At 41.1% G+C, this 288358-nt stretch overlaps 3 protein-coding genes across 3 annotated transcripts; 2 read left to right on the forward strand and 1 right to left on the reverse strand.

The window, feature by feature from the left end:
* Window positions 1–67179: 67179 nt before the first annotated feature.
* On the forward strand, window positions 67180–88251 carry RAD21 (RAD21 cohesin complex component). The gene is made up of 14 exons (XM_084201827.1): window positions 67180–67399; window positions 73274–73447; window positions 74823–74952; window positions 77085–77184; window positions 78200–78306; window positions 79198–79401; window positions 79951–80076; window positions 80270–80392; window positions 82012–82235; window positions 82553–82712; window positions 83032–83183; window positions 83879–84028; window positions 84475–84558; window positions 86469–88251. The coding sequence occupies exons 2-14, from the start codon at window positions 73304–73306 to the stop codon at window positions 86658–86660; spliced, it is 1896 nt and encodes a 631-aa protein (XP_084057953.1). The 5' UTR covers window positions 67180–67399; window positions 73274–73303; the 3' UTR covers window positions 86661–88251.
* Window positions 88252–113778: 25527 nt separating this feature from the next.
* Window positions 113779–118064, reverse strand: UTP23 (UTP23 small subunit processome component). Its single transcript, XM_084206946.1, has 3 exons — window positions 117852–118064; window positions 115656–115830; window positions 113779–114746 (listed from the first exon to the last, which is right to left on the reverse strand). Exons 1-3 carry the CDS (start codon window positions 118037–118039, stop codon window positions 114360–114362), a joined length of 750 nt encoding a protein of 249 aa, XP_084063072.1. The 5' UTR covers window positions 118040–118064; the 3' UTR covers window positions 113779–114359.
* Window positions 118065–131569: 13505 nt separating this feature from the next.
* EIF3H (eukaryotic translation initiation factor 3 subunit H) lies at window positions 131570–219690 on the forward strand. Its single transcript, XM_084213571.1, has 8 exons — window positions 131570–131701; window positions 150560–150716; window positions 202109–202276; window positions 203764–203863; window positions 205255–205404; window positions 213885–214005; window positions 217257–217389; window positions 219426–219690. Exons 1-8 carry the CDS (start codon window positions 131582–131584, stop codon window positions 219521–219523), a joined length of 1047 nt encoding a protein of 348 aa, XP_084069697.1. The 5' UTR covers window positions 131570–131581; the 3' UTR covers window positions 219524–219690.
* The last annotated feature ends 68668 nt before the right edge of the window (window positions 219691–288358 follow it).

The following is a 288358-nucleotide window of genomic DNA, read 5'->3' on the forward strand; positions in this document are numbered from 1 at the left end:
TCAAACTCCACTTTCATATTGTACTTTTCTTATTTTCCATATTAAGTCTCTTTCAAAGCACCTTAAGGAGAGAAGTAAGGTCCAACTCTGGATGCCAAAAGTCCCTGTGGCACAGGGAGAGGTGACATCAGGTGCCTCAGCAAGACACACATAGCCTGGAGCACCTGAAAAACAGACTTGGAAGCTGGAAGAAAAGGCATAAAAGCTGTAACTGGCTGGTTTCTTTGGAGTGCCACAGAGTCACCTGTGGTTACCTGTGTGACTCTCTTCATCACAGACAGCAAAAGGCACAGCTGAATGCAGCTGGATGGCTTGGGGCTGGAATTGAACACAGGGAAGAAGATTATCACAGAATCACAGATTCATCTAGGTTAGAAAATACCTTTAAGATCACCAACTCCAACTTCACCACCTTGTCAACTGGACCATGGCACTAAGTGCCACATCCAGTCTCTCCTTACACAGCTCCAGAGACAGTGCCTCTACCAGCTTCTGGGCAGCCCATTCTGATGCCAAATCACCTTGTCTGTGAAGAAACTCCTTCTAATGTCCAATGCAAACCTTTCCTGGCACAGCTTTAGACTGTGTCCTCCAGTTCCTATTGCTGGTTTTCTGGGAGAAGGGACTGACCCTCAGCTGCCTACACCCTCCTTTCAGTAGAGAACAGTAAGGTCTCCCCTGAGCCTTCTCCAGCTGAGCAACCCCAGCTCCCTCAGCCATTCTTCACAGGATTTGTACTCCTGACCCTTCACCAGCCTCGTTGCCCTTCTCTGGATACTCTCCAGCCCCTCAACATCCCTCCTAAATTAAGGGGCCCAGAAATGAATGAATGCAGTCCTCAGGGTGTAGCCACACCAGTGCTAAGGGGAAGAATCACTTCCCTACTCCTGCTGGCCAAACCATTCCTGATACAGGCCAGGAAAATGTGGAGGCAGAAATGTCTGAGTAGGGATGAGAAGGGACAAGACAATCTCTTTTAGCAGCTCTGCTGGCTTTCAGTGCTTGTTGAACTATAGCCTGATTTTAACACAGAGAGATACACCAGAGATCAGCTGCCCTTCAGGAATGAATAGCCCAAGAGTGTGCACAGGCCAGTGTCAGGTGTACACAGAGTCATGTAATGAGCAGCAGAAAAGTGCTGTCAGGTCCTGTGCAATATTGTGAAATCCCAGCTCGACAAATATCACTTCTGGCAAGGGTCCACTCACTTTTCCAGTCAAGGGCTGCTGCAATGTTTGCAAAAGGAACCAACTGGAGAATACTACAGGAAAAACAAGAGTCGGGAAACAGAAATTATTGGATCTGATATGCACAGCCAGTTCAGTCTTCGATGATGCAGATGCATCATCCCATGGATGTTCACTGAGAATCAAAAGGCTTGGCTATAACAGGCATAACACTCTGTGCTGATGTGGATGAGCTGGAAAGATGAGAAACTGGTGGGAATAGTGCACTAAGACCCCTCAGAGGAACACAAGTAGGACTCCAAAGCAGCCAAGAGGCTGGGAAGGGGGGAGGCAGCCTTTTCCATCACATTTCCATTCACTGAGGGGGAGAGCCAGAGGTTTCTGGATAGAAGTCAAAGTCCAGCCCATTAGAGACCCACCAAGGAGACCAGAGGAACCACCACAGGAGGTAGACTAAGCTGCATTATAATATGGACCATGATATTAACTTCATACTCTAAAAGTCAGGGGAAAGGAAACAGAGGAAACTCAGCTCTGGAGAGCTCACAGACAGACAGCAGATTGACATTAATGAGCACAGAGAGTATCCAATCAATCCTAATGGGCCCCAGCCAGTACTTTGACAGGTTAGCCTTTTTTAGTGGATTTCATGGACCAGTCCTTTGAAGCAAGCACACAAATTCCTCATCACCCATGGGGGAAGGAGTTCCACAGGTTTCCAAAGAGGCATCCAATCCTAATATATGTACCTGAAATCATAACCCCTTTGACTAATTGCTCATAACTGACACAAAAACTCACAGATACCATGGCTGTTGGCAGCAGAAGTAAGGCTTGTACCAAGTCTGGCAGTCATCGGGGGATGGAAACCAGCAATGCCACATAATGCCACAAAGGTGATGTCTGATGGCCAAGGCAAGCCCCGTCAGTGGCCAGCTCTGCTTTCTCACATGTTCTTGTATTAGCAGAGTGCAGGGAGGATACCCACACAGAGTTAATTCACCTCTATACTTCGACTGCAAAAAACTCTCTGTGCTGCAGGTGAATAATTTTTATATTCTCTGTGCTTTATATTACAGCACTAAGTGTGAGTCGAGAGCCAGGCTTACCTCCCACACACATACCTTGTAATATCAATATGTGTGACTCACCCTTCAGCTGCTCCTATAAGAAACCAAGAAATACTTCATAAAAACCTATCCAGAGATTTATTAGTCTTCAGAAAAAAAATTGTAAGCCATGTGTCCTTCCTTTTTTATTTTTTTAATTCAAGCTTTATCTCAGAGTAATGCATTTTGCCCAAAGCTTTCTGCACACTCCTAAATACCATAGGTATGGGAATTCATTTAACAATTATTCTTTGTGCTGCCCTATCCAATTCCTTGTTTTTTTTATTTGCAGAAGCAGTTTTCTTTTAGGAAATACACATATAGTTAAGCATAACCATAACCCTTCTTCTCTGATTTCCAAGACTTTCCATCTCTATTCTTGCCTCTTTTCAACTTATTTCCCTGCACCAAGAAGCACAGAACATTGTGTACCCTGTTTGTAGCTCTTACTGATGTGCTGTTTTCCAAGTTTTTTTTTTTTTTTACTTTATCACCATTATTGTAAAAATTGACAGAAACTCCTTTACAGACTGTAAAATCAACATGCCTGTAGATGTGCAGTCAGAACTTGCAATGGTTAGTTATAAGGTGATTATCCATAGCAACTGTGAGCTTGTTTCAGAGCCCAGTTATTAGGCAAGCAGACCATTTATTCTGTGCATATTTGCAGCATTTTGTTAGGTTTTACCAGTAGATAATTACTGCTTCTTATCTTCTCTAAGGAAAGATCATGTATGGGCCACTTGCCACAGATACATTGATTGCCATAAAAAAAATCTCAGTATGGGTTTCAGTTACTTAGCACTGTTTGCCCATATTTAGAGGATAGGATATAGCTTTTGACAAATGAGGGCTCTCTTGCAGCTAAGAGATAAGGCGATATTTCTCCAGTTCTATTTAAATTATTAGTCCTATTACGTATGTCAATTATGCTTTCAAAATTTAGACTGTCATCACAATTAGCATTGTGCCTAGCACTTTGCAGAACTGCAGAGGAATAAGGTTCCTGCTCTAAAGAAGCTTACAGACCAAGGGCTACAATGGGAGCAACCAAATGGTGTGACTGGTAAGCAGAGCAGAAAGGCTCTGAATGGAGAGAGAGCAGGGTGAGTGTTTCCAGTGCCAGCCCCAGTTTGCCTGTCTGACTGGGCTGTGCACCTGTACTGGTGCTGATAGCCTGGTGAGGAGATGTCCTGCCTGGCTGAGTCAGTGTGCTGGCTGAGGTGAGCCCTGGGACTGGGCTGAGCCAGCTGCTGCTGGAGCAGCACACGTGTCACACAAACACGAGCCAGCTGGCCTGCTTGGTGGCTGTGTAAAGTGCACAGCCTCCCTCCTTCAGCCAAAAGAATGGCATAAACCACTGGTGAAGAGTTTCAAGTCAATCCCAAGCACAAATACAGGCTGGGCAGAGAACAGACTGAGAGCAGCCCTGAGGAGAAAGGCTGGGGGTGTTGGCTGATGAGAAGCTTGACATGACATAGCAATGTGTGCAAGCCAGAGAGTCAAATGCGTCCTGGGCTGCATCAAAAGCAGCGTGGTCAGAAGGTCAATGATGGAGATTCTCTGCTCTCCTCTGCTCTGCTCTCCTGAGACCCCACCTGGAGCGCTGAATCCAGTTCTGGGGTCCTAAAGGACAGGAACCTGTTGGAGTGAGTACAGATGAGGGCCATGAGGGTGATCAGAGGGATGGAGCACCTCTCTTGTGAAGACAGCTTGGGAGAACTGGGGTTGTTCAGCCTGGAGAAGAGAAGGCTCTAGGCTGAGCTTATAGAAGCCCTCTAGTGCCTAAAGTGGCCTACAAAAAAGCCAGAAAGGAACTTTTGACAAGTGTATGCTGTGAAAGGACAAGGAGTGACAGCTTCAAACTGATAGAGAGTAGGCGTAGATTAGATATAAGGAAGAAATTCTTTCCTACAGGAGTGGTAAGGTAGTTGGACAGGTTGTCCAGAGACGTTGTTGATGTGACATCCCTGGAAGTGTTCAAGGCCAGCTGGGATGGGGCTTTGAGCAACTGGTGTAAGACATTCTTGCCCATGTCAGGGAGCTGGAACAAGGTGATCCTTAAGGTCCCTTCTCACCAAACCGTTCTGTGACTCTATGAAGTCAGGTCGTTTTGGCACCTGGGGCCTTGCTCGGGTTACTGAAAATGCTCAGAGAAGCAAAGCACCCCCTCACGAGACTGCCAGTGCCCTCCCTGCACGGCTCACCTTTGGCTAAGACCCTTTTCCCTTCCATCACCCCTTCGCTCCTCTCCACCGTGCCCTCGCTCTCTGAGCAGCTGCCCCGTGACGGGCACAGAGCCCGTCTGTGCCCAGCCAGCCCTGGGGAAGGGGCCGAGGCGGGGCGCCGCTCCCGCCCGCCGACACCACCAGGGGGCAGCAGCCGCCCGCGTTCGGCGGCGCCGCTTCCCTGCCGCGGGCCCGCCGCCGGCATTTGTTTCGTAAAGGTGCTCTCCACTTCATTTTCCAGCCATTTTGTGAAAACCGGTGTTCCGATAAAGAGGGGACAAACAGGTCTTTTTCACTCGGTCTGCGCTTAACTTGTCCGTGCGCTGGGAACAGAACCGGGCCATGTTCCGCGCTCGCTTCGCGCTCTGCTCGAGCCAGACGTGTCATTTCAATGTGACGCGGTGAGAGAGAAAATGAAAATCCCACTCGGGAAAGCCGCCCAGCTTCAAGGCGAAGCTCTCAGGAGCTTGCTGCCACGTGCAGGATAAATGCGAGTGGAAGCCAGGGACGCGTTCCTGCTGCGAGCGCCCACCGGCGCTGCCGGGCAGGGAGCGAGGGAGCGGCTGCAGAGCCGACCGCGCCCGCTGCGCCTGCGGGGGACCCGCGGCTGCCTCAATCTTCGGGTTTAAACCCTGCTCCTCAGTTAATTGCTCTGCCAGAGAACACCCACATCCACTGACTGCAGTGGAATTCAGCCCGTGTTTTTATACCACTGTTTAATTGCAATGTTGCATTTCATTGAGGAGCTCTTCTGTAATTAGAAGGGCATGTAAAAATACATTGTATTATACAGCCACTTCCACCGCAAACCGCTCAACTTGTAGAGTTTGAATGAATCTTTAGATCAAGTTCACCTCCTGAATGACCCATAGATCAGTGCTGAGCTCTGCTGTGGTATTCAATTATTTATTCATTATGTTTTCCTCATTCTCATGACAAAAAGAAAGATTTAAAGAGTCATTATGGTGTTTATGGAAGTGTTAACCAATTAAAAGCTCAAGGTTGCATGCTATTTCTTCTGAACAATGAAGAAAAAAAAATCAGGAGAATGATTGATACAGTTAATATATTTATTGGCATTAGTACATTCTCTTTTATTGCTGGGATCAGAGTGACATCATTCATCATAAAGACAGCATAATTGTCTCTGAATGTTATAAAAGGTGAAATTCATTCTCCTGGAAATTAAAGAGAACACTGCAAAGCTTCAGTTAAAAAAAAAGAAAAAAGGACTGAATGATACAGATGACAAAATGTACTGTCTTTAAATTTCTGTCCATAAACCTGGAATAAAGCTACTGAGAATTAGTCCGAAATGAAGATTGTAATGCAATAACTTTAAATTAGTTTAGGCATTCCTCTAATCTCATTTTTCATGGGATAGGACTATTCATCATAAAATCTGTTTTCTTTCATTGGCAGTATTTCAGCTGTCTACTCACTGAATGAAAACAGTAAAGGAGTGAAGACACCAAATGAAATATATGTTATTTGTTCTGGCAGAATTATCTCGCTCTCAGCAAAGCAAAGCAGACACAGCAGCATCTTCTACCTGGTTTTTGCTCCCCACACTCAGAACTACTCTGATCCCTTCCTCTCCTTTTTCATACTCAGGTTTGGCTTTAGGAGCAGCCTTGACCTGATCAAGTGCCTCTCATAGGATTTTAACTTTGCTTAGATTTTGCTTTTATCTCCCTCTGTAATTTCTTATCTACAAAGAGACTCTGAAGACCTCTGTGCTACTCCTTTGAAGATCAACTCTGCCACTCTTTCCTGTATCAAATGATTCTCATCCTGTGAGTCTGGATTGGGTTCTCTTGCAGTTTGATGCTGCCTAAGAGATGAGATGGAAAGAGAGAGAGGATGGGGGAAAAAAGGCTGAAGGTTCTTTCTCAGGACTCCACAGGCTGCACTAAAGCTACGTGCTCCTCCTCTCCTGAGCAAACCTTTCCAGACCTCATCTTTGCTGTGGGACTGTGATTCATACAAGTTACCCAGGGGAAGGGAAGCTCCCATTGCAAGATGGCCAGCATAGCTTTTCATGCTGTAAATCAAGGGGGATATCCCTAGTGACTTAGAACTAGCCTTCTGCATTATGCAATAACTGTACATGCCTGGTTTAATCCAAGTATGTTTAAAATTAGCCTTTAATCTTTTGCAAGCCCCAATGTTCCAAAAAATGAAATTGTCAGTGCAAACCAGACCAACTAAGCAGTATTAATTAACACCAGGAGAAAATCACAAAGGATTCTCTTTGATCATTACTTGAAGACATTTTGTACTTACCTTTAATTTCCTCTCCTGATTTGAAATAGCAAGTTCATGTTATAGCTCTTTGTTAGAATAATAATTAAAACAATCTTGTCTCTGCATATACATTGTTTAGCCAAAGGACACTAATTATGTGCATAGGTTAAAAGACTAATTGAGGTTAAACCTGCAAGGGAGCAGCCCTTAAATTCTTCAGGATGCAAAAATTTCTATTAAACATGGCAGTGTCAACCCAAATCTGGACTCTTAATTGCTTTCTCTTTCTTCTATAGAATCCTCAAGTTCCCTTCTGAGTTCTCCTCCCAAAAGGTACAGCTTTTTAAACACTTCTGGAAGGGTTTCTCTGCCCTGCAGATATTCAAGAAGTCACCAAAAGAGTTCAGACTAAAGGGGCTTTCAGCTGATGCTCACTGCAGGGTGCCCTGATGGAACCAACCAAACAGAGGAGACAGGGACATGGCCCCATGATGTGTCCAGCCCCTGAACTAGGAATGGCAATCAGGAATGGGATGCCACTGGCATTCCCCTCAGGAAATTCCCTTCACTGAGAGTTGTACCTCCACTCTTGGGACTGAAGTGGGGCCACACAGGCCAGCTGTGTTGCACAGTCCCCCAACACTGAGCAGATTGGGTGTCTCAGCTGACCTCTGAGCCTCCTCCTGGGTTTATCTTCACATGAAAGTGAGAAGTGTAAGAGGAGTATCGCCATGGATGCATGGAGAAAGCCACAACATTTTACCCTTTTATGTCAAAAGTAAACAAAGTATACAGCCTGCAAAGAAAGCCAGAGGCAACTAATCTGGAGTGAGCAAAAGGGAATTCTCACTGTGTCTACCCTATACTATGGCCAAAATGTTGAGACACAGAGAAAAAGCACAGTGCAGTCTCAAAAAAATTAGCTAATCTGGGGTCAAGGCTTTCCCCTTCTGAGAAATCTAGAGTAGTTCCATTACCCCGTGCAGCTATTCCAGGTTTTAGCACATACAGTCCCTGACTGAACATGGACTCTGCAGCTGTCCTTGGCAGGATAATGATTACAAGAGATAATCTTCATGTTTCAAGAAGCATTGCTGACAGAACTCAGAAAGAAATGCCTTCTTTCTCTCTCGGTAGCAAGAGTATTTCATAGCTATCCAGATGCATTATGAGAACTTTATGTCTTTCTCTAAAACAAATGGTGGAAAGCATTGTCAGAGAAAGCACAGATGGATTGTGTTTCTCCCTGCTATGCATCACTAAGGTTAGACGAAGATTAAATTTCTCTTTTGTATTTAGGCAATCTTGCTTTTATTTTCTTACTAATAACAGCTGGAGGAAAAACGCTATAAATCTGTTTAGTATGCATTCACCACATGACTACTCAGTTCTTCTTATATGCAGTTCTAGTTCTGCTGTTGTTCAAATCAAAAATTGAGCTCGGTGTTAGTTAACAGTGTCAGGATCTGTTTGATGGTCCTTGCCCTGCTCCATTGGTGATCACATCACAGGAGCACAGGGCGGGAGGAGACAAGGTTACAAATACTGGCACTGGTTCATATTGACTATTTTACTGCCTCTGTGTCTGTGCTCAGATCTTTGCTAACTCCTAAAGATTTACATCCCAATCCATCCAAATCACTGTGCAGGGCTAGGTTAACCTTGACAAAACTGTATCCTTCATTGCTGAATTTAAAGCTAGAAAAATTGAGTTTCATCTTAGAGAGCTTAGCAATTTCTTTTCCAAATCTGCCACATTCAAAAGCAACATGCAGCAAAGTTTCTTCCTCTAGACATTACCAAAAGGAATATGGACAAATAAAGTGAACTCAGCCATTAAAAATGCTATGGCTTCTCTCAGAGAAGAAGGATGTTTAAGTCATATAGAACAGAGGAACTCAGGTGCACTGCATCTGACACCAAAATGATCATATTGTTTCTGTTTTAAGACAAAAACAATGTGGTTGGTAAGCTCTCTGTGTTTGCTGCCAGGCAGAAAATATATACCCTTACTTGTTTTCATTATAAATAATTTATTATCCACCATTTCAAGCCACATACCAGCTGCTGTTTATTCTAATTCTGTAATTGTTTCAGTTCCTTGATACAAAGGAATCAGCCATTAATATCAAATAACAATAAGCACTTAATAACCATTTATTACCAAAGAGATAGATTAATGACAATTTCAGGCAACTTTCCCTTCAGGGAAGTCCTAAGAAGTGCCACGCCATCAGATGCAAGTGTTTAAAAATTTAGGTGCTTGTGACAATGGCTATTAAGTTCTATTTGTGTGTCTGCAGTGCTCAGCAGCGAAATGAGGTGACATTTCTGTCAAGAGCCTCTAGGTGTTCCCACAGTACCAAAAAAAGGACAGAGTGCTGCATTTGTTTCATTGTTGGACAGAGACAGTAATCAAGAAAACTGCTATTCTAGCAGGCTTTTAAATAAATACTGAGAAGTAGTATTTCCTTTGCAGTTCTTTGGTCAGCAGTTTAATTGCAATAATCCCTCAAAAATAAAATCCATGCATCAACATCCCTTGTTAAAGGAGAAACCTGTTAACTACATGGTTAGTAGAAATGTCAGTGTATTTTTTTTTAAATGAAAATATTAAAAAATAAGGTTAACATTCAACTTTGATTTGAAGCTATTCTGCTTTATTTCCTCACCTAGCAAATCTCACTGGCACACAGAGACATGGTCTTCTTTAATGCCTGCAGAGAAGTCTCCCTCTCTCCCCCACATTTTCAAACAAGGATCAGCTACAAGGACTAAGAGCTAATGGAAATCATTTCAGTCTAGAAATGTAGGCAAATTTAAGGCAGCTGTTTGTTTAAAAACATTTTCCAGTGTCGTTTTTTATTTGCAGACCAAAGACTAAAAAAATCTTGCCCACCAGCAGCTCCCAAGGATTTTACTTCAGTGCCCCATCTGTCAGATGGGATAAAGCAGGACAACTTCAAAGGAATCCTGATTTACACTGAGGCCTGGGTCTGAAAGCACTGCTCTGGGGACATGGTGCCACTCAGCATTTGGATGCAGCTGTCCTCCAGACCCAGGGGCTCAGTGCCCATCTCTGTGATCTATGGTAAGACTTTTGTCCCCATTATCTCAGAGATTAACACACAGAAAATCTGTAGAAATAGGTTTTGTATTAAAAAACTCAGCCTCATTTACATACACATCAGTCACAACTATAACTGCAGCACCAAATCTCAGAGAGGATGAGTCTGGGTGACTTACATCATGCCAGCATCAGTTTCCAGCCTGAACACAGTGTGCTCTGAATACACCTGTGCTCTGGGCCAGCACTGTCACTTCCAGAGAGATGCCCCAGAAGGAGACAGGTTTCATGTGGGAAAGGGCAGTTGCCACAATGGCTCCTAACCAGTGCTGTTATTATTTATGGTCTGGCAAGGGGTAGAGGGGCACCTTGTTTTTAATTTGAACTAGCCTATTTCCTGGTAAAGGCCCTCTCTGTGGGATCTAAGAGTCTTTTGGAGCCTGCTGAGAGGATGGGTGTAAATTTGGCTTTAAACAGGAATAAACTTCCCTAGGTACTGGTGTGCTTGCCTGGATGGCAACCTAAATTCTTGCTCTCTGCACCAGAGTGCCTGTGTCTAAAGAGATGAGGAGTTTGGTCAGCAGCGAAGGCCAGGATTCATCAAAGAAAAGCTTGGATGGACAGAAAATTTATTTCATAATATTTACTTATGAGAAAGATACTAGGTTCTGTTATGTCTACTAATGCAAGGAATATAGTTGTAAATTGAAATTATATTTATAAAAATTCCCCAAACTTCTTCCACCTTTCACTTCTGGACTAAAAAACTCATTGTAACTCCTCACCTATTTTAATCAGCTGAACCACGATGTGTCCATGCAGAAGATAAATGCTGTTATTATTTAAAATTCCTAGCACCAGCTTCCAAAAATGCTGACAAGTCACTAATCCCAAGAAAATGTATGGTAGTTAATTAAAAGTAAAATGTGCAGAAGTTATCCAGTAGATTGCAATCAACAAGATTCATTGAATGAACATTTTGTTCCTCACCACTGAGACAGGTTGTTTCCAACCCTTCCTCCTCCTCTCAGAGGAACATTGGGATAACGATGAGCACAAAATGAAACAAATGAACAAATGTGGCCTCAGCCCCAGAAGCAAACAAATCATCTTTCAGAGCCAAGCACTTGGAGATACATATTTCCACCTTTTTCAGGGCTGTCCTGCTGGCCAGGGAGGGGGTTTGTTCATTTTGCTTACCCTTGGGTTAAAAACCTGACAAACTGAAAAGACTCCCAACAAGCAAAGGGAAGTGCTGATGCCCCCCGAGGGAGGATGGGGTGCCCCACACCATGCAGGATGGAGCTGGGAACACCCCACTCAGCAGCTGCCTGCCAGAGACCCTCTGAGAGCCATGGAGAAAGGGAAGCCTCTCAAAGGCATCTGTTTTCCCAGCAGTGGCAGGAATGCCTGGGTGTAATAAGACATTTCTGTAGATCAGAGATGGTGTGGAAATGGTCTCTGTATGGTTGCTGAGGTGATGCCAGGGCAGCTCTGCTGCTGGTGCAAGTGGTAAGCAGCTCTTGCAGACACAGGGAAACATTCCCTCCACCTTACTAGCACTGTCTGGTGCCACAGGGAGCAGCTCACACAGAGGGACTGGGGGAAGCAGGAAATGGTCAGAAATTGAGCTACCATCTTGGCTTCATATCCCCAGAAATGCTTCTAGAAAAGTGAAAAGCTTTAGTGGCTAAAGTCAGCCTAGAGGACAGTCAAAGTTCTCACCAAGAAGTAAGACTTTCATGGACTTTGGTAAAACCCCCCTTTCTTAAAAGTGATGTCTGGAGTCAGCAGGTGGATGTCTCCATGTGTCTGTGTACAGGGTTAGTCGCACACAGGGGCTGCCCATGGTGAGAGAGGACATCACCAGTGTGACTGCAGAGATGCAAGATGCAGCAAAGTCAACAGCTCAAATATGGAACCTTGTGAATGAAACAAATGGACCAAGGTTTTTTTGTCATGACAACAGAGTGACTTTTACCGTTTTGAGCTACCTGCTGCCTCAAAAGCAAAGCTTAGTGGGAACACACAGCCACTGTTAGAATCATAAATTCATAAAATCCCAGGATGGTGTGAGTTGAAGGGACCACAGAGACTGGCTAGTGCCAGCCCCCTGCCACTCCTGCCACAAGCAGGCACACTGTCCACTAGACCAAGTGGCCTGGTCTTGAAGACTTCCAGGGATGAGGCATCCACAATTTCTCCAGGCACCCTGTTACAGTGCCTCACTACCTTCACAGTAAAGAATTCCTTCATTATACCTAATCTAAACTGACTCTTTCAGTTTAAAGCCATTGCCCCTTGTTTTATCACTGCATGCCCATCTTAAAAGTCAGAAGTTCTTCTCCAGCTTTTTTGCTGGCACCTCTAGGCACTGCAAGGCTGCTATAAAGTCAGATAAGAGCCTTCTCCTCTCCAGACTGAACAACCCCAACTCTCAGACTGTGCTCACAGGAGAGATGCCCCAGCCCTCTGATCATCTTCATGACCCTCCTCTGGACTTGCTCCAACAGATCCATTTCCTTATTGCTTTAAGGTCCAGAGAGCTGGATGCACCATTCCAGGTGGGGTCTCATGAGAGCAAAGTTGCAGAGAATCACCTTCCTTGGCCTGCTGGTCATGTTCCTTTTGATGCAGCCCAGGACACATTTGCCTTTCTGGGCCACAAGCACACATTGCCAGTTCATGTTGAGCTTCTTGTCAATGAACAACTTTCCCAAGTCTTTCTCCCCAGGGCTGCTTTCAATCCATTCTCTGCCCAGCCTGTATTTGTGCTTGGGATTGTTCTGACCCAGCTGCAGGACCTTGCACTTGGCCTCACTGAACATCATGAGGATTGCATGGGGTCACCTTTCCACCCTGATCAGGCCTCTCTAGATGGCATCCCTTCCCTCCAGAGTGTCAACAGCACCACCCAGCTCGGTGTCTATGGCAAACTTGCTGAGGGTGCACTGGATCCCATTGTCAATGCCACTGACAAAGATGTCAAACAGCTGCCAACACCAGCCCCTCAGGAACGACATTTGCCTCTGGTCTCCAGTTAGGACACCTTCTAGATGTAGCAAAGAAAAAAAATGAGCACTGGATGGGCAAACAGTGTACCCAAAACATCTTCATTCTTGAATATCCCTTACAGGAGTCCTATCTCCTCTGACAGCTTTAGCTAGACATGTTGTTTGATCTGGGGTTTTGAAATGGAGGGAGGTTTTAAGACCCATTAACCAGGACCATAAGGGTGTGTCTCATCAAAGTGACAGCTTGTCAAGGTTTTATGTCAGTTCCAACCAATGGAGACAAGAGCACTACTGAATTGTGCAGACTAGCCCTGCACCTTGTCTGCCTCCTGTTAGCACTGAGATCTTTTTCATGCATCAACAGCCCTAGCATGGAAAATGTAAGTTTTCTGAGACCCATTTTATTCCTTTAAACAAGGTCATTAGAAACAGCAGATGCTGTTCATCACACCTGATGTGCTTTGGGGAAGTAAATTTCAATGCACTGTTTGAAGAAAGAGAGGGTAGCATTTATTAACTCAGCTGAACCTCTTCACCCAGTACAAGCTGAATTTCCCAAGATGCCATAAATTTCAGGGAATGGGGAGATAAAGCACTGAAGTTATTGTGTTCCCATTGGGTACTGCAATTGAAACTGTGCTTCATTATCCTCTCAGCCATACTCAACCTTCTTCCCCAGCAAACAGAATCACAGAATATCCTGAGTTGGAAGGGACCCACAAAGACTCCCACCAGGAGTCCAGCTCCTGGCCCTGCACAGCACCATCCCCAAGAGTCACACCATGCACCTGAGAGCATTGTCCAAACCCTTTTCGAGCTCTGTCATGTTTGATGCTGTAACCACTGCCCTGGGGAGCCTGCTCCAGTGCCCAGCCACCCTCTGGGTGAAGAACCTTTCTCCAATGTCCAACCTAAACCTCCCCTGTCACAGCTTCAGCCGTGCCGTCGGGTGCTGTCACTGCTGACCACAGAGATCAGTGCCTGCCCCTCCTCTTCCCCTCACAAGGAGCTCTCTCCTCAGCCTCCACTTTTCCAGACTGAACAGACCAAGGGACCTCAGCCTCCTCATATGGCTTCCTCTCAAGGCCCGTCACCATTCTTGTTAGTCTCCTTTGAATGTTCTCTAATAGCTTAATATCTTTAATTGTGGCACCCAGAACTGCACACAATATTTAGTGAGGCCACCCCAGTGCAGAGCAGAGCAGACCAGGACAATCCCCTTCCTTGTCCAGCTGCTGATGCTGCCCTTGATGCCCCCAGGACAGGGTTGGCCCTCCTGGCTGCCAGGGCACTGCTGGCTCATGTTCAACTTGCCATTGACCAGGATGCCCAGGTGCCTTTCCACAGTGCAGCTTTCCAGCAACTCACTTCCAGTCTGTGCACACAGCCAGGGCTGCCCCATCCCAGGTGCAGAATCCAGCACTTGCCCTTGTTAAGCTCTACACTGTTGGAGACTGCCAAGCTCTCTAGTTTGTCATGGTCTCTCTGCAGGACCTCCCTGCCTCTGAGGGAGTCAACAGCTCCTCCCAATTTTGTATCATCTGGGAACTTGCCCAGTGTCCCTTGCAGTCCCACGTCCAAGTCATTCATGAAGATGCTGAAGAGCACAGAGCCCGAGATGAAGCCCTGCAGAACCCCAGGAGTGACAGGTTGCCAGTCTGATGTCACCTCATTCACTAGAACCTTTTGTGCCTGACCCATCAGCCAGTTGCTCACCCACCCCATGATGTCCTTTATCCAGATGTGGGCTGGACATTTTGTCCAGAAGGATCCTGTGAGAGACAGGAATGCTGAAGCTTTATTGGAATCCAAAAAGATTACAACAATTGGCTTCCCTTAATCAACTAGGTGAGTTGCTTGACATGAAAGGAAATCAGGTTTGATATCAGGACTTTCCTCCCATGAAGCCATGCTGGATGTGACCTACAAGTGCATTGTCTTTCTGGTGTTTTCAATATCTTTCAGAATAGTATTTTCCTTAATTTTGCCAGGCACTGAAGCAATACTGACAGTTCTGGAGTTTCTGGGCTCCTCCTTCTTGCCCTCCTTGAAATCTGGACAGTGTTTGCCATCTTCCAGTTGGCTGGGACCTCTCTGGATTCCAAAGACTGCTCAAAAATCATCAAGAGATATTCATCAAGAGTGATGTATTGTATTTCTAATTATAAGGGGAAGAAGGCAGAGTTTCCATCATATTTATGCTTAGCACCTTTTCTTGTAGGAAAAAAAATATTTCCAGGTACATTCACAATTTAGATTTAAACAATTTTCATTAGAAAATTTAACATAAATTGCTATAGAACTATATAATTGTAAAATTATACATTCCAAATTAGTTTATGGGTACTCTGTAAGGAAAAATATTCTGGTTTAACTATTTAACTTCAAATCCATTTTCCTGGTTTTATCTGAAAGAAATAACTAGTGTGTATTGAAGGAAAAGCATTCATTGGGTGGAGAAAAGGCTTTTTCAGGTACCACAATTTCATATCCCTATTTTTCTATTATTAATTTATTATTTAGGATTTATCTTGCATTAGTTACATTCCCTGGTCTGTGTCACAATAGCACTTTCTTCCCTAAGTGTCTTATGTCCAAAAGAAGATAAAATGCAAATGTTTTGGGAGAGAAAGATTTGTTCTATTTAGATACAGACATATATCTGAGCATAGACATAAAAACATCTCCTCTGACATTTAAAATGTGTTTTTCTTTGGTGTTATGGAAGACTAACTGAGGCACAAACAACTTTGTGACCTGGAGTTCTAAGGTATTTCTCCATCAAAATGGACAAAAAGGAGTTATGGCAGCTAGGGAATTGAAGAGCAAGACCAGCATATCTTTACGTACAAAGAATATCTGTAGAAGAGGAGGCATCCACAGAGAAGAACTGTGCTGCACTGGTGAAAGGGAAATAAAAAGCTGAATATAACAGAGGGTTGAGAGGAAACTAATATTCATGGAGATGAGTTTAGACTGACAGCTGAGAAAGACAGGTTGGCAGACACAGATAAATTAGAGTAGGATGATGCAAGTGTATATGGGATTTTTTTAACTTTCACTCTTCACTTCCACTCTTTTTCAGTTAAGCATAATTTTCCCTTACACAATATTTACAATCTCTAGCTGAACAAGGCTTCCACCAGGCTTACACAAATAGTTTTTGGAAGGCTGAAGGATGTAACCTCATATATGGAAATGTCAGAAATCCTGTCCTTCCTACTGGGCTGAGTGCTGGACTTTCATTTTACACAGCTAATACATAATTATCATGGCAAAATGACAGAATTTGCCTGGTCTCAGTGAGGAGGCAAGATCTTGCTCTTACCCTGTGGTCATATCTATAATAAACTCCTAAAAATGTCTTTATTTCTAAGTAGGAGTTCTGAAATACAGGAAGCGGAGATGTGTTCACCACGATGGGTGTTCCCTGCACTTGTCACCTTCCCCATGGCCCTGTTCCCTGCACTTGTCACCTTCCCATGGCCCCAGACATCCACAGGTCTCCTGTGCAAACACTGCTGCTCAGTTCCTGCATGTTCATTTTCTTAAACCTGATGGCACAGAAAACCTTCCTGTACAGCTCTTGAGAAAGACAAGGCTACAATAGCTGGAAATCCTTACAATTCTGATTTCTAGAGGTTAAAGTCAAAATCTTCCCTGAAATGTAATAAGATGTTTTACTTGGACTGAGAACAGAAACAGAAATAGAGCCATATGCCAATTTGTGGATCATTAGGCCCATTTAACTGAGTTAATTTAGAGATAGATGTATGACAGGATGCTGCACATCCAGCTCTTGAGGACAGAGCTCCTGGGAGCTGAGCTGCAGCAGCACAGCTCTCCTCCTGCCCACCTGACACTGCCCAGCTCTGCTGGCAGCTCCACACTTGCTGGACTCGCCATCCTTGTTCCTTGCCTGGGCTGAAATTGTCTCCCACTGAATTTACTGACGTGCCCTGCTGTCCACACCAACCTCACCCAGATTTCAGCCTCCAGCTATCCTGCACTGCCTCCTGCCTCTCAGGTGGGTTCTTGCCCCTCTTCTTGAGCCCTGGTTCCCAATGCTTACTTTTGAGATCACTGAAATTAAAGTTCTGACTTTGTGTTTTCCTGAAGTCAGTCATGTCAGTTGCTGCATGTTCTTACAGCGCAGCAAGGTGGGGAAGGTGGCTGTATGTTCTGTGAGACTGCTGGCTGCTCAGCGCTGGGAGGGACACACCAGGTCCTGTCCAGCTCCTTCCCAGGTACAGGCTATTCCAGCCTCCCCTGCCGAGCTCTTCCAACTCCACTCACAATTTCTTTCACGTCCCTGGGCACAGCCAGCTCACAAATATGGAGTGCTATGAAAATTAAATTGAGTTTAATAGATAACTAAATATCACCATGGGCATTTTCTGATTGCATTGCACTGGGAGGGGGACAGCTGCTGCCATGTGTCATTCCTGTGCTGGAATGCAGCAACAAATCTTCAAATAGACATCGATGACGGATCTAAAACTTGTCTTTACACAGCCTAGATGTCATAAACTTCTCTTTTTAGATTAATTTCAGAGTGGATAAAGTCCTCTATCTTCATCCTGCTGATCCTCTCTTTGGATGTGGCAAAGGAGTGGGTAGATATTTTTTATAAGTACTACAAGCTTTTAGAAGTATTGAATGCCTAGGTGATTTCTGCTTTTAGATATCTGCAATATCTTCAGCTATGCAGAATTTTGGGGCTTTTTTTTTACATATGAATTATCCCTTTTGCTGTTATAATGTCTATACAGTCTCTTGGTTTTTCACTGTCTCTAATGAACATAGATACAGCTTGCAAATAAACCAATAGCTGCAAGATATTGGCACAGGAGCCCTAGGAGGAAACAAAGAAAGTACTTTAAATAATGAGCAAGTTGTAAAAATTAATGCTTTTCATTTGATCATTTGAGCAGATTATCTGCAAAATTCCATTCTGCATCAGTAATGAGATGAGATGTGAAGAACTGTCTTGTGTTAACAAATGGACTTGATGATCTGAAAGGTTTTTTTGACCTAAATTATTCTTTGACTCTATGTAAACTCTCACACCTAATAGAGGATCATAGAACGAAAGAGCAGCTGACCTGTTACAGATTGGTTGCACAGGATGATAAAGTTTTGAATGTTCAAAAACAAAGATCCCAGTCCAATACATTTCCTACAATGCTGCACAGCAGAAATAAAAACTGAAGATGATTAAGAGCCTCTGACCTCATATATTACAGTGCTGGTTGAACTCTTATTTGTGAACACAGAGCACACAGGAATTTCAATGTTCTCCTAAGACTAAAACACCAGCTGCAAATGTGGACCCTTCCCAAGGAGAGCCTGACTGTTGCCTTATGCAGGAGGTAGGAAAGTTCGGGCATCTGTCTCTTGGTCTCATCCCTGCTCTCAAAATAACCCATTGCTTCAACTCCATTACTCAAAGCTCTCCTTCCTGCACTTCTTCATGTTTAATCTCACTCTTCAGCAAAAGGCATTAAGTGAAGAATGTAAGCCACAAAGATCAGAGTTTGTCTGAACCTCTGCAAAAATAAAAATTGGTGAGGTTAGAAGAAGAATCATAGAATCTTTAAGGCTGGAAAAGACCTCCAGGATCAAGTCCAACCTTTGATGTAACACCACAATGTCAGTTAAACCATAGCACTGAATTGTTGTTTCTTGAACATTTTTTCTTGAACACTTCCAGTGATGCTGACTCCACCACCTCCTGGAGCTCGTTCCAATGCCTGACAGCTTTTTCAGTGAAGAAATTCTTCCTGATATAGAGGAAAACAGCAAAAAGGATGGCATTGGGTTATGTGAGGAGCTACCAGGATGATCTTTGACTAGAAAATCTAAACAATTCCAAACTGGTTTTGCCAGTAAATAAGATATAAGATCAGCCTGAAAAATCCTCATGTACATCCTTACCAGTGCATCCTCACCTGTCTTGAGCATTCCTGAGAATTTTCCCCTGGAAGTCCCCTTTCATGGTATCTCTAGTTCAGGCTTCTCTCTCAGCTCTTCTCAGACCCTGCCCAACTTCCCTTTAATTTTCTCAGATTAAACTGTATATGTTCTGTCATTTTTCCAGATTCATGGCCTTTAAGAGAAAGGCTTAGCACATTGCTTCTTCCTTCCTTCTTTTCTGCTAGGATTTTTCCATGGCCTTAATATTAACTCACACAAGCAATCTTAGAAGCCCTGCTGTTTTCCTGTATTCCATCCTGCCAACTGTTCTATAGTGCTTGCACTTGAAATATAGATTATCCAGGTTAATACTCTCCATTTTTTGTGTCAATCTTTCCACCCTAAATCAGGAGAGAATGACCAGTTAGGAAACTGATTCCATGTTCTTGAGCCCGCACATTTTATCTCACTGGATTATTTCAGTCAAGGGCATTGAGAGGTTCCCAGCTAATGCTGGTGCACAAAAAAAAAAAAATCTGTCTGTAGACCAGATGTCATAGAAAAACTCTACTCAGGTTTTTATTCCAGTTTTGGGGGCAACTCTACTAGTGGTCATGTTATATTAATAGTGTAATACAGATAATGTACTCTTGAGTATAAATCTGGCTTATAGATACAAAATCTGTTTTTATAGATACAAAACCTTCATAAACTCACCAGAACTCAATTTTAATAGACACAGATTTTCCAAAGTGTCACACTGGACATTCAGGACCTGTGTATGGTCTTGTGGTGTCTTTTTGCAGAACCAGCTCAAATATTCTTTTTGCCAAATAATACCCTAATGTGCAAAGAGAAGCTTAATGGCCACACTGCAGTGAAACAGCACAAGTTCATGCATTTTAACTGCCTTTTATTTCAAAAATGGCACAACATAATGAAGTGTTTGGATTCTGGCCATGACTCCAGTCTCCTGCGTGGTTCTGTCCTCAAAACTCTGCATCGGACCTCAGAAACCCATTTTTGTTTTCTGTCTTTTACAAAGACTGTTTTAGGACAGCAGTGCTTTCAGGAGGAAATTTTCTGATGTTTGTGGGTGCACAGGGCACAGATAATAGCATAAGCACCACCTACACATTTCATAAAATTGCTGATTTTTTACCCATAATTGAAAAGATACACTGTACCTTTCTCCCTTTCTCTTTTCACTTTCATACTTCTCACTCTGTGATACATTTTGCATATATATGTCCTTTTAGTGTGGATATTTTGCATTATGCCTTGCTGAAGTTTCACAAAATGCAAAAGGATCTGTCCCCACATGGCAGACAGGTTCCTGCTCTTACAGGGTGCTCAGCTACAGGGACAGCTGTCAGGCAGTGCTCATCACTTTTCTGGCTTTCTGTATAGGAGACCTCTTCTCTGAAAGTCAGTCTCTCTCTTTCCCTCTCCAAGCCTGCAGGGACTGGGGAGATTTCCTTTCTGATGCTGAAACCTCCCTTCCCAGACATTGTATGATGAGAGTTGTGCACTTCAGTCTGCAGCACAAAAAACCACATGCAGACCTGAGATAAATCTGGGTTATTAATTGAAGCTCATGGCAGCCATGGGAAGCAAGAGGTTCTTAGCCTAACTGAGGGACAGGGAAATTGAGGCAGCCTCCCAAGGTCACTCTGAGGAAGAGATTGATAAATAGCCTAGTAGCCCAGACCTGAACTCTCATTTCCAGACCACTTCTGCCTCTTAAGATATGTAATAGAGCAGCATTGGAATTTAGGTGTAGAATTCTATTAATAATCAGCAGTCAAAAATATGGCACATCTAGCAATAACAGCTGGAGGAAAATTAAAAATTTCATTTTTAATGTATTTCCTTCTGTTCCACAGTGTTTGATATTAATTAAAAGAGAGCCCTGAGCAGTACAGAACAGCAAAAACCTCAATCAGCCGTCGCTGAGAATATGCTAAAACTTGGTGAGCTAAACTTTAAGTCATGGCTTTTGGTTTAGGTTGAGAGTGTATTCTGCTTTTTTGTTGACCTGGTTTTAAAATTCACACTTTCTGGCAAATCAACTGAGTCACTGGAGGGCTCTCAAATCCAGTCAAAGAGTGAGTGATTTCTTCCAGGTTCGCTGTCTTGTTATTTTTAACTCTGTATCAAATAATTTATATGGAGCTTTACCTATGTTATAGTTCCCTGATGCAATGAATTTCAAAGGTTTTTGGCAAAATAAACCTCCAGTGAAAAATATTCTTATTTAATACCTAACATAAGAAAGACAATAGTATTGTTATGAATTGTGAGTTAATTTTAGAGCTCTGCTGAAGTGAAAATAATGTTATTTCATGTTGTGGGCCCACAGGCCAGGTTGTCTGCTGTGGGACTATACAAGGACTATATAAAGACAGGAAAATGCAGCATCTCCTTTATCATGGTCAACTTTGGACTTGCAACTGATTCAGAGCTATATCCTACCCTGAGGACCTCTCAAAGAGCAAACTTCCAGGTGGATCATCAGCTTGTAGGCAGGCTGACCTTCTTCTTGTAATTTGTGAACCAAGCTGAGCAAGCGTCTGTAAACCAAACTTGCCCTTCTCTCCATCCCACCCTTCTCACTGCTCAGCCATCAGGGCCATCCCTGTTTCCCATATTGATCCCTGTTTCCCATGTTTCTTCTGTCCAGGAAAGTCTGCAGGTGTGTGGTGCTTGAGAGTGCATTTGTTTTGTGAGATCTGTGACCAGACCTGGCCTGTGCCTCAGAAGGCAGCACCAACACAGCCTCTCCTAGAGCTCTTGGAGATGAACATGTGCCCCCTCTTCCCCACTGGCTCCTGATAACCTTTAGCTTCCAGGCAATGTTCCCACAGTTACGATGCTGTGGTTCACAGAGATGTTGACTAAGGGCCTTCTGCATCAGAGGGCTGTACATGCAGATCACACCAGCAGCTCATACCTGCTCCTCCATGCTGATCCTTCACAACTGGGGAAGATATGGCAGCTTTCTTGGAGTGGTAATTTTCAGAGACAGGAATGTAGGAGGAGAGTTTGCAACCTGTATCACTATGCCAAACATACGGAGATGCGGAAAAAATAGCTGAAGTGATGACTGGATTTCAAATTCCTCCTGATTTCAAGTGAGATCCAGGCATACATTTCACACAAATGTGGATCTGTGACAGAATGAAGCAGCACTTCCAAAGCTTATGAGATTTATCTGTTCTGAATGCTAACACTACACAAAGTTATTCTTTGTACTCATTAATTCATCTGTGCTCGTTACTCTCAGAGACTTGAAGGAAGTATATCACACTGATCCAACAAATAAATGTCTGTGCTGAAATGATACCTCTACAGGTGAAAATGCCTTATTTGGACAAGTGTTGGTGAGACACCTAAGGGAGCTTTCTGCCAGCATCCAAGAGCCCCAAGAGGAACACAGAGACAGGATGGCAGCAAGCTCACAGGGTACCAGGTCAGTCCCCCTTCCAGCCCTGTTTGTACCTGCCCTAATCACATCTTATCAGGAACAATCTGTCACAAATTGCCCCTTTGGAAGTCTGCCTACAGAAGCAGTTCAGTGTTCTGACACATATATTTATCCTCTCTATATACACCTACCTACATAACCAATTGCACATCAGTTATAGTTTTGTACATCTCAGATCAGTAATCTCATTCCATTGCATTATGTTCTCACTCCAAGCCAGAACTCTGCCAGAAGTCTAAAAATCACAGGGTTTCGTTTTCTTATATTTTTAGCCATATAATGCCAGACATATACTTCACACAGACACGCCTAAAAGAAGAAATAAAAGACCACAAATATTTTAAATAGGCAACTAACACAGCAGAGCATTTATTCTGGAGATCAGCATAGATTTTGATAGGAAAATGATGTCCACCCCCAAAGAGACACAACAGAAGCTGAAAATCTGAAGTACCACAACATGCACGAGAAGTATTCAGAATTAATGGTATTTGTATTTTTTTCTGGGTGATACTTGGTGTTCTTGGGAAAAGGCACTTCACTGTGGATTGAACTCAATTTACAATTTCAGAATGCTTTCCTTACATTAAAAATTCTAGGTTAATTGAAGAAGATTGGGATGACATATGATTCTATTATGAATTACACTCACATCAGCAGAAGTGAGCAACTCTGCATTCCACAGATCAAAGAGGAAGATGGTGACCTACATTTTCTTCTTCCTGGCAGCAGGAACTGGTGGAGCAATTTTTGGTAACAGACTCCAGCAGGGTGGAAGGATGCTGAGCTGCATTTGGGGGAGACTCCAGACCAGCAAAACCAAGCTCTGCTGGTCTCTAACACAGTGTAGGGCAAGGCTATCCTCTGACAGAGACATGTGCTGTGGCTCTTGAAGTGCAGAAATTACATTTTTAATAGCATAATCTCAACACAGTAAGATCTTGATCCAAATTCAGATGAAATGACACATTGCCACTATTTCTGAAGATTCTGAAGTTTTTAAAATCTTGCCATAGTCTCCAAAATTAATTTTTTAAAATGTGATTTATTTAATAACAGTATCTCCAGCCTGTCAGAGGATTCAAAAATGTCTATCCACAGTTTTGGTGACAGTTTGCTCTTAAATTATAAGGCAAAAATCACTTCTCTGTGGGTTAGGTGTTCTCCTAGCAATGAGACTGAGAAGCCCTTCTCAGCTGTCAGGCTCCCAACAGTCCCATTGACACTCTAGTGAGGATTTTGACCTCTGGAGGGTCAGAAGAATAGTTCTCATTATGAGCTATGAGTCACTCAATTACTGAAATTGAACTGTTTCCCATTTATGCATAATTCTCTAGGCATAATTTAAATTTGATAGAAAAGGAAAAGATGTCCCATTTCTATCTCAGTTCCTCTAGTTGTACAGTTCCCCAAACATATTAGGCCTCTTAGAAAGAGATTAGCTTAAAACAGAGATTAATAGTTTCTGGAGAAAGAAAGCCTCTTTCCTCCAGATGATATCATCAGTAACTCTAGTAGTTAAATCTTTCCTTCTTTCCCAATCAGACCAGCTGCACCAATCCATTTCCAAGATCAGCCTGACCCACAGCCATGACAGATGAACTAGAAGAAAGGAAGTGTTTTTCTAGCCATCTGAATTTTGCAGATGCTATTGTTCATGAAAGTTCCAGCGAACTCAAGTGATCACTTAAATCCCAAAGCACAGAAGGTGCAGACATAACTAATAATGAGAACTAACTGCATTGCCATACCAAACCCAACTGGTTTATAGATCTGAAACAGCCTGCACTGTAACAGAGCACCATTTCTTGAATGCAGCTTTATTTTCATTTACACACATTTCTGAGATGATAAACAAGTCCAGAAGAGAAGACAGGGGACCCATGGGAGTTGTGCTTCACCCCGGAGTGGCAGCTGAAAACTGGGTGACACCCGAGTAAGTCAAGATGTCTGTGTTTGGCCAACACATTGACATCCTTCTTGTTTCAGTGAATGATCAGGAGTTATTTTTCTGCACTCCTTCACAATCCATGTCCCACTGCTGAAGAAAAAATCCCATTTCTTATTCTCTACATTAATTCTCACCATCTTCCATTAAAATAATTGAGAAAAGAAATCATTAGGGCGGTAAGATGCATAGCCAAAATTACTCATCTTTGAAGTGTGCTGTGAATTATTTTTTCTTGTAGCTCATTTGAGCCCCATGACTCTTTCAGCAGCCAAATGTGCCCAGCAGTTAAAAAATCAATAGACTCCTATTGAGGAATATGTGTCTTCCCATCTCCTGTGTTGATTTGTTCTGTAACCTCTGACAGGACCAGGGTTCCTCTTTGGCTCCCACTCTGATTGTCAAACTGTATGCAATAACAGCCAAAGAGTGCACTGGCAATTCTTGGTGCCAGGGAGTGGAGTCTCCTCTCCCCTGAGCAGCAGCAGCAGCAGCTTAGAGACATTTGCCTCCTTTGGCCACCCTGCCCTTGCCCACCTTGGCCAGTGCTTCTTCTGGAGAGCCTGTGAGACCCTCAGGTCAGCATCATGCAGCAGGGGAGAGAGCTCTGGTGCATGCCTTGCAGTGACAGCCCTGTCCCCTGCCAAGCCCTGGTGAGACTGAGCTGAACAGGCATTTCCCAGCACAAAACTTGCTACAGAGCTAACCAGGACCTGCACTTATATTATCACTGCAAGTTAGAGCCAAATCTGGAAGTACATGGGTAACTGCAAGCCTTGCTGGCTTTATCATCTCAGTATTTCTGAGAACTGTGACAGCTGTGTTAAAAAACAGGATCATTTACATGGATCCCTGTGCAGGATCATAAACCAGATTTCTTCCAGACTTAATGCTGCTTCATAATCTCTAGCAGTTAGCACCCATACTGCTTGGGTTGCAAGTGAGCTCATTTGTCACCCTTATGGCTTCCACCAGCAGTAGGGTAAGAGCAGCAGTTTTAATTAAAAGTTTATATGCAAACATACCTCACAATTTCTGTGTCACAAATGGTTCTCCTCACCCTGTGGTTTCCCTGCTGCTGGTCAGGACAAAATCCTTGCCTTTGCAAAACTGCACATTTTTGTCAAAACACCAGAAGACTGCAGTGATTCTCACACATTTATCTTGGACTTCTGTATGAGAGGTAAATTTCTTTCTGTCCTTCCTGCTATTTTATTTGTTAAGGGCTTCATTCCACAGATTATACTGTCTGGAATTAAGGCATCTGTATCTTCACATCACCTGTCTGTCATTGCTTTAAAATAAAGACTATTATCTCCTGCATCAATACCTAGTACAACAGATATCCCAACATTAATATACTGGGAAAATAATAATAAATATTTTAAGTACTTTAAGCAATTTTACAGTGTTACCACATATAGGGAAATAAAATGCCCAAAACTATATTTGTACAAGCTATCTTAACTGCAAAAAAAAGTGAGAAATTATACAAATAAATACATATCTAATTTAAATGGTCTGGGTGTGTTGTCTTAGTTGCTATTTATTTCTTTTTTTTTCCTCATATTAGCTTCCATTTCTGATTCTTCCCTTTCCATGAAGCCCATTAAGATGGACTATTCTCTTTTCATACTTTGTGGTTACCTAAACCAGGCAATTAATATGATTACTGATGTCAATCCTTTTCATGAACTGAAAGAAAGGTTTGGAGTGATTTTTTTACAAAATCATCATATGGCAGTAGATCAGCCCAATACCATCTATGCTTTGTGCCATTCTGTTCAGTGCAAATTCATTAGCAGACAGTCTTGGATCAGTTCAGATGAAGTAGTACTGTCTTCTGCATTCAGGAGCAGTGCTTCACATCCATGCAGACACCAGTGCAGTCATTTCAATGCACAGTTATTTAACTGCAGACAGCTGTGACATCCAAAACCTGCATGCACAACCCTCTGCAATGCTGCATTTGCATTGATTAAAAGATCCCACATCACCACACATAAGCTAATGTTTGCATAGTGTTTGCATTTTTGATCTTTGCATCTGCACCTGTATGTATACCGAGATATCCCAAAAACAGAGTTATAGATTTGTTGCATTTCTCACTGCAGTAATTGAAAGTTAAGCCCATATGGGCAGTCCTTTTCTGCTCCTCTTAGAAAGAGAAAGAAATATCATATTTACCTTTCTTGGCACATCATATCAGCAAAAAGGAACAAGATATGTTTTCAAGAAAATGTTTGCCTACTCTCAACTTTCAGCACACATTCAAAGTTCAGAATTTCTTGGTATGGCAAAGAACTCCCAATGTGAATCTCTTCTGACAGTTGTTAAGCCCCCCTCCCTTGACTCTTCTAAACTATATAAAATTTTCTATTTTTTTATTTTCCAATTTGCCTGTTGTTCACCTCTAACAGTCTTGTTGCATAAGTTGTTTTTGCCTGAGTAACAATGATGAATGAGATTATAATTGTTAGGAGATGTTTCCTAAATGGTTTCTTTTATCATCTCTCCCAGTATTTTTTTCTAAGTTTTTCCATTGCTTTTGACTTAATTTGTACATGTGATCAAATGACTTCAGTATTTAGCAAGCTCTTCACCCTCTTAATTGCTGTATGCTATGTTTGAAAATACAAACATTCTGAACAACCTTCTTGTCTTCCACAAGTGTTATTCCATTTGCAGCCTCTAAACAAACACATGCACTGAATGAGTAGAAGTTACATTAATCCTGGCAATGAAGCTTTTTCCCTCTGCACCCACATCCTTCTTCTCAAAAGTCTGTTAAACAATTATGTTGGCCCGATTGTCAGTGGTGACCTTAAAATTTGCTTAGACTGAAGAAAATAATAATTTTCCTGATCTGTTCACTGCTCATTTATCACCAAGGTTTAAACCAAAAATCTTTTAAAAAAAGAAAAAAAAGTACATTATATTAGTGGCTTAAATACACATTTAGAGTTCATGAAACATGCAGAATGCACTAATCACCTTAGGTAGCTGGATGGACCTGGGAAAACAGCAATAACAGATGAACCAGTTATCAGATTAACAACATTCCTCTGTATATAAGGACTGTTGACACCATTTAACACAGAAGCAAAAGTGAAAAGACAGAGAATTAGACAATGCCCCTGACTGTCAAATGCACACAGGTCATTAATCCTAAAATACTCATGTGGTATTTACAAAATATTTAGCCAGAAGTCCAGCTATTGTGTTCCCTGCCTGCTTTTATTATTCTTGGAAGGATGCACCATTATGTCAGCAATAAGGAAAAAGACACATAGTTTTGGGATTTGTCCATGGAAAGAGAGGAAAGCAAAAAGATGTTACAAAAGGGCCACCACAGGCTGCAGCTGTTTGCACTGCCAGATTTAAAGAGCCAGCTCCAAAAGCACCTGCCAGGAATAAAAGCTACGAACAAGTGTGGTTTTGCCAGCAAGAAAGTCAACAGGCTTCGAGTTACACTCACAGAATGCTCCCAAAAGGTTCTTTCCCCTGTGGTTTGATGCAACCCTGGTGCTTTATGCAATGATATAATGCAATAATGCTACAGTTGTCTCCTGTTTTAATGCAAGTGCTTTGTTTAGGAGTGGAACACGAGCAGAGGTTGACATACAGAGAAGGAAGAGGCAAATGTACTGTGTGAGGTGACCAAGGACCTCAGCCAGGAAGAGAACAGAGCCCTCCAGCTCCGCAGCTGGTTGAGAGCCACCAGTGCAGAGCTTAGTCCTGGCAAAGGCTGCATGTGCCCTTAAATAACCTGTCTTAGAAAGTCCAGGCAAACAGCTAGACCATGCCTGGACACTTGCTGAAATCTGTTCTAATAACTGAGAGCCTCAAGGTGTCATTGTCCCCTGTTTCTTATTTATTCTTGTTTGCAACTTCACTTTTGTTTTACTTTCACAGCAATTTTTTGCTGAAATGTATGGATGGGCAGAATGCTGCAAAACAGATAAATGTGAGATGAGAAGTAGCAAACACTTCCTGCTGATCTTGGTGTCATAATATAGTTGGGTGCTTAGCTTCAAAATTGTGGCTGAATTCTTAGTATTTCCTTTTTGCTGTGCCAAACTGTCCTTTATACAAACTAGCTGATAAAGAGATGCTCTCCTAACTAACAGAAGACAGTACATTTGCAGCATTTTAGAGTTGCCATGTCTCAGGATGCTGTCATCCTTCCTTCTAGAAACAGATACACTATTATACCAAAATCAGTCAGTTTTTCCATTTTAAAGAGGAATAGTACAAAACTGGTAGGGCTGAATGATGGCATCACATAAATGTGGGTTTGTGTCAAGAATTGCTTTTTCTCAAGTAAAAAGGACAGAGGGCAAAAAGCCATTATTCACTCTAAGTATCAAATAGTAAGAAATCATCTGTGGCAGACTGAGCTGGAATTCAATTCAGTGTGTGCATATATTAGTAGTTGATGAAAGAAGTGCAGAGGTCCAGTCCTGCAGGACCAAATCATGTGAATAAATCCTGCCAGAGGCAGCTTTGGGGCTGGTGGGATCTATCTTCCCCTAGGGAGTGGCAGAGCTCCATTGTGGAGTCCTTACCCCACAGGAGCTGTTATGCTTTGATTGCAGGTAGCTCCACCCAGTCACAGACACTCAGCCTGAAAGAGATCAGTGCTATATAAGCATCAAGGACAACAGCTATCTGCTATACAATGTATATTTAATAAATTATTTTTATATTAAAATTTGACATATGTCCACTCTAATGGGGGAAATTTAGATTTGCATGTCATTTGAAACTCTGTCATAACATATTTACTTCTGGCAGATGATTAGCACATCTTGGAAGTGTTTTTCTAAAGCTGCTTCTCGCACATGCCTCTAAGCCTAATAAAGTTCTGTGGTGTTGTTAAGTGTGCATTGCTGTCTGCTTAACTGTGAAAAACAGAAATAAAAAGCAGAGAAGATGCTGTGTCTTTGCCAAAATGTTTCACTCAAGTGTTAAAAAATCAGCAAGCAATCAACACAGGTCCTCATGTTCCCAGTCAGAAAACAGAGAGTTTTGCATACAAGTGGTTATTTAACATGATGAATAAATCAATCCTCTCAATATATTTAATCTAATTAACAAGGTTCAATATACCTTATGTGAATACCTGTTTCCTCACCTCAAGTGTTTATAAAACTGAACAAAACTAGCAGTGAAAACACTGTAAAATATCAGTGGGGAAAAGCCCATCTTCACTGTCCATGAACAACATGTTTTAGCATCTGTTTCTTAGAGCTGAGATAATGTGAGCCCCACTTCTGCCTTCCTTCACCCTGGGCCTGGCTTGCTGTCACAGATATCTTCCACCCATGTAAGTCAGTTTGAACTGTTTGGTGCTTACTTCATGTTTAAGTGAAGCTGTGCACTGTCAGGGAATTCCAGCAAACTGCATCATCTATACACCTTCAAAATCTGCACTCAAACAAATTTGAGAAGGGGATCACCTTGTTTCTTAGATGGCTCCAAAATCTGCAAGTGCTGAAAGTGGCAGAGAATTTCTAAAGGGCAAGATTGACATCCTGATCTGTGGAAAGTTGTCCTGTCCCAACAAATGAGGGACTGTGAAGAGCAGTACCACTGGGAGGAGGCCCTGTGGTACTAGGGGTGCTTGGGGCAAGCTGTCTTCAGTCATTTCTAACTAATTTCTTTATGGAGGAGTTCTGGAGCTATTGCTGTACATCTCCTCTCCACAGAGGTACAGGATCTCAGCTGTATCACACCAGTACTGTTCCAGAGATGCTAACAGGAAGCATGAAAATAGGGTATCAACCACAATATCCATTGTCTTTCATAACTCTCTCTGCTTTTTCTCTGCCACCAACCCAACATCCCTGCATATCTCTGCAATGTTCTGATGATCTTTCAGCCACTCTGTCTCTCTAAAAAACATCAACACATCATAAACACATCAAGTGGTGTTAGGAAAATGTCCTCTAGTGCATTCAAGTATTTTATCATCTTTATACATGGACATAATTAAGCATCATCCTGTGCAAATAAACGTTTTATAGTAACATAACATCAGCTGAGTGTGGGAATCCTTAAAATCAGAAGGTTTTGGGAAAGCTGCAAAAGGCAGGCGGCAGAGACAGCAGAACTGTGATTGGAGCTAAGCAGTAGCCGTAAGATTTGTCAGCAGAAAAGTTCTGTAAGCCAGTAGAAAGTAAGGACAAAGAGAACAGTGGTCTGTGTATTAACACTTGGCTAGAGTAACTCCCTAAGCTACAGAAAAGTTTATCTAGCAGGATATTAGGCAGTTCTAAGCTCAATAATGGAGCTCTGTGCATTGTGTTTTAAGGCTTACAAGCAGGTATTGTATTCAAACTCAGCAAGCATTGTTTTAACCAAAGGCACGTGTGCTTGTAGCGGTTGGATAAATCTACTGTCAATGTGCTTTTGCTTTGTGTGATTGTTCAAAAAACTTAAAGTAAGTTGTAACTTTGAGTTCTTTGGCTGCTGCCTGGGATGTGAGCTGCTGTCATCTTCCCATTGTCCTAACCACGGAATGAGACTGATGCTGGCAATAAACAGCCCGAGAGACGTTCCCCACAGTCCCGTCCCATTTGGGATGTCGTACACAGAACCCCGGGCTGGCAATACTGAGGGAATGTCAGGGCAGGACTGTGGCACTGCTTCTGTGCAGAGGGCTCAGAGCTGTGGGGTGCAGGGCCAGCAGGCCCAGTCCTACACACACACGCAGAGGCAAGCCCTGGGGACACAGGCAACCAACGTTTTTAACATTCTGGGAGAGGTCTGTGCACAGAATTTTATTTGCCTTTTATAAAGCAGAGGATGGATGCTGGTAGCCAGTAGCACAGATAGGATGGTGACCGGGTGCACGTGGCAGTCATATCAGTCAAAGGCAGAGCTTTCAGGACTGAACAAAGCCCAGGTGGGCTGAGGGACCCTCTAAGGAGAGAGAGAGAGGAAGAGGAGATACTTTCACTGGGACAGCTATTGAATGTGGTATTGATGATGTAGGAGTATTAAATGCATTTAAAGATTACAGCATTTGGCAAAAGACACACAGAGAAGTTCTAAGAATGTATGATCAAAGTAGTAGGGTTTTTTTCCTATAGATAAAGTGGAAAACACTTTCCAGTTTATTTTCAGGTGAAATCTTCTGCAAAGACAAAAGCAGCATTACACTGTTAAGCATTTACAGAGATACTTCTAGGACTTAATTGCAGCATACAGAAGGAGATGCAATATTACTGTCACTGAGCAATACTCATCTAGTTTTCTTTGAAGCCAGTGGTAGACTACTACTGCCATCAGTCAGAAACAAACTGGGCCTTGAATATGTACCCATTTAAGTAAATTGCTTGTTAGCTTCTCCCATCAAATCTGCAGTTGAGCCAGGCGGAGATAAAACCCACATTCATTTAGACAGACAACAGTTGCAGAATATGAATTTCTTTGTCTTTTCTGCTTCCTTAGGGAAAGAGAGGGAAAGGCAGGCAAGGCAAGGCAAAACCAGCCAGCACACAGCTCTGGCTGACATGAAGTCATGGTCTCTGGCAGCCCAGTGTTGCCATTGCTGGACATGAACCAAGATTACAGTGTCTCAGAGCAGAGGCTTGCAAGACTTACTCTGCCTAAATTTGTCTTGCCCTGCCTGGAGCTTTGTTTTTACTTGTTTTCATGTTTTCACTTATTTAGAGTTTTTTTCTGACACACAATCCAATTACTGGATCACAAGGTACAGCTTTTTTGGACTACTACAAAAGTCAGAGAACCTCTGAATTGTGGGATGAGTTATGAATTCCAAGTGCCAGACTGCCTTGTTCTTGTTGTCCTCTCTGACAAATAACTGGGAAGACAATAAACAGTTTCTAATAGATATTGTTGCTGTAGAATACAATATGATATTGTATTTCCTCAACATGTTTACCAAAATGAATATAAAATTTGTCCATTCCACAAACCTCTTAAAAAGCCCTGCATGCAGTAAAAGGGTTAATAAGTCATCTTCTCCTGTGCCTAGACATTAATTTTTATGACTAAATGTTAAATTTTACAGTTACATATATTTTATATGCACTGATTTTTATTGCTTAGCCAGTTCTGCATTTATGAATCATCTTCAGATCCTTTAGCTACTTGAATCTAGGAATGAAAGCTAAAATGCTGCTTGGTATTACCCTTGTTGGTTTGGGGTTTTTTAATCAATTTATGAGGCACAGTTAAAATATTTCTTCTTCAGGAAAGAAAGTTCAAACTAATCAACGCCTGAAGTTACATGTATCTTGAAGGAATCAGCATAGACATTTAAAGAACTAAAAACTGTACAAAACTAAATATATGAAGAATAACTTAAGAATGAAACAAAGGCCTTTTCCTATACATGCATACTTCTTACATACTTTTTTAAAAAAAGCAAACTCTTCTCCACAAAAGAAAAGCAAACCTGCAAACTCTAATGCTCACTCTCCCCTGCACCCTCACTGAAACAGTTCTGTAATTTCCAAACAATGCCATGGGTTCTGCTACTAAACTGGATCAAGAAGCCTGTGGAGCTTATCCATAATATTGTTCTCAGAACCATTTATGGAACATATATTTCATCCACAGGGTCTACATCTTGAAACACAGTTTATTATTCTGGGCTCACAGCAGCATTCAGCACTTTGGATTCAAAAGCTGCTGACAGTTCATTTCCATTGCTCACTCTTTTTGCATTTCTGGGTTCAAATCCAGCCGAGTCCTGGCAAGCTGACGACTCAGCAAGTGCACCTTCAGCTGAAGACACCAGGAAAAGATTTTTATTAGCAGAAGATAACCATCAAACTAAATTACACCATGACTCTTAGGACAGACAGATACATTTGGGTGGAAACATAAAAGTAATTGCTATAAAACTCATTAGAAAAATAGACACTTCTCGTACCATTTTCAAGTGATATAGCATTCCTGATAGCTGCAGGGCAGCCAAAATAATTCCTCACTGGAGAACCAACCACTGGATGTATATTTATCAGATACCTAAATAATCAGAAAAGGAAGCAAAATTAAGTAGAATCAAAAAGTTAACAATCTGAAAGCAGAAATATTGAATTAAATGCAAGTGTGTGAATTAATACAGACTTAATGCTGTAAAGTGTTGGTCCCTGAAGCAAGCCCAGCCAATCCCTTCAGGGCATTTCCTAACTGAACACATCACACGAGACCCATTGGGGTGGGACTGGAGAGCCATTTTAGTGGCAAGGAAGAGAGACACAGCACCAGCATCTTGCAGGACTGTTCTCTTCATGCCCATTTTCTATGTCCTGGAGTGTAAGCTCTAACTGCACATACTTGCCAAATACACAATAACTGCAGGAAGAGAGATGCAAGCTTGCAGACCCAGAAGTCTGCTCCTCTACTTATATAATGGCTATTGTAATTGCAATGTTTGTATAGCACCAACTACAGAGTTTAAGTTTAAATTTAATGCTTTTCATTAAAAGCACCTCCAGCTGCCACATCAAGTCACAAATCCTTTGAAAATTAATTCTTCAGCTTCTATGTAAGCTTTTTTTTTCCCTAAAGAGGTACTTTTCCCATAATTCTCTATTTTCTTTAATTTTTTTTCTAGCAATAACTACCATACATTGCTTATCATGAAAAGTCTTTAAAGTAAAATTAAATGCCACAGAAAATGCTGCACATTTTCTAATGCTTATTGCATGCCTTTAATTTCTTAGTAAATTTATGTTGACTTAGGTGTGGGCAAGAGTTCTGTTGCAAGGATGAACGTTGCCAACTAGTATGAGTGTCTCAGAAATTTCAGGGATGAGGTATGAGATTTAGGAGACCTAAAGTAGGAATAAGTTCCAGCATTACCAGATGTTTCCTATAAATGCAAAATGAAACGCTGATGTGACTTCTATATAGTCAACACCAATTTCCACTTTAACTCTGCTAAATCATCAGTGGATGATGATAGGCGATCCTGATATTCCAGCTGTCTGATGTTTTGCCATGAAGTTCTTGCTTTCAGTGGCTTATATTTTGCCAAACACAACCAATTGGAGTACATTTTCTTTCTTTGCTCTAGGTGGTTATGTTTTTGTTTTGGTTCTTAGATTTTGAACAGCCAGTTCAGCTGTTTCTGAGAAGAACTGGGGAAAAGAGTCAATAACCCTGCAAGAGCTTGAACTGACATTTTACATGCTCTTTATGTTTACACATAGCAATAGGGAAATACAACTTAGCAAAATGTGTGCTGTTTCCATGAAAAACCTCTGCTTTGGACAAATGACAAGTTTCTAAAATATATATATATTTTTAAATCTATATACTGTATATTTTCTATTCGCATTTTCTATATATTCAATATATATAAAAATACAATCTGTGTGTGTATATATATATCTATATATCTGTATATCTCAGAATTAAAAGATGTTTGCTGAAAATATCACTGGGGGCCCATCTGCACTGAGCATGCTTCATCTCCTCTGGAAAGGCATATAAATACTAGTTATAGCAAGCATACCATTGGGAAAAAACTCATAACTCTGGGTGAGTTTTCACTTCAAAAATCACTCTTGATCAAGAAAAACAAACAATTATACTGGGGTAAGAAGGAAAACCTTCTTAGCTTTGAGGACTCTCCTTCCCTGAGTCTGTGCTGCTCCTGTGCACAGTGCACATCCTTGAGCATTCTCACCTGGGTCCCACTCCTGCTGTCCTGACCTGCTGGATTTTGCCAGCCCACAGCACAGAGGGCCACTGCACAACTGCAGGAGCTGATTTCATTGTTCCTCTCTTGGAAAGAGGGGACTCAGCACCAAATGATTCCAACAGAAATCAGTCCACATTGCTTAACTAACTTAACACCACAAGTACACTACCTGCTTCTCTGAAAAAATCAGAGTAAGAGTCACCTCAAGAACCACGGAATGAACCCACAGTGGATGTTATATATGTTCTTGCCTGTGACTGACACAGCAATCTCAGCAATCAAACCTTCACAGGGTAGCTGGTTTGTGTGTGTGCTACCAGCTGCTTCTTGAACTCCTCTGGTGGAAGCCTGGGCTGTGTAACTAAATGTCTGCTGACTGTCCTTTGTGGATCTACTAAATGGAAATTGATGTGGTAAAATGATTACCTTTTTCTAAGAAATTTTGAAAATGTTAGAAGACTGTATTGTCTGTAAGACTGAGTATTCCAAGATAGGAAATATTAAAATTAGGGGGTTCCTTATAAACTGTCATTTGGGAAAAGATGTGCTGGACTGTGTTATCCCTGTTATTTTGAAGAATCTCCCTGCAAATAGGTTTGATGTGGAGGACAGTAACAATAACCACCTGAAAGCCTGCATGAACACATGATAGCTGTCTGAAGCAATCACCACTTATGGAGAAAAATCACTGGAGATTAGCACATGGCTGCAAGAGAACAGAAGAAACCCATTTAATTTAGGTCTCTGGGAAGACAGGAGTGAGTGATTAGCTCACATCCCTTTCAAGGAGTCATAGGTGAGGTTGGAAGCTCCAGGTCAGAAGGAGGTCATCTGGCCCAAGCTCTCTACCCAAGCAAGGCCATCCAGAGACAGCTGCCTGCAACTACGTCCAGGTGTTTTTTTAATGTCTCCAAGTTAGAGACTCTACCCTCCCTAACAAACTGTGTCCGTGCTTGGCCACCCTCGCAGTGAAGAAATGTTTCTCTTTGTTCAGAGGGAACTTCTCACCTCTGGGTTTGTGCCCCTCGCCTCCAGTCCTGTCACTGGGCACCACTGGGATGAACCTGGCTCTGTTCCATGCCCTCTTTGGACACATTCATAGGAGCCCCTGATCTCTTCTCCAGGCCTGCCATTCTCCAAGCTAAACAGTCCCAGCTCTCTCAAGCTTTCCCCACAGGAAAAATGCTGCAGACCATTCACCATCTCCACGGCCATTCACTGGACTCCTCCAGGATGTCTGTGCTTGTTCTGGGGACTCCAGGACATTCCTTGTCAGGCCTCACCAGGGTGGACCACACCCTCAACCCTCTGGCAACACTAAGAAGATTAATTTTGAGATTGTATCCCGTGTTATAATCAGGGTGTGCCAATGACATCTCTAACTTCCAGGCTACAGTCCCAATTTTGCTTTTTCCTATAATCCCTATTCTTCCTTTTCCCAGCAAAACTTTGAAAGTATCTTTCTGAAAGTACATCGTATTTGTAGGCACAATTAATAAAATATATGTACTGGAAATACAATCGCAGTTTTGGATTTAACTCTTAAAAATTCAATAACCCAAAGTCATAAAGTACACGTAAATATTTCATTACACATATTTAATTGGACTAGGAATGTGCTTTTCTTTGATGTAGATTTATGAAATTGGCTGCAAAAAGGGATAGGGATGCTACTTTACTCTTCTTTCTATTTTATGGTGAAGTATAAATCATTGTCAGTATTTTAATATATTGAATATTATTAATGTTTAACTAGTGTCTATAAATTTTTTATTAGAACTTTTCTTTGAATAATTGCTTCAAATTAAATTGAAATTCTTTTTTTTTTTTTAATATGACAATACTACCGACATTTACATTTCTCAGAATGTTCTTGAAAGAAAAATTAGGAGCAGAGAGATATACTGGAGATTTAGTATTCGCTGACATAGTGGAAGCATTACCAAAGAAACTTGGGTTTCAAAGAGTCAGTGTTAGTACCTTTCTATATTTTATATGGAACAGATTCCTAAACAGAAAAGAAAATAAAGAAAAAGAAAACAAAGCAAACTACCCAGCAAATACAGAATAAATTTCTTCAGCACACACCTGAAGTACACACACCATATTTAGCATATTCCCTGGTGGAGAATTCCAGTTCTGAACATCATCAGAGTAGAGGCAACCTTCTCAGACCACAAGTCTCCAAAGGCAGGCTGCCCCGGGCAGATGGAAAGGAAACAGCACTGCAAGAGGAGCACTCAGAGCTGCTCACAGGGCCCTTTCTCCCCAAACACTGATCCGAGGTGTGTGCCCTGTGCCGAGCTCTGGCATTTCATCTCGAGATGTCTGTGCTGGGGAAAGCTGGGATTCTTGCTCCCTCTGACGGGCTGAAGCCTGGGGAGCAGGGCTAGCACAGGAGCTCCTTCATCAGCTGCTTCCACTTTAATCAAACCTTTCTTATCACCTGGACAGCAGCTTCTTACCCTAGCTGGCCTCTGGCAAGCTCACAAGTACCAAGATAAACTCATCAGTTAGCTTAAATGGGTGAAGTGATAAACAGAGCTCTTGGATTGAGCATTAGTAACTTCTTGTAATCCCAACATTTTCTCACTGCAGCTGCTGGCTAGGATTGAGCTTTTCTTCACAGCTCAGCTTCCTTGAAGTCAAAACATCAGCTGATAATGATTTTTGCTAGGAGGAGATGGACAAAATTAAAGTTACAGGTAATGAACAACACAGCAGGATCTGTGTGACAGTTCAAGTCACACTTCACCTGATGCTGAGTCCAGCCCCTTCCCTGCATTAACTGAGGCAGCTGCACGGACCTTGAGTGGTTTCACAGCACATGTCAGCACTGCCCACGGTAGGGACACACCGGTACCTGAACTACTTTTAAATAAAAATATAGGTTGGACAAACCACACTACTGCCTTATAAAAGTGTTCCACATGAATTTTACTCAAGACTGCTGATGTAACACAGCGCTACTGCAACCAGTTTGCTTCCAGGACTCAGCCCCTCTCATTTACAGCTCATCTTTGATGCCTTTTTTGCCACACAAGAACACGGCCCTGGGGACCCACATTGACAGAGCACCATCTCTTGCTCTCTATCCTAGGTGTGAAGGATGTATTCATGGGTGTCTATGGCTCTAGGGACAGAGGTGGGGACTTGCTGCTGAGTGACTGAGGAGGGGCCCTACCCTGAAACCAGCTCCAGGGCAGCCCAGGCCATCATGGGGATGAAACTTCTGAAATGTTGTGTGCTTGTTGGATTTTTTGTGGTTTTTTATGCTTTAAGTCCCAGAAAGCTGTCGGGGTTGCAGTGTGTCCCATCAATCAGCGTACCACGCAGTGTCTATATTAAACATCCCACCGAGTTTCACAGCGAGCGAGAGATTTCCAGTGACACAAGATAAGAAAATATTCAGCAGGCTTTCTTAAACAATTTATATGTTACAGGACTGAAAGGTCAGTGAGCAAAAAATGTATTTTATCTTCCCTGCATATATATTGCTTGATGATTAGGTGAAAAATGTTACAAATACAGTTGCAAGTGAAAAATATGACTATGCATAGTCAGAGATAGGAAAACAAGAGGCTTATACTGCTCATTTCAGTCCCTGAACAACAGATGCAGAGAATGCTTGTGCTTTGCTAGGGAGAGCAGCTTTCTGTCTCTTACAGGTGTTTTCACTCTTTTGCCTTCACATACCTGCAAGCCTTATGTAAAATTACTAGCAAAATACATATTTTATCAACTCATGGCCACCTCCAGTGCAAAAATGCATGAACAGCTAGCTCATACTTCAACTGGCAGTATTAGACAATTGCAAATGAGTCATATTTCCATCCTATTGACTGCTAAGGGGTTTGATCTTGTTTTCGAATACTTGCAGGGATGGGAGGGCCTCAGTAGACCTGATAAGTCTGGTTGGGTAATTAGTGCTGAAAAATCTGAAGATCATGTTTCCTCTTTAATGGGGTAGATGTATGTTGGATTTTCCGGAAAAAGAATTCATCAAAGCAAAGGGGAAAGACCAAATTCAGACCTTCTGTGTAGGGACTGTGCCTTGTTTCAGGTGAATCAAGGCAGAAGTTTTTAGCAGTGAAGTTTCTTTTATGTTGAATGTAAGAGTAGTTTTTATTTCAGTAAAAAGAAATGAAAAACAAGAACCAATTTTTAATGTACAGGGCAGGCAATAGGGCACGAGGCATTTCTGGGCTTTTTGCCCAGATCTGTCATTGACTTCTTGATTATATCTTGTGGGTCTTTTTTATGTTTTGAAGGTAAAAAAAAAAAAAAATCAGAAACGCAAATATTAAGAAAAAGGAGAGGTTTGATTCACTGCAGTGTGATCTGCAGGGTCATGTTGCAGGCTGGGTTAAGAGACCTTCAGTATATTTCAGTCCTTATCTGTATCTATTTTGCCTTTTTTCTTTATTATGTACTGGCCCCAAATCTGTTTTCTTCAGGCCAAATGCTCTATCTGGCTGAATGGGTACAGCAAAGTAGCCATGCAGGACAGAGACATCTGTGCTAGCTTTAGAGTGCCTGTCTCATTACAGGGGACACTCCTACAGGCTGAGACACCAGGCTTCTCTGAGATGCTGAAGGGCCATGCTGAACTGGTGGAGACACTTTTAATGCTTGAGTTAGCTCAGAGCCATGATGCAATATTCAGCATAGATGTGGGAATTTTCTACAGGATGGTGTAAACAGAGCACTCCTGTGTCTCCAGGGGGACACGGGAAGGGCTGTGTACACTTTACTGATCCTTGTCACAACCTGCTGCTCTTGGTGAATTTGGGGAATGGGCTCTGTAGATGCACACGTGTGCTCACAGGCAATGTCACCAGAAAACAGCAAGAGGAAGGGTTTGGAGAGAGAGTGCATGTGGAAGTCTCACAAAAGGTGATGAGCTCTGGAGACTTGTGTTCCTCTTCAATCTGAAGTAGCTGATAAACTCAGAGCAGCAGAGCCTTGCAGATTGTCCAAGGCCATCACCTTGGCATGGCAAAAAGCATCAGCACGGTGCTTTGTAACTCACACCATAGTCAAGGAGGTGGTGGCTGCCATATGTAGACAGAGCACAGTCTACAGGGTTGATACAAGAGAGGGAGGGACTTCTGAACACCTTCCTAAAAGCTAATGGTGCTGTGAACCGCTATGAACCTCTGTTTCTCAGTAATATCCAGAGCTGGCTCCCCTGCTGCTCTAGCTGGGTAGAATGAATGACTGAGAGGGGTAACTGAGTGGACTGTACCAACAATTACCTGCTGTTAACAGTGACTGCTTTATTCTCTTACTAATAATTGCATAACTCATGAAATGTGTTCCAATAAATGTTGGTGTAATCTGTATTTCCTCCTGACTGGTTCCCTTGTCTGGAAAATTTACCTCTTTCTCCCCCATAGTTGGAGACGAGCAGACAGTGAAAAGAAGATTTCATTTTGTCCTTGTAGGGAATTGGGAAGGCAGGGATGACACTCTGGAGCAGGAGGCAGGAGAGAGGGGCAGAGAAGGAGAGGCCAGAAACATACCCCGGGTATGAGCCCACTGACTTGACCTAGAGGTGACTCACTACATCTAGGTATTGATAGAAATATAATACATACATTAACAATAATGGTGGCATTAAAGTACCAAACTCCTTAGACAGATGGTACTACAGGCTGTTCTGCCTCTTTCATTTGGTGCTTTAAGCACACATAAGTAGATAGTCATGTAAAGATTGCTAAGAATTCCTGTTCACAGCTGACTTTTTGCAGAGACTGATTTTTAGATGGTGTTTAATTTTTGGAAACAGAACACTTCAGTCCACAGAATTTTTATCTCACTTAATAGATCTAAAAGACTCCTGAATGGACAGTAAAATCTTTGCCTTTATATTCTGCAGCCCCATTGCTAAGAGCTATATGAGTTACAAACTGTTCATATAAAATTTCACATTTTTCTTCACTAAAATCCCAACAGGAAGAAAAAAAATCTGCTGACATTGATTAAGATTTTGAAAAAGTTGCTATGGTTTTGGCCACACCAGGCCAAACTATAAACAGTTCTCAGTTTATATTCTGGGAACATTATCACAGTTTCATTTCCACAACAAAAAGGCTCCATTCTCTTCTTCAAGGTTTGGCCTTTAATCCTGTCCTTGGTGTTCTGCATCAGAAATGCACTTGTGTTGTCAGCCCCTCTATTAGCACTCACTTATCGAGGGTGCCAAGGAAAAGTAAAAGAAAAGGACAAGTGTCTAACAGGTTACTATAGTTTCTTTTGTGCTTTCAAAATTTGCAGGCTTCAGGCATTTAAAAATGTAATTAACATTTGTGCATATGATAAATTTTAAAAATGGATGAAGTTTTCACACTTGAATGTTAACAATTTCCACTGTCTGTTACCGGTAAATTTCAATGGCTGCTAATTTTTTCTCTACAGATTTTTATCAGGCTGCAATGCTGATAGGTTGTACTAAGCAGACTATGCCAAGTTGGGTGGGAGTGTTGATCTGCTGAAGGTAGGAAGGCATTGCAGAGGAATCCAAACAGACTGGATTCATGGGCCAAGACCAACTGCATGAGGTTCAACAAGGGCTGGGTCCTGCACTTGGGTCACAACAACCCCCTGCAGTCCCACAGGCTGGGGAAGAGTGGCTGGAAAGCTGCCCTTGGGAAAGGACCTGGGGGTGCTGGTCAACAGTGACTGAACATGAGCCAGTGTGTGCCCATGGCCAAGAAGGTCAATGGCATCCTGGCCTGGATAGAAACAGTGTGGCCAGCAGGACCAGGACAGGGATTGTCCCCTGTACTCAGCACTGGTGAGGCCACATCTCAAGTGCTGTGTCCAGACCCCTCACTACAAGAAGGACATTGAGGGGCTGGAGTGTGTCCAGAGAAGGGCAACAGAGCTGGGGAAGGGTCTGGAGCACAAGTCTGGTGAGGAGCAGCTGAGAGAGCTGGGGGTGTTTAGCCTGGAGAAAAGGAGGCTCAGGGGAGACCTTGTCACTCTCTCCAACTCCCTGAAAGGAGACGGTAGCCAGGTGGGGTTGGTCTCTTCTCCCAGGCAGCAAGTGACAGGTTGAGAGGATACAGTCTCAAACTGTGCCAGGGGAGATACAGGTTGGATATCTGGGTGAGTTTCTCCATGAAACAGGTTTTTAAACATTGGAATGGGATGCCCTGGGAGGTGGTGGACTCACCATCCTTAGAGGTGTTCAAGAAATAAATGGATGTGACATTTAGTGCCATGGTGTAGTTGACAAGGTGGCGATTGTTCAAAGTTTGGATTCCATAATCTCAGAGGTCTTTTCCAACCTAAATAATTCTGTGATTTTACAGACACAGAACAGGAAGCAACCATTTAAATGTTCAGTGTAAAATAAAAGGTATTTTCCCTCCAAAAGTGAAAGAAAATAATTTAAATTATTGCAGGCTGGTAGGTGGGAGGCATCTTGGTAATATTACATATTGCTAATTCTTTTTTCTTTCACTGCCATTTTATACAGTCATTTAGTCACAAGCTATGAAAATGTGTGAATAATCCACTTCTGCTATGCCAACTTAACACCACTCCATAAGCAAATCAGATATGATCTTGGCAACATCTGAAAGTACAACAAAATTAATGCAGGGGAGAATGGAGAGGTCATGCAGCCAGAGATCTCAAATGACAATGTTCTTCCTCTGAAGTACCCTAGTTAAATTCCAGAACAGTCTAATTGTTAATGGAAAATATCATTTTACAGTTGTCCTACAAGGAGTCCAGAGGTTTTGGCATTGTCTAGTTTAAAGCATTGTGGTATCTGCAGCACAAAGCCGTGTATCGCAGGTGACAGCCTGGCTGGCAAACTCACCAGCAAATCCAATAACTATTGCATTCAAATCCAATAACTATTGCATTCAAATCCAATAACTATTGCATTAGCCCCTGGTGCCAGCATTTGCAGGTCAGAGTAAGGTAACACAGCACCAGGAAACCTGCACTCTGTGTGTTCTGTGGTAGTAACCTGAACTTCTCTCTCTGAGGCTGGCAGGGCAATGCCTAAGAAAGGTGCTAAAATGCAGCTGAGGCTTAGTCTCCAGGAGGACATTGTACCAATCTGAGCAATGAGGTTTGGAAAGAGACACAAGTCAGCAATACTGAATTTTGTTGATGCATCTCTTTAAAGATTGGTGCCCAATAGAAAGAAAAAATGCTGTAACAGAGAATTTGAAAAAAACCACCTCAGCATTTTAATAACTGCAAAAGCCATTTTTGCTGGAATGCCATGAACATTATTGCTGTAAAATGAAGTGAAGGACAGTCCTATAAACAATACAGAAAAAGACAAAGACACTACTTGTAAACACTGCTTATTTCAGGGCTAAAATGCTGCCTACAAGTTACTATTGCCCTATTTTAATGTTCCCAGCTGGCTTCTGCAGGGAAATGCTTACTTTTTCTCATGAAGGAATGAGACTATACCTTCATCTAATACAATTCATAGTTACCTTTTTGCTCCCCATCTCCCTTTGGTGAGACAAAGGTATACTAATTGCAGATCACTAGCAGTGATATGAGAGTTTCTGGAAAACACTGTAAATAAATCATTGTTTAATCAAACGGATGTAATAAATTCAGTTGAGAAGCCTCACTCCATTGCATCTCTCCATGGTCTCTCTAGTCTATAGGATGTCTGGTATATCTGCTGGTGGCAGGTATGACCATCACAACAGCATTAAAGGCATTCATCTGCCTGCTTATGTCAGAGACAGAATGAAGAAACAGAACCCAGAATATTTATTCCTCCCTAAATGAGACCTAAAGACAATGAAATAAAGAGCTTGGGAGTCAAAAAAAAAAAAAAAAAGGGGGGTGGGGGGAGGAGAGGGATGAAGAAGGGGCTGCGGCTTAAGGTAAATTCTGAGAGGTTCTTGGAGGGGCAGATTATCCAAGGCATTCAAAAGGGATACAGATTTGGACTCATGAAGAAGGTGAAATGATTCAGATTGGATAAAGACATGGTTAGAAGAGAAGGTGAAGATGAGTTTAGCAAATTTGTTTCAGAATCAGCAAAAGGATGATTAGAAATGAGGGCAGAAAAAGATAGGTATTTTGGCAACAAAGAGAAATTGTCATGAATAGGCTTGATAATGCTACATAGAATAAAATAATTATATTTAATAAGTTAGTGGATGGAGAGACAGAGAGAATGAGAAATCAAACGTAACAGTAAGGCTACAAGAAAAGGAGGACAGTAAAATTCTGAACAAACAGAAAAGGGACAAAAGAACATCCTGGGCACAGCTAAAAAAGTCTCATGTGGAGAGAGTTTGAAATGGCAAGGTAACACCAAAGAAGCTATGTCAGAGACAAAAATTCACAACAGGAAGAAAAAAAAAGTTGTAAGCAACAGAAATGGTTGGGGAGGATGAGGTAGTCAAAATAGAAACTATAAAGATAAAAGGAGGAGGGCTGAGGGTGAAAACTTGGACAGATAGTGGATAGGGATCTACCAGAGGAGATGCTGAGGAGAACAGTGTTTGATATTAATGTAGAAAGCAGAGAGCAGAGGCTCACCAAGAGATAAGATGGAAAGGAAGAAGATGTGGGGAAATGCCCGTGGTGCTGGAGACTGCATTAAGGGCACCCGAACTGAAAGAAGCCCTCCAGCTTGGCTAGGAAAGAACAGAGGCCAAGGGGGTCTCCACAGACACTGGAACTAGATAAAGCAGAAAGTCTGACAAATACAAGACAGGAATGAATATTTGGAAGTCTAATTGGGGCTGAGAAAAGCTCAGTGGGGAAGTGCAACCACGGCTCCTGAAAAAAGCTGGAGAAGGGAGGCAGGGCAGCAGAGGAACTGCTGAGGAATAAAAGAACAAAGGGCACTGGACTGTGTCAAACAAGAAGTAGAGAGGAAACACCAAAGAAATCTTACCCTCCAAGGCAGAAAAAGCAAGACGAGTGGGATTTAATTGAGAGTAAACAGAGGAGGGAGGAAAATCAAAGTAGTTTTAATTGCCTAAAAGCAGATTTTGCTTTTTAATACCTGCAAAGAATTGCACACTTTGAAATTATCACTTACAATTGCAAGATCCAGAAGTCTTGATAGATGTAGACCTATAGACCCATGTATTAAACTGATGCTATAGTTGACCTTGCTTTCTGAAGGAGAGACAAGAGATTAATTTATATGGAAGCCTTCCAGCCACTAAAAGCACAATTGAACTAGACAAAATATCATAAAATCTGCCTCAGTTATGGGGCAATCTAGCCATTAGTGCTGGGGTGAAAACATTTTGGAGAATTATTAGGGTTGAATAGATTTATAGCCCCAGGAATTGCAAAATAAAACTCTATAGGAGCCCCCATTTTCAGGCTTTCTTTTTCTGAGGAGAGTACAGAACTACTGGGAGCATGGCAGCCAAGTATCAACACAGGCTGGTTTTGCTCAGTAACTAGATTGACTTACCTGGCATGGGTTGGATGGAGAACCTGTGCCTAGATTATTAGTTTAGGAAGTTAGCACAGATCTTTCATGGTTTTTCAGTTATTAAATGATCATGACAAAGGGGCCTAACTCATCATTTCCAAGCTACTTGTGGCTTACCAAACAGCTGATGTTGCTCAGAAGGGCTGATGAGACCAGCTCTGCTTGCACATTGGCACCAAGGATTTTAAGCCCTGGTTCCACGGCAAGGGGATGATGATGTAAAGTGCTGTGCTTGTACTTGAGTGCTCTGCCTGTACTGCCATGGAGGCTACAGGCCTCTGACAGAGGCAGCTGGTGCCTTGGAGAGGGTACCTGGAACAGAGGCTAGACAAAGTTAAAAGAATAAAGTAGGTATTTATGAAAAGGCCTTCAAAGGAACACCTCGGGCAGTGCAAAGTCTTGCAGAGGCTATACCCAAGATGGACAATAGTCACAAGTTTCTCAGACAGATGTAAGTTTGGTCTATTTGCATATCAGAGGTTAATTGTACAATTATAGCTTCAGGTAATGAAGTCATATTTCCCTGGTTTGCTTCCCCCCCAATTTACTTCTGTTTAAACTTCTTGGGGCCTGAGGCCGATGGTGTGACCTTGGTTCCCAGGCCCAGAAGGATTGTTTAGTCTGACCAAAATGTGAAGAAAGCTAACTAGCATTCTATCTAGAGTTCAGAGTTATACATTAATGCAGTGCAAAATCTGAAAAATGTAAAAGCTAAAAACTTGAGGCATCACAGTGAGTTTGCCTCAAACACCCACCACTGCAGTGCCAGCAGCTGCTGTTGGCCACAGCTCACAGGGCGTGCAGGGGAGCGTCAGCAGGGCTAACAGCATTGCTGCAGATGAGCACAGAAACTGACCCACAGTAAGCCACTAGCTCAGGCTGTTACGTCTTTATCTGAAATAGAAAAGTGAATTTATGTATTCAGCATAGAAAATATGAGAGCACTCTCCCCATAACCAACTAGAAAATATCCTTGCGAATTACACCTAACTCCCCTGCCACAGGATGAGAAAAGAAATTGTAAAATGAGCTTTCTAAATATATTGTTCTCTTTTGTTTGGGTTGAAGAGTACTAAATAATAAATCACATGAAAATAAAAGATGCTTTTTAAAAAATTCCATCTGCTTGAATATGCTACAGCATAATTAAGTTCATTTAACAGTGGGCAGTGACTTGCCTCTTCTACCTAGCCTCTTGCAGGCTGATCTTGTTAAAGATGTTAAACAATACTTTTTTAAGAAGGAGTCACTCTTCAAATCACTCAAACAAAAAGACTGAATGTTATCTGCTCTGAAAATTAATATTTTTTAGAAATACAAAATCAGCAACACAGTAGTCAGCTTTCTATTTTGAAACAGCATGATAGGAGGAGGCTTTCAGGTTGTTGGGTTTTTGGGGTTTTTTTGGTGGGTTTTTTTTGGGTTTTGGGTTTGTTTGTTTGTTTGTTTGTTTTGCAAAAATTAAATATTTGTTATGGTTTAAGTAGAGAAACAGCCTAGCCTTGTTAAGAAGTTGGGTTGACAAAAACTTCAGAGACTCTACACAAATCTATACATTAATACATCTGATGATTAATAGTGTGTGAATTTCTCACAACTCAGATCAACTTATATCTATTATGAGGCAAGAACTTTTGCAAAACTTCTAGTCAGAAGAAGACCCAGAATCTCTTTCCAGAAAAAGTGCAGTTTCTCTCAATTGCACCAATCTGTCCTAGAGGGAAATACAGAAAGATATAATTTCCCTACTCTTGCATCTCATATAGATGTTGGTAGAACTTCTACTTTGCTTTTGAAATCATCACTCTGAGAAGTGTAAAGGAAATATAAGAAGATGACAAAATCTGTTAGATGAGATTTGCCACAAAATGCTTGAAAGTCAAAAGCATGCATGATTGATGAAAAGGCACGGCATCCTGAGATCCATCAGAAATTCAGAGAGGATGCACTGCATACTACTCACAAAACTGCAGTTTTCCCCATGACTCTAAAACCAGTCATCTCCACTGAAAAATATCCTGGGCACCACAAAAAAATATCCTGGGCACCTGGATTTGTCCCAACTGGGACAAATCCAGGTTGGATTTTAATGACTGAAATTCATTAATAATGGCTGGCTGGTAAAAAAAAACAGCTGTGGTCCAATTGCAAGTCCCTGTGAGTTCATTCCTGCATGGAAAAGCCGACACAGCATTTGAGCAATGGTGACTGATGATGGATCTCCAGGAGCTAAGATCTACACAGGTACAAAGCTGCAAGGCTTTCTCACACATTATGTTACTAGGGCACCTGTGCTGATGGCACATGGTAACTTACAGTTTTAAATTTTTCATTGTATTTGCTCTACGAATCTTCATAGGATTTTGCTCAACTTCCTTATGATGGCACCTTTAGGTACCAGCTAAGTGACAAAACTCTGTACATGATCATGCAAATGAGGAGAATTAAACCTAGGGAGAACAAATGGAACTCAGGATTCTGAGATTTACATTTCATTTACTTTAAAACTGCTAAAACTCTACTTATACAGTCTAATTATACACCTTAAAAAATTAGGATATACCTATTTTTAACATAATCTTTGTGGAACCTACAAATTTTTACTTTGTGCATTTAATTTCTTTCCTATTACCAACCCTTTCTTCAGCCTGACCTGACCTGGCTGGGTTTAAGAGCTTTCCCAGGGAGGTTTCAGTCTGTAAGGTGGCATTGGAGGTCCCCTCCACACCCCCACCTGAGGACTGGAGATGAGGCCCCAGTGCAATCCTCCCCAGAGCCTCTCTGAGGAGAGAGGAGAAAGAGAGCATAGCTCGAGTGCCACAGACAGAGAGGAACTGCAATACTCCTCACATGCCTCAAGGACCCTGCAGAGATGGGCAAAGGACCAGGAGCGTGGGTATCACATGGGTACTGCCACCTAAGGATCCTGATGCTGTTGCTTAGTGGATAAACTCAGTATCACTTGTCCCTCTGTATTTGGTTTTGCTGCCCAGCACAACCAGACCACTTGTTCTGTTATGCTGCCAGAGCCCTCCAGTGGGAGGACAGCAAACACCTGACAAACATTTTCTGCAAGGCCAGTTCAGGTGACTTTCCACAGAGCTCACCTCAGGGTTGTACAGCTGACCCTGCTGACCAGGGGTGTGGGCTTTCCCCTCCACCCCTGGCTGGGCACAGACACCAGACAGAAACACTCTGTCCTCGCCAAGCTTGGTATCCAGGGGTTCAGGGAGCTGAGGTTCATTACAGAGAATGGCTGCACTGGGTTATTGGAATGGCACGGCTGGGAGCAAGGTGATTTATTCCCAAGAAAGGACAGGGCAAAACTGGAAGAGTGCAATGGGCAAGGCATGGGTGTGTGCACAGAACGGTATGGTGGGAGATGGGTGAAGTTTGCCAAGCTGTCAGCAGCAGGGGGAGTTGGCATGCAAGGACACCGTGAGCTGAAGATCTGTCGTGCTGTACAGCCCCTCCTCACTGACCAAAGAAGTTTTAACACCAACTTTGTCCTACTCTGCAAGGATTTAAAGCATAAGCTCTGACATTAATCCCAAACATTACCCTAATCTTCAATTAAATAGCTGCCATTTTATTTCAACTCTACATGGATTCTCTGAATTTCTTTCATCAGGAATGGCTACAACAGTTCAGACACCCCTGGCATCAGTCTGGAATATGTAGTGTATACTGGGACTTCTTCTTTACTCAGTCAGATTCATTTTGGTATAAAACTGACATAATAGAATCATAAGTCTCCAGCCTCTGTGTTTGAGTCACCAGACCTTAGCTTGAGTATAGAAAAAAAAAAATCAGTGTATCTGTTACATATTTCTTGTCTTTCTTATCTCCAGAGGCAAAATAATTTTGGATAGTTGCCCTAGGGAGCAGAAAGACCATGTGTTTTCAGCTTTTGTGATATTTGTTGCTTATTGGATCAGAAGATTACACAGTAATCAATGCCCTCTTCCCCCAAAAAACCCACAAAAAACCCAAACAATAATAATATCCAAATGTTATAGCTGTCTGAAGAAAAAACATCTTCCCAAGAAGATGTTCTCCCAAAAAGAGAAGACTTTGCAATGAATTAGGAGGTGATAGAGAGGTTAATTTGGATGTGATTCTTAAGGTTATTTGACTTGTGACTGGGAGCAGCGCTACTGAAGAAAGCATGTTAAACCTCTCTGATAGGACTTTATCTCAATCACTAGCAAAGGTCCTGTCAAAAAAGCTATAGCAGTGGTCCACAGTTCCCAGGGAGCAGGGCCAGTGAGAGCTGATGCAGGCACTGCACACATGCAGCCTTCAGCAGCACAGCCCAGAAGGGTGCTGAGCTGCTGCTCTGCCTTCTGCTGTCCCATCATCACTTCCCTTTGCCCAAATCAAAGCTCATGAAGCTGACTTCGTGCCTCTCTCCAGCCCCAAACTTCACAGTTTTTTTCTGGTTTTAAAAGGATATGCAAGTATAATCTTGGATGAGAACTTGTTTCCCAAGTCTAAGCTCTATGAAAAAGTTAGATGCTTAGTGAAAACATTATTTCTCTGCATTCCTATTCGTGTTGCAAAATAACAGCACACACAACGACAAGGGCTGCCCTCCTTCCCTCTGAACAAACATTCGCTGACACTCGAGTGGCTGTGGTTAAACTGATGAGTGAGCTGCAAGTACAAACTGCTGGCACAAAGGGGTTCAGGGCCAGGCATGTGTTCCTCACAGCTGTTACCTAGCAAACATGAAATTTACTGTTTGAAAAGACACTTCCTTTTTTGAAATTGTTGTTAGCTTTGAGAAAAAAATAACACATTTCAAGCTTTCTTTGCACATTGTAAGGGAGCACAAACAACAATGGTAAGATTGCAAACAACATTTAAAAGATTCTTTGCCAGTCACCTTTAAAAACCTGCTATTTTCTGTAAAAGGATTCTGCTGCATATTTTTTACCATTAAATCTGTTATATCTTAAGCCTTGTCAGTTCTCTGTTTCTGCTGGGTGGGGAAAGGTGTGTTAGCAATGTAATATGTCAGGGATGTGATGTGGCATACTACTTCAGCACAGTTTTAGGAATCAGCTGGGCTGAAGTCAGATATTAGTTTATATTCAATTACCATCTTAAAAGATGTATTACACTCTTTTGGGAAAATGAGGGGGGAAAAAAGTTACAAAAAATGCCATGGGAAGTAAACTGTAGAGACATATACTTTTTCATAAAGATACACTAAAAAACATGCTAAAGGGCCCAAAAATATGGAAGTTCTCTCCTGTACTCATATGTCTTTTCTGATAGATGTTCAAATCAAGATCTACTTGAAGAAAATACAGCTGCTATGGTAACAGTCCTTTTCTAGATTGAACTATCATGCTCACCTACATTTTCCTTGCTGTCACACAGATCTCCTCCTAAGATGTACATCTGCACCCAGCACTATCAGTGGTAATGTCTCTCTAAACTTCCTAAATGGACCTTTATGTGGTCATTCTGGTGCATTTATCTTCACATTTTTTAATCTAAAAGTTGGCCATCTAGTCCAAACCAGCTGTCCAGAGAACTTCTCTAGTCAGTGGAAGGAGACAAGTGTCCTCACAAGGCAGAGATACACACCTCAAGAAGTGTGTTTGGCACCAATAAGAGGAACTGCCTTTTGGATGAACCTGTGTCAGCTCACCAAATGTGGGGACAGCTAGGTGAGACAAGCTCAGCCTCTACAAGCCAGAACATGGGTGAAATAAAGGTCACCACAAATGTAATATTGCACTGGGGCAGCTGTAAGGCTCAGATTCCCTCCGTCTTTATTTAGGTAAACGTCCAGGGTACCTATGGGAGAAGTAATTTCCCAGAGGGACTTTCTATAAAGACTGGAGAATGACAGGCACATCCTGAGAGTGAGCCATATCAAAGCACTGCACAAAAGAATGTGAGAAAAACACTCAAATTCTATCCAGGCCACCAAACACCTGCTGGGAAACCACAGCCAAACCAAGTGTGACCCTGTTCCATTTCAGGCAACCTGGACAAAGGGTTAGCATGTGTGATAAATCCCAGCCTAAACTCCACTAAACTGGATTTTCACATGTAATGTACAGCACCAAATATATTGTTATAGCTTGACATAAGATAAACAATACCTAACTAAGTATAGGGCAAGTTCATAATTGCCTGAAATGGTACCTCTTAGAGACTTTTTTTATAGCAGAGGAACCAGATGTTGATTTTATGGAAGCAATAAACTGTTTAAAAAACCATAGGATAATAGGATTTCAGCTGTTCAAACAGATTCTGCTAAGTCATCTGTCTATGTCCAAGGAGAAAATCTGCCCTTAATGACCGTGTTTCTGCTTGTTCTTAACTGGCAACTTAAAAACATCAGTCAGCATGAAGTATTGGATCCAAGTGGTCACCTGCCATGTTTATTAATTAATTTCAGTACAAAGCCATTTAGCTTTGGTTTTTGACATTCACCATATTCCCTGATAGTTCTGCTCACACTAATGTGGTGCATGAAGATATGCACAGAACTGTGTGTCAGGCCAAAGTTACTGAAGTGCTTCTGTTCCAAAGCATCAAAGTCAAGAGTCCAAATGAGTATCCAAACTAGCCCAGCAGGAGTCTGGCTAACCCATGAAGTCAAGTTGCTGTGGTTTAGCATTCTTGTCCACCCCACACACTCTGCTCAGCTGTACTACCACTCTCAGCTGAATGCAAAAAATACCTTTTTTTTCTCCAGTCTTCCCAGGTCCAAGCCCTACTCTGAAATGCAGCTTCTTGGTTATTTCTGCGTTTACTGGTTTAGCTGCTGTTACCTCAGTCCTGTTGGATCATAAAAGTAAAGTCAATTCTGCTGCTAACCAAGGCTGGACTCCAGTGTGCAAAAACCCAAGGCCAGTTTAGTCCACTCCTTTAGCTTAACTCTGCAAACCTCATTATTTAAAACCAGATATCCACCTCCTCCTTCTCCTTACCAAACTGTCCATACAGTCATGCAAGAGATGCTTAATGCCATGTACCTGTTCATTCATTTTCATTCATTACTAAGAAGACAACAGCATCCCACTGATATTTGAGGAAAACATAAACAAATAATACATAAGGATAAATTATGAATATGAAGTAGTGCCATTCATGCAAGTGAATGGGACTAATAGCTACTTTTCTCCCTCCCCACACATGGTGGAGATTTCTCTGCTTCTCAATAGTGTTACTATAATTACTCTATAATTAGGTCTCGTAGAAATTGACTTCAGGACTTTATCTGGGTCATTTTGGACATTTTCCCATCACCACTGATTTGCAAGTGCTTTCCCACAGTCTGATTTTTTTTTCTGTGCTAAGCTAAACTTACCTTACTTAGAAAGAACATTAAAACCAAATCTATAACAGCATGTGGTGTTTAACTGCTGGAAACTGAGGATATTATATACAGAAAAGTTACTGGAAAGCTCAGAGCTCTGGGATTTCTACATATTAGTTATGACATCTCTAGGAATATTCAGATTTTGAATCAGAACTCCGTTGGGTTTTTGTGACAACAGTTTTATCTCCAAAGGAATATTATCATAATAAAGGCAAATGATACTGGTTTGTTCCTATATAAGAAAGACTTAATTTTTATCAAAGATAATGTGCTGACTTGATGAACTTCTGTGCTGTGCTGGAAGATAGTACGAGGTTTATGCAAAACCTTATTCTGGTTATACGTAGCGACCTCAGAATAGGATGTGAGGGGGTGTGTATACATGTATGGCTTTCATTCTCAAAACATTACAGTGATAATGGAAAGAAAAAAAGAGGGATTGCTGTGCTCCAGTTAGCTTGTTAAATGTTCACACTAATAGATATAGTTACTAACTGGAAAAATAGCTCTTGATGTTGAGACTGTTATATACTGGTTGGAGATAAGCAGGAGTTTCTAGACTGAAACTAGAACATGCATAGGTACGTAGGCAGGTGATTTCAAGCAAAGTCAATTTATCTCTTTCTTGCAATAGAGGGAGTCACAAGATAGGAAAAATACTGATTTATCACATGTTAAGCAATTTGGATGTTTTTAGCAGCTTTAGTTTTCCAATGACTTGAGGAGGAATTTGGAGTCTGGCATAATATAAGCATGATCCTACTGATCTGTGTTTGGCTTTCTCTGTGAAATGCTGCCTACAGCAGAGCAAGCTGATAGCCTGAATTTGAAAGGAAATGAGGATTATTTAATTAAGTTCTCTGTCAATCCTTCCCTAATAAGTTTTGAAGCAGATGGCCAGTTGAAAAAAAAAGAAAGGTACATGGGATTGAAGTCTCTGCAGTTGGAAGTTCCTGGAAGATTTTGGAAAAGCCGTAAATGCAAAAGGAAGGAAGAATTAAATATGGCATGGCCAGTGGAGAAGACAAGTGAGCTCAAGGTACCTGTTGTGTTTGGCAGCCCCTCAGCTGCAATATTTAGATTTGAAATTACTGCATGCAGCTTTTTTTTATATAACTATTATGGGGAGCATGAAAACTCTTCCAGCAAATGAAAACTGATTCTAAAATACCTACACTATGATCCATGGAATAGTATCCCAGTACATCCAAGGAACCAGCATCCTGGCAGCACAGAACCAGCCACAGTACATGTTTCCTCTTGCCCTGCCCAAGGGAGAACACTGAGGACAAACTGGGTCCAAAAAAAAGGCATTTAGGAAATGAGGGAGAAACATTTTGAGAAAAGGGGAAGTGCTAGGGGCTGTGAGGGAGGCTAGTGCTCTCCCAGGTGAGGGTAGAGGGAATGTGTAGTAACAGACACTAATTGATAGGAAATGAGATTTAAGTATTTCTGCATGTGCATTTTTAATGTGGCTTCCTGCTCATTAAACATAATCATCATAGTACCATATGTAAGCATTTTCACTGACCTGAGCTTTTGCAACTATACATATACATCTATATTTAAATCATCTATACATGTACATACTTAGATCTGATTAGCCCCACTTTATCTCAACATCAGGCACATAACATTATTCCTAGTAGCAACAGGAAGGGCACTTTAGGGAAAGGAAGAACAAGAGGCAGAAATTAAAGTTCTCTTTTTCTCTCCTAACTGTAAGATGAAATTTGGAGTTGCAGTATTTGAATTTGAAACTACTGCTTGTAGTTTTTTTCATATAACTATTACAGGGAGCATGAAAGTTCCTCCTTTAAATTACAGCTGATTCTAAAATACCTTCAGCATCACCAGAGTCAGGAACTCCTTTATGTTTTGCTACACCTCAAAAAGAAAGCAAGCTTGAAAAATATTTTGCAATGTAACAGATGAGTTTGCAGACCTACAAGGAAGGCAGACCAGTATGGCAGGGCTAATTTATTTTACTGCATTTTTTATTGCTGTGCATCATATTTTATCTTCTCCTATTGCTTTCATGTTGCTGATATTTGTACTAGACCATGTATATTCTATATCAAAATTTGTTTTCTATATTAAAATTTGCTATCATAGTATCACAGAATAAAACTCTGACTAGTAATAGTTGTTCACAGAAGATGCTGGAAGCTCTGAAGTAAAGAATTGTGGGGCAGACAGTTTGGAGAGGAACCTGCACATAGGAGAAAATGTTCCCTTGTTTTCATAACAGAGGAGTAGTGGTTTTATGTAATGTTATACAGGGTTTATAATACTGCAGAAAAATCTGTCTAAATGTGTGGATACTATATACATAAAACCCATATTTTTACATACCTTACTCAGCCCTTGATCTAAGTCTGATAATGAATTCCCTGGGTCAGCCCTTGCATTCTATAGATGCTTCATGTTTTCTTTAATTAATTTTATAAATATTGCCTTCTAATTGTATGGAAGGTTCCATTGCAAGCTTTTGCTAGTGGCTAAATTTGGCAGCCTATTACAGACTAGAGGCAGGCTGCATTCTCATCTCCTTCTCAATCTTGTCCCTTTATTGAGCTTATTCAAGGCTAGAAGGCCAAGTTTACAAACTTAGTCTAGGACAACTTAGGGTAGATAAATTCTGCCAGACACTTGAAATCCCAAAGATATAAATAAGACTTTTTCCATTGATTTTTTGGGATAGTAGCTGGAGACATAAAAAACCTTTGTTTCCTGGCACCCTGGGTCTCCACTTGGCTAATGCTGTATATTTTCCTTTTGTATCACTTGTCTTACAGTCCTCCTTTCTTAAACACCACTCAAGCCCAACCTCTAAGTTTTTGATCACAGTTTGATTGCCTTGTTCCTTTGCTGACTAGGAGCAGCTTACAGGGAGCTGTGATTGAGAAAGCAGTTCAGAACTAGGCCTATCAGAGTATAATTTAGGAACAAATATAATAATCTCCATCACAGTATGAGTATAGAAAAAATTACAATACAGAAAAATTACCATACTGAAAAATTACTAATGGTTTTTTGATACTGAAATGATACCAAAACAGTTTATGCACTTTTCAGATATCTGTATTTGAAATTTGAATGCTCTTCCTGAATTACCTGTAAAGATTTAGGAAATAAAATTACAGGTTTTAGGATTTTCAAAAAGGAAACAATCTGCCAATCATGTTATATTACCTTCTTTACAAAATAACCAATATGTGTATGAAAAACAGTTCCAGAGTTCTTTTGACTCTTAAATTTCCTATCCTAGAATCACAGTTTTCTCACCTTTGGAAATTTTAATTTCTCGCCTCAGTTTTCTTATAAAAAGTTATCCATGTTTGTCCTTGAGGCTGAAGTGAATTTTCACCTTCACTGGCCTGTACCTCTCTTGCAAAAACCAAGCTGCTTTGTATACCTCTCTGCTTTCGTTTCATGAACTTAAATACAACAATCCTTTTTACTCTCGACATGAACAGGTGCCCTGTTCTCCTGACCCTCTCAGTACTCCCAGCTCCCAGGCTGAACTGCTAACTGTTCCTGGCACAACTTCAGCCCATGCCATCCAGCTTTCCTCCAGACAATGCATGGTTCAAGGGACAGAGCAGGTCATGGGCACTTCAGGAGATGCTTTGGGATGGATCCTGGACTTTTCTTTTAGGTGTGGCACTTGGGAAGAGGCAATGCATTTTAGCCTTATAAGACATTTACTTTCATATGAAGGCATAGCCACGACATTTCAGACATTATTGACACTTCATTTAGATGCTGGAGATACTCTGATTCAGTTGATGATTGCATTTTCTGTTTTCATTAACATACCACATGTATAATACCACATCAACTGACTTTTTGCAGTTGTGGCCCTTAGAAGCTGCTTTGGCTTACACTTCAACTTAACTATAGCTGAACTAATTTCTGATCACTCATTTCAAAGTATTTTTCAATCACCCACCTTTTCAGTAACATCACAACACAAAGTTGGTCTTATACCATTTCTGATGGGTTCTCTAAATGTTTGATGCATGTTCTTTATAATACCAGGCTAAGAAACATCTAGATTTTAACATTTGTTCTCCAGTCTAAACCAGAATGACAGACACTATAGTGAATAGCATCTATGTCTAAATTGAAATTTGAGGGGAAATCTCTGGCAAATTTCACCCTCTCCCTTCAGGAAACTTTCTTGCTCTTTTTTAGGAATCAGTCATCAAAAGGGACAGTATATTAGTAAATTAGCAAAACTAATTTCTTCTTTTTAAAGTCCCTCTTACAGGGAATACCCACTTATGGACTTAAGCATTTAGCTATCTGTTCCACTCCAAACTGCCTTTAACATTTCTTCTGAAAATGTGATTTAAAATTATTTATTTCTGAACATTTTATGCTTTACAAAGATGATTGCTATTCACTATGTTCCTGTTGTTCCTATAACATCTCTTTTCATATTCTGCATTGATTGTTTTTCTTGCTTTTCTTCTTGCTTTAGTGCAAACCTCTTATAATTACTATATAGATACTTCAGTTGCTTTTTACTTTTTATAGAAAAATTCTCAGACAGACAAGACACTGTCCTTATTATATCTTCTTTTAATTAATATAAATACATCCTTCTAGCTATGAATGTTTTCCTACTCTTTAACCTATTCTTTTTTTTGTCTGTGTACTTTCCAATCAAATATTTTTTTCTTCCTGGTAAACCCAGATGTCTTTTCCACTCCTTGCAATTTGTCTCACTTTGTCACTCACATAACAGACTCCCAAGAGGCCACAAGAGGCCAGCATCCCTGTGCTCAGTACTGAGCATAAATGTTTTCTAGGAGACAGATATCCCAAAGCCTTCTTTTTTCCACAAAGACAATTCCTGTGTCTGTCATACAATTACAGGAAAAGTGAGCTGCAGAAATTACCACAGATCATCAGATCCAACCAGATCACCAAATCTAATCTAATATAATCTGTCCTTGCCTTGCTGTTCAAGGTAAGGACAGATCTCAGGCTGTGGAAGCAGCAGCAGGAAGTATCAAAGGCGGGAGAAGAGCAATAGGAATGACCTAGGAACAGAAATGTAGCACCTGATTCTGGAGACAATCTCTATCCACATGGATGACAAGAAGGTGCTCAGGTTGCTCAAACATGATTTACCTTCAGTGAAACAACTGAAATTATTTACTTTCTACAATGAAACAGCTACCTGGATAGATGAGGGGATAGCAGTGGATACTGTCTTCCTTGACTTCAGCAAGGCTTTCTTCACTGTCACTAACAATGTCCTAACAGGCAAACTCAGGAAGCGTGGACATACACTCATCCATGATTGGAATATAACAAGCATTGTTATATTCCAATCTCTTCCCTCCAATATCTGACAGTGTAAAACTCCCCCAAGGGAGGTATTGGATCATTACCACATATATAGGGAATATATATACGGGAATTATATATATATGAACATAGGTCACCCATTGAACTCTTTGTTGCATGGTCCCTCACTCCCAACAGATCAAGACTGCAAGTCTCACTCTGACCATGGACACTGAAATTGCAACTGCTGAGTCTTGTCACTGGATCCGCAGCTGGTGATATCTTCCCTCTCCACTATCTGCTCTTGTCCCTTCCTTCTTTTTTTCTTCTTTTCCTTATATGTTTCCTCATGGTATTTTTATTTTTATATAATTATAGGAAACCAAAATGACTACATATCTCCTTTCTCTTACAACCAAACTGTTTTAAAATAAACCTGCTTTACATAGGCACTGGTGATCCAGTGTCATTTCACTCTAATTCACCCCAAAGAATCTATTAACAAGAACCCCAGTTACCCTGCTTCAGAGGTGGGACATAACAGCCTCCTCAGTAAGTTTGCTGAGCTGGCAGGAGTGGCCCATTCCCCAAAGAGTATGAATGTATTGAATATGCTGACTGCATTGAAGGCATCTAGAGATTAGCAGTTCATTATTATAACACACAGATAGCAGATTCTTAGGACACTCACATTGGAGTCAAAAAAGAGTGAGTTAATGCTGACAGCTAATAGATATGAGATGTGGGATAAGATTGAAAAACTCATTGCTTAGATGCTCTTAAGGATAGAGAAAGGCATGTGTAAAAATCAACTTTAGCTCTTAACCTAAGAAAAGACCAGGAGAGAAGATGAGGCCTGTCATTGTCCTTCAACACCTGTATTCAAGCATCCTGATGCTTGCATGCTGGACAGACTACCTGGGCATAAATACCCTGGTCCTTGTCTGTGGAAGTCTGAGAGTCCATGTGTGAAATCAGCAATTAAAGTAAATCACCTTCCAAACCTGTTTTTCTGTAACTGCTTCTTGTTCTTTTACTACCCTGTCTCTTCCAAAGCCCCTTTCAGCAGTGTAGGACTGCTCTTGGAGCCGACTGGAACCTGCTATTCCCTTGGCTGAAGGCTACTTTGCTCTACCTGTCCTCATATGCCACATCCTCCAGCTCCCTCACCAAAGGGGTTAGAAGTCCTCTGCAGTCTTCTGACAGCTCCCTGCTACAGGCCCGGGCCCAGACTTTAGAAGTGCTTGGGATGTGACCTCACCAGTGTTAAGCAGAGGACAAATGACAAGAGATTCCCCATTTTCTGAGCATCTCTGCCTTGACTGCCGTTATCATCGCTGATGTGTTCCAGGTCACATCATTTCTATGCAGAAGTGTGACAACCAGAGGAGACTGCTCTGGTTCATCAGTCTACAAATGTAAATAAACTGTATCTTGGTCACCCTTCAAGACTGCCATAACAGCCAGTATGTCTGTGGCTTCCTTATGACCTTGGTATATGAAAATGTCTAACATCTTCCACTTACATGCTTCCAGGCCCCTTCAGCTTATTCTACATGTAATTCACTTATAACATTTATTGATCATCTATTAATTTTACATTAGGTATTTATAAATGTACCCTTCATGTAAAGTATGATTCATTCGTCCACAAAAATTTATTGTTTGTGGGGTTATCTTATATAAAACAGATCTTTATTATTAACAGAATAAAATTACAACATCCTGTAAAAATAATTCATGATTATGAAGATAGAGAAGCTGACATGTTTAATAGTACTAGAAATTAAGCAGTATGGCTATTATAATGTATATATAATATATAGGTTTTTATGGCTGAACAGCTTTTGGCTTCATTCTTTATTTAATAGCTATTTTCATCCACTATATCGCACTAACTTCCATCATAATTGTCTATAAATCACGTCACCCACTTAAATTATGTAATTAATTGTCCTACTTGATCAAAGAAACAAATAGAGCCATACCTACATATAACACTAAAATATCCAGGAGAAAATTTCAACAGATAGTCCCAGACAATTTGTACTGAAAAATATTTAAATTACAACTTTGAAGCGTAAAGCAACTGCAAATAGGAATTGTGAAATGTAAGAACACACAAAGAAAAAGTGCATAGGTAAAAAAAAGGATAATTTTAGTCAGGAAACGGCTTTTTTGCTCTCTAAAGATTTTAAGACCTGATACTCATTTGATATGAAATACTGTATTTCTACTAACTTCCAGTACTTGATTTAATGGCAGGCTGATTTATGCCACTGGACAACCTTGTTCAACATCCACTAATGTTACATAGTTTGACTCAGAATCTCTATTCCACAATTCTTCTCAAGACCTCAGCCTTGCCTACAAGGTTACCTTTGCAGTAGGAAAATTCACTTTATTCATGTCACACTAATGGAGATGTTTCATCCATGTTCAATGTGATGATTTTTATTTCACCATGATGCCCCTGCATACAGAGAATGGAATTTATTTTGAATTAAATGATCAGCTTGGGGAAGGATTGCTTGTCTCTTCACTCCCCTTTCAAACACCACTTTTTGCGGGACAGCTTCTGTGAAGACTCAGAGGACACTTAACAAGCTAAGCTGGAAGTTAATGTAATTCTGAGTATGAAATCAGGATTTGTTACCAGACATCACTTACAATTGTATCCAAGTATAATCCTGATATAATTTTTCATACTCTTTTAAGAGTACTTTGTGCTGCAAGAACAGTGTCTGAGAGCAGGATACAACCTGCACCTTCTGTCTTTGATCTGTCACCGGGGCATGACTGCTCCTCTGGGGGCCAGACACAGCTGGCAATGGTGGCTTCAAAACAGCACCTGCGTGTTAACCTTGGGATTAACAGCTAGAGAAGGATGGTGCTAATAATGCCAAGGTTGTGGATTTAATCCCTGCATAGGCCTGACTTACAAGTTGGACTTGATGATCCCTGGGGGTCCTTCCCAGCTCAGAATATCCCGCAACACCTGTATCGCCCCTGTAGTGTCAGAGATGGACCACAGTGGGAGCTGCTGTCAGAGAAGATTTATTCTGTGCAAAGCTGCTTCCAGACTTGTGAAGCATTGACAGGTACATTCAGTACAGGAGCTGCAATGTGACCAGAAGGGAGATCACTCCATGGTTATTGCTTGCACTGTGGTTATCACTTTGAGCAAATGCTGGAATGCAGAAAAGTATAATTTGGAAAGCTGACAAGTGTAACTTGCCAAAGAAGCAGATTTGTCTTTGACAAATTTAACTGAAAAGACATGCCTACCAACAGAGCACAAGTACTATAAGTACTACAAGTACAGTAGATTAGTAAAACAATAGTTTCAATCCAAATACAGCTTTCATGTCAACGCACCAAAAAAAAATTATATTAATTGGCATCACAGGAGCCTGAGAAGTCAGATGAAAGGGAGGTCAAATCGAATTGCCTGACAACAACTGGACCAACAATATACATTTTAGTCTCTCATGAATTCTAAAATTTTCTGATCCATCTAATTGCTAGTGTGCCAAAATCTAGTTAGTTTGTATTTTATCTTCCAGAAATGTACTAGCCTCAGAGCCACAGTTAAAGAAGCTTTGATGACTACTTAAGCAATTTAATTATGTACTCTTTTTTGAAAAAAGTTCTCTATTTAGTGATATATATGGTGGATTACAATTGTTAGGAAATTATGAAACTCCCTGTGCAGTGTATTTTAGGAATGTTTTCAGACATTATCAATAACAGATAATTTTCATATACATCAGCAATATATGCCTTTCTGGTTCTATGGATCAGGTAAAACTATCCTAACTGCATTTCAGTATCAAACTGCTCCCAGGGCAAGTACTGCATGAATACCACTGCACTGATGGAGATCTAAGGTATACTTTCATTTCTGCAAAATTTACATTACTGTAAGACTGCTCTCAATTAAACTGCTGTAGAGCATCAGCACTCAAAGTATTTAAAAAGTTGGCATATTTGACTGAAAATACATTTAAAAATCAAGGTGTCTTCTGTATTTCTGATGCTTGCCTTCAGTCTCTCCCTGCAGAACTGTCCTTGTGCTCTTTTCCCTGGACCATTTACTACCTGCCAGTTTCCTCATTTGTTCCACCATTTGATCAGCTCTAGAAGTTAAAAATGACCACAAACTGTGGCTAGCAGGTTGGGAGGAGAAAGCTAAGAATGCATGGGGAGTGTGTAACAGAAGACAGGAAAGAAGAAAGACTGCAATTAAGCAGCAAGTAGAAACCTTTAGGCCCACGGAAGGATTACAGGTGTTTATAGGTGTTAAATCTGAAACCTACTAAGCTCCACTATGAAAAAAAACCTGCCACCTGGTCAGCTGCAATTATTAAAAAAAAAAAAAAGCCTTTCCAGATAATTAATATTACAAATGGTTAAACACATATTTTATTATTTTGTTTCAGTTTACTGGAAACAAAATGTGCTAGGAAGAAAAAGAAAGAATGTTTTCAGTTTTCTTCTTGAATAGCCATAAACTTAAATATTTTTTAAATTATTAAGCAGAAGGGGGCTGATACATAATGGAACCAAAAAGGCCAGTACAAGAATGCTGAGTCTGTAGATAGCTTTAAATTCTTATACTATTTCTCCTCAGCTGGGAAAAAATATTCCTCATTTTAAGAAACAAAAATCACAGAAACCTTGAAAACCCCAATACAAACAAGTTAACTGGTACTGGTTATGTGATGCATGATTTACTGTGTCAGATCCTAACAACATTCCATCTATCCAGGATCAGCAAATACTGAGAGCCGAATTTCCAGCGCAATTTCAGAAATCCAAACTTTCCTTGCCTCATTCGTAACTCTTGGTGTTCTTCTGTCATGGTTTTATCAGAGCTGGCAACAAAGTACCACACAGTCATTCATTCCCCATCCCAGTGGGAAGAAAAACTGTAAAAAGTAAAAGTTATGATTTGAGATAAGAACAATGTAATAATGGAAACAAAAGAAAATAATAACTATTTTAATAGTAATAATAGTAATAATAATAAATAATGTAATGAAAAGGAGAGAGAGAAGAATAAAACCCATGAAATACAAGTGATGCATGGCACAGTTGCTCACCACACTGACTGATGCCCAGCCCGTCCCTGTGACGATTGGTTCTTGGGCAATTCACTGGGCTTATATACTGGGCATGATGTTCTATGGTATAGAATATGCCAGTCAGCCATCCTGCTCATGCTTCCTCCAAGCTTTTAGTGCAACTGCTCACTGGCAGAGCTTGGAAAACTGAAAATCCTTGATTTAAAGTAAGCACTACTTAGCAACAACCAAACATCAGTGTGTTATCAACATTATTCTCATAATGAATTCGAAACACCACACTGTACCAGCTACAGGAAAAAAATTAACTCTGTGCCAGCCAAAACCAGGACATCCTCAAATTAAATACACTTCTAGGAAACATCTCTGACTTGCCATCTAAAGAATTTCCAGCAAGCATAAACCCTTTTTGCTTGTAGCTTTTGGTAAAAGGCTGTCTTGTGAACTAAAGGCCAAGTGGTAAGAAATTAGTGTTTTCAGTTATTCTCAATTTTCACACACTTCACATGGGATCTGTGGCAGGTGGCCCACACTGAAATCAAGAGTTTAAACTACTAGCCAGAGTGCAAATATTTGTATTCAAATGTCTATCTAATGCTCAGAACAGAGTACCATGGTGATTTTGTGGTATATTTGAATGCCACTTTTAGAAACCATTTCACCTACGGATGACCTAAGGGCAGTCATGGCTTACAGTTGAAAACTTCTGTCTGTATGCACTTGCATAGCAGATCCCTTTCCAGGACCTCTGGCTCTTCTGTACGCCTACAGCAAAGCTGACTTGCTGTAAACAGAGGCTGAAATTGTTCCTCAGACAAGGTCCCAACATACTGGACAAACATTGGATCATCTGCCTGCAATGCTGAAGTTTTTAGAGTACACAGGATATAATCAAAGCACAAGTTATGCTATTTTTCCTTCTACTTCACATGGTAGAAGTGTGACTGTGACTATCCTGAATTTCTTGTTTGACAGCTCAAAAAAGCAATTTATTGTTGCCAATACTTGGAAGTGATTGGGCAAAGCAGCTTAGATTGGAAGGAACTGGCGGATGGGTGTGTGACTCAAGAGCGGATTTGGATCTCAAATTTCAAGGGAGAATGTTTGTCAGGGAAAAATGATTACTTCAGTTAATCCTAAGTAATGAAAACATGTCTTTTCTCCTAAGAGAAAATTATTTATATATGAACAAAGTTGTTCTGCACTTGCAAATTTATGATTGCCTGACAGAAACACTTGACCAAAGCTGAAAACAAAAATAGGCTTCTTGCCTCAGTTTCTTCCTAAATGTCACTGCATAATGTGATCTGCTATATGCTAGCAAGAGTGTACATCCTAGTCACAAACTTGCTTTTTTAAGTACCATCTGGAATGCATGTGTCTGAGCAGAGCCCGAGGAGAAATTCAGCGAAGTACAGAGTGCCACATACAAATCAGTGCTTGTGGCAGCTCTTGAGAAAAAAAAACGGGGACAGAAAGATCAGTTACATTGTCTGTCTCAGGCCAGGGCATTCAGAGCACTTTCCAAGCTGAGTTAAAAAAAAAAAAACCAAAACTGTAAACAAAGTTAGTAATGGAGAATTTTACTTTTTTTTTTAAGAATTGACCTTCATGAGAACCTAAGTGCAAAAGGTTGAAAAATATTTGACTTAATCCCAAACATTTGAAAGAGCCATGTGGTAATTTAATGTATTACTAATAATGAAGAAAACTTATTTATGGAGTTTTAAAATTGATAGGTCAGTGGATGGAACTCAATGGACAGGAGTTCTAACACACACTGTATTTTGATTTTCCTTATTTACTGTACTGTAGTTGCTTTAATTCTTAGCAGAATATCTGAAAATTATCCTGAAGTTTAAATACCAATTTGTTCATGAAGTGCATTTATGTCTAGAATACAAATGAAATATTTTAATATCAGGCAATTAACCTTAATGTTAAACCATGCAAAGGAATTGTCCTGATTTTTAATTTTGATGGAGGGAAGCATTCCTTTTAGATGAAACATAAATATATCAAACTGAATAGACTTTGGGAAAAAATAAATAATATTAAATTAGATTGGCATTATTTTAAAATACATTCAAGAATAAATTATAGGACAAGATGACTGGCTGATCTTCGCAGTAGTCACATATTGCCATGAGAAACAGATGTGATAACAATTCAAATCCTTTAGATTTAAACTGAGCCAAATTTAGAATATAAACTCTCTGGGATTTGCATATATTTGCTTCTTTGAAGTATGTACATTTAAAACCCTATAATAACAAAGAATGGAAAAACTGGAAACTAAACTTTGGAAAAATTGAAAACCAACTACAGAGAGTAATCTGGAAAAGATTGGACCTTTATATAAGCTTAGTGCTTTTAACTACATGGTAAGTATTACCAAAAATTTAACTAGAACTTCCTAGTTTTGCTCTCAAAAAGGATGTCCTTTATAGAAAGAATTGCTTGCTCAAACAGTAGAGAGCATGAGAAAAACAACAGACACTTTTTTTTAATGGGCAACTATTAAGGAATTGGTAGTGACAACTAAGGAAAAAATAATAATTTCTATCCATCGTTAATTTCTGCTCAGTCAATGGCAATATGATGTAGGGCTTCTAAACAGACAAACTGGCCCATAGTAGCTAGAAAGGCAATTTTGACCACTCCTTAGCGTCTGCTGAGCCAGAGAAAGGAGGATTTCATACTAAAACAGACGCAAGTGAGGTAAGCAGAGAGCAGGGCACAAGGCAGAGCCCAGCTGTGCTGTGGACATTTCAGCGCTGAGGTTTGTGGCTCACACCTCTGTGCTGCAGTGCGCTCTGCTGGGAGTGGCTATTTCCCACAGCAGCAAACGAGGCAGCTGGGCTGGTCCACACTTTGGTGGACTTTGATGCAATCCAGTGTATCAGCACTGATAAAATTAATGAGAGTGCCTTATTAGCAGGCCAATGGTCGATGGCCGGGACACTCCCTGGGTCAATGCCCAGACCTCTAACTCCATATGGAGATACAGGAGAGTAGTGACACAGCAAATGTTTTCTTGCAGAAGAAAAACCTTGACATATTACTACACCTGGCAGAAATCCATGCGGGACATACAGAGAATCAATGTTTATTCTGAATAAAGGTTCTAGTGAGACATTATGAACGTAAATGAATGCTGAAATCTTCAAAATTGAATCTAAGGAAAGAGAACCAGGAGACTGAACTTGCATGTTTTTACATATTATTTGCAGATGTTATCATCCCTTAAGATATTTTAACTGAATGTCACAAATAGCAGTAATACTCCTTAAACCCTCAGTAGGCAGATTTTCTTGGTATTCTGACATTATCTTTGTAAACTGATGATCCATTGTGCTAGAAGTATAGTTTCAGAGGTTATTTTAAAGGTTATTTTGAGGTTTTTGAATTTTGTGTCTGTTTGGGCCAAAGGCTGTTTGGCGTTCATCCAGAATGGTACGTACTCATAGCATTAGACTTCCTAATGCCTGGGAGAGACCGGAAAAATCCCTGTTTCCCAAAGCAGTCCTTGTTTTCCCTTTCCATTGTTTTTAAATAGTGATTGACTCCTTCTGTTTAGAGTCCTGTCGTAGCCATACTTCCCCCTCCATTACATTATACGTGGTCATCATACATCAGTAAATTAGGACCAAGAAAACCTTTCTATATACAGTCGAAATCAAATTGGTCTAAACAAAGAAAGTGAGCGGCGCCCGCTGTTGTTCCCCTTGACAACAAACTACCCCACGGCACAAACACCTGCAGCTCCGCGGCAGCAGAGGGGAGCCGTAGGGGTCAGGAAGAGCCCCCGGGGGCCGGGCTGTGAAAGAAGAGAGCGATTCTTCCTCACGTTTTAAACCCAAGATCGCAGAGCCCGCGTCGGCCCGAACGAGGGCGGGGCGCCCTCACAGCCCGGCCGCGCCCCCGCCGAGGCCCCGCCCCCGCGGAGCCCGCGCGCCGCTGTCACTCAGCGGCCGTTCGTCACTCCTGCGGCTCTGCCCCGCCTCCTGGGGCCGAGCGCACGCGCAGTGGCGCGGCCGGGGCCGGTTGTGGGGGGGGAATTTGTCCGTAAACATCCTGCGGTTTGAACGGCGCGTTCGCGCGCAGGAAGGACCGCGCCGCCATCTTGTTTGCTTGAGCGAGCGGCTCGGCTCCGCTCGACTCCACTTCGGCTTCACTCGGCTCGGCCCGGCTCGGCTTCGGCTCAGCTTCGGTTCGGTTCGGCGCCGCTCGACTCGGCTCGGGCTCGGCCCGGACCGGCTCGGCTCGGCTCGGCTCGGCAGGAGCAGCGAGCGGTCCCGGGCCCGGAGCAGGGTAAGGAGTGGCTCCGGCCGCCGCGGTCGCTGCCGGCGCCCGAAGGGGCCCGGCGGGGCCCAGCTGCAGCCCCGCTCTCGGGGTGCTGCCGTCATGCTCGGGCTCGGAGCCGTCTTTCGGCTGATCCGTCCTGGCGGGGAGGGCCCGCCTGGTGCTCCGCGACACCTGGGGCTCCCCGGGAAGGGCAGGGCCGCCCCGGGACCCTGCGCGGGGCCCGGTGTCCGGGGCGGTCTGAGGCGAGGCCGGCGCAGCGGGGCCCTGAGCGCGGCCTGGCGGCGGCACGGACAGAGCCCGTGGGGAGCGGGGTCTTCCCCGGGGAGAGCCGGGTCCCGGGGCAGCCGAGGAGCCGCGGGAGGCCCGGGGGCCGCCGCGCTGTAACAGAGCCCTGGCTGTGGCTCGCTAAACGGACAGCGAGGCTGCTGCGGTCTGGGGAGAGGAACAGGAGCAAAGTTCCATTTGCCAGTCTTCTGGTTTTGAGTGCAGTTTTCCTTCTGCCATGGATGGGGCAGGGTACTGTACTTCACAGCCGCTCTAGTGGCAATGAACTGTCTTCTGGACACTGGCTGTTTAGCTGCAAATAAACGGGTCCTTTAAAAATGCCGGCCTTTTGAAGAACCAAGATCTTGCTCGTATGGACACTGTTAGGAATCTTGCTCTCGTTTTTAAGATTTCTCTGATCCTGATTAGAAACGCTTCTTTCAAATATAAAAGAGGGCGTTGTTTTTATCAATAACAAAGGAAACTTCGGGTCACTGTGACTTAATGGCATCTTTCATTGAAAATAGCTTTTCTTTAAATTCTAACATATAAAGAAACGACTGTAAATTTGGAGAAGTTACCGTTTAGGCCCACGTTGTGCAAATGTGGGTGATAAGCATGCTTTCCTTAATCTCCTGCTCAGTAAAACTCATTATCAAAACCGGGGGACATCAAAGCATTATTGGGGCCAGGCTTCTGTTTGATTTTATGAAGGCTCACTTGTAAATATTAGACATCTTACAAAATTTGGGAAAGCAAGGCCCGCTCATCTACAGTTTTAACTAGAGAGGAAGTAGGTGTGATAGGGGTAATAAAAGGAGGAGCAAAAAGCTAGTGAGACCTACAATAAACTTAAATTACCACACAAATTAATCATGTCTTGCTTATACCGTGGGATTTCCCACAGAAATTAGAGAATTTGCTTTAGTTACCACATCAGTTTAACTTCTTAAAGGTAAAATGTTAAAAAGTTTTTTACATTTGGGCTCTTTAGATGAACAGTGCAGAGAAATAACTGCAAAAGATGGAGTAATATAACGAATGTTCGACTTACATACCTTTAAAAGAGTGTGTTAGTACATGGTTTATGCACAGTTATTAGTTTTAATTGGATCTGGAATTGCACAAAATAGATTGGGATAATGGAGATAGGGCCTTAATAAGATTCATTTTCTACTGGTTGAGCTTTCTGAGTGTATGGGCAAGGGCAGGATACCTGCTGAGGGTTAGGTGGGAATGTGGAATTGAGGGAGGAGGACAGCGGTGCTCAGAGGGTTCAGTAATTTCCAGCTCTGTACGGTACTTGTGAGTGATCTGCCTTTTGAATTAGTAACCTTAGTGGGGCGCTGGTTCTATCTGATTATGTAGGTGTGTAGTATATTGTAATTGGAGAACACTGAATGCAGTTCCTCTAACAGAGTGGTATGGTTTGAGTAATTAATAGACCTGGTAGTGCAAGCTTTGTCATAGAATTTCTGACAAATTGTTGATGCAAGAAGCAAGACCTAGAGACAAAGGGAAAATGTTGTTTGTATTTACCAAAGGTATGTAAAGTTGAATTAGTTCAGTTTTATCTTTTTCAATAGTTGAATTTTTAGATATAAGAAATTAAGGTGACTTGACACTGAGCTTTAGTAAAGCTGCAGGTGGCACAAAGAATTACATTAAAATTTAGATAAATGTGGATTAACCAGACAATTATAAAGGTGGTTGAAGGAAGGAGATCAGATAAGGTGGCGAAAAGAGGCCTGGAGCTGTAAGGTGATGTTAGTGGAGTTTATGATGATTTTTTTTTTCAGTGGCACCAGATGTTCAGTGTGGCACCAAAACCTGCCAGGGAGGCAGCGTTGGTGAGTGCCCACACATGGAAAGTTCAGTGATGTAAGAAGGATTGGAAAGTGAAGGGTTATGAGTTAAAGTTGAAGAATTCAAAGAACAGTTCCAGGGTCAGGGTAGTTCTTCTGAACTCCTGAAGCCTGGTAGGGCCAGCTCAGACTGATGCAGGTGCACAGGGTGATCTCAACCTTCCCCAGATCACCCAGGGCTGCCTGGGCTTAGCAAAGCACAAACATTCTAGGAGGAGATTATGCAGGTGGGGAAAAACCAGCAGAGAAGAGAAATTGAAGGATAGCATAAGGACAAATTAATTAAAATGACTGGCTGATTTCTTAAACTGTAGTGTGGAATTTATCCACTCATCCATGTGTGACTGTGGTTTTGGACTAGCTTTACAAGGAACAAAAGTAGGTGACAGTAAAAAAATAGAAGACTGAAGTTTAGTTGTGGACTGGTGTGTGTACATAAACTAACCTAGGGAGAGTAGCTGATGAGTGGGTTTAATGAGCTAGAGTGAACCACAGTCAAATAAAAATATGCTGAATGTTCTGCCTATTGTCAGCTCTTAGTTCATTAAGCACCTTTCTGCATGCCTTGAAGAATGGGACTAACTATGCCAGTGTGCTCTTCGGAGGTTAGACAGGTAGCTGTTCTAATCAGAAGAAGGATTTTAAGGTAAAATATATGAGTTGAGGGTTAAGATGAAGTCCATAGTTACACCACCTACTAAATTTTCTTACTGTTACTTTGGAAGGACCAATTACCAGAGTCTGAGATGAGAGGGTGAAACAGGCACATTCTGGATCAGAACCTGTGTATGACCAGTATCATGTTAGTTCTGCTCTACATTTCACTTACTTTGTGTGTAGAAGTAGAGTGAAGAGAAGAGCACAGAGTAGAGGAGATTTTTACACTTCTGTATTCTTTAAATTGTGCAGTTGTTGACTAAGTTAGGCAGAGAAAACCTGAGGATAGTTGTGGCACATTGAAGCAAATTCAAAGTTAATGGCAATAAAGTTGCAGGTATTTTAAAAGGTTGATTTGGCAAGATCAGGTATTGGTCCTACCTGGCCTTGTGTGAGTACACACTCTTTTTGCCTTAGAGGAATGCAAGCAAAACAGAAAAATGCCAAAGTTCTCAGAACAAGTTTTATGGTCCTGTTTCATATCCAGTCAATTTCAAAAACTGACAGTTGTATTTTACCTTACAAGCTTTTTAAGAGCCATCAGCTACACTTTTTCTTTTGTGGATTCTTAGGAGTTGCTTTTTCAGCCAGTGATATATTCTAAGTGTCTGCCTGAGCACTCTGCCACTTGTAGAAACTCTTGGTTCCTTTAATATTCGTCCTAGTCTCAAATTATGACAGAAAATCTATTGCTCTCTTTATGCCACTGCGTCAACATACGCATTCATCAACACTGCATTCATCTATGAATTAAAGATCAGACAAAAAGCCTGAAATGCAGAAAAGGGAGTATCTGAAAAGAAAGACAAAATCTGGAGAAAGCAGGAGCAGCCTTTGGGGCTTGCTTTGAAGAATTGAGGTGCTGAACAGCTGAACTGTAAAAGTGGGCTTTGTACAGTTGCTGTAACCCAGTTATTGCCATGCAGAGCATCTGCTGGAATTTGGAAGCGGCAGGGACTCATGTGACAAGAAATTATTGCTTTAGGTAAAAGAATCCTTATTTGTTAATAACAGTTCAGATTGAAACACACTTTAAAACTATCTGTAGTCTGATTGTCGCTGTTTCCCTTCGTGTATTTCAGTATGGCTTCAGTGATGGATGAAGAGAAGCAGATTTAAAGTGATAGATAAATTGATTTTGTCCAAGTTGTCCAAATAGTGAGTTTCACATTTAACAGGAAACTTAAGTATGTTTTCAGTTAACTGTATGTTTGAAGTTTTGTGAACCCATGTTATCTGTTTTAATAATTGTGCCAAACTCTACTTATCAAAGTACATTATTTTGCAACTGTTGTTGAATGCTTTTAATGGATTAATACAAGTGGTTTTGTTTACTCTGTGTTTGTGTTCTCCCCTATTCCTCATGTTCAAGGGTAATTATAGGCTTACTGTTGCGTGGTTTTGGTAGCAACTCAAGATGTCAAAATGCTGTGCTGCAAAGTTATGTCTCTGCATATACAAAAATACTGAGGGCTTCAAAAATATGCAAGGATTGACTTATCTGCTAGCCTTAAGACAGTGTGCTGTCTTTCAAAATATCCTGGAGGGGAAAAAATAGTAGAATACCTTCCTTTAGATAATGTTTATCCAAAATGTATTTCATTGTGCTTCCTGGAAAAACTTGCTCATGCTCATCTTTGTGTAGTGTGATCCTTAGCCCTCACACAATCTCAACAAGTAAAAATGGCATTTTAACTTGTTTGTCAATTTGCATCTTTATTATGACTAAAAGCTATTAACTTCACTCCTAAGAGTAGTTTTAATTCTACATACTGAGTTAATTTGAGTTTAAGCTGAATGTGGCCTTTATTTCCTTTAAATCCTCTCCACTGTTTTGGTCATGGATGAAATTGGTGGCCAGTCTGTCATTAAGAAAGTAGCTTGATAATCAGTTCTGTTATGCAAGTCTCAAAATGGAAAAAAAAAAGTTCTTGGACTTGACTTTGAGGTGTACGTTTTTTCATTTATTATCTAGATGTGTAGAGGTTGGCTTTATTTCCACTGAATCAGTAATGTCAGAGCTTCTCTTGCCCCTGTACTTAAATTCCAAGCAGTGTCCATTGGGACTTGCTGTGCTTCCTCTGGCAGTTTTTCTGTAGGCATAGAGGAGGTAAAAACTAAGATGCACTTGTTGTGCCTTTTCTGTTCTTTTCTTTTGCTTCATTTTTCTGGGTTATAGAAACTATTGGAAAAACTCTTTGTGGAGATTCTTCTAGTTTTTTAAAGAAAACTTTTCCTCTACTTGTAGTTAACTGAATCATATCTTTACCTCATGCATGGAAGTGGCATGTTTAGATCATAGGGCATCACGCTGTTCTGATTCCCCATGGTTTGATGTGTTGGCATCTTATCAGTTGTAACAAAGTAATTACTAGATAAATAGGTAAGAATAACTTTTTTTTTTCTGGTGAAGGAGAAAGAAAATGGAATCTTAAAGAAGTTTGGAATAATGGAGTCAGTTTTCTCAACACTTAATTTAAAAAAATATGAAATGGAGAATGGTCTGTTCAGAAATGGAAAACACAATTGTGCTTCCTGTTTAGGAAGGAAATTATAGTGAAGTACCAAAAGATCTAGGACTGTATATTTCATAAAGGTGAATCTTTTGCTGGAACAACGTACAATAAAAACTGGTATAGTAGAGTAGTAGCTGCTGAACTAAAAGTAGAAAGAAGTGGAAGTCATAGAAAACTACTGTGGAGTGAAAACTGAGATGTGCTTCTTTGCATTAGGAGAGTTTGGTATTATTACCTTAAAGTTAAAAAGATTCAAGATTATGTTTTTTTGAGGGATGATAAACATTTCTAAGTGGTGTATGCGGCTGTTAACGTGTGTTATTTCTCCTTAGTAATTCTTCTGTAATAAATACATTACATTACATTGTCCAGTACAATATATTACATTATCCATGTAATATGCTATTACATGGATACCATTTGTAGTACCAGTGTTGGCTTCTTAAACATTAAACAAATAATCTGACCTCAGTGGTTAAAAATCAAATGCGTACTTCTTCTGATAAGGGGGGTATTTACAAGGATGTTCCTCATAAAATAAAAGATGTGGAAAGAAATACTTGCCTTTCTCTTTACAGGTTTGCACTTTGTTTTAGACATCTGGGACCATGTTCTATGCCCACTTTGTCCTGAGCAAACGTGGGCCGCTGGCCAAAATCTGGCTGGCGGCCCACTGGGATAAGAAGCTGACCAAAGCCCATGTTTTTGAATGTAATCTGGAGAGCAGCGTGGAGAGCATCATTTCCCCAAAGGTATCTGTTTTACACTAATGTCACATGACCTTGTAGTGAAAAGAACTTGAGTGTACAGGTGGTAATTACTGTTTGGGTCACTGAAGCAAATAAAGTTCTTAATGTTGCTATTTTAAAAGGTGGAAAGGTCTGTTTGGATGTGAAATAATGCTCTGTTGTGAAATGGGAGGAAATTATAAGTAGCTGGATGTTTTTACATGTTTTTCTTCCCCTCTACTACTCTTTTCTTCCCCTCTACTACTCATGACAATTAAATTGTTCATCATAGAACTGATGGTACAGTTGTGACTTTCGGCACTCAACAGATGTCAATGTCTTATTAATAAAGCAACTACTTGTAAACAAAAGAAAACTTACTTAAATCTTTTATTTTGGTTGATACAAATGCTAACAGTTTTTATAGTGCTACTCTAGATTTTAAAAGAACCGCTAAGTGTAAGCAAAAAGTGTATTGTACAATCACAGAGATGCTTACTCTTCTAGAATAATGATTTGTTTCATTATCACTTTTGGAAGGATTTAGGAAGAAGGTAATGTTCATAGCCTCACTAGTGAGCTGGAGCATTCTTTTAGAGAAAGGAGAGACTAATGGGCACTTCATATATTTAACTTAGTGTGTAACAGTTCATTAGCTGAAATTTTAAAAAGATGTTGGAGGAAATAAAAATCTTGAATTCTTAGGTTGATGTTAAATCCTGTATGGCTTACTCTTTCTGTGAGATAATTATTCCATGTACCATTCAACACAAATTTCATGCTCTTTCAGCCTAAGAAAGAAGAGTCCTTAAAGAAGAGTCCTTCTGTGAATTACTTTTTTTCAGTTTTATGTTCCCACAGTAGATACTTCATTACATAGTAAAGCAGTGAGATTGAAGAGGGAAGGAACTTAAAATTGTTTTACTGTGGCAGTGCTTGTTTAGGGGCACTTCCACTGTTTCTCACTTCAGGACAGAACATAGAGAGGTAGCTAACAGTTTCCAACCAGGTTTTACTTAATCAAATTACTATTTATGGCTGCCCAGCTTTTTGTATTTTTCACTTTTTCCACAATTGAAGTAGCAAAGGTGGTAGAAAAGATGTGGTAAAAATAGGCTTTGTCACTTATTTTTTAACTTGACAGAGCAGTGGTTGGGAGTTCCTGAAGTGAGCTGCTATTAATTGAGTGACATTTGCTAGGTCATCCATAAATAATGTAATAGGGTATCATCTTGAACTGTAGACTTTGCATTCTTTGTTTCTTCAGATTTCTGCTGATTTTTATACTTGTTTTAGACATTTGATTTTATTGAGAAAATTCATGTAAAGCTGACTGAGGTGTCATTTAAGGGAATACTGAGGATACATCTAATTCACTGATTGTGCAATGTGTTTTTAGGTGAAGATGGCACTTCGAACCTCAGGACATCTTTTACTAGGCGTTGTTAGAATCTACCACAGGAAAGCAAAATATCTTCTTGCAGACTGTAATGAGGCTTTCATTAAGATTAAGATGGCTTTTCGTCCAGGTATCTGTCTTTATCTAAGTGCTCTCTGAAAAGCTACATTGATAAATGTATTTATTAAGAAGGCATACAATTCTGCCTTCTTATGTCTGTATAATTACATAAAGGTATAGGTTATAGGAGAAGTAATTATTGCAGCTGCCTGGCTGGCTGAGTTGTCTTCTGAAAAACATCTTTTAACCGAATTCTGAACAAAAACTTCACTTATTGATGCTGATTCAGTAAAATCCCACTTACAGTTTTGGCTGTGGCTGGTGTATGATGTTAAATGGAAATGCACTGCATGGTTTTTACCTTCTGTCTGAAAAAGGCCAGTGCCCTACTGAAGAGAAGCGCAGAAGGGGACTGGTTTCCATCAAGGGTCAGGATTCTTTTGCTATGAGTTACAAAGGAACATGAAAGTAAGCTGGTTTTTTACCACTTTCACATTATAGTTTCCGAAAATAATGTGGACTGTTATGTTGGCATCAAGGATAATTTTCTTTTGTATCTTCGCAACAAAATTTCCCACTCTGTAGTTGCTTACTTAAATATTTTCCATTAAAATGGGGTGCCATATTAATACCTGAAATTACTTTTCTGTCCAGCAGTCAATTAATTGTTTGACTTTCATTCTTTCATATCTTTATAGATAGATAGTTTTAATTTTGGCCTAGGGAACTTTTTCTCAGCTGAAGTGTAGCTGTGGCAGTGATGCTGCTGGATGCTCCCAGCTGCTAAATCATATTCCACCTTTTTAAGTTAGTGAGTGCAATAGATTTAAAAGCTGAACTTAAGGGAGACTTTTTGTTTTTTAAAAAGGCAACTCTTGAAAGCCAGTGCAGCAGTTACTTGAGTAAAGTCAAGGTACGTAATGCCTTTATCTTCATTTCCTGATCTACAGGTTGTGATTCAGGCACTGAATTCAAGTACTGAATTTTATGTAGCTTTCAGTGGCAATTTGTTGGCTGTTGCTAATTTTTTGTTACTGTGTTTAACTTCCTTGGATTATAATAAGAACATAATTTTAATATCACAAGGCAGTCTATTTTCCCTCTCCTAAGAGAGTGCATGTCAAAGGTGAAGCACCTTAAGATGTACAAAAAGTGGCATGCTGGCCTGACAGAAGCTGAGGCACTGGTCTTTATTTTCAGTTTATCAGCTTTCTGCCTTAGGCATTGAGTCTTTCTGTTCTGAGAATCATTTACATGTTTCATTTTAAGCAGAAGACGAGTAAAAATACTGAACAGCCCTGAAAGGATGGACTAGATGTCTTCATTCCTAGTCAAGTACCATGATGAGTAAGCTACAGACTCATGCTTGTTCCTGGTCTCTATGGACAGTGGTTCTTTGATTATTCATTGCAGAGGGGAGCACAGTGAGCAGAGTGTTTCTGAAGTATCTGTACCTCAGAATTGCCTGTGTTGTATGTCTGGGTCAGAAGGCAGAGCATAGAGCTCAAATCTTCTGCAAGTTACAGAAGGAATTGAACCTGCATTTCCCATGCACTTTCAAGTGCCCTGACCTTTTAAGACTTTGAATAAAACAGAGGGACCAACTGCTGGCACTGGTTTTGTGATCCCCAATCTGATATTCATGCTCTGAGAATGCCTGCTGAATAAGAGTAAGCATCTCTGGAGGATAAGAAAAGGTATGTGTGTGGTTTTGGTAATACAGCTCTTTTCTGTGCAGAAGCCTATGAGTTAGTGAGCCCCAAGTGCAATCAGTTCTGTTCCAGGACTTCTGGAGCTGGTGGAACTGAATAAAGGACCAGTAACAAAGTAGTCACGCTGTGCTGCCCCTGCAGTGTAGAGCCCTGCAGCTGATACCATGGATCATGATAAAATTATTTTGGAGCAGGTACCTGTAGTGCTGTGGAACATATGATGCCTGTGTTGGCTGCACAGCTGTGCATAGTGCTACACAAACATTACTTTATACAGACAGTGCAAAGGCTTGAGGATATTTGTTCTGAATTTAGTTTAAATTTCACTTACTACCATTACCTAAGGTTTCTTTGTAGGTATCTCAGCATCAGTTCAGTTTAACAAATTTAAAGACAGTAGGCCCATGCAGAGAGAAAACGCTAATGGCACAGTGAAAAATGCTGTCCTTGTAAGGAATGGGAACTCATGTCGGGGTGTTCTTCCTTGCAGGAGTTGTTGATTTGCCTGAGGAAAACAGAGAGGCTGCTTATAATGCTATTACCTTACCTGAGGAGTTTCACGATTTTGACCAACCACTCCCTGATCTAGAGTAAGCTTGGGGTTTTTTCTATTTCCATGACAATGAGAATTGGTTTTAGTTGAAGAGAACCTGGTTTTAAACAGCTAACTCATTGCTGAATGTAAAAAATAGTCTGTAGGTAACTTCTATTCTTAGGTCTTTTTTATATACTGATAAGGAAGTGTACAGTCATTTTTGTGTTGATTTTAAGTTCATAGTAGCATTGACTTTAACTGAAGTTAAATCTGTCCTTACAGGAGCTTTTCAAAAACTCAGATACCTATTATAACTTTCTTTTTTTTCTATGCAAGGCACCCTACATCACATACATCCTTCAGTTGGACAAGATCAATTTTATGGGGGTATTGGTGACCTTTTAAAGTGGAACTTTTAATTCTTAAAACATCTAAATACTTGTGGGTTACTTTTACATATAACATATATACAATCTGAATAGTTCTTAATCTTTAAAAAACTGATGGTTTTTATTATTTTATTTTTTAACTTGAGTCTTTTTAATTTTAATTTGAGTTAGTCATAACAGTTTTTAGAATCCAGTTTAGTCAGTGTTCAATTTAGTTTAAATTCAAATTAAAGTATATACTAATTTGAAACTGCAAAAGATTTCTATGTATTTATAAGAAATGTACCTTAATACACCACAAAGAGTGTTAACTTGGTAGTGGTGCAAAATACAGTGTTTGATAAACTGTATTAATAGGTTTTGAAGTTGAAGGAGTGGAAGGTTTTTCTGAATTGTTAATTTCCCCTTGGAAATTAGTAATCCCAGCACAGCAAGGAGTAAGAGAGGTTACTGATAGATTTCCCAGAAGCTAATGCAATTTGGATGATAGGTTTGAACCATTAATGGTCTCACTGTTTTAAGTAGTAGCTTCTATTCAGTGTTCACCTTTATTTTTTTCAATAATCGACTTGAATGTAAAATTGTTTTTTACTGAATAATATTATGTTTATTTCAGCAGGCTTTATCAGTTCTTTGTTTTTTTAATGAGATTTTTTAATAATTGCTTTCTGTTTGTTTAAGTGATATTGATGTGGCTCAGCAGTTCAGTTTGAACCAGAGTAGAGTGGAAGAAATTACGATGAGAGAAGAAGTAGGCAACATCAGTATCCTCCAGGATAATGACTTTGGTAAAGATCTCATGTGTTATTATGTGTTACTAGCTAATTTCAGTTATGGTTTTGCAATTACTATGGAATGCCCAATGAATTCTAAACAAATTAGATCAAACATGCTGTGGTTTTGTATGTTTAATTTTTAGCTTGTTCATGCAGTTTTTCCAGAAAGTCTGTCCTCTAATGCTCAGCAAACTTCTACCTGCCTAGAATAGGCAGAAAGAAAAGCTGAAGACTATTCAGTCAAGTTAATCATTGAAGTACTGTGACAATTATAATTTTCAAAATGTGATGTGAATATGAAGTTAGCTGTTCCTTTAATCATAAGCATGCTCTCAGTCAGAAACCATTGGGACATTTTAAAAGCTGAATCAGTCGCTGGTGACAAGTTTGCTATTTTAGATATCTTTTCGTGGACAGTATTCTAACATCTGAATCAAAACTTAAAGACAGTTTTATTTGAATGTCTGGTTCCTAAGCTACAGTATTGTAAACCATAATTCAGTAATAGTTTTGAAAGAATAATCTAAAAGTGGTGTTAACTGGATATTGGTTTGTTCCCTGTAGTTGAAGCCCAGCCTTGAGGCATAAGGCACAGTGTCTTTGAATTCCATTGAATTCTTTGGTTTCTGTGCAGATAAAGTTTAGTAGGATCTTGCTAATATCAATTCAAATAAGTACAATCAAATTCTTTGAAAAGGAGATAGTTATTTTTATAATTGTTTGAACAGTATTTTTTGCTGTGGTATTGCTGGTTACAATTCCTTACATCTTGTCATTCACTCTGCAAATAGGATTAATTGAATTAAAGTTTGGTCTTACATATGGGCCTTGTTGATCAGTTAGATAGGTCTCTTGCATCTTGAATTTTTTAGCATTTAGAGCACTGCAATTGTATTCTTGCAGGTGACTTTGGGATGGATGACCGTGAGATGATGAGAGAAGGTAGTGCATTTGAGGATGACATGCTGGTGAGCACTAGTGCTTCTAACCTCCTCCTGGAACCTGAACAGAGCACCAGTCACCTCAATGAGAAATCTAATCACCTGGAATATGAAGACCAATACAAAGATGATAATTTTGGGGAAGGAAATGATGGTGGAATATTGGGTAAGTTTGAGAAATTTGTTTTTCCTCTATCCTAACTCCTGCCTTAATTAATTAGTTCTTGGGTAGATGAGGGGAAGTTGTTTCATTTGTTGCCAGATCCTGTGAAAGTTATGTCTTGTACAGTGAGTATTTATACTCACTCTGTGTGTGTGTGTGTGTGTGTGTGTGTGTGTGTATATGCATGTATGTGTGTGTGTGTGTATGTGCACTGAGCATATATTCTGGTTTGTGAGTACCACAGCAGTATAGATGACTCACAGCATATTAAGTGTTGGCATATTTAAAACAAAGTTTAAAAAATTAGATGTAAGATGCAAATATGTGGCAAGTATATTGTAATAAATGTTATCTGTAAGCTCAGAATTAGAGCTGAAATGCTCCTTGAAAGAGCACTGCTACTTTCTTCTATGTCAGCATTGAAAGTGCTTTCTAACTTTTGCACTATCTTCATCTGTGTTGTAATAAACTTGTCTGTACTTTATAAATTTGTCTATACTTATTTCATGAATTTGTGGATGCAGAACTGATTGTTTCATATTGTTTCTTCAGATGACAAACTTCTTAGTAATAATGATGGTGGTATTTTTGATGACCCACCTGCACTCTCAGAAAGTGGAGTAATGATGCCAGAGCAGCCTCCCCACGATGATATGGATGATGATGATAATGTATCAAGTGAGTATGATCTAGGACCAGACCTAGAGTTACTTTCAGCTCATGTAGTTTGGATTCTAATTCCTTAAAAGCATGTTAAGCTCAAAAGTATGAAGTGTGGGAAGCCAGCTGAAGGTGTGGAGGAGGGGATGGGAGGGGTAGCAGAGCCTGTTAATGTTTTGACGTAGTGCAAGGTTCTTGTTGTCACTGGCAGTGGGAGGCCCAGACAGCCCGGACTCGGTCGATCCAGTGGAGCCATTACCAACCATGACTGACCAGACAACACTTGTTCCCAATGAAGAGGAAGCTTTTGCTCTGGAGCCTATTGACATAACTGGTGAGTGAGCTATTGGGGAGTATTGTGCAGTTTGTCAGAGACCACCTTAGCTTGATGGAGTGGAAATGAATGTCTAGTACTGCTGCTGACTCTGCTTCTCACTTGGGAGAGAAACCAGGGATCAAGTGCTTAATTCCATTTATTCTAATAGTAGCTCTCCAGTACCTTCCAGAGAGGTAGCTTACATGGATGGTGTCAGAGAATACTAGTTTGTAGTTTTTGCAGTCAGTGCATGTAACAGCATGATACTGTAGCTTTAGATAAACATGCTAGTTAAAATGCACTGAGTTGAAATGGAGCTCAGCATGTCTTTCATTCTAATACGGTATCTGTAGTGCAGCACAGTTCTTGATATGTTTTATTTGAAGGGCAGGACTGACTGTTTACACTGAGAATCAGTGCTGTTCTAGTGATTTGTAGCTTTAATGAATTGCTGATTTCAGGAGGTGCACCTTTGTATTTGAATTTCTACTAAGTAGGGATTTTCCTTTTTCTTTAATGCAAGAAACTTGCTTATTTTAACTGGTACTATATTTGGTTCATTATGTACTGACCACTGCTTTAGTAAAAAATATCTGGAAAGAAAGTAGCTTGTCCTGTGCTTTTAGACTGAGCTCCAGGCCCTGATTCTGTGCTTGGCCAGTGGGAGAGCCCTGGCACTGCCCTCTCGTGGTGGGCTGGCAGCAGGGGACCAGCTCATCTGCTCATCCAGCAAAGACATCATTTACCAGAGCTTCAGGGTCTGCTGCAGAGTATCAGGCTGTGAGCACAGTCATGTTGTCCTAGAACAGGGTCAGAAATTTACAGTTAAAATAACCACCCACATTACCAAAGTTCAGGTAGGTTTAGGGGGAAAAGTGGGTGTGCTATTTTGAATCTGTGATTAGAGTGATAGAATGGCTGGGATTGGAAGGAATCATGAAGATCTAGTTCCAACTCTCTTGCCATGAGCAGGGACACCTTCCACTAGACCAGGTTGCTCAGAGCTCCATCCAGCCTGGCCTTGAACACTGACAGGGATGGGGCATTCACAGCTCCTCTGAGCAGCCTGTTCCAGTACCTCACCACACTCACAGTAGAGAACTTCCCATTATCTAGTCTGAACGTACTCTCTGTCAGCTGGCAGCCATCCCCCTCACCCTGTCACTACATGTCTTTGTAAAAACTCCCCTCCATTTTCCTTGTAGGCTCCCTTCAGGTACTGGAAGGCCACAAGTAGGTCACCCCAAAGCTCTTGTGTTCTCCAGGCTGAGCAAAACCAAATCTCTCAGCCTTTCTCATAAGAGAGGTGCTTCATCTTCTGTTCAACTTGGTGACCAGTGTTTGCACCAGCCTATCAAGCAAGCCATGGGAGAGAGAGGCATGTACAGCTGAGGGCATTGAGGCTTAGGTAGATTTAAATTCACAGAAGAATTTGTAGGTTATGGGAGAGCCTTCATAGTATTTGATGGCTTATGCTGCACATATCTTTTAATCCTTCTCCCAAAGCTAGTGTTGCCTTAGATTCTTGAGGCAGCTTTATACATGGGCAGGTGAGACCTATAGAGAACTTGCAGGATTCTTTTACAGCATGGTACCTGTTTGAGCTAACCTTCATTGCTTGTTAAAAATCCCAACAGTCAAGGAAACCAAAGCAAAGAGAAAGAGAAAGCTGATTGTGGACAGTGTGAAAGAACTGGACAGCAAGACTATTCGAGCCCAATTAAGTGACTACTCTGATATTGTTACTACTTTGGATTTGGCACCTCCTACTAAAAAATTGATGATGTGGAAAGAAACTGGTGGAGTTGAAAAGCTTTTCTCTCTGCCTGCACAGCCTTTGTGGAATAACAGACTACTGAAGGTAATGTTTTTATGCAAGTTCACTTTTAAATTGACTGTATACAGAATTGTGCTTCATGTATAGCAAATGTCAGCATATAAATAGTGATATAGTGATAGCAATATTTATAATTGGAAGAAAAAACATATTAAAAGAAGTAAGGTAAATATTTTGAGCATTACTGTTATCAGTTACAAAGAAAAATAAATTTTTAGAAGTTAGTAGTGTTGGGGAGGAGCTTAAAAACTGAGAAAGATAGGCCATAATTATTTAATCCAAAATGAAATAAAAGGACACTGAGAACTGCAGTAGTGAATAATGTAATGTTTCCTTTGTAGCTCTTTACTCGCTGTCTTACACCTCTGGTACCAGAAGACCTGAGAAAGAGGAGGAAAGGTGGAGAAGCTGACAATCTTGATGAGTTCCTTAAAGACTTTGAAAACCCAGAGGTTCCCAGAGAGGAGCAGCAACAGCAACAGCAGCAACGAGATGTCATTGGTTTGTGTCTTGTCCAAGATGCTCTGGTTTCCCTTGGAGCACATTTTTCTCTTTTATCTGTGCTTTGTATTAAGTCATCAAAGATTACGTGTGGAACAATGAGCTTTGTAATGGTTGTTTAGCTTGATGTGATGCAATCTCTGACATAAAAGAACTTTTTTTCTTAGAAATAGGGGATGCTTAGGAATTGCTTGAACCAGTGGATTAAAAGTGCAGGCTGTTGAGAGTGCTCAATTCTAAAATAATAGCAGTTTCGATTTTGGTACAGTTTCTAATAGCATTCTTAAGTATCTAAAAGAAGATTTGTTGTGGAATACAGATGAACCTATTCTGGAAGAACCGAGCCGTTTGCAAGAGTCGATGATGGAAGGCAGCAGAACCAACCTGGATGAGTCAGTTATGCCACCCCCACCAGCTCAGACCGGTGTCAAACGCAAACTGCAGCAAGTAGAACCGGAGCCAGTGTTACCTGTGAGTAAGCTTTTACTAGTTTTTATGGGGAATGGGAAATGAGCAGTGTCTTAGAGGAGGAAATGACACAGATTTAAGGCCCTATCTTTCTATGATCCTTTGAGATTCACTGTAGTAGTATCAGAACATTTGTCCCTGGGTATCATTCTGGTGCCTTTGTTAGGTGAAAAGCTTACTGAAACGTTTTAAATGCTGGTAGGATACAGAAATTACACTATTTCCTCCAGTAAAAGTCTTCAAGGAGTCTAGTGTATTGCTAGGTATCAGTGTTTTAATTCCTTTATGTTTGTATTGATGAGAACAGCATTTTGATATTTTGAAGATGACTAGTTCCAGTGAGTTCAAGTGTGTTCATGTAGCATTGCATCTGGTGATGTGGGATTTTAAATTTGCATGTACCGATCCAAGGAATGAGATCAGTAGTTTGGATGGTGGCATAAGTGAAATTACTGGAAAGCCTTTTTACTTTACAGTGGTGTCATAATTTCTGGTTTGAGTAGAATCTAAAGGATTGAAAATATACATATGGACAGCAAAACAAAATTGGGTTTTGGTTTTCAAAAATGAAAAATCCTGACAAATGGCTAAGACTGTATACTTGGATTTTATTAAACTGGTCTGAAGCACCATTGTACTATTGTAAAAGAACTGACAAAATGATACTGTTTGTTTAACTGTATTGTGTGCTCTTAAAGCATCCACCATCACAACAGCTGGAAATGCCACCTGTAGAAATGCCTCCAGAGGAGCCCCAAAACATCTGCCAGCTAATACCAGAGCTAGAACTTCTGCCAGAAAAAGAGAAGGAGAAGGAAAAGGAGAAAGAGGAAGAAGAGGAGGAAGAAGTAAGAACTCTGTAGAATCAGTTTGTGTGTTTCCCAGAAGTAGATGAATGTTTGACTGTGGATTCAGTAAAAGGCATAAGAAATAACTCTTTTGTCTGTCCTTATAAATAGCCCTTAGAAATGTAATTCTTAAATTATTTAATGACAATTTAATAATAATTATATTATTTAATTTTCTTAATTACATATACATTCTGTTTTGAAGTAGTGTTCTCTTGTTCTCACCCATGGCTAGATTAAACCATTATGTGTTTATGATGCCTTAGATAAGAACTTTTGAACTTTAATGGTGTGGTTCATTTTAAATAGCTTGTGCTACTTAATGAAAGTAACTTTTTGCAAGAAAACCAGCCATGTCTTCAAATAGGATAACTTGTCTCTTATCTACAGTATTTAATGTCCTATGGTAACTTCATTGATGTCTTTTATTTTACACCTGCTTCCAGGAAGAAGACGGCACAGGGGGTGATCAGGATCAAGAAGAAAGGAGATGGAACAAGAGGACTCAACAAATGCTCCATGGCCTTCAGGTACACATGATCATTTGCTTTCTCTTAAAGTAGCTTTTGAGTGTGTCCACTGATGCTTTTGAACTGAGTTAAAATGTCAACAAAGAGCTTTCTGTGCAGTCAGTGTTACAGCCTAAAATACCAGTTATCTTAGAGGGGGAAGAATGCCTGTAGTTGATTAAATCTATATCAAGTAATTGTATTAAAATGAAATCTGTACTTATATAATTGTCACTTACTGTTTAGAGAACATTTGAATTAAAATTTTTCATCTAAATGTTTTTCAACCTTAGAGTCCACACTCTGTCTGCAACTAAGATTCTCAGAAATTTAAATTATAAAATAGCTGACTGTATTTTTGATGAAATCATAGTGCTTCTGACTTTTTGCTATGTGTCTTTAGGCAAACCCTCATAAGAGTCTAGGGATAACACCATTGTACAGAATGTTTACTTCCTGTCTAGGCTAGTTTGAAAACTTCTATGCCTTGAGAAGCTGAATCTGTTAACAGCTGTGGAAATGTGACTTTGGCTGGTTTCTAGCATGTGGATTCAGTCTGCACAGACATACCTGTCTCTAGGATGGGTTCTTGCTTGCTGAAACTAAAGAGGCTTTTTCTGATACGATGACTGAACGCCACAGTGTTCATCCTGAACTGAAGTGCAAACTGCTCTTTTGTTCATTGGTGTCTGTGTTTGTCCTCCACATACTCTTGGACTGCCTTTGCCTTTCAGCCTGGTTTGTAGCTCCTTTGTTCCCTTCAACATTTTGGCAACTCGTGAGATTTGGCTGTCACTGAATGCCACATCCCAAATGGTCACACACCCCCCTCTTCTCTCTCCCAGCTTTAAATGCAGAGCATGATGCCATAGGGCATGGATTATCTATCCTTTTGGCCATTTAGGGTCAGCTGTCCTGGCTGTGTCCCCTCCCAGCTCCTTGTGCACCTCCAGCCTACTTGATGCAAAACAGCACCGTATGAGCTATTGTGAAGAAAATTAACTCTGCCCCAAACCAAATCAACACACCTGATTACAATAAAAAAAGCTAAAAATAATTTCTAAAGTATGCAGATGTTGAGTTGGTAGTGTTGTGTTATGTTTGTAATGTTTGCTTCTCTGAATGTTTTATAACAGTATCTGAAGAGAGCTTTAGAATTTGCTTTGGCCATAACTAGCTTTTATCAGTTTTTTCTTCCATGTACCCAAAAGAATATCACATGGGATGGCTGAAACATGAAATCTGCAATGAGATTTGGAGTTAAAGTCTGATTCATATAAAATAATTTGGTTTGGCCAGCCACATATCTTTTCATCTTGTTAAAATTCATTCCAGGACAGACAGTTCTGCTTTAAATCGAACACTTCAGTTGTTGTCCTGGCCAGCAAAAAGATGTATTAGCATGATTTTTTTTTTTAATCTTGCCAAGACTGAGAAAATCTAAGTGACTTTGGGTACTTAGTTTAAGACAGAGGAGTTTTAGAAATAAACAGGCTTTCACCTTGAGAAATTAGGCATCTTTTAAAGAACGTTAGCTCTTGAAATTTTGCTTTATTATTTTTGGAATTACATTTATTTTGAGAAATAAAGCTTGATTTTTCTTGATTTTATTCCTATTAAGAAAAAATTATCCTGTAGCCAAAAAAGACTGGTTACCTATTGCTGCAGAAATAAAATCTTGAGCTATACAACAGTGTTTCTGGAATACATTCAGCAGATTCAAGAATGATTTTTCACACCTCCCTGGGAAGCCCACTAGACTTTGTTTAGCTAAGATCCATAAAGAAATTTTCATGTACATGTTGTAATGTTCCTATTCTTCTAATCCCTCTGTGTCCTGGAGTCGACAACAAACAGAATCTTGCCAAGAGACATTGTTGTTTCTGTGTAGTTCTCTATTTAACTTGTGGTATCACTGTTGTGTTTTTCAGAGAGCTCTTGCTAAGACTGGAGCAGAATCTATCAGTTTGCTTGAGCTGTGCAGAAATACGAATAGAAAACAAGCAGCTGCAAAGTTCTACAGTTTCCTGGTACTGAAAAAGCAGCAAGCTATAGAGCTGACACAGGAGGAGCCCTACAGTGACATCATTGCCACCCCTGGTCCCAGGTTTCACATTATCTGAATGGTTCCCTAGAGCAGAGCTAGAGCTCCTCTCACCAGTGCGTGTGCGTATCGCCCCGTCCGTAGGGCCCACAAGACCATTGCAGAAAATTTAGATTTTATTGTCTGTATAAAGTCCTTGGTTTTCTCTTGGGGTTATTTTCGGGTTTGTATTTTAACTTTACCACTCAAATTTTTAGTGAAACTGCTGGCTGGGTTGGGTGACTTGAGTTCCAGCTGCAGAAACCGGACATCTCAAGCGCCCAGATAAAGATTGTTTTAGCAGCTCAGAGCAGATGTGTGCAATATTGGTGCATGTGATGTTGAGTATCAATGAAAATGTCTTTCAATAATTTGACTAGTTGATTCAGTAGAGATATTTTTAAACTATACAAGTAAATCTGAATGGCCAACCTTTTGTCTGATTAAAAACTTTGCCAAACTCATCTGAAATGTTCGGTCTGCTTCTCCTAGTAGTAGTTTTTTCTCCCCTTCTCTAGATCTTTGTGCATACCGTGGGTCTCTTAAAGCTGCCAATATGAAAGGTAGTGCCTGATATGTCAGCTTGCTGTGTCACTGCATTTTTGCAGTCAGATTTTTGTAGCCCTTGATGCTAAGGGGAAACGAGTGTCTGTGGAAAGCACTTCCTCTATGTGATACATGAAAGGACAGAACATGTGAAGTGTTTTAGATGAAACATTCCTTTTCACTTATCACCTTATTATGGTCCACTACTGATAATGGCTAATTACTGTTAATAAGTGACAAATGAAAACTAGTAATGTCATTTAACCATTTAAGTAATCATAATGCTTTAGGTTTGTTAGAGCTGTATATAAACTCCAGACTTTTTAAAACAGACTCTAGATTGTAAATTATCTGATTTTTTTTATTAAGCAAGCATCCGGCAGTAAGAATAAGAAAAATTGCTAAATTCGGATACCGCCTGTACCAAAAGGGCGACAAACTTTGAATATAGAGTGCAGATGGGCACAATTCCACTTAATTGTGTAGTGTATTAATGGCTCTTTGGATATATTTATGGTTTTAGTGTCAATTTTTTCTGATAATGTACACTCCCATGTTCAAAATGTTTTATCGGTTTTGCGAAAGAAGTCCAGTTTGATTTTTATTTCTAAAGAATGAAGCTTTACTGTTAGACCAGGTAGCACCAGAAATTATGTGAATATGTTGATTATGGAGACCTGTCTTAACTTTTTTTAGGGCAAAATTATTCACAGTGAAGGTTCTGGTTTTAATGTTGGCACTTTTGTGAAATAATTTTGGGACTCTTAAATTTCAGTGTATACTCAACTGTAAAATTATGTGAATGTTTAAAAAACTCTGAGACTACATGATGACAGTGTTTTACTAATCCTTGAAAAAGTTAATTGTATAAAGTTACTGCAGCTTTATTTTCAACATGATGTGCCTGTAAAACCATAATTTTCTCCTTTGTAAAAAGAGACATTGTAGATAACTTGAATGTTTAATTATAGAAAAGGTCATTAGTTTCTTGTTACACATTTTTAGTCTGTTTTTGTTGCTTTTCAAAGTTAATATTCTTGAAAATAGTTGATGCTGTTATGTATAACTTTTCTAATAAAAGTTGTGTTATAAGCTTTTATGTATTAGCTCTGTATCTTGTTTGAACACCTCCCATTTTTGTAGGAGAGACTGAGCACTAAGAAATTGGTTATTTTGGTATTAGGTATAGAAAGATTTTGCTCTTTGAAAGATTGAACTCGAATATGTAAATTGAATTCTTACCATTAGGAAGTAAGTGTTACTCTACTGGCTGTACTGTGCTTTTGTTCAAGGATTTTATGCTAGGAATGTGTGTCCTAGGAAAAGGAAAATTATGGGAGACTGTCTATAAAATTCATCTGCATGCCTGTCCCTTCTGAATGCCAGAACATCTCCAGCTTGGATTCTTTTAGCTCTGCTGTTCCCTTGCTTCTGGAATTGCCTCTGCATGTATATCAGTGCCTCTGAAGTTACATGTTCCTCCTGGTACATCCAGACTCTTGGATCTAAGCCTGTGGCTGCAGCACATGGAGTCACTGGGTTACCTCTAGAGTTTATATATAATATAGGGGTAGTGAATTCTGACTTACACAGACTGAGTGAGCTGCCTTAGTCTGGGCTCCACACAAGGGACTGTCCTGCTTTTGAGTGACGGGTGGAAGCAGCCAGGCCCATCCCGTGTGTGCTGTAATTCCTGTGGGCAGGATGTGTTATTCCTGTGGGATGCAGGCTGGCCTGTGCTGAGCCATCCCAAGTGTGTGTGTGTGCAGGTGCAGCACTGGAAAAGTGACTTTCATTATTTTGGTTCAAGCTCTGAGAGAGAGAACTGTGGGAATCTGGGCACTCAGGCTAGGATGAAAGCTCTTCTGGCTTTCCTTATATCAGTAGATTATATCAATAATCTAGTACAGTTTTGTCACCAGTTTGGCTCTTTGTTAGACCACTGTGATCAACACTCAGGATAAATTGATTTTGCTCAAATGTATGCCTGCTGACACTCTAATCTGGGACATTGAATGCAAGCTCAGCTTTATCACGTACAGGATTTGTTACTAGTTCTGACCATGACCTACAAGTAGTACCACCAGGCTTGCATTTCTTGGGAAGGGGGCTTTGTGGTAATGCATTGATCAGCTGTTGAATCTAAAGAATGGTGATAGAGCATTGGTGTTGATGATGAGATGGAGAAGGGCTCTCTGTTGCACAGTGTTCATTGTTTTCCCCATGACTGCTGCTGTTTGTTTTTTTTTTTCAAGTGCTTCAATATCTTGGTGAAGAAGTACAGCATCTGCATTTTATTATCGTTCCTCCTCAAACAAATGTTGAAATGGTTTTAAAGAAATTACCCATAAGCATTCACTTAGTGTTTACTAGATAGAAGACATTTTTGTTGCAGCTCAGTGAGTACCATCTCTTTCCAGAAAGCTGTCTTGGGAAGGATTTAGATTTGATCGAGAGCATTACTGTAGAATGTGTTCTTCACTGCTTCCCAGTCAGACTGGACTGGCTCTACTGCCTTTGGCTGTAGTGCTGCACTGCAGCAGTGAGGGGAAGGAACTGCTGTGAATGCTTCTCTGTGCTCCATCTTCCCAGTGGTGGCAGTTTTGTTCTGTCTGCAAAGTTTAACTGCTCACAGTGGGGGTACTATGCATGCCCTGCTTTCCAAATTACTCCTCCTTGGTGTGTAAAAAGAACAGTTCAGTAGTCTAAGGAAGTATTTTTTCAAGGAGATGGAGTCATTGAATGAATTCCTGCCCTATGCTTGTGATCACCTTGAAGTAAAACTGCTCTGTTTTATTCCATCTGGGGTGGAAGGGAAGAAGGCAAGTGATGTTATCTACAGCTGGAGGTTAAATACTCTGTTTCTGGGAAGAGTATGAGTAGAGGATTCTTCCTAATTCACAAGATATGATTTTAACCAGCTTATTAAGCAATGAACTAGCAGCTGTTGTGTGCAATTTTGCTTCAGGGACTTTGTTGGAGGGTCAGGTATATGGTTCTGAGGATGTTGATCTGTGCCCATCTTCTCTGGGCACAAAATTGCCTTTTCTGCTTGGGTGTTTCCAGCTGACATCCTACGCTGGCAAATCAAGGAAGTCAAATTCCAAGGGGTTTTTTTGCTCCCTATTGTTCCACTGCTACACCTCAGTCTCTGTCATGGTACTTAATATTACTTTTTTGGGGGTAGTGGGGTTAAGATAAATTTTTCTGTTTCTAAGTCTCTTAAGGGTCCATAGATTGTATATTTTTGCTCAAATGGTTGTGTTTATCTTTGTGCTTTTTCAGACCTTTTTTCTATTTCACCTCCAAGAAGCAGCTGGAGTGAATATACTGTGAATTTCTGCAACATGAACATATAGAAAAGCTGAACGACCAAGAAATGAAATAAATTGTCCCAACACACAAGGAAAAAAGGACAGTTCTCTGCATTTCTTGCTGATTGGCAAAGGTCTAGTAAAGTTATGGGAGAGACAAAAACAGGAGGTAGAAGGGAATATTTTCTCTAGTTCTTATAACAGGACCTGGTTTTATATTTGTTTTAGCTTAAAACATCTATATGCAGAAGAAAAAAAAAAATCCAAAATCTCAGGTAGGACAGAATATTCATATTAGCCAAACACTGATTTTAGTGTTCTATTATGAGTAGAATAAGGTGCCAGAAACTTTCTTGGAGAACACACCCTCCATTTTCATTTGGCCCTAGATATTCCCCAGCAGCCAGGAAAGGTGCAAGAGGTAGTTTGGTTGTCATGAGCTGGGTCTCTACATGTTCTACTTTCTCCAACCCCCCTGCTTTTCTTGTTTGCCTAATTTTTGTTTTCAATAAAAACATTAAAGATCACAACATAGCCAGAAACTAACACTAAATAATTGAGGATGTGTGGTTGACCTTTAATCATGAATGTTTATAAATGTTTGACACTGATCAAGAATACATGTGATGAGAAACAGAGAGTTGCTCATGACATTTGGCATCGTTCTAGAGCAGATGGGGGTTTAAAGCCAGGGCCGTTCTCCATGCAGGGACTCCTCTCTAAATGAAACTGTCCTACTACGTTCTTGAAACACTTTCTCCTTCCCTGCCTTGCAGTGCCCAGGTAGTGCTGGCAATTATGTGTACAATTTAGTTTTCTAGGTTTGGGGATATTGGGAACTGATTCAGGGTAAAACCCACCAAAAGAAACATGTTTTTTTTTTTTTTTTTTCCCAGCTGGATCAATTTCTACATCCTGTGCACTGGGCAGCCACACAGAAACTTGTGCCAGCATAACACAAGAAGCACCAGGCAGGAGAATAGAGAAGGGAAGGAGTAAGGATTTCTTTTTCAATGGCTGTGCCAACTTTGCATGTGTGTTAAATCAGTTTAGGAAAACTACTCACAAAGTTGCAGTTTGAATTCAGGAGTCCCAGCCCTGGCTAAAAGTGTGTACTGGCCTGTTCATCATCAACTTGCACACCACTTATTAATATTCTGTTTTTCCAAGGCAGACGCTGGAAGTTCTCCCTGAAATCAGGTATTTCTATGACAGAGCCCAAGCCCAGCCTCTGCCAGCAGATGTGTCTGCACTAATTTTCTGTTCATTTTGTGCAAGTTAATATATCCAGTGCTCACGTTACTGGAGAGGAAGCCAGAATCACAGTCAATTCACCGGCAGCGTGTACCACACATTGCACTGGATTGCGAACTCTGAAATGAAAGAGTCAGATTACCATAAAACGTTCCACTGCTGAGCATTTTTGCAGAAAAGTTCAGCTAAATTTGTCTTTGTACAAATTAAGCTGCTTCTCATATTTCTTGACTATGGGACTAATCTCCAAAGCAAAAGAAATGCTGATGTTTAAGGAATAAGAAACCACAGTCAATGTTATAAGAAAAAATAGAAGGAGAATCAGCTTAGCATTTGGATTTCAAAGCCAAATTTGATGCTTAGGAATGTTTCTCTGGTCAAGTAACTAATGAGAGACCCTGAAAATAAACTAATGGTACCATTTTGCATTTTGTAATTACATGAATGCAAACTTGTACCTAGTCCTGCTGATGCTGAGGGGGGCAGCAATGAGCTGGAAAAGGCGCACAAAGATTTGTTATGGTGGCAGCTACTTAGCAACATAAGCTGCAGGCTTGATCATATCTCGAGACTGAAATAAGTGCAGGAGACACCAGTGCTTCCAGTGCTAAGTTTCATCTCCACATCTGCGAGAAGCAGTTCCAGTTCATTAACTGTGGCAGGCTGCATCCTGGGGTGTGAGTTGGGGCTGGGACCCCTGGGATCTCTTGCCTTCACCACTGAGCCTATGGAATCATACAGAGGCTCTCTGATTAAAAAAAAAAAAGTTTAAAAACCAAGCCCAAAAAGAGCAGACCCACCACATGCAAGAGGAATCTATCAGGAATATTTAAATCACCTTCATGTCAGCAGCAAAGCCACCATCATTCCCTTCTCTCTTGTGCTATTCCCTTGGCAGGGCAATGTGACCATCGGCGTGTTGCAGGTGTTGGGCAGGTTCTGCTTGTCACCAAGGAGCTGCTTTTGGTGAGGCACAGCTGAACAAGCAGCTCAGGCCCCAGTGCACACAGCTGTGCAGGAAGGCTTTACTTGTACTCCTGACCCGACTGCTCAGAGCTGTTCCCTGAGGCTGATGCATGTTACTTTCAACAGACAGAGCTGGGGAGGAGGAGGAGGATGAGCCTTCCACAGAGAACAATTAAGTCCAGCAAGAGGGGTGCACATATAGCCTTACATGAAATTATTCTGCATTTATGGCACTTTATTCTTATGACGTAGTACTGCCATTTCTGTTAGGAAAGGACCCTTATGGCTCAGTGTGGGGTGCAGATCATTCATGCCCTGAGGGAAATACAGCAGGTACCAAACCCCCTAGATGTGCTGGGCATATATATAATGGAGCAATAGGACTCTGAATCCCTGAGGCTGGCCTGAAAGTGAGAGAACTGTTGAATTTTCATTGCAAACAAGGTGGAGACATAAGGTCTGCCAGCTGTGGAGATGGATTCAGCAGGATGAGAGACAGGGCCTGCAGTTTTGGCTGCTGGGACAAGGATATGAGAAAGTTTCCCACCTGCTCAATAGATCATGAGTTCTAATATGAACATGCTGTCTCTGTGGTCTTTCCTCAAAACCCCTCTCTGCATCTATCATCCCAGAGGCCCAGTTTTTCAGCAGTAACTAAGTTTTCTGCCTAATTTGAGGGCCAAGACATTTTCAATTGAAGGACAGAAAGGGTACTTAAACATTGGAATGGGTTGCCCAGGGAAGTGATGGAGTCACAGTCCCTGGAGGTATTTAAGAAAAGACTGAATGTGGCACTTTGTGCCATGGTCTAGTTCATAGGTTGGACTCAATGATCTCAGAGGTCTTTTCCAACCTAATTGATGCTGTGATTTTGTGACAACATTCCTGGAACCAAGGTATACAGCAAAGCAAAGCACACCCTTACCTCACGTGCAAAATAAGGTATCATCACTGGAAAACCACAACCAAAACAAGCTTACCATACTGGAAGGAAAGGTGAGACTACACGTTTTAGATTTTCACAGTTACACGCTCTTATCTCCTCATTTTTGTATTAATGTGTATGGTTTTAGTTAAAAACTAAACAACAGTAGTTTTTTGAACTTGACACTTTCTTCCTTATGGTAAGGGAAGCTAAGCAGCAAAATGCCTGAGTAAATGGCAAAGCAGCACTTGGGATCTGTGAAGAAAATGGGACGTGGTATGGGTGGTAGTGCCTGGTTGAGGCAGCACTGTATGAGAAGGGCACCACAGCTGCTGGATTGTGGTGGGGTAGTGACTGGATAAAACACACCATTCCTGGCTACACAGCTGAGAACCTTGGCCTGAGTGTTTCTCTGCCCAAAGGGAAGATGGATGCTGTTATGCAGTGGCCCCAAGTCTGGTATCAGCTGTGAGCTGCCAGGAGCTCCCTGGCAGCCTTGGACTCAGGGTTTGCCAGCTCCACAGAAACAGACTGAGCAAGGACACAGGAGTAAGCACTCCTCCATGAACGGCACTTGGCAAGCCCCCTGGACTACAAAGTTCCACTCTCCTCCTTCCCCTTCAACAGAGGAATCTCCCAGCCTGTCCTGGGAAATCTCCTAGTTAGAAAGCCCAATTGTGCCTACCGAGGGTGAAGGCCATGTGAGACAACCCTGTGAAGATGACTGAGCTGTGTGCCTGACATTGCTCCCCTACATCCTGTCCCCTCAAGCAGATTGCAGCTGCAGAGGGAAGCCACTACTCTGTTCCTCATCACAGCACAACCTGCCAGTGGCAGAGGTGAGGAGCAGGGTGGAGAGATCATCTCTCACCAGGAGCCTCACAGTTAGGACAGAGGCCTTGCACCAAAGTCATCGATGCACAATCAGGTCTTTGTCATGTGGGAAAGGCTTAGACTAGAGTACCAGGACAAGGTACTTCTAAGCAAAAATCAAGCTGGTTTCACCTGAATGTTACACAGATGTGAGTAATTAATGCTCATCCATTATTCTTTTCCACCTACTCCAATGGAGAAGTATCAATTCGGCACCAAGTTTTAAATCCACCAACATAACTTGCTACAGTAAACTCGGGTCTGACATTTAAAGAAAAAAAATAGTGTCTGAAGGTCATTGAACAAACCTACTATAAAAACTATATATAATTTGAAAGCTTTAGCTTCTAATAAATGTTATTCAAAAGAATTCTTTTGAATAACATTTATTCAGGAGAGAGAAATCCAGTTTAACCAAAAGGTACAAATAGCAAACAAGCAGGACATATTTGATTGCAGAGTGTATAATTTGATAAATCATCACCATAATGTACTCTGTGCATGTTTAAAACATATTCTCTTATAACCAGGTCACAGATTTCGTTAAATGTAGTAGAAGCAGCCAGCATTTAAAACAGTCCTCTACAAACTGCATTTTCTCCATATTTTTTTTCTTTCAATCAGCTAAATTAGAGCTTTTTCAGGTTTAGGGTTTAGAAACTTAGTTGTCTGGTAGGTATGAGTTCTTGATGAAAACCATGTAACAGTGGGCAAAAAGTCAAGAAAATATTGCAAGCAGTTCATTTCCTGGTGCCTGAAGGATGTGTGTGAGGTCAAATCTTTTGCTGTGACTCCATATTCCCTTCTGGAAGGGAAAGGATAGTTGTCTTCATGACATTTCTGCAAGGATATTTTAATTTTAGAAGATATCACTGTAAAAAGAAGGATCAAGAAGCTGAGCAGGGGAGACTCTTAAATTCTTGAAATATTTAAAGTACTATGAGGTGGAAACAATCACAGAAAAATATTATCAGCTCCTTGCTAACAACCTAAATATCTCCCTGCTTTACCACTGAGGACTGAGCTAACCTACTCCCTCCATGTCTGGATTGGTCTCAAAAAGCCAGAAACTTTTCTCAGAAAAAGTCTTTCCCAGAAATCACATTCCTGAATATCCTTTCCGTGAGTTTGCAACTGCAGTCATTTGGTTTTCAGTTATTTTTCTCCAGCACTGGCAATTTGTTGTTTCTCTCAAATGTTCATCTGGCTCTGTTTTGCTTAATCATAGTGTCTCCCAAAGGTCTGCTCTAATGAGTTTCTGCATTCATACCATATGCTTTCTTTGCCATGGAGAGGCTTTGTTGTATACAAAACAGATTTTGAGACTCTTTCTATTCCCTTTCTTTTCTACCCTCATATCTGAAAGGTCTTCCAATCAAAAGAGTTTTCTCAGGTCTCTTTACCCGGCTGCTCAGACCACATCTAAACAATGCTCCCATTTAATTTAGGTATGTGACAAAACTTTGAAAGTACTTGTCCAGTTGCTTGATTTGGATTTAGGTTAACTAGCTTTTTTGTAGTCCTCATTTGAAATCCCGGAGGCCAAGGTCATCCACACATGAAGAATGTGGTGGCAACTCCCAGTGACAGGAGACACCAAATTCCTAATGAAGGAGCTGTGCTTCTAAGAGTGGTAGAATTATATAAAAGGAATAAATTCTTTACTGTGAGGGTGCTGAGACAAGTTGCCCAGAGAAGTTGTGGAAACTCCGTCCTTGGAAGCATTCAAGGCCAAATGGGACAAGGCATTGAGCTGGAAAGTGTCCCTGCCCATGGCAGGGGAGTTGGAATGAGATGATCTTTAAGGTCCTTTCCAATTTATACCATTCTATAACTCTGATTCTATTATTACCAAGATTTCTGGCAATTTTTCTCTCTCCATGCCCACAAATTCCCATTCCAAGTCACTTCTGCTCATGCAGGTCTAATGCACTTTGTCACCATCCCAGAGCAGTATCCAGGACAGTCAACCCCCTCAGCAGTGGTGCCAACTACAGCCCAAGTCAGAGCTGGGCTGGACCTACCAATGCATGGCATTGAGAAGGATATGTCAGACCCTCTTGGTGATGAGAATCCTGTCTAAGGAGGAGACTCACCACAACTAAAGTTCACTGGTGATGTCCTGCCCTCTCTGCTTTGCAAGTCCTTTGGCAAGTAAGCAGAGCAGTAACACCAGAGGATGGTGTTTTTCTCTGAGACATTACCTAACAATCAGCCAATGGTACCAAATCTTACCTGCTTATCTAGGCACTGCCAGAAGAGCAGAAGACAGAACTGTGCTTATGTCTCCAAGATCAGTTCCAGTTTGTCTGCTGAAGTTACTGCAGCCACAACAGTATTTGAGATTTTTTGCCAGGGTGTTTGTCGTACTTTTTTTTTTAGTCAGAATGCATTTTCAAATTATCTAGTTTCATCTTCTTTTGCCTGGTTTTACAGACACCTTCCAGTGTTTAGGCTACTTCAATGCAAACACTGGGCTTACCTGTAGGATGCGAACACTGGGCTTACCTGTAGGATGCGCCCTGGTAAATATGACTATTAGTTATACAAGCTCAGATTTTTCATAAGCTGGCAATACCTCCTGGAACACTCCAAAATATGTTGCATTAATGGATGGGAAGAGGCTTAATCAACTTTTATATCCATTTTCAATAAACCACAATTTTCTCCGAAAGATATGCCTAAAACCCTTGTCTCCCAACTTGAAATATGTTTCTGAAAGCAATAACATTTTCCATTACACCAGCAAAGTAGATATTAACTTTTATTTCTCTGAGTATCAGAACTTCCCATCCCTAAAGGGATGGCTTCTGTGAATCACTGCAAACTTGATAAATGACATGCAATGAATCGAATTCATGTCCCACCTTCAATGCAGGGTTATTATAAAACAGAGGGAGCTACAGTAAGTGGAGTCAGAAAAAATCTCTTTCTGTTCTTAACATACTTGGAGATTTCTGGCAAAAATTAGGACAAGGTGTTACTTCTGTATGTGCCCTTAACTGTAAGGGCAGCTTGCCACACGCTTCACTCATTTAGAGAAAACATCCTTGTGACGGATGACCCAACTATATAAAAATAACAGCCTGGTGATAAATTTAATGTGCAGCTTTGACCTTCTGCCTTTTTAATACTTATGTGCTGCCATTTTGCTTTAGCTGTCAGAGGAGGAGGGAATCAAAGCAGGGACCTCCTCATCTAACCTACCACCCACACCATGACCACTACTGGAGAAAGGAGCACAGAAGGGGATCTCCTTCCCCAGGAAAACAAGCCTACCAAGAACTACAAATTCCAAATTATAATTAAACCCCCAGTACAGAGAAGGAAGATCATCCCTTGAGATTTTTGCATGTTGAGTAAGATAGAAAAAAACAATGATAGCTCTCAGGGTTTAGAAAGGACAGAACAAATTGCCCATTGCAGTCAGAAGCCACTTGCTCTCTGAAGAGACAGGCACAAGATCGACTGCTGGGTGAATATCACGGTTCAGCACTGATCACTGGTTTGTTATTTTATTTTCCTGTTTTGTTGTCCTATTGTAGCTGCTGTCTGCCTGTTGTCTCCATGTCCAGTTGAAATCTCCATGGTCACCCTCCTGTCAAGATGATTGGTGTGGTGAGGGCAGGTGAGTTGGGCAAGTGCTGTAATAGAAGACTGTCCTCTAATCCTGCACCTCAGATTTCTTTTAGTCAGGCTGTCCTGCTCAACAGGTACATTAAAAAACTCCAGTGAGAAATGGATCTGGCTGCTGTCTAAGAGCAGGAGATTGGATGAGATGTTTGTTCATTCTTAAAAATAACCTCAGACAAACTGCAGCTTCCTTGGACTATGCTTCCATCCAGATATGCAGGTAAGCTAGGTATGGTGGGGATCTCTGATGCCTCTCTGATGATTCTCCTCACACTTTATCAGAAGCAAAACAAAAATGCTCTTGATGCTGAAATAAACTACCCTGATGTATAGATGCCTGTGTCAGTCTGATGTCCAGACACATTCCTGGAAGAAGACCCTCAGATTCTGACATATTTTGTCCAACCCAAACCTGCAGTCATCCAGCCCTGGTGCTTGTTAAAAGGTGGGTACCAAAGCAAACCGCCGCTGGGTTTGGTCTCCTGCTCTTAAAACCCCGCTGCTTTCTTGAAACCCATTGTGTCCATCTCTTCCAGCCAACCTGCACAGTGGACTCTGCTTTCCAGCAGCAAGCCAGGGCTAGCACATCATTCATGTCTGATGGAAATGGCAGTTTCGTTACTTCTAAAATTATTTGCTCAATTGAAATGGGAGTGCTTGGCACAGAAAGATGCACAGCAGATACTACAGATAAAGCCAAAGGGTTTGGGGATATCTCATGCCTGCTAAAAGGCATGGCCAGTAAAAGACCCACCCATTTCCCTCTAAAATGTTTGTGTGCAGGTAACAAAGATATGCAGCCTGAATTCTGATAGTAGATGAAAATGTTATAAAATCTATTTTCAGGTCACATCTAGCAGACAGACAGGCTGTCATCAGCTCTGATTCTGCCATTTCATTTTCACTCGCTCTCATTCATGTGGAAAGATCCTGGAGCGCCCTGGGCTGTGATCTGCTCCGCTCTATTTTTGGCTGTCTCCTTTCTGAAGGAAGGTGATTTCTCACATGTGGTGTTTTCCAATTATCACTTGTTGAGACATACCCCCTGGTTATATCACAAAGAGAATCAGGTGACAAGTACATATTTACAAGTCTTTATTCTAGGGCAGAGGAATACTTTATTGATCTGAGCTTTGAACTGAAGCTCTGGGTACTCCTGAGAATCGTGCTTCTTCTGAGTGACTTGATCCAGCCTCTTACTCTTCTGTGAGAGATAGAGAAAATTAAGTATCATCTAATTTTCTTGTGTGTATATGCGGATAGGCTGTTGGTGGTCAATTGTACAATATGTAAACTATCCAAGTGTCTCCTACAATATGCTGTATTGTATGTGATATTAAACAGGCTTTTTTTTCCCAGTTACTGTTCACCCACTGCCCACCAAGCTGTGACTCGGCTGCTTCCTTCATTTCAAAAGCTTTATCTTTTTGGTCTAAAGTATTACTTTATAAAGTACTTTATCAGGAAAAGCATGGATTTGTGGACGGATGAGTAGGTGAGCAAGCACCCTGCTGTGGACTTTCTGTTTTCTGTGTCCCACTCTCAAGATACACAGAGCTCTCTCAAGATACCTTGGAGCTCTCTCAGCAGCATAAGTTTGAAAACTGAAAAAAGCATGATAATAATGATAAATGAAATATTTCCATTAGTAGGGGTGTATTTTGCATTAAAAATTAACTAAATTATTGACAATGTTACAGTAACATATCAAAGACAGGAAAACAAAACTCAGCAAGGAGGCTGGGGTTGTACAAGAATTTGGGAGGGGACAAAGCTGGGACAGCTGACCCCAACTGACCACAGCAGTATTCTGTAACACATGGTGTCATCATCCATCCATCCATCCATAAAGCTGGGGGAAAAAGAAGGCAGGAGGGAACATTCAGAGGGGTGGCATTTGTCAAGTCACTGTTATGTGGGATGGAGCCCTGCTTTCCTGGAAATATCTGAACACCCACCTGCCCACGGGAAGGCTTGAATCAACTCCTTGTTTTGCTTTGCTCATCTGCAAGGTTTTGCTTTACCTATTAAATGGTATTTGTCTCAATCCTCACAAGATTTCTCACTTTAACACTTCCTGTTCTTTCCACCATCCCACTGGGGGGGTTGATTGAGTGGCTGTGTGGGGCTGAGCTGCCAGCTGGGATTAAACCAGCAGTCCTGGGGCAGGTCTCAGAAGTTCCTCAGTGCATCTCAGCTGTGACAACAGGACCAGCAGGGTCTTTCTTGGAGCAGCCTTGTCACCAGTTGAGGGTCCCTTCTGTGTGAATGTGCAGATCAGCAAAACCTCCGGTCACTGGTCTTCCTCCATTCCACAAGTTCCCAGAAGTGGCAAAAGTCCCAGTGAGAGCTACTGAGAAGACATGATCTGCTTTGTTGATGCTGTGGATGTTTCATGGCTAATAACCTTTGACTAAGAACCTTTTGGCAACCACCATTTCCTTTGCACCACAGTGGTCAGCAGTTGTCTATTCTTGTTGAAACTTGAACAAATTTAACATATTTCTGCAGATCCTGTTACTTTGATGAGCAATTTATCCCGGGATCTTTTCACCATCAGTTACCCTCTTCCAGCTGTTTGCTAACATCTCTTGAAATGATTTCATTACATCAGCTTCAAGCTCATAGTAGTCAATACCCCAGTTTCTTTTACAGGTCATTGAGACGTGGTTCATTTTCTTGCTTGTAGCTTTGGAGACTGAAATTGAGATGCATCAACATTCCCCTAACTTCTGATCCTTTTCTACCAATCTTTTCATTTAGGGACGTCCTACTTTTTCTAGGACAATAATAGACCCTTTATCCCTCTTTTTTTATGCATTTTTCATTCAGAAAATCACACTGGAGAACCAACTCATCGGACTTATCATCTACAAGTACAAATATTCAGCCTGTGGTTAGTTGTTTTGGCTCTGGTTCAAATAAAAAAGAGTACCAGATGTAAATATGATACCTGTAGGGCCTAGGAAACCAAAAGAGAAAACCAGATTTTTTCTGAGAGTGCACACAGTAAGTGTAGGAGCTTCCTCTCTAAGATATGAAGTCTGGACTGTGCAGCCTTACTTTGTACTGGGGCACCAGTCTTGGAGATTTCTGTGAGAAACAGTGAACAGAAAGAGTGCTGAGAAAGAAAAAAAGGTACAATCACACTACAAAAAACATGGGCAACAAACTGTGAAGTTCAATAATAGCATGAGATAGCTGGGGTGGAAAATGCCCTAAGAATGTATGATTACTCTCTGCAGAGGCTTGCAGTTGAAATCTCAATAAACTAAGTGGACTATTTCCTTATCAAATGTGACAGAGGGCAGAGCAGACTGTACAAATAAGCCATTATTTAAAGTCACCCTATTGAATAGTCTGACACCTGGAAATTCATCTACCAGTGAGATACCATGCCTAAGTCATTGTCCATGCCTAAGTCATATTTCTGAACCTTTTCTACCTGTCAGTCATTAAGTCAGAAATCATTACAAGATTGAGTAGTACGTTACTGGAAAAATAAATGGTATGAGGAAAAAAAGGTCATTTTCCTCTACTCAGCTTTGTTTTCCATGCTGCCTTCTGTGCTTTTCCCACTTTCTATGTATAGGATGGATTCACCCTAATCTGAAGAGTCCAGTGGACACTTCTGTATGTGCATTTCTGATCCATGGAATCACAGATTCAACTAGGTTGGAAAAAACCTTTGAGACCTCATCAAGTTCAACCTATGACCAAACATCATCTTGTCAACTAGACCACGGCACTGAGTACCACATCCAGTCTTTTCTTAACCTCGAGGGATGGTGACTCCACCACCTCCCTCCCTAGGCAGCCAATTCCAATGCCCAGTCACCCCTTCTGTGAAGAGCTTCTTCCTAATGTCCCACCTAAACCTTCTCTGATGCAGCCTGTGTCCTCTTGTCCTATTGCTAGTTGCCTGGAGGTGCCTGACACAGTAAACCAGTGTGGTGGGATTATACTGAAATAGGTTTTATTGAATAGAATAAGCAAGGGAGTTCATTTTTAAGGCAGCAAGGGTAAATTTGCTACAATTCTGCAAAGTTAATTAAAAACTGAACAATCTCATGATTGCATCAGTGTTCCTATTAAGACCAAATCAATAAACCAATGGGTTCGAATCATGGAATTGGTAAATTAATGCAGTGAGTAATCAAACTGGAGGTTGGAAGCGAAAGGAATTACTTTATGTTAGTCCTGTTTTCAGCTCTCATGAGAAAAAGGAGCAGAATTCAAGGAAAAGGCAGCTTTCTTTCCATCTCTGGTTGCAGGCTCTAGGCTAATCAACTCATGAAACTGTTTAGTCAGTGAAGAATAATTTTGGTTTCAGGGCCATGCCAAAGACACATTGCAATCCCATCCTGTTTCACTTTGAGGAAATCCGATTTAGAGAGTTCTCAGAGGTCCCTCTTTAACATGGCCTCTTCATGTTGAGCTGCTGCCAGTGGTTTTGGGTTAACTGGTCTCTCCGATTACCACAAAAGCTATAAACTTCCCAAAGACGTAAAAAGACTCCTTCCACGAGTTGCAAAATAAATGTTACTAAGAGGACCCACTGCCCTCAGGCTATCTGCTCTTTCCCCTCCCCAAGCACTTCTTCCCATCAGCAAATTGCCAGGTGCTGCTTTCATGACCCATCTGCCTTGTGAAAAGGCTATTCCAGCACAGAACTAAACATGTCCTGTAGCAATTACTCCAGCTGAGTGGCTTTGGAAGTGGAAAAATTACCTGTGAATAAAGACATTTTCCTTGATTATATCCATGACTCTGAATTTGCTATTCCAGTACAAAATGTCCATCTAGTTATTTGTGGCACATAGGAAGCCACTCACATGGATATCACAGAACATCCTCCCTCCAGACCTGGACTAAGTGCTCCTACACAGACTTGCTGTCCCTGCCCTCTGTGCCCACTGATTAGCCAAATATGTGGCAAAAGTTCAGAACAATTTGAAATAATAACTTTGTTTTATTTAAAGCTCCTTTAAAACTCAAGCTGTCTTAGTTGTCAGAAGAGAGACCTAAGCCTCCTTACTGTGTCTGTGACTTGCTGCCCTGTCTTTATCCAGGCCGTTTCAGGAGGCTACACTCTGTAAAACTAGATGCCATGCTATTTTCCAAACATTTCATGCACTTTCTTGTCAATACAGAGTAATGCAAGGGAAACTGAATTTTTACTGGTGGAGATTTAATTCAGGCTTCCCTAGTAAAATCTGGAGAGACACATTATTAAAGATACTTCCTGGCAGGATTTTTAGCTGTATCTTCATGTCTGATTTGTAAGCTTTTGACTTTCTAGCTCTCACTCAGATGAGTTCCTTCAGAAATCAGGCGTAATGCCAAATTACACCTGATGGGTGGTGGGTGCTTTGAGAAAACATAAAATTGTCCTATTTGTTTACCCATGTTTCAAACCCCTCTGTTACTCAAGCATGCTACTGTGCAAAGTGTCCCTATAGGTTATCTTCTCCTATGTTTGTCCTTTTTGGTGTATTGCTTCAGTTAGGAGGGTGACTGTCAGATGAACACACTCTTTAAGAATGGATTAGGATATTATGATCAACACAAGATAAGGAAACTAAAATGCTGTAATTCTTATCTCTCATATGTAAAGTGGAAAAGATACTTCTGCTTTTGTTTTCTTCTGTATAACATAAGGTCAGGAAAGGTTTGCCTCCCATGTCCATCAGCACAGGTTATTACAGAACGGAGGGTCAAATCCTGGTCAGGGTGGCTCTCCCCTGAGGTAGTACTATCAATATTGTTCCTGTCCAAGTGCAGTGAAGTCCTCTAGGGTCACTGGACCACACCAAACAGTCAGTATAACCAAATTATTTCCTCCAACTGAAATCCCTGTTATGGTCTAAGGACTGGGGGTTCAGCCAGCTGGGCTCAAACTCATCACATCTGGCAGGGCAGCCGGGGCTGTGCCACCACTGAGTAACTCTACAGGGCTGGGTAGGCCATGGTATTATTGTCACAGACTTCTGTGGGAGAAGGGAAAATATACAGGCAGGTTAGTGCACTTCACTGGATTTGACATATTTTTAATGAATTGGAAAAAAATGCATGGTAAATTCATTAAGACTTTTCCGTGGGGGTCTCTAACCAGAATCCCCTAGCTGGGATTTGAAGGACTTGAGACAAGATGCAGAAGTTTTCCCCTTGGATAAAGCCCAGAGAACATACTGGAAAGATAAATACACGCTTCTCTCCTCATCTTCTCTTTCTCTGTAAAACGTTTAGGCTTAGATCTTCCCTGGAGATAAACTGGCACAGTTTCAGTCGTTGCAGCAGAGCTGCAATAATTTACAAAGGGCCTGTGCATTTTAAATCACGGCAGTTGTGGCAGAGAGGGAAAATCGCAAACCGCGGTCACTCCTGGAGGACCACGTCCCCTCCAGCCCCGGTCCCCTCGGCTGCTCTCCCTGAGCGCACTCCGAAGCCGGGCTCGGCGGAGGCTCTCTCACCACAGCACCCAGTGTGGGCAGGGCACAAGAAGTGTGTGTGGAGCCGAGCTCCGCTTCAGTGACCGCCCCGGGCCCACCGAGGCCGAGCCGTCCCCGCTGTCTGCGGAGCCCGGCCTGTCCCGCTCGCCTTCCCCAGCACAGCAGAGCGGGGCCCGGGGCCCCAGCCTGGCCCTTAGCCACCCCCGGGGCCCGGGGAGCCCGGCCTGCCCCGCTCCCCTTCCCCAGCACAGCGGAGCGGGCTCGGGGCCCCAGCCTGGCCCTGAGCCGCCCCCGGGGCCCGGGGAGCCCGGCCTGCCCCGCTCCCCTTCCCCAGCACAGCGGAGCGGGCCCGCCAGCCGCCTCCCCGCATCCTGCGCAGAGCTCCGGCTTCCCAGTTAGCGTCCTTCACAAGTAATTAATGCAGAGGGCCGTATGCTGATTCCGCAGAGGCCATTAATCACTTTTGCTGAGGCACGGGGACTGTTTGTACAGAGTTTGCAGAGATTATCGCCCTGGCTCCGGGATTTGTCACGCTGCATTACAAATGGTGCTTTAGTGAGCTCCGGGGGTCCCGGGGGGCATAACCTGTCTGAGGCAAAGGCAAATATTGTGAAGCAGCAGAGGTTTCCCAAGAAGGGGCTTATCTGTTCCAGATTGCTTGATCATATAAATAGGACTTCAATATGCAATTAATTCCTCGAGGGTTACATTTGATAATGGCACAGAAATTAATCTTCAGTCACAGAAATAACACTAGCTGTTTCAGAGAATTCAAGTAAAAAGCCTATAGAGATATCCGTGATCAAGAATATTGCTTTATTTTCCCTTTTGATAGAATATTGTTATTGTTATTATTGTAACCTGCTGAGATTTCTGTTTTGAACATGTTCTAACAGGGATTAAATCATTAGTAACCAAAGGGAAGGGCACAGCAGCCACAAAACAGCCAAGCCTCAAGCACTGTCCTCTATGAGGGTCCCATCTTTGAGATCCAGTCAGCCATCCACAATCTGGCAGAAGGATGACCCAAGATGGGACACACTCAAATATACAAAAAAAGTGGTGCTTATCACTAGGCCCGTGAGCGTGATGTCAAGAGAAATGTGTCCAGGGACTGGGATGTATTTAGTTTAGGCCTGGAAAAAGCCATGCTGAGAATTCCTTCAGAAAAAAAAAAAAAAGAAGGGCATTAGCCTTCTTCTCCAGCATAATGCTGTCAGATATGTTTGTGGTGGACATAAGCTTGTGTATAACTGGAGGGTGGTTGAGAAAGCCTTAAAATCAAGTGTGATTTTATAAAAGTATACATGAAAAAAAGTTTTGTTACTTAGAAGTTTGGTAATTAAGTATTTTGAGCAATCCTACCACCTGCAGCTTGAGTCAGCTAGCTACTTCAGAGAGTTCTGGAAGGCACAAGTGAACAGATGGTGTGTTTGTTGACACCATCAGGTAGTGGGCAGTGAATATTAGTAAACTGGCAAGTGCCCACCAAAAATTATTCTAAAGCACATAATTAAATAAGTTATAAATAACAACAACAGCAACAACAACCCTAAAAAATAATAATTAAAAATCTCATTAGTTGAAAAGGAAGGAGTGGGGGGTGGAACCAAGAGTTTTTTCAGATTAATTATACAGCCTTATTTCTTATCTTTTCCTAGTCCATTACACACAGAGACCAAGTAAAAATCTAATAAATTAAACAGCCCTTAGATACTCTACATAACTGAAGCTAATTGTCTACCATTTTTATATTGTCAAGCATTCGTAATAACAATGTTCTAGTTCTCACTATCATTAAGAAGCAAATACAGACTTGAAAACAAGTTCCCCAGAAAGCACAAAAGGCCAAATACATGGAAGAAAATTCCACTGTCTGGCATAACACAGTGATTTGTATGAATGCCACATCCCCTTTTTAATTTTACTATCTTCTCTGAAGCTTGGCAGGCCTGCCTGGGTTCTGATAGCACCAATCTCCGTGCAAATTTATCTCGGACTCAAGGTTAACACCAGTGGTGTTGTTTGTGTTTAGGGCAACAATAAATCTGACTTCTTTACTACATAAAGAAAAAAGAAACACTGCAGTTCTAATGATGATGCAGAACTCTTTTTATTTTATATCCAGTTCAATTAATTTTAAAAAATCTAATAGAAGCAGGCAACTCATATTCTGAAAAGTCATTATGGATACTGAGAGGCAAGGCCTACAAATTGAATAAAAATTCAAACATGGGACTTGGAGGAAGATTCTGGCTGTGGACATGCAGCCATGAAGCCTTTGAGGACTATGAGAACCGTGGCAGGGCATGCAAAGAGGCAGTCAAAAAGCTAAGGCTTGGCTAGAGCTGGAATTAGCTAGAGATGTCAAAAACAAGAAGAAATGGGCATTCAGACACATTACCAATAAGAATCACAGGTAAGACACAGGACCATTGCTAAACATGGCAGGGAAATTAGCTACTTCTCAGTGCAGGGCCACTGTCTATAATAATTGAAAAGTCATGGAAATCAGCGGTGGATCCCCCAGGAATCAACACTGGGCCCCGTGGTGCTAAACATCTTCATAAATGATCTGAATGATGGAAGTGAAAGCAGCCTCAACAAGTTTACTGATGACACAAAACTGGATGGTGAGGGGGACACGTCAGAAGGGAGAGACATCTCGGAGACACCTGGGCAGGCTGAGAGAGCAGGAGAGCAAGAACTGGATGAAGTTTAACAAGTGCAAGGTCCTGCACCTTGGACAACATAACCAAAGAGCCCAGAACAGGCCAGGATCTGTGCTTGGGGAGGAGAACCACTGAGAGGGACCTGGGGGTGGATGAGAAGCTGCCCACAAGTCAGCAGTGTGTGGCTGCAGCCACAAAGGTAAATTTGATCCTAGGCTGCATCTGCAGGGGCTTAACTTGCAGTGGTAGAGACTTCACCATCCAACTCAGTGCTTGTCAGGCTGCACTTGGAGTAGTGTGTCTTGTTCTGGCCCCCACAATTCAGGAAAGATGTAAGCAGACTGGGGAGTGTCCAAAGAGGGGCCATGAAGATTATCAGAGAGCTGCAGAACCTGCTCTGTGAGGGAAGACTGAAGGAGTTAGGACTTTTTTTCCCTGGAGAGGCTTAGAGAGAGCTTAGAGAGCTCATTCATCACTGTCTTTAAAGGGTGACTACAAGAGGACACTGCCTCTTCACAAAGATCCACATGGAGAATACAAGGGGCAACAAGAACAAGTGGCACTGGCAGAGGTTTCATATCAACAGAAAATTAGACATTTTTTACACAAAGAGCAATCATTCAGTGAAACAACCTCCCCAGGGATAGGGTGGGGGCCCCATCACTGGAGGTTTTTCAGACATCATTGAACAGAGAGCTAGATAATCTCATTTAGGCTCCCTGTTCTCTTGTAGGTTGTACCAAATGATCTTTCAAGGTCCCTTCCAACCTGGGCTGTTCTATGATTCTCCCTTATTCAAATTATCATTTACATCTTAATTTTAGGGTACAGGGATACAATCCTAAGCCCAGTGTGCCACTGAGTTATATTTAGGATTTATTGTGTATTGGGTGAAGACTGGGCTCTCAGAACGGTATAAGCACAGTAGCCAGCTGAGTTGTGAATGCCAGTCTTGGGGAGCTTGGGAGCTCAGGGGAGTGCATTCACTGTCATTCCACAGGCAAGAAGCCCAGACATGTTCAAGGGCAGTGGCATTCAGCTCAAGCACCCACGGAGTCTGTGACAAACAAAGAGCTGAATGCAGAGTTCCTGTCCTTCACCTTTTCTCACAAGACTCTTCCTGTCCACACTGTTTCTTGAAGAACATCCTTCTAAAGGCAGAGACTGTGGTTTTCTAAAGTGTGCCTGACTAAGCTGAAATCTGCTTTTCTTTTAGGTACTGCTGTTTGTGATGCAGAAGATACTTCAGCTTGGGAAGGAGATGAAGAGATGAAGAGATGATGTCTATTCAGGCACAAGTGGCATGGGAAGGATGACTAAGGAATGACTCCTTAAACTTTTACCCATTATAAGGGGCAGCTGGTAGACAACAGATTCTTAATTGACACATGAAAGTATTTTTCATAAGATGTGTTCAAGTTGCACAACTCCTTGCCACAGAAAATTAGAGGTTTAAAGTTTACATGGTTTCAAGGAGAGATTGAACGAATTAGTGAAACAGAAATTCATTATCTGCTGTTAAAAACAAAATATTTTTCTTGGGTCAGGAGCTCCCTAATAAATTGTCAGAAAGTTGGAAAGTCATTTGGGGAAGCACCAAGAAGATGTTTTGTCAGTTTTCATTCTACTCCTGAGAACAACATTCAGCCACTATTGGAGGCATGATGCTGGTTGAGACAGATTTTTGGACCATCCAGAACAGCCCTGCTTGTATTTTTCAGAGCTGAAAGAGCGATCAGAGTGGAAAGGGGGAGCCAGGAATTCCAGAAAAGTGTTTGTTCTCTTAGTTTTTTTCTGAAAACCTGGCTGTCAAAGAGGGTGCCAATTCACAAAGTGAAAAATTTCCTGTGTTTCTCCAAGACAGTCTGAAAGACTATCCACCCTGAAGAGTCAGATCAGTAGCATCTTTGCCCCCAGAGGAATTAATATGGCAACAAGATCATTCTGGATCAACCGTAAGTCAAGACTGCAACAAGAAACTTTTGAGATCCCCTACTGAGTTCTTGGAAGGAGATTAGACTTTAAAAGAAGCCATACCATGCCAGAACTGCTGGCTGGCTATCCCAGAGTATTGCTGTGAGTACCCTCAGGAGCAATTAACCCTATCAGTAATGGCATGAGTAGGATTGCTCCTGGATGTAATATCTAAATGCTGGGCAGTGAGCCACGTGCAAGGTCAGGCAAACTCTACAGCAGAATGATTTGGCTGCTAACCTGCAGTGCTGCAAAGTGAGTGATATTGAAAAACCATATAGACATGAAGTGTTTGGTGGCATGAGACTGACATTCTGCAGGACTTCTTGGGCTATCAGCACAGGATCTGCGAGCAGTTTAGTCAGTTCAGCTTGCTGTTTTGAAAAGGCAGAAACTGAACCACAAAGGGTAATGAGGTTTTCTTAAGGTAATTAGAAAGATTTAAAAAAAAAACTTGTTTATGGTTTATTATTGTGTTCCCTATTCTCCTTGACTGCTGAGCCATTTCTGGTTCACCTTTCACTGCTGACCAATTCTTTCCTCCAGTTAACACCGTGAAATCCTCATATATATTTTTTTCTCTCTTCCTTGGTTTCTTTAAATCTCAGTGACTAATATATTGTCTTTTTTCTTTCTTCCAGCTCTTGGCTCTGGGTTGTTTTTAATTGGGCCCTTGTTAACAGCTTCGTTGTTTCCCTGTATCCATACACAAAGCACAGCTGCATGCTCTCCCTCTCAACCGCAGGAGAAGAAATCAGAAAACAAAGTCGCCCCGAGGGAGCCCATCCTGTCTCTTCTATAACAAGCTGTAGCAACTTTTACAAAATGACTGCCTCTGTGCGCAGACAGCTGAGCTCTCTGAGACAAATCTGGGGCTTGGAGTGCACAGACATAATAATTACCAGAAATACATCACAAGCCCCTTTCCCGGCATTAGTTAGGCCATTCCTAAATCACAAGGTGCAGTCTCTCTCTCACTCCTGACTCTCTGGGTACAAAAACTTTTCCTTTCTGTCATTCTCTCTCAGAACACTGCAATTTTTCTCCCTTAAATTGTAAATGATAACACCCGCTGGGGCTCTTATTTGTTCATTCCCGTATCTCTGGCTGCTCCCTGTGTGAGATATTACGCCCACACAGAGGTATGAAATATACAGTAGCTGTTTGTGAAACTTCTATATGAAAGACGCAGTGAATATAAATAATGGTATTGTTCCAATGTTCTTCATCTTGTATCTGACAGAACATGTTCAAGAAACTCCAGGAGCACTATAAAGCTGATGGAGAAGTCATTCACACTGTATCAGTACAGCTGAAAACAAATGATCAGGACTGATCTGGACATCCTATTTTCCTTTCACCACCAGAATGTATTTATTCCTCAAGTCATACCATATTCATATTTACTTTAATGATTCATAAACATCCCAGGTTCCAGAAGCTTCTAATTAACTCATCTATTTAGTGTCATTAACAGATGCCCAGGGAGTGATTTATTGCACACTACTGGATCACACTAACATATAAATCCAGCCAATTGAATTGGCAGGCAGTCTAGGTAAATATCTTCTGCTGCTTGTAGATGAGACTCCATCCTAAATTCAACATTAATGCCCTGCAGACTGTGGCTGATGTATTATTGTTTTCTTCCTCTATTACTCTGCACATGTAGCATACATTGTATTGTATAACACTGGTTATTTCCCTTTTTAAAGAAAAAAAAAAGACTTAGTGAGCTGCTGCCTAGGATTTGGGCAATATTTTTATACTGTCTGAGAAAAGAGGAAATCAATAGCCCCAAAGATGTTTTTGGTCAAGCTCCTTTTGATTTACTTCTGGCTTCTTCAGTTTCAAAACTGAAACCAGTCTCTCTAATACCCTAGAGCAAAACAGTCCTAAACTTCATGAGAACAGTTATATTGGGAACCCTATCTATAGCTAAGTTGTGGCCACAACTCCAGACTTTTTATTGATAAATAGGGCAATGGCTTTTTGGGCAGTACATGGGGCAAACACCTATGACAGCAAAGTTGGCTCTGTGGGGTGCTCCCACAGTGATGTTTCTCATGGGCCTAGGGATGCTTCTAGAGATTGACACTGTGAATTCCTAGAGGGACTTGCCAAGGTTCACAGTCCTGGCCAGCTAAACCTCCCTGAACCTGGCAGGCAGAGGCAGTGCAGCCCGAGAGCCCCCGCAGGGAGCGCTCAGCCGGCAGCCACAGCGGTGTGAGCGGCGAGAGCCCTGCCCCCTGGGCTCGGTGTGACCGGCTGCTCCCAGCGCTACTGGCCGAACGGGATAAACACAGCCAGTCAGCTGGACTCGCTTCACTTGGAAACTAGGTGGGCTTCTCTTTCAAATTTCAGAGCAGTGAAACATACAGTCTGATTGCCTGTGCTTGTTGCCTGGGTGGGAGCTCTCTCCCAAAGCTCACAGACTAATTACTTACCATGCAGGAGGAGAGTTGCACGTATGCGGCAGATAAATTTTACAGTTTTTCTCTTAAGAGCTCACTCCTTTTGTATTCCAGTTCTTCCCAATGGCAGCACCATGAGTCAGTTTGTGTTCAAATGCTAAGGAAACAGATAAATGCTGTTTTAAATTCCTTAAGGTGGGAATCATTAGAGGACTGTTAAAATATTCTTTTTTTTACAGAAATTATGTTTGTTTCTGTTCACAGTCTTAAAAAAAAGGTGAATTTAAGCTTTGTGTTTCAATGACACTGAAAGGAACTGCTGTAATAATTAGGAGTTTTCTGCTCTATTTTGAAAAACAGTATTTTTAGCAAAGTTACTGGGTTTTAATATACTTTTGACTCAGCATGAGTTTGATGGCGAACAAACTCTGCTCCAAGTTTTACTTACAGAAGTGATATCTGTGGGTGGGTTTCAGGAGGCAGAAGAAATATAAACAATACTTATGGAAGAATGGGAAGCAAAATGACATTAATATGGGACTGTGCCCAAAGAAGTGAAGGTATAGGGACTATGACAGCTTGAGAAAGGTGTCAAACAAATATGCTGCATTAAGGTATTTTTAGGAGTTACTAAATTTCTCCTCAGGACTCACTTCAGCAATCAATGTGTGAACAACACCAGTTGTGACTGTTTTAAATTTCAATTAAAGCTTTCATCTTGACTACAGCACCCTTCTGCCCTGCTTCTGTCTCTCACAGTCTGTTCCAAAGATGCTTATGGTCTCAAACAGAACAATGCAGGCACAGCCTGCTCCGAACAGCTGTGCTGTGAGGAAGGCCTGGGCTGGGGCTGCAGCAGTGCCACAAGCACAGAGCACACCATGCACCTCCTGTGCTGGCCAGATGTGACCCTGCAGAGTCTGCTAAGACTGGCCAACTCCCATCACTCAAGCTGGCTTCTGTGAAACAACTGTCTATATAATTTAAAAAGTCAACAGAAAGCATCATAGATGATAGCTATGCACTCCAGACATTCAAGAACCTGTGCAGACAGTGCACAAGAACTACTTTGCAAATGCATGATACACAGGCTAAAGAATTGTTTAGAACACACAGCTTAATCCCATGTAGGTCAAGAAGCAGAAAGCTCTCCTTTTAAGAACATCTCAGTTAAAAAGAAATGCATTGAGAAAAGTTAAAAATCTGGCAAGATATGACTGGGAACACTGTGAGAGCACACTGATGCCACAGCACGTGCTAGGCTGCACATCTCTCTATTGTCATTTCGGTCACTCGCTTCAGACTAATGCCACCAAACATTTAAGGAGGCATAGGAAGCAATAGCTAATTTGGAAAATCATGTACTTGAAACCATTTTAGAAACTCTCTCCTTGTGCTGCTTTAGGCTGGGGTCGTTACTTCTCTTTACAGTAGCTGTGCTTTTGGATTTGTGTGTAAGTGTTGAGATGTTTTCATTATTGCTAAGCAGTGCTTACACAGGATCAAGGCATTTTCTGCTTCTCCCCTCACCAGCAAGTAGGCAGGGGAGACAGAAGTTGGGAGGGGACACAGGCAGCATATGGCATCACACTCAGCATATAAAGCTGGGAAGGAAGGTGGCAGGACATTTGGAGTGGTGTTTGTCTTCCCAAGTCACCATTAGAGCTGATGGAGCTCTGCTTTCCTGGGGGTGCCTGAACACCTGCCTGCCCATGGGAAGCTGTAAACAAATTCCTTTTTCTGCACTGCTTGTGTTTTGCACACTTTTTACTTTCCTTATTGAACTGTTCCTTAACCCACGAGTTTTCTCACTTCACCCTTCCGATTCTCTCCATCCCAATGCAGGGGAAGTTGAGTGCGTGGCTGCATGGGGCTGAGCTGGGTTTAAAACACAACTCTCTTCCAATCCAGTTTGTTCTGTTCCTAACCTTATAGAACAGCAGGGCCCGAGTCCCATCACCCTCAGCTGTTTGTATTCCAGGAGTCCTGCACAGCTCTGCTACACTGTGATGGCATTAGGTACTACCAGTGCTTTGATTCAGCAATTTTAAGTTGCATTTTTCCTATTAAAAAAAAAAAAACTGCAGGTGAAATAGGCAAGACTGGAGATGCCCTTATAATGTCAGGAATAACAACACAGCCTCCGTGACTTTCTTAATAGATAAAGATCAACACCAAGAGAAGTATTGGTTCACATGGTACTTACAGAGAAATTTAGGCTGGACAGGGCTTTTGAGGGCATGAGGTCTCTTTCCAAGAGTTAACTTTTTTATTCAAACAGAGATAAATAAGCTATTGTGTTATATTAGGTCAGTTTCATAATCTCTAACAGGCCAGCTGTAAAAATTAATTTTAATAAGATTAGAAACCTCGATTTAGTAAGAAGTCTAATCTCCCACTGAAATCCATATAGAGGCCAAGAAGCATTTCTAAAAAACTGCTACACAGCATGTGAATTTTAACACAAACCATGGTGCTGGAGAGAATAATGAAATATGAGCATTCTTAAATATTTTGTCACAAACCCAATACTAAATAACAGAATCAATTATTAGGACAATAACCTGCAAATACTGACACACAGTAATAAGCAGTACGACCTCATAAAAATAAATTTTAATATTAACAACTCAATTTCATATGACTGCATGTTAATCTATCTTTTTTTTCCAAGTTCAAACAATGTTCAAGTTCTGTGTTGTCTGCAAAGATAGGTTTATTCTCCTTCATTCTTCTGCACTGACTGCATGGCTTCTGCTTTAACTCTATTTCGTTTTCTTTTTCTTCTTTTCTTCTTTTCAGCAGAAGGCTCCTGACCCTCCTGTGTTTTCTTCTTTTTCTTCTTCAGACAGCTGAGAGGATTGGGGCCTCCTGCCCTTTTGCGTTTTCTTCTCTTTTCACCTTCTTGCTTTACTAGTCCTTCTTTTTCTTTAAGCTCCACAATACTTTGTTTTTGGTACTCTGGAACAAGCTGATTTGTCTGCAACTTTTGAACAAATGCCAAAGATTTAGGAGAAGGTTTGTCTAGCACCATAGTGTTCTGAATAATAAAGAGGAGAGGAATGCCAGGCTTCCTTTTCACTTTGTTTGATAAGTCCTGGTCCTGCAAGATTAAACACTTTAGTCAATATTTTCAGAAGAAATGGTATTTGCAATTCAAATGCACCTACTTTTAATACAAAACTATGAAGATAAATTACATTATGAAAAAGATAAGAAACTTAATCTAGCAGATATACATGGCAGTGCCTTTCAGAGCAACTAAATTTCGATTTCTCTCCTGATTAGCTGTACTTCTGATGCAAAATTTACCAACATTTTCCCTTTTCCTGCATATATATGCATACATACATTTTTTTGAGAAAAAAGTCCCAATTCACTTGTATGCAGACCACCACACCACAAGAAGTAACATAATTTTTTCTGTGATAAATAATTTTTTAACTCCTGTAACTTACATAGCTATAAAGAATTCTACTATAAACTTTTATATATATTCTATATAATTTATACATGCAGTGCCAATAACAAACCCAAGAAAAAAAATGCCTTTTTTATTTGTATAGTTATTTATTCTTTAGTTCAAAATGTCTTAAAATTGAAGTTATATGGATGTTAACATTTAATTTCATTTTTCATACTGTGCAAAGCAGTTCAGGGAAGGGGATGCACATACAAGCAATATGCAAATTAACATTCACGAGTTGTTTTTTACACATCAGTAGGTAGTCAGTATGTTTTCATACTCTTTCACCTAAACTAAGTAATATCATTACAAAGTAAAAAAAATCCAGTTGTTCAAGGAGGAGAAAAGATTCCTTGCTTCGTAATTAGGAAATACATTAAAGAGCAAGCAAATAAATACATTAAAGAGCAAGTAAGAGCTTTACATGATTAATTCCCACCAGCTATTTAAAAACCTCATAATCAAGGTTTCTGTAAGCTTCTTTATCCTTAGGTATCAAAACATCACTTCAAAAGAAATGGAGCTACATTTCCCATGAGCTTTTACCTGTGTAGCAATAAAGAAGTGATGAGGGTTGCCATCTTCAATCATGGAAAGTAAACAGGTTGAACCACTCACAGGATTCTTATGGTGAGAACAGTTTCGAACTTGAAATCTCTGGGCAATTAATTTTGCTCCATACAGTGCTTTCCCCAGTGATTCAAGTTCTTTTATGACACATCTGAAAACCAAAAGAGACAATAATTTTTAAACAAAAAAACCCTCATATTTTTTACAACAGCAAAAGGCTGATGTGAGTTACTTAGGAATGAGCAACATACAGTTGTTCAGGCTCTGTGATTTGTAAATGGCACCCAGAACTGTGAAAGCAACAGCCCATCTGAAGACATCAGCAAGGTTTCTTTGGCTGTAAATGTGATTAACCAGTAATAAAATTAAGATATATTAAATGATTTAAAAATAATTCACATCAGTGACAATGCTGAGTCCTTTAATTTATGCTTGAATACCACCGAGCATATGAACTACTACCTAACAAAGTTATTTAAAAAATTTAATTTATTTTTAAATTAACTTATTATAAAACTTGAAAATGTAATTTATTTTTAAAAATTGAAATAAAAGATCTGGGGAACAACAAGCCAATCAGTCTCACCTCTGTGCCTGGCAAGATTATGGAGCATTTTACTTCCCTCCTGAAAAGCATACAAGGTGGGAGGAAAACAAGGCCAACATGGTTTCACTAAGGGGAAATCATGAAAAAAAATGGTGGCCTTCTGTGTCAGAGTTACAGTGCTGATGGATAAGGAAAGGCAACAGATGTCACCCAACTGGACTTAGGCAAAGCTTTGCACACTGTTCCACACAATATCCTTGTCTTTACACTGGGGGCATGGATTTGACAGATGTATCACTTGGTGGATATGGATTGACTGGAGGGTTGCACTTGAAGAGTTGCAGTAAACAGCTCAATGTCCAGGTGGAGACCAGTGGCAAACGCTGTTCCTCAGGGGTCGGCACTGGGACATTTGACATCTTTGTCAGTGACATGGACAGTGGGATCCAGTGCACCCTCAGCAAGTTTGCCATGGACACCGAGCTGTGTGGTGCTGTTGACACTCTGGAGGGGAGGAATGCCATCCAGAGGGGCCTGGAGACACCTCGGATGGACTTGTGTAATCCTTATGAAGTTCACCAATGCCAAGTGCAAGGTCCTGTATATGGGTCAGTGCAACCCAAGCACAAATGGACTGAGATGTAAGAGAATGGACTGAGAGCAGCCCTGACAAGAATGACCTGGGAGGTGTGCTGGTGGACAAGAAGGTCAACATGAGCTGGCAGTGTGAAAGCCAGCTGTGCCCTGGGCTTCATCAGAAGCAGCAGGCAGCAAGGTGAGGAAGGGGATTCTCCCCCCCTACTCCACACTACTGAGACCCCGCCTGGAGTCACAGCAAGCCAGCTCATTTCCCCTGCGAGGCTCTGTTCATAACACTGAGGTGCTGTCTCAGACAGTCAGGATTCTGACAGCAGAGAAAACACGTACATTCAGCTGGCCTAAGTGGAAGCTGGTCAAAATGACCAAAGATATTGCTGACAAAAGAAGCAAGAAGTGACGTTTCAACATGACTGGAACAGTTTGGATCAAAGCAATTCTCAAACCTTTCACAGCTAAGGACATGACTCTATACTGTTTAGAAGATGCTGAGCAAGAAGGTTCAGTGTGTTTTTTGAGCCTAGGGTATAACTCTTCCTAGCATTTTCACTGCTTGCCTCCATAGCGGGCAGTTGGCTATTCTGTTATTGCAGATATACATTGTAACTGTATTTTTGTATTTCAATATATACAATATTCCCAATCAAGTAATAACAAAGGCAACTTGGAGGCAACTTCAGTATGTAGCGTGCATGTTTTACTTCCGTGTCTTTGTCTAGCCTGTCTTGTCCTTCCTTGCGAACAGCTGCTTCGGAAACAACCCAGCACTGGCAGGCTGCAGCTCCGGCCAGGCAGGAGCTCCTCCAGGCCAGATCTCCTCTTGCCCCTGCTGTTACCGCCTCGCCAAGCAGACGCTGCTGGGATGGAAGAGACCCACCGGCCCTCCCTCACACAGCGGAGTTACCGCTGGCCCCGCAGTTTGTGCCACTTTCGGCCAGGCAGCTGGGTCCGAGGATGCTGCCAGCCTCCTGCAGGTTACCCTCAGCCCCCAGCCCACGGCCGCCCCCGGAGCGCGCTCCCCGCCGTACCGCGTGGTGCAGAGCTGCGTGGCGCCGTCCAGGTACCCGGGCAGCTGCTCCCGGATCTGGATCTTGTTGCGAAGCGCGGCCTGGCAGAAGGTGCCATCCAGCAGCACCTGGAAGGGCTCGCGGAACTGGAAGTTGTGCTTGTAGAAGCCCGTGATCTTCTTCGCGTGCTTCTGTCTCGTCACCCCCATGGCGCCCGCGCCGCCGCCCGGAACGGCCGCGGCTGCCCCGGAAGCTGCGCCAGGCCCGGGCGGGGCCTCCCGGGAGAGCCGGGACCGGCCGGGACAGCGCCGGGACAGCGCCGGGGCAGCGCCCGGAGAGGCGGGACCGGCCGGGACAGCGCCGGGGCAGCGCCCGGAGAGGCAGGAGAGGCCGGGGCAGCGGCGGGGCAGCGCCCGGAGAGCGGGGAGAGGCCGGGGCAGCGCCCGGGGAGCCGGGAGAGGCCGGGACAGCGCCGGGGCAGCGCCCGGAGAACGGGGAGAGGCCGGGGCAGCGCCCGGGGAGCCGGCACGAGCCGGGACCGGCCGGGGCAAGCTTCCCCGTCCCCGGAGGGTCCCGCCTGCCCGTCCCGCCCTGCACAGCGGTAACCTCAGGGCTGGCTCATTGCCTCGTGTTCTGGGGTTCTGTGCTGGCTCCTGCCGTTTGCTAAGATAAGAAATGCCGAGTGTTCTTTTTTTTTGCTAGTTCACTGTACTCATAAAATTACAGTTGCTGTCGCAGAGACTGTAGTTTAATCACGCGTCAGCATACAGAATCACAGAATCAATTTGGTTGGAAAAGCCCTCTGAGGTCATCTTGTCCAACTCAGGATCCAGCACCACTTTGTCAACCAGAGCACGGCACTGAGTGCCATGTTCAGTCTTAAGCATCTCCAGAGATGGTGATTCCACCTCCTCCCTGGGCAGTGCATTCCAATGCCTAGTCACCCTTCGTTATGAAATTTCACCTAATGTCCAATCTGAACCTCTCCTGGCGCAGCTTAACACTACATCCTCTCATCCTGACACTTGTTACCTGGAAGGCTTAGTCGGTGCCCATTTACAGTGTGTCTGTATTGGCTACATCAATCTTAAATTCAATGTGCACAAACCCGAAGTTGAAAAGCACATATTCTACATTTTATTTTTTTTTTCAAGACAATTTAATTGCACTGCAATCTGGGACACAGCTGTCATTGAAAAAGTGCACAAACTCCTCCCTGTACAACACAAAACATGAACACACCAGACATCTGGCATTAAGAAACCAAACTTAATGCCTGTTTTAGGCAGGCAAGGGGATGTGATACCTTAACATCATCAAAATGATAATTGGAGACATCTGTCTTGCTATGCAGGTTCCACAGGAGACACCTCTCTGCCTGGGACAACTGTACTGCAAGCAAAACCATGGCAAGCACCTGCCAGTTTGTTGTAATCAGTCAGGCTGCTCTAAGATCATTTAGGCAAATACTCAGCTGTCATATTGGCCTTTTTGCTAGCAAATAGACATGGAAAATAAGTGCTTCCAAGTAAGTTAGTTAATGTCAAGAGAAAGTGAAAAATAAAGGATTTGATTACTATTCTAGAAATTCAAATGTTTACATGGAAGAGTATTTTAAAGCGCTTAGGATGAAAAGTGCAAAAAACAGGTGATTGAGAATATTTTCCATGGATCCAATTGTGCTGTTGACAGTATTTTTCTGCCATTAAATCCTTCTTTCTAGCTGTCTTCAGGAGACAGTTGTGCGAGCTCCTGAGCATCATGGACATACATGGATATATGGCTTATTATGAGCTAAGTGACATGTTGAATTCATTATTAGACATAGTCTTATATATAAAAGTCTTCACTGAACTTTAGTCCTGTAGCTGATGGGTTTCCATAATATCATGATGATTCAGTTTTCCTGTCTAACTGCACAGTTTAATTATTTAAGATGTTAGACAAAAACACTCAGCAAGACTCCAAAGTAAAACCTTACTGGAGAAATTATTTTTTCTTCAAGTAGGTTTTTGCTTGTTTGTTTTTGTGTTCTGTGTGTGTGGGATGACAACTAAGTAATTGCCCAAAGACAGGCACTTTCCACACCTTACCTTAGAATGAGGAATCTCCAGTGATAACACCTGCTATTACAGAATGGAGATAAAAATTTTAAAAACAGGAAATAAGAGCTTGAACTAGTTTTTGAACTAAGTGCAAAGTGAGATATAATCCAGAGTAGGGTGTTAAATACCATTGTGATGAGATACTGTACCCTAGACAAGTTGTAATGTAGTTGGTATATGTAGAATATGTTCAGAAGGCTGGCTAGCAGGCAAAACACAACACAGATTTCTCCTTCTTATTCCTCAGAAGATGGCATTAATTGGATGATAAACTGCTTTCAGTAGAATTATGTTTCATATGTATGCAATTCTCTTAAAAATTATTTTAAATAAATTTAAAATATTAAAAATAAGGTCTATAAGACTACTACAGCAGAGAAGTACAGTGCTTACAGCATTTTCTTTCATATTTTGACAGTATTTTTCATAAACTAAATTTTGCCATATTCCTTTCAAGTTCAAATCTTTTACTGTTCCCATGAACTATCTGTAAAGTGGATTTTTTAAAAAAACAAGTCTAGGGATATTATGAGAGGTGTTGAATCCAGACTTCTCTGGTATCTGGGGTTTGTTGCTTCTGGCAGCTGAAATCCATTCGTGTACAGGGTCTGGACCCAGCAGGATTCTTATGCTCCCACGTGTCCTGGACGAGCGTGGCACACACAGGGGGCACTAACAAAGCCGGCCAGTCAGACTAGCACAGCACCCAGAACTCTGCCAGAAGTGACACATAATGCACATTCAGAGAGTGAAGTGCTGCTCCCCCTCTCCTGGGGGGGCTGAACAGGGCTGAAATGTCCAGGTGATCACTCACACACCCTCACTCCCTGTACCCACCAGAACTCCCTCATTCACAAGTCCCCATGGCCCCTCAGTCCATCCAGTGCCCATGCCTGGACCCTGGCCCTCCCATGCATGTATGTGTGTCTCCTGCTCACTGGCTAGTTTAAATTTGATAGCAGATTGCACTTCCACAGGATTAAATTCACTGGGGCAGGAAGAGGTGCAGAAAGGTGAGTTAGTTGCATATTTAGGTGCAAAAAAAGAGTTAGAAACAAGCTTCATAAAAAGATAGGAGTAGTTGCTGTGATCAGGCAGAGAGCTCAGTAAGACAAGTGTACTGAGTGCTGCCAGCTCACATGTGAGTCCCCTTGGATCTCATTTTCCCATGAGTCTTCCTAGATCCTCCCTTTCCCTGTCTTTGGCCAGTTCTGTGAACATCCCATAGAAAATTCTGCAGACTCCTGCTGATACACCAAAACGTTTTCCTATTCTTACCAGAGACAAAGCTCAGACAGCCCTTTTTCAGGGTGTCTTCCTGAGCAGCTCCCTTAATGGTCTCCAAGCTTCTGCTCCCTACTACTCTTGTCTTTGTTACCACCTACTTACTCAGAAAATTTTGTGCACCTGTGTGTGTTTCATAGCTCACTTGCCCTCTTGTCTTCTTTTATACTGAACAAATGCAGTGGACCAGATGCTTTTGCATTCACCTACCCTTACAAAGACTGTCAGTAGCACAGCAAAGCTTGTCATAAAGCTCAGGGGAAAGTTATATGTTAGAGATTTCTAGCCCCTGTATTTTTAATTAAGAAGTTTCATCAATTATCTGGCTGCACCGCCAAAAGACTTTGAGTTTGGGGTTTTGCATGGTCTAGTGTTTTGGGGGGTTTGGTTTTGGTTTTTGTCTATTTTTTTTTTAAGTGAATATTTTATTGAAACACTAACAAACCACTTGCATCATTAGTAGCTGGCCTACCACAAGCGTCATTGTGGAAGTGAGCCTGAGAAGGAACATGGAGGTTGTTTAACATTACCTTTATTAATGTGACTTGCTTTGTCCAAAGACAGGAAACATATTTTGAAATTGGGAACTTATTTTTCTGAAATACAAGTCCTTGTTTGCTGTCAGGCACAATGCAGGTTTCTGGGTACAGTTCTGATGTGACAAAACAGTTCCCGTGTCTTTATCAATAATATTAATACCTTGAAGGTAAATAGACAGTATTTATGAAAAAAGGTGTCACTGAAGAAGGAGCCCTTTCTCTCTATCTAAAGTGGGAGGATATGTTCATGCTGAACTTCCTAATCCTGTGCAGAGCTGTGAACCAGGCACCACAGGAAGCTGGGCTTCACCAGGCACAGTGCACACAAAATCTGCTCCAGCAGAAAATTAGCCCTCTGCAGAGCAGACTATCTCTTGGCATAAATGAGTTCAGCTCTGGTTTTGAGTGCTAGGTAATGCACTAGTAGAATTAAATAACAAAATTGCTATGACATGGATTACTTGAAGTGAAAGCTGTTCTTTATCAAAGGAGCTTTGATGTAGGCCTAGTAACAAGGATTTCCCCTAATAGCTGGCACTTGTTAAATGCTTGTAGCTTGTTGAGAAAATAGCTTCTGATTCTCCCAAAGTTGTCCTGTGTCAGATCTTTTTAATCTGAATATGTTGCTTTGGGCAAATGAGCTGAGCAGTTATCTGCAGTAAGTCTTAGCACCATGCTTAAATATGAGAAATGGACTGATTTAAAGAAAAAGAAAAGGATAAGGTTTTCAATTTCAACATTTAAAGTAAACAAACTTGTAATAAACACAGCCCATAAATCACTGTTGGAGGGTATCTGAAAATCCTTTCCTATGTGTATTTTTTTGTTAATTTTTCTGAGTATGTATAGGCCCTAGGAGAAGATTCAGATGCATTTACTGCTAAATTGTATCTGTCAGAATGTATATTATTCATTGCTGGCCCCACCTTTTGTTACCTTGAGGCTGGTATTGAGCTTTTGAATTTTAGTCTTTATTATGTGCATTCTTCTTTTACAGTGCCTATTTTTCTGGTATTTCATGGGAATGCAGTATCTGAATTTATAGTAACCATGGCTGTGACAAGTTCTGTTTTTCCTTCATGGGTTAGTATGATTTCAGCAGATGAGAATTTTGTGTATGACAAAGCTTTCTGCTTTTCTGGCTCTACCATTCCCATAGCTAGAAAATTATTTCTAGCTTAAATACTAAAACGGCTCATCACTGTATGTCCCAAATTAACTATCCTTTAAATTGTGTATCATAGGAAGCACACATTTAATATAGAGATCAGCATATTTAGTTTCACAAGGGTAAGAAATAAAATACAGAGAATATCAATGCAGGTTTTAAGTGACTGCTTATAGTAGCATGTATTTTGAGAATGCACTGGAGGCCAAAGATTTTGCAGGCAACTTTACCTTTCTTACTAGAGCTGAAAGAAATTACAGGAATGAAAATAACCAGTGGGATTCTTGACAGTTTCTCAAATGTTAAACCAGCTTTGCTGTCTTCTTTGACCTTGAGGTAAATTCACAGGAAAGATCAGAACAGATCAGAACAGAATCAGATCTTATCCAATATAACTAAACTTTCTGAATAGATACACATCTCTGATTCACATAATTTAGTTTATGCAGCATTTTTGGCTTATGCTGCTCTTTAGATGTTCATGTTAAACTACTGGTTTCGTACTCCTGTAAGGACACACAAGGACATTGCTTTGGAGCAGATTTCCCTCCCTGCACTGTCCCTCAAGATCTGCACCAGTTAGCTGCCATTCTGCAGCACGTGTGACATACTGCAGTACTGCTCCCTCTGTACTCACTTGAAGAGAAGAAGCCCTTGAAGGATGTAAAAGTGCCATAATGTAGGGAAATAGGAAGTCTTAATGAAGTATCCAGGACTGGAATTGTAACTTCTGTTTGTGAAGGAGACAGGAGACAGGAAGATACCTTGCCAAACCCTGACTATCCTATACCTGATATGCAAGGTAGGTAGAGGGGAATAACAGAGTGATGCTTTACACCTCATCCCCTATTGTGCCTTCATTTTGAGCAGAACATCCCCCTCCCCCTTTCACTATTTCTGATACAAAGTAAATATAAGTCCATTTTAGATCTCTTAAACACCTACATGGTCTTACCTTGGAGATGACAGGAAGCTCAGAAGACATAAAATGTTTTTGATTTTTGGTATGCTTACTTCCATTTCCTCAGTTCTTGTTCTCCTTAGAGAAGGTTGTTATATTCCTCATGGTAGGGCTTGTGTGTCATCAAGAATTAGAAGGGTCAATTAATTGATTGATTAATTAACTGATTATGAAGAGAAGGCTGAACAAATTGACATCAAAAGAGAAATTATGTGAGAAGAATTCTCCAACAAGAAATTAATTTATGGCCAAAATTCTGATTTATGCCAGAGAACTCACATCAGTTGCCTGAGATACCATATGTATCTTTTCACCTTTTCATTGATTTCAGGGAGAAATGAGTTTACTGGGAACAGTATTTTTACAGTGTGATGATAAATCATACATGCTCCCTACACTTACATAATTTTCTGACTTGATACTCTAGGAAAGAGTTTAGCTCTCCTTAGAAACATACAGTAACTTTGTGAAATACCTTGTCTTTGTTTTACAGGCCAAAATTAGCACTTAAAATGTCTGAGTTTGTTTTATCAAATGCATTTTCAATTAGGCAATTTTTTCGTTAATTCCTTTGTAATTTTTTTGTTCCTGTTAGCTGTATGCTAATGAGTTTGAGATGCAGTAGTAAATGATCCATTAATAAAAAAATAGCTATAAAGACTTGAAACATAAAAGTTAGTAAGAATAGAAGGTAACTAAAAACACTTATGGGAAAACATCTATTGAAAAAAGCAGAGAAAAAAGGTTGAGTGGTGGAAAACCTCCAAATTTTTCCAAGGAAAGAGCCTGTATTGTTTAGTATTTCCTTCACATGCAGGAATACCTTGTTATTCTACTGCCCTTTTTTGTAATATAATGCTTATCCTTCTAGTCCAGTAAATGCTAAAAGGTTGCCTGTGTGACAGCATGGCTGAAACCTTCCATGGCCTCTGAAACCTCCATTCTTACAGAAAAGAAATTGAATTTTCCAAGTTTATATTCTAGTCCCGTAGTTCCTTATTGCATTTGATGTTTGTCCCTGGGGGTTTCTGTGCTGTTGCAGCTCCCACTTTTACAATTTTTCTCTCTCTCCTATACCTTATTACTTTCCATTTCCTACTTCAAATTAAAAAAAAAAAAACAAAAACACAAAACCAACAACAATAAAACCAATTCCTTCACTTTGATTGTCTTGAAGAAAATTAGAAAAAAAAAAGTGGAATAGAACTGAGCATTGGTATCATTAACTTCTAAAATCACAACTAGCCTTGTGAGAAATAATAGTAATTAAAAATCCATCTGCACAAAATGCCCATTCATTTATGTAGCCTGATCTTAAATTTTCCCGTTGAGCTCCTCTGTGGAAAGTAGTAAACATTAGATGGATACCTGACACTTCAGAGGGTGATTATTTATCAGTGAAACAGAATGTTGTAGATGCTGTAGAAATAAGTATGCAAAGGTCCTGACTTCAGTGAGTTGCAGCTGGTGATCAGTGATATCTGAACAAACTGGGAATGGAGTGCTGCCTCATTCATCAGGGAGAACCTACCTTAACATGGATTGGTATGCCTGGGGATATTTTATTTCTTTGAGTCTTAATTGCTGTGGTCAGCAGGACACAAATAGCTGAAACTCCGGAATTTCACAAGGCTTATACACAAAGCTGCTTCCTGAGGCTGGGGCTGGAATTTGGAATTGCCCTGCACGTGGCAGACGATGCTGCTGAATGTAACTGCAGATACAGGTTCTGTACAGTTACAGAGGCATGCACCTGGCAAACCTTCATCTGCTGGGGAGACATGAGGGTCTGTTACATCTTTTTGGAGGGAAACAAAGGAAAGAAATGAATGAGCATTTAAGAGATCTTGTCTGTTCCATGGCTTTGGAAATGTTCCTCACACGTCTTCTTGCCTTCCTTCTGTTCTCTCCCATGCTGGGGGATGAGAGCTGAGTAGGTGTTTGGCTGTTGGCCAGGGTCAACCCATCACAGATATCTTCACAGATACACAGAGGGACCTCTTGTCAGTAGGATTTTCACTCTTCCAAAGGGATGTGAGAGTGGCATGTAAAGGAGAGGCTCCTATCAAAAGGTGTCCTGTGAATAAGAAAGAGATTTCAAAAGGAGCAGAGGCCATGCCAAGCATAGAATTATTGTAGAATGGCCTTTTATACTTGAACATGAGGATTAAGTACAGCCTTGAAATCACTACACTCTTCCCAAATACAAGCCTTACTTTACATGGGAAAGGCATTGGATTTTTACTTCATTTGTGAGCAGTGCACTGGCCTGCTGAGGCAGTGTAAGAGTTCATTCCCTTTGTGGCACACTGGAACATGTACTCATACAGAGATGTGCCACAAGCCTGTATTTCCCCATGTTTGGAAGCTTGAGCCTAAATATATCACCTCTCTCAGAATACTGAGATTTTCTGAACTTGAAACTTATGTAAACTGCAAGACATTACAAGGTAATTTTAAGTTTGTGTTAGGAAATCTTTTGCCACCTAGTTTTGGAGATTATTTTACTGGAAGCAATTATTTATTTTTTTAACATAATTAATGTTGTTTTAGGCAACTCTACTTATTTGTGCAAGTTTGTATTTGGGTGTTGTTATGTCTCAGTGCAAGTACAGACTGCTATGTGTATCCTAAGTGGTTCTTCCCTATTCCTCTACACTTTGTGATAATGAAATTAAAGTATTCATTATGCTTAGAAATACTTGGAATTGCTGTGAGGGCAGGGAAGCAAAACACAGAATTCAGACATGACCTATTTACCAAGTGGTAACAAGTCATTGCAGGCTGGCCCATCTCTGGTGCGTGGTCTTAGCCTGCAGCATACACAAATGAAACTCAGGTTGGTTTAGCCCTTAAGGTAAAGTCAGTCTGACGATTTGGAAGGGATTATATCTTTGAACCCTAATCAGATAATTTCTATTTATCAACTCTTGTTCTGCTCATAGCCCTGATATGGTGCAGAGGTGCTTTGGGGGATATGACACATCTCAGTTTCACCAAGGTTTGAACTTAAACAGGACTGGGGAATTAAAGGGTTTTTGGTTGGTTCCAGCTGTCTTTTGATTTAAGAGTATAATTTAAAAATGATTAATGGAGATTGTGCACTACTTGAATTTTCTAAAGTATTTTGTGATGAAAGTCTTCTGTTTTGTGGTTTTCCTGTGTAGCTTGGGCAACATTTCTAAATTCTTCACACTGACATCCTTTTCGTGGCCTCCTTTTCAAGAATTCATCATTTTCAACGGTGAAATTTTTTATGGCCTCTTGCCCCCAGTGATGTGGTGAGTTTTGTAAAGTAGAAAGTTGATATTTGTTTTTCATTTTTCATGTTAATCATAATTAACAAAATTGACTCAATTATTCTGGCAGTGCATTAAGTAGTGAGCCCAATGCCAGTCCCTTGAATAGGGATATTTTGGGTGCCCAGAGCTATATCTCTGAACATGGTGATGTTTCGTGCTGTAGCTACTTGTTGGGGTTTTTTGGTGTGTTTTTTGGGGTTTGTGGGGTTTTTTTTTTGTTGTTCTTGTTGGTTGTTTTTTTTTGCTTTGTTTTGTTTGATTTTGTTTGTTGTTTGGCTTTTTTTTTTTGTTTTGTTTTGTTTTTTGGTTTTGTTTTTTTCTTTACATTGACTTTCTGTTCAGATATTTTGTAGGCCAGGATAATACATCACATTTGTATTATCCCAGGAGTTTTCATTCTTTTTCAGATCCCTAAGAATTTGCCAGTGGTAAAGCACTGTGCATACCCTTCAACAACATCTTTGAAGTATTCCACAGATCTCCAGCAGTTTGTGGATGGGAGTTTAAAATCACTGTATTACCACTGTACTGCTTCCTACTCTTTGTTTTCTTTAATTAAAACTATTTGATTAGATTTAGTTTAACAAGGGCAAGTGCTGGATTCTGCACCCAGGACAGGGCAACCCTGGCTGTGTATAGACAGGAGAGTGAGAGGCTGGAGAGCAGTGCCATGGAAAGGGACCTGGGGGTTGATGTCAAGTTGAACATGAGCCAGCAGTGCCCTGGCAGCCAGGAGGGCCAGCCCTGTCCTGGGGGCATCAGGGACAGCATGGCCAGGCAAGGCAGGGGATTGTCCTGCTCTGCTCTGCACTGGGGCAGCCTCACCTCGAGTGCTGGGCGCAGTTTTGGTCACCACAAATAAAAAAAGATATTAAACCATTAAAGAGCATCCAAAGGAGGACAACCAAGGGCCTTGAGGAGATGCTGTACGAGAAGCAGCTGAGGTCACTTGGTCTGTTCAGCCTGGAGGAGACTGAGGAGAGGCCTCACACAGTTTACAGCTTCCTCAGGAGGATAAGTGGAAGGGCAGGTACAGATCTCTTCACCCTCATGACCAGTGACAGCACATGAGGAAACAGCATGAAGCTGAGTTGGGAGAGGCTTAGGTTGGGGATCAGGAAAAGGTTCTTCGCCCAGAGGGTGGTTGGGCCCTGGAACAGCCTTCCAGGGAAGTGGTCACAGCATGAAACCTGACAGAGCTCGAGAGGCATTGGGACAACACTCTCAGGCACATGGTGTGAGTCTTGGGGATGTCCTGTGCAGCCAGAGCTGCACTCGAGGATCCTGATGGGACCCTTGCAACTCCACATACTCGATGATTCTATGACTATTATATTGTGAGTTAAAACTGGATATTCATGTTAATATAACAGCTAAGTAAAATAATACTATTGAATTAAACAACTTCATTCTCTAGAAAAACTTCAGAAGGCAATGCCAGTGGGAGTGCAGCCTTCAGTCATGGAAACCTAAGGGCAGGACTCAAATTTTCAACACCTACATGATGTCCGAGCTCACTGGCCACAGCACACTGCCCAGGGTTGTTAAGCTCAGGGTTGTTACTGCATCAGCCTCTCCACAAAGTGCTTGTAGAAAAACCCCCTGATCTCACTGCACATGCACTTCAATCTCTTTGGGGCACAAGGCTCATTTGACCTCCATGATTCTGCCATTGTGAACTTCCCCTTCAATCTCCATTTAAGAATTATTTTCCCAATGGAAAATATGAAGTAGGATTCATCATACCCTCCTTTAGACATCTATCACAAGGTGTCCTTAGCAGAGCTGGGTGTCCAGATTTCTTGTTAGGGTCAATGCAGTTCTAGTCAGTGATATCAGTGGCATTTAGGATATGTTTTGCCTTGCTGGGATGATTATTATACTGGATTCTTTGCTTGAATTTGTTCCAGCACCAATGCAAGCAACTGAAGGGACTATTCTAAGTGATGTTAGAATCATTTTATAGGAACAGGCAAATGTTGGGTCTGTGGCTGCAGGCATATACAGATATGTTTTAATATTGGTGTTGATAAATATGTTCCTCACCCTTAATTAGAAATGACTGTTAACTACATTGTTGAAAAGATAAATTTTTATGAAGTCACATATTTGGCATAGTGTCTGAACAGATTTGGGGGGTTTGGTAGGTCTGCCTTTCCCAGCGTGTTGCATTTTTCAGAATAGAGTTTGAAATTAAATTTAAAAAAGACACACACAAAAAAAACCCTACCTCAGACAAAATAGAGCAGCAAAACCAACTGTTTTAATGCAACACAAACCCGTTCCTGAGAATTGCATGAGAAGTTGATAGTTCAGGGATTTGTGTAATGTTAAGAGTTTGCACTGATGCCTCGTTATTCATGCTCAGGACAGAGATTCACGTCACTCCACAGCAGTTTGCTTTTTGTAAAGATAATACACAAAGCTTTCAAATCTATTAGAAGTACATCTCCCTCAACACTTGCTGGTTTATTAGGTGTAAATCCCCCTCCAAGGCCAGAGTCTCCTCAGCCATGCTGGGGAGCCCTCACTGCAGCCCAGGGCTGGGAATTCAGGTCACTGTGGCATCAGAGCTGCCCGAGGTGGCCATGGAGATGCACAGATGGAGCTTCCTGGGCTGCCAGAAATGGTCTGCCAGGGGCCAGCTGGCAGCTGGACCAGGGCAGTGGCTCTTCCCCTCCCCTCAGCACTGGTGAGAACACACCTCAAATCCTGAGCTCAGTTTTAGGCCCTCACTACAATGACATTGAGGGGCAGGAGCGAGTCCAGAGATCGGCAATGGAGCTGGGGAAGGCTCTGGAGCACAGAGCTGATGGAGAGCAGCTGAGAGAGCTGGGGGTGTTTGGCCTGGGGAAAAGGAGGCTCAAAAGAGACCTTATTGCTCTCTACATCTCCCTGAAGTGTTGCCCTTTCAGCCAGTGTGCAAGAGGCCAATCCACACAGAATTAAGGTATTTGATTTCTTTACAGTTCTGTGCATAAAAGGTGCTGGGTGGCAATTCCATAAACCCAGCACAATGACTACCAAAACTTTTCACTATTTATACATTTTAGCAAAGGCACTAATGTTTATTTGTTAGAAGTTACTTAGTTCTCTAATTGATTAGTCTTCTATCTTCTATTGGTTAATGATTCTCTTGCTTCTCATGTTAATTAGTCTGCAGGCTACATCTTTCTCATCCTTTTAGTTGGTGGCTTTCTTGAGTCATAATTTTCCACTGCTGAATTACTTTTTACCCCATGGGAGCTGATGCAGCACAGTTGCTGAATTGTCCTTATTAGTTTCTTCCTTATCTTGCCAAATGTCCTTGTGGCCCATAAATTCCACATTCTTTGTGTCCACTGTCAGTGGCACATCCTTCTTCCCAAGCTCTTTGTTAACCTCCCCCTAGGTCTGACATCATTGAAGCATATCCACCACTAAACCTTAACAAGGCAACACGTATTTTTCTTTCTAATGCCTGGACATCACTTAGACCTTGTTAGCTGCTACCTAATTCACAGATAAGTCTCCTTTTTGTTGATTAGGCTTGAAAGTATACAAAGAGCAAATGTCAAAGAAAATCCTTTCTCAAAATTTTTTTTTACATATTCCACATTTTGAAACCAAAGAAGGTTTTAGCCAGATGGAGGTCGGCCTCATCTCTCAGGTAAATAGTGACAGGATGACAGGAACAGAGGACATGGCCTCAAGCTGTACCAAGGGAGGTTTAGGTGGGGCATCAGGAAGAATTTCTTCACAGAAAGGGCAATTAAACACTGGAATGGGCTGCCCAGGGAGTGAGTTGGCATTGATGGAAGTGTTCAAAGAGACGCCTGGATGTGGCACTCGGTGCCATGGTGTAGCTGACAAGGTGGTGTTTGCTCATAGGTTGGACTCGATGATCTTGGCGGTTTTTTCCAGGGTAAATGATTCTGTGGAGAGGAAAGCTGGCAGGGAAGGCTGTCTCGGCTGTCCCATGCCGGATGAGCTGGCCCAAGGCCCAAGACCCAAAGCCAAGGCCCCAAGCCCAAGGCACAAGCCCAAGGCACAAGGCACAAGGCCCAGGGCCCCAAAGCCAAGGCCCAAGGCCCAGGGCCCCAAAGCCAAGGCCCCAAGCCCAAGGCACAAGGCCCAAGGCCCAGGGCCCCAAGGCCCAGGGCCCCAAGGCCAAGCCCAAGCCCAAGCCCCAAGCCCAAGGCCCAAGGCCCAGTGCCCCAAGGCCCAGCCTCTGCGGGCACACCCGGGCTGAGCCAGGCCGGGCCCGCAGCCCTGAGCCGGCACTGCTGCCATGCCGGACCCCGCGCTCACCGCTCCGCGTTCCCGCCCGGGGCCGTTTGGCCGCGCAGCGCCCCGGCCGCGCCGGCGCTTCCGGTGTGGCGCGTTTCCCTTTCCGGCCGTGCGGGGGCAGCCATGGCGTCGCGCAAGGAAGGCTCGGGCGCTGCCGGCGGCGGCTTCGGCGCCTCCAAGGGCAAAGGCAAAGCCGCTGCCGCGGGGGACTCGGCCGTCAAGCAAGTGCAGATCGACGGGCTGGTGAGCAGAGGGGCCGAGGCCTTCGCGGGCGGGGAGCGGGCGCGCCGGCCGCGTGGAGCCGCCGGCGGGGCCCGTGCGTGGGGCGGTGCCGCGGCGGAGCCTCGTGTCCTGCCGGGACCGCCGCTTCTCGAGGGGCAGGAACGGCTTTTTACCCCTGTCCAGCTTCCCGGCTGTGGCCGGGCTCCCCGTGCTCGGCCCTGGTGTGTAAACAAAGGCCGGGCCGACGCCGAGTGATTTGTCGTTAAATGTCCCATTTCGTCGTTCGGTTCCGCCGCCCCGGTGCCCGGAGTTGCTGTTTGCAGCTCTCATACCTCATACTCATACCTTATACCCGGAAAATGCCGCAGGTGCAAGAGCTGAGAAGCACGGTGGGTTTTCCCTCACCCTTTGTGCTTTTTGCCTTCTCTGCTACGGCCTCCTGCGTTTGTTTAATGAGAAATAAAATAAACGGACGGGCTGAAGTGGCTTAGCAGAGAACAGAGCCATCCTAATACAGACAGTCCGTGCAGGCCTAAAGTGGAAGAGCATCTACTAAAGTGGGTTCTTGGCTTTGCTGCTGGATCTTTTTGTGTTGGTTCAGGCCTTAGAGAGTTGGTAATACTATTTGTGACACAAGGAGAAAAAATTATTTCTTAAGGATAGAAACTTTGTCTTTTACATCATTATCTTTGCCAAGTGTCAGCAGAACACTGTACAGCTGGAGTGTGAAGGTACCCTGCTTATGAGAAAGAAGATCATAGTTTCGAGACAAGTTTTGAATCCTGCTTGGCATTTTTAGTGGTAGTCCTCTGCTCTTATCCTGGAGATACACAGTGTAGTAAATATTTGTGAAGATGAAAAATAATTTATTTGTGTGTGGTAGGTCTTGTGAAAGAGGAAATCTGAATCACATTTTTTTGCCCTGTTCTGTCCAGCTGTCTGTGTGCCTGTGGCTTTGGTGTATGGAGCATTTTCAAGGAGGGGTAAAAACTGACCAGTTGTGAAATATTCCAAAAAACCCAGCAGCGGATAGCAGGCTGCTCCTGCTGCAGGCTGGTGCCATACACTTTGATACCAACTGGTAAATTTGATTTATTTTGCTCCTGGTTGTTCTCTATCAGGCATATAATCTGCTTTGTGAGCTGCTGTTGATTCACATCAACTGTGATCTGATGCTCTGCTTCTGACTGTCCAAATGCTTATGATTTTTTTTGTTTTGTTTGCTTTTGATTTTTTTTTAGTGCTTTTTTTTCCTTCTCCTTGTATTTTCTTCTGGTGCAGCACAGTGGTGGCTCTCGCATGGAGTCAGTACAGAGGGAGGTGATTTGTTGAAAACTATGAAAGCTTTAACTTTCTGCCTCCTGAAGATGTCTCCTAGACAAAGTGTTCTCAGGACATTGGCAGTGGTTCATAAACTTCTGTGACGTTTGTGATGGAGAGAAATGTTGGCATAAATTTGCTTGCTATGCAAACAATGTGAATTCTGTTATAAGTCCTTCAGATGTCTTACTGAAATTCTTCTGAGGTGTTTCTGATACCTCACTGGTTTAAATGTCTTGTCTGCTCTCACAAAGTAACAGCACTTCATCAGTCATCTTGATGATGGCCGGGGTGGTTACATGCCAAGAATTAGGAATTCAGGTGGGCATCAGGGGAGTTGGTAATCTCTTTCTCTTCAGTGGTGTCCCATCTCTTGGCAGTGTCACAATTAACCCTTCAAGTGGGGCTGCTTTGAAAGCAAAGGCATGTTTAGGTAGGTTGCTTTGGAGTCTGAGTGCAAAACAGAAGATGCATTTGTAGTCTCTCCATGTGAGAATGTGAAAGTATGTTTAGAAAGCTTGGTGTTTCAGAGGAATAATCAAGTTAAAAAAAAAACCCTCAGTATTTGTAATGAAAAGAAGTTCTAAATGTCAGGATGTTACCTTAATATGTAATGATGCAGCAATATCTGCTTCTCGGGCCTCTTTTTAAAATCTGGTACAGATAAAGCATTCTGGAGTTTACTTCTTTCTTATTTTAATCTGTTCAATTTCTTAATAAATAAACTTAGATTGAAAATGGATTCCAGTGTGGGTGGTCTGGTCTTTCTATGAAGTTAGAAAATGCAGGGTAGAAAATAACCCTCCAGAAGCGCATTATAAAATGTGCTTTTTCCTTCAGGCGAAATGTAAGAATTCACATATTTGTTTTTGACCATCTTGACAAAAAGATCAGATTAAGTGCCATGTATGATACCCTGTTGTCTTTGCTTCCTGTTGTAGAAATCATGATTTCTCCAATCAAGGAGCCCAGAGAAAGCTTGTGTTTACAGCAGTGCACAGGCTTGGGAAAGAGTGACTGGTGGGAAAGAGTTTGGGGGTGCTGGTTGACTGCAACCAAGCGTGAGCCAGCGTGTGCCCAGGTGTCCAAAAAGACCAATGGCACCCTGGCCTGGATCAGGAGTAGTGTGGCCAGCAGGACCAGGGGAATGATTGTCACCCTGGACACAACACTGGTGAGGCTGCACCTCAAATCCCATATTCAGTTTTGGACTCTTTGTTACAAGGAGGTCATTGAGGGCCTGGAGCATATCTGGGGAAGGGTCTGGATCACAAGTCTGGTGAGGAGCAGCTGAGGGAGCTGGGGGTGTTAAGCCTGGAGAAAAGGAGGCCCAGGGGGGACCTTGTCACTCCCTCCAGCTCCCTGAAAGGAGGCTGCAGCCAGGTGGGAGTCGGTGTCTTCTCCCAGGTAACCAGTGATTGGACAAGAGGAAATCACCTCAGGTTGGTACAGGGGAGGTTTAAATTGGATATTAGGAAACGTTTCTTTACTGAAAGGGTGGTTAAATATTGTAACAGGCAGCCCAGGGTGGTGGAATCACCATTCCTCAAAAGTGTTCGAAAAAACATGTAGGCACGGCACTTATATGCATGCTTTCATGGTGAATACAGTGTGGTGGGTTTGGGCTGGTGGTGGGACTTGATGATCTTAGAGATCTTTTCCAGCCTAAACAGTTCTCTGATTCTATGATTATTGCAAACTGTCAGAATAATTATACAGAAATGCCAGAATTTGCTTGCTCCTTTTTTTTTCTTTCTTTTTTTCTTTTTTTTTCTTTTTCTTTTTTTTTTTTTTTGCAAGAGGTCTTGATGGTCTCTGGTTTGTTCTATTCTAGAAATTCTTCAATGGGAGCCAAATATTTGGTAATTCAGCTACTAAAATTAATCAGATTTGGTTCACTGATGTAGTATTTTCTTTCAGTAAGGTGCAATAAATTTCAAACTATAAGCTGATGTATTTTTGAACATAAGAAATAATTATTCCATTGAATGATTTTTAGGTTAACGGAAGATTCTAGATTTCCATCAAGTCTTAGAGACTTCTATAAAATGCTTCCCTAGTGAAACTTCTAACCCTATTACACTGTCTAAAATTGCACTTCTGGAGGTCTTCCTTGGCATATTTGTACCTTTCTCATGATTTTAGTAGTGATATCAGGCTACATAGAAAACTGTGAAGGCATAAGATCTGGTAGGGTAAGTAAGTAGCATTTTTACGTGATGAGCATCAAAGTCTGTGTCATTCAGAAATTGAACTAATATCCAAAACCAGATACTCTGTGGTGGATTGTGGGTTGTGTCAGACCACTAATATGTGGCTGATGGCTATATGGAAACTTTATTCTGAAAAATAGCAGCTGTGGGATGGGAGATGAGGGACTCTTAGCAAGGCAAGTGTGTTGCTAGGCCAGATAAATGTTATTATTAATCACTTTTGCTTTCAGAGTAGTTACAAGGGACTGTGTTTTTACTGGGAAGGTGTTTCATTCTCTGCAAATCTTCTGCATGAGGTTATTCTAGGAAGGAAGATAAAATTAGCTGAATTCATGTAATTAAATCCTTAAGCTCCAAAAGGACTTTTTATTTTTAAATCTTACCCTTGCATTTGTTTACACATTCAAAAAATTACACACCGAGAATTGGTTCTGAAGAACAGTGTTAGCTGGCTGAAAAAAGTTTGCTTACACATGGCTCTTGCAAAGTAATATAACTAGATAATTAATTCATGTTATAGCATTAATATGTGCATTGCTTTTATCATTTCACTAATGGGAATGATGGTTCCTTTTTTATTCAGCCACTGCATATGATTTCTTTTTACAGATATGTCCATTGCACACAATTTTTACATATTGTAGGAAGTAGCAAAAGTTATGTAGGCTTTTCAAAATGCCCATGGGTTTCTATTCTTACATCTTCATAACTGCTGATGTGCAAAAGCCTTAATACTAGTAACAAATTGCCACTACACCTTAAGATATCTTTGTAAGCTTGTTTGTAGTAAATACAAACATGCATTGGCCAAAACATAAATATGTCAAGAAAATGGTTAGAGGTTGTAGGCCTTGTCTGCATTTGTGCACCACCATCACCAGTAGGGCTATAGTGCCACATTCTTTTGTGTCAGATTGTCTTGGTTTGGAAAGACAGAAGTCTGCTCAGGAAGACAGGAGCCGCCCCTGAAATGGAGAATGTAAACCCTCCCCACCCCTCAGAATTGCTATAAATTTTAAATTAAGGGGCTCTCAGGCAAAAAAAAAAAGGGGGCAGGAAATAACAGTTCTTTAATAGGGAAGAAAAATAAAAGGATAAAATAAACAATGCAGTATACTATAACAACACTGACAAAGTCAGAACTCAGCTTGACATCCTGTTGGTAAGGGTGTTGGTAGCAGTCCAGTTGGAAATGTGGCTGCAGTCCTCCTGAAGTGTCAGGTGTGGTTCTGTTGGAGCAGGGATCCTGTAGAAAAGGCTGTATTCTTCCTCCAAAGATCCAGTGGAAGAAGAGGCAGCTGCTGTTCCTCTGGGGAATCCATTGGAGAAGCCATGCTGGTGTTTAAGAACCTCTGGATTATATCTGGGTAGAAATGCTTGGCTCCTCCCTCTGAGCTCACGTCTCACAATGGGATGTTATAGTTCTTATCAGTCATGCAGTGACATTCAATAGCCTCTTATCAGCAGATGTCCCCTGCTGAGGGAGGAGTGATTGTGATCACTCAGAGAGAGAGATAAGGAAAATTGCCCATTTGACAAAAGACAGCTGCCATACAGATGGTAATGTAATACCCTCTTGCCTTGCAATCTGGAACACAGATAACAAGTGATTTAATCAAAGATTGTTACTTCAAGCTTCATTACATCATCCCTGATTTGGTGATGGTGTAGTGTGCCATAGTTGTGATATTTAAGTTGGTTATGGCTTTTTTTTTTTTAATTACCATCCATTTTTGCTGTAAAGGGGTTGGATACATTGGACTGTATCCTCAGCTTTTCATAGGGAGGAGCCCTTCAGGATGATATGTTTGACCACACTAAATGAAATAAGGTACCAGGGTTACTGAAAATCATTTTCTAAGACTTTTCTTGCAAATGTTTGTGTAAGTACTTTTAAAAGACAACTTTTGACACTATTGAAAGAAAGGAATCAATTTCCATAGTGTTTGGGTAATTTTGTCGTACTGGTGAAGCCTGTATTGAACTGGCTGAAATCTCTGGCATTTCTTAAGTTGCAAATATTGTGCTGCTCCTAGCATTTTTTGTGTTTCTTTTTTCCTTCTTTACCCTTTCTGGAGACTTTGCAAGAAAGCACAGTGGTGGGTTCTGCCTGCTGTTATTTGTAGACTTTCTTGACATTGCAGAGCTGTAGAGTAGCATTTTAGCATATAACATCCTTCAGGCTGTATTGTATTTTATGTGTCTTTCAAAGGAGTTAAAATGGAATTTTAATTTGGAGTTTAATCTTGTTGACTTTTCCTTGACCTGTTTCCCTAAAGAGTTAGATGACATTGTGCTGGCTCTGAGAGTTGGTGTGTGAATGAATACTGGCTTGATGTATTCATGGATACCTTGAACCGTGGAGAAGACAGAAGAGCTTTGTTTTATATTCTATTAATCTTCATGTGTTAACAATGAGTTGTATGAATCTAACCCAGAAGGGAACTTCTGACATATAATCTGTGCTTAAACTCAGAAGAGAAAGCATTAATGTGTGCTGCTAAGTTGAAAGTGCAAGAGCCTCCTTGGAATATAGCAATTTTCAGGCTTAGTGAAATTTCTTGACTGCAGTGGGTAAAGTACCTATATTATGATGCTCTGAGAATGCAAATTTCAGTGTTTTGTCAGTGGATAGGAGTGGGTATGTGCTAACAGAGCACAAACTTTAAATGATTTGTAAGAGTGCAGTGGTGCACTCAGCATCTCCTAAGTGTCATGGTAAGTGTACCCTAGTGAGGCATTTAGAACTGGAACATCTGGTATCGCTTCATGCCATGAAACTAGTGTGCTGACAAAAGGAGTTACTCTAAATGTGGAGGTGGCTTGAATGTGTTGAGCAGTGTTACACTTCAGGACTTCAAGGGGAAAATCTTACTTCGAAACAGGCCTTTCTTTTGCTGCTTGCAAAGAGAAATTATGTGTTTCCCTCTACAGTGCTGTCACTAGCAGTTAAAATTCTCTGGTTTTTGGCCCTCTTATGTGCATACTGAACTGGTCTCTGGCGCGGTAATTGTGAATTCATAGCTCCTGTGAAAACAGTAGATTGTGCTCTTGTGATTCCTATTTGGTTGAGTTGGTACTGAATACAAGAATATTTCCATCAGATATCTTTCAAATAAATTCCTACCTTTTAGTGATTAAAATGTTACATCTAAAATGCAGCAGATAATAATCATTATCTTTTGTCCTGGTTGGTGTTAGCTTTGTCTCTGTGTCTTGGGAGGTGACCAGTGATGGCTTTGTTGCTGAGGCATGCATTGTCTGCTTCCACACTGAACACTGTTAAATGTTCTCCTTTGGTTTTCAGTTTATTGTAAAAAAATTAGAGCTTTGCAGCTGACATTCAGTGTGGTGTAGGTGAGGGAAGTGTACACAGAAGTGCAGGCCCCAGGGAGAAACCCAGCAGGTACAGGTACTGAAAGGCCCTTGGTGGTGTATATGAAATGAGCACCTCCTAGGCCCTATTCAGTCTTAGGACTTTTTCTGCCACCTTTTGAATAAATCTTAAAGGCTATATGAAAGGCCTGTAGGAAGAGGAGCAAATTTTTCTTTTTGACCCCTAATCTTTAAAAAAGGATCATGTATCTTCTACTTATTGTTGCTATAGTATTTTATCATTAATTTTACTTTGCCAGAGATAGTTTTTGGATATGGTCCCTTTTGGATATTGTTTCTCCATATTTACACACAAGCTCAAAACACGTTCTCAGTGATGGTACAGTTTTGAGCATTCTTTTCTTTTATATTATTTTTGATCTTCCAGCAGCATTAAGATTGCAGAGATGTGATACTGGCTTTACCAACAGCGTATAACAATTTAATTACGTTACCACATAACAAAATCATATCAGCTTAATGGAAAGTAAATTAATTGTTAATGTACCAAATGAAAAAAAAATAGGCTCATATAATAAATATTCTTGTTAGCATTTTGTGTGATTATTCAATAATTAAAACCAAGACAATGGAGCTTAACTTTGATGGTGTCTTTTTTTAATGTGCATACACAAAGTTACTTCAGCATAAGTGTGGGAATATTTTTGAATGGCTTGTATATGGATATTTATTTCAGATAAGCATTCTATTAATTTCTTTTGGCTTTATCAAATTTTAAAGTTAATAGACAGGCTTATTTTCTCACTGGAGTTTGAAGATATGCCTGAATTTTGCTTTGCGCATGCAATAACAATTCTCTTTTGTAAATATTTGGGGTTTTTTTCTGGAAAGAGATTATGTGGATGTTGCTTTGAGCATGTAAATCTTGTTGGCCTTTGCCTTTGTTCTGCTCACATGTTGTATCCTGCTTTGCAGTATGCTTGCTGCACATCCTTCCTGTTCCTTGAAGCCCATATCTGTGCAAGAAGCAGTGTGCATACCCCTTCCTGTTTAGCGAGGTCTTTGATGTTTAGGAACTTGGAGGTGTAAATCACTTATTGTTATTTAGGGATTTTTTTGTGCGTACCTGAGGAAAGTATGGAGTCTGACAAAGTGCTTTGTCAATGTAGGGCTGAATTTTGAGCACTTAGATTTTTTACTATTACATTATTATCAATGCAGAAAAAGCTAGCTGTTTTAAAGCTTTTTAAACTTTAGATGAGACTTAGGATATTTACTGCAGCTGTCATCACTCCTTGGAAGCAATTTGAAAGCCATACTGCCTTCTCCATTGGCACTCTCAGTGATAAAATTAGAGTGGTTGTTTTTAATCTCTTTGTCACAGTAGCTGTTATTAGAAATGGAACTCTGCTGGAAGTGATTTTCATGTGGCAGTGTTCAGATGATGATACAAAGGCAAATCTCTGTTCGAAAGATGGGAAAGCTGAAGCAATCGCTGACGTTCATGGTTTGGGCTTTTTTTTTTTCCCCTCAATTTTATACTTTTAAGTCAGCAGGAAAACTGAGACTCCATGCAGGCTTGGTTCTCTGGATTGCACTAGCTGTTACTGGGAGGATCTCTCTCTGTTGCAGCCCCTTAGCACATAACCAAATGTTTGCCAGAAAGGCTGAGTGTTTCAATGTGGAAAAAATCATTGTGCAAAAAGTTATAAATTATTAAAACGATATGGAAGTCATTCCAGTAGGGATTTTACTGGTTACTTGGAAGCATCTGTTGAATGCATATGGAAGTCATGCTTTAAAGACACACCCTTAAATAGCATATTCCAGTTTGAACTCCCACTCCCTCATCCCCATCTAGGTCTGCCTTTGTTAGTTTTTGAAGGTCAAATAGGTAAGGGTAACCGTCTTGCAGTTTTTGTTCAGCTTCAAAATGGTAGCAGTCTGGCACAATCTGATTAAAGAATAGTTAAATAAAATTGCCACTGCTGCTTTTGGCTGTCATCTTTAAATCTTTTTATAGGAAGCTGCTAGATGTTGATGCTGAAGAAAACCTTACACTTGCAATACACTCCTTGTGCACCATGAATTTGAACACTGGTGATTCACTAATGCACAGAACATGTGTATGGACTGTTGTTGAAGGATAAATGTAAAGTTCTGGTGTTTCGGGCAGAAAATGTTGAAACTGTGCCTGTCTCTACCACTTGTATATAATTTCCGTATGTTGTGCTCTGAAGGAGTATATTCCTCAGCTTTCATTCTTGAAATGATGGCTAGATATTGAATTCATTAAGAATAATAAATATGAATTGTATTGACAATTTGCAAAGACTGCCTGAAGTACTGATTGTTTTCAAAAGTGTTTTGTTCTGTGAGATTTGGGAAATAGAAGAAATAATATACTAAGTAGTCCTGGAAATATGGGCCATCCCTCTTGCAACCAGCAGAATTTTGGATGTTAATCTCATCCCATCCCTATCTCTGCCTCCTGCCAGTGTGCAATAATGTCTAATACCCCACTCTCACACCATGAGGTCCTGGGGCTGTCCTATGGAAGTGTTTCTATGAGGAAGTGATTCTGCAGTGCCCATGGCCTTGATGATTTCCATGGGAATGTGCATGAATCCAAGTACCGTGAAATGTGTTATGAGACTTTCCATTGCAGAAAACTGTGTTTTACCAGCCTGTGAGCACAGCAATGGGGAGTTTCAATGCACATGTAATGGTGCATTTTTACTTACATTCAGGCAATATTAAAGTGTGCTAATGGCTTGTGATTAACCCTGGAGATAGCTGTTAGCCTGAACTGCTGAAAAAGATGTAGTGGGACAAAAATGAAGAAGCGATTGGTCTGTTTGGTAACGCACACCTTGATTAACAGTCAGTATTTTTCTCTTTTAATAACCTTTGCTTTTCTCCACTGTTTAATTAATTTTTCCTTTGATGTGCTGAAGTTTGTGTTTAACTGTTTCCTTTTGCAAGAACAAGCAGCTCACTTGGACATGAGTAAACAAATGACTTAAACAGATATTTCATGGTACCTACAAGACATTAGCTGATGAATGTAAATTCCTGGCAGAGTCAAGGAAAACCACAGCCTATGAAAACCCACCATGCCTCTAGCCAAAACCCAGTAATCTTCCCTTCTAATGTTGAACTTGAGCAGAAACAGGCTTGGTGTCTGTACTATTTCAGTTCTTCAGTCTGAACTCCACCTACCTGTGGAGTCTTGTCTCAGTTTGTCTGTTCCATTTTATATTTTGGATATTAACCAGATTTAGTTCTAGGTATTGAGAAATGGTCTCTTTGATGTTCTGTGTCTGGCTTTACATGAAATCAGTGATTTTTGTAATGTGAAGTAGCTTTTTTATAGGCTATGATTTTTTTTTTTTAAATCTCTGTGATTTTGAAAGTGTCCCAGTAACAGAATGAGGGAGCAGCTAACCCATGTTTGCAGCAGCTGAGCTTGTTTCCAGTGAGTGAATAGCCTGTGTGTCAATCACTTGGCAGTGTCTGTAGGAATCTGGGCTTGTGGGAACAACCACCTTGACTGGAAGTGGGATGCTGTTGGAAGGTGCAGCCAGGCTATGTCGCTGTAGGGAGGCTCCCTTCTTGTTAGCATGGTTTTCCCTCCTGCTGTTAGGGAAATTCTAGAACTCTTGAGTCGCAGCAGTTTGGAAGTAATTCTTAAAAAGAGAAATAAAGCAGCTCAAAGAGCAGGTACTTTAAAACTCTTTTCTGTGGGGTATTTCAGTGGCGGTTGGAGCTTTGCTTGCAGTTTGTGTTCAGCATGCTGCTGAGCTACACATAAGCTAAGCAAGTGTGTTCAGAAAGTGAGAAATGAATGGAATGTCTACTTTTTCTAGACTAAGCTTTGGGTAAGCAAGGTACAGCTTTTTCAGCCATGCTCTAAACAGTGCACATAAACAGTTAATGTTCAAGAAGAAGTGATAAAATGCCTCTTGGCCAGTCACTGACTAAAAATTGTGCTTTGAGTCAGCCACTTACTGAAGTAAAGTGACAAGGGATGTTATAGCTGGCTTATTGCTGTGTATGGGTATTATCACTTTATCCTGTTGGAAAAAAACCCTAACCAAATGCTGAAGGACAGTGAGATGGCTATAAGCAAGAGGTAGTCTGGACAACCATCTAGATTCCTATAATTACAGGGGGAAATGGTTCCTAAACCAAGCAGGAGTGACAGAAAAGACTTGTTACATCAATAATCTGGTATGATTTGGGTAGTTTTCTTTAATCTCATGTAGATATTGTGGAGCAGAAAGGTTACTGATATTCCCTTTTGCAGGTAAGTCATTTGAAGTCTTGAGGTTTACAGACCAAGTATGTATTATGGTACTAAGTGATGTCATAAAATACCCAGGGAACAAAAAGCTTTGGATGCTTCTCATGTGCTTCCTAATACTTAAAAATATTTATATAGTACAAAAGCATGTAACATCATCCCCCCATAGTTCAAGATGGACAATTTTCCATTCAATTTGACATGAATTTCCAGAATGGTTTGGTGCTGAGGGACCTACGTGAGACGAAATTGACAGACTCTCTATAATTTATAATTTCAGTGTGAAAATATGTGTAGTATCCTCTGCTTGAGGCCTGCCTCACATCAATACACATTGTTCATTGTTGGTGAATTTCGGCTCAGCTCCAAGAAACCTCTGCTTATGTCAAAAGGATATTTTGTTATTTGCACCCAATTGAGATGGTATGAAATTGCATGCATCATTCTGTTATGCTCCTATATAATTATTGTTTTTAAGCCCCAAGTTTTTGTCAAGTTCAGAAATAAGATTTTAACATCTGGTGTTGAATTAGCTGTTGAGTGACATAAAATGTAAGCTTACTATTCCAAGAACTGTATTTACAAAGACTTCATAAATGTTGCTTTTTTGACTCAAGCAAGTCAAGATAAAGGTAAATTATTGTGGGGCATTTGAGGTCTTCTGTCCAAAGGCTGCTATGCTTACTAGATAGAACAGTGAGGGCTAAGCCTTGTTATTTCTGAAGTCGCTGTTCAGAACTACATTTTTCTGAAGTTACCTTGCTTTTAAGTCTACTCAGTCTTGGCCTTAGGTTTTTCAACAGAATGTTTAGATGAAGTAGCTTTTGATTACTTCTCAGGGAATTAAATTTTTTTTTGGCCACCAAATATAGTTAGAACTGAAGATATCTGCCAAAATAATTACCTTAAGATGTTGAAGGTCTTAATGGAAAATTATTTTAAATTTTTTTTCTTTTCTTTTGAGATAAGATTGGTCCAACAGCTTTAAGATTTTTTATTGTAAAATTAGGTATGAGGAAGAAAAGAAAAAATGTCTAGACATCCATCATGTCAGGAATGGTCAAAAATGCAGTCCTGTTCAATAAGAGAATCTAGAAAAATTCAAAGATCTCTACAAATAAGCTGGAATATGCATTTAAGTGAACTCTGTGTTTATCAGCAGAAATTGTGGTATTTATTGAGATTAGTACAACATGTAAAATTCAGTTTCACCTCTAATATTTAGTTTCATACAATAGTTTGGGTTGGAAGGGACCTTAAGAATCATCTAGTTCCAGCCCCCCTGTCATGGGCAGGGAAACCTTTCACAAGACAGGTCGCTCAGCTCCATCCAGCCTGGCCTTGAACACCTTCAGGGATGGGGCATCCACTGCTTCTCTGGGCAACCTGTGCCAGTGCCTCACCATCCTCACAGTTAAGGACTTTTTTCTAATATCTGATATAGAACCACTCTCTTTAAGTTTGAAACCATTCCCCCTTGCCCTGTCACTGCATGCCCTTGTAAATCCTCTCCATTATCCTCGTAGGCTCCCTGCAGGTGCTGGAAAGCCACAGTCAGGTCAACTCAAGGCCATTTTTTTCCAGGCTAAACAAACCCAAATCTCTCAGCTTTTCCTCATAGGAGAGGTATTCCATTCCTCTGATCAACTTGGTGGCTTCCTCTGGATTCGCTGTAAGAGGTCTGTGGCCTTCCTGTGTTGAGGAGTCCAGAGCTGGGCACAGCGCTGCAGGTGGGATCTCATGAGTAGAGGAGTGGAAGGAACAGAGTCACCTGCTCGACCTGCCGTCCACACTGCCTTGGATGCAGTCCAGCACCCGTTTGGCTTTCTGGCCTGTGAATGCCCACTGCCAGCTCATGTCCAGCCTCCCTTCCAGCAGCGCCCCCAAGTCCTTCTGGGCCGGGCTGCTCTCCATGCATTCATCTCCCAGCCTATGTTGGTACTCGAGGTTGCTCTGACCCAGGTGCAGCACCTTGCCCTTGCTCTTACAGAATCTCATGCAGTTCCTGTGGCCTACTTCTTGAGCTTGTCCAGTCCCTCTGGATGGCATTCTGTCCTTCAGGACTGTCAGCCACACAACTCAGCTTGGTGTTGGACTCGTGCCATGACTATGTGGTGGTGAGTCTTGTGCCACAAAGGTTCATGTGCAACAGGTATGAGACCAGGGTATCAACCTGTTGATTTTGTACTTACTTCTGACATGTTATCTGTCACACTGCTTTCTAGAACCCATTTCTGTGGACTGCACTGATTAAGGTGGAATTTCCGATGTGTGTCTATAAACATCTGTCTCCTTAATCATCTGGAAGAGTGTGTCATGTGTATCAGACATATGTTCTCTTAATGTTAATCGTTGCAGTAATATCTTTAATTTACTTCAGAGTTCCTTTTCTCCTGGCAGGAAAGTTGAGAGTCTCTGTTATTCACTTATCAAATGGTGCTGTAGCCAGGAGACAAATCAGCTCAAGGCAAGTTTTTTTGGTAAGCTTCCAGAACTTGTCTTTTGTAACTGTAGGATAAGCACTTATCTGTAGTGTGTAAAAACCTCATCTGGAACTATTAAAATGTTAGCATTGCTCATGTTTCACGATATCTAGGGTTTTTTTGTATTTTTTTCCAAGTCTTTGTTTAGAAACAAAGCCATTCCATGCTTACTTGGGTATTTCAGAACTGTTTAATTAAATTTCATTTTTGCATAGCTAATTGGTTGTTTCAGCACACCACCAGTTGCAGATTTGCTTTTGGTGTAGGGCCACTTGGAGAAGGAGACATGGCCACTAAATTAGAGTAAAATGTGGTATGTCTTCATGTGGATATTAATTGCTAAGCAGTTCAACTCTTTATCCAGAGGTGGCATATATGCATTTTATGTGTATCAAGAAGATGTTGATTCCAGGCAACTTTGAGGTGAACACGATTGCCTGAGTCATTGGGACTAACATTGTGATCTATTTGCAAAGCTGCATTATCAGTTCTCTCTTGAATTTGTTTATGCTAGGATATGACTGTGGTTGCAGGGGTCTCAAAATGGGGGAAGAGATGAGAAAGTTGACTCTCTGTTCAGAAGGCTTGGTTTATTATTTTATTATATATATTATATTAAAAACTGTACTAAAAGAATAGAAGGAAAGATTTCATCAGAAGGCTGAGCTAAGAGTAGGATAGACAAAGGTTCAGAGTGACTGAAACAGTCTGAGACAGGTGGACTGTGATTGGCCATTAATTAGAAACAATTATGTGAGACCAATCACAGATCCACCTGTTGCATTCCACAGCAGTAGATAATAATAGTTTACATTTTGTTCTTGAGGCCTCTCAGCTTCTCAAGAAGAAAAATCTTAAAGAAAGGATTTTTCATAAAATATCATGGCTACACTAGGAGTTTAAGTAAAATTGCTCGTGCTGAAACACTCAAATATAAAAGTTCATGGTTTGATTTTTAAGGGAGAAGGCTACAAATGTGATATGGATGTATTCAAAGTATATCACAGATTATTAGCAGTCATAGCTTTGAGACCCTTTTGCCAAGCCAACTGTGAGGATGTGTGTGTTGTGGTACCTTCCACGTTAGTGCTGAAACCAGCTATGTAACCCAGAGTTATTTAGACTCTCTCCCCATCTTCACCAGATGCTGGCAATTGATGCTAGTGGTTGTGACCACAAAACTCTCTTGGGTGGCAAAAAATGTTAAGCATTTAAAAAGATATAAATACTTAATTTAAGACTGTAGATCAGTGTGCTACATCATGTATTCTTTGGGCTAACAGAAGCTCTCTCTGTTTGATTTCACATGTGCAAGACATGGCGCAGGTACTGGCAATCTGGTTTCAATGTAGTGACGTTCAGCTCTCTGGGACACAGCCATAAATGAATCCTCAGTGCTTTGATTTGCTGTTGTTGCTCTTCAGATAAATGCAGAAATGTGCATCTTGGTATATTCATGTCCCTACAGTGGGATCTTCACAGAATTTCCCCCAAAGGCTCATGATACTTCAGCTGTGGGTTCATGTTACATGTATTTCTGTAGTGAGGTACAAACTTTTGAAATTAACAACTATGATGTTGGGATGTAGCCCAATTTAAAATTTGGCAGTATGCATTTAAAATATGTATCTTTGATGTTCTTAATAGTTTCAGAATGGCTTTTAAATTTTTTTTAGTTTGACTTTATTCTTAATGTTTGAGCAGTGCTTTGAAGATTTGGAGATTAGAAGCACTGCAGAATTTCAAAGTTTTTTTTTTTTTTTAATTGAGGATTAATGGTCATTAAATCTGACAAGTGGCTACTCCAAGTGATTAAATCACTTTGGTGTTTTGAACACTAAATTTACAAGGCTGGGGGACTCTTGAGTTTTATTTAGGAATTACTTGTATATCCTTTTCTAAAGAGTCATTATGTACCTGAATATTTCTTACATGCTGATTTACTAACTCATGCTGCATATGATTATTGACTCGCATTCAGGGTATTAGAGTTTAGAAATCTGAGGGCTTTTTTGTTATTTGATACATTTTCTCCTTAAAAACATAACCTTTCCTGGCTGGCCAGCTGCATTACTTTAGTAACAGCAGCAGTTGAAATGGTTTGGTTTGGATACTGTTAATTATGTGTAGCTATGGCACAGCAGTGAAGGGTCTATGGGTATTTATAAACAATTATAGCTTGTACAAAGGAGCAATATCTCCTATTAGGGAAATAATTGGATGGGAATTATAAATGGTGTTTAGAAGGTGAATCAGCATTGACTTTAAGATGCCTGTACTGGTGTTCATTTAGATTTCTTTGGGATTTTTTTAAAGTGTTTGGAAAAACGGATACTTTTCAATGTGCTGTGTTACTTGCATTATTTACATTAACAATTACTACATTTATTTTCAGATCAGTATAACTATTCTGATTTCGTTCCCGTGCTTCACAAACATAACATCTTTTTCTTTTAGGAAATGTCTAGATACAAGTTAGTGCTCATTTTTCTTGGGTATATGTGGTTTATTCAGTATGCAGTATTGGTACATTCAGTCAGAAATGTCATGGCATTGGTGTTTGCATAGTGGTCAGCTCTTCTTGCTATATCTAGACTACCAAACAAATGGAAATGACATTTTTAGTGTTGTAGCTGATGTTATTACTAGAGAAATAGTTCTGCTTTACACCTGCAGGTCTGTTTTTAGTACTGAAACACAAGTTTCAGAGCACATTTCCTGCTTGGTCATATGGTAATATTTTGGTGGCAGGTTTTTCAATCTGAGTTGAAGAATCTGCTGTACAAAAGACTGGTGTCTTATGCGTTAAATAAAACTGTCCAGAACAAAGAACAAAATGAAAACAAAAATCCTCTGTCATTGGATGCATCTTTTTATAAGTGATTTCGGTAGCTAATGTATTTTCCAGTGCAGTCATAAACACAAACTTCTGCAGTGTCCTGATGGTTGTGAAATTTGGAGTATTGAGTTCATGAACTTCTCTGCTCCCTTTCTCAGACTGTTAGAAAACAATGTTGCAGGTAGGCTTAAATCCCTGGGTCTGGATCTCCTGGGATAATGTCTTCTCTGGTCTTCAGGCTGGAGATTGAAAAGGGCAGGCTTGTGTAATAACTTCATTGTGTACTGGGTATTTGGTTAACATTTAAGAGTTTTGAACTCCTCGTTTTTTTTCTCTGAAAAATCATTGATGCTCTGACAGCCTATGCTTGTTGTGACTGCTTTCTGTGAGCAATTATCATCAGAAATGCTGCAGGAAATTGGCATTGTATCGCAAATGCTCCTGGAGTGAAATCAAACAGGCAAATAATACATTAACAGGGACAGTCAGTGTGCATAGAGAGCTCAAGAGAAAACGAAAAAAATACTGGAAAAGGTGAAGCTTACAAGGCTGTAAAGATGCTGAGAATAGTTGTATAGTAGACAACAGAGTATACTCTGTCCTGTTTTCTGGCAGGGTAGTTAGGGATGCTGTGGTTGTGGAAGACAGGGCTTATGGCAAATATATGATAAACCTCAGCTTTACACTAAACACAAGCTGAATATTATTTATGTGCTGACTCTGTGGTACATTCATCTGCTACGCCCAGGTGATCTCAAACTGGTGGTTGCTGTGGTATTTCCATCACTGTTAAGTACTGCTTCACTGCCCACTGATCTTAATTTCCTTACTGTCTTCCCATGAAATAATATGTATATAACCAAAGTATTTCTTTGTGTCTCTGCTCTGTAGACCTGTTTTAGCAAATTGAATAAAAAGGTGTGGCTGCAAAGGATTTGAGTGACAGATGTGAATGAGTATTGGAGTGAAATGTGGTTTTCTATCTATGATTGAGAAGCATCAATGCAATTATATCTAGCTTAAAGAGGAAGCACAAATAAGTGATGCTGTAAATAAACAAGGAATCAGTGAGTGTTAGTCCAGTTTGATACTGAAATCCAATTTAGTTGAAAATGGCTATTTCTTTTCAATTTTACCCTCTCTGCCCTGCCTCCAAGTATAAAGCTTGTTTTCCCATTTTAGCCCAAGAAGGCAGTGTATTTGCAAATATCTTCTATTCTACTCTCCTTTTTCTTTTCATTTAATCTGTATTGTGGTACTTCAATACATTAATGGTGTTTTACAAAAAGTGACATCTGCTAGTCAACAAAGGAGAAAGCTAGGGACAAATATATGTTCCTGATGTGTAAGTATGAGCCTAGATTCCTTTTTCCCCCCACCTCCCTGCAGAATGTTCACTAAAAGGCAGTACTTGTACAAAGCCTGTTCTAAGGGCAGTTGAGCTGAAATCTACTAAACTGAAATCTACTTGTTTGCCAGCAGATGTTAAAGTAGTATTGCTTTAATGAAAACATAATCACTAGACATTTTCTGTTGAATTTTGAATGGATGGATTAGGGTTTAGTAAAATAAACCTCTCTTACACTGAAGAAAGCATAAGTTCTTTCAAGTCAAGGTTTGTGGTTAGTGTCTTACCTTATTGTAGTTCTTGTCAAGTATAAAATGTTATTCAAGTATGAAGTGTTGCTAGTAAATGACTGACTATTTTTGAGTGGTTTTGTTCATACTGTTCCAATTTACGGTATCATCTCATGAGAATTATTCATTGTAGAGTTTAGATTTAAGGAAGGAAGTGGAAATTATGTTGTTAAAAATATTACGAGTACTTTGTGCATATTTTTCTTCTTTTATCATTGATTTTCCTTAAATACCCTACGACACACCATTCACATTATATAACTTGAACTATCATCTGAAGGAAAACTGCAGTGAGATGTACTTTAGAAGATTAATGCAATTGAAATTTGGTGGGATCTGCACCTTTAAAAAGATTTCAACCAGTTTCTACATAGTTTTTTAAGATACTTTGTTAGTTCCTTCTGTGCTGTTTCCCTCAAGGGGGTCTTATTGGGCGTGCAAGATACTGTTAAAAGCTCACAGTTTAAGCAACAAGCTAAAGTAAAAAGGATCAATATTTCATTTTAGAATGGTGTTTCAGAAAATTGGTTTAGAACTGCATTTTGATGGGTTATTTAATGGTCTTGTTTTTTCCCTGTAATACTAGGATGGCTATCTGTTCCTCAACCTATATTAAAATTGCTAGTGTTTAAGCTCACTTGGTTTGCAGCTCCAAACCATGCAACAAATTTAAAATTCCAGATACATAGTTTGAGGACAAAAATAATGCATTGCATATTATGATTTTATTGTTTTGTGTTCTAGGTTGTGTTAAAGATCATTAAACATTACCAAGAAGAAGGACAGGGGAATGAAGTGGTCCAAGGTGTGCTGCTGGGTCTTGTGGTGGATGACAGACTGGAAATCACAAATTGCTTCCCTTTCCCTCAGCATACAGAGGATGATGCAGACTTTGATGAAGGTAATAGTTACAGTTTTGTAAAACTTAGACTAAAAAGAAGATCTGTATGGACTATAAAGGCCTTTTTTCCCCTCACAGTGAGCAGAAGCTTGTATGTACTCAGATTTTTTTTTTTTTACTGTGGGTTGAGATGTCAATGGGTTAACTGGAGTGCTGTGCTGAATATCCAACTTAATGCTTTTCTGTATAAGGGAAGTTATAGGGGATGAATACTGTATGATATGGACTCTCGTCATAGGATGAGACTCCACACAGGAAGTTACTTTAGATTCCTATGTGTAATTCATAATCACTTTGAAGCTTTTTATGGAAATGGCTGTGTGTACGTGTGGGCATACATAGACATCTGGATGTAGCTCAGCACATAGATTGCTTCTCTGTGGATTTAATTGTATGCACTAAGTACTCATTGGAAACCTGGAGAGCAGAGCCTTATGAGTTTTGAGAGGCTTTGGCTAACTTGAAGTCTGGGTGATCATTTTGCTTTCTAAGTGAGCTAGAATGTAGCGTGGGTGGTTTCTGTTGGTCTCAGTGTTTTTTGCTGGTCCTAGTGATGTTTTGTTTGTGACACTGTAAGTTAGTATGATTGGCTTGGCACAGAATGACATGAGATTTATAAAGCAAACTTAAAAGGCTTACAGTTCTAATCTTGATATTATAAGTATGCATGTGTGTATTTAATGATACTATTAGAAAAACTTTATTAGGACATAAAGAGTCAGTTTAACTTCAAGAGTAACTAAAGAGGCAATATTGTCAAAGTAGTTGCAGTTGCTTCTGTTTTGATAATTCAGTTTGAGCAAGATCACTTAATCTGTACATATAAACTGCTTTTTCCTGCTCATAATGAGGTTAGATATTATTAAATTAATATTTTATCTTACAACAAAAGAATCTTGGACTCTGCTTTTATAGCAGAGATAATTTTAAGAATTCTTTGCAACTTGGTAAGGTTTCATTGCTGTTTATTGTTTCCTTTGTGGGATTATACAGTTAGGTCAAAGAAAATAAGAGTGCAAAACAAAAAGGAGTCTTAATTGTTGTACAATAACATGATGCTTGAGTCAGAACTATATTTTGCTAAAGCCTAAAAAATATTTTAAATAGTCCTTCTCTTCTGGAGCTCTTAAAAGGATTGAAGTAATCTAAGTTCTTAATTGGACCCCATGCTTCATTTTTTTCCTGTAGAAAATGGCTGAATTATTTCCACGTAGCTGATAGGAGAGCAGGTATTGAAATGAATTTCTCAGTGTCAGAGATGGATTCAGCTCACCATGGGATGGCTCCCATGCTGAGCTGTAAGCCTGTGATCTGGTGTGCCAGGTTCAACTCTTCGCGTTTTGGAGAACCTTCCTTCCAGGAAAGTGATTTTTGGTACAAGTCTTTCCTTTTTTAGCAAGTAGGCAATAATCCTGACATTAAGTTAGGTCCAAAGGCAAAGCTTCCCTCACCTGGACCCCTTAGCTTTCAGCTTTTTGTTCCCATGCTGTGGGCACAGAAAGCAGAGCAAACTCTGGCCAGAGTGGGGAGTGAGCCTGTGGCAGTGAGGCTGGCGCTGCCTCTGGCAGTGGTGGGGAGTCTGCTGCCAGGTTGGGGAGCTTGCCTGTGCTAAACCCTGTTAGCTAATTCAGGAGAATTTCCTGTTGGTTTCCATATTCCCTAGCCTGTACTACATGGATCACAGAGATGTTGCCTCTGTGTTCTTCTCAGTGAAATACAGTTAAATAGACTGAACCACTTAGAAAATGCAAAGTGCTCAAGTTCATTCCGTATGCCCTTTACTAGGGGGTCTGTTGAGCTCTTTAACCTATGTTGTAGAGCCTAGAAAAGATGAAAACCTAAACAAAATGGCTGTTGGACTTGCTAGTTTGAGCCTTTGATATCTTTTTAGGCTCCTCAGAGTTGTCTTCTGTCTTGCCAATGTAAAAAACAATAGTGTTTTATAAATGCCCTCTGTTTGTTTTCCCTGGAGCTGTGTTTCCCTATGCAAGCATCCTGCCAGATTTTCAAAAGATTCTTTTTCTTCTAGATGCAATAATTCAAGTAGAGAAATCTCTTGTTATGTGCCAGAATATTAAAATCGAGGATGCTAAAAACCAAAGAAAACAAGGCACCTCCTTCCCCCTGTGACCTGTGTGTTACTTCAGTACCCTACCTGGCTTTATAGATTTGCACAAATTCAGGCCCACAGATATGGAGGGAACATACAAAGGCTTTGGCACTTCAGTGCTGCTGTCACACAGAATAATACTTAACGTTGTGCTCTTTTGTCAGGATGATATTGCGTCATCTTCTGCCTTAGTGGTCTCGAGGTGACTGTTGTTAAGAGAATTTGTGCTTTTGTACAGGAGGGTGATATTTGAGCAAATAAACTGTTGGGTAATTGGCAAGACACATTTATGTGAATGTTTTCCTCTTTTAAGCTGTGCAAACCTAATATAAAACACATTTTTGAGGGTGCTAAGAAAATATCCTTTAATTGAAGTTGAAATAGGTATGCATGACATTTAAGAATCAGTTTGATAAAGATGTATTTAAACTTGCTTACAGCTACCATTTCTTTAGATATGCTTAGTTATGCTTTTGTTATGGTGCCATTTTGTCTCTTGCTTCTAATGCCTGAGATAATATCAAATTTTGACTATTTGCTGTTACAGGATTCCTTCAAAAATTAATTTTTTAAAAAAAACCCATATCTGAACTTGTTCTTTTACAGCAAGAACATTTTTTAATGCACTTTGAATTGGACTATTTCTGAAACTACAGAAAACAGAGAGAGGTTTTTTCAGGTAATTCTTATTTCAAATGTGGGAGAGCTGTCTACCATGTATGAATCCGCAGGTGTTTTTCATCATAGAAAGTTTCTTCTGAAGTGTTGTCTTCCTATGATTCTTTTTACAAAGGGCAATTTTTTTGGTAAGATTTCTTGTCAGGGAAGTCTTAAACACTTAGGCTGGCCTGCTGCAGCATGAGATTTTTAGTGGGGGTGAGAGGGTTCAACCCAGCTCTCTGTTAGAAATCTGTAGGTGAAGTTTAGTTGATGATGTGTGAGCTAATAGAGGAAAATTGCAGAATTGTTGTTGAGTCCTCAGCAAAAGATGCTTCAATGTGAATGTTCAGTATTTTAGGGCTGCACTTTGGGCTTTTGGTTAGGCATTTACTTTTCACATAATTGTGTTTCCTTATTGCTTGTGCTCTAAAATCCTCATAGGCATTGACTTTATTTTTCAAAGCACTGATCTTAAATTTCAGAAAGATACTTTCAGTGATTTACACATGCAGTCCCTATTCCTGTGCCCCCTGTTTCCCCTTCCCCACATCCTCCATCCCACAGATCCAACTCTTGTTTAGGGAAAATCGGATTTTGCTGTAAGGATTTTTGGCTTAGGTACTTCTGTGAAAAGTTGTAGTATTCCAGCTTGTCTTACTGAGGGTAGTTTTCTGAGAAGTGCTTTCACTTTAGGGCACTTCCAAGCCTTTGTCTGAGCATTGTTTTGCTGTCTTTCTGTTAAGGTTTACTAAAAACCTTATTTTTTTTTCTGTGTTCTTCCTGATAAATAAATGTACTTTTCATGTCTGTATGTTACTAAGCAACATGTTAAATTCAGTCCTTTGCACTTTATTCACTTTGTCTTCAGTCGTTTTCACTGAATAGCTTTTCTCCCAATTTAAAGGAAATTTATATTCCCTTCTTGGAAATATAACAGTTAAAAATGAAGGATACCTCTTGTCACTCATAGATGTTGTGAGACATTATTTTGAAACAGATTTATTTCAGTCATGTATTTTAGTAACTTTGTTACAAAGCTAAGATACTAAACTAGGTCCTGTGGTAAATACACCAATTGGAACTTTGAGACAGTTATATAATTATATATCATAATAAGTTCTATATGGTTGTAATTTTTTCTTCTTTTATTAGATTCCCTCTGAAATGCTCCAGAAGGAAAGCTGATGCCTTCTCCCTCTGTCCCCCAACATGATTTTTACTTTGTTACTTAGGAAGATTAATTTCTGTTTTCAGGTTAGAAGTTTCCTATATGATTAAAGATGCCATTAACTGTGGTTTTCTGTGCTTTAGGTTGTATTTAGTTGTGTAATCATTCAGTAACAACTAGAAACATAGTGCAACATTTCTACAAACCCACCATTTTTTTATCCTCAAATGGGTGCAGTTGCATGTGGACAAATGTCATGGCTCATAAATAGTGCTTATTCAGGGTTTTACTTGGCCAGGGGCAGCAGCACTTGGAGCTGCTGAGCCTCACCTGCAGTGCTGCCCGTTTGCTCACCTGTGACATGTGGTCCTTGCAGAAGCAGAGGGCTTCAGGTAGAGTCACAGAATCATCAAGGTTGAAAGAAAACAAGAAGATTATCAAGTCCAACTATTGCCCAGTACTATCACTGTAACCCCTGAACCATATCACTCAGGACCAGATCCAGATACCCCTTAAAAACTTCCAGGGCTGGTGAATCTGTCACCTCCCTGGGTAACCTATTCCAACGCCTGACGACCCTAACACTGGAAAAAAAAAATCCTAATACCTAACCTGCATCTCCCCTGTCTCAGTTTAAGGCCAATTCCTCTGGTCCTCACTGCAGGCACATTAGAATAGACTGCCCTCCACCTCACTACACCCTCCTTTCAGATGGTTGTATAGAGCAATGAGGTCCCTCCCGAGCCTTCTCTACTCAAGATTGAACAAACACAGCTCCATCAGCTGTTCCCCTTATCACATATTTTCTAGACATTTCTTAAACCTTGTTGCAATAGGGTCCAAATGGACTCTGAGGGTTGATTTCTTTTGCTGGTATTGCTGTAGAAGTCCTGGTGTCATTAAATCACTGCCCCCCAGCAGTGTTGGTTCATCTGCTTTCTTTACAGAAAGCAGATGGCTTCTGTCCAGGCTAGGTTTTGTGGGTTTTTCTCATTTTATTCCCATTTTAAATCAAAGGTTTTATCATTTTATTTATCATCCTGTATTTCTCTTGTATTGTGTGACAGACCTTGAACATGCAGGGGCTGTAACTATGTTATGAATAGACATATGCAATTTTAGCTGTTTTTTCTCCTTTTTTTTGTTTGTATAGATTTATTTGCTTTAGATAAAACAGTTGTAGTTCATGTCTTTTGTTTACTTTAAGAAAATGGAATGCTTATGAAATGAAGAAATCAGGTTACATGACATTTGAGTTTTATTTCATTAAGGACAGAAACAGATAACCCAAAAGCTCCTTAATCCTTGGTTCTGGTTCCAGTTGTAGTCCGTTTATGTAAATTCCTCATCTGTGTTTTTTGTAAGGCCTGTTGTAATTTAGGAAGAAAGCTATACTGTGTAAATGTTGACTTTTCAATTACTGAGTGTTGGTGAGAGCCTGTCAGGTTTGTCCATGCATTCATGAAGTTACACCGTTCTCTATGTAAAAAAGGATATAGAATTTTAAGCTTGTTTGTTTGTTTTTGTGTCTTTCTTTATCATTTGGGTATAATGACTGTGTGAAATAGTCCGTAGGCTCAATAAGGTTTAATTTACCTAAGGAATTCGGGTGATTATGACAATGGGTGGATGGTCAGTTGTTTAGCACTCAAAATAATGTCTTCTGATCTTTGATATTATTTTTTATGGTTTGCCAGAACTGATATTGCAATATAATGATGGGCAAAATTATTTGTCATGTAGTAAGATGGATCACATATTCAAGGTTCTTTGATAAAACTGCTAATCACACCTGAATTATTTTGTACTTTACCTGTCCCTAGCGCAAGCCCTTGATTTGTTTCCTTAAAGGAAGCTAATATTGGCATGGTTTGTGCAATTGTGATGGTTCAGTGGAGTAGCAGGCATGCAGCCTGTTAAATGTTTGCCTGTGTTTTCATACTGTGCAGACTTACCTGTAATGACTGGAGGTATTTGTGTTCAGTGAGTAAGAAAGAAGAAATCCCACTGAAAGGCACCGTTACCGGGCGCGGGCTGAAGTGTGCCTTGGTGTGTGGATGCGTGTACTTGTTTCTATCAGAGGCGGCGGTGTATGCCAGAGGATGGTTTTCTGATCGCAAGTGCTAAGAAACGGTGCTTTTACTTCTCGTGCCCGTGGCAAGTGAATTGTCCGGGTGCCCCCCCCGGTGTCCCTGCCCTGGCCCCTCGCGTGTACCCCCACGATGGCCGTGTGTCCCTCTCCCCGGTGGCCGTGTGTGTCCCCCCCCATGGCCGTGTGTGTCCCTCTCCCCGATGGCCGTGTGTGATGGCCGCATGTGTCCCCCCCGCCCGTGGCCGTGTGTGTCCCCCCCCGTGGCCGTGTCCCGTCCCCCTCCGCCGTGGCCGTGTGTGTCCCCCATGACCGCGGAGCCGCCGTCAGAGGGCGCCCGTGGCCAGCGCACGGCCCAGCCCGCGCCGCCCTCCCGGCCGGGTGTCCCGGGGCGTGCGGCAGCGCAGGGTGCGCGGTGCCTTCATCTGATTCGGCGCATGTAATCTTTTACACAAACGAATTCAGAAAATATGTTAGAAAGTGCCTTGACTATCCCGACTCAGTGTTTTTTCGGTTCTTAAATCAGCCTAAATGTGCTGTGTGCTCTAAGGCTCAGTGTAGATGGGGAGGATTTGATTCCGACTTCCATGTGTGTATCCTAAAAGCAGGACAGAGCTTGCTTGTTCTGCGGGTTTGCTTCTTTGCTTCCCAATTCTACCACGCGTAACCAAGAAAGAGGAGGCAGCAATTGTGATGGAACTCCCTGGCTTATCTAAAGAATTTACACTACTGGACTGTGCGGACTTAAAAATTACATATCAACTATTCCTCTTCTGACAGTATTGCACAAACTGTCTGAAATGCTTTGTTTGCTGCATTTCTGGATTTTCAAGTTGATTTTTTACTGTAGGGGCAATACTTTAAAGTGATAGGTTAATCCTTTTGTTCAACATCTAATTTTATATCAAAAAAGAGAAATAATTTTGCTCTTTAGGGTACCATGCATATTAAAAATTTATTTAAATCAGTTTCCATTGAAATTTTGCTGCAAAATAAATTAGTGTAGTTTGATTTGAAATGCAAAATGTTCTACTAGCTCTGAGTTTTTTTTTTTTTTTTTAAAGAAAACATATTTAATGGCATTTTTCCTTGAGCAATTTTAAACAGAAAATCCTAGCCCAAAATCTGTTGTAGGTCACTTGATTTTTTTTTCTCCGTAATTCACAATTACAGGGATATTATTATCATACGTAATAAACTTCCATGCTGTACTTTACTTAAAATTGTGTTTAAGAATATTCACTTACTTAGCCTGAAAATGAAGTTAGAAAAGCATCTGTTTTAAGAGATAGGTAGTGAAATGTATATAACTGATTTTCAGCGGCATTAAAATGAGCTGGGAGATTGTATCCAACTCAGCTATTTAAACATTTCGTTATATGGAAGATTTCATCTTGAAGCCAGGAGTTTTTACTTCATAGCTTGCGTTCTATTTCAGCTGTATTCTTTAATCATGATATACAATAATTTAGTTTGTTATATGGATACTTCAAATAATTTTGTAAGACTTGCAGAAACTCATTAATTTTTATGTGGTCAGCAATATGAAAGCCCAGTTGCTTTTACCTTCAGTTTTGGTAAAATATTACAAATGAGCTATTCTGAATTTAATTTTTTTGGTGCTAATATAATCAGCTCAGCCTTGACTAAAGACATAAAATAGCACAGAATTAGGTAACCAATTAAATAATGAAAGTGCATGTGTGTGTATACACACATACTTAATATCTGCTCTTATGTCTACCTCTGTTTTTGGAGGAACTAAAGCTTCATCCAGAAGACAACATTGTCAGTTCTGCTAAAAACTTTCAGTGTCCTCATCCTTGATGATTATTCCTTTGTCTTGGACAACATGGTACAGGAGTGGCTGTTTCAGTAGAACTGCCTGGGTCTCACTCTCTGTGCTTTTTGCATGTCTTACTTGGGTCTGTAGCATGTCCTTTCTTAAGGGACCAGTTGTTTGTGGACCTTGTGGTTCCCCTCAGCCTTGGCCATACATTTGGACTCTATGCTCATCTGTTCTTTTCCCAGTGGGACTGGACCAAGAGGAAGAGAGAGTTCTTTCAACACCTTCTTATTACCTCTTTCCATTCCCCCTCCTTTCCTTTTTTGCTAATGCAAGTATTTAGCCATTTCCTTTCCCAAAGAAAGCTGTAATAAACTTGAGGGAGCTGAAGGCAAACACAGCAAAATGAGCAGATCCCCTTTTTTTTTTTTCTGAGAGCTAAAATTAAGGAAATGCCTATAGTTCTATTGAAAAGCAGTTCAAATCAATACATCTGTGTGAGAGGTAATAGAAACTGATTGAAATAAATAGTAATAGTAAATTATGAAAAATCATTTTCATTCTTATTTGTTGTTCAGTAATGTTTTATGGACTTATCAACTGCATAATGTGGAAAAGTTATGTAGCATCATTCTCTAAGAAAATATTACATACTCAAGATATAGTACACATGAAAGCTAAGTTGCACCTCTTGTTCATAGTGTTTGCATTTTTTTTTTTTTTGATGGAAAGGCAGAGACAAGAAGCTGGCCCAAGGTTCAGGACTGAATTTGGAATTAAATAGTTGAGGAACAGACTCGAAATCCATTCTGCTGGCAGGAAACCCTCTGCAGCAGTGGGATTAAAGAGATATAAGAACTTTTTCATAAAAAATTACAGAACTTTAAAGGTGTTTTAAAAATACTAGTCTTTGATAGAAAAGAGAAAAATCTTAATAAAGTTTATGTTTGTATCTTTATTTTAGCATTAGTTGTTTATGATTAATTTATATTTTGAAATCCAGTGGTGTAGTAAAAATATATGGGGAAACTGACAAAGCTCAAACTGAGCGGATCTTGCTTATCTCTGTAGTTTGAAGGTAATCCAGTGTATAGAATCTTAATATCAGCAAAATTTAAGAAAGTAAAAACTGCTTTAAAGCTCTAGTGAAGATGAGCAGGGTGTGCATAGTTGCACATGTAATAGTGTACAGTAACTTAAATTTATATAATTCCTTACTGACTGCATCCACAAAATGTTTTTATTGCAGATAAGGCTCTCACCCATCTGACTGAAGAAATTCACTCTGTTTTTGTTTGTGGTGTGTCTGTTGATAAGTTGCAGTAGTAGTATGTAGTTTGTAGTATGTATCTTGCCTTTTGTTTCACTGTGCTGAATACACAGTTTGATTTCTTTTATTGGATTACATGCTTCAGTACAGCATAAATTCAGGTAGTGGAAAACTGTACATGAAAATATATTATTTACAGTAAAATACTTATGTTTTTGTAAGTTAGTGTGATAAATCCTCTGTATATATTTATAGCCAACATGCAGACATGTGGAGTTCTAGTCAGAAATAAAAATGGAAAGATTTCTTAAAACTTTTTTAGAAAACAAGACAGGCATATTCTTTGTGTGATATATATAGGTCATAAGGGACATCTGCTAAAGATAATTTTCTAACACTTGCTAACAATCCTAATATAATATGGCCTATTCATCAGTCATATTGTTCCTGACTTGGCTAGCATGGATTTTAGTGATTCCCGATGTGCATTTAGACTCCCTTAATTGCTAGTTTCTTGCTGTTCTATCTTATTGTTTTGTAGGACAATGCATAAGCGGGCACAGAATAATCAAAATGGTTTCCCTGGCCATATTAGGCACCTAACAAGAGATGTATTTGCTGTGCAATGTGTGCATGTTTTTGCAAGTAGAAGTCTCGTTGAAACAAAATAAATCTTACCAGGGAAGTCAAGGATTTGAACATGCTGTTCGGCGTCTGTGTATGAGTGTGTGTGTATATTTATATATAAAAACCTGATCTGTGTGGGCTGTATAGCAGATTTTGTAGTGTTCTTTTATGCAGCAGAGAAATTGAACGGGTAAGGGAGGAACTGCAGACTCTGAACATCATGATTTTGAAGTTCTCGGTAAACTGTTAAATTGTGCCAGTTTTGTGTCTTTGGTTGAGAAACAAAAGCTTTTTTTAGAGATACTTGCAGTAGAGCTGAGATCTAGTATTTTAGGTTTTAATCAACTCAGAATTTCACTTACCTGTAAGGCATTTAACTCCTGAAGAGGTGCATGTTATGTTCTTGCAGCTTGCACACTTGTGAGGCAAATAGTGCTGGACTTCATCATTTCAGAGGAGAGATGTTATGGTGGGGGTTAGGTTTTGATATTAGTGAAACAGGAAAACTGACCAGGTGAAGGTTGGCAAAACTACTGAAAGGGGTGTTCACAATTTGACTTTCACATGTAGTGGAAAGAAGTTTTTTTTCTTTTCCTATTTTTTTTTATTTTCCTTTTTACCAGTTTGTATTGTTCCATTGTTCCATACTGTGCTCTTACCTATGGATAGAATAATAGATGTTTAATGCTTTAGGATAATTGTTATAATAATTAAGTGTTTTATCTTGATCTGTTTTGTGCTACTCTGTGATAGTGAAAGAGAAAAAAGCTAGAAATTGTAGCTTTTGCAGCAATTTGGGGGAAGCTTTCCTTATAACTTATTCTCGGTGTTGAATCTTGTTTAAAATTGTTATCCCTCTGATCAGTTTTGGGAAGAACAAAACAATTTTATTTTCTAGATTTTTTGCTCTCATTTTTACTCAGTTGTTTTTGCCAAGCACAGTAGATGGTCTGTAAAATCCTACACAGCTGCAAAACGTGAAAATTGTTTGTTGGTGCTTTGTTGTTTTGGGTTTTTTTCCCTGATTCTTTTAGTGACTTTTACTTCTGTTCTAACAGAATGTGTTTAGGGAGACTGGTTTGGACGATTAAAGCAGTGCCAATGATCGAGAATAAATCACTCTGGGACTGTGAAGTCAGTTGTTGAGTATAGTTAAAAGACCGGAGTCTACACAAATGTTGATTTCATTCAGAGTTTAAATCTGTATCTCTATGGCTTAATTGAAGTATTTTATGGGACTTAATAGTTGTTGTCCACATTGAATAGTTGAAAATTTCATTCGTCTGCTCACAGTTGATTTAGACAGTTTGGCAAAAAGTGTGTGTAAACTACTTTGCTTAAAGTGTATGTACAGTTTAAGTAGAGAACTGATTTTCTGTAAACTGCAGCCTAGGAGAAAGGAACAAGGAGAGACTGAGAAGGGAACTGGAGAGGCTGTTGTAAGGATGCAGTTTGGACACTGGGTGCCACTCCTGGTACACACTGAGCCTGAAAGACTTTCTCACACCGTGGAACAGCAGGCGCTTGTAAAAATGGAGGTCTTTGTATACTCAGAAAAGTCTGAAGGTCTTGGTCCCCTGAGCCTAGTGGTTCTTGTAGCTGAGAAACATTGTCCTCAGTCCTACAAGGAGTAACTAAAGATACAGGGGCAGGATTTTTTTTCCCCCCAGTTCTGCTGAGAATGGTTTTCTAGGCTTGGTATGTTGCTTTCTAGTTCCATACCTCTCATCATGTGTAAGAGAGACAAGAGTGCAACACCAACTGTTCAGGATCTGGACCAAATATCACAATTCTCCTCAGAAACAGAAAAAATAATTGCAAAACCAAAAAATGTTAATGAAATATCTGCCTACAAGCATATATATGTGTGTGTATATATATATGTGTGTGTGTATGTATATGTGTATGTATATGCATATATGTATGTATTTCTTAATATATAGTTTCATTCTGCCATGTGCTTTCTTTTTTGATCATTTCAGTGTAAAATTCATTTGGTGGTGTGTTGCTGATGGAAGATTAGAGGAAAGGACAGTTGAGGATGGTTTTGGGATTGGTCAGTTTACTGGACCTGGAGGCAGTGATGGTTTCCAATAGGCACCAAGTGTTGAAGATACGAGGAATGCTGAGGAGATGGAATAAGGAGTGGGAGTAAGAAATGTTTAGATGTAAATTGGAATGAGGTTAGTGCTTCCACCCTGAAAGCTGTGTAGCTCTCAAACTAGGAAGCGTGACCTGATTTATGCTTTACTGTGCTCATGCCCAGAGGCGTCAGCTGGCTCTGGGTGTCCTGAACATTATACAAACACATACTTGCTCAAACATTTTAGAAACAGCACAGGAGTTTAGGTGTCCAGTTCTTAATGGCTTTCAGTGGAATATTGTTGGCATCTCTACCTGGCTAATTTGGAAACTGAAATTTCAGTTATAACTGAAAGGCAGGTGAGGGTTTGGAAGGTGAAATACCATAGCATTTTAGAAAGATTAGACCTCTAAACCTTATTTCCATGCAAAAATTTTGTCTCTTTTGTATGAAAAGAAATTGAAATAGTGGGTCAGAAAATAACATGTGCTTAGAAAGGAAGCAAGACACTACTTGAAATGATGAATGACAGGGTGAGGGATGAGGAAGCGCCTTGTAAAATTCTACTTTGATGCAATGGTGTAGAATTAAAAACAAAACATCCCCCTATCCTCAAATGTAGAAATTTGAGCTCTTGGTTTTACTTTTTAAAATGACATTTGTAAAAGGTTCCTGCTATTCACAGTGCTCCATTGTATGATACTTGACCAAATCTTCCAAGGCATTTTTCTTGTAATGATGTTTCAAGTGAAAAATTAATTGATGCATTCGGACACATAAAGCACAAAGTTAAATGAAGAATAAATGTCAAATTGCCTTTTTTTTCTCTTTGTCTGCTTGCTGTCAGAGCTTATAGTAATTTTAAAGGTAATGACTTCCATAAGTAGTCAAAATTTTTGACTGTGTTTTTACATGAAACATTCAGATTAAATCTCTTAAAGTTGACTTTAAATTTTAAAATTTTTTGGACTTTTTTGGATAAACATATTGGCCCACAGAAAACTATGGCAATCATGAGTCATTTGGTATTCCTCTGTAATTAGCTATGCTTTATGTAGATGGTGAATAATACAAAGACACACTGGTTTCTGTGGTTTTGCCAACTGTGGCGAAATGCCTGATTTTAAAATTGGTATTTTGAACTTTTTTTTTTTAATATTAGACCTTCTTATCAAAAGGCACCAGATATATAAACAGAGCCAGAAATGAAAGAACTGGCACAAACCTTTTGTTGACACCTGGAAATCTATTAAATGGGACACTTGAAATAATGAGTATGGCATATGATAAGCTAGAGCCACCTGGGTTTTATTGGGCTACTCGATGCTTTGATCACAACTTTATTTAAAGAGGTGTCTGTTTACAACATCAGTGTTCCTTGTCATCACTATGATTTAGATTTTAATCTGACACAATGCAAAGAGGAATTGCAAAAATCAAGACAGTTCTCAAATGGGAAACTGGTATGGGAGAGATGCTAGTTCAGTGTGTCAACCTGGGAACAAAAGCACCTGTTTACACAAGACCTGTAATCTGAAAGAGCAGTAGATGACTTTCAGTAGATGTGGGACACATCATGCCGTGTAGAGAGTGGTAATAACTCAGGCTTGCTGGCAGCAGACAGAGGAGTTTACATGGAATGGGGTGCTGTCATCACAGATGGAGGGATCAGGGTAGACGTCAGTAAGGCCGTGTGTGTATTGGTTTGGTGCAGCTGTGTCCCTTAGGATCTGGTGTCACAAGGAGGTGTGGCTGTAGGCCTGGTGCGCAGCTCTGCCACGCACTTCTGGTCCAGCCCTGGGTTCCCAGCACAGCTCTTTGCACAATGCAATCATGCTCCTTAAGATTTCCCTTTTCTTGCATTTAAATGGCACTTTAACATGAAAGAAGGAGCACTTGGGTCCAGCCTCTGATCCTGCTTATACTTGCTAACCAATTAATAAAATCTGATCTGTCTTAATAACTTGAATAGGGGAAAGATCTGGTTTTATTCTTTCTCTTGATAAAATTTTGATACAGTTCTGCAGCTATGAAATAAAGCCATCACTATATACAAGTTATATAGGTTATAACTCTTTAAAGCTTTGCTGATCAGCAGAGGTAGGAGAGCTGCTTGCTTGGTGGCGTCTGCGTATTTGTTTGGTCGTGGATACTTGAGCATATTATTGAGTCTCAAACGACACTGCTTTTCTTGCTGAGTTATCTGCTGCTGAAAATTCCCTCTCCCCTGCCTTCCCCCCTTTTTAGTATTACAGCTGTGTAACAACTAGTATTATATGTAATGGTGACAGTAGTTCTTAATTGGGATTGATTCTGTTGTGTGCTTTTGCTTTCTTCAGTGTAGAGAGGCTGAAGGGACATTTGATGAAATCTTTCTAAAGAAAAATGGTGTTGCCCAATATTTTTTCCTGTGTCTTGGGTGTTTGCAAGAAGAAGCAGTGGGTTCAACTTGTATTAAGGCTGAGTCACGAGGAGAAACCCCATAAGAGTAGTGGTACAGTAGGGCAGGCAGGTAGAGTGGAAGTCTGGGGAGGTCGTGAGGGATACATTAGCCAGATGTTTGCTGCAAGCAGTGCGTAATGGGAGGAAACAGCTATCAGATGACTTTTAGCTCTGTCCCTATGATTTTGATATCCTATTTATCCTGAATTTGAAAGAGACTTTTAAATTACTGAAACTGATGCATTTCAACTTCTGTAATTTGATCAACTAGTTAAGTAATATTTTCCATGCACCCTCCTGTATGTGGAAGTCTTCATTTGTGCAGGGGCTGATGTGAAGGTGGTTTGATTTAATTGGAAATATGTGCAGTTATGAAATGGAAACCCAACATTTGCATGAAAACATCTCAAATGATGTAGTTTAAGTATGTCAGAATAGTATAAGGAAGAAATAATATTTTATTTTTAATTATTTGTCATTTTACTCAGTTGTATATGTTGGAGGTTTTTCCTTTTTAACATAAAGGAAAGTAGTTGATGTGAGCATGGTAAACATGGAGTAATGCCCAAATGTCTTTTAAGATCTGCTACTTTATAAAATAAGAACAGGTAATTTTAGTGGGAAATAGGGCAAATTTGGAAGAAATAGGACAAATCCTCCCCAATTTTAAATGTCTTATTTTGGTGGTTTTTCTTTTTTCTGTTTTCATATTGCATACAAAAGTTGAAGCTTCCATATGTATTTTTTATTGGAAAATCTGTTTTTTCTTGATATTTTTAGCAATTGTAGTGTTAATATTAAAATTAATTAAATATGTGCAAGTAACTCTTTCATTAGTCTACATTTTCTCTTTCAGACCAAATAATGTTTAATAATTAGGCTAAATTTTTAAAATGACTTTTACTACTGACTTATTTGCATTCAAGGAAGTGCTACAATCTCAGTTGAAAGGCCTGTATTTTCAGCCATGCACATGCACTGTGTCTGTAACCTTCCTGCTTATTTCACTTTTCCTTGCTTCAGAAGTTCTCATCCTTGTGTCACTATGCTTTTACTCACTTTCAAAGCTTAAGAGAACCTCTAAACACGTGTCCACAGGACATGCTGGACTGCCTTGGTGGACTGAGGTCCCGTCACTCCTCCTGGTACCCAGCTGGCGTGTTCGCGGTGCAGCCGCGCGCTCCAGGCTGGGTCCTGCTCGCGCTTCACCCCGCTGCGCCTCCAGCCAGATCTGTAGCCAGGCTCTTGCTTGTACAGGTGTGAACTGGGGAGTGCCATATAAATGGGGACAGGTGGTCACTGCCTGGGGTTATCTGGACCTAGCATGTGTGTTTAAGGGACTTTCACTTCTCTCTCGTCAGTGGGTTTATTTCTGTCTGGATCAGGTCTCAGATGTGCTCTTCTTAAGGTTAAAAAGGTTTTGGCGGAAAGAAGCAAATGTTAGCGGTCAGTTTTTATATTCAAGTGTCAAAGCATAATATTAATGTACACTCCCAATCCCCATTAACTCATTAAGTTACTTCCACCATACTTGTAAGTCTTTCAGCCAAATATGTGTGTTTTAAATATGGAAATACATTGATAAAATTATTTGTTTATCGTAAATTTGGATAAAAATAGTCATTGTCACTTCTAAGAGCACATTTTTGGATAGGCCATTTTTAAGAAAGGTTTTGCTAATGTTCTGGGCCTTCAGCTCGAGTAGACTTTTTTGGTTTTATTTCCTTGTAACATATTGAGATCTTTGGCTCAGGTAAAGGCCTATCTCTGTGTTTTTGAAGATTACAGCTAACAGTTATAGTTAGTGTTACTGCAGCTCTCTAGGTTACAGGTTGCTAGAAGTGCCTGATACCTCTCCCGGAGGCTGGAGCCATCAGTTCTTTTGCAGAAGGTGTGCTGTGGTTTAAGAGCTGTGTCACCAGCTGAAAGAGCTACAGGAGGAAGTGAATAGGTTACATTGTATTTCAGCAAAGGAGCAAGAGATTGACCAGTTCTTTTCAGAGACACCACGGTCTCAGACTCTTGGGAGTCTTAAACCTCCATTGTAGAGGAAAAGCAGGTGGATTCAGAGCCCTCCAGGGTAATTAGTCAAAGGACTGTTAGTCAAGGGTCTGTTCATGAAGGCTGGAAGCAGGTCACTTATATAGCAGGAGGAAATTTCCTCCTTGGAATTTGACAAATAGGACTGGCACCTTCTGCAAAGGTGTGAGGCTCTGGAACTAGAAAGCCAGACAACTGATGAGGTGAGTGAAGGTCTTTCTGGGATAGTGGGGCCTCCTAAAGCAATGCCTCCTCTACCCTGTATCACGACCTCCTCTGTTAACAGAAGTGGGCTAGTTGCAATAGGAGACTCCCTTCTAAGGGGTACAAAGGCCCCATTAAGCAGAGTGGACCCCACTCACAGGGAAGTCTGCTCTTTCCCAGGGGCTTGGATACGGGACATTACTGAAAAACTCTCCAGTCAATAAAGCCCTCTGATTACTATCCACTTTGGTTGTTCAAGCTGGTGGTGATGAAATAGCAGAAGTCTGAGGGCAATCAAAAGAGACTTCAGGGCCCTGGGCGATTGGTAGAAGGATCAGGAGTGTGGTTAGTGATTTCCTTGATCCTTCTGGTAACAAGGAATAATATTGATAGGAATAGGGAGATCCATCAGGTCTGAGGTCCATGTGTGGCTCTGAGGTTGGTCAGTGGAAAAATGTTGGGATTTTTGACTGCAGGATGGTATACTCAACACCCAGTCTAACACCTGACAGGATGCATCTGTCTCAAAGGGGAAAAAGATCTCTAGGACAGGAGCTAACGGGGCTCATTGTTAGAGCTTTAAGCTAGCCTGGAAGGGAGAAAGGAACAAACAAGGCTCACCAGTGATGAGTGATGGGACTGTGTGCCAAAACTTGAGGAAGGGAGTACTAGTGAATCCCCCAATCGGCTTTACCAGGTGTTGGATACAATCTACCACACTCAGAATGTTTCTACACTAATATGTCCCAGCCCCAGAGATTTGATGTTACTGGTGTAAGTGAAACCTGGAGGGATGAGTCCTGTGTCTGGAGTGCCCTGTTGGATGGTTACAGGCTCTTCAGGAGGGACAGGCAGGGCAGAAAAGGCTGGGGGTTGTCATTGTACGTAATAGAGGTCCCAGCTGGCAATGGCACAATTGAGAGTCTCTGTGGGAGAATCAAGGGGCAAGCAAATAATGCAGATGTCCTTGTAGGAGTCTGCTGTAGACCTCCCAGCCAGGACAATGATGCTGATGGATTTATTCTTTGAGGAACTAAGGGACGCTTCCAAGTCAACTGCCCTTGTCCTTATGGAGGGCTTTAACTTGCCAAAAATTAACTGGGAGCATCACACAGCCGGTACAACCTGCACCAGAAGATTCCTAAAAAATCTGGATGACAGCTTTATGGAACAGGTCCTAAGGGGAGCTGAGGGAGAAGGGTTCCCTCCTTGATTTGCTGCTTGTCGACAGAGTGGATCTCATGAGCAAAGTCGAGATTCGTGGCTGTCTTGGCCACATTGACAACAAAGTGATAAAGTTTAAAATCTCTGTTGACAGGAAGAAAAGTGCCAGCAAGACCCCAGCTCTGGACATGAGGAGAGCAGACTTCAAGCTGCTCAGAGAATTAGTGAGTAAAGTCCCCTGGGAAAATGTTTTTGCAGATGCTGGGGTCCATCACTGCTGGTCACATTTTAAACATCCCCTCCTAAGGGCACAGGAGCAGGCAGTTCTCAATGTTGGGAGTCAGGCAGGGGAGGCAGAAGGCCAGTTTGGCTGATCAGGGATCTTCTGTTGGAAATAAGGTAAAAAAGGAAGGTGTATGCCCACTGGAAGCACATGAGAGGAATACAGAGATACTGATTGCTTCTGTAAGGAGAGAATTTGTGTGACCAGAACTCAGTTAGAGTTGAATCTGGGCAGAACTGTGGGGTACAATAAAAAGAGTTTTTTCAAATCTCTTAGTGGCAAAAGGCAGTGTAGAAATAAAATTGTCCTGTTACAGGATGAGGATGGTCACCTCACAAACAGGGGCAGGCATAAGGCAGAGGTGTTTAATGCATTCTTTGCCTCTTTCTTCAACACAGAGGAGGCTCCAGGGGGTGCCCTGATCTGGAGGACCATGACTGAGAGAATGATTAACTCTTAGTTGACCCTGAAACTGTGCAGGATTTGCTGCTCCAGCTGTATCCTTACAAATCTGTGGTGCCTGGTGAGATTCATCCAAGAATCCCCAAGGAGCTGGCTGATGTCATTGCAGAATCTCTCTTGATTTTTGAACTGTCTTTGGAATCCAGAGAGGTCCCAGCTAACTGGAAGCTGGCAAACATTATCCCAGTTTTCAAGAAGGGCAAGAAGGAGGAACCCAGAAACTATAGAACTGTCAGTATTGCTTCAGTGCCTGGCAAAATTAAGGAAAATACTATTCTGGAAGATATTGAAAACACCAGAAAGACAATGCACTTGTAGGTCACATCCAGCATGGCTTCATGGGAGGAAAGTCCTGATATCAAACCTGATTTCCTTTCATGTCAGGTAACTCACCTAGTTGATTAAGGGAAGCCAATTGTTGTAATCTTTTTGAATTCCAATAAAGCTTCAGCATTCCTGTCTCTCACAGGATCCTTCTGGACAAAATGTCCAGCCCACATCTGGATAAAGGACATCATGGGGTGGGTGAGCAGCTGGCTGATGGGTCAGGCACAAAAGGTTCTAGTGAATGAGGTGACATCAGACTGGCAACCTGTCACTCCTGGGGTTCTGCAGGGCTTCATCTTGGGCTCTGTGCTCTTCAGCATCTTCATGAATGACTTGGACGTGGGACTGCAAGGGACACTGGGCAAGTTCCCAGATGATACAAAATTGGGAGGAGCTGTTGACTCCCTCAGAGGCAGGGAGGTCCTGCAGAGGGACCTTGACAAATTAGAGGACTGGGCAATCCCAAACAATATGAAGTTCAGTAAAGGAAAGTGTCAGATTCTGCACCTGGCATGGGGCATCCATGAATGTATGGAAAGACTGGGGAATGAGAGGCTGGAGAGCAGTGCCATGGAAAGGGACCTGGGTGTCCTGGTTGATGGAAAGATGAACATGAGCCAGCAGTGCCCTGGCAGCCAGGAGGGCCAGCCCTGTCCTGGGAGCATCAGGGACAGCATCAGCAACTGGCCAAGGGAGGGGATTGTCCTGCTCTGCTCTGGGGCAGCCTCACCTCAAGTCCTGTGTGCAGTTCTGGGTACCACAATATGAGAAAGATATTAAGCTATTAGAAGGCATCCAAAGGAGGGCAAAGAAAGCATTGAAGGGCCTTGAGGGGAAGCTGTGTGAGGAGTGGATGAGGTCACTTGGCCTGGAGAAGACTGAAGAGAGAGAGACCTCTTCAGTCCACAGGTTCCTCATGAGGGGAGCAGGAGGGCCAGACTCTGATCTCTTCTCTGTGGCGACCAGTGACAGGACCCAAGAGAACAGCCTGAGGTTATGTCAGAGGAGGCTTAGATTGGATATCAGGAAAAAAGTGGTTCACCCAGAGGGTGTTGGGGCACCGGAACAGGCTGCCCAGGGAAGTGGTGACAGCACTGACAGTCTGAGAAGTGTTTGGACAGCACTCTGAGGCACATAGTGGGGCTCTTGGTGATGTGCTGTGCAGGGCCAGGAGTTGGACTGGATGATCCTTGTGGGTCCCTTCCTACTCAGCTTATTCTGTAAAGTGGTAAAATAATACACCTTCCAGATCATCAGAGATCAATGTCATATCTTGATTAACACAAGGTCACCGTTCTCATTTTATCAAGTTGTGGCTAAAAGTGATAAAAGAATTGTAGACATGAAAGAGTAACTAGAAGTTTCATAAAATTTATCTAGTAATGCTAAATACATTTTTTCATATATATGGATTCAAACTCTTACAAGACCACTCTGGCCCCCCACTTTTTTTTATGTAGGTACAGAATTAATATAGCATGACGTGAAGAACATACTTGATCAGGTGTTTTTAAACACATCAGTCGTCTTTGAATTTAAAAAGAGTTAAGTAGAAGTCCTGTTGATATTTTTCTTCCCAAAATGCTTTTCTTCTGTCAGAACTAGTGTAAAGGTATATGTGTGCTTCTTTTTGTCTCTGTCTAGAAGAGAGGTGTCTAGCGCACTGAACATCTATAAAATGCTATTGCTGTTGGCTCTGTGAAAAGGGAAAATTACTCAAAGAGACTTGGAAGAAAATAATGGAAAGGGACGTAGGTTTCAGGCTTGGGGAACTGCAAAGCACTTCTGAGCTGTGGAAAGAAAAAAAACTTACTTTGTTTATACTAGTAAATCATAACTTGAAGCTATAGTGAATGCAGGACTAAAGTGGATTTAGCCAGTGCTGTGTAACTTTGATCATCATTATGGTTTGTTTTGCATTTCCTTCATAGTGTCCCAGGCTGTCTTTGAAATGGCTTTGTTGTCATCATGTCACCCACACGTGTAGATTCCGAGACTGCTCTTCTGTCCTATCTGGAACCTTGCAAATGCTGTATTTTCTTTAGCTTTCTAAAGTGTTTGGTGTCTTATTCCATCTTTTTGTATGGAATATCACTCTATGATAAATCAATTGTTATTGTCACCTCTTTTTTAGGGAGTTTCTCTTTTTTAAAGTCTCTCCCATTCCCTGTCCAGATTATGGCATTAGGGTTACATTTGATTTATAGTTCTCTTGTCTCTTGCCTTGATCTTTTTCTTTCCTTCCCCCAGCTTGTCCTGTTAACATAGAACAGAACTGCCCTTGCTTGCACTGCTGCTCTTTTTCCTTTGCACTTCCTGCTTGGAAACCTTTTTTCTACTTGATCTTCTGACCTGCAGACCAGGCTGATAAAAGGACTATCTCTTTGCTGCACTGTCCTTTTTGCTACCTCTGCTGGATGTGTATCACAGGTAATCTTGAGTGTAAATTTTTTAGTGTTTGTTACTGCCTGTTCCAAAATTAAAATTGTATTATTAATTTAGAAGGAAGTCTCCATCTAATATATTATTTAAATAACATTATGATGAATGAAGTGTAAGCATTCAAACTGGTAATAGAACCAATGCATGTTTTGAAAAATATGCAATTAAAAGTTAAATTCGCAAGGGTGGCCGGTGGTCCTTTTGCTGCTTCTACTTTACAGCTTTTATTCTCATTAGATGGTATCTAGCAACATACATTACATGCAGCTGACAGAAGTTTCATGGGTCTTGTAGTACTGCAGCCAAAAACACAGTCTCTCTGCAGCTTGCAGGCTGGGTGTTTGGGCAGTCTACCTGAAGGTGCAGATGTCTTGAACCAAATGCCATGTTTTATGTAGGAAAGTGTAGGTAGCTGAACCACAAAAGTGCACTGTGTCTAAGATGTCTGCTGCAGGGAATCGAGCCAACGTGTGTAGTAGAGAGTTTTAATGGTTGTAAAGCTGCCAACACTAGGTAAAAGGTGGGATAAGAGAATGATTTGTACCTGGAGTTTGAGATTAATACCCTGCACTTGCATAGCACCTTTCATTTGACGATCTTGGCGTGCTTTATGATCAGTTAATTGCCTCATAACCTCTCTGTGAGGTAAAAACTATCACTAGTTTACAGTTTAAGAAGCTGATGCATAGAAGAATTGAAGTAACTTCCTTGGGATGCCTGGGTAGTTGTGCAGAAATATTTGAAGTTTGTCTCATGCTAATTTTGGAATGTCTAGCATCACAACACTTAATTTCCCAACACAAAAGGCAGTAATTGATTCTAGCTCTTTTTGTTCCTCCAGCTCTTCAGTTGTGTGAGTTCCTTCTCTGTGCTTTTTTCTCCCGTGGTCCTTTGAACTGTGGTCTTACAGGTGACAGCTGTTGAAAAGGGAAATAAAGTTCTTTTAACTGAGAGCAATGCAAATTGTCTCTTTTAAATGCTGAAGAGCAGAGTATTACCATGGAAATAGTTAAGTCTTGATTTTCTTCCCACTCTTCTCAAAATACAGGTGTCAAAATATATTCTTCGTATGTTCCCTTTTGTTCTTGTCACTTAAAGAAAGCATAAACCAGTAATCCTGAGTGGTGACTGAGTTGCCATGCTTGAAGCTAAATATGCGTTTTGCTGGTGGTGGCTGGGCAATTCTGGGTGAACTAAAAAGTAACTAACAATGCTCCCATGAAGGCATGGTTTTGTCTCTGTTAGAATTTACGAGCATTAAATAAATTTGCATTTCTCTTTTAGTGTATGGACAAAACTCTCTGTTACCCAAATAAACTTCCAGTTAGTTTTTTCCTATTCACCTTTTTTTTTTCATGTTATGACTAAAATAACTGGAGCTATTTTTTTATTGTTTTAGCCATGTCAGTGTAAAATTCCTGCTTGTCCATACTGGTTAGGAGAACAGGAGTATGTGGAAGTTAAGTATGTCCTGGGAAAGGATACATCAAATAATTGGTTAAAGAGGCATATGAAAATGAAATTTGTGTTTTAGGGGAAACAGTGCTACAGGCTGCATCCTTTGTAGTAGTATATGAGAAAAGCTATCTTCAGATAGGCGACTCAAAGTAGTAATTCTCAAGGTAGAGGTGTACTTCAGAGTTTTTTTTGAACTATGACAATATATATTCTGATTTAAAGTACGCAAGGATAAAAATGGACACTGCTTACATACCTCCCCACATCATGAAACATGATTTCCATATTACATGTACCGATTACTAATAGTGACTTCCTTTTGGTTTTAAGACAGTGGACAGTCAAAGGTAGTGAGAAAAATATAATAATAGTCATGTGCTCAGTAAGCAGAACACATTTTTTGACCTCAGCTTTGTAGAGGAAAAAGAAAAAAGTAAACAGGATTTTCTGTTAAAGTACTGTGGACTTGACAGAACTGGTAATTGGTTTTAATCTTTCATTTCAGCTGCTTTGCCTCACAGGATGAAGTAGGGGGTTTTTTCTACTTCTTAATATGCCACAGTGCATCTCATGCTGCAAGGCAAAATCATAAGGTGAAGTATTCAAGATGGAAGAAATTTTTTTACTTACTTTTTTTTCATCCCAAACCTGCGGTTTGTCTTTTATTTCTGATCTGCATCTCATTTAGGAATGCCAGGAGTACTTCTTCCTTAAAATAAGAGTGTCTAGGGCTGAACATAATTTAACTAGTTTCTTAAAGAGAAATATTTTGAAAGAGATGTGCAGCTTGTCTTTGTTACAGAAGACAATCTTAGAAACTTTTTAGGTGGCACAAGGTGATTGCTGTGATGAGAAGGGTAATGGATTATTTCTAGGGAGAAAACTTAAAATCATTAAGGTTGGAAAAGACCTCCAAGATCATTGAGTCCAGCCTTTTACTGAACACCATAGCCTGTAGTGCCACATCCAGGCAATCCTTGAACCCTTCTGGTGATGGTGACTCCGCCATAGGCTGAGAAGCCTAATTCAATGGCTGACTACCCTGTCAGTGAAGAAGTTCATCTTGATGTCAAACCTGAACCTTCTGAGACACAGCTTGAGGCCATTTCCTCTTGTTCTGTTGCTTGTTACCAGTGAAAAGAATTTAGCAGTTTTAAGTTCAAATGACAAGTTGAGAGGTTTTGAGCCAAGTGCAGTTGCTGATGCTGTTTTTAAAAATTTTAGAATCACAGAATGGGCTGGGTTAGAAAGGACCTTAAAGATCACCTAGTTCTAACCCCTTTGCCATGGAAAATGATTCTGTCAAACTGCTGTAATGTATGCATACAGGTAACATTAACTAGCTCATTCCAGTTCATCCTCCAGCTCCAAGAAAGTTAATTAGGGTCACAATTTGTGTGTTACAACTTTCAGAGGTTCATACTGGTGAGTGTTCAAACTGGCATGGTAGGGGGTGGAGCAGAATTCATCTCTTGTAAGAATACCTGCAGACCTTCTGACAGCGACTTTTCTAGTGCTTGGTACTTCTGCATTTGGCAGTTTAATTAAAGAGCAGGCATTACCTGTTGCTGTAGCCTGGGTAAAGTTTTGGTCATGCTGAAGAAAAGCAAACCCCTTTGGTTGTTTTTCTCTTCTGTGTAGTACAAAATGCATGGTGTTATGGGTGTTTTACTAATTTCTGTGCTCTTCCTGCAAGGAGTTTCTCTCCTGCCAGACTTGCATGCATTTTTCATTGTTGAAATGGTATAGATATATCACACACTTTCAGTGCTCAGTTCATTTGTCACACAGAAGAGAACTGACTCTGCTGCCATAAAATTTGTTTTATTGCCAATACATTTAAACACTTTTGATTAACTTTTATTGGGGCCATTTTATTAAATTTGATTCCTGCGAATATCATGCTGAGGTAAAGATTGCTACTTCGGATGCCACAGATTTTATTAAATTATTATCTCAGAGCATGGTGGTTCTTTGTTCCTGTCCTGGACACCAAGTTGATTTGGAATCTGGCAAAAGAACATGTTGTTTCCTTCTTTTAAATTGGCATCCTGCTAAGTAGTAGGGCCTCCTGGTTGCTTTACACAATTATTTTCAAGATATGCAGAAAACTCCAGAAATATGAAGAGACTTCTTTTAAAAGCTTGGTGTTTCATTGAAAGATATGTTTATTTGCCTCTTCTACAAAACAGTTTGTAAAATAATAATGCCCAAGAAAACATAGCTCTTACATGCATTGTTATTGTCTTTACAGAAAGTAATCTAGCTGACCTATTTGAAACACCTATTTACTGTTTCCCTTCGCAGTGGGCTGGAAATGGAGTTTTTAGCATTTAATGATTCAGCCCTGAAGGCAGAGATTTTATTTTTATTTTTTAAATTGAATTGACTACTTTTAGTGCAAGTTAATTAGACTTTACTCCCAAGAAGAGTAAAACACTAGTAATCTCAGTGCAGGTCCATATTGATTTGAAGATTACATTTTATTAATTTTACATTTTAAAAATTAATACATTTTCATTATTTAAGAAACTTTACTGTGTAAAAGTAGGTGTCCTTATATTTGTTGATAATAAGTAATTTTTACAAATGTAATGGATGTAATGAGATTCTGTGTAACGGAAACTATGTAGTAATTAATTTATATCATAACAATGAAATAGTATTATATGTTCATTCTGCTGAGGATAGAGATTTGCCAGTTACATCCTGGGACTTGAACAAGCCAAGTGGGTTACTAAATTTAAGTAATGGACTACAAGATAATGTTTATTTACAGTCTTAACTGGGGGAAGAATGTCTGTATCATGTTTTTTGAGAAAAAAATCAGATAAGATAGCCATAGTTCTCAGTGGTAAATAGGCAAAGAAGGATTGGCAAGAAACATATCAGTGAGAAATGCAGAAGATGATAATGTACCACTTTTATGTTTATAAGATGGTAATTTACTAGTTTTGCATTTAGTCAGTTGGAGTTGCGTGAGTAAACAGGCAAAGCTTAAGAAGCAGGGACAGTGGAAAGAAATACTGGCATTAAATTGGCTAAGAGTGGAAGGAGAGAGAATTTATACACAAAGAAACAGTGCATTTACTGTAGTGGGAGTTGTAATTCTGTGTTATTGGGAGTGAAGTGGTGATGGGAAGTAGAAGTTGAAAGGCAGGGTGTTTTTTTAGTATAGTCTCTTTCTGTAAAGATAAGGCTAAAATGGGTAAATTCATTTTCTGTATTGTAAAAATCAGAGGATTTGATTCAGTGCATAAAACCAGCATTTGAGAAATTTGATGAACTGTGTGCTAAGTGATTATTTTACCTCCACAAGAGACCCCGAGGCCTGCAAGTTTTTTGACACTGAGGGAAATGTGTAATTTTTTAGAATAACTCCTGCTGTTAACCTAAGAGAGAACTTCCATATGGAAACCTAATACACGTTCTCTTAGTCATGCCAGAAATGCAGATATGGCTTTTCATGTAGGCTTTTCTGTGGCTCCCAGACACACAATTGCCGACCATCTGACAGCAAAGAATGTATTTCATCATAAATTGGTAATAAGATGTGTTTTGTATGAAAAGAGGATAGTAATCTTTGCTTTGTGCCACCTAATCTGATAACACTACAAAACACTACAAAATGAAAATGTGGGCATCTGTTCTAGAGCATGTGGTGTTTTCTTTTTTAATAATAATTTCTACTTTCAGTTTATGTCTTCTAGTCAAAAAAGATTTTGAAGCTTTTCCTTTCCCTGGGCTTCCATGGACTAATCCTCTACGTATGAAACCATGGCTTTCCTTTTCTAAAAATGAAGGAGCTGGATATGAAATGTATAATTACTTGAGCTTTGGGTAGATCTTCATATGGAGGGCCAAACCATATCAGACTGCTCCCTTTTTGTCAGAGGAACATGCTTTGTATGCTTTTTAAAAATTGCCAGAAGTACTTTATCATTGTGTATTCCATCATGGTAGACAGTATTTCACAAAACCCACATATAAAGTACATATTACAAAAACTTCGTGTGCTCTGTAGATATTCTGGAAGGTGATCTCTCTGCATACTAGGAGAGATGTTTGCTTCAAGCATACTCAAGAAAACAAGATTATTTTCTTAAGCAAAGTGAACTGTTTATACAAAATATTGTCACTTCAGGACACATAGGAAGTTAATGACTAGAATCTGTTTGAGGTGCTGTCAGATGGTAGTATATATTTTTGGCACACCATGCTTACTAGTATTCTGATGTTTCAGGCTAGATTTTATTTTAAACATAATTTATCTGAAAACTGGGCATGTAAATAGTGCTCTCCCTCCTCCCTAACAGAAACATTTCTTCTAAAACTTTTCCTGGAGATTTTTTAAATGTGTCATTGTAAAATTAACTGGGGAACAAGACCCGAACAGTTACAAGAGTCACAGTGTTTCAGGTCTGCTCTGTCTGCTGCTTATCATAGGTGTATTGTTTTCTTTAGGAGTAAAAAGAAAATACATTTATTAAATTACTATAGCTGGATGGCCTTCATGGTAGTTGAAAAAGAAAGAGAAATAGCTGACTTGCTAATAGTGTAATTTGTAATTGTAAATGTGTAATTTGTTATTCAAAAAAGGATACTTCACATCTATTAGAAGACTGCACAATATTATAACCAGCTAGACAAAAATGGATTGTAAGTAATTCCAAAATAAATAAAGCTTGTAGTTCTTACTGTGATACTGGAAAGGGGGAAAAGTAAAATCTTTAGAAATATTTTAACATGTTGTTTTTCTAAGTATAATTAATTAATGGCTCATAATTTTTTTCCTGTCTGATTTGTAGAGGTCAATTATTACCAATGGGAAAAAATTCAAACAAGCCAAACAGATTTTCAGTTACTTTTTAATACAATTCCGCAGAAGCTGAAGTTTGGTAACTTCACTGTTCCATGCAAGGAGCAGATTAAAGCAGGATTTTGAAGCATTTCTTTAGAATAAACCAGCTACTTACCCAGTTCTGAAAATTCCACTAGTCTCATGTAATTGAGGAAAAAGACAATGACAAATTGAGTTGACCATAATCTAGTCCCATTTACACCTAACATTACAGGCACAAGGAATCTACTGTTTTTCAGACTCCTTTTTTGGCTATTTTAAGTAACATGAAGGTAAGATTTTTCTGGTTCTGCTAATTTTTTTTAGTTTCTTGGTAGCTGCTGTGGAAGTGTGGGCTATTGCAGACAAAGGGAGCAGTTTACAAAGATGGAGGAAGGGTGGGGTAGAAGCTTGGGAATGTCCCTTAACAATATGTCAAAGGCTAGATTTATTCTATTGAAACAAATCTCCCTAGGCTTACTTTGCGTTTATAAAATTGTAAATTTACTCTCTCTCTCTCAGAGAGTAGCAATTTTGGTGGCAGGGGAAATCTCAATTGATATTTCACCCTAGGATGAGAAGGTGCCTGTAATCTGGCCATAAAAAAGGCACAACAGTGATCAGAATTAAGCAACAAATGGTAAAACCCAAATATGTTAAATGTTTCAACCTGTTAAATTTTGAAAGTATTTACTGGAGGAGATGATAGGTTTTCATTCCAAGTTTATACGGCAGTACTATGTTACACTCTCACAGAAATATGCAAGTAAAGAGATGATAAGGTGAGATATCTTCCATTTTACTAGACACAGAACTACTTTCAATGTATAAACTTCAAGGGTAACACATTTGGTTTACAATAAGGTGCATGCTTTTAATCAAGTTTTCCTGTGCTTTAGCTGATGCAGTCTGATTTTTTGCAAAACCTCTCATCAGTTCTTTGTTTGAGCACATTTTAAACTGTAATTGCATGCAGTGTTCTGGTAAGATGGAGGGGCCTGTATCCTTGAGTGTTTTGTTTGTTTTGGTTTGGTTTTGTTTTTAAGTATATGCTGAAACAGTTTTCTAAAAATCATTCTGGTGTTTTGATTTGTACAGTACCTCAGCCTTTCAAGTATTCAGTTTAATGAACTGTCTCTGTTAAAACACAAGCATGTTTTCTCTGCTGGCTTTTTTATGTGCCTAGAAGTTGGGTATCTCAGAGGATTTTTAGAGTACTTTGTAAGCTACTCACTAATTTTTCATGGAACTCAGTCTTTTCCCATAAATTTTATTTAAGTGACTCAGAAAGTGTAAATGGGTTCTTCAGTTCCTAGCGAAGTGTCCTCCTTGCTTGCAGCATCCATTTGATGGTGTAGCAGGTAAAACCAGCTCTAGAATAGTGGCCCCAGAGGGGTTGCTGTACTTTTACTTATTTCTGTCAAGGTACCTGTAAACCCAAATCTGGTCATGTTGCATTTGTGTAATGCACCAACTGCCATGTTCCCTTGCTTGGATGTGTTAGCAACTTGAGTGTTGGGATTATAAAATAGACCTGATAAAAAGATAGATTTTATCAAGCTTTCTTGGTCATCCTGACAGAGCAGTGGTTCCTCAAAGAAAAGTGAGAATGATTTGCAGCTGGTTTTGGACAACTCTTCATAAGCAAAGTCGGCAGTGTTTGTGCTTTTTGCAAAAAATGTAGCTGAAATAATGCCAGAAGGTGATGGGAAGTGTGAGAATAGGAAAATGGAAATGAACCTTTAGTATTGAAGGAGTATTTACATGCAGAAAGTGGAAAGCTAGACAAAAGCTTAAAAGTAGAGAGATAAACTTATATTTGTTGTAGCAGCAACAGCTTGTCCTTTGCCCTCCAGCCTTCTTTATTAATGTATTAAAGCAGTTGAATAGGAGAACTATCTGTATTAGCTTGGTGAATTGATATGAAGAAATTATCAGTATACTGGTCAAAGCTAAAGGAAGGCCAATTAGAATAATTTTAAACAAGAAGATACCAAGAGACTGGATTGTTTGCTTATTGCTTTGTGGATACTTTACGTAGGAATGGCTGTGGTTTAAGTTTCAATTGACTTCTTTTAAGAATGTGTCTAGGAGACAACCTGAGAGGATCCCCACATTTTGACTGTAAGCAGTACATTTAGTGAGCTTAATGCATCAAAAAGAGCAGATGTGTTTCAAGGTGGGATTTTCTATGCAACATGAAGCTTGCTTGGATTGAAAAGAAAATGAGCTGTAGGGAATGTCATGCTAAGGAAGAAAGACAGCTGGGAACAATAAGAAGGAAATACATTGGCTAGTTTTTATCAGCTGTCCTACTCAGAGAGGGAGTTGAGAGGTTTTGTGAAATGGGTAAAAGGTGATTCGGTGGGTTGTATAAAGCCTGAGCTGGTGAAGTGGCTTTCCTTGAAGACAAAGATCCCAAGAATGTCACTGCCTAGTAAAGGGTGTGGAGGTGTTAACTGGTGCTATGGGAACATGCTGTTGCGATCCAGTCTGAAGTATCAAACTTGATTCTGGGACTTGATCCTGCATTTGCTGTAAAATTAAACATATGCCTCAAGCCTCTTAGTTATTCTGCTGTTTTGCCAGTCTACAAGGATAGAAATCTCTGGTTTCCCTCTCTCTCTTTCTCTCTCTCTCTTTCTCTCTCTCTCTCTCTTTCTCTCTCTCTCTTTCTCTCTCTCTCTTTCTCTCTCTCTCTTTCTCTCTCTCTCTCTTTCTCTCTCTCTCTCTCTTTCTCTCTCTCTCTCTCTCTCTTTCTCTCTCTCTCTTTCTCTCTCTTTCTCTCTCTTTCTCTCTCTCTCTCTCTTTCTCTCTCTCTCTCTCTTTCTCTCTCTCTCTCTCTCTTTCCCTCTCTCTCTTTCCCTCTCTCTCTTTCCCTCTCTCTCTTTCCCTCTCTCTCTTTCCCTCTCTCTCTTTCCCTCTCTCTCTTTCCCTCTCTCTCTTTCCCTCTCTCTCTTTCTCTCTCTCTCTTTCCCTCTCTCTCTTCCTTGTCTTCTTCCCCTTTTTCACAGTTGAAATTTGAATAATATTTTTTTGTGATTCATCTTTTCTGCATAGCATTATGCAGAGAGGAAGACACTTCTGTTGATGGTTCCTGTCTTGACTTATTTCATGTAGTTGTTAATTGGTCATAGATTGAAATACAGTATGTACCATTATTTCCTCTGCATAACTTGATCTTACTCCTGCTTGCCAGTAGCACCAGAGATCTGTATGGATGGGGATAGTGATTTGCACACACTTCAGGATAGAGAAAAGACTGCAGAATGACTTAAAGCAAGATATTTCAGTGTTTTCAAGTCCTGCAACTCTTCTTGGCAATAGAATTTTCAGAAACTATTTCCTAACTTGATGTTATGTAAAAATACTCAAATCAGTAATTCTAACACCAGCAGCCTCTGAAGACCTTGACTATTAATGCACTCTTCTATTGCATGTTTTTCTGTCTCAAACTGGATTGGATCTTTAATCATTAGAATGCTTTTTGTATTGGTATATGGTGCCCTCTCAAATGCCTGTTTTTGATGACAAAACAAGTGCTTACTCTTTAGACAGCTTTCCACACAAAAGTGAGAGGTTCTGTGGTTTTTGTAGTATTTTGTTTTTTTGTTAAGAGAAGATTTGTGTTTTGGAATTCTGACACTCCTTTTTAATCATTTGCTGCATAAATCCTGTGTTGGTATGTAAGGCACTCTGACTATGTATTTATCCTTCACACTGTAAATTCAGTGAATTACAGTTTCCAGTTAATGACACAGAGCCCTTGCTTTTAGTTTTACAATATTTTCTCAGTTTCTTAAATGTAAGAAACAAAGTACATATGTATTATTTGATCAATTCTGTAAGTTCTGGGTGACTTTAAATTATTTAAATCTTGTTTAAGTGTCTTGCTGATGTTTTTCCTAATGTGTTATAGCTCTTGTTAGGGCCCTTATTGCTGGGAGCAGACCATTTCATTGCTCTGCAGTTTCTGAAGCAAATGATCATTGCTATAGGAAGACCTTTGTAGGTAGAATTTAAATTAAATATGTTCTTGGCTGGTAAATTTTGTAATTTGAGCACCCCTGGCAAAGCAACTCTTAAATAACCAAGGCATTTGTATTGTGGCCTGAAAGCAATGGTGTATTGATTAAGTTGGATGGCTTCAAGAACGGTAAATTAACCATAACGTGTAATATATCCCTTCTTTGATGTCTTTAGGACAGGTTTCTTTAAATGATGAATAGGAAAAAAAAGAATTGATTGGGTATTTCTAGTTACAGTGCTGTTCATTCTAGAAGGAGTGATTTGTTCTCTGCAGTTGAACTTTTGTAATACATGTGATTTAATCTATCAGTTGAGGGATGGGAGCCATCCCAGCTGTTCCTCTGTGCATTTGGCTGCCTGGTCCTGCCTCCTGCCCTGTGCAGGATCCAGGGCTTGCATGGCCACAGAGCGAGTCAGATCAGCTTATTGATCTACTGGGGAGTGAATCCAGCAAATTGATGAAGCTCATGTAGCTGGAGGAAGAGGAGGATTGGGTATGGACCACCCATTTCAGCAGCAGTTGAAAGTAAAGGATTGAGTGTGACATGAAACAGTCTAATTTTGTTGCCAGCTTATTTACTTTGTTGTCTGTTAACACAGCAGAGAGTTAATTTTATCATAAAATTACCAAGAGCTGTAAACATTATTGTGGTGACTTATTTTATTCTCAGTTAAGTATGCAGATAATAATAATTTCAGATACAGTAATTCTGAAATAAGCCTGAGCAAAATATTACCTGTTTCACCGCTTAGACTTGTCAAATTCTGTAAAAGAGCTAAGCAGCTGCCATGACTCTCATTAAGGGAAGAACTAAATTTGAGCTCACAAAGACAGACAGGTTACTTGAGCATTTAGACAATACTTGAGATTCATCCAAACTGCTCTGCTATGTACAAGGCAGTGTAAATAGGTAATAATTTGTAGAGGCTAGCATGGAAGCTTCATAGGGCTCTGTGCATCAGATTGACATTTTGCTTGTTTGTGTTGGGTTGGTTTTTTTTGGGAATATGTGGTGGGTTTTGCCCCGACAGCTGCTTTGAGTTCTGAAAAACTTTTGCATCACACTTGTCTTCAGAGTATTCCAAAGTTACATTGCAAGGTGGATTATTTGCAACAGATATTTGGAAGAGAAGCTGGGACTTGCTTGTTTTTTCTTAAATCTGAACAAATGCAAGTTCCCCCTCCATGCCTTGGTTCTCCTTGTGTCAGAAGCAGTCCCTCTTTGTCCATTCTTCTCCTGCAGCCTTTCATCCCTTTTCTGAAGGGTGTCAAGGAGCAGGACACAAGTAACACCTAGTAATTTGGTATGCTTGATATTGCAATTCTATTTTTGCATGATAGATTCTTGGTATTGTGCATGATTTATATCATGACACTACTGGCCTGATCAGGTTTTCTGTGGCCAGTCCTTAATTTTTGTTCCCTAGGTGATCATATGACATTTATATCTTCCCTATTTTTCTCCCATGTCTTGCATTAAATCTATATAAAACTTCTTTTATTATTATAATAATTGCACTTTTGCAAATTTAAGTGTGAGAAAAGGGCCCTGTACTGAGGGAGTTTTCTGCAGCACAGTTCGTGTTACCATGTAATCTATTTATTGAAAAAGTTTCCATGTTACTCTGATTAAACACCTTAATTGCTTGCAGTTCGACTATGAAATTTTCATCCAAGAAAAATAAGTTTGGATGTGAATATCCCTTCTTCATATTCTGACTAACTAGATGCTCGCTGGGTACTTATGCTTTTTTGTCCCAGGTTTGATGTTAGAATTGTTTAGTGACCAATTTTGTTAGTCACCAAACAATGTTTAGTGATCAGTTCTGTTTCCACTGCCTGTTATGTTCCTACCATTTATAACACTGTATAAAATCCAGTCTCTCTTTCCTCAGTACTAATGGAAGGGAATGATAGGATGAGGTGATGGAAACATTTTATTTCCTAAACACTTCCCAGTTTGTAGTTGATTTTGGTTTCCCTGGTGGACTGATCTTTCACAGCTGTTGCAAAATGTAAGTGCGTTTTTCCCTGCTGTGCAGATATCTGCCTTTTTCTAAACTCTCCATGGCACAAAAGGGTCTTTTTAAAATGTCAAAAATATAAAGCAATTTCTGTTGGCATTGAATGTAAACATTTTGCTGTCATTGTTTATGGAAGAAATTGAAAGTTTAGGAGTGAATGGGCAAAAAAAGATAAATATTGAGCAGTCTCCTTATAGAAAGAGGAATGTGAGTTACACGTAGTTTGTTCCTTAGGAAGTATCTTACATTCAGTTTTATCAGTTACTGCTTGAAAATACTTGGGGCTTCACTCCTATATAATTGCAGTAACTATGCCGTCTACTGTCTACTCTTTGTTATTTTGCCAATAAATTTTGTCAAATGTAATGACATATGGATGAATTAACTGTAAGTTTGCTAACACTCTAAAACTAGTGAAAAAACTATATGTATATATGCACATATCCAGTTTTAACTATATATATTTACGTATATAAATATGCCTAGATAAATGGTTTCATATGTTTAAAACTGCCTAAAACCCCTTATGATATAAAATAAAAGGATATGTTTTAATTGAGATAACTTTAGTTTTAGAAATTATTTTCCACTGAGGGTTAGCGCTGGGCATTAATGCATACATATGGAAGCATAATGTTGATTCAGATGGAAGAGGAAATATCAATTTAGATTGAGGAATGTGTTCCCTATAATCCTCCCTGTTCTCAGTTATTCTTGTAGAGCTTTGCATAGAGCTTGTAGCTGTGGTGCGGGAATACTAACTTCAGTAGCAGATGTGAGCCTGAAGCTTATTACATGTTCCACCAGATGTTTCATTTATCTTTAGGGCAACCTTCTGGTTTGTTTTTTATATCAAACACTGTGAGAAATAAAATTCAGAATATATTTTAAACATGTTATGAATATTTGGAGATAAAGGAAACCTTTTATAACTTGAAGAACCATTGTAATGTCTCATATTAAATATATTTTTCTTTTAGATTCTATTTCAGCAAGATATTTTATAATTTCCATTTGTATAATGATCCAGTCTTAGACTAAGCTTGCTTGTAAAGATAAGGTAACACTAAACAGAGCAGATTTTGTATGTTTATGTAAGCCTGTTGTCTACTTCAATATTTATTAATAGTTCACGTGATTTGATATCTTACATATTTACTGCTAGAGATTGTTCACAGCATAAAGTTGTCTTTTGGATGAAGAGGCCTCAGTAATTTCAGTAATAATTGTGAATCTCAAGAAGAGATCCCTTAGGCTGATGCAGTTGATATTTCTTGAAGGAAATTAATCTTTTAATTTCATCTTTGAATAAGTGGGCTGCTTGTGTGGCTCACTGGTTTTGTCTATGCGCAGAGGTGTTAACCTCTGTGCAGAATGGGGTATCAGAAATTCAGCTTCTGGCCACCCACAGACGCTCCTGTGCTCAAACCATGTGCCACCCTTGCCATATTTGAGTTACAGCACTGTCCAGAAGCTGATGTGTGTCTGGTGTCTGTGAACAAAAAATAAGTGTCTCATACCCATGTCATGGAAAGTTTTGCCAGGGAAAACTGTAGAGGATAGCAAGGATAGCAAATATTTATCTGTGTTTAGTGAATTTTGTTTATCAAGCACGTTTAATAATGTGAGGACACGTCAGGGAATTTGGAGGTGTTTTTTAAAAGCTAATTAGCATGTCTTTAAGTCCAGGGTAGTATTCCTGATATTCCTGATCCTCCTCATGCTTCCAAAGTAATGCCTAAGAGAGGAGGCTGTGAGAATAGACTTGGTTCGCCACATAGCCTTTTGGCGTGAGAGGAGGAGAGGAAAAGACCCTGGCCTCCTTCTTCTTTAAAGGACAAGAATGGAATGGGCAAAGTTTCAGTTGTGTTGGGGTCATCATGTAGCTCATTTAGCCACTTGCCTGGAAATCTCTCTGGAGGCGTGGTTGTCCATCGCAGAAGTGGGATAGATCGCCATGGACTGGGTTATGCTGAGTCCGGGGTAGAGATCTGGATTTGTGAAACCATTGTGAATTCAGCTCTCCTGCAGAGAAGTTTCAGTAGGTGCAATTGCCAGTTTCTTGAGTGTTTCTAACTCTCAGGACTTCAGCAAGGACATTTTTTTTGGTGTGTAGTCTTCCACTTGCTAGTGGAGTAGGGCATGGTTTCAAGACTCCTGAACTCCTTATGTGTAAGAATTGAAGAAAGATTATTTGTAAAAAAACTGTATTAGACTCTTAGCTAATCAGCAACTGAATGTATTGGGCAGTGAAAAAACAACACTACCAATCAACATGATTTGGTTGGTGTTTTATGGCTAAGGCTCTGTGCACATACACCACAAGCTCTGTGTCTGTGTGGATACATTAAAGCTCTCTAATAAGCATCGCTGACTCAGTGTTCTCACAGAAAGAAGGATTTTTTTTCCCAGTCCCCTTGAGTATATTCTAATGATAAAATATGGAGGAGGTGTTTAAAACACAAATTGCAGTTTTTTAAGTAGTTGTTTAGAGATTCTTGAGAATGGTATAAATATCTTTTATCTAAGGCAGAGTAAACTTCTTACGAAGTTTGCGGATTCCCTGCTGGGACCTGATACTGTGATTGTTATACATAAAAATAAAATACATCAGGAAATTTAAAATAATTAGGTGACCATATGAGGTTATTCTTACTGAATTGTCACCTTAACAGATACCTCAAAGTTGCCATTGTTCCACTCATTAAACTTGTATCATTTTGAACTGTTTTCTGTATAAATGTGTAAATGTGGCAAATGGAAGTTTTTAGTTTTTTTCAGTGAAATACTTCAGGAAATAGCATTCTTTGTAATATCTTGCAGAGAAGGAGTCTTCAGCAGCCCATCTAGATGAAATTCTGGTTATATTGATATTAAAGAAAATTTACTGAGTCTGCTCTTGATGGCTGAAACACCATTTTTTTAAAATTTACATGCAACTTTAAACGTAGGGCATCATGGTCAATGTAGTAAAATGCTTTTTAATTTGCATTTCTTTCTGCCACGTTTCTCTGTTGAACAAAATGAATTCTCCAGGCCTTTATTTTCAAGTCCTCTTGACATTGCAGTTCAGTGTTATTCAGTCCTTGGCTTTGTTTCCTTTTTGTCCTTTGACGGTTCTGTATTTTTGTATTTGCTTACCGTATTGAACTGCAGATGCAAATCTAAGCACAGTTTATATAACAAAATATTTTCAGACTGGCTTACCCATGTTAATTTTTTTGAAACAATTTCTGTTACATTTTTGACATTCAGTGAGAGTGTCTAAAATAAATATGGTCCGTGGCTGTTAACCAAAGATTTTGCACCTATTGTGACTTGTGTCTTGTTTGCATTTGAAAAAAATATTTAGGCTGAATCGTTTGAGAATTATATAGTCATCTGTATAATTGCTTTTAACGTTTTCAATAGCTAACAAAAAGATAAATGCGGAATGAAAATGAATGCTTTTGAAACACAAAAAATCTCCTTCAATGAGATTTCACACTATGGTTCTTTGTTTCTAGAAACCTATATTTTATTCAAGGCAAACTTGGTTTACTTATATTGTGGTATTTTTATTTTAGCAATTAGCAGAACTTTGTGATCTTGACCCCTTTAAAAAAAATAATGTTTTATGTGACTGAAATTAATATTTGGCATTTCTTTTTGTTTTGTTTTGTTTTTTTTTTACTGTATTCTCACTTATTAAGCCATCTTTTCCAGTCACAGAATCATTGAATTGCTGAGCTTGGAAGGAGTGTCTAGAGATCTCTGGTTCAATCCTCCTGCTCAAAGCAGCACAGCTAGAACAGGTTGTACACATGAGTTTTAATTGTCTCCAAGGCTGGAGGCTCTACAGCTTCTCTTGACAGCTGCTGGGAAGTTTGCCCTTTCTCAGAGTTTGAAAGCAAACAAACAAACAAGCTATTTTGTCATATATTAAAGTTGAATTTCCAAAATCTTCAGGCACATGGGATCCCTCTGAGTCTTCTCCAGCTCTCTCAGCCTCTCCTTGAATGACAGATGCCCCAGGCCCCAGCCATCTTTGTGGCCTGTCCCTGAGCTCTTTGCAGTAGGTCCATGTCTTGTGCTGAGGAGCCCAGCACTGGACACAGCCCCCCAGATGTATCTCGCCAGGGCTGAGCAGAGGGTAAGGATCACCTCCCTCAACCTGCTGGGAATGCTTTTCCTAATGCCCAAGAGCTACTGGCTTGTGCTGCAAGGGTCCATTGATGGCTCAACTGAATATCCATCCAGGACCCCCAGTTTCATTTTCTGCTGAGTTTCTTTCCAGCTAATCTGCCCCAGCATGTGCTGGTGCCTGGGGTTCTTCCTCCCCAGGAGCAGGACATTGCAATTGCCTTTGCTGAACTTTTTTCCAGCCTGTTTAAATCGCTCTGGAAGTCAGCACAAACCTCCTTCTGGTTTTTATCATGGCAAGCTAGCCGAGGGTTCACTCTGTCCCATCATCCAGGTCATTAATGAAGATGACAGAAGAGTATTGGACACAGTGTCAATCCCTTTGGCACACAAAGAGTGACTGGCATCTGGATGGACTTAGTGCTGCTGCTCACAGCCCTGCATGGCTCATCATCTTTGTGGCTTTTTTCTGAAGTGTGTTTAAATAGTATTAATCTTGTTGTATCTTTTTTACCCTCTCCAACTATAATTTGAGTTTGTAAATACATTGTTGTTACAAAGGCATTTTGGCAGTTAGTGAAAAATAGGTACCACCAAGTGATTTGATGATTCATCTCTTCCTCAAATGAAACTGTTTTGCTTCAAGGCTTTGTTCACAATAAATGGTGAGTGCTGTCCCAAGGGTTTCTAGTCTTCAGAGAACAAGCGGGAGTGGAAAGAATTGACTTGTCCAGCCCCCATCAGGGAGTCCTTCAGCTGAGCAAGCAGTGGAACCGCAGCCTGCTGCCTCCAGCTCTGATGTACTGTGCTTTTTCTCTTAATCATTAAAGAATTGATTGCAGTGAATCTGCTTCCCAACTTGTTTCCAATGTAAAAAACCTTCTTTAAGTTTATAACTTCCTTCTTGGCACAGAGCACTTTTTCTGCCTGTTCAAACAGGGTGTGAGTTCAGTTCTTGGCTACTTTAAAAGAACAAGCCACACTTAGATATAAAAGTTGCAAGTGCTATGTTGCTGAAATATTAGCTTTGGCTTGCAAAATCCTGCCATATGATGTTACAAGCCCTAGAAAGAAGAGGAATTCATCCTGACTCTGTCTCGTGTAGCTTGATCTAAAAGCATGAGCTTTATTTTCTAAATTAAATATTCTTAAACTGTTGTGGGTTTTAGTTTTGTTTAAATTATTTGATATCTTTGCATTAGAACATAGTGCACAATCTCAAATTGCTGTGTGCCAAAGGCTGCTCCTGCAAAGGCATGATTGTCTTTTACCTCAGATATCTAACCACTCCTGGTTTTATTGTTCCTCTTGCTGGGCTATGGAATAGACTTCCTGAACCTGGCCTGAATTCATTGTTTCTTTGAGGACATATTGAAGAAGTGATACTGATGCAGGCATTACTAGTGTTAGCTTGGGCTTTAGAAACTCCACTGAGTAATACCAGTGATGATGCCAATCAGTAGATACTGTGCAGTGTTGTAGTTCCTTACTGCAAGAGTAATGCTCAGTGAAATGGGGATTTCTGTTCTCAGTTACCTTGGCCTGATTTTCCCTAACCATGATGTTATTATCTGGGCAGTGGTGAGAAATTGTAAGCTGAAAATTTTTTGGAGTGGGGGTAAGGATTGAAATGAACTTTGTAATACTGGAAACAAATGCTGTCAGCCTTCTGTGTCTTGCTTGTTGTTGAGAAGCTGCCTTTACCTTACTTTTTCTGTGTATATAAAAGCATGGTCATGTGCATTGACGTTTACCATGGGAAAAACACCGTGATTTATGGTTAAATATCTATTTACGTATGGGATGTATATATGTATATGTTGTGTGTATGTATGTATTCTTTCCTCTCTCCCTCTTCTTCCACCTTCCTCACATCTGTATGTATGTACGTGTATATATATGCACACACATGACTGAAAATAAAGGAGGCAGTAACTGATGATGATGCATCTGATTTCCCTGGGAAGAAAATGGGACATGTAGTAGCTAACTATGTAAGTTGACCAGGACAAGGTTGGAAGTTTGGTATAGAAATACTTTGGGGATTTGGAAAATGTTAATGCATTTATTGCACAGTTGGTCTGGATCTGTCTTGACCAGTTGAAATGCTAGGTACCAGGTTTTACTTCTTTTTTACATCCACATAGAAAGCATCTGGAAACAGAACCACTGTTGTTTAGGTGCTGCAGTAGATTCCTGTGTGTTAAAACAAGATCTGGTGTGTGTGTCTCCCTACCTGTGGTGGTTCTTGTGGTGAAGTGGCACAGTAGCTGCCACTGAGCCTTTCAAAACTGTACCTGCGGGCTTTCCATGACACCTGGGTTGTGAGTTGCTAACTCTGTTTTAAAGCATAATTTTGGAGTTATTTAGAAGTCTGTGCTGCTATGCCTGAAGCTGTAACACTTTTAAAACCTTAAGTACTGTAATATTCTTTCACTAATTAAATGTTGCAGATGCTGATTAATTGATAGATGCTGTGGTAGTAGTCATGTAAGGAAGCAGTACAATGATGTATTAGTGAGGTTCTTGAACATTTCTCTTTTGGAATTGGTATAAAAACAAGGTTTTACCTAATGAAGCATGACACTGGCTTTTTTCTAACATCATTGCTTAGGTTTATGAGATGAGATGTGTTGATTATTTGGATGCCATCAGTTCTGGATGCTGAATTTTTGGTTAGTGTCATGTCTCTCACTGCAAGCTCTTGCTGCCTGCTAGCATATGTGGCCACCGTATAACTTCTTGCGTCTCCAATATCCTTCTAATGCTATCACCTGTCATTTTGAAATGCACACAATTTATATGTAATATTTAGAGAAAAAAGGAGGCTGATTTTCACATGCAGAAAGGGACTATCTCTGTGAGAATTTGATTTAATCTGTTGTTTCTTGGTGCAGCCAACAGCTTCCAAAATAACTGTGCTGTGACTGTTGGTTGGCAGGGAAGACTTAACAAAGAAGCAGAAAATGTCTTGTGATCTAATTGCAGTAATTTAAGAGTCTTTTGGGCAAATACTTTCACAAGGTTTGAATTGGTAGTTATACTTCCTCCAAAATTGAATATTTTTCCTCAAGCTTTGTAGAAAATGTTGATCAGTGTCTTCTACTTTTGAACACATCTAAAATCAGTTTTCTTCATAATATTTCACAGACCTAAAACTATCCTGATTAAAATTGCAAACAGCTCTTGGTAGTCATCATGCTGCAGTAAAATACTACTATAAGGTGTGCCCCTCAAAACATTGAGTTGTCTGGTATACTCAGTTCTGGTTCTCATTAGGCATCATCTCTGTATGGATCCGTGGCCTCCACATGTGCAATGCAAACCTTTCACTTCATCTAGAGAAATCTTTAGGTGAACGAGTTGTTTACTTACCCTTTTGTAAGCCTGCATGTTAAGAATTTTTTGTGTTAGAGTTTGGATAATAAAAGCTGAGTTTTCCCTCTTTTGAAGAGTTGCCTAGTGATAAGAAGTGGTGTTAAATATGTGTGTCTGTTGTGTAGTGGCAATCATTAGCTCAGGAACTTAACCAGAAGGGAACCTGTCACTCTAATCTGCCTGCAAGCTGAACAAGGGCAAAGATTTCTGTTGTGGCAGGGATTGCAAGCAAAAGGACTTGACTCATTTTGTCTGGAAGTCAATGCTTGGCAAAGCAAATGTCTGACCCTGGATCTTGTAGTGAAGAGATACTTTGTCATCTGTCTGCTGGGTAGGGCTTGGCTTGAATTCTGACTTACTTGTACCTCCTGTGAATTAAAGTGTTGCTCATGGCTGGAAGACCTGGCTGACAGCCATGAGGAGCACTTGTAGATGGTCCTGCAGCAGAGATCCAAGTGAAGATGCCCTTTGTTAGAGCTTTCAGCTTAGTCATTGCTCTCTAAGCTGGTGAGATGGGATGTCCCAGGCTGTGTCCTGGACTGCTCAATGGGATGTGTTACTTGGAGATATCAGTAGGGCTCTCAGAATGTTGTAAGAGGTGTGCTGAAGCGTCCTTGTGACATTGTGTTCATCTAGGTATTAGACAAAGCTCCTCGTTGCTGTGTTAAATGAGGAGTGATAGTTAAGTGCAGTTCTTACTGAAGAGAAAGAAGTTAATGTGGCATTTCATAGCTGTTTGCTCAGCAAGTAACAGCACCTGGGCTAGACAAAACTGGTAGACTTTGTAAAACTAGTTGAATTTTGGGGATTGTGTGGGGTCCTTCTGCCCTCCTGAAAGGAGCAATAGATGCTGACTGCTTCAGGCCTTCCTGGTACTTGGGGAGGTCTTGCCTTGCACAGTAGGCCCCTAGTGGAAGAGCAGTAAGGGCAGTGCTAAAGATAGAATCATCTTTTTATTTTTAGTAAAATACCTGTGTAATTTTGACTCAAAGGATGAGTTTATGGGGGTGGCTACCATGTTCTTTTGTTTTGCCAAAAATTGTAACTTCACTGATTCTCTCTGCTAAGTGTTTAGTAGTGTTATCCCTACATGATGGGCTGATGGAGGTCACAGAAAAGTAGCTGGTGTAACTTTCAGCTGAAGAAAGAGGCAGTAGCAATGAATTGCTATAAAGGCAATGCAGGGAAGATTGCTGTATGGGGGCTGTGTGTGCTTCAGTGCTCAGACCGTGTTTTATGAGCTTGAAACTTAAGAACAATGTGAGAAATTCTTGAAAGCACATTTAGAAATTCTTGTGCATATTTAATACCAAGCCATCAGAAAACCACTTGCTTCATTGTATCTGGTAACACAAGGTGGGTGTTTTGACTTTAAATAAGCTGTGGAAGATGTCCCTCCACTTCCCACTGCCCTTTGAATTTCAGCAGTGCAAACAGTGATTGGTAGAAAATACCCAAGCTTTGAAGCTTTACAAAGAAGAAAAGTGGTTTTTTTCTGTGTTTTCAGGGGAGATGAGGAATTTGAAAGACCCGAAACCCCTTATGTGAAGTCATAATTTTTCTTCACTTACTGAAAAGTTATTAACTAAATGAGACTGACTTTCTTGTGATGCATGCTGTATGAAAGTAGTGATTTTTTAAAATGCAGGGATTTTTGAGTTGTTTCCATTTCAGTCTGTTCCTGTTCTGCTTTCAAATTGTTGAATATGAAAATCTGTGTTACATTAAAGTAAAAGTGACTGTGTAATTCATTAATCTTTAAACATTTCCAAATTTTTCCAGGTAATTGAATAACCTCTTTGAGTATTTATGTAATATAAAATTTCATAAAAATACATTAATCTGATTGACATTTATGTAGGAAGGGAATTAGTTTCACCACACATTTTTGTGTTATTGTGTGCTTAATTGCTTTGTAACTTTGAGCATTAAGGTAGATATATTGTAAAGAATATATTTTGTGAAGAAAGAGCTTTTACCTGTTAATGTATTCTCACTAGAGTAAACAAGCTAAAATCAATGGCTGTTAAATGAAGTTAAGGATATCTTAGGAAACTTTAAAAAACCACTTTTTTTTAAAGGATGTGCTTTGTTCGATATGAGGTTACTGTAACAGAGTTGTTTTTTGACCATGCTAATTCCTTTTCATTCCTTTAATCCTACTTTGCGTGTTAGCAGCTAGAATGATACTGGACAAAATTGGTGTAAGTAAAGGCTTCAAGGTGCTGAAGTTCATGGGAATACACTCCTAATAGAAAACAGTTGATGCTTTCATTAGGCATGTGATGTTTATTAGGAAATGAGATATCATCTTCCTGCCTTCTTACAAGGAAAGCAAGCTTTAGGCTGAACAGATGGCATTTTTAGTAGTACAGTTTACTGCTGTCATGACAATGTAGGCTGACTGAAACTTTTTCTCTGGATAAAGATTTTGATCTCATATCAAATTTGTCTTCAATCAATGTAGAAATAGTAGTGTAGTAAGCCAAATGGATGCTTGGAGAAGAATAATATTTACCTGCCCTATAGGAGGATTAATTGGCAAGTGTTTGTAAGGTGCTGTGAAGATGGATCTTTCTAGATAAATGTGAAAAAAATACTCAAAAGATAGGCAGAAAGCCTTCCAATATGTTGCTTTCTCTTTTGACCATTTCTTCTAGATAATCATTGCCAACAAAATAGTTGAATTATATTGCTTGATTTTAACTTTATTTCAAGATGCTAGTTTGTAGTGGATTTTGGAATTAAAAATGCTTTTTGAAAACTCAGTATTTTAATATTTCTGAAAGATAGTATTATAATGCTTTTATCCTTTGGAATAATGTTGCATACTTTAGACAATTTCTCAAGTTACCTTGACAGTCCTACCCATCATATTTAGAGTCGTATTGAGGCTTGGATGGACTTATTTAAAAACAGGACAAGTTCCCATTATCTTGAATTGTGTAGAGAATTGTGTGGCCAGTGAGATTTAGCTTGTCCAAAGGCTTATCTGAGTGTTTGCTCGTGTGTTTATAAAATGCTACACTAGGTTGATGGCTTTGATTGCCTCCTGATTCACTGGCTGTGTGCTTAGACCAGAGGCCCAAACCTGCTGTCAGAAAACCCTGGGTGAGTGCCAGCACATGTGCAGGAAGTGGTTTGCTTCCATTCTCTGCTTTCCCGTTGTGCTGTCACGCACGTCCCTGTGCTCCCCATTCCCTTGTTTTACTCATTTGCTCTCAAAACTTGTCCTCATCCTTTATTCCCACCAGTGACAGAGCTGTCCTTTCCTACCTTGCCCTACTTGGTCAGGAGCTGTCAGCTGTCCTTGTGCTGGCCTATGGCTTGGAGCCTCCTCTGTAAAGTAGCAAGGTAGTCATGGGCAGTCACTGCTGGCTCTGCTGGGATGTTCCTGATCCCAGGACAATTCTCCCTGTCCCTAATACCAGGGCTATGGTCATCAGCTCTGGTGGGGACTGTGCTCTGGCAACTGCTGGCTAAACTGGTAATAAATAACTGTCTGGAGGTACATGCTTACACTTGGGTAAGTCTCTCCCGACAGAAGCACTCTAAATGCTGTTTTTTATTTTTATTATGTTCTGTTACTTTTCACTGTTCACCTACTGATTGTGATATCTCCTCTGGGTGTCCTGTACTTTATATTCTGTTGAGCACAATTAATATCACACAGTGCTGTCATAAAACTAACATTGAGTTGTGATCAAGGTTAAAAATGAATGAGTTTACTGAATGTACATAATGAATTGGTACTGAAGAGTCTTTCCACTTCTGTTTCTCTCATTTTTTCTCATAAAAGCAGGGACCTTTTTGTTTTAGAAAAACATGAAGGTCCTAGCAAAGCCTCGGGTGCTGTAATCAGCATTCACTCAGAAGAGGTTGGCTTTTGTTAGAGCAGTAGTGTTGGTAGCATAGATGGAGGGGATTCCAAAAGATTTGTAGCCAGTTTATCTCATAGCCTGTACAGAAAATGCAGATTTGTGAATGTTCAGTTTTTCTTCCTCTGTTGCTAATTCATTAGAACACAAAATTCCTCAAAAAAAAAAAAAAAAAGCTGGTGAGAGGCTTGGAACACAGGCCCTATGAGGAATGACTGAGGGAGCTGGGGTTATTTAGCCTGGAGAAAAGGAGACTCAGAGGTGACCTTATCACTCTCTACAACTTCCTGAAAGGTGGTTGTGGTCAGGTGGGGGTTGGTCTCTTTCTCCAGGCAGCAGCTGACAGAACAAGAGGACACAGTCTCAAGCTGCGCCAAGGGAAATATAGGTTGGATATTAGGAAAAAGATTTTTACAGAAAGGGGTGATAAAGTACTGGAATGGTCTGCCCATGGAGGTGGTGGAGTCACCATCCCTGGATGTGTTTAAAAAGAGACTGGATGTGGCACTCATTGCCATGGTTTAGTTGAGGTGTTAGGGCTGGGTTGGACTTGGTGATCTTGAAGGTCTCTTCCAACCTAGTGATAGTGATTCCGTGATTTGGCCAGATATGTTCTACCCTTTTTTTTATTCTTCAGTTTAATTAAAATGGGGTTGAATTAAGTCTTTTGATTTGCTCTTTCTTTTGTGCTCTTATGACTATGGCTCTTGGACTTTTGCCTACTTTTCATGTGATTTTTTTTTTTCCCATCCAGCTACCTACAGACCCTGGTCTGCTTAGCTTCCAAGTTTAGACGAGGTCAGGTGCTTCCAGCCCTGTATAGCAGAAGTGCATAAAATAGAGCACTGTTTTGTAACCATGACTTGATATTTCAGAGGAGGAAATTAATATTATTGAGGAAGGCAATATTTACTTTTAATTTTTTTCTCCGTGAATAGGGGAATTGTTGAGCTACTGAGCTTGTGCATTTGTCTTGGGAGAAGTGTGTATGTGTGAGGTGGTTGGATATAGATAAAAATCTGTAAATATTTGTATGCATATGTGGTGCACACTTTGGACAGAGAAATAGATTTCAACTGTATCTAAAGGCTTTTTCAGATGAAACATTGCCGTTCCTGGAATTAATTCTGAATTCTGGTTTTTCTTTTCTCATTCTTTTTAGTTGTATTTTTTAACCATAACAAGTTGGTTGTGGCATTCCTATTTTTTGTATCTTCACAATTGGAATTGTTATCAATAGATGCAGTTATTGTGATTCACAGTTTTTTAGACAATTAATTGAGATTTTGTGTGTGGAGGGAAACGAATTAATCTGTTGTCTCCATAATTCTCTGTGCTAAATTAAATAAATCAGTTTTCCTTCTTTTCAAATGCATATGCTGGTTCCTTGAACTAGCATCTGCTAACTTGGTTTAGTCATTGAAGATACTGTCTGAAGCATACATGTGGTTTGGCAAAGTTAATATGTATAGAAAAACCCAAATTTTTTTGTGCTGCGAAGTGTATAGCACTTGTTCAGTACGCATGCTACCACATGGTAGCACTTCAAAACAGATAAATTATTGCATTAAAAATACAACCCACATTAATAGCGGTGCTATAAAAGGAATATTTTTGTTGTTTTTCAGTATATTTTGACCAGATTAACCAAAATTTGCCATGTTCATGTTGCTAGTTAAATTCAGAGAATTGTTGGCACAGAAACTGGATGCTGTCTCTTCTCATGGACTTTTGTGTCCCTTCGACAGTATGCCTAATCTTGAGTAAATTTTAGGTAATTTTACTTCATCTGCCTTCTGGGTGCTCGGCATTCTTTGAGGAAACAATACTCATCCTCAGATTTATTCTCCTTGAGAATGGCTTTGTGAGGAGGCTGTAGAAGGTGAGGGAGCAGTAAAGGTCCACTTTGTTCTTGAACCAGTGACCTACCCTCCTGAAGGCACATGCAACTTCTGGTCTTTGAGCACACTTAAAAGGACAAGTTTGGGAAATGAGGGTTGGGGCAAACACTGTATTGTGAGTGGCAGACTGAAGGCTGCACAGATCTTAGTGGTTTGTAGCTTAGAGTTGATTGTTACTTCTTTTGCACAGGGTCCACTGCAGCAGGCTTGGCGATGAGCAGCATAAAACCAGTCAGTCTGTGGCACCTAACACTGGCACAGAGTCTTTCCATTTCAATGGGGCATGGCTTTTCAGGAGGCATGTGGACTGCTGCTCTTAATATCAAATTTCTTAAGGTGTATCAACTTGAGTTATCTTTTGGAAATTAGGGCCTCGAGCCAGTGAGGTGTCATTAAATATATTGCCTCCACACCACATAGGTTTCACATGTCACAATAGTTACTGATAGTCTGAATGTGGTCATGTTGAAATGCATCTCCTCTGATGATAAAGATAACTATTTAAGGACTGAGTTTCAGCAATATGCATATGTGATCGCCTGAGAGGTGAATTCTAATGAATTTTTCTGGGTAAAGAATTCAGTAATAAGTAAGCTTGCATCATCTTCTGGTTGTTTTTGAACTCTAGGCTTTTAGATTTGTTTGCATTTTAGAATAATGATGGACTTATTTAAATGCTTCAGCTGATTTGACCTATTCTGAAATTAGGTTTTCAAATAGTGAAATTACTGACCAGATATTTTAAGGTATAGAAAACATGGCTGAATTGTCCCAATGTTGAATGGGCCATTGCATCAGTGTTCAATTCTTTGCCTTGTGTCTGATATATTGTGTATTTTTTTCTTCTGTTGTGATTTTTTTTTTGTTTGGTTTTTTTTGAGGGCTTTTTTTATTGGTAAGGTAGGGTATATATCTCCTATATGTTAAAGCCCAGATAAAGTTTCTAATATTTGCAGTACTTTCTAGAAAAGAAAAATGTCTTTGTTATTCTATTTTTTGAAAAAATTTTTTACAGTATTTATTAAAACAAACTACTGTAATAGGGTTTACTGTCAAGATTTTTCAGTCAAGGTTTTTTGGTAATCCAATCCACACAACTCAGTCATTTTCAAACCCTGTATTGTATAGTTTTGCACTTTGTTTGCTTTAGACAAGTTAAAGTAATGCTTTCTAGCTTCCTTAATTCCCTCCTCCCACCCATTTGTTTGCAAGCTAACAAAAAATTGCCATTTTAGAAGGAGGAGGTGGTGTTTTTTAATAATAAGAAGAGCAAGAATCTTAAAAAAAAATTTAAAATCTAAGAATGTCAGAAAGGTGCTCAGGATAGCGTTGGAGGCTCAGGAGACAGAGTTTGCACGTTCTCAGTGCAAGCGGCACCGCTGGGAAGTGCAGGCGTGGCTGTTGCCTTTCCTCATCATAAGGACATCCCGGAACAATTAGTTTCTTTCAAAATGTAGGTACACTATCTAAATGTGAGGGAGAAGGAGGCAGCATCCTGGTCTGGCTGTTCCCCTGCCCTTTTCTTTGCTCACCTCAGCTCTGGGCGCTCTTAGACTAAGTGGCTCTTTCAGTGTCAGCTTTCCAGAGTGGCTTGGGAGGGACTGTGGCGTGAAAAGGTGCACAACTGTCCCAAATGCTATCGGCTTGAGTAATAAATAGAAGGAGGGAAGGAGCTCTTGCCCAGTCTGTGCTAAGCTTCTAGGTAAAAAGATGACGTTCTGTAGATTGGGCAAACAATGTAAAGAAACAGTGGTAACGGTATCAACAAAAGCAGCTTGGGGGCTGTTATCCATTTGTGCAAGTTGGCAGCTTGTTGGAGCTATCTAGCTACTAATACATGTTATAAAATATATATGTTTAGTTAAAAGAGTTTCCATTTCTCCCTGGTGGGGACTGCATCATGTTTTAATTTCTGCAGTTGTTTTCCCAAGGCAAAGATGTTAGCTATTGATGCTTTATTGGTTCTTTGACATTTTTTCCACTATTGCCTTCATTATCATCTAACTGCTAACAGTCATGAGAGGAGGAATTGCTGACATGAAATCTGGATGGTTTTCAGTGAGTCCTTTTTCTTCTGGATAGTATCTCTTGCATCGTGTTACATCTCTTACATGTAGCTGGGTGTACTGTTCTTAAGAAAAGAACTTGTTCCTGGAACTTGGTTACCAGTTAGCTCTCAGAGGAACACTTTTGAGAGCATGATATGCCTTTATTCAAGTTTGTAAAAGATCTGGATGTTTTTCTGTTCTTTGAATATTACACTTCTCAAGGTGGAAATTATCTGGATGTATCAGCCGCATGATTTCATAGGAATTATGTCTAAGTATCTTTTCCCCATCATTAAATGACCACCTCTGCTTTGAGAGTGTCCAATATTACAAGAGAATTGCCACTGCAAGAAGTCTAGCTCAGACATCTAAAACTCCACATTTAATTAAATTTAATTTAATTATCACTAAGTCCTTTATCTGTTTCAGCTGCTTTTGAAAATCCTTTCTCATTTTTTCTCTTAATGACTTCATTTGGCTACAAAGGATCTAAATATTATTTTATTTTTTAGCATGTTGTAGCAAGTCATATGAGAAACAAGTCATTCTTGTTTTCTACACAGATATACCTTTGAAAAGCTTCTTTTAACCAAAAGAGTTTATTCTAGCTGCACTTAATAACTGGATATGTTTTTCAATTCAAAATCATGCTTACATGATGAGACTTTTGGTTTGTTTTGGAGGAGGTCTGGGTTCTTGTTTTAATTATAAAATTTAGAAATTTACCACCTTCACCTCCAAAAAATCCGCAAAAACTTTTAAGAACTTTTTAACTTTTTTAAGGGCTGAGCCTCTTTGACAAACTAGACCTTGCTTTTGAGCTAAACACTGAGATGCAAAAGCATTGGGCTCTGGCTAAGTAGCTTTGTTCAGCCTGGCCTCTGTTTCTGGAAGTAGCACAATGAGCTTGCTTTGGTCTGGCAAAGGGAAAGGTTTCATTCTGACTTGGAAATATCTATTTGATCAATTGTGCAGTCTGCCCTGAAGAGTGTAGAGGCATCTCCAGATTTGCCTTGGTTTAGAGGCACCCACATGGAGCAGGCCTCTCCTTCACTGGCTGTGTTAGAACAGAGCCCAGATGGTTTTCTTGTATTAGTTTTGGGATGCTGTATTATCATGGTGCCCTGGATGGAACACAAATTTCAAGTAAGTCCTGTTAAAATACTATATAGAATAGAATATAGGTACAGAATGCAATCACCAGCAGGTACTGATAGAAGTCTGTAAGTGTATGTGGGTTACTTCAATACAACAGTCAGTCAGATATGGCAATTTAATGAAAAAGCAATTTAAGAAGACTGCAGAATGTAGTTTGTGCTGCAAGGGTGAGTGATAAGTTGGAAAAATATTTGTCCAGTCTTGAAGAATGTCTCCTCATATCTTTAAATAGTGTGTGGATTTTTTCCCCCTTTAGAAAGGATATGAAGTGGGGTCTGAAAATGTAGCACATTCTGCAGCTAATTAATTTGTGTTTCTCTCTTCTATAATGAATATCATATTTGCATTGGTACAAGGAGAAGTCTTGAAAAAAATTACCAAAAAATGAACACATGGGGGGTGTGTGTGTTATCTTTGTAATTTTTGCAGCTGCAAACAAAACTTAAGGAGTGTGTAGTGTTATTGCATTTGATTTCCTGTGAGTTGGCTCTGAATGTTGGTTCATCTGATAATCACAGTGATTTCTCTTCCCTTAAATTTAACCAGCAGTCTGTCTGTTTAAAAGGTCTGATAAGTGATAAAGTGTGTTGTTCTGCTCGATGGGATTATGTTAAATATTCCTGAACAGAACTCTCTTCCATGAAGGTGATTGTTTGAATGAAGCATTTAATTGAAATAGAATTTTTGTGTTGGCACAAGGAAACATTGTAGCTGTTGGTGTAAAAAGCCTTACAAAAAATATGTTCTCTACTGTTTAAGGTAACTTGCTGTGTTTAGATATATGTGTATTATAAACAATATGTACACGCATGCATCCTTTGCATTTACATACCCCTAAAAAGAAGAAACAGTGTTGAAAATTGGAAATAAAATGCAATCAAAACTATCTAACAGCTATAGCTGTTCCTCAAGTTCTGATATTGAAAATGCAGTTTTATGTTGTTAAAAAGATGCAGTTTATAATCTATTTCATATATTCATTAAATAATTCTCCTTTTGATTCCAAAAGTTACCTAATTCCAGACAGTACTGCAGCTTAAATCACAATAAGTCTTTGTTACTAAATGGTAAAATGTTACTGCTTAGTGAAACCCAGGATCAGATTTTTTTTTTATGAATGCGGAAGGTAATGCACACTGTAAATGACTTGTAACAGTTTGTTGATCACTTTAGCAATTAACTGCACCTGAAAAAAGTCTGCTTACTCAGGTTGGTCTTACTCTCATTCTCTGAGGAAACTCTGGGTTTTAATGAAGACAGTCCAGTGAGTAAACAAATTTCTAGGCAGTTGCAAAAATAAAAATAAAATACAATTGACTCATTTAATATCAAGCTTTCTCTTCAAATAGTACTGATTATGTAAGTTTACTTTTTTAACATGCCTTTTATTTAATCCAGTCCAATACCAGATGGAAATGATGCGAAGCCTGCGCCACGTAAACATTGATCATCTTCACGTTGGCTGGTACCAATCCACATACTATGGCTCTTTTGTCACCCGTGCCCTCCTGGACTCCCAGTTCAGTTACCAGCATGCAATTGAGGAGTCTGTAGTTCTCATTTACGGTTAGTATGAGGTTTCCTTTATTACTCTTTTCCCCTCTTAATATTATTACTACTATTTTTGTATTCTGTCTTTTGCCTGTAAGAGTAGCCTGGCAGGCCTTTTCGAGTAAATACCAACCCTGTGTCTACGGCAGCCTCAGCAGCAGCTAAGTCTAGACAGGGTTTCCTTCTTTCTGTTTATTTTTCTTGCTATCAGAGCCCTGATGTGTACGTTTTGGAATGCTGGAGTAGCTGCTTCATTTTTATTCCTTCATCTCCCCTCCCTCGTGGAAGGGGCTGGTGGAACCCGACCAGATGTCTAACAAACCCCGCTTGCTAGCGTGTCTGGCTCTGTACGTGACTGACCAATCATCACACGAATTGCCAAGTTTTTTTAATACCTCTGACAGAAGCATACAAAACCTGGACTGTTTCTTAGCACAAAGATTTTTTTCTTTTCTGCCTATTTAATGGTGTTTCCTCAAGCTCTCCAGACCAGATGTTCTGTGCTGTATCAGAACCGTAGGCAATTTAACAGCTTTATAGCCTCCCCCTCCCCAAACACTCACAGTTTGCCATATCTGGCAGACTTGCATATAGTTTCCAGCTGAGAAGTAAATGTAACGTCCTGAGTATCTGTCAGAAAAAATACTAATGAATACGATCAATCTTATGAGCTGCCCCAAAATTGTTTCAGTATGTTAACAATTGGATTACAGTAAAGAACAAGTTGTTAAAGTATACTTATATTGGCTGGAAACATTGCATCATCAGACCTTGATGAATTTTCCACTTGTTTCAGTCTATTTTGGTTTTCATTTTATCACTGATTGCTAAAAGTTTTACTGTGTTAAGTTTCAGACAACATGAATGTTAACACAGCTTTTATTCTTGTGTTGGCATGCTTCAGCTGTTATCATGCTGCAAGTGTTAAGCTTCTTTGTCCAAGGAATGTAACAGTTTGTTTAGAAAATTTCCGCCTAAATTCAAGGCAAAACGCATCTTTGTATATACCAGTTACATTGTCAGGCACAAAGTGGCATGGCAGCTTGATCTGAATTAGCCTATTGCTACTCTAAAATTACTCTTTTTCATATAAATTTAGTTTAATGAATATTTTAATATACTGCAGAATGACTGCAAGGAAGAATCTTTATTTAAATGAGGTCACTCTTACATAAATTCTGTGGATAATTAATACAAAAAAAGGAGATGTGAATTGGACCTTTAATGGGGAAATAATACGAGCAGAATGGATCAAGATTCCCCCCAAGTTCTGCAAGCTAAGTTTACTACTTGGCATCACTTTATATTGTTGGTTGTATTTTACATAGCAGTGCAATAGGACTGCTTCTGCTATAGTGTCTTTTCTGTGTTTGTTGTCTTAATTTTTTTTTTCACTAGGACTACTTAGTAATTTTCCTCCTGTTTATGTCATTCAGATATTTAAAAAGATAAAGGCAGTCTGGGTTTGGTAATAATAGGCTTCTTTCCATTTTTAATAATAGATCCCATTAAGACTGCCCAAGGGTCTTTGTCACTGAAGGCATATAGGCTGACTCCCAAATTGATGGAAGTTTGCAAGGAAAAAGACTTCTCTCCAGAAGCGTAAGTAACTTCAAATAATGTTTCCTCATAGGGTTTGCTGAGTTACTGGGATGCAGAACGGTGCCTGGGATTATGGAACTCTGTATTTTAAAATGTAGCAGTGTGTGCTGGGGAAAACAGACCTGTATGGGCTGTGACAGTCGTGCAGTGGCTCAGTGGGCTGAGGAGGTGTGAAAGGCTGGCTGGGCATTTCCAGAAGTGGGGGCACCCGAACTGGGTTTGAGGGTAGTCAGAGGGTGTGCTCTAAGGACCATGGGGTAGATAGCTGTACATGGGAGCAGAGCCAAACACAGAGAAAAAAATATATGGAGGGAGGGAAATAGCTGATCTGTCTTTAAGCTCTTTTTTCCCCCCAGAATTAAAATAGAACAGGTATTCTGGAATAGCTGTCCCAGTGTATTTTTTCTAAATTAACTCCCCATGTAGACACCGTCTTCTGGAGTAAAGTAGGATAATTTCTCTGTTTCAAAAGATTAGCATCTTGTTACAGATGTAGGCCTTAGCATCCCTTGCCTCGGACTGCTTAGTGTTCAATAGCAAAAGCACAAAGAATATGTTAAAATCACTTTGTTGAGGAAAAATGTATTCATTTCATTGCTTGGTGTCTTAAACTGCAATGATGAGCAAACAAATCCATGATGAGTCAAAAAAAAAGGAGGAGTGGAGGCAAAAATCAAAAGTTTTTGTTCCAAAATCCAGTACGAATATAAAGAAGTTAAGGCTCTATTTCCTTAGAGACTTCTAGATCATGCTTTTATATCCATATTTTATGAAAAGTATTACTGTCTACTTTATTCACTTTATTTAAAGCAACAGCAATAGTTTTTAATGTGTGTATTGTAAAAATACACACTAAAAATTTATGTTTTAATATTCACCACAGAATTGAATTATTCCAAAACATACTATATTTTGTGAATCTTCTACTTTGGTCAGTAAAAATTTTACTTATGCAGGTATTGGGAAATTGTTCTTCATTGTAGTAGTTATGATATTTTAAAGGTATTTTAGCATCATGTGGTAACTAACTGTTTAGTTCTGCTCAAGAAATGCTGATGGCAGGAAAACCAGTAAAATATTTTGGAAGGGGCAGAGTTAATCCTGTCAGTACAGTCTCTTGCTGGAGGCTTTTTCACGTAGGTAATCTATTAACAAGCAAGGCAGCTGCTTGTCTTCTGAGAATTTTTCCTAGAGCAGCTTTTCCTAGTCTTTGTAAGCATGAGGTTTTGCCATGCAAATGCTTTCTTAACAAAACTTGACTCCTGTTTAATTGTGGAACTATGAAAATCAAGAATTTTTGCAAAACTGTTGTTTGTTGGAGCAACAATTCAACAAAGAGAATAAGAGAGATACTGTTTATATTAGTAAATATTCTGTAACTTTTTTCACAGCTTGAAAAAAGCAAATATTGCATATGAAAACATGTTTGAAGAAGTGCCTATTGTAATTAAGAATTCATACCTGATCAATGTGATGTTGTGGGAACTGGAAAAGAAATCCGCAGTAGCCGATAGACATGAGTTGCTCAGTCTGGCTAGCAGGTAAGTACTTGTTACAATAATGGATGTACTTTTATTCGCTTTCCCAAACCACAGTTTAACACCTTGGGTGAAATCCCAGTCTCATTACAGTCCATGGAAGCTTTGCCTTGGCTTTTAATGGGGTTAACACTTTACCCTTCATGTTCTTTTGCTGAAGGAAAAACTGCATGGTAAAACTGTAGCATTAGATTCAAGGACTAAATTCAGTCTCTTATCCTCATATACTTGCAGTGCTTGAAATGTATAAATGTTTCAGAGTGTGTTTTTTCAAGAAAATATGGGCACTCAGAAATTTCAGGCAAATAGATCTATAAAAAATAGGTTTTTAAAACTATCCTGTTAGTAATTACATAGATTATTTTAATAAAAAAGAAATTTCAGGTAGCAGGATGAATTTGAAAATAAAATAATAAAGGCTTTGATAAACTGGCAAAAATGCCACTGATTGTCATGACAGACAGCATTCATGGTGTCGGAAATTGTTTCAAGAGTTTCTAAAATGATCTTCTCATAACTTTGTCTAGGAATAACTTTTTCTTCTTGTAGCAGTTTGCCCTGAAAATCAACTTTTGATAACAAAGTAAGCATGACTTCTAGCAGTATGATCAAAAATTTGGCAGTGTTTAAATCTTACACAACACAATACGGTTGGATTATTATTGATCTGACCAAAATAACAAAATACAAAAAACAATGCAGTATCTTGTTGCATGTAGAAGCTAGGTTGTATTCATGAATAGATTTTTCAGGTAAAACACTTCACGTTGGCATCAAGATTCTGATCCTAGTGGCCTTTTATTTTTTTCCTTTTTTCTCCTGCTCCCCTTCCCTCCCCCATCATGAAATGCTGAAGTTAATGGATATGTATTTCTAGTGGTCCCTGTGTTGCCTAAGTTAGCAGAAATTTTCCACTTTCTCTACTTGAGCTTATGTGGATGTTCAGAGGGATCTGATGGCTTTTAGAGAAAGTGATCAAGAGAGAATGGGTATAGGGTTGAACTCTGCTGGGGTATTTACAAATGCCACAAGTAATACTTAGTCAGTAATTCTGTCCAGTAAAGTTGTTACTTTGCACATTGGAATTAATGAAGTGAAGAATTCTCGCTGAGATACTCAGTGTGCTTGACTCTGCAGGTGTTCAGTAAGTAATTTTCTTTCCATGGTCAAAGATCACAAAGCTTTTCCCATTTGAGGAGAGGGTGAGGACTGGATGTAGGAGATGATAATGGTTTGATTTCTTGTGAGCGCTATCACTTTGTGGTGAAAATGAGGACCATGCTGAGGATACAGAAGGTTCCCAGGTGGCCTGGCAGCATTGCCCTCAGTTGATTCTTTGGGTTTCCTCCTCTATAAAGGTCTGGGACTACTTGGCACCCTGGATCTAGTAAGGGCTGCTGCTAGTGACACAATACAATTCTGGAAATGGAAAGTAATTTGAACAGATCACAAATCACAGCTTTAGGTCTTAAGTAGTAACTGTTGTGTGCCACTGTCCTGACTCAAGATAAAAGATAAGAAATGTACAAATTACTTTCCATTCTGGTGTTAAATGTCTGGTGCAAGACAGGCTTTTGTGTTGGTCTTCGTATCAGTAATGGAAATGAGAGGTGAACAAGAGAAGTACCAGCCCAAAACGAAAAACAGGCTTTCCTGACAGATTTTTGAAGCTCACCTGATCTCTTTGAGGAACTCAAGGTGCTTAGTTTGGTTTGAAGGAGAGAAAGTTTTGGGAATTACTCCATTGGGTTGTTTGGGGGTTTTTGTATATGTCCTTTGTTTAATATTTGATAACTACTTTTAGTTACCAGGCAGGTTACATTCAATGATATCTTATATCGCTATAACTGGCAAAGCAGGTGGCAAATTCAAGGTTAGGTGACTGGTACTGCCTGCTGAAATATTTTGCTAGTTTTTACTTGAATTCAGCTACGAAGGCTACTTTGTAAAAGCATATATTACCTGAAGTAGGGAGTTCAAAGCTCCACTATTCTGGAGTTTTATTTTCTCATTTCCTCATTTTTGTCTTTCAGCAGTTTAGGCTAAAACATTTCAGATATCAACTTTTAATTTTAGTGCATATCTTTCTCACTTAGCTTTGCTGTTGACAGTAACTTCAAAGCTACTTTTTGGGTTTGGCCTTGTTTTTTGCTTTTTGTCTTTGTTTTGTTTGATTGTGGTTTTTTTTTTTGTTTTGATTGTCTGTTTGTTTGTTTTTGTTTGGGGTTTTGTTGTTGTTTTATTTCTTTGGAGTCTCGAATTTGTTGGGCTTTTGGGGGGCTTTTTTTGTCTCCTTGGGAGCATCCCTGAACTTTTATACTCTCTGAAGCAATGATTTTGGCCATAAAATTATTTACCCATAGTTCCTCTCTTCTGGAGAGTTTACTTCATCAAGATTTTCACATGTTCAGCCACCCACCTTGTCTGAGTTTAAAGCTCTACCTATTTGAGACACTTTGCTTGCACGTTACTACCTTTCTCCATTTGAAGTATATTTGTGATAATTGTATATAGTAATTTAATTTTTTGGACATAAAGTTGTGTTTCTCTTGTGAAATATAAATTGACTCAAGTACTCTAGGCAAAGAGATTGAAGGCAGACTAGCACAGGGTTAGCAAGTAATAGCAAGTAAAGGCCTTTTACTCAAACAGTTATCCTGCTACCCTTAAGGACCAAAATGTCTTGAAGACCTTGGAGTACTGCCAGTCTTTTGATAGAGACTCAAGAATTAAAATCCTGTCAGATAATGTTCCAGATCTGCAGGGAAATAATTACAACCAACTTTCTCATTCTCATCCATCTCTTCCTTATTCTATTGATGAGCTAGTTTAAATTAAAAAAAGCTTTTTTGTGGTCTAGCTTCATAATAGGGTTGTTCTATAATATCTCAATTTGTCTCAAGCAATTTTTCTAATAGTGTGCGTCAGTAGAAGCAAACATGTGCTGAACATTTACTGCACTAACATCTACTTGGCAGTTATATTTTTCAAACATCAGATGCAGTATTTTTGCAGAAGTAACATAAGAAGGGTTGCTTTGGCTTTTAAAAACAATATTAACCTTTACACATTGCACTGCTTATTCAAAACTCTCAATGTGCTTAACGGATTATTAAGATAATTATGAAAATCTCTAATTTGCAGGTGGGGGAACCTGACACAGAGAGAGTAAATGTGTTGCCCAAAGGTACACATCAAAGCCAGAATAGAAAACAGAATGGAACTCAAGACTCTTGACTTACATATATCATTCAGACAAAACCCTCTTAAACAACACAGGTTGAACTCAGGCTGAAATGCTGAGATGTAAACAAGTTCTGCTAAGTGGTGGGAACGTACCTTACACATTTTTAATCAAAAAGATGTGCTCTGCCCAGCAGTAGTTCTCTAATCCACCCAAAGCTGTTCCCACCAGGAGGAAAATTCTGTACAGGATGGCACCTTTCCCAAAAAGCAGTGGATGAGAAGGGGCCTCAGTGCAGCTGATGGAAAGTGGAAAAAATGAGCAGCAGATATAGCATTTTCCATCGCTTCCTCTTGCTGTCCCTTGTTCTCATCTTCCTTAGCCATGGTACAAGCAAAATAAAATTAAATATACGAGGGGGTCCAATTATGGCAATGGTAGGCATTTAGGGGGCTGTCTTTTTGGCACATGTGCAGCTTCAGGATTGTTATAGCCCAAAATTTGGTGCCGGGGTGCAGCACCGTGACTCGGGTCTCAGAGGAGCAGGGCCGCAGCTCATGGGCCAGCGCAGGCCCGTGGGCTGTGCCAGCTGAGCCCGGGAGCTGTGCCTGGACACAGGCAAAGTAGTGAGCAGCACACAGGCACTGGGAGCACACTGGGAACCACAGGAATTGCTGCTTCTCTTTGAAGCTTGGGTGTCTGACTTGAAGCTTCATTTTGGGTGTTTCAGACCTTTAGCAAGTGTGTCTGGAGTCCTTTTCTGATTAAAGATGCTGAAGTAAATATGGGCTTCATGTGTAGTTCCCCATTATGAATGCTACAGAAGCAGAGCCAGTTTGAGGTTCCAGTCCCAGCTGTTTGTCTTGTTTCTCCCCACTACCCCCATTTCATCTCTACATCCCTCCTACCCTCAAAGATTTTTATTTCCTCATCTGTTTCAGAATATGGCTGTACAAATAGCTTTTGTGGCATAGTCTGATGGAAAAAGTCAGACTCCCACTCCTGCCTTCCAGCCTTCCCCTCTGCCTCCCCCCAAAAAAATAGAAACCCCAACAGGGGGTGTTTTTGCATTTACAGTGGACTGTTTCACTGAAAGAGTTTGGAGTGTGCCCACGCAAACAGCTGAATCCATACAGCTCAGAGTGCTGTAACCTGTGGGAAAGAGGGAGAGGCAGGGAGATGCTGATGGTGGAACCCCTTAAACTGCCTTTGCTGGCAACACTGAACTGGACCTTTGCTCTCCTTAAAATATATCTGCAAAGGGAGGCTTTGGTGGTATGAACGCTCCCTTGGGAAGAGGAAGGCTTGCATTCAGGTCTCTTAGCCAGATCTGTATCCTAAGAGGAATGCCCTTGTGCAGTGAGTGATCTGTGGGGTCGGTTAATGTATCGTTGTTGCTTTCTCTGTCTGTGGGTGCTGGATTCCATCACTGCCAACTGCAGGGCTTGCCAGCAGGAAGAACAAGACAGGAAAGACCATCAGTGTTGTCTGCAGGTTAGGCTACTCTGCTCACAGGTTTCTACTTTTCACCCTCAGAATTAATTGATCCTTGTATTTGATAAGTGTTAAACAAGGAATCTCATGTGTCAATGACCTGATCTTATATCTGCCCTTGTGGGTAAACAGTTACATCCCATCACATGTAAGGCTGTTACAGAAAAAATGCACAGCTCAAGAAGCTGCTTTCCAGACTATAGTTTCTAGCATGTTTTATGGTGTAAAGAGGCTTTGACAATTTCCCTTTGGAAATTGTCAATGGAAATGGAAATGTTATGTGTTTGGGGCATTTTTGATTATGCTATCTAAGCTACACTCAAATTATAAACTTCCAGAAGTTCTATGGGTCATTCCTTACAGATCCATGATTCTGGTAACAGTTGTGGTGAAGGAATGTTCTCACATTAGATTATTCTTCGTTAGATCCACATGGCAGGTACTTTTTCTGATTTTTAATTCCCCCCTCCCCCCTTATCTATATTCCTTCACAAAGAAGAACACAGTTCCCATGTGAGAGGGGGGACTTTTCTAGTTCAATTCAAGAGTGCCATCAGGTTATCACCACTGTGTGATCTCAGACTTTGTTTCAGATGAAACTAAACTGAAAAAAGGCTTTGGGAGGATAATTACTGTGCCTCAGCCACTTGCAGATCACTGGACCATGTCAGAAGCAGTGATAAGAACCCCCCCAAACACATGTAGCACGGCCATTGGTTTCTCAGCACCAGCTGTTTTGCTTTATAGGTCTGTTCCTGTTGGTCTGCATTACTCACTAATTTAAATGTAAACTCAATTTAATTGACTCTTTTGCTGAATCTGCTGACTGAAATGCAGCCATTGAAATAGCAGTTTCTTTATTACTGATCCCCCCAGAACGACAGCAAATGCAAGTGCTGAGCTCTGCATTGTCTACACTTGACAGTCACAGAGCCCTGTAGGGGGCTGAGTCTAGATAAGAATGCAAGCAGCACTTACTGGCACCACTTTAAAAAGAAAATTAAAAAAAAAAAAAAATTAAACTTTTTTTTTATTGTATTGATACATAGAGGGCATTTAGGTACCTGGCAGTGTCATCTCTTGAGATCTGCTGTAGGAAATGCACAATGTATGGAGGTGCCTAAAGCACCCTTTGAGCAAATTAAGTGTATGATGAGTGTTATGGGCTGGAGCAATGTGATCTAACTTCCAAAGTATCAGCAGAATAAACTTCAGCTGAATAAAACTTCCTTAAAGATCATACATATGCATTTTTACAAACAGATTCCTATTTGTCTTTCTATTTTTTTAAGAGATGGAGCAGAAAAGGGTATCAGCCACATGAGAACTGTAGGAAAAGCTGGTTCTGTATTTGCAGCATACTTATCACTTCATGTCTCAGTTCACATCTGTTTAAGTTATCTGTTTTTTGTTGCCCTGGCAATGAGAGCAAACACTGTGTTACTGCAACTCCTGACAATAACTCTCTGTTTCTGTGCTCTGTTGTACTAAGCTGGTCCCAAAGAGATTCACATAAAATCATTCTTTGTAACCAGTTATATTTCACATGGACACTATCTGTAAAATAATTATGTATTTCTGTTGTGCACATACCTTACAAGGCTATTAGTATGTACCTATACAGGCATTTCTGATAATATCCAGTTCCAACACTAACTCCATACAATATAAACTCTAAAAACACTGAAAACATGCAAGCTCCTGGCCATGGCAATATTCCACAGTTCTAAATATCATGTGCTTGAAATGTTCAACCAAAAAACCCCAAGAAGTTTAAAAATAATTATTATAGTGGCGCCTTTCTTGCTGCTGTGGCGCTGAAATCCTCCACACCATCTGCCTCTGTACAAAAGTGTGATTTAACACTCTGGCTTGTAAATAAATTGTGGTCTGAAGTTCCTGATGCAGACCTTTGTTCAGTGAGCAGCCCAGTGAGTGAAACAGCTGTCCTTGCACTCAGAGATAAGGGTGTCTCCAGCTCTGTTCTCTGCAGGTATTCCTATGTGCACAATCAGCTTCTGTCTCCAGCTATGAGTTCTATGGATTCTGGAAATAATTTACACTTAGGGATGTGCCCAGTATTACATGTGTGGTTCTCTTTTGACTTTATGCCTGTGTCTTCCAGTTAATTTCTCTGGTCCATAGGCTGTAGGATGATAGGAAAGGAAAGCCACGTGGGCCCCTTATAGCTGGATAGCTGGGTTCCTGCAGGGTCTGTGTGCCCCAAGGCAGGCAGGCGAGCTGGGGCCAGATACCTCAGCCTTTTGGAGGCTCAGTGTCCGGAAACCCAAGCCACTATCAGCCGTGGCTACCTTAGCAAGCTTAAGTGATTATCAGCTCTTAGTGATTTTCAGCTCTTTTATACTTTTCAGCTCTTAGCTTGCTAAAGGCTCTTTGGCTAGCGGTGGCTTCTCAGCAAGCAGATGGGAGAGAGAGAGAGAAGAGGCAGCCCCGGTGGTTCCACAGCGATGGTTTATTGGGAGGTCCATGAAGGGTTCCGGCTCTTCTAACCAGAATGGGCTAAAGCAGCCCCTTATATAGGGATAGAAGGGATCACAAATTGTCCAATAGCAGGGGTTAGGGAGAAGTAATCCATGGGATCACAGAGAGATAAGCTAGGGTCTGGAGGATGGGAGAGAGGGGCTTCTGGCTTAGTCACTATGACTTGGCATTTTCTTATCTCTAGGCCTCTGTTCTCCATGGGTCCCTTGCTAGCCCCGTGTTTGCTACAGGAAAGCATTGTGAAAGAAGAGAGAATCTCAGATAACATGGTGAAACAGTGATTGAAGGGTGTGATTCTCACATTGAAGTGCACCAAACTTTAAATTGGAAAGAAACTCTCATGATTATTAGTAGATTTCAGTTGAGGAAGAGAAAGATGGAATTTAGCTTTTGAGTTGTTGGTCATCAGCCAAGTTGGACAACAGAGCCAACAAAACAGCTTCTGATCAAAGGGATCAATAGAGAGCAGAAAGTGTCCTTCTTTTACTGCTCTACCCTGTAAACGCAATTTAGGAGGATGTCTCCATGGGCACCAACCTAAAAACTTCCAAAACTTTCACTTGGAAGGTATACCTTAAATTGAACATTCCTGCAAAATACTGAATGCATTGCTAAAAATGGTAACAATAAAAGTTGTTTAACAGACTGCATTTGTCTGGCCAAGGCAGTAGATCGCATAGCTGGACACGCCCAGCCTGCTGCTTCCATGTTGCCTATGGTATGGAATGTGGAGCTGGCTGGACAGGAGACAGACTCCCTCTCAACAGCTAGGATCAAACCATGTCTGCTGAACTTCCAGGCATGGTTAATGAGATGGAGTTTTGAAGAATATTTAACTGTTCTTACTCAGAATAATTTTTAACAGAGGGATAATTAAAAATTTGTGCAAAACCAAATTCAAGTAGTGAATTTTAAAAAGGATTTTGAAACCAAACACCTTGAGCACATCTCCTGGAATGTTGCTTGGGTTGCATGTCACAAAAGCATCAGAATTTTTCTTTTAGATGTGTGACCTGCATCTCTAATAATTGTAAATTCATGCAAGGCATTGTGTTTTCATTAGGGGGAGGTTCCTGGAAAGACCAAAACACTTTAACTTGGTATTTGCTGTGAGGCAAAGATGCTGGAGGAGGAGATGCCATGTAAAGTATCATCAAATAAATATATGAACAAAGATAATCAGGAGCTTAAAAATTTGCAAATGGTGCCATTGGTGCAGAAATACTTGTCAAGAGACAGAATAATTTTTTAAATTTTTTTTTGTAGTAAATTTCATCTTTCATGATTGTTTCTCCTATTTCAGTAATCACCTTGGGAAGAGCCTGCAGCTGCTGATGGACAGAGTGGATGAGATGAGCCAAGACATTGTTAAATACAATACCTACCTGAGGAACGTAAGCAAGCAGCAGCAGCAGAAACATCAGGTTGGTAACACGGAGAAATTTAAATGAGAGCATTTTTTTTCCACAAAATACAGTGTGGGTTGTGTTATCCAAGACAATTGAATTGGGATCTAAGCAAGATCTTTCAAAAATAGACCTGTTAAGCAGTGTGGTGAGTTGACCCTGGCTGGATGCCAAATGCCGCAGAAAGCCAGTTTGTCACTCCTCTCCTCAGCTGGGCATGGGAGAAAAAATGCAAAAGTCTCATGGGTTGATCTAAGGGCAGGGAGAAATCAGTCACCAATTACCATCTCAGGCAAAACAGGCTTGACTTAGGGTAATTAATCTAATTTATTATCAATCAGATCAGAGTAGAGTGATAAGAAATAAACCCAAATCTTAAAACACCTTCCCTTCACCCATCCCTTTTTTGGGTTCAACTTCAGTCCCAGTGTTCTCTCCTTCTTCCCCTCCTTTGTGCAGGGGCCAGGGAATAGGAGCTGTGGTCAGTTCATCATACATCTCTGCTGCTCCTTCCTCCTCAGGGATAGATCCCCTCACATTCCTCCTCTGCTCCATGGACTGCAAGGGCACAGCTGCTTCACCCTGTTCTGCACCACAGGCTGCAGAGGAATCTCATTCCTCACTGACCTTGGTGTCTGCAGGGCTGTTTCTCTCACATGCTCTCATTCCTCCCTCTTGGCTGGCATTTTTTCCCCATCTGAAATGTTTTATCCCAGAGGTACTGTCACTGTTGGGCTTGGCTTTGGCCTGTGGTGGGTCCATCTCAGAGCCAGCTGCTGTTGGCCATATTGGACATGGGGACAGCTTCTGGCAGCTTTTCACAGAATCCACCCCTGTAGTACCCTGCTACCAAAATTTTGTCATGCAAATACACTACAAAAAGATTTATAAAATGGGTTAGTCAGTGGGCAATTACCAAATGAATTCACTTCTAGTGACATGTGGTATGGATTTAGCTTTCTTTGCTATTTTACATGTTTATTAGTGATTTAGGATAAACCAAAATAATTTATAAATACACCATGGACACAGGAATAAGAGATTCAGTAAATAAAAGAGGTGAAACTACAAGTTTTGCTTCAAACTGTGTCTTAGTACCATCATGTGTAGTCATGCATCTAGAAATAAAGAAGCATAGTCCAGTGGACTGTGAAGAAATTGGACTGTTCTCTGATTGAAAAGGACATTAGAGTCATGTTTAGTATCAATAAATAGTGATGCTGATTGGGTGATGCTGACTTTCAATTCCTGGTGCCAAAGGGCCTCTTTAAAATCCAAAGCATTAGAGAATTAAAATTAAAATCTATTGATTAGAGAATCTTGAGTATGAAGAGCAGCACTAGGTGACCCTGCTTGAGCAGAAGGGTTGGACAAGGTGACCTCCAGAGGTCCCTTCCAACCTTAACTATTCTGGTATTTGAAGACAGTATTACTTTCTATGCTTTTGCTGCACAGATAAAGCAGTGCTCTGTCTGACTGTAGGAGGATGGTGGTAAATTGGAAAAAAGCACTATGAGAATTATTTGAAAGCCTGGAGAGAAGATTTTGGTGAACAGAATTCACATAATGTGATAAGTTAACAAGTTACTTGCTTACTCAAGAGATGCCTGCATGAAGAATAAATTTGAGCTCTTTTATCTAGCAGACAGAGATATGACAAGATACAATATTGGCCAACTGAAAATGGGCCAGATCACTTTTAAGATAAAATGTTGTAGGTATTGCCACACACAGTAAGTGATTATTAAAAAGAGCACCTGTTGTTCATGTAAAAGACTTCATCACTGACTGTTTTAAAACCAAAATTGCTTTTTTTCACATAAGTAAAGTGTAGCTTGGACAGGGAATATTTTAGGCAAGCAGAACATGATCAGTGGTCTGTCCTGGCCATGGAATTCCCAAGGACATAGAAGCTTCATGCATGTTATCTTCAGAATTTTTTCCCCTTATTGCCTAATTTGAATAGAAAGATGGCATCTACTTCAAAGGTTTTTGTTGACAACAAGGGGATCTATTTATTTTGAAAAGCAGAGCAAAGTAGGTTCCATGGTGTCTCGTTAATTTCTTTACTAACTATAGCTGCTTTAGTAGTGGCTCATTGCAGCATACTTAGTGGTCGTAACTTCATTTCTAGAATGGAGCAATTGTGATTAAGAGCAAGCCATTTCAATAAAGAATAATAGGCAGACTGCTGAGAAGTGAATGGGGTAATGCAAAGAAAGAAGTAACTGCATGCAATTCACATACAAATATGGGCATTTCAGATTTTATTTTTAACATTGTCCAAAAACATGTATTTGTCACTACTACTGGAAAAAAGTTACTTCATTTGATTGTGCCACCAAGTAAGAACTGTTTTCAAACTCATTGGATCACAGATACATTTAAATAAGCAAGAGAAAACACTCTGTACTCTTTGTGTCCTTAAAGACTTTTTTCTTGTGTTGAATGTGAGGACTTTGAAGACAAACTTTATAGCTAAATCCTCACTGCCACATACAGTATGAAATCTCACATAGTTCCTGAATTTATGAGCTTTACAAGAACAAATGTTTATCTGATAGCTGCAGAAACGTTTGTCTCAATTTTTATAAAGTTTGAGTAATCTCTGTGGCAAAGAGAAGTATGGAAAACAACTTTTTTTTTTTATATATATATAGAGCAGAAAAACTTTTACAAACTGCTATTCTAGCATATTAATGGAGGAATGAACCATTGTGCTTGGTTTCAGCCACCACTTTGTTCTCAGTTTGGAGTTAATATTTTTTAGCTTAAAATACCTTATTTAATCAAATTCTCTTCTCCTTTCACATTAATGTTGTTTTGACCTTTAACTTACTTAAAATGGTGAATTTTGGTTTGTGCAACTAGCCAAGGTGGTGGCTTCTCATGCCTACATATTCCACCCTTTCTTTTCTCTATTGTGTGAGGCAAGAGAGGCCTTTCTCAACCATGCTCTATTCTTTCCATCAGATACAGTGTTTATCTTTGAAAAATTTTAGAAGAAGCTAACCCCACTACCTCAGTACTATATAATTCTCCATTGTGTCACTTATTTAAGGTGCCAGTGTGTGGGATGGGGAATGCCTTGTTGCCTGTGAATTGAAATAAACTGTGAATTGCATTATATTGTTTGTAGTAACCTAAATTGCATTAAAAAATGTCATTTTAAAAACATACCTGCTGGTTTCTTGAAAACATCTGAAAATAATTTTTTTTTGCAGCTTTTAAAGTCCTGCTGCATTTTGATTCTGTTGTTTTGTTTTCAGTATCAGCAGAGACGTCAGCAAGAAAATATACAGCGTCAAAGCCGAGGAGAGCCCCCTCTTCCTGAGGAGGACATCAATAAGCTTTTTAAACCACCACAACCACCTCCAAGAATGGAGTCACTCCTAATTGCAGGTAATGTTTAGCAGTGCTTTTAAATTACCTTTTAGCAAAAGACTTACCTGCTTGGGAAAAAGTACAGTTGTATCCTTTGAAAGCATTTTAAGTTTTCATTACCTTTGCCATCATGGTACAATGTTTTGGCTTGGTAACATTCCACATCCTATCCTTGATATTGAAAATTTGACATTTTAAAGGAGAGATGGAGAAATGCTCCACAGGGAGGGCGTTCTCCATGAATGGGTGTAACTCCCCCCTTCACTCGTGCCCCAGCCCCTCCCTCAGCTCCAGAAGTTCAGGAGCTGTACAGACAAGACTCAGGAATAAGCTCTTTGGGCTGGAACTTCTGATTCAGAGCAGTTCACAGCAGCCCCAAGTTACTGATAATAATTCTAGGTTTAAACTGGTTGTTGCAGTGTCTGAGAAGGTTTTGTTTTTAAATAGAGTGGAGATAATTTCTTTGTTTTGTATGGCCAGAGATTTAGGGAAACTATCATCATATTCTTGCACTACCAGGAGAGGGAAAATATAAATGGGAACCAAGCATAGATAGTTAGAGATACTACCCCCCAGTTTCTTCAGTTCACTGGTTGGCTGCAGGCATAGTCACTGTCAGTGCCTGTTCTGTGCCTCCTGAAAGGGTAAAAATACCTGGGACTTCACAGTGCCAAGAGAGGTCAGGCAACCTAGGTGCCCTGCTAAGTAAAATAAATTTGGAAAATGTCATAAGAAAGCAAATTGTTTAAATGTAGCAGGCCTTTTGGATTAGATAGCTATCACCTTGTTTTGTACTGAGAGAAAATTCAAAATCCTGGTAAGGTACTGTACATCAGAGAGTGCTTTGACATTAAAAAAAAAGTGGATTTGAATTACCTGAATTTTGAAGCGACCAAGAGATTATTATTTTTATATTTAATAGTTTCGCACTGATAATAAGTGCTGTGTTTATAAGAAAGAATATTCTTGACTTATTATTCCTTACAGAATCTTTTAGAAAACCCTATTGTTTTTATAGTTTTTAGCAGTTACTGAATCTTAGCAGCATTAAAGTATTTAAATATTCAGCTCTAGCAGAGCTTATAAATGCAACTGAAGAGTGTATATGTGTAGACGTGTGTTTTATGAAAGTGAAAACTTAGGATGAATCACCCCTTACGAGAGAAGGAATTGAAAACTATTATACTTAAAGGAAAGGAAAAGACAGTTTTCAGCCAAAGCACTTTCTTTGTTTGTTCTTTTACCATAGTCAAGGGAAGAATTGAAAGCATCTACTTTAACTTAGATGAAGTAAAGTTTGTGGATAAAGCATAAAACTTAGGTCTTTGTCTCTGAGGCTTTGAAAAACTTCTCAAATAGAGCTTTAAATGGAGAGTTTATTGGCCTTCTAAACAGCCTTAATTTTGATTAAACTGGCTTCAGGTTTAGCTGTTCGTAGCTAACAAGGGAAATAACTCGTAGCTGTAAGAGTATAAAAATGTTTTGATGGGCACATTTGATTTGTAAAGCACTGACAAATCTTCATACCCTGATGATTTTTGAAATAAAGTGAAATGTTAGGTAGAAAAAAAGGCTAGCAGAATGTCAGAGGAATGGCACAATTTTCAGTGTGCTGCTGAAAAATAATTCTTGCAAATATTTTAATAGAAAAAGCATATGCATAAGAACAGAACTGAAATTCAGTCTTGTAGAATTTTTAGAGCAGCTAAATTGAAGAAATTATGTGATTGAGCTTTCAGTTCAGCAGTAATAATTGCTTATTCTTTTTATTGTCATATGTATTTTCAGAAATTGTTTGTAGTATTGCTGGAAAATTAAGGGGTTTTTTGAGCATACCAGTTTACCTGCTCTCCTAATTTAGTTTCTTCTTCTTCCCAAACACATTTGGGCATCCTGAAAATATAAAATTCCTAAGGGTGGAGTATTCGAGCAGAGTTAGTGTCTTCTCTATAAATCCTCAGTGATTCATACACATTTGGCTTTTGAAAAACTGTGTTCTGGCGTGTCTTTCTGAATTTCAAAACTGACAAGGGTTTTCTCTTTCCTTTTGACAGGTCAAATTAATACCTACTGCCAGAATATTAAGGAGTTCAATGCACAGAACCTGGGCAAGCTTTTCATGGCTCAGGCTCTCCAGGATTACAACAACTGAAGAAACGTTGATGAAGCCCTCAACAAGAAGTGTAATTTACAGCTTTACACTGTTCATGATAATCTTGAAAATTTATTATATTGGGAGGAAAGTCTTGTAAAACAGAGTCAACTTGGTTTATGGAGAATTCTCTTATAATAGAAAAATAAAGGCACATTTTAATGATATTTTAGTATTTTCTTACTTGTTGGCCGAATTGAACTGGAATTTTCTGTGGTCGCTCAGGTTTTATAAATGTTTGGCATAGCAAATAATGTTTAGTCATAGCAAATAATACAGGTTTTATTTAACTTGGAGTCAAAAATAAAAACAAAAATTACAAATGTTCAGTATAACTGGCTTAGAGAAGAAATTTAAGATTTCCCAGTTTTGGTTGAGAAGTTACAACTGCAATGTGCTAGACACTTGGGGCGGTTGCTAATTTTTATTTTAATCTGTTTGGACAATCTGGTGCAATGGTCCTCCTGTATCACAAATGTTTCTTAGCCTTCACATTCAGAACATAGAAAAACAGTGGGACATGGAGACAGATCCCCACCATATTTTGTTGTGTTCACATTTTCTCTTGCTGCCACCAACTGCGTTGAAATCAGATTCTGGAACCCAAAGCTGGAATGAAAACCAGTTAATGGTTGGACTTGGAGATCTCAAAGGTCTTTTTCAACCTAAGCAATTCAGTGATGCTGCTGAATTCATGACAGAAAGTGTAGAAGTAGCTGGAGCAGCCAGTGCGGTGTAAAAGAGCAGCATCAGCTGGAGCTTTTTCAGGTGGATGAGTCTTTATTCCTGAACTTTTTAAGAAGAAAGTTAAAGATTTAGCCCATGGCAACTCACATATGTTGCTGTCATGATTTTGTCTTTTTTTCCTCTTGAGTTCTTGCATATCATTGTGTCTTGAATACCAAGAGCCTAAAATGGCTGAAGAAGAGCAGTTTAGTATTTTAAAATAACATCCTCTAAATATGGACCTAGCATGGAATATTTCAGCCTCTAAGGTGAATATTTTGGGAAGTCATAAGTGTGTGAAACCTGGGGTTTAGACTAAGTACTTATTCTTTTCCAATCTAAACTATAGTGACTGCAATATTTATGTAGATATGGATGCAGATTTTTTTCAGCCCTCACATATCTGTCAAATTGCCAGGCTGATATTTTACTTTGAAAACCTTGGGCACCTTTTTTTTTGTGTTTGCTTTCATACAGTGAACTCCTCTGAAATCAAAGGTCATAGAAGTATCCTGCTACAGTGCCACATGATTGAGTTTCATTTCCTATGCAAAAAAATATTCAAACTGTATTAATTTTTCTAGTTTTCTGTAGCACCAAAATAACCAGCAGGGAACAGAAGTTGGAACAGATAATTAGGCTAAGATGAGATATTTGAGAGAGAAAAAATGATCTCCTGGATAACTGGGAATAGAAGACTGACTCTGTATGTGTATGGAAGGAAGCAGCAGTAACATTATACATAATAGGAGGTCTGCAAAGTTAGCAAAACAAATACGTGGAACGAGTTAAAAACAACCTGTGTGTTTTGAATTAGTTCTTTAGGATTGAGGATGTAAATGGAGAAAGAAGGCAGTAATATTCTGCACTGAAGTTTAACAAGCTCAGTGGATTTTTTTTTTGCCAGATTGAAAATGTGTTAAATGTCAATTAAAGCCCGTTAAGAAATAAGGAAGACTTCAGTAGAGATTTGTAGCTGCTAAAGGCATAGACCTGTGTCAGAGAGGGAAATGAGATACAAAAGTAGGTGAGGTGTAAGTAGATTTTGGAGATGGTTGAACTGTTCTGTTCTGAATTACACTTTGGTGTTCTGTCATGGTGGAAATAATACAGAGGAAGCTTCTCTGGGAAGCAAGAGAGGTGGAGTCACTTGAAGGTGTTGATTAGGAAAAGAGAATCAACATCTGTGGAGATTGGAGATTAATAGGGATGGGGCTCTGTCTTCCTACTGGATTCAGTGTGGACTTTCCCCACTATCTAAGCATTTCTATAGCTTTGCATTTACTTGTTCTTAACCTAATGTAAGTGAGCTGGCAGCTCATTTACCACAAGATATGTCCTTTCTATTTCTGATTATCGTAGCCCTACCTGGTTTTTCTGCTTTCTTGTCTGTGAAAGGCTTTTCTGTCTACTAGTGAATATGTAGTGACATAGTGTCTGAGTAATGCATATAAAGAAGTTGAAACTTCTTTTTGGTCAGCAAGCCATTGCAGAGGCAGGCATGGCCTCTGCCCCACGCTTCCCTCTCCATTACATGTCTACAGGTAAGACAGATACACACAGGAGACCAAATGTGCACGCAGGGGAAAACCTGCCCTGTGGTTACTGTTACACACACAGTCTGCATCAAGCTGTCATCTCCTGTCAGACTCCTAACCATGCACGTTTGAGTTGGGATAACTGGCTTGTAATTGATTTTTTACTTCTGCAGAACTGTAATCCTTGCAAGAGAAAGTGTTACTATGGTATCCATCTCTAATTGGTGTGAATCTTACAGGCTCTTCAAGCTAGATGTGCAAGTCTTTCAAAAGTGACATTTGAAAGGAAAAAAAGGGGACAATTATCTTAGTTTTGATGCTGGAGAAGAACAGCATTTCTTCTAGTTGTTTAATACTTAGGATCTTCACTAGTACAGCTGGTGAGATTTTGCTGTGAGATTTACTGCCTCTGTTCCACTGCTACTTGTGAAATGTATAATTGTACTGATAATTGGAGCAAAGTGGATGTAAAGCACTGTATCCCTTAACCACAGCTCTAGCTCAGGTCCCAGTACCATGGCTGCCACTTACAGGTGCCCCTTTCCCAGCCCCCTTGTCCTGTGCAGACAAAAAGGCTTTGCTGGTGAAGCTTGGTATTGCATAAAGGGGCAGAAATTCCATGCTCTGGTCATTTGAGGTAGTCACAGCAATGGATGGTGCATGTTCCCACTTGGCTCAAGGCAAAGTGGAACAGCTTAATCTCAGCATTTCTAACAGTCTGAAATGTGTCTGGTTGGACCAGCACCCCAGTTATGCTCAGGACAGGCCATAGGAAAAAGTGCTAAACTTTAGACCATCTAACAAAAAAAAAAAATTCTTTAGATACAGTTAACTGCCACAGCTGTTCTCTGAATCTAGTCCTTAACATTAATATTTAAGGAAAATAAAACTAAATGGGAGAGCTTTTCTGTAATCAGAACATGCTTGATGTGACCTTGCCTTGACATTGTGATATGATGCACTCTTCCCATTCTCTGGTATTCTCAAAGTTGGACCAGACTCCATCTAGGCTGTACAGCATTCTGCTGCTGACTGCCCACATAAAAGAAACTCTTGGTACTCTCCCACTTCTATCCAGATTATCATGTCCTTTTTTCTTTTCAGCTCCACATGATATTCTCCCAAATGCTTAAACATTTAGGAGGCATAATTTCTACTCCTGTGAGTCCTGTCGAAGTCTGGACATGTATGCAGAGCTGACCAGTGTGGGTTTGAGGAGCTGCCATGTAAGAATGGGTTGTGTTTGTGCAGATGCAAACACGTGCACAGAGGGGCAGAGAAGAGAAGGTCTGAGTGAGGTTGCAGATGTCCTTTTGGTGCTGGCAAGGATGCTCAGTGGGATTGGTATTGGCAACCAGTAATGCTTGTAAAGAACATTTGATATCTTTGTGTTTATGCTCTTTATACTTTGCAAATTTCGGCACCCATGCATTCATCTTGTTGGCTATATTGCTCAGTGTTTTGCCTTCTGACAAATCTCTGATATGACAAATCACGGGTGACAATCTGAGGCATCTTTAAGAAGCAAGCACTATTTAATAGTTCTCACTTGGCAGCCAAAGGACTCTGAATGCTCTGTTGAGACATCATTAGGAGCTGGTGGTGCAAATAATATCCCAGTCAAAATATGTGCAGTGTGTGCAGCAAGAGGAATTGAATTGCTGTCTGTAGAACTGCTTCTCATCCGGATTGACAGCCCTGGGGTGAGAGATACGTCCCTCATGATTTTCCATGCCTGTGCATTTCTCCCCTTGAATTTTATATTGCCTTTTAATTTTCTTCAGATTTTGCCCACAGATTGTTGATTTTTTAAGCAAAACCAGCATGCTGCTCTAAAACCCATGCCTTCTGTCATTATATTTACTTTTCCATGAATTCTTCTGGAAAGCTTTGTCTCAGTTGGAATGATGCTTTAAATTTTGTGATCTGAACATTCCACTTATGGTGGAGGTTTGAGTTGCTCAGGTGTCAGTATGATCCCAAATTCAACCTTTTCATGCCCCTGCACTTCTGCACTTCAGCTGCAGGGGCCTTAAAGCCTTGGTACCACTCAGGAGATGGTGGTGCTGCTCTTTGGACTAGTCCAGAGAGACTTGTTCAGAAGCTTTTCATGTCAACTTTACTACTGGAAGGAGGTTTATACAAAGTTGGGCTTGTGTTTTATTTTTGATCTTTTATTGACAGAACAGATTGCTGTTGACACAACTCATCATATGCTTAACAGTAGTGAACTGTGCAGAGCTGTGGAGGATGTCTAAAAACAACAGCTTTGCAAAAGGCTCCTTACTGAGAGAAAAGCAAAAGACTCCTTAATAAAAGAAAAGTTAATGTCTTATTCAATTAAAGCAAACATTTATATGTGAGGAAAAATGGCCAGATCCATTTTACAGTGATATTAAAAAGCTTTAGAGTGTCAGTAAAATAAACAAGGAAGAGTAGCAATGTATTCATCCATCAGAAACACAACTGAAGCCTTCCAAACTTCATAAGATGAGAAGAATATGTGTAACAAGGATTGCCATTCTGGTTTGGATGATCAATTTATTCATTCTCTCTGCATTACTGAGGGTGATGTTGCTTAAATGTCATACAATACATCAATCCGGTTTTTTTCCCTTCTGGATTTGACCAATACATATGTAGTTTTATATATGTCATGTTTTCATTACTCTGTGTGTGATTTCATCCCTTATCTCTCAGTAAAACTTATGGACAGCCATATCCATCAGGTTAGAAAGTTCAAATCTGGTTGAAAGTTTCAGGGGTCTCATAACACATGAAGTTTGCTTGCTTGTGTATCTTGATGTTCGAAAACAAAGCACTTAAATAGGTTTTCTGTGTCATAGAACTGATTGTTTTTGGTTTTTTTTTTGTTCCCAAATCTTTCACTTTGCTTCTTTAGCATTAGCACATTTAATTATTAGCTCACAGATTGCATCTAAGGCAGAAACGGGAACTCCCCATTTGCAATAGACTTGCCTTTTTCAAGATGTGGTAAAAAATGTGCTTGAAAGGGAAGTCCTGACTAATAATGACCAATTTACTGACTAATAATGACCAATTTATTTATTTTAGAAGTAAGTAGATCAAGGCTAGTCTGTCTTACAAGAGTTTTAACACATGAGCAGTTTCTGTTTTGGACCAAATGTGGGATTTCCACACAGTTATTTATTTTTTCATTGGGGAAAAAAAAACCCCAAAAAACAAAAAAGGCATGATCATATTAATTGCTGTGCAGAAGTCTGGCAAATCTGTTGTTACTGGCTATGAAGAAAATAGTTTCCAAAATGATTAGCAATTGCAAATTCCAGTGATGTTAACAACTTCTCTACATGGACTTTAAGGTCATATTAAAGTTAATAATTTTTAACGTGACTCCTGAAGTCATGCTCTAAGACATCTAAGTTTCTAGTACTTGGGGGGGTTAGGGGGGAAAAACCTTTTCAGTTCATAGAAGAGCACTTTCTACAGTTATATATGTGAGCACAAGCAATCAGGGGGTTGGTTTCTTGTGGCTTTTTGCTCTTCTTAGTTCAACCACAAATAGCTGTTCACAATGACTCCTACACACAACTGTCACATCAGCTGTTCAGTTCTCTCTGCAGGAGTTTCTCACTTCTGAGCGAGTGCTGGTCCAGCCCGCGGGGCCGCGTGTCCTGCAGGTCTGCTCGGGACCTTGGCAGCCCAGCCGCTGCTCGCGTAACTGCGCTTGGCCAGTGAGCTTGAGGGGATCAGATGAGCTCAGAGACTGCGTGACTGCCTTAGCTCTGCCTCGTTAGAAAAGCTCAACATCATCCTTCATTAATGCTGACACCACCAGCTGTGCACAGCACAGTGTGTGAGGGGGAGGCTGTGCAGATCTGCGTGCACAGGGACCACCAGCATCCATCCTGGGCTGGCTAACATGGAGTGCACTCAGACGAGCTCTTGGGAAGTGAAGAGCTCCCGTTCGCAAATTGATTTTTTGGTAAGACATCCGTGAGCATCTAATTAATCCCCACACTCCAAGAAAAACTTCTGTTTAGGGGGGATACCCAGACATTTTAATTTTATGTATCTGTAGAAGGGAAATCAGGTAATTTATGAGAGACTTTGGCATCAAGCACCAAACTACTTCCATGGTTGTAAAGTGATTGGTTTGTGTTTGTCTATAAATTACACGTGCTGGCAGAAAAGTCAGCATTTGTGGGTGTGAATGTTTCTTAAATCATAAGAACTTTCATTAGATCATAGCATTATTAGAAGAGACTCCTTTTGTCTCTTTGTAATTTTCATCTCTTTTAAATTTTTCATCTCTTTTAAATAAGATCAGGCATCTATCTGAAATTTTTCATCCCCTTCATAGGCAGCTGCTGCTTCTTCCTCTCTTGGGACAACCAAACTTTACTTTTCTCCTTCAAAATACAGAAGGGCATCTTAACTGAAGGATGTGAAAGAGGACCTGGGCCATGGGCTTAGGAATCCTAAAGGAGGAAACCCCCATTCCTGGAGAGAAGCTTGTCCATGTCTTGTGGCTCAGCAGCCACAAGCTCTGCCTGCCACCAGGCCGTAGCAGTGAATGTGCCACTCTGGGCACTAGAGTGTCAGTAGTGCTGTTGATAGACGTGGGTGAATAATTTCTTTATGTAGAGGACAGCTCTTCTTGATTTGAAGCAAATGAGCTGCTTCTTCATTCACATCTGCCTGGCAATACAGATGTGAGCCTATAAGTAATCCCATTTAAACCTGGATAAAACAGATCCAAATAAAGGTCCTCCCTGAGAAGGTCCTTGAATCCCAATGCTTCATTCCTCCAGTACAACAAGTAGCAATTCTCTCTTTTGTTTTTTTCTGAGTGTAAGCTCCTTAAGACAGATGCTGTCATCTGTCATATGCATTTAAAGTACTTTGTGTGCTCAATCCAGCCCATGCTCAGCAGGCCCTTGATATCATTTGGAGAATCTAACTATAATTGCCTTATTATTACATCTTATGGAGAAAATAGTACATGATTAGGCTATTAAAAGGTTGTGTACTGAGTAACAGGATGACAATTGCACTGACAATTCAGGTTTTTCCTGTCTCTTGAGGGCTCAGATTTCCAAAGTCTAGTAAAGCAGAAATTGTTGTATGAATTTGTGTAGACTGCCATGCCATCTGTATTTGAGGCTGTGTTGGAGACACAGTTACTCTCTCTGAGAGCCAAGAGAGTGGAAAGCAGCAGCACAGTGCAATTACCTGTTGTGTGTACCTGACAGCAGAGAGGTGTTAATGAGCTGCTTTGCTACCCGCTGAACAGCACAGCCATGTTGAGGCCAAAATGCATAGATGTGATGAACTCTTCTTGTCTGGTAATGCTACCAGCCAGACAAGGTTGTTCTGCCTCCCCTCTTCTAAGCACCTGATTTTAATTTCTTATGTTTCTTAATTGTGTAATTAAATCATCATGTTACTTATTGTCAGCCTTCATCCTTAGTCATTCTTTGAATTTTAAGATCAAAACTCTCATTTTCCCTTATGGAAGTGCCAGACCTTTTCATATGAAACTCTAGTTTTCCTTCTCTTTTTTCTTTTTCTTTTTTTTTTCCCTTTTCTGTAACCTCAGCCTTGGAAATAGCTGAATCCCTTGAGCTAAAGCTTCCCAAAAAAGATCCTATTAGTCAGACAGCTAACATCAGGAATGTTTAGCCTGAATTGTTCAAAGTTATCCTGAAGCAGAGTATTACAATGGAAAATGTTAAGTGGCTTCCTCATAAGTGTGGCTACTTGTGCTGCCAGTAATATCCTTGGCCTTGTAGAGAATGTTCTTGTGCTAGCTAAATTAGATTAGCTAGGAAATTTGCTCATTCTTTAATATCTATCAGATTTGAGACTTCTAGGCTTAAGCCTGCTGCTACTAAAGCTGATGGTGAAATGATTGGATTCTGTGTGAACGTGGACTTTTCAGGGGTGATGTGAAAATTTTGTACAGTTGAAATCTGTGAGTGTTAAGAATATAAGAATATAGGCATTACAGTGCAAAATTAAAGAGAATAGCTTTCAGACCAGACTTAAGTGTGAACAAGAATGTGTATGACAATTCAGTCAGTTTTAACGTTAGCTTGTAAAAATCTCTAAGTGTATTAAGAACATAAGACTCCCCATGGCCTCTAGTAAAATTACATTTTTAATATTGTATTAAAAAAAAAAGTGTGATGAAGGGTTCAATTCAATTTTTCTGAATGCTTCATATATCTGAAGAATTACAACTCTTGGGAGAGCATAATATAATATCTAAAGTCATATTGGTATTTAATGTTTTGTCATTGTAGTTCTGCTTTCAGCCTCTGCGCCTTATTCCATTACCCTCAGATATGCTTTAAAATTATTCAGATTTAAATAGCTTTTACCTCTCTCTGGCAAGAAAGCAATTCTGAGTGTATTATCTGCCTTGTTTTTTAAAGAAACTGATAATATAAACTGCTGGCCTTTTCAACTAGAGATGGCTGCCTGGTGGCTCTATTTAATAGCAGGTAAACAAGTAGGGTCTCAGCTGGCATATTGTCACTGGGGTGTATAATATGTGCTCTGCTCCTGAGAACAGTTGAGACATTTGCAGATTGAAAATACTGAGCTGTTTTGTCCTGTATTTGGTATGTGTTAGGCAATTTTTTTTTGTCCCCATGAAAATCTATAGAGTACCTTCAATGCTCTGTCATGTTGATTTTGAATCCCAGAGGCTTTTTTTTTCAGAGCTAAATACCTGCTGTGCCAGGGCATGGGCCAGCCCAGAGCTGTCTTTGGGAGCAAGTAGTTGAGAGGGATGAATCATTGCCTGAGGTAAGTCACCTCACTGGGCTGTGGTACCCCAGCTAGCTGGAGTCCTTTCTGTGTGCTGGGCACAGCCAGCCTGGGGCTGGGAGCCTCAGGGACGCTCTGTGTCTGTGAGCTGAGCCATGCTGCCCAGCCTGTGCCATTCCATGCAACCTGCCAAGGAATCGAGACGGAGGGAGGCTTCAGGATGTCCTCTGTGCCAACACCTCCCCAGTTTGAAAGCAAGAGTTGATTGTGACTGAAGCCAACACTTTTACTGACCATTCGTGGAGAGCAGAAGCCTGTTCCTGGCTGAGGAGATCTGAAATGTCCAGGGGCAGGAGTAGCATCCAACCCATTCATATGCACCACACAGAGAACTCACAGTAAGTGCTCATAGCAAGAGCACCTTGCAAAGTGATCAGCTCAGCTACAAACGAGCTGCTCTCTTTTGGATCACTCTGCTGAGCTGAATGGGAGAACTTCTTGGAAGCTTGTTCATGGCTGATTTTAATAGCAGCGGTCTCATCTCGTTGTATGGGGCTTTAATTGTGCACATCCCATTAGTGCTAATGGAGTTAAGCACCTGAAGTCCTGCACATGAAGATGGGACTATAAATCCAGGGTTGCAACCTCATTAAAGTTGTTTATTTCACATGTAATAGCCCTTTTGCCACCAGGATACCTTAATTCATTGCTTTATTTGTCCCTTTGAATGAAGTCTTCTCATCTCAAGATCATAACTACTTCTGTGCTGTGCCCTTAGATGACCACTCATGCTTTTCTCCATCTCTATTGCTCAGCATGGCAAGAAAAAGCCCAGACCCACTTCCTGTGAGACCCTGATACAGAGAATTTATTTTTAAAAAATCTTTTAGGCCTCAGCCTCGCCAATTCCTGCTTTGTTTTTCATTATGAGTGCTGGGAGGTGCTGCTAGGCCATGCCATTTCTCAGTGCAGTTTCCCATTGCTTTTGGTGGTAAAGCTCCCCTCAATACTTCCCTGCAGGTGGGGAGGGCAGGGCTCAGTGGAAGCAGGGGCAGCAGCGCTGGGCTCGTGCTGGAGAAGGTGTGTGTGCATCAGGGAATGAGGTGCTCTGGCATCTGGGCCTGACTTAAAGGCATGGGAAAAAGAGAAGGTGGGAAAGCCAGGAGAACTGGGGTTTGTAGAGCTGAAGAGTGCTAACTTTAGTGAAGAACAAGTGTCCACAGCTAGTGGGATAAAAAGATGGATTTCCCCAAGTGACAAAAGCAGGCTCAGGTGTGACCATTTACAAAAACATAGTGGTTTGTGAGCAGATGGAGTGTGCTGTTGGCACACAGCCTGTGTGGGCTGCTGGACAGAGATGTTTGCTCTAGTCCAACAGGAGGAGACGCTTCTGACAAGTAGGTACCTTGGTCTTCTCCTTTCTTGTGGTCTTTTCAACCCAAATCCTGTTCATCACTGAAGGGTGATACATGCATCTTCTGATTCATCACAAACTGTGGATAGCAAAAAGAAAAGTTATGTTCTAATAGCCTTTGCTTTGAACTTCTAAATCTTTTTTTCCAATAATGATTTTATTCACACTGGTCATGAAAAGCTTTGTCGTCTCCAGGCCAAGATTTTCTCTAGTAGTTCACCAGCTGAGTGCCCATCTCGGGTTGCCCTGGCATGACTGGTTTGCCAAAGATGTGAATTGAAGTCCGAACTTTCCAAAGGGGATATAACAAGAGTAATGGCTATTAAGAATATGTGTCATTTCTGACATGGAAGGGTTGAAAAACCTGCTTTAGGTCCACGTTTCTTGGTTTGGATTTGTATAAGTGTTGTGGTTTTGGCAGGAGGATACTGAGGTTACAGGGAGGACTGGGGGAAGTGAGTGCCTGTTCTTGGTCCAGCCTGGCATGTCAGAGGGCAGTGGATCTGGGGCCAGCTCTAAAACAGGGTGTGTTTCAAAAACACAGGGTGTGTTTCAAAAACACAAGATGATCACTAAGAGGGTAAGCAAAGGGGGGATCATTTTGGAATGTCTTGGTGGGGGAGAGGAAAGGGAAGGAATTAGGAAGACACAGAGCTCTTTACCTGCCCTAACAAATCAACTGACATAAGGAAATGTCCATATGTGAGGGGGACATTAAGGGTAGATGCAAAGGTGGGTTTTCATGTTACTGAGTGGGAAGATTTCTGCCTGGAGGCAACTCAAACTAGGTACAAATATGAAGGTGAGCAGACTGAAGCCAGTGATGAGCAATCTTCTGCAAGTGGTGAGGCTATGCTGGTGACCTGGGAAGAGAGAGTAGGTGTCTGTGTAGGGCAATGCTAAGTGAAAATGGTCTTGGCGGAACAGGAAACTTTTTTCTCAGGTATTAGTTCACAGATGACACTTTATTCTTTAGAACTGGAATGTATCCTCACCACTTATATCTGCAAATCAGAGCCTTCACTAAGGCTTCCAAACCCATGACATCCCCCACCACCATCTTGCTGTTGTCCAGTGACTGCCATTTCTGTTTGTGTGTGAGTCTCTTACAGAATGAGCTTTACTGGCATTGCAGACCTTCCCCTTCACTGCTGCACACTGTTTGCAATACTCAGCTCACTGAGTCAATTTGCAAGTGTGGTTATCCTGATTTGAAACATCTCATTTGGAGGTGGATCCAGATGAGACAGCAGCAGTATTGAACTCCGTGTTGTGACTCAAAACAATGGCCAAAATAGAACTCCCTTACACATTTATTTCCATTTCCATTTTAATTTCTTACTTATTTAAGTGAATAATTAGGATAGAAGTTGCTCCCAAGTATGTGCTTCACCCAAGGTTGCTTGGTACCCTGGGCAACTGAATCCCCCTTAGAGAAGTTTCAGATTAAAACTCTTAAATTTCAGGTATGCTGAATGCTTCCGTCTGCTCAACTGTGATAAAGGCATGCTTGCCCTTGGCACTCTTTCAAGCTACAGCATTGCAAACATGGCCAGTATCCAGGCACAGCTTTTTCTCTCCCCATCCATAACTGAGACCATAATTTCCCCACCGTCCCTCTGTGCCCTGCTGGCAAGGCAAGCAGCTATGCCAGCAGTGCAGTTCAATTTGTGCAAGCCTAGGGAGACCATGAGGACCCTTCAGTCAAGGGCTCTTCAGTGAAACTGCTGGCTCTACCCCTTTTGTGATAATCACAGACATTTATCTATTAAAAGAAACAAATTCAGACACTATCAGTTTTTACCAACTTTTTGTTCTTCCGCTCAGATCTGGTTTTCTGTTCCAGAAGCTATGCAGGTTTTTCTAATTTTTAAGAGGTCTTATTTTTGACCAAATCACCACAATGTAATAGTGACAGTAAAAATGAGGCCATTTTATTTTAACATCTGACTGTGAATCGTGTTTGACATTGGCAGGGAACAAATAAAGGCATTCTGTTGTTTCTCTGTGAAATGAGGGGGGTTTTGTTGGGTTTTTTGGTGGGGGGGGGAGGGGTGTTTCTTGCTCTTTGCTTAGAGTTTTTCTTGGTCATCTAGGTTTGTAGAGTGCTATGCAGAAAGTGTACCCCATGGTTCCTCATGAAACTCTCCTGATTGTGGGTTGGTAGGATAAATATTTAGCAATCAACTTGGCAGGGGAAGTGCTGCTGGGAGCCACCACCCAGGGAGCATCCCACTACCTACTTCCAGAGCAGATCCAGCAATACCACTTGAGATCCTGGCTGCTATGCCACCTGGATTGCTGGTTGCTGGCCTGTGCAAGCCCTTTGATGAGACCACACAAGCTGGCTTTGATCTAGAGGCTACCACCTGCCAAGGGCTCTTGGGTATCACTTGGCCCAGAATGGTTCATCTCAGGTATTTTCTGCTGCCTGTGTTGGACCTGGTCTGGTGCCTCTCTGTGAAGTGTGTGATACCCAGGGGACCAGATGAAGGCACCTCCTTATGGATGGGATGGTTGTGCCCTGAGTTCTGCCCACTGAAGAGGAGGTACAGGGGTACCTGCTCAGGTGCATGCAGACTATCAGTCAAGTGCACAGCCCCCTGCTACTGCCACTGAGATCACACTGGAGTGGAGGGTCCTACCTTGTTTTCCCAGCTCATCCAATATCTTTTGTATGTAGATGAGATCCGCCTCTTCATGCTGGGCATGTGATACTCTGAAAACCCTGAATTTGCACCTGGAAATGGGAATAAAGCAAGTCTGCATGCAAGGAGTGCTCTTGCTGTGCTGTGCCACCCTCCCCTGTGTCTGCCAGCAGGTGTGTGTGTGCTCCCATGTGCTTTGAAAGTGGAGTGAGTCCTCACTGATGATCAAACTCTGAAATCCAGATCGTGTCCATCTCAGTGAGACAATCGTGTTGGTTACATGAAGTGTGTCGTGCCTTTGTCGATATTTTTTAATAGCTACAAATATTTTCTATCAAGTTTTATTAAGTGAGACCCACATACTTCTCCCAGCTGTGACTGCGGTCTGTTCCTACATAGCTGTTCTCCCCGCCCTTGCTCAGCAACACTTCACAGTCATGCTGTGGTGCAGATGAAGAATTTGGGTTTGAAGTTGGCAATCTGATTCCCATTAAAGCTGTATGGAAATTTGCCACACACCTGCCTAGGAAGCTGGAATAAATAATTCAGTGCTGTGCAGTGATACCTAATAGCAAGCAGATAACTTGAAAAACCTTGTACTTGATTCAGCTCCTCCGTGCTCTGTCCTTTCATGGCAAAAGAAGGAGAAAAACCCCAAGACGGACATGGAGAGGCTAGAAAGGGCCGTGGACCTTCTGAGCATGAGCTTTCTGCCCTTCTGAAGGAAGGGAAGGGACTGACATCTGGTAGAGCTGAGGAATGCAGCGAGGAGAGCAAACTGTGAGTGAGACCCACTGACGCTCGCTGGGGAGAGAGGCACCAGCGGGAGCGCGGCCGAGTTAATTGCTACAAGTTAATAACCATACAAGGCAAAAAGAAGAGCATGAAAATCTTTGACTCCCATTTTCAGAAATACCTTCGCACTTTAGGAGCAAGTGTCGTACATAGAATTTAGACTCTTCGTTGTATGCATTACTTTTGCAGGAAGGCCGCCTTTGTTAGATTCAGAATCACAGAATATTCTGGGTTGGAAGGGACCCAAAAGGATCACCACACAAATCTATTAACCAGTAACTGTGGGAGACACTCTTGCTACAAGCGTGACTGATTTGCCCTCACTAGATGCAGCTACATAACATTGTGTTGAAAGCTGGCATGAAGGAACTGTGGGCAGAAATTTCCAGGTTTAGGTCCTGTGCTGGTTACAAATCGGTTGGTCATACTGGTTTCCTAGTGCTTTCTCACCTTTTTTGCTGTCTTTTCTGCATGCCTATGGACACCTGGTGATTAGTATCTGCAGTTAGAGCAAATCTAACTGTTGTTTCATTTTATATTTTGTGGCTCTAGCAGTCTTGGGATCTCACATGAGAGATGAAGTCATAGTGTTTTCCTTTAGGAGTTCACAAGCTATATTTGAGAATATAATCTTAACAAATATTGGTTTGCATTTAAAGAAGCATTGATTTGCATAAATTTATGTTAGATTTTTTTTCCTGCGACATCTTTTAATTACAATTCTTTCTCATTATTGAAATCTAAGTGATTCGTGCCTCCAGGCTGCTGGTGATCTGTAAGTTACATTGGAGACAATATATCTAATTCAGCAAGAATGATGCACTGACTCCAAGACACAGTGCAGCCTATTAAAAGAGATAATCTAATCTAAATGCTAAATATGAATAGATGAAGGATGTAGTCACTTTCAGAATTGCAGTTTGTGACTGGGCTCATAGGCTTTAATGACAACTCCCTCCCTGTTTTCAAACCTCCATCTGCACCTGAAGCACAGCAGAATTGCATCTGTTATTATCATGGAAACCTAAACCTTATCAACTGCATAGACACCTGTTAATCTTCTACAAACTGTTTACACTCAGACTTGTCTTTGCAGGCCTGGTCTTGAAAAGGGGGGACAAAAATTACCTCTTGGATGGCACCAGATAAGCCAGCCCAAGCTGAAGAGCTGCCTCACTGCAGACCTGCTTCCCCTACTCTGGTGGCTGTGGGCTCTGTCCCTACCATGCTGCCCCAGGTGAGGAGGGACTGGGGGAGAAGGAATAACCCGTATCTCCAAACACAGTCCTGCTGTCACAGCAAGCGGGAGGGCAGCTGTGCTGCAGATAGGAGGAAGATTTGCTGCACAACAAGGTGTTGTGCACCAACCCTTAGTGTTGCTTCCCAGTGCTGTAAACTCCCTGGGCCAATGTAAATAATATATGTGAATTAAACAGAAGTGGTTTCTACTATTACACAGTTATTGTAACTATTTCCAAGTTGCATGTCAAAGAGATTTTTCAGGCATGTCTGCGCTCAGAGGGAAACTGTAGGTAGATCTGTGTGCTCAATTTCAGCATTAATCTTGGGACAAGTAGGTAACAAGTAGTCTCTCAATGACATTACAGTATATTGTGTTTACGATGTCAGACTAAGGCCATTCTGATTTTTTGACTACTATAAAACACCCCATATACTGTACTAGGAAATAGTCACTTTTTACATACGATGTGCCAGGTTGGTATGGTTAGACAGTTTTGGTACATTTCCAAAGAAACTAGACTTCTGGGATTTTTTATTTCATTCCACCCAATGCAATCTGATCTACTGCTGGTCCCAAGTGAAGCCAGTTTATGTACCTTTGGCCACACAACTCCACATGATTACTAGCTGACTTTCTTGGCTCTTAGAAAAATTGTCAGGCAATTTTTTGATGTTAGCTCCCAACAAGAGAAACAGGGTGCTTGCTGGTAATTCTTTAAATACAGGGTAATTAAAAAAAAAATCCTTGAACTACATTTTTCTTAAATTTGGGCAGTTATAAGATGTTGGTTTCTTTATTGGGGAGAAACAATGTTCTTTTACTCCTAGTTGGAGACTGGAGCAGACTTTGCGTCAGAGAAATCTGCTTTACTAATAAAATCTATCAATCAGCTAAACATGCATACCCAATAATTCCTCCAGGGTCATGCAAACTGCTCACTAGAAAACTGCAGGGTCTGTCATACCTGGAAATATTTCTAGATGTTATTATTTTTCAAGCTTTGGTGCTTGTCAGGATGGCAGATTTAGGAATAATGGGATCTTTTCACCTTTTATTTAGCTACTGGATGAGCTGCATCTCTCAACTGTAGCTATGGTTTAACTCCAGTGCCCTGTAGGCTCTTCAGGGTCAGGCATTTCTTGTCATTCTCCTGGGATGGGGTGATTCTGCAAGGGCAGATGAAAGAACATCACTTCTGGGGTGGTAGCACTGCCCACCTCAGCACAGTGGGTCCAGTCCTGCCCCTGTAATGCTGCTAACAGAGGGTTGGCACCATGGGGCTGGGACCAGGCTAAGACTTTTGAGTGAATTTGAGAGGCATATTTTGCGTGTTATTGGCCAGGGAACGTTCTGCTGGTAGTTTCTGTGTGATGGAGAAACAGTGGGGAGGAGGTGGCACATTCCTGATTCAGTGGGAGAAGACTCAGGTGGCCTTGGGAGCCCAAGTCAGAGCTCTGCCCTATTTCACAGAAGCTAAACGAGTGTTTCTCAATCTTTTAAAATCAAAGGACCTACAAGGTTTTTGATCTGAGCACCAGCAGCCAGGGAGTGAGCAGTGCCTGTAGGCAGGCACTGACATAAATGCCTGCCAACTGCGTGGGATGCTGTGTGTGTGTTTTGGTTTGGTTTCTTAATTATTTTTCTGCAATCAGTTCCCGGACCACCTTCTGGTGCCTTTTGGATTGTGGATTGCCCATGGGCCCCACGGAGCAATGCTGAGCTGGATGACTATTTGGAACTTGGCTGCACCAGAGGCACTATGGATGAAGGATTTATGTGCTGTTACATATATTCCCTGAAATAATCACTTCTCTCTGAAGTACTTTGATATTGATAAGTGGCTGAGGTAGAATTTGTGTTCCTATCTAGTCCTACATGCCTTGTTTTGCAATTATCCACCTTCACTGGTTTTCTCATATGGACTTTAATTTAGCAATTATTTCTTTACAACTATCTACATTAATTCAGACATTGCATCCAAGGGTTTAATCCAATGTGTGCATTTCAGGTGAAACGTTAGAAACCTTTCAGCATCTGTAATAATTTTTCTGTATTAAATGTAGGAATTTTTAAATTTAACATTAAAAAAATACACTTCAGTTGTACAGGCCAGCTTCAAAGTGGCTGCAGGCAGGAAATTGAAAGTTGGATGGTCTCTTCTAGCCTAGTGGAAGAAAAAGTTTCACAGGAGCTGGACGCCAGCTCAGTGTGGTCTTGGTTTGCTGAGCTTGCTGCTTCACAGGGAGCCCAAGCTCCTTCCTAGGGATGGATGAAACTGTCAGGAGACTGGTCAACGTGATTTTGCCCTGCAGAGGACTGTGTGCTGCTGCTGCTGCTGCCCTGCACCCCAGCAGTGGGGCCTTTCTAGGTATGTTTGTTTTCTGTTATGCCAAATCAGTGACAGCCCATGGACACTGGGGTCAGTAGTTAGTTGGTGGTCACAGATTAAACTCAAAATCCCAACCTGCCCTGAGAAGGAGTTGGCAGATGCACTGGGTGTGTGACAGGGGAGTGCAGGGCTGGGGCACAGCATGGGAAGTGACTGATTGACAGCACTTCATTACCCTCTCTTAATTCCTGTAGTCAGGGTCTTGGGCAAATGCTAAGAAAAAGCTGCTTTCTCCTCAAAAAGATGTCATGTGCCAATATTTAATGCACAGCTCGTGGCTTCAGGCTGAGACCTGCTGGTCCTGTAGCAGTGACAGGTTCCCACTTCCTGCATCCACCTGCACAGTTCCCAGGGCAACAGAGCCAAGGATACCCACTTAGGAAAGGTGAGTGATGATATGATTCGGAAACAGGAAAGGCAAATCAATCCCTGTGTGTTAAAAGGGTAATTGGTGAGCAGGTTATCACTTAGTAACTGGGCTTTTGATCTGTTTGGTCAGGCCAGCTCTTTCAGGAGTGGCTGATGGTCTGTAGCACTTGATGTCTCCAGTACACATATCCCGTTCTGTGGGCAACTGGCTGAGTGATAAATCTGGCTGTGCTGCAGCAGAGCTTAACCCTGCTCGTGAACAGCCACTGTAAAAAACATTTGGGGCATGTGCTGCATTTTAAACATTGATGTCATGGCTGGTTTTGTTGCTGTTTCAAAACACTGGAAGAGACAAGGCAACAGGATTATATAGTTTGCCGGCTCTCTTTTGCTTGTTCCTAATCTTAAAGTGATTTTTCTTTTCAGTCATAAATAGCATTCTTTTCATTTTCTTTTAATTTTGCTGCCGCTTTGGTTGTCAGATCTGGTTTATATACTCAGTGTACACACACATTCCTTAAAATAGAGGGATCCTGCTGTTTTGCCTCAGGCACTTTGCAGCCCATTCCTCATAATAGCAACAGCAAATCTACTCAAAGAGCAAGTCTTTCTGCCCTGCCCAAGTGCATGACTTGCAGCAGAGTTGGTGGAGACAGCATTGGACCCCTGTACTCTCCTCAGAGAGGAGACCTCTGTACCTTACCTGTCCCATTGCTAAGGAAAACGAAATCGTCCCTCACAGAGGAGCAACTGGGATTTTTTTGGCCACAGGAGCAGATGAGAGGGGAGCCCTTCTCACCTGCCCCATAGGAATGTGTTCTTTCCTATAGTCGATTGAAAAAAATGACAGTGTAGCAATTTTCTAGTGTGGCTCTTGATGTTGATATTTTCTTTAAGTATCATTTTCTGTGAGCAGAGAAGAATCTTGGGTTTCTTTTTGTGTTAGAAGGAGGAAATGTTCTAAGTAATGCTCTAAGTTTATTGAAGAAAAACTTGAGAGGTTTTCAACTTCAAGGATGAAAATCTAAAAGGCGAACAAGAAGAAAGCCACAGGGTATTATTATCAAGACAAACAACCAACCCAACAAATAAAGACCTAACCCAGTTTCTGATGGGGGATGGCAGTGCTGTGGGCGTCTGTCTGTTGGACTGATGATGTTGTCAATAACTCCCTCTGTTCCTTCCCTCCCCCTTGTCTTCTAATTTTGTGAATGATATTTTTATAACTGCTTCTTCTTGGATGTGTTTGGTGTTGGTCTAGGGGAGACACCAAGAGAAACACCATCATTTGATTTGCTCTGGCCTTGGCTGTGTTTTCCCTCGCAGGTTTCTTGCTTGCTGGCTGTGCTGCTGCATCCCTGATTGCCTCTGTTCTGGGTCAGTGGTTCAGCAGCTTGGGAGGGCATCAGGTCCTTTAAGGCTGATCTGCTTGGTCAGGACACTTTTACAAATGTGTGTTACATTGATCTAATTGTCCTCTGCCCTGACAGAGCTGACAGCCTGCAGACCTCCCAGGATGTGCCCTTCCCTGCTCTGTGACTTTCCCTCCATCATTTTCCATATCAAGTCTATCTTTCTCACTGTCAGAAGAGCTTGAGACAGAGCTGGGAATGGAGATACTGTGGCTTTATTAAGAGGATCTGATGTTGTTATCTACTTTTCCTATGGTTCTTCTATTAATGATCATTGCAGCTCGTGCTTTATTTTAATCTGACATTAAACAATTCATTTAAGAGTTATGGAAGCCTAATTTCAAGCTTTGTCTGAAAATACCCACAAGATTTATATCACAAGTTGCCAAAGCCAGTAGCCCTGTAGAGGGGAAGCTGCTGCAGCTCCACAGGCTCAGGCCCAGCCAGCAGTGACACTGAGCACATGCTCCCAGCAGGCACACGAGCCCACCTGAAGGCAACACACAGTAAAGCAGGTGGAAATACACAAACACAGCACAAATGACCCGATCCTGCCCTCCTGTCAGTCCTGTCCTATGCAGTACTCCAGAGATTTGCCCTGGTGGACTCATGCTCCTGGGTCTTTTCTAGCCCCTGGGGCTGATGCTCTCCTGGGACAGCCTTAGAGGAGCTGGGACAGGGTTTCTTGTCTCTGACTGAGGCGCCACTGGTGTCTCTGTGCTCTTCTGTGTGGGTGTGAGCCTTTCATCATAGAACTGAACAGGTTATTTCTGGAAATAGAAATGGTACAGAAACACTAGAGATTACTCAAGACTTAGGCATGTTCAGAAATGCCTGAGTGACTTAGCAGCCTTGTATCCTTCTTTGGTGCTTAAAAACATTAAAACTCATCAAAAAAATGGGTGCTGTTTGTGGTCCCAAGTTGCTTTTGAATTTACTCCTGTTTTGACTAGTATTGCACAAGCTGTAGATTTTGTACTATGAAAACTGCTCCCAACATAAGAATTTATGGTGAAACTGCAGCATATATTTTAGAAAGATAGAGACTTTGATTCAGGACTGGATAAATAATGAAAAATGCATCACACCATTTAGCAACTTGTACAAACAGCAGCTTTGGTCTAACAGACAGTGTTTTGTCAAAATCCACTGTCTAAAACCCAATTGAAATGTTGTGCTGATTGACAGAGCTGTAGTCAACAACATTCAAAGTAGAAGGGGATATTTTCTTCTTCCCTGTGTGCTTGTTAGATTAAAGAGCTCTCAAGGATCAGAAGAAGTGTCTCTGTCTAAGGAACAGAGGGATCTGTGAATGGTAGGGGTGTAATTTCCGACCCGCCTTCAGTTACACTCTCTTGTGATCCATCTGTCTGTGAAGCTATCAGGTATTGTGTTTTATAATTACTGCTTGTTAAAAATATCATCCTCGTTGTAAGTTTAAAAAAGGAAATCTCAACAGACCCTCAAAAAATGAAAGCAAAGCTACTTCTAGGAAAAAACCCAACAACTTTTAATGAGAAATAGATTAAAAGTGTGAACACCTTACACAAGGATTTGATTTTAAAAACCCCAAACAAGCCACAGAGAGCATTTCAATGATAAAAGAAATGTTCATGCTTATGAAAATGTTTCATGTCAAGAATGGGTGCAAGAGTGTTTAGATGAGATGTCTCAGTATAATTGCAGGATCACACCGAGATGTGTCCTTTGCCTCTTCAGGTGCAAGACTGAACTCAGAGTTTGACCTTCAAGGTAACAGCTGTGTTCAACTCCCTTCATCTGGGAACAAAGTGGTGCATCAAATTGACAGGAAAGATGGATGTACTTGTTAATGGGATCTGGGACTCCTTAATAAGTGTCTGATTTCCCTGTAGAGATGATTTTAGGCAGGAAGAGCAGGTGCCTCACAGCTCTGGTTTTCCCTTCAGCCAGATGAGAGGGGACACCGCTTGTTCCCTTCCAACACATCCAGATTTACTTCCCACAGAATGAAAATATTGTGGCTGAGTTACCTGTCTGGACCTAGGACTGGGAAGCTCTTTCTAGGCCCTTGTGAAGGATATAGCCAGGACTGACATTTTGGAAGCCTCTGGAGGCATGTCATTTCCATGATGAATATATTAGGAATTAGAAGAACCATTGTATTAAGCATTAGAGGAGCCTTAATTAGGTGGATTGATCCTACCTGGACCAAGTATCACCTCCATGACACTGAACTGTTAAAGGAAGAAAGAGTATTATCAGGTAGATTGACTGAAAACTCATACATAATCCTAGTGACTGTGATGGCGAGACTCAGTGTGCCTCTGATTTAACAACAGAATTTACCTTCTCTTTATTGATGAATACAGATCCCATTCCTTATCCTTGTTCTGGTATCACAATTTGCTTCTACAGAAAACAAGATGTCCCCAGCCCAGCTGAGCTATGTGCCTGAGAAAAGAGACTCAGCTGATACTGTCTACTCTTTCCATTTTATTCCTTGTTGCTTCCTGCTTTCTTTCCCGTTCACTCGTATTAGGAATCAGTCATCCAGAAGTTGCAGAATTACAACATTTGTTTGCATGTCCTCTCCTGAAGGGGCTGATCCGTCTATACCAATAACACCCTGAGAGGCCACCTAAATCCAGCTGGCCTTGTCCCTTCCTGCAATGCTATGTGCCAAAGTCTCTTGTTGGGGCAAGCAAGCTCACTCCTTATGTCCAGACACAGACAGACAGACAGACTGGAAGGCGTTGGGCAGACCTACACTGCCGTGATACAGGGTCTTTTGGATGTATGCCTGGGAGAGAAAAAAGTGAAAATGACCAACTGTGGGTCATGGCCAGGGACTCATTATTATTTTGGAACTAGGGCCACAAGCCCTGATGTTGCATCTCTTCAGCATGGCACCTCCAGCAAAGCCATACCAATTCCACAGGCTGATGAGTTACCACTGTGCCTTAGTAACTCAGTGCCTGTTCCTTCCTCTGCAGGTGGCCAGTATGGCAGGGAGAAGATGGGGCAGATTTTCACACCAGAGTTCAAATTTACTAGCTGGCATTAGAGGAAATAACCCTAAGCTTGCAGAGGCAAGGAAAGAGTTAAAAGCTGGAATTCCAGTTTGGACATCAAGATCAATCATGACTTTTACTACATCCTTCTGCCCAGCAAGTATAGTAACAAACTGGGTGGATGACGATCTCTCTCTGTTTGTAGAGACTGAAAATTATGGTATTTGCATGGCAATAAACCGTTGTGGGAATAAAAACAGCTCTCAGATGTTTACTGCTGGCAAACAGGGGAACTCTGAAAAAAGGGATCCCGTAAGGATTTATGTTTTGTGGTGGAGAAACTGACAGTAAAATATATTTTTAAAAGAGCCAGTATTCTTACCTGGTACCATGGGCATGCTCTGCTTCTTCGTAGTTTCACCCCACTGGACTGTATTTCACACTCTGCAGAGGAAGTACACTTTCTTTGCAGATTGAGAGCGTGACAACTTCTCTCTCATCCTCTGCCCTGGAGGCTTGTTAAAAGGAGGAAGAATAATTGCATCTGGAAAGTGACTGGCTAAATTACCCAGGAGCCAAAGAATTGGGATAGTGTGAGGGGGGTTGATGTACAGTTTGTGGGTTACTCTAGCTGTTATCTCAAATGGCTCATCCCATGGAACTATGATGGGGTAACAAAAGGGTTACTCTACTTTTAGTCACGATTCAGGTGTTGCCCCTGGGGATCTCTGTGCACTGAATGGACTGTTTTTCCTGAGGAAAGACTATAATTAAAATACTCTTTAAGCTCTCCTGTATGTATATTCAGTCCCTGAAGAACCTCCAGAGGCAAGTGCCCAGGCGTAGAACTCCTGGGATTTCATCCACTGGGACACACACAAATATGTCTCCTAGGGCCATATGTTATTTTCCCAATAAAAGTCTTCTGCATCAGGGCTGTCAGGAGAATAGAATGAGGGGGATGGACATACTGCCCTGGGGGGACACTGGGCATGGCCCATAGCCATTCTGGTGGTCAGGGTGCCTGAGCTGGGGCTGCAAGACCTCCCCGTGGCAGTGGCTGGAAGCTGAAGGGGAATTTCTGCATCCAGAAGGGAGCCAGCTTTTCATAAGGAAATAATCTCATACAACAGTGGGATGAATTTGTGTGCATGTATATCCTTGGCTGCTGGAGCCGGTCCAAGCTACGTGTCTGTGTGCCATAGGCCCTCTGTGGTTCAGAGCAAACAGAGGATCCCTTTCAGCCTACGTGGTGGGGAACCGTCCTTCTGGCAGGAGGCATCCCTCAGTCATGGGTCATTTCCCAAGCTGGGCGTTTCGGCTTAACAATGCTCAGGAAAGAGACTTTGATTTTTGCTGGTTTATACTAGCGAAATCTCCAGAGAAAGAATGGTTATGCTTAATTAATTTATGCTTAATTAATTTAATTTGGTAATAGCAGAGTTTTATTGGTGAAAGCCCTCTTTCTCTGGTGTAACCCAAAGAACCTGCCTGCGCTGCTTTGCTCTAGCAAGTCACCCCCTACACAGGTAAGACCTGATGCAAAGTGGTGCTCAGGATCTGACCGGTGCCCTTTGCTCTTGCATGGAAGGATCTGGCAAAAAATCTTCATCCACTTCAGCCCAGGAATGCTCCTCCAAGAGGAGCAGCCTGGGGGTGCGTGGGTGCCGGCAGCCGTTCCGCGGGTGAAGCCGCCGCTCGGGGTGCGCAGGAGGAGAAGGGCTCCCTGCCAGCAGAGCTGGCTGCGCCCGGGGCTGCACTGAGCCATCTCTGTTCCCCACACTGCGGCCACCCTGGCCTCCCTCTTTCCCAGTAGTTACGTCAGAGCCTGTGCACTTTGCCAGTAGGTTTGATACGACTGACTAAAAGCACCGTTTTCCTGGTAAAACAAACACAGACTCCTTTTTAAAAACACCTTTTGATACTTTATGAGCAGGGCTGGTGTATGTAACCTATCAAGCCCAACATATGGCTTATTATGACATTTAGCTGATTAAAATAGTCTAGACATAAACTTGAGATTTCAAAAATGTTTAAGCTAAGTCCGAAATACATTTTAATGTACAGTAGATGTATACTGCAATTTGGGCCACCTGTGTCCCTATAGGAATTATGGAGCAGGAAGTTCTTTTGACTCAAGAAGTGTGTCTGAAAATTGAGGCTGTAAATTAACAACAGCTTGTCTATTAGATTATTTCACCCATAAAGGAGTCTGTATATTTCTAAATGCCTTGTGATTTTCAATACCTTGCTGTTCTTACTTTTATTAAAAAAGGAGGTTGGCAACAGTCTGGACATCTAGGTTGAGCACATTTTTAGAAAATCATGGAATAAATAGCAGCAGCCAGCCAGACGGTGGTGAAGCATAGCTGTGGCCACAAGAGGAGGAAACCCCAGCTTGGCCTGTTAGTGGGCATGGTGGTGCCGGTGTTCCCTGGCATCCAGGAGACTCAGCCCAGCTTGTTTCAGACACTGGGCTGCTGCCTGTGGGTTGTTCCAAAGCCAAAGGCAGGGCACAGTGTACACACCACCACTGACCATCTCTGTAAAAGGCCAGATAATTTACCTCTTTGTCAGCTTCCTGGTCTCACTGCATAACTTCACATCATCATCTAGCCTGTCTCTCTCTTTTATTTTAACTTCCTTCCAAGAGTTTGGTCTATTTATGGTCGTTCAGCTGTCTCTGAAAAGGCCAGAATAGGAAAATTTAAAAAAAAGAAAAAAATATCCTGCTACATGATCTGTCTCGAGCTTCCCTGGAGTGGCTTTCAAAGAGGGGAGCAATGGATCCCAAACACTTCAGCGAGGGAGCTGTCTCCACAGACTCCTAGTAAGGGGCATCACGTGAGGCTGAATAATGGTCAGGGCATCTTCAGCAGGGGAACAGGGCTGGGGAGAAATACCTACAGAGAAACTTCCATGAGGAGGAAGTTATGGCATAGAATATGTATTTTATCCCCCATAAATTGTTATGTAATTCCTATTTTGCTGAGCAGTTCTGCCACATACGTTAGACCTAATGATTTGCACAGCTCACGAGACTGGCCTGCATGGGGTGATTATTTTGGCAAAGAGCTGTGTTATGTTCAGTCTGGTCATTATGCAGGGGTCTAGATACATTACCCCTCTGTGGTTCATCCTCAGGAGAGGTGTGTACCTTCCTCCTGGGCGCTCCTGTGCTGCTGAGCAGAATAACACATTGTCTGGGGTATGGGATACTGTTTCAAGGACAAGAAAAATGAAACCACTGGGACAACTCATGGAAACTCCTTTCACTTGAAGAAAACAGGGCTGTGGTGTGGTAGCTAGTGCTCTCACAGTCTTGCAACACCTCATCTGCAGGGTGGGTCAGTAGGAAACTGGCAGGTGAAGGTGATGGAAGATATGTCCCTGCTCTGGGTCTGGGCTAGCATACTGGTGTCACTGGACCAGCCAAGGCTGCTCGATGGTAGCCTTGTTTTGCCTGCAGAGAGGTCTTGCTGTGGCATTAGACCTTGTGGCAAGTGCTTAGGCTGCCTGCAGCACAGATGCTCTGTCTAGCAGCCCCTCTGAGATGCAGGAGCCAGGTGCAGAGCCCAGGTTATCTGAGGGCTTCGGACGGAAACCGGCTGCAGCCAAGAAGAGGCAAACACAGACACACAAAACCTCAAACTCCTCTGAATCTCCCTCCTCTTCCCTGGATTCTCCCTTTTGTGCTCCCCTTGCCTTGCTGGCTTGGCGTTGCCCCATCCCTGTCCTTCCAGGCTCGGTCCATCTGGCACGTTGGTTGCTAAATCACGGCCGGGCAGCCTTGCCAGGATGCCGGGTTCCATCTGACCGCCCGAAGGGCTCTCTCGCCTTTTCATCCATCAACGAAAGTGAGCCAGGCAGAGGGGAATACTCTGGCTTTGCTGCAGGCTGCCTGGTGTCACACTGTGGAGCACAGGACGTGGTTCCTGCTCTGCACATGCAGAGCTGGGTCAGATGGGCCAGCGTGGGCTGCAGCCCCAGCCTGGGGGCAGTGGGCAGGGGGGGTGATGGACCCCAGTGGGGCTGCAGCGCTGCTGGGGCACAAGGAGCAGTTGTCACTCTGGATCAGTTTCTCCCATCCCAGAATGCAGCATATTAAAGCAATTAAGAAAAGCTCTGCTCAACACAGGGATTTTAAGGGGAAATATGAATGTAGGGATACAGCATTCCTCGATCAGAGGGGAGAAATAGCAGAGGGTAAATTAAGCACAGCTGGAATGAGCATAAGAAATGGATTAATTCCACGAGATTTTTTTTTTCTTTCCGTTCTTTAAAAATTATGGGAGCTAGGAAAGCTAGCACATCTTAATTCCACTTGGTATGCAACCCTTTAGTCCTCTAGCCTGTCAGCCAGCATGCACGGAATTCAAGTACAAGCCATTCACCCTACAAACCCTTGGTCAGGGACACCTCTCCCACACCCACCCCTGCTCATATCCTTCTCTCCTCTCCTTGTGCTTCTGTGAGGTCAAATACTGTGGGCAAGGGAACTCTGGAAAATATATCAGGAAATTATTTGCTTGTATGTTGTGATAGTGGTTCAGAGAAATGAACAGAGCTCATCTGCAAGAACAATGTCAGGTTCTCCTTCCAGCTTGTCAGAGAGGGGATCAGCCCTCAGCTCTGAGGCTGCACAGAACTTGAGAGCATGGTGTCTTGTTCTGTGGCTCAGGTGTTCAGTTTAGTACAACCTGTACAGTAAATAATAGCGGAGTTTGTGCACTGAGGCTCACCAGCTACTTCTGCTGTGGCTGATACTCAGCTCTTCTTGGTTCTAGGCACCTTATCACAGGGTTGGGCAGGACCTGTGAAATCCTGAGCTTTGCCTGGGTGCTCCTGAATTATGGGGCATACATTGCTCTCTTTCCTGCTGGGTCCTAAGTATGGGCAAGCCCGTCCAACCATTGCTCAGGGCAAGGATCATGCTAGCACCTGTAGGGCCTGGAGTGTACTCTGAGAGGGCAGATGAGTCCAGGATCTGAGTCCAGAGAGGCTGGGTGGAGGCAGCTGGTGCCTGGAGCTGCCCAAAGCTGCAGGAAGATGTCTCATGTTCCCCTGCAGCAGCTCGAGGCGCTCCCTGTACCAGGACCCATTGGCCCCTGGCTTCAGTCAGCCACTGGCCCCATCCTTCCCCTCCATCCCTCAGGCCTCTGGGATTTTGCCTCTCCCAGGAAAGTCTGTCCTTGAGATGGGGGCCAGGCTCTCAGGCACTGCCCCCAGCAGGGAAGGGCTCGGGAGGGCCAAGCCCCACAGCCCTGCAATGGTACCTTCCCTATAGGCTGAGCTGCAGCAGCTCTGGATAAAAAAAGAGGGAAGATAAAAGAATCAGGAAGAGGATAATTCTGGATGCTTATTGTAGGTACTGAAAAAGCAGGAAAGGGTTTGAAAGAACAGATGAAGCCTGTTGCCATAACATACAAATTGGTACATCAACCAGTGCTGGACAAGAAATGCAGGTTATGGCTGGCACTTGACTCTTACCTCATATAGCTGCTGGGTAAAAGCATAAAGGGTAGCCTTGATTTTGAATGTCTTGGCTTCTCTCAACTTGTATAGCAGCCATAATACTGAGTAAATACATGTTTTCTGGGAAGATATTTGCTTTTTCTCTTTGGCAATGACAATTTTTGTTGTTTTTTATTTAATAAAATAACATATGGTCATAAATTGAGTATAATTTGCTCAACTATAGAGATGACTTTGTTGGAACACGTCCAGTCTTCAGTTAAAGATATATTTAAACAGGTTTCAAATACAGCATGTATTTAAAATGAGGTGAATAATCCTTAAGACATTTTGAAAATTATGTTTAAGAAAAGTTTGTTCACAGTATATTTTGCTAACTTCCCCCATTCTGTACACTAAATATAATGTCTTCAGTGAAGCACTCAGGCTATCACAAATGTTAAACTCAGCAGGTATGGATGGAGTCCCAGCCAGGAGCACAGTATGGACAAAATACCCTCTGTGAGGCCGGGAGGCAGGGCTGCATTTCCGAGGGTTCCAGGGCATCTCTTGAACTCTGTCATGGTTTGACACTGGCCAAATGCCAGACTCATGAAAGTCATTTGCTCACCCCTTTCTTGCTCTCAGCTGGGAACAGGAGAGGAAAAGAAAAAAAAAAAAAAAAGGAAGGGCTCATGAGTTGAGATAAGGATTGAGAAGGATTGAGAGAAAACACTGTAAGGGGCAAAATAGGTTCAAATTTAAAGGTATAAGGTAAATTTATTATTAACAGAGTCAGAGGAGGACAATGAGAAGTACAATATGCCTTTAAAATACTTTTTTTCCCCTCAGGCCCTCCCTCCTTCCTATTGACAGCACAGGGAGACCGGGCATGGGGTTTTGGTCAGTTTGTCCACCACTGGAGATCCTCCTCTCTTTACTCAGGGAGAGGAGTCTTCTCTGCCATGCCATGGGGTCCCTCCCACGGGCAAAGAGTCCTCCCAAAACCACTGTGGTCATTCATCCATGGGGTGCAGTCATTTAAGGATAGGCTGCTCCAGTTTGGATGCAAGGGCTCTCTCTCTCTCTCTCTCTCTGTCTCTGGAAGCAGGGCCCTCTCTCTCTGTTTGGGTCTCCCACTGGATCACAGCTTTCTTTGGCATCCACCTGCTCTGGTGTGAGTATTTTTCCCACAGGCTGTGAGTGGATCTCTGCATCCCCCATGGACTTCATGCATTCTGGGGGACAGTTTGTTTCCCCATAGTCCTCACTCTGGCTTGCAGAGGAATTTTGGCTCTGGTGCTTGGAGCACCTCCTCCCCCTCTCTCTTTTCCACTGACCTTGGTGCCGCTGTGTTGCTTTCCCTCACGTGTCCTCACTCCCTCCTCTTCTCTGACCAGAATAAAAACTGCAGCTCGTAGGTGCCATTGCCAACAAGCTCCCCCAGTTTAAAGATTCCCGCAGGATCCTGCAGTGCCGAGAGGTTGATCTCCTTTAGGTTCCAGCCTGGAGAGTTGTTTGCCATGTTTTCCCCGCTGGCCAGGCGGCCCCGTTGCCCCCACGCAGGCAGTGGTGGCCCCCCCGGCCCTGGCCCTGTTTGACACCTCTCTTCAGGGGGCAGCCCTGCAGGGGAAGCGGTGTGGCTGGCTCGGGGTGGCCAGGCAGGCAAAGGTCACTGCAGGCCACGCCAAGGTGGTGATGGCCACAGTGCATCACCACCGGCTGCCCTGGGAAAAAGCCCCACGCTTGCGCTGGTTTGATTTTCTTCTTGAATAAGGGATCACAGAGGGGCTGCCAGCCTCTCTGCTGGCCCAGTAGAGTGTCTGTCTTCAGAGCCATCAGAGATTGCTCTGCTGGACATGGTGGAAGATTCTAGCAGCTTCTCACAGAAGCCACTTCTGTGGCCCTTCCCTGCTACCAACAACCAAATCAACACACTCTGATGGGTGCCCTGGAGCATCATCCTTTGAGCTGCGTCAGGGCATCCTCACACTCTGCACGCTGCCCTCTCCATGCAGGCCCTTCCCCTTCCCTGTCCTTGCCCTGTCCTTCCCATTGCTCTCCCTCCTTCCCTCCAGGGTCACTGGCTTGAGAGGACCAGAGTCATTGCACCATTCCCAAGCCAGCAGGCAAGCTGTCTTATAAGGATGACATTTCCTAGCAGAAGGGCACATTTCTTTTTGTATCATCTGAGCAGCATAAAGAAGCCGTAAAGGAGGAGAAGAATTGAAACTACACTTGTGGAGTGAGAGGATATAAATATATTGTAATATACTCATTATACACTGTTGCTGAATTTTACTCTGCTCTTGTACTTACCTGAAGCCACTGCCTTTGTTGGCTCCTGCTCAGCATGCTGGGTCCTCGAGAAACCCTCCAGAGCAATCAGAGAAAGATTTTGCAAGACTGGCAGGAAGTTTAGGGGATGTTCAAAGCAAGCATTGTAGACTTCAAACAAAGCTGTGCAGATAATTTAGACTTCAGGACTGTAATTAGATAGAAGAAAATGTATGCTGTGATAAACCCAGCTGCTGCTCTCATAGCATGTGACTGATATCATGGGCACAAGGCCAGGGTCAGAAAAGGTCACAGCCATGGTTAAAATGCTGCCTTCTAAAATTTATCAGATTTGATGTTTGTGCTCAGGATGATGAAATGGTGGTTCAGATACTCCTCTCACCTCATTTGAGGAGGCCAGGCCAGAGCTGCCCCTTACAAGTTGATTGTTCCTCCTGCAAAGCCTAGTCAGAGATTTTTCCCAACCATGTGTGAACCAAGCTGTGCAAAATATGGGCAAGCAAAAGAGGTCTTGATGAGGTGACCCATTTGCAGCAGCATAAATTCTGCTAATTTTATTCGAAGGAACCTTCTGTCGTGGTTAATATCATAGCATGGATCTTGATCAATGATGCTTCTAAAGCTTGGATCTTGCAAATACTTCATGACCTTTGTAATACAACAGAGAAGTATCCAAAAAGATGGGTATGAATGATTAATACAATGTATTATCTACACTGTTGTCAAGAACAAACAAAAAACTCCATCCATTTGGATTTTGGTGTTAAAAAAGTAGGAGTCACAGTGAGATGGCTGAGAAACATTCAATTTGAAGATCTTATTTCTCCAGTCAGACTTAAAATTGTTGCCAGGTTGAAGTAAGACAGATTAAAACGAAAAGCGTGGCATTTAGCATCAGAACAGAAAATGAAGCAGTCATGCTCCCACCTTATCTCTGACATAGGCTGGCTTTGGCAAACTCGATATGTCACCTAGTGTGTTGATGTCTTAATTTTGCCATCTGTAAAATGGTGATACCTATTATGTTTCCTGAAGGGGCATGGGTGATGCACGTTTAGCAGCTGATAAACGTAAAATTCATATTTGGAAAAAATACACACTTAATTGTGTGAAATTTCAGTGATAAATCAGTGAATTAAAAAGTCTGATTGCCAGGAAGGCAGGCAGGGGCTGAGTGGGACCTGCAGGCCTGTAAGTCAGTGATGAGCTGTGACGGTAGGACTGTATTTCTGCTTTTAAATGTCTTTATTTTCTCTCTTCTTTGATACTCTCTTTTTTTTTTCTTAAAAAAAAATAAAAGCAACCCTAAATTATATCTTAGGGTTTTGAAATAGCATCAAAGGCATACTTGGAATGCTTATAAATAGCAGTATCTTTTCTTGAAGGTGTGGTGTCCCAGTTTATTTGAGGACTGATGTAGGGAGGCACTGTGGGCCTGGGGCTGTGGATACTTCCCAGGGCTGGCTCCCTGGCCAGGCCAGTGCTCACCCTCCTGGCTCACTCCAGACCCTGCTCCTCCATGGCCCCTTGTCCTGCCCTGCTGGCAGCCCCCTGCCCTGGGGGATATGGATGTGCAGGCTTGTCCCAGTGCCTTCCTCCCTTGCCATCCAGTGTCTGCTCCCCAGCCCTCCCCTCCTTCCTCTCCAACTCACAGCTCCAGCTGGGCCCCCCTTTCCCCTGGCTTTGGACACAGGGGCAGAGTGCAATTCCTTCCTGCATGCCTCCCTAGGAAAGATCTAATAACAAGTCCCCTCACTCTGCTGGGGTCTGGAGGCTCCCTAGCCACATCCCTTGGAGCCACCCCCGTGGCTGGCACACTGTCCCAGTGCCACAGGCAAGGGGCTGGCAGCGAGCTGTGAGCACAGGGGAGATGTGCCAGGCAGAAGAGCAAAGCCTCTTCCTTGAAGAAAAGCACAGAAGGGCCATGGGTGTTGATCTGCACAAGGATCTGTGCTTTCCACAGCCAGGGGAAAGGCAGCTCCCTGGGCATGGATCAGGAAGAACCATGGGGTGGCATCTCGAGGCATGGCAGCACAGGGGACAGGCTGCTGGAAGAAAAACCCAGCGTCTCTTGGCTCAGAGTCCATGGAATGAACTGTAACCACCAGCCTATAAATGAGAACATCCTAACAAACAAACAGAAATAAGACCAAATTTAAAAAAAAAAAAAAAGAAAAAGAAAAAAAGAAAAAGAAAAAGGAAAAAAAAAAAAGTGGGGAAAAAAAAAGGATCCAGGATGGTGGAGCTCTGACTCTGGGCCCTGTCGTCTTCTAGGACTGATGAAGCGACTGGGTGGTTCTTCAGATTCCTGTGGTCTGAACACACACCCTAGTCATCACTGAGATGAGCACGGAAAAAAACAGTAATGAAAGAGGGCTCTGATTTATTTCCTGATAAAATAACCTTTGCTCTCAAAGGCTAACATTTCAGCTCCAGCTTGCAGAGAATGATCTTTTATTTCCATCCATCAAAGCCTACATCGTGCTGGATATCCAGAGTATTCTTCACACACAGCCATGTGTTGGCCAATGAAGGAAAATTACTACCTATAACTTTTTTTTCTGAGGGAGGAGAAAAAGGAGGGGGGCTGAAGTCTGTATTAAGGACTGAAATAATTACTGTCCATCGCAAGCCTGTGACTACAGGAAAATTGCTTAAAAGTAGTAAGCAGGCCAAAAAGGTTTTTCTACAGTATAAATAATCTCCGTGTTTTTTGAAGCCTTTGATTTGAATCATCATCCAAATAATTCCTTTTTTGTTTTTTCTCAGGTCAACATCTTGAATGAGTATTCAGGGCCTTCCCTCTCTGCTGCTGTATTAGATAAACACCAGTCCCTCAGGTTTTTGTCCATTACTGGTGTCACTTGGTGTGAGGTAAGAGCCTGCAGTGTTGACTGAGAGCAACAAGAGTAACAATTAAGATTTCCAGTTCACATGGATGATTTCACACCACATTGTGCTGCAAATGGCTGCAGGGAACTGTCAGTGTAAGTGAGTTAAAAGCAAGGCAGATGTTTATTTGCACTCAAAACATTAGCCGAGCTTGATACCCGATGAGGCAGAGGCACCTGCTCTGCAAAGGAACTGTTTGAAATAATGAGTTGTTTTTCATAAAAGAGAGCCTGCTCCAATATATTTTTCTGAAAATGTAACTTTTTAACGTCAGTGGTCTGCACTCGGGTAGAACAAAGTAGAAGGGCTGGCGGTGTTCATAGGGTCACCCTAAGGAGCACAGTGACCGGCGAGCCCCAGCGCACGACAGATCGGGGTTCACATGGCCCAGGGCACTGCCTCTGCCTGGGAGGGCCAGCTCAGTGCCAGCCCTGGGTATTGCCAGCGTTGTCCCTGGGTCCTGATGGTAAATTTGGGGATGTTTTGGAGTGCTCTGAGAAGGCACATTTTACAGGGCTCCATTCTGTTAGTCCTGAGCCTTCAGAGGGTTGGCAGAGCCCCTCTACCACGTGGGGTTGCTGGTTTTTACAAAGCTCTGTGAAGAGGCACTGTAGCAAGAAGCCTGTGTGGGTGTAGAAAGCAGCAAGGGACTGTTTTTCTGTGAAGGTGGAGAGAGGGTGTTCATGGGTGCATGAACTGCAAGTCATCCAGCATGTGGGAACAAATGTTTTTATCTACAGAGATTAGCACACAGAAGTAAAGGCAAAGAGGAGTGCAGAGACCATGACCCTAAGTCTCTTGAAATCATCAGGGATTTCCTTTTTTGCTAGGAGCTGAGCTTTGCTTTTTTCCTTGGAGAGCTCATTCAAGCTCAGAGGAGGTCCAGAAAGGATGGGATGAAGAAGGAGTAAGAAGACTTCTGTGCAGATGAATGATGCTGACATAGGTCATCAGTAGGCACTGACAGACCCAAAGCTCCCCAGACCCCCTAGAGAATGCACAAATTTATTTCCTTTGAGTTAAAAAGAATGGCATTTCATAGCTAGCAAATATTATAGAGATACTCCCCATGAGAGCCAGCCACTGCAAAGCACAGTGACAGAGTTACCTTGAAGCAGTGCAATAGGATTAAAGGTCAGCCTCCTGTGTGGGTGCTTCCAGCAACAGTCAGTGGGAGTTTCAAGGGCTGAATATCCTCACTGCAGTCAGTTAAGGCCTTGAGAAGGCAAGTTAATGTTGGTTTTATTATGAGACAATATAAAAATGGTATGGGCCATCCAGCCATTATCTACCCTGGCTATAGGGAAACATTCATGGCCCAAAAGAGAAGCTGGGAAAAAACCTGCAGAGTAACAGAAAAGAGCCGTAATTCCCTCATTTTCATGTTCTGGTGTTAAAGACCTACAGGATTATTCCCCAGTTCTCAGCTAACCATTCCTTCCTGCTCTTGTTGTAAGCAGTTTTCACATAGCCTGACTTCCCTCAAAGTGTACCCTTCATCCACAAGGACCCCATAAAAAGTATTAGGCAAAGATTAAACATTATAAACGTATAACCAGCTCATAAAATGAGTTTCAAATGCAAAGTATGAAAGGGTGAGTTTGCCTAAGGGGGCTGCTCTGAACTCCATTGACTCAGGGAGTCTTGTTCCTTGAGAGACATATTTATCACTGTAGTTTATTTGTATTACAAGAGGAACCACTGGAGACTGGGGGCTTCATTGTGTGCAGTGCAGCTCAGACATTCAATAAGAATAAATTCCCCCTGAATATTTCATATCAAAACTGGTAGGAGAGGCCTGGGCTAATAATAGTAATAGAAGATCTTCTATTCACATTTCTAAGGATGGTCAGGATGAAGGACTTTGCTGAGTGTCCTGTAAAAGCAAAGGGGCTCAGCCCTACCACATGTCCCACTGCAGATCCTTAGCAGAATCAGTCCCTGAACTGCCCTTTCAGGAGATTAGTACTAGGCCTGAGCCCCCTGCACTGGTCCCACTTCATGTCTTATAACAGATTGTTTTTTTAATTGAGATTCAAATGCAGAAAAGATAGAATAAAGCTCCTGGGATATCACCTTCTTTCATAAGGGCAGACAAGGATCGGGCATTGGCTGCAGAAGCAAAAAGGCTGCATTAAGTGACTTAAACAGCCAGAAGAGAAATGCAGCCACAAAGACTGCAGGAAGATACACTTTTGTATGGATGATTTGAGTACAAGGATGGTGGAAAAAAACATCCAGAATGGAGACAGACCTTTATTTATAGTCCTTAATAGCTGACCTGATTTTTCAGGCCTGCCGAAGATGTGAGAGCTTTCCCAGAATGATTTATTTTACACCCAACTCCTCAACAAACAGCCTCTATGTCAGCAGAGTTTGTAACCAAAGAAGCATTGATAATTGCCTGTGTCAAAAGAAGAGTTAAATTTTGCATTAAATTCCAAGCCTTTCCATTCCTCTAGGCTAGCTAACATTTCCTATCGTCATCTGACTAGAGTTTGTTTTCATGTTTCATTTTCTTTCCTATTGATGTATTAGTCTGGTAGACTGAGTTTTCTCAGAGGGTGAACTTTTGTGCAAGTTTCATTAAAAATATTTCACAATACCTCTCTAAAATGTGATCTGTGCTTTTGTGCTGATTGAAAATGCTGCAGCAGCTTGTTAGAGCATATGCTTTTGTATTTCATCAAAACAGATACTTTTTTAAAATGGAAATCTCAACTATTATGTTTCTCTGTGGAGATCAGAGTGAGCATTTTCAAACTGTCAATAGAATTACTTTGAGCCTGATTCTCTTGTCAGATGTACCTCAGTAAATAAAGAGAAATTCTTCTGAAATCAGTGGAATTATTCTTATTAAAAACTTCAATGCATGATTTAGCAAGGGCCCTTGTTTTTATTATGTATCAGCCAAGCTGTCTAAACTGTCCCAGAGCTGCCTGTTAGTAGCATATATTTAACTGGAATATTAATGAAGGAAAAAGTATAATTATTTGCATGTAATGTATTTCTTTAAAACTTCACAATAGGAAACAACATGTTTCACATTACCACTTACCTCCTCTAAGGCAAGAGTTGTTCCAGTGGTTAGACTGTGTGAGAAATTATGTTACATACCACCACGGAGCCTCATGTATCTCTAAGCAATCTGAAATTCTTTAAATCTGCAGATCAAAATGCTGTTGTGTATTACAACAAGCTGTGCTGTACCATGCTGTCTCCTCTAAAGTCAGAGAAAGAGATGAATAATTCACTAGGGTGCTTTTTAATTTCTAAAATAAATACATCAGTGCTGTTCATTTTAATGGATATTGTAAAAGGTGACTTGCTGCAGAATCTGAGTATTCTTATCATTGCATCAGATGAAATACTTTGCACTTTTGTCTCAATGATTTATGTTCTTTGATGATGGTTTCTGAAGCTGTCCATAGTCTCGAGACTTGTTACATTTGTCTGCTGCCATGTCACTCAACTTTTTCTTTCTGTTGGATAAGCAGTCTTGTGCCTGCTCAACACAGGTATTGAAAATCTCAAAAAACATGTGCAGTAGGAAACAGTGTCATATATTCACATCCTGACTCTTCCTGGTCAGCCTGGAACTGGAGGACTCTTACAGTGCTGGAGAAAATTTTCTCTGCTGGACTTTTCTCAGGAGATGGATTGCTTATTTCAGCTTCTTGATTAACTCAGAATTATGGCGATTTTGTTCTACTCGTCCAAAATTCTCCTATGTAAGAACTGCATTCAAAACCAGCTTGCTTTCTTCTTTTTTACTAGCATGCAAGAATTAGAAGAACCTGCAGGTGCAAACTTTTGCTGAACCAAACTCACAGGTAGGTGGGAAGTTAAAAGATGATGCAAAGGCTCCTCTGTCCACTCCACCTGGTTTATATAAACAACAGAGAACAAAGGCTTCAGGGTCATTATCTTTGTTCTGATCTCTTTGCTGAGGAGATCTGGTTGGAGAACAGAATTTCTTTTCATGGGAATTTTGACTCCTCCAGATTTGTTTTTGTTGTCAATGAGAAAGTAAGTTCTTTGTTTTCTCACAGATCATTCATCAAGGGAAAAAAATAAAGAAATCATTAAGACATGTCACAGTATTTTATTTTCATTTTAGGAAATACATTTTACTTTGGTAATATGCAAATATCTTGTTTTGATATGCTGAAGATATTAAGTTTTTCAGAAAAAAAAAAAAAAACCAAGAACAGAGACCAACTCCTTTCTTTCTGATTTCTTTGGAGATTGGTTTATTTGCCCAAATGAAATTTTTTGATTAAAACAAAGCCCAATTTTCCAAAGAAAACTGCTCTGTGGAAATATTTATTAATCCCAACTTGCTTTTGCTGTTGCTGAACGTTGCTCAGATTGTATCACGGCTCCAGTTTTCAGCCAGCAAGTGAACCAATCTCTATATCCCTGAGTGTGTGTAGACACATTGCACTTGCACACACATGTATGCACAGGACCAACTTCTGCCCTCAGCTACGTATGTTGATCCCAGTGGAGATTACCATCGCCCTTGTGCTCATATGAATGAAAGTAGAATTTGGCTCAGGATTTGTAATCAATATATGGGGCTTACTGAGTGATTTGAGATGCTCGGAGAAAGCTGTTACATAAATGTTAGTCATTATTATTTGTAATAATTACCTACAGCTGTAACTATGGCAAGCCTCCATATAAAAACAGCTAGCCCCTGACATACGGCTTCTGTGCTTCAGCTCCAGATTCCACCAACGTGCACAATAAACTCTTTCTTTAAAAGCATGTGCCTGAAGGGAACATGTAACCTCTGGCACAGGGCTGCAGCCATAACGACGAGGAGAGAATTATGCCATCCTCATTAGCAGCAGAGTCTGACTCGCACAGAAAGGAATGGGTGTTGGATCAGACCCTATCATGTGAATAACATGCTCCTGAGATGCAGTACAGCCATGGGCAATGTAGGCAGCAAATTAAATTCAGGTTGTAACTGGGTCAGGGCTGAGGAACATTTTGTAACCATATTTTTCCAATGTGGCTGCAGATTAGCTGGATCCTTATTTTTGGGGATGTTTTAATTCTCTTTGGTTTTACTTTTAAACTAAATAAATAAAAATTACAAAAAACAAAGCAAAAACCAAAACCAAACCCAACCACCTTCCTCCCCCCAAAAAACCCCCCAAAACCAACAACCAACCAAAAACCAAAAAACCCAAACCAAAATAGCAAAAAAAACCCCAACCCCACAAAGATCCTCCCAAGACAAACAAAACCTTCCAAGTGTCCTCTTACTTCTTCTAGCTTTTCCCATTTCTGACATGGCCCATACAGGCATTTAAAAGATGAAACACAGAAACTGTTGAGCAGCACACAATGCTGCTACTCAATAGTCTCTGGAGGAAGCAAGGAGTATGGCATCTGACTGAAACTTCTTGGGAATTTAGGCAAACAGCCTGTAATTGCCAAATTGATTTTGGCCAGAAGACCAGGGCTAACACCCACAATAAGTATAAAGTGCCATGGGATCTTTAATGACCCCACTGCTTTGGACACAGTTTTACCTTTATTTAATGCACATTTTATGTTTGTGAATAATATACTCCATAAAATATATACAGTCAGGAAATGCCAAACATTGCCAGTTTCCCAAAGGCAATTTCAGAGCTTGCAGAGAGCACTCTCAGGCCTCGATTCATGATCATGTTAAACTTTGTTTATATGAGGTAATCCAATATTTTATTCATTAAAATGCACCATGCACCTAAGAGGAATTAAACAAATGCTTTACTATGCACTAAAATTGTTCTTCCCCCTTCAGTGAGGATTAAGGGGGAATACTCCATGGACCCCTGGACCTTGTGCGGTCTGGGAGGCTGTGGATGCTGCCCCTGCTGACTTCACAGCAACCCTCTGGATCTTCTGCCAGGTCCTTGCTGGCAAAGGCAGGGCAGAGAAGACTGGAGAGGGCAGAGGGAAGTTTCTGTAATGAGCTGCCCAGGATGCTGAAATGCCCTGGGGTCCTCTTCATCTTTGGGGAGAAGCTTTATCCAAAGACAGCATGTGGAAATCCTGCCTTGCCTTCGGATGTTCTGAGACTGATGATAGCTGAAGGGAAAGAGATGGTGGTGCCATGCTGAGGAGGAGAGACTCTAGCAGTCACTCAATGTAACGTGGCATTAGCTGATTACCAATGAAATGGGTGAAACATCTGCAACTCTGAGTTCAGAGGGGCATCTTCTACAGCTGCTTGGCTGGGGCATTAATTGTCTCTGAGTACCTACGATGAGAATTCAAGTTTTTCTCTGTGTTTAGTCTGGCTAAACACAGAGCCCTTTGTGTTATACTGTTAGTAATTTTGCTTAGGTGCAAACAGAACAAGATTTTCAAAAATAGATCACTAAACTTAGGCTCCAGGGACTTTATATGCACACACTTAAGTCACTGATCTGATTAAAAAAAAGCAATCTGAGTGCCCAAGGTCTCCGAAAGTTGTCAGATCTGTAGCCAGGCAAATACAGAAAGCTATAATCAGGACTGTGCAATTATGTACATATTTGTAATTTTAAAGATTATGCTTCTATTCTGGTAATGACTGGGGTTTTAAGCAATCTTTTGTATTTACTTTTTTTTTTATAAGGAAAATGATGGTGATGGTTTCCTGAAATCCAGATCAGGTCTCTTTGGGAAAGACCACAGTCAAGTTCACCTACAGCACCCCGACTCGCATCCTGCTGAGCACAATGTGCAGCAGCTGGAGTCCCTGGAGTCAGTGTCAGAGGATCTTCATCTGCCTCCAGAGCTCCAACCTCCCACCAGTGCCTGGAGCTGCTCAGCTCAGCTGCACTCAGCAGAAGGGTCAGGTATGACTGCAAACACCACACACCTGAGAGTAAGGTTTTGTACTTCCATATCACTTTCCATGCATGAATTCCAAGGCTTCTAGAAAAATACTAGTAGTGAGAAAATCTGTGCAATATTTTTGGGACACAATTATGAGAGCCAACCTGGCATTAGTAACGTGTTCTCTCTTTAAAATTTATCTCCTTAAAACCTTTCTGAAGATTCATGAATGAAATCCTGTTGTGGCTGGGATTAATGTAGACAAGGAAGGGTCTTCCCCTCAGTGGGGAGGAGCCTAGATTTTTCTTGTCAGCCCCCATTTCTGTCACAGAACAACTCTGGACTTTGAACACCATTTGTAGTTTTCAAGGGTGACAGATTTGCTGCACCTGAGGTGGACTTCTGACATGGATGTTCCATTTGGAAGACATCTGTCCCATGGAGCCTCAACCTCTGAAAACAACAGCATCCAAACCAACCTGATCTTCACCAATGTGTGTGTGTCATCCAGCTGTGCCCCTGCTCTGCTGCTGCTCTTTGCAGCCACTCCCTCTTCCTGCCCACCGAGCGCTGCTGGAGGGCAGGGAGCTCTGCCAGAGCCTCCCTGGCCAGCCCCTGGAGCAGCTCTCTCACGGGAGCTCGCTGCTCTGCTTCCTGTCTAAGAGACCTTCTGGTGCTGGACTCAGTCTCTGCTCGGGACTCTGCGGCATGCAGCACAGAGGAGGTCAGGGTAGGCAATCTTAATAATTTATTTGGCCTAAAAACCTATTACTCGCCTCTGTTTCATTAGTCACAGTCCCAGGAGCATTTAGATTAAGGGGTGTTGCCATGATGATGCCTGGTGCTGGGAGACTCATACCAGGAAATGAAGGCCGAGGCTGTCAATTTCCAAATTTGATATAAAGCAAAAGGGTGTTTCTGTAAAAATGATCAAAGCAGGGACTGATCTGGAATAAGTATTTCAAAAAGCGTATTTGGAGCAAACAGGCTGTGAGCACCCCTTGCATGGTAGTGATGCTTGAAACAGATCATTCCCCTTTTTAAATGTCAAGTCCTCCACATATCATTCAGCAGGAGCTCCTCCTAATTAGTTTAGACTTTTTTCTCATGGGTCACACCCTTTATCACTTCCCACTCCGTATGACTTGACTTATGGAACACTTGGCTTCAGACACAGTCTCAGTCCTGCTCTTTGCATGCTATTTGCACACAAATTACTTACATCCCCGGCTTAGTCACTCCTCTGTTTCAGCGATACATTTTTGTACATTGTGAGTCTGAGGCAGAAGGAGTATCATTTGGATATGGGAAATCACTCCCAGGATGGGAGTAAGTCCTGGTGCTTGATTAAAAAGTAACACTTCAACACATGTAAAATAGCATGGCTCAAGTCAGCTCGGTCAGAGCTGGTTTTGCTTCTCTGTGCAGCCCAGCTCTCACTCTGAGAATGTTTGTTGAAGCACTGAAAATACAGGATGAAAAGGCAGACTTGGCATTTCTTGTGTCACCTCCATAAAAGTATCTTGGGCTGGGGAATAATACCTGTGTCTTTCAAGCCCAAGGGAATTCTTTAACCCCTCCACTCAGGCACCACTTTCCAAAAGAGGGCAATGACAGGAAGACTCCTTGTGCCAACCAGCTTTTAATCTGCTGGGTGAGCTGTCTGCTGGGAAGAGGATAAGGTATGAGTTTGAAAACTTCTGCCTAGGGGACAGGATGTGAACCCAGGTAAGTGGACAAGGCAGCTTCTGGGAAAAAAAACCCCAAAAAACCCAACCCCAAAAAATACACTACCTCTTTCCTTTCATCCTTCCCCTTTTTATACTTTATTTCAGCCAAAACTACAGCACATGCTGCCAAGCTCAGATATATGGTCAGAGCATTGCCAGTTAAGTGGCCATTAGAAGGGACAGAACCCAGCTCATGAAAATATGAACATCTTAGGTGGGGTTAAGAGAAAGAGACCCACAGACAGAACCTGAGAAACCAGATCTTCTGAACAAAAATAAGATTTTTGATAGCCAGGTACCTATTTTTGCAGTGAAATTAATTATATCCAGGACAGGGAGCATAACATCAGTGGAAATAATATATATCTATATAACATATCTAGATAATATGTAATAATCAGGAACTGGGGGACAGCAGAGATGAGGCTTACTGTGTCAACAAGCCCTATGCTACAGTCCCAACATCTGGGCCTCTGCTCTTCTGGAGCCCTGTGGTAGGGGCTCATCCCAGGCCCTGCATGTGGAGAAAAGCTTGGGAATGTGAACACAAAGTACCACACTTGCAGCGCCGTAAATCAACAGGCACATAAAAGGAATTAAAAGTGCAGGGCTTTTATACTGTGATTTTGGGGAGCCCTCACTGGAGAAGATTTTAAAGTATTCAGGCTGACAGTAACAGTACGTAACAGAGACTGGAAATGGCCCTTACAAAATCATTTCTTTGAGATAGCTCTTCACCAGAAACAGCTGGAGATAATTCTTCATCTTTCACTTGAAACAGCTATTTCAGTTTAGAATCCATGTGTGGAAGGGAAGGTGGCTCTGCAGCTCCTCGGACATTTTTGCTTTCTCACAGCTCACTGTGATCAGTGGTGGGTTTTCCATTGGTGTTCAGGTGAAGTTATAGGGAAGTAACTTCGTAAAAAATCTTGTTGGATCTCTGGGCTGCCTGCAATGCCAAGGCTTGCCTGAGGCTCAGAGGTTTTGTCTCTGGGAAAAATTAGGAGGTCTTGACAAATAATTGTAACATGCTGTTATAGAGAATCACAGGAAGGAATGACAAAATCCCCAAATGATTGGGTATTCAGTTCCTTTGTAACATTTTGCTTTTATTAATGCAAATTGTGCTCACATATGTTGTTCAGTGGCCAGTTTACTGCATCATATGTTTGAGTCCCTTATAACATACGTAAGAATTAATACATTGTGGAATTCTGTCTTCACCTGAAAAAAAAATCTGAAAAGGAAGAGGGACAAAGGACTGTAGATAATCTGCTGAGGAATACACAAATTTTTCTTATGCTTCAGCTGAGGAGGGTCTCTATCATATGAGTTTACCTTCTGTTTTTGGCTTCCAGTGAATCCCATGATGCAGAGCAAAACTTAGTAGGAAGAATGAAGTTTTCCACCCCAGATGGTAAATTGGTCCAGTTTCACTTGAAACTTGGCATTTTTGCAAGTGTTGTTGCATTTGGCCTAGTAGACTATAATGAAATTTTGAACTAGGATTGTTTATCTGTGTGAATTAAGTATTGGGCATATTCCATTCCTGGATGGAGTAGGACTTTCCAAGCAATTACTTTTCTTATCTCCAGGGGCTACTGTGATGTTCAGAGCTTAAAACGTGAAGATTGTGACTCTTTGGCTCTCACTCAGTGCCACTGCTGGCACTGAGGTAATATGGGAGGGAAGGACTGGCAGCAGCCATCCCCCAGCACCATGTGGAGCAGTGATGATCCTCGCGGACAGACATGGGGACGGCGGATGAAGGGGCTGGTGTGAGAGCTGAGCTGGAAAGTGATGGGGTGCAGAGAGGAAGGTAAAGATTCAAAACTTTTGGGAGTGGTGGGGGGAGAAGCAACTGGAATGTGGGTGGAGGTTGGGCAACTGCTCGAATGAATGAGAAGGTGGGTGAGGACACCGTGGGTCAAGAAATTACGTGAAGGTAGAAGAGAAGGTCTGTGGCAGCAAAGAGTGCTGGCGTTGCATCCCAGCCCAGCCCTGCCCCAGGAAATGGAAACAGGGAAGTGACAGGCAAAGGTGGCAGGTCTGTGCACGGGGTGGCCAAGCACTGCACCAGGCACTGCCACTGCCCCGGCCAGGCTGCAGGGAGCTCTCAGCCTGCTCTGCTTGCGCCCTTCCTGCCACTGCCCCGGGTCACTGCATCTCAGCTGGGCACACCCAGCACGGGCTGAGCTCCCCAGGGCCAGCAGGGATTGGCTCTGCATGTCAGAGGGCCCCGGGCTTTGCAAGCAGACTGGAGATTTTAGATGTCATAATTTATACGCAACAGTTACAGAGCAGCCTGGATGAAACCTTGATCTGGGCCACACTGTAGTTTGCTGACAGGAATTTCATCTCCGGCTTCAGTGCCAGAGATGATAGTAATTTTTTCTTGACTTTTGCATCAGCAATTCTATGTTTTGGGATAGGAAATTGAGTCTTGTTCTTCTTGGACATTGAGGAGCCAGAAGATGCCAAGATATTTCTAAGCCCCAGAAGTAGAGGCTATAGAAATTAATCAGAAGCCAAGCCAAAAGCTTCTCTTTTGGACAACTGCAGCTGCTGGTTTCCTCGAGCCCGAGCAGACATTTCTGAATAGGTTGTCCTGAGCACTTTCTGTTTCATCTGGCATATGGGGTTGAGATTTCATACCAGAGTTGCACTGTTTTTGTCCAAAGTTGTATTTTTTCCTTTGCCAAGATTAAGATCCACTCAGAGGTTCTTATCCAGCTAGCTCTCCTGCAGGTGCCAGGACATAACTGGACACTTTAAAGGCTTACTCCTTTTTATAAATGACACGCCGGCCAAGCTCCATTACTGCTCCAGAGAGGTCCAGAGGAACTCACAGCATCTTAGGGAAAAAGGGCTGGAAGGGATGTGAGGTGACTCAGAGCATCTCTTGCCTCGAGACACACTGGCTGTGCAGTCCACAAGGGGTAGTGTTTTCAGAAGCACTGAAGTCTCATTTTTAGTCACCAGTTCCCTATGTTAAGTCAGAAGCAGAGACTTGGGCAGGCTAACTGTTGTGAAAAAAATGTGAGCTCATGAGGTGTAGAGACTACTGACACCCCTCTGGTTTTGGGGGAACGTTTTTGCAGCCACGTGCAGGACTCATAATACCTTTCTTTCAAATCAGAAACACACATTGATTCTCTTTATTTAGCTATAAGTCAATTCTGTTTGGTTGAGATAAATTTACCCCAAAGCTCCTGTAAGTTATCTCAAATAAAATGGTGAGTTATGACATTAAAATGATAGGATTGTATTCTTATATTCTGTTGTTTGTATTTCAAGTCATGGATACATTCCATCAAAACATGCCTGGAAATTCAGTTGTTAGCTGCCTCTTTGCTATTTGAAGCTGTATTCATCCTGCTTCTTTCAAATGTAGAATGTTTTTAAGTACAAGGAATACCCATAAAATGCGACGGAAAATTTCATATCGTATCTGACTAATACCAAAAGCCTTTGATTTGAAAGGTCACAGAGAAACAGTGTGGCGCAATGCACCTCTCACAGATTGTTCAGTGTTTGCCTGTGGTTTAACTCCCAGTCTCTCTATTGTTGTGCTACTTTCTAAGCACTGTTTTCCTAGCGCCTGTGGAAGACAGTCTCTGCACAGCCCCATCCCCGTTCCTCCTGGCAGCCCTGCTCCCTTGATAGACTTCAGCTCAGGTTGAGGTGACAACATAATGGAGCTGCTGATGGTCAGGTTTCAGGAAACAATCATGCACCTTATGAGAAACAATCACTAAAACACAAGCACTTAGAGGAGCTAGAGATAAAAGAGTCTCATTTTCTTGGCAGCCCATGTAGATGTTCTGCAATGACTGATGATATGCGTGTTATCTTGACACCATACTCTCCCATGTTGAAACTGTTTATGGGAAACAAACATCATGTGAAAAACAGATTGCCAGACACTAAGTAAATCACTCTGATGAGGAACGAGTCAAGTTCTGCCAGTTTTACCCACACTGTCATTGTTATGATGTAACACATTCCTCATGACTGATACTGTATCCAAATTAGGGCACAAAACCTTCTCTTGATCAGTTAACTCAAATTCCCTGCCTTGTAGCGACTGCGCGCACACACAGGCACAACCTGGCTCACACACACACAGAGCCCCAGTCAGAACAAAATCACACCCTGTGGTAGTGGAGGATTAAGAAGGTGGCAAAACGATACAAATTGCAAATTTTATACCCTTCCCTCTTTAATAAGCTGTTGCAATTTTCAGAGTTCTGCTAGCAATGATTAATAAACATTTGGTGTGCTAAACATATGGAAAAATCATCCCATCTGGACCATTTAAAACTAGGACGTAGACTTTATCTTTGTTTATTTCATCCTTAGCTAAAAGGCTTATTATGAATTGCAATAATCCAGGGAGCCAACCATGGAAGACAGACAAGCTCTTTAGATAAAACCAAAAAGGCAAGTTTTCTAACCGAGGACCAGATGTATTTTTGGGTATTGCCCTTGTACATATTTAGCTGAGCTTTTCAAGTGGTGACGATTTGCATGTTTGTTTTGCAATACTAATGAATATGTTTTAGATTTACATTTTAGAAAATGGAAACTTTTATCTTCTTGGGGCTTTGTAAGTTAATGATTTCCAGAAGATAGTTTGGTATCCTCTTTTAACCCTTCACCATTGAAAACATATCACTTTCCGAGGCACAAGGATCTAGTGCAGGCCTGCTGAACCAAACCCGGGAGATATATGTGACTCTTTCTATTGTTTATTTCTGGAATTACATAAAATGTGGGTTTTACATTTTCAATCTAGTGAAAACATATGTAAATGGCAAATTATTTTAAAACTAACTTAATGTGAATCGTGGGGTAGGCATTACCATACACATGATCCTTTAATTAGATAAATAAGGAAAATACATTTGGAAAAATATAGTTTTGAGACCCAGTATCTTCCATGAGTGATTTAGTTTCCTCCTAGATAAAGACTGGTTTAGGGTAGTAAGGAAAATGTGCTGCATAGCAACATTTTTACTTCTAGTAAAGAGACCAAAGTTGCAGTTTCATAACATAGTTTTTTACCCTTTGATTTTCTTTAAAGAGGTTATGAGAGAAAATAATTAATGAATAAAACATAATTTTTCAAAGGCTTACCCTCACTGGCAATTTTTATATGACACGAGCCCTATCAGAAATTAAAAATTCTTCCTTAGGGAACAACAGAACATTTTAATACAAGAGATAGCTATAGCTTTGAACTTTGGGTGGTTGACAAATCAGTCTGAAACAGCCTTTCTTCCAAATTTTTCCAATTGTTCATGCAAAATATGATAGGAAACTAAGTAGGATCCTGAAAGAAGATGATGTTTCTTATGCTCAGTTCAGGAAAAGTTGCCAACCCCTGTGTATCTAGGATGCTAAAGTGGTGCCACAGAGGGGTCCTGCTCTGGAGGGTGGTGTTGTCACTGCAGAGCAGCTGGAGGCACATGCAGTGTGAACAGCTCTGGATGAACAGTGTGGCTGCCAGGCACAGCTGTACAGCCCCAGCAGGCTGCTCACACACAGACAGGTGTGTGTCTCAGGGCATGTCTGCATGTGCACAGGTGACACTGCGTTCCTCAGTGATATGCTTTTCACCTCTGTTTGTCTTTAAAGTCAAAGCTCCTGAGTGCTCTTGGCACAGCAAGGGGTGGCATGACATCGAGTCCGCCTGGCCAGGGGTGCCAGCGTCCCCAGGAGCAGGAATATCCAGCTCCTCCGAGCTGTTTGACTCCTGCTTCTGCATGGGCACGGCAACATGTCAGCTACTGGGGGGCATGTGCTGGATTTCTGGGGTACTTTCAGCAGCTGCAGTTTACAGGGGGGTTAATGGGGCCTCAGATTTGCTTTTCATATCTGTATCTTGTCAAAAGGAGAATTCCGAGAGCTCAGCAGGGTAAACCAGAGCTACCCAGGCAGCTCCTGTGCAGAGCTAAGGACCTGACAGTGTGAGGGAAGGCAGGAGGTAGGACAGGGCTGTCTCCAGGTTCTTGCAGCTCTGGTTGGTAGATCAGGGTGGTAGGAGTTCTTACAGCTGCCGGGTGACCAAAGATGGCTCAGGCTAAAGGGCACAGAAGCCATGTTTGGGATCCCCTTTGAATCTTGTTGCTGTAACTTGGTCTTTTCTCACCAGCATGGGCACTGAGGAGCTGGCTGGGCACTGCAGTGTCAGAACACCAATGTTCCCAGGCTCTCAACCAGCCATCCCTCTTGGCACAGGCAGTGCTGTGGAGAAAATGTCCTGTGGGCAGACCTGACCCCGAGGCCACTGGCAGGACCACGGTGACTAAGCCCCATACACTGAATTTTAGGTGGTTTAGGCTGCTGAGTGGGTGGACTCAGATTTTGTTTCAGGTACAATGTTGTGGAGAAGGTGACCTTACCTAGGGACCGTGATTTGTTTTCCACAGAGCCTTTTGGTGACACTGGTCCTCCACTGCTGAAGCAACTCTAATGACTGCATAGGCATCATTCTTTCTCCTCTGGGTGAAACTGAGGTCAAAGCAAATTCCATAATCCCTGTTTACTTTACTTTGCTACTATTTTTCCTTTTTCATTGTCTGTAACATTAATACCTCCATTTCCATCAACATGTGCATAAATATGAGTGCAGCTGGAAAACTGACAACCACGCTTTGCTGAAGCAGTACTAATACTGTATTCTACACTGCAGATTTTTATTTGCGTTAAATTGAGAGTGGCTCATGCACCAAGAGACAGAGAGTTGTTCATCACATACTTTTCAGGGAATGGGATCCTTGCCCATTCTAGAAAGGTGGTTAACATGAAATAAGTGAGCTGGACTTAAATCCATCCCTTTTTTTTTTTTAATGTGGATATAAGACATATAGTTTTGACCTGAATTAGTCCATGTTATTTACATATAACCTAAACTTTGCTTTTTCTTTAAGCTGGACAGAGCTGACACATTACCTACAGACCTTTTGCTGTCTGACCTTTAGTACATCCAGGATGTGACTCTCTATTTATTTCCTCTTACTCCATTTTTCCACAAGACTTCTGATTCTTCCAATGTATCGGTGATGGATAGAGAATGAAGCAGGCCTGTGTCACATACAAAGCAGGAAGAAATGGAATAGTCTTGTGGTTAAGGTAATTGACTGTGATCTAGGAGGTGTAGCTTCTATCTCTGCTTCTGCCATAAAGTCTCTGTGGGAGGCTGCATGGAAGTCTCCCCCCAAATTTCTGAAAGTAGCTGCTAATATTTTCTTCATTATTTTCCAGGAATTCCACACAGGGAATTGAAATCTGATTTCCGCAAAGTCAGCTGAAGTCAATAAAGCCTGCAGATGTGGGGCTGCTCTGAGAATTCAAGGTCTTGGGTGGTTGGCACTGTACATTGAGTACCAGAGGTGAAGAAAGAAGGTCTTAAAATGTCTGGGTTCAGGTTCCCTTAAATTTATTGCAGACCTTCTGTTTCATCTTGCCCAAGGCAGTTACAGCCAGGCTCAGACAACCCTAGAACAGGTTTCTCTCCCTCGGCTGTGTGAAGGCTGTTGAATGGAGACATCCATTTTCCAGCCTTATTTCCCTTCTGCACAATAATACAGTTATAAAAATAACTCTCAGTTCACGTGGATTTGGTGGCTACATCAATGACAGTAACTGACCAGGTCTGGCCCTGCTCTCTGATGCCAGCTGGCACAAAGGGTTCTGTGCCACTGACCTCTCTCTAGTCTTCAAAACAGGAAGGCTGTATGCAAACTTCAGCCCAGAGATCTTCAAGGTCTCTGAATTGGGAATGGCTTGGGAAAATGCTACTTGTACCAGCCTGTCTCCATGCCAAGGATCATTCCAGCAATACAAGAGCAGCACTGGCAGATTTGTAGTATCCAGAGTGTTCCCTGGCATTCTTTATTTTCCTGCTATAAGTGAAGCCTGTAGCTCCCAATGGACACTAATAAAAGACTCAGCTTTTTGTGTGAGAGGAAAGGCGTATTTCTAGCACAGGTTAGAAATTGTATTTCATTCTTTGTTCACCTCCAGGTGTGAGGAGCACATGGGTGGCAGAGGAGGGAGAACTGAAGTAAGTCTTTGACAATTCTGACTCTAGGTGGTAACCAACTTTTTTCAACAGCCAGAATGAAATAGACCCCCCTCAAGACACCTGAGCAGACCAGAGCAGGTAGCCAGCTTTCCAACAGTCCCTTTTTTTAGCTATTTTAGTAAGACAACATTTACATGCAAGCAGAAGCTCAGACAGCCTTAATCCTCTCACGTGCATGGGCTTGGCCCTGCAGCCTAATTACTGCAGCTAGACCTGAGCTTGCTCCACCCATGCTCTGAGTTGATGGATGTAACCTGTCCCAGGAAGCCATATGTTCTGGCTGCCCCAGGAGTCATGCTTTAAGTTAAAATGTATGTCAAGCCCTGCTTACTGCCAGAACCCAGGCAGCCTGTGCATCTGCCTTGTGTGTAGTGCTTTAAGCCCTGTGGAGAGGCAGGAAACATCAGTGGGAGTGCCATGACTGATGGGGCTGTGCAGTGTCTCAATGGAGCTGGCAAGTGTCCTGCTGCTCCTGCTGAATTCACCAGCCAGAATATCAGTTTAGTTTAATGGTGTAACAGCCCTCCAGTCAGGATCATGCCTTCACATAAACCTGGCTGGTTGTTCTGCTGTTTCCTTTGTTTGGTTGTATTTTTCAAACATGTTTTCTGAGGAGCAAAGAGGAAGAACTCCCCAGTCTGCATTGTTGGAATTCTCCAGTCCGGGCCTTAACAAGGATCACTGGGTGGGTCCAAGTGATTGAAAAGCCCTTTGTGGCCTGAGCCAAAAATCATTATGGTCATCTTGAAACTTTAATAAAATCTTGTCCCACTTCTGTAGAGGATAATAGCCAAATGTTGTCCAAGGTTACACTGAATCAGGCTGGCTGAAGATCCTGAACGAATGACTGTACTGCTGGAATTTAGGGTTTATTCTTTGGCCACAGTAAGCCTGCTCCTTAAATAGGAGTTTTCCATTGACTTCAATGGAAGTTGGATGATATTAATACATTTTCATATAATTAATGAAAAGCAATCAAAATCTTGCAGTCTCTACTTGATCCATTTTCAGACAAAATTGTCAGTGTCAATCAACTGAGAGGTTTACAAAAGGGAGAGCCATTGGAAATGTCCCATCCCTGTGACACTATTTGAAGTGGCTATTTCTCACAGCATTTTCAATACTGATAATTTACTGTACAGAATTAGACTTCACTGCAGAATTTCAACACCTGGTTGTTCAGACCATTGTGTGAAGGGAAAGTTGGCACGAAGACTGCAAGTGCAGATTGTCCAGATTTTATTTTAGTTTGTTGTTGTTGTTGTTATGTTGTTTTTGTTTGTTTGTTTGTTTTAAGAAAACTGGTATTACTAATTTATAGAGCAGAAAACACAAAAAATTTTACATAGAGTTCCATGTACCCTGTCTTTCATAGACTGTGGACCAGGTTTAGTTTGAAATATGGAAGTTGATTTTTGTTAATCTTTTTACTAGTTCCAGTGTTACTAGTTCATACCATTTTTGGTGATTCTGGTACCTCTTCCAAGGGTGTTTCCCCATAATTTGGGGCTTTCCTGAGAGGTGCTGAGTGCAGTCAGCTTTGATTTGTTAATACACTGATATATTGATATTGTTCTGCCTTAAAACTAAAAAGAAAAAAGCACAAGGAGAGCTCTCTTTCTCAGCAAATGACAAAACTATTTTTTACCCCACTCCAGCAGCAGCTGCTGCAGGTGTATATTTGCTGCTGTCAGGACAGGGACATCATAATTTTGCAAGGAGAATAGCTTTACTGGGAGAAAGTTGGTCCCCTGGATTGGATAGGAGGACCCATGATCTTTTGTGACTTTGGCTGGAGATGTTAGTTACAGCAGGTCAGACTTTTGTAATCTTTCTGTGAGCCGTGGAAGGCGTTGAGGTCCCTCAGATCCCACGTCTGGAGTGCACACAGGTTGGGAGCACTCCTTCTTGCCTTTTGGGTGGATGAAGGATTACCTCCTTGTATGCTTCACTGGAAAAAGTCTGATGTTGACTCCAGCTCATTAATAAAGAAGGTTGGGCCAGGAACATAGGTTACCTTTCCCCCATCTCACTCTGGGAAAGACAAAGTCAAATTTTACTCCAGTTTAAATCTCTTTACAATGACCTGAGAAAATTTCCCATTCTTTGGATGCTGTACCTCGCAATAGCCATTTAGTTCTCCTGTTCAAAGCCCCATAAAAAAAGGAATGCTTGTGAATAAAATTCCCATAATAATATTGTGCAGCTAGGATAATACACAGTCAACTGGGGTTATTTTGCATCTAAGGAGATAGAACAATATGTAGCTATTCTCACTTTTTCTGGAACTTTTCTCACTGAGAGAACTTTAGAAAAATCCATCTAATTTATAGGACTCCTTGGGCCTGAGGACCACACATCAAGCTGCAATATTTAACATATCATAGCAGCAGCACAATACCATATAAAAATAACACAATAAATGATTAATAGACTAACTCTCTCAAACTCATTCCCTCTGATTATTTCTTTACAATTAAAACAAGTTGCTAGGGTTTTTTTCAAAAGAATAAGAGATTTCTCTCTGAAGTTATCCACTGCTGGAATTTGTTTAAGTTTAGAGGAGCCTGAGCTCCTTTGGCTGTCTTCTTAGTGCTGTATTGTGCAGTACAGACACCCCTCCTGGTTTCCAGACATACCTTCCTTGCCCACTGCTGGGTCCCACTGCCCCAGATGCAGGAGCATGGGTTGTGTGTGCTGTCCTCTGGCAATACCCTCAGCATGGTAGGGAGATGGCTGCTGTGACTTTCCAGCAACATAAATGGGGCAGCATTGGGGCAGCCTGCCCCTGGCTCTAGGACTGAGATAATACAAAAGAGGTTGGGAAGCTGCTTCAACTTAAAAAAGAGAGATGCACCCTGGCTTTCCAAAGGTTTGAGATAGCAAGATGTAATCTGGGTAAATCAAACATATTTAAATTTTAGTGCTTCCTCACAAAATGTGTCATTGTCATTAGCTCTGAATAGTGAAGACACATAGGTGACAACACTGTGTATCTTCACCCTGGGCAAATTAACTGAAGAAGTACTACAAGACATGTACTCATCCCAGGGACTTTCATGGCAACAGCAGATGGATTGCGCTCTGGGACACAGCATATTGCTTTATGGGAGGTACTGTTGCATGGGGGGTTTGTGAGTGCTCAGGGACAACCCTGTCATTGTGTAATTTTTTCTGCCTGTTTGTCTCTTTAGTGTTCAGAACTGGATGTGACTGAGACATCCCAGTTGCCATTGCTCCTAGGCTCATGGAAATAGCATGGAACAGTTCAGGGCACATCTGACCTCCCAGGCCTGGGTGCAGCCGCCACTCTCTGCTGGCATGTGTGGTGCAATGGGGTCTTGCAAGGCATAGTCCCTCTCCTAGAGGGGGACACATATGCTGAGGAAGGAAGGAAATGTGCTAGTCTGGATAACTAGGATTGCAACAGAAAGTGGGAAAAACATCTGCCCTGCAACGAAGACACATGGATTATGATACACGGATGAAAAACTTCGGAATGATGAAAGCAGCTTCTCTGGAAACACACACCACTGCCACTGCCACAAGCATGGGACCAGATGCATTATCCCACGAGCTGGTGTGGCTCTGCTATGGAAATACTGACTCCATGGACCGTTGCTACTTTGTGGAAACCATATGAGGTCAGGAAGTCCAGCAGCAGTCCAAGTCTTTGCCTCTTGGGGAGAGATGGGGCTCTGAAAACCATGGAAGAAATACTGGAGAAGCTTGGGATAACTGATTTCCTAGAGTATGTGTAGGTATGAGAAACTGTCCGGACACATGCTCCAATCTTCCCCCTCAAAAAAATCTCTTAGTACATCAACTGTGCAACAGAGGCACTGACAGACCACAGGCTGATGAGCAATAATGTGATTCACAGAGGGAGGTACTCGGAAGCACACATTTGATAAAAATTTTTAAGATGCTGTTATCAGGCTCTTTGCACCATATGTGAGGAAAGGACTCTACTTTTAAATAAATCATTCTGTGGCATTGCTGAATGAGGAAAATCTAATGTTAGAAAGGAAATAAAAATACCTTTATCTGTCTTTTTCCCCACTACTCTCCATAAACTGGTTCTGAGCGCAATATGGCCTTTCTGCTTGAGCCCATCCCAGGTAAGGTGTCTGTGTTGCCTTTTTTTTTTTATCCCAGAAGGGTGCTTTCTCCTCTGTAGAGCCTGGAAGCTCAGACAGGAGGGATTTCTTGTGATGAGGATACATGACTGATGGATTTGCTCATTCCACTAAATCTCCCCAGCATTACTCTGATAGAAACACCTGGACCTGGTTTCACCTTGCTTCACTCTTCTGAAGTTCACACTTCCTCCTGGTTCCAGTAAGGATTTATTCCTGTAGGCCCAGGCAGTGGGATTCACCCAGTCCCATACCACTGAGGGTGTAAAAATGGTGCTTTTTGCTGATTCTGGGCAGGAACAAGGGTTTAATGCATCGTCTCTTTGGGATAAGCTAAATGTCCCTGTTCACATATGGAACCTGTCAGGAAAAGAATTTTTTTCCAACACAAAATACGTTTTTAAAAACCTACAGGGGAAGTGGAACCAGTGATCAATTTAATCTCAGTGAGCAGATTCTGAAATCAGGGCTACAGAGCCAGCACACAGCACTGGGGGAACAGGCATTTGCTGAGCAACTGTTGTACGAAAGACGGAGCAGAAGTGGCCCACGGTGCCTCAGCGCTGATGACCCCAGGTACATGCAGCTTTTATATCCTGTCCTCCTACAACTCACTTATGTGTGAACAGCACATGCATATGAAAAGGTTTGTGTCTGCAGCAGTAGGATTCACCCAATCCCTAATCCTGAAGGTGTAAGGACTGGCATTCCTCATTTCTTCCAGGCAGGATCGAGGGGTTACTGAGCGTTTCTGGTTTTTTTCAAACTTTGTAAGCTTGAAGTATGTCATCATGTACAAAGCCTGGAAGAAAAATTAAACCTGCTGATGTGAGCTTGCCCTTGCTGCTGCTCTGTGCAGACTTAAGCTCCCTGGTGAATCTGTTTGAGCTGAAGAAAAAGCAGGTGATGATGGCAGCAGTGTGCCAAGCCTGAAATAACACACCCAAACTCAGCAGGGCTTACCAGCACTGGCTGGTTCCATACTAACATGGTCACGCAGCTTTCCTGGCTCCAAATACCAGCAGAGCAGGCTTGTGTCTGCCCCTAGTGCACTCTGTCAGCAGGACTTTCTAGTGCACATCAAGCTTCAGATAAAATCTTGAAGGTGTTGGACGTCTTCCTAGGCTGTGCTGAATATCCTCTGCTCCCATTCACCTTGGTGGGAACTGAGCAGCATCTCAGCACCACTCATTCCCTGTGTTGCACCACGGAGGTTTAGGATGTTGACATGTGATATTTCTGTACACAATGAATAACACATTGTTCAGTTGCACAATAAGGTGTGGATGGGTTTGATTTCCTGGGCAGAATCGGCTCTGTTTCTGAGCTGGCTTGCACAGCTTCTGTCAGTGGGGTAGAGAGATCACAGAATCACAGAATATGCTGAGTTGTGTACTAGTGTGGATGCCTTTCAGCTCCCTGAGCTTTAAGGGTGAGACTGCAGGACTGTGGTCTCATCACAGCCACCAAACTTGGAGAGAAACATAATTCCTGTCTGCAGAAATAGCCCCCTTCTCTCCCTATTATGATGCTGAACACAAGTAGATGTTTATTTTAATACAAAGTGAAAATGAAACACTGCAGTAGTCTAAATCTCCTTAGATTAACACAGAATGACACAAGTGTTGCTGACTCTTGACTAGAAGGGTGTTGTGATGACTCTTGTTAATGTTAATAAATTTTGAGAGGTTATGTCATTTAGCTTGTGATAAGGAAAACATTCCTCTCTGTTAGCTATGCAACACGAATAGACAAACCTGACAAGCTTTCATTGTCATTGTCTACAAAGGTATTGAAAACTTAGAACACATGGGCACATACACACAAGCACACACCCAGACACACATGAATACACAGGCACAGAACTCACAGCCAATCAAACAGACACAAATAACTCTGCCTGTTATGCTACAGCTGTGATGTCTCGGCCTCCTTTTTCAGCAGGTGCAAAAACTGTAACTTACTGTTTTTCAAAGTTTAAAAAGCCTCAAGCAGTGATAACGCTTATTACAGGTTTCACATTATCCCTGAGCACACAGTTCTAGTTATTTCTAGATAAATACACAGGTAAAAGATCTGCTATCTGTATTAGTCTTATATTCTTGAACAGGCACGGGTACATAGTAGGGAAACCAGTGTGGCCTAGGAAACCAAGATTCAGGTGCCTACCTCTCCTCCCTGGGACATCGAATTATGTGCTCAATCTCAGATATGCCACCTCACAGCTCCTCCTCTACCCCTTTCAGTTGTCTCCTCTATTTACATTCAACAGTGCAAGAGGGCACCCAGTAAATCTTTGCATATGTCTTTTACAGATACATCAGCCAGACTGCAGATCTCAGTTCTCAAGGGCGGTGTTTATCCAGCCACCATCAGTTTCTCCAGGCCAGATGGTGCCAAAGAAGAGGACTGGTTACAACACAACACAGCTGCAACTCCAGCCTCCAGGAAGGGCATGTTATAGATGCAGATGCTTTAAGGAATTTAAGAGCCTGTGCCTCTCTCTTTACCCTTCAGGGAGAGTTGACCTATCCAAGATTTAATTTGCCCACTGGAAGTGCCTTTCTCAGGTCATATCTAAAGGAATGTGGTAAGGTGCTGCCTGTGAACATCACATGCAACTGCCTGTCCCAGATGGCTAATACCACCCTAAATTTCCTAAACAAAGAGTTCCACTTAAATTTTTACCTCAGGCTCAGTGGCAGAAATGCTTTAAAGGCTAAATCCAAACTCCATTGATAAGATTAAATCTAGAGTCTGCACCAAGCTTTTGGTTAACTGAGGAACAGAAAGCAATTGCTTTTATGCTGCCTCACTGGAAAATGTCATCATTTACAGTGACACTACAGTGTTTTGCAATGAAGAAAGATGTGACATAAATCTGTTTCTAATTTTAGCTTGAATGAAACAATTATTTTAAATAATTTGTGGTCAAGGTTGCTTGCTACTGCACTTTTATTCAAACTCATTTGAAGTAATGCTTTCTTAACCTCACTAAATAAAATTGGGAAAGCCAGAAAGCAATAGATCTTGATTAGGGTTGTATGTATAGGCATCAGCCAAATCATTATCATTAGCAGATCCGTCAGGCATATCTAACCTTAGTCCAGCATTTAGATCTAATACGATCATTAACTGCTTCATTTACATCGTTATTGAAGTTCTCTGTACCATCTTTTTTTGGTCTATTCTTTTGTCAATGAATTATATATTACTAGCTCAAGACTGAAGACTGTGCTCATGTCACTTGGATTTCTGAAAAGTCATATGCCAATCCTTATTAAAGGATGTCCCAGATATCTACCTTTTTCTTTTAGACAATAGCCTCCTTTAGGGGAGAATTCATAATCTTTGTGATTAAATCAGAGAAATAGTGCTAAGCAAGTCTGAACACACTCAGAAAATTGATAGATATGAACAACGAGAGTCAAGAGAAAAAAGAATGGAACAGAAGAATTGGTATTTGTTAAAGAAAGTAAACCTGTCCTCCAAATTCACTCAATGGAAGGAAAATATACTATTTCTAGAAACAGACCAGTCTGGCCAAGTCAGTAATTCTTTAGCAACTCTAAAAGTGGAAAAGAAACATACAAAAAGTGAAATCCAGGTCAGGAAACTAAAAATGAGTATGAAAGAATTGCACAAATACTTAGAGAAAATAAGAAAGGCCAATGCGAAAAATAAGCTATAGAGATATAAAGGATAAAATGAAAACACTGTATAACTTCCTTGGCAGTGAGAGGAGGACCAGAGAAAGCATTGGCCAGCTAATAAATGGGACAGGAAAGCTAATAACAAAACATGCCAGGAAGGCCAAATTGTTTAATGCCTTTTATTGCTTCAGTCTTCATTAAAAAGCCTGACTGTAATCAGATGGCTGACACAGTTAACACCAGCCACAAAAGGGTAAGAACGCAGGCAAGAATAGCAAAAGAAATGTTTAGAAACTGCTTAGATAAATTAGATTTTCTCAGATCATTCAGGCCTGTAATTCACCCTAGGTTACTTAGGGAACTGGCTGAACAATCCTGAAGGCCATGGTAATTATCTTGAGAATTTGGATGATGCTGGGCTAGAAAACGGCTGAAAGTGTGCCTATTATTAAAAAAAGGAAAAAAAGAGGACACAGAATCCCATCTGATCTGACTTTCATTTCCCAGAAAGATTATTGGACAAGGGTTCAAATGATGTGCAAGAGAGTAAAGTGATAAGTAGTTATCAATGTGATTTGTCACAACCAGATCATATGAAACCAGCCTGTTCCTTTGTTTGTTTTTCCTATGACTGGGTAACAAGACATGTGGATAGGCAAGAATTCAGTAAGGTTTTTTGCACTGCCTCAAATGGCATTTTCATAAGCACCCAGGGAATTGTGGTCTGAATCATGGGCCTCTAACTTTGCTGGGCTCAATGAACAATAATACTGGAAAACATGTTGCATTGCTTTCCATGTCAGCTTTGGTTTGAAGCTCTGCTGCCCAAAAGTCACGGCTTGGGGACCACTGACTCTTGACAAAGCTGCTGCAAAACAGCCACAGTATTTATCGGTGAATGGCAGCCAAGGATCTGCTGTCAGCAGTCCAGTATTGTGCTGATGGGATTTAGCAGGTAAGGTTCTGTAAGAGGCTGTCCCAGGTCCAGGTCCACTGTTGTCATTACAGTGACTTGAATGATGCACTAAAGAGCACATATTTTAAATCTGGGTTTGACTCTAAGCACTGACAAATTGCAAGCATCTTGAGGGAAAGGCCTGAGGAATCAAAGAAATACTCTAAAAGAAGCAGGACAGCCTTGAATATAAACTGGCATCTAGATAGGGCTAAATGCCTCCCTGAATACTTAATGGTAAATGAGAGGAGAGGTAGCAAAGATCTGGGAATTGTAGCGGATCATAAGCTCAGCATGAGTCAGTAATGGCATCCTGTTGTGAAAGAAGCAAATATTATTCTGGGATATATAAACAGCAGAATTGTACAAAAGACATATGAGGTAATCCTTCCATTGGTAAAGTCTCCAGTAGGGAGCCAATTCCAGTTTTGGGTACCAGACTTCAAGAAAAATTGTAGAAAGTCCAGGGGAGAGAAATGAGCCTGGTCAGAGGTCTAAAAACATTCTCTGCAGGGGCAGGTGTCAAGAAATGTGTTTGCTTAATTTATGCACAGAAGACTGGTGAGACTCATGCCTGCCAGGCTTCAAATAAATAAAATGCTACTTCAATGAGATGGTAATAAACCTTTGTGTCTCTATTCATTGTGGTTAATACAATAAGTTATATGTTTAACAAAGACTTAAGTTGACTTTTTGAGAAGTCTTTTTTCTGGAACAGATTCTTTCAGAAACAGTAGCATCCCTCTGACGAGGGCCATTAAGACCAGACTTACAAAATACCTGCCAGGAATGCTGCAGGTAGAGCTAGTCTTGCCTTAGACAGATTGATGAATTATTCCTATTTTCTTTGTTTCTATGGTAATGGATTGGTTTTTAAAAAATTCTGGGTCCAGACAGGCACATATTTACCATAAGCAATCTCTGTGCTTGTCACAAATATGAACTATGAAGATGTTTGTGAGATATTAAACTTGTTGATGCGTAAATCTATGTGTAAGTTAAGCATATGTTTAGTCTAAATGCATTCACTTCTTTTGGTAAATTTCCACTTTCTTTCATTCAATAAGCCATTGCTGGCAAAAGATGGATGCAGGATGTCCCTCTGCCTCTCTGTCCTAAGCCTCAGTCCTGGGTCCTCCTCATCCAGAGGACAGGGTGAGGAAATTGGCTTTAACATTGTCAGGACAACTTCTAATCATCTCTGTGGTTCTGGCCCCACAGATTGGCATTGTGATTGGGCTGGGGAGGTGAAGGAGACTGCTCCTGCTCTTTCTTGCTGCACTTCAGAGACAGCAGGCAACCTTTGAAGAAGCCTGTGTGACCACTAGTGGATACTAGCTAATGTTAGCCATCTGACAGTGGGTGCTGAGCACAGGCAGTGCATCTCCCAACACCCCACAGAGTGAGTCAGTCCCGCTCTGTCCCTCCTCAGTCTCACTCTCAGGCCACCAACCCTGGCCCCACCAACCCCAGCAGGTGTTGGGTTCCAAGGCTGCAAAGAGGTGGTGAGCACACTTCAGTGATTCAGCCAAATGGCAGCCCACAGGAACAGGACTGGCCTGGCCCAGGGATATGGCTAATCTCACCCATTACCTGCACCAGGCATTCTGTTCAATGCCAAGAAAAGAGCAGAAATCCAAAGCCAGACGAAGACAAATGCATTGGGCTGGTTCATTAGGTGGCAGTCTGCAGTTAGATAAGGCTGGAGTGATGTGTGACAAGTGCCCTCATTTTGGCCAGCAAAAAAAGACTTTGGTCTTGACTAAAAAAGTGTCAGCCAGGAGCCAAAACACCCAGAGTTGTCTTGTTTTGCTCTTTATTCCAGTGAATGATGCCAATACTTCGTTGTTTATTTGGATTGTTTTTATCTTATCCAGTGTATTTTGCTCTGGGCAAAGACACAGGCATTAAGTCAACAGAAGGACCTAGGTGTTGCAACACCGAGTGTTGGAGCCTTAACTGTTAGGCACTGGGCCACATAGTGGAATCCCAAGTCCCATATGAAATACTGGTCTTCCTAAACAAAGCAGGGTTTAACACAATAATTTATCTCTAAGCATCACATGGGAATGTGTCTCTGCCACTCAGCCATTTATTATTCCCCAGCCAGGAAAGTTAGAGAGGAGGAAACAGTGTCTCATGTGACTTTGGAGAACCTTACACCCACTGAATAACAAGCAGCAAAGGGGGAAGGGGCAGAGGGAAGACGAGCAGTTTGGAAACAGCCTTAAGGCAGAAATTTGACACAGAAACTCTGGCATAAATTCCTCAAGAACAGTGAGGCTGATAGAGGAGAAAAGAGGTCCCTAAATGATTTGTGAGCAGAAGGCAGGGTGCTAATGTATTTACATAATTTATTCATAACAGTTTGCTCAGCCAGCTCTACCAAGGACATGGATACCGGACACTTTAAATGTTCTCTAGGGGAGGAGTGAATCTGACTTTTTGAGCTGAGTCAATGGCTACTGACGTCTCTGCTGCCCTTTCTGTGTTCCTGTCTGAGTTGTGGATCGAGTGCTGGGTCTGATGCAGCTTGGTCCCAAGTACAGATGTTCCACCTGTGCAAAGGGAAGCTGAGCACCCACATCCAAGCCACTGCTGGATTTCTGTAATTTTTAAAAAATTTTGAACCCACCCTCTCTATTGTGGGTTAGTACCCCAAGCTCTCAGACGGGGCATGCTGTGGGAATACACCATCAGCAGCTAGCAGTTATGAAATATCCTCAGATGCCTTTGACTGCCTGAGCCTTTTCAGAGCAGTACTGTTCTGCATGCTCAGAGAAGAGATAAAACTGCCCTGCACAGCAAGTGAATCCCACATTGTGCTGGGAACAGGAAGGTCCCTCACTGCCCTGCCGCTCCCTCCCACTTCTCTTTTGGCTATGCAAAGTCAGATGAAAATGAATTAGACGCTTGTACTGAGCATTTCAATGGGACAGAAACTCAGCAATATTACCTGTCAGTGGGTCTCTGGGAAGCAAAAGGTCCCTGCCAAGTCCTGCTGGATCTTGAGCAATCTGTGCGCAGCGTTGGCATGGCAACCCACAGATACAATTTCCATGCATCATTTGTCTGGGGACTAGCTTCTTTCCAGCCTTCAGCCTGGAGCTCGGTGCTGGCCAAGTGTCTAGTTAATCTGAGTCATTGAATTGCTGGAAGGGATTATAGGGTTAAACTGGGATAACCTAAATAGGCTGATAAAAGGCTATTCAGTAAGAGATGCAAGTGCCCAGCATCTCCCAGGTTTTAGCCCTCATGCTCTCGAGTCCTGAGTTGAACTTATCTAAAAGAATAAAGGGTAGGCACTGGAAATTCCCCAAAAAACTTGGAAAGACACCCAGTGTGATCTTAGTCTCTGTGAGAGCTGGAAAGATTTATTTTAGAAAGAGGTTTGGATGGTTAAATATTATTTGGAACTGTGGTTTCATTTTGTATGTACAGTGGTTTTACTCTTAGTTCCTTTCCTGTTCTATAATCTCCCCTGTTTCTTCAGTGTAATTAGCCTGTTGTTTTCAAAAGGCTGCTGATTGTGTGTGAATTGAACTCATTATGCACTGACTTGCAGTGTGTGTGTGTGTTATGTATGCTGCCTGTGCCTGCCGTCCCTGACCTGCACCAGAAGGAGCTTTGCAGGCTGAGATATTTGCATGTGGCAATGGGCTGAGGAGGAGGGTAACTCAGCAGGCTCTTGGCTCAGCAGCTTCGAGCCTGAGAGTCGCAGCTGATGGTTCTGGAGATGAAACCTCCTCTCCTGGATGTGTAGGAGTCTGTGCTCCCTAAACAGGAGCAGATTTAATCATAGGGGCCTGTCAGGGGGTGTGTTTTGGGTACTGTCTGAGGTCCCAGTGCTCAGCAGATGTATTCCAGTGTCTCTTGCAAGATCAACTAAAGGATGAGTCCTTGCAGAGGCCTGATGATTCTAGGTTCTGCTCCACACCAAAACCTATAAGTACCGGGGAAAACCAGTTTCTGGCTTTCGCCAGCATGGCTTCATTGTCCTGGAATAATGGTCCTTGAGAATCTGAATCAGGGCTTTTAGGCTTTAAGTCCTGCTATTGTGGATGCTCTATGGGAACAAGATAGAACTGGGCTTTTGAGAGTTTTTACAACCCCACAAGTCTTCCTAAAGGCTGGCATGGTTTGTTGCCTCAGAGCCATAGGTTTTATAGTTGTGGTTTCCCAGACCTGCTTGCTGGCTTCCAGGTGACTTGAAGTCTAGCTTTGATCTTCTGAAACTTTTAGATCATTTAGTTTCAGCAAATGACTCTTTTTGGCCAAACTTTGTTTTGCTCCCAAACTTTTGTCTAATACTACTGCAGTGTTCAAGGAAAAGAAAAGCTTCCCATTTGGCTTCTCAGTGTGCTTTGAGCTAAGTTCTGGGGAACTGCCTTATCAAAATAGAACTTCCTTGTCCTTCCCAGTCCACACTGTGTACGGCTTGCTACACTCTCACAACTCCCACTAGTTCTGACAAGGGTTGCCAAGTCACATATGTCCAACAGCATTAATTCACAAGAATGTGTAGAAGATGCCATTCCTTCAAGTACCTTTTTGTACCTTTAAGTTCTTTAAGTGCAAAAGACTAGTAAGTATAGATACGTATTGTAAAATACTTTCAAAAAGCTCCCTAATTTTCCCCCTGTGAAGGGATCAGCAGTGCAGTAATGCATAGAAACTAAACAAGTTTGAATCCAGGCTATGTTCAGGAGCAGGGAAGAAAGCAATGAAAACTGCTTCCCCTTTGCCTTCTCTATACAGACACTTACAGAAATTCCATTTAATTGGTCTCTGCCCAGGGTAATGTGAATTTTGTCCTTAAAGAATAAGTAGTCATTCATTTGGTGGAAAAAGTCAAAGTCAATGTTAATGAGATCACTCCCCCCATGCAGGGAGGTGCTGTAGCTGAAATGAATGTTATCAAACATAAATACCATTTATGGATGCCAGGCTCCCATTCTGTGTTGGCCTGACAACTTTGAAAGCGACACTTGTTTTAGTGGCTAAGCAATCAGCCAAAGTGACAATTTCTTCTTGAAGACAGCTTGACGATCTAGCATCTTCTATTGCAGTGTTACTAGCAAAATGCACAGTATGAATCATCACAGTCACTTTCTATTTTCAAAAGTGATAGTGATAAAGTATATCACTATGTAAATACAGGGGATAAATTCTTCTCAGTCCATCAGTAGCAAGAGGAGGATGGTGATGGACAGCCACGAAGGGAAAATGTTTGTATCATAATTGTGCCTATTTTTCTTTTATGGAGCTCATTCATAATGCCTACAGAAATTAGCAACATGGCAAAGGAAAACGATGTGCACAGCAACTGCCATTCTTTCTACCGTGTTGCCATAATAACCTTCAGTGTGATAATTAAGTAATTAGTTTCTATAAATCTGAATCACTCGTCTTAAAAGGGAAAGGCTCTCATTGCTGGACTAGCAGTGTGATCTGTGGGCTCAGGACTGAATTATGCTTGATGTGCAATTAAAAGCCATTTTTGGAAGCAAACATTTTTCTATGAGTAGGAAAAAACATTCAAATGTTTAGGTTTACATTGACATTTCTGCTAAGAAATTGCACATTTTATCTCAGACTCTCAGTGTTTAAGAATTTGCTCAGTAGAGGTGGAGCTGGTAATAACTCTGCAGTAGGCAGGATCAGAGCTCTCTGTTACACCAGAGACTCACTCCTGCTCTGCCTGACAGCATTCATGCACTCACCACAGTGCTGGAGTCTCCCTTCTGCCTTGGGACTTGTGCAGGTGCAGGGAGTTGGCTGGATCTGCTGACCAGGTTCTTAGGTGGGAGGTGCCAAGGAAGAGGAGAAGAAAAATGGCATTGCAATGAAAACCAGATAAATCTTGGGGGGTCTTTGCAGGGAATGCACCATCTTCAGCAGAGTCAAAGGCTGGGCCACTCCCTCAGCTCATGAGCATGTGAGGACATGCCATGACTGCACATGCAGAAGTGTTTCCATCATGTGATCTGTTGTTCATTCCCAGTCTAATGGTCCGGTGTGAATCATCCAGAAAGCTCAGAGGCTTGGGAGGTGGCATAATCAAGCCTTTGGGGAAGTCTGGCCCAGCCAAAAGAGCATCAGAGGGGGACTTGGAGTGAGTAGCTACACACATTTTCCATTCTTAGCCATCATCATGTGTAGGGTGATTCAGCTCTCTGAATGTAATGCCCTTTGAAAGACTCCATGGTATCCAAGCTATGCATGTGAAGCTGTCATGTCTGAGCCCCACAGATTTTTTTCTGGAGATCCAGTGTCTACCTCAGGTTATCCCAAATGCTGGGATTCGACACCTATGTATATTAACTGAATTACATCCTCAACTTAATCAAGTCCTAATTTTTTCAGGAATGTAGGAATTGACTGGAGATCTGTGGAATCCTGACTCCTCCCCCTCAGGGAAATCCCCAGGACCTTGCCTTGGAAGAATATATCATAGTTTTCCCCACCTAGGCTGACAGAAAGGACTCTGCCCATGGTGCTCTGCAGCACTACTGCCAATCTACATTAGATTGCCTCCCCCATTGGCCAGCTGACACTGCTCACCCCAGTAATTCATCCCTCATCCCCCCTACAGGCTGCTGCCCTTTGCCCACCCCTGTGCCCTCAGGTCAGTGGCCACTGACCTCATACTTAAGTCATGCAGACCACATGGTTTTTGTCTTTTGTTTGTGGTCCTTTTGGGGTGCTGGGTGCCATAAACCCTCACTGGAATATACCACGCAAAGACCCTTCCTGTCTTTCCTCTGCTGAGCTGTCTGTGGTATGTGTGTGTGCATGGACTAGAAATGGCTGTTCTTGTGGCCTTACTCTGAGAGGCTTCTGAAGGAGACACCTCAAAGAAGGTTGCAGCATTTCTACCACCCTGCCATACCCCAACAGAGGTCTTAGTGGTTTAGCAACTGCAGAGTCCTTGGAATATCTTCATAGCATTAGACACTGGCAAGTGGAGGGATGTAGGGCATGGCAGTACCCGTAACAGCCTCACAAATTCAGCCATTCCACTTCTGAGAGCGCAGCTAGTTTAGCTATTTCTCCAGGGCCCTGCCTTGTCCCAGCAGTGCCTAGGGAAGTTTGGTGTGTGGTGACACTGGCACTGTCTGGTTGTGCAGGGGAACGCGCAGAGCACGGCTCCTTGGGCTGCATCAGGCCAGCTGCCTTAATGCTGGGGTTAGCTAGTGAAGCCTGCAGGAACTTGGGGGGTTTCAGTTGTGCCCAGCACCTGGATAGAATGCTTGGACTATGGCTGGGCTGATTAATTAGTCAGCCTGATGAGTTGTACCATGCAGGCTTACATTTGGAATGCCTGCTCATTCCTGCATCCTCCTGGCTTCCCAAAGTTCACACTACTGTAGACTTTTAAGGAGCAGGCACAGAGCTCCATCTGGCTTGACAGTGAGATTTAGGCACAGAAGTCAGTTAGATTTAGCAAAAACATTATGGCAAGCACTATTTCATATATTTTGAAAGTGCTGTGGCTACACAGTCATAGGGAAGTGTCATAACCACAGCTGTTCTCCTGCACTGTGCTGCCTTAGTGACAATGTTGCAGCATCACCTAATGCCCAGGGAAATGTCCAATGGCTCTGGAAAGCCTGTTCCCCAGATATTAAACCTGTAGAGAAACTGCCCTTTTTACCTGTCCTAGCCACATATCATACCATCTCATTTGTTTTGCCATGTGGAACCTCCTGGTCTGTCTGAGCTTTGTTTGCTGGTACAAATGAGGTATAAAAGTAGTTCTGTTCTTCAGAGGTACAAAACAAGGATATGAAAGGCCCTGAGATACTGAGAAACTGGAGTGCTGAAGTTTGAAATTGAAACATTGGCTGAATGCATGAGTCACATTCAAAAGCTCACATCAGGACTTGAGATCATTTTCAGAAATTATTCTGTTGTATTCTTCCTGATGGGGTTACATTACGTGGGACAGTGCCATTATATTTGTCTTTCAGGCAGGAAGGTAAAAGATCTGGTTTACTCTCACGTTTTAACTTCACCTGGAAACTGAGCACCATGCAGCCATTCAGTCCCTCCTCCTGGTGGGATGGGGGAGAGAGCTGAAAGGGTAAAAGTGAGGAAACTTGTGTGTTGAGATGAAGACAGCTTAGTAGATAAAGCAAAAGCTGTGCACACAAGCAATGCAAAAGAGGAATTCATTCCCCTCTTCTCCATGGGCAGGCAGGTGTCCAGCAAGCCTCAGTAAGGCAGGGCACTGTCTCATGTGACAGTGACTCGAGAAGACAAACACCATCACTCTCAGCTCTGTGCGCCGACTGGGATGCCACATGTTAGGGAATATCCCTTGGGGCAGCTGGGATTGGCTGTCCTGTCTGTCCCCCCTCCCAAGTGCTGATGCACCCCCAGCCTCCTCAGTGGTGGGGTGGGGTGAGAGGCAACAAAGGCTTTGGCTCTATGTGAGCACTGCTCAGCAATAACGAAAATATCTATATTATCAACATTATTTCCAGCACCAATCCAAAGCACAGCCCCATACCTGCTACTGTGATGAAAATTAGTTCTATCCCAACCAAAACCAGCACATTTACTAATGGATCTTCTGAAGGCATTCCTCTCTATGAGGAAGCCTATGGAAATCTGGCCAGAAGAAGTGTCTCAGAACCAAGCATGCCAGGGCTCCAGTCCTCAGAGAGTGCTGATGATATTCTGCATAAATTCACAAACCTTCGTGAGATGCAGATCATCTCCCAGTGGGACTGGAGAAGTTGAAGTCTTCGTAAGGAAGAAAATATTTAGAGTCAAATGAACATAAATCTCAGGCCTGAAATGATTCAGATTATAACCTGTGGAAGCTCAAAGGCTGGGACTATTATCAAAGGAAAGAACAAGGGATGAAAGATGGGATCTCTGTTGTGATGCAGCAAGCAAATACTTGCTCTATCTTGTTAGCAATGACGTTCAGAAACTTAGCTAATAATAGCCCAGCCTTGATACCAGAGAAATCAATCCCCATGTACTGAGCTATCAACCGATCTGAGTCGTGTACGTGATGTTCAGAACTGCAAGGAGATGTGGTATGAGACAAATGAAATGTAAAATGTGACAAACTGTTGGCTATATCTTTTCCTACTATCACACCCTGGTAAAGGAATGGCAACATTAAGCATCTATTTCAGTCACTTGAGTACTGTCTCATGTACACTTATTTAAAAGGATACTTGATCAGTGCAAAAACCTTGAGTCAGAGAGCTAATGGTTGTCATAATATGATGTTATGTTGCTTAACATGGATGATGACAAGTGTTTTTTCTAAACTATCTGGCTTATACCTACATATGAGTAATCACTTGTGGAAATGTCAGGGAGGATAGAGGAATGTGGCAAGGAAAAGAAGTTAATTATCAATCACATTCAAAAGTCTGAGCCAAAACAAGTGAACAAACTAACTAACTAAAAACCCACAAGTGAGCTTTGTATATGAGCTGAGACAAGAACCCATCTGATAGTGCTATTCAAGTGGTTTCTTCTGTACAGAGAGCTGAACTGCTCTGCAATGATCAGGACAGTTGGGGAAATACAAGAAGACAAGGGCTAGCTCCTTTGCGAACCCTCAGGGGCACACTGGCAAAATTTTAGGGGTCTATTTCTGAAAGGCTAAGTCTGGGAACAGTGTTGCCTGGCACTGAAGGACTGAAGCACCAGGATTGCCTTGATTCTGACTTTATAGCTCCCCAGATGGTAAGAACTGCTCTAATCTTGACAGAGCTGAGCGTCTTGGCACTGTGCTTGCATTAATCATGCTCATTGTGATCATTAAGCAGTGACTGGATAAAGTGGACAGAAATCAGAGTGGTGACCAACACTCCGGCCCCCTGCTCTCCATCAACACCACACAGCTCTGTCCAGCTTGCTGCTACCTCTCCTCTCTCACCCCCAAATTTCTACCTGACAGTCTTGACCCCCATATAACCTCCATGCTAGAGAATACTGCAAGGAGATAAGGGCTTAAATCGGCAGGCAAGAGGCTGAGCACCCTTGGCTATGACACAGGACTCTGTCTCCTGTTCTTTTATGGTACAAATAGATAGAGTGGTTTGGCTGCCTGTGTTTAGCATGATGGCCAGGTCTGTGCTGGTGAGCAAGAATCAGACCCCATAGATTCTTTGCTCCTTAGAGATGTTTATCTCATTTGCAGTTGCCTACCTGAATTAGAGGGAGAAGTGACATTTTGTATAGCAACTTGTGCTGGGATTGACTGACAAGGTCTGGGCAGCAGGGGGGCTTCAGGGCTGCTGTGGTTTAACCCCAGCCAGCAGCCAAGCCCCAGGCAGCTGCTCACTCACCCCCCACAGGAGGAGTGGGGAGACAATCAGAAGGGTAAAAGCCAGAACACTCAACACATGGGTTGAGATAAAGACAGTTTAATAGGGAAAGCAAAAGCTGAGCATGCAAATAAAGTAAAAGAAGGGATTAATTCACTGCTTCCCAGAGGCAGGCAGGTGTTCAGTCATCTCCAGGAGAGCAGGGCC

The sequence above is a fragment of the Fringilla coelebs genome (genome assembly GCF_963513975.1).
Source record: "Fringilla coelebs genome assembly, chromosome: 1".
In the NCBI taxonomy this organism is placed as follows: domain Eukaryota; kingdom Metazoa; phylum Chordata; class Aves; order Passeriformes; family Fringillidae; genus Fringilla; species Fringilla coelebs.

Coding starts and splice junctions, on each gene's coding strand:
- RAD21 (XM_084201827.1), top strand. CDS start 73,304: ATGTTCTATGCCCACTTTGTCCTGAGCAAACGTGGGCCGCTGGCCAAA. Junction 74,953..77,084: donor TAAGATGGCTTTTCGTCCAG/GTATCTGTCTTT, acceptor TCTTCCTTGCAG/GAGTTGTTGATTTGCCTGAG. Junction 84,029..84,474: donor AGGAAGAAGAGGAGGAAGAA/GTAAGAACTCTG, acceptor ACCTGCTTCCAG/GAAGAAGACGGCACAGGGGG.
- EIF3H (XM_084213571.1), top strand. CDS start 131,582: ATGGCGTCGCGCAAGGAAGGCTCGGGCGCTGCCGGCGGCGGCTTCGGC. Junction 202,277..203,763: donor GTCTGTAGTTCTCATTTACG/GTTAGTATGAGG, acceptor TTTTAATAATAG/ATCCCATTAAGACTGCCCAA. Junction 214,006..217,256: donor AGCAGCAGCAGAAACATCAG/GTTGGTAACACG, acceptor TTTTGTTTTCAG/TATCAGCAGAGACGTCAGCA.
- UTP23 (XM_084206946.1), bottom strand. CDS start 118,039: ATGGGGGTGACGAGACAGAAGCACGCGAAGAAGATCACGGGCTTCTAC. Junction 115,831..117,851: donor ACGCAGCTCTGCACCACGCG/GTACGGCGGGGA, acceptor TTTGGTTTTCAG/ATGTGTCATAAAAGAACTTG. Junction 114,747..115,655: donor ACTTCTTTATTGCTACACAG/GTAAAAGCTCAT, acceptor TTAATCTTGCAG/GACCAGGACTTATCAAACAA.